This window comes from Anabrus simplex, chromosome 4, assembly GCF_040414725.1.
Source record: "Anabrus simplex isolate iqAnaSimp1 chromosome 4, ASM4041472v1, whole genome shotgun sequence".
Taxonomy (NCBI): Eukaryota; Metazoa; Arthropoda; class Insecta; order Orthoptera; family Tettigoniidae; genus Anabrus; species Anabrus simplex.
Genome location: NC_090268.1, coordinates 361,708,337 through 361,976,565, shown reverse-complemented (window position 1 = coordinate 361,976,565; position 268,229 = coordinate 361,708,337). Strand labels below are relative to the sequence as shown.

The 268,229-nt window shown below is 38.5% G+C and overlaps 1 protein-coding gene across 1 annotated transcript; it reads left to right on the top strand.

Moving 5' to 3' along the window:
• Nucleotides 1–24,973: 24,973 nt before the first annotated feature.
• LOC137500419 (uncharacterized) lies at nt 24,974–146,031 on the top strand. The gene is made up of 5 exons (XM_068227283.1): nt 24,974–25,160; nt 25,348–25,436; nt 46,102–46,190; nt 123,622–123,867; nt 145,947–146,031. The coding sequence occupies exons 1-5, from the start codon at nt 25,122–25,124 to the stop codon at nt 145,964–145,966; spliced, it is 483 nt and encodes a 160-aa protein (XP_068083384.1). The 5' UTR covers nt 24,974–25,121; the 3' UTR covers nt 145,967–146,031.
• Nucleotides 146,032–268,229: the final 122,198 nt, after the last annotated feature.

Sequence of the window (268,229 nt, the reverse complement as noted above, 5' to 3'; positions counted from 1 at the left end):
ATATTTAGTTTCTGATAATGCTAAGGCATTTACATCCAATCTCTTCCGTAAATTCTGTTTTGACCTGTCTATATCACATGTAACTACATCGGCGTATTATCCTCAACTATCTCTGGCTGAGCGGGTCAATCGTAATCTTAGATCGGCGCTCATTGCATTTCATCATGATGATCATTCCAGGTGGGATACATACCTGCATTGGTTGGCCTTCGCTTTGAATTCAGCCGTTCATGAATCTCATAAGTTCACTCCTGCTTCCTTGATGTTTAAATTGGTGCCTAACACGCCGCTCTCTAACCTTTGGTCACTTAATGATATTCTACCAGAGATAATAGATCCCGATAACATTAGAGATCTATGGAAGAAGGCCAAGGCCAATCTTAAAGCTTATCATGAAAAGGCCAGGGAAAGATATGATCGTTGACGGAGGCCCACCAATCTAAAAGTAGGGGATCAAGTCATGGTTAAAAACTTTGTTCCCGCGGGCAAGCCTGCCTCAAGATTTCATGGGCCGTGCATCATTTTAGATTTCCTGACTCCTGTTACATTATTGATGAGCAATCCAGAAACCGAGAGGATCTTTAGGGTCTACATCTCCCAAGTAAAACCTGTATAAATCGTTTCCTTTTGTTGTTTGTTCATTGCCACTAAACTTTGCTGGAGCTTTGAAGGTTATATTTTCTTTAAATCCAAGGCCTTCTGCACTTTGGTTGTATTTTGTCTATATGTATACTAAATGTACGATCTTTCCCTACGGTTTTCGTGCTGTCCATTCCTGAGTGACCATTACCTAGCCCCCGCCTCTTGCATATCCATAAGGTGGCAAGAAGAACCTTCCACGCCTCCCGGTCCTCAGCATCACCAATAAAGATCGTACCCTCTATTCTCAAATCTCAAACGACACTTTTCTGTCGCCGAGATCTTACTGTTTCAGTGCCCCGCAGCCGTTCGTCGCCGTACCGCCACTGAGGTGGGGTACGGGCCCACTCCACTCCCGTGATGTCTACCTGTGTACGGCGCGCCCGAGTCCATCTCCCGGCAAAGGCTGAAGTGAGGCGCACCAACTGCCAACTCATCTGGGGACTGTAAATATACTTCTGATCTGCGGCGTCCTTCACGACGAGTACCCCTCTCATAGTAGCGGAAGAGGTGTATCTGAGGGTACTTGAGGGGTCCGGGTGAGCTCAACTAATGTCGACAGCGGCGGCATGACTTGCCGTCAAAAATATTCATATGTATTTCACATTCTGGAGCAACAAAGAGAATCTAAAGCTGAAGTTTAACGAGTTGCTACCTGACGACTTCAAAAAACTTTTACAAAATTTGCTCAAAGGTTAAAAATATTCTTCTGTGTCACCCCTTGTAAGAACATTTGGGGAACAGAGGTCTGTACCGGGAGGTACACCCCTACGCCGCACATTTAAATCTTCCGCCAATAAGAACTCCTCTACAGGAGAAACACTGAACTTGGAACTAGACCTACTTAAACTATTCCTCGGAAGATGTCACCTCCTTAATTTTATGATTGTGAAGTTTCCAGTACTGTATAAAATTCGACATGTTTTTTTTACCATTTATCAAGAAGTTTGGACTTTCTGCAACAGATGTCACTACATAAACTATGATCATGCACCCTGGTGCGAAGTGAAAGAACTTTTTTGAGAAGTTTTGTGTTCATAAGTTTTTTATTAATTGATGTTCATTTATTTTTCGGTTGGCAATAATGATCATTTCTTACCACCAGTTTTGAATTTAGCCAATCAAGAATTTCTGTAATTAATTTCCAACCAATCACGTATTTCTTCTTCGATTTTGAGTGTAACTTTTGATGTTAACCAATAAAACGCTGTGGGTGTGTCTCGATCATTTATGAAAGGTATCGAACTTTCCCCGAGGGTTTATAAACTGCGGATTTTCACGTGTCTTGGCCATTTGATCAACATCTACCTAAGTGTGTGTATGTGTAGCTGGAGGCCGGAGGTGCCTCTTTCATCAGGCAGCAGTTCTTCAGCAAGGTAATGATCGTTTAACATCTTTATTTCTTGCTAGCTCCGCATTTTAACCCGAGGGATAGGTCCGAAACTTTAATATGTAACCTACTTCTCTAAAATGTAAGTTATGCCGGCTAATGTGAAAATTTCATAAAATCTTTAACCGTAATTCAGGGATAGAGAATGATTTACCCTCTCGAGCTCCTCTTCATATTGGTTTGAGCTGACTACGTTTTGGTAACTGGTTTTCTTCATTTCCGTAATGTTAAATTATTATTATACGAGGCACCTCCATAGTTTGGGAATAGCCCCTATTTCATTGGCCTAGTGCCTTTTAGGTTTTAAGAAGGCATATTTAGGAAAGCAAGTACACACCTCCATTCAATTTGGTGTTTCGGGCCGTTTACTTAACCTGTTCTTTTTCTGCTAAGACCCAGTAGGTTGGGTACAAGATACTCCCGTTTCATTTTTGGAAGTTGTGCCTTGAGACAAGTAATTGTAAAGTCTGATATTGCTTTGAATAGGCTTGAAAAACTGAGAGCGTGTCAGCTATTTGAATTCGGGAGCAAGTTTTCCAGGGACTAGGGGTGTTCTGTCCTTGTGTAAAGTAGTAATCTTTTGTAAGGTCGAGCTGAGAGCTCAAGAAATGTTAAGCGAGGGGCTCGAAGCCCGGATTTCTAAATTGTCACTAAATTTTGGATGTACTTGCCTTGTATAAACTTTGTCATGGTACCTGGTATGTTATTGTTATCTCACCTAGTGAAAAGTTGTTAAAGTTATGTTGTTGTTGATTGTAGAATTTTTTAAAAAATATAACTTTTGTTAAAGTTTTAAATTAACTTTGATTTTGTAGTTAGACCCATTCACCCCGGCAACTTCTTCCACCTCTGCTGGTTCACCAACCCCGGAATCAGTTACCATGATACCCTTCCCGCATCTGCTCAGGGCTGATATCCATTCCTCTGAGCAGAATGGCTTCCCCCTTCCTCCCTCGGCAAGAACCACATTATCTGCACAACCCCTGTTACTCCCTCAATTTCTTTATATATCTAGCTCTGGCCACATTCAAGTATTTCGCTATATTCGTTCCTTTCTCCCACTCTCTACATAACCAAGATGCCATCTTATAGCTTTCCCCTACCATATCCAGCTTCTTCTTACGTAGTAGCTTGATCTTCATCTCCTCTAAAGCTCGGCATTGATTAAAAATATGCAGGTCCTTCCACTTCTCTCCACATAACACACATCTATCACTATTCTCACTACTTACCCATCCGCTGTTCCTCGGAACACCCAATACCAACCAATACAAACCTCTCTTATCCCTTCTTCTCTCAAACTCCGTTTTCGGGTTTATTACTTCCACCAATTTATTTAATACTGATAAAGAGGCTCTCTCTCTACATTCCCTTAATAAGCTCTGTCTTTCAATATTTAGTAGTCTTCCCTTTATCCTTTCCCATACCCATTTATTCGTACCACCCCTCCAGACTTCTCCATATACCCCCATTCCAATCTTTTGTAACCATTTTTTGCACTTATTCACCCAGTAAACTTCTTTCGTCATACCTTTCTGAAAACTAAACGTTTCTTGTACTAATGCCCCACCCTTCCCTTCCTCCAATCAAATCCAATACTTGAACACCCTCTTAGCCATTTCAACCACTATCGATTCTTTACAGAATAGGCCTAATCCGGCACCGGCATTGGCTGTACAGTTTGGGAGGTCCATCACGATCTTACTAAATTTCGCCACCACCTTGTTTACTTCACCACTGCCCTCCTCCATTCCACATAATTCGATCCCAAATAGCATTTTTCCCATTACCAGTGATTTAAACACCGTTTTCTGAATTTTGTATTTAACATTTGGACATTTCTTTTCTAATACCCCTACTGCTGCAAGCGCTCCCCTTCCTTTTAATTTTGCCCTCTTACACTGATTTTTCTAAGAAGCATTCTTACTAATTATTACACCTAGATAATCAATTTTTCCCCCTGGTCTAATTTTTTCCTGATCTAGCCTCCAGACTTCCTTATTCTTTCTCCCACCCCTTTTCCTACATACCATTATCTGAGTCTTTCTTACATTTACTCTGAGAGACCACTTCCTAGTATACTCAACTACCTTGCCCAACCCTTTTTTGCAACCCACTTGCCTTCAAAGCCAAAATCAATAGGTCATCCGCGAATAGCAACAAAGGAACCTCCATTTTCCCTATCCAAGGGCATTGTCATGCCTCTCCAACATGACCCTCTACAATATAATTTATAAATAATATCGGGGATAGCTTACACCCCTGTGTCACCCAGCTTTTCGATCCAAAACACTTATTCATCCTTCCGTCCTGAAATTTAATAATCACAAACACTTCCTCAAAAATTGTTTCGATTGCAGTAGGTATAATGGGGGTTCTGCCGCCGCCCCGCCTCTGGCTCCCAGGGACCTCCTCCGCCTCCGCCTCCAGAGGGGCCTTCCCAGGGGCCCGCTCCTCCTCCTCCTCCTCCTCGCGGGAGGCCTTCCCAGGGGGCCGCTCCTCTTCCCGCGGGAAATTTGAATTGGTAAACAAAGCCACGTGCTTTTTGACAGCTATCATCGACAACAACGCATCGCAAACCTCAGTGCTGCTATCTTAACGGGCCTAAACCTCAGTGGTGCCAACGTAACCTCACTAGCGCGAGATTTGAATCAGAAAACAAAGCCACGTGCTTTCTTGACAGCCACATGCTTTTTGACAGCTATCATCGACAAGAACGCATCGCTAACCTCAGCGCTACGATCTTGACGGGCCTAGACTTCAATGCTGCCAACTTAACATTACTAGCGCGAGATTTGATTCGGCAAACAAATCCACGTGCTTTTTTGACAGCTGTCATCCGCCATATTTAACAAAGAGAGCACCGTGCTGCTATTTTGCAGGTAATTTCGTCAGCTGTCATCCGCCGTCTTTAATCAACAGAACATAGTGCTGCACTCTTTATGGCTACTACCTTAAGCACGTAGTAGCGGGAAATTTGAAAAGTTCCGTTAGCTGTCATCCGCCATCTTTAATCAAGAAAGCACCATGCTGCGCTCTTTAGCTACTTACCTTTGAAATGTGGTGGCGGCAAATTCCACGTGATCTTGTTTGGAAACAAAGCCACGTGCTTTTTTGACAGCTGACATCCACCATCTTTAATCAAGAGAGCACAGTGCTGCTCTCTTTAGCTACTTACCTTTGAAATGGGGTGGCGGCAAATTCCACGTGCTTTACAAACTCACGTGCTTTTTCGACAGGTGTCATCCGCCCTCTTGCATCACAAACCTCAGTGCTGCACTCTTTAGCTACTAGCTGAATTAGTAAACGAATCTACGTGATTTTTTCGCAGCCATCTTGCATCGCTAACCTCAGTGCTGCACTCTTTAGCTACTTACCTTTAACATGTAGTGGCGGACAATTAGAAAAAATTATACAGTTGCCATCTGTAATCAAGAGATCACCGTGCTGCCTTCTTTAGCTACTTACCGTTGAAATGTGGTGACGGCAAATTTCACGTGCTCTTGTTTGGAAACAAATCCACGTGCTTTTTTAACAGCTGTCATCCGCCATCTTTAATCAACAGAGCACCGTGCTGCCCTCTTTAGCTGCATACCTTTAACATGTGGTGGCGGACAATTTGAAAAATGGTTTTTGACAGCAGCCATTTTAAATCAACAGAGCATCGTGCTGCTATCTTTATCGTAGTGGTGGGCAATTTCTACGTCACAGCTGTCATCCGCCATCTTGCATCGCTAACCTTAGTGCTGCCCTCTTTAGCTACTTACCCTTGAAATGTGGCGGCGGACAATTTGAAACATTCTATTTGACAGCAGCCATCTTTAATCAAGAGAGCACCGTACTGCACTCTTTACCTTTGAGGCAGGCAATTTGAAAAATTCAATTTGACAAGTTGCCATTTTTAATCAACAGAGCATCGTGCTGCTATCTTGTCGAGAACCTAACCTCTCATCTACTATCTTGAAGTAGACCTTCCTTAGTTTACAACAAGATGCCCCTCCCGACGCTAATTACTACTTACAGGTTACTACACAAGATGGCGGTAGCTGTTATGACTACCTCCTGTACCTCCTCTCCCCCTACCTCCTCCTCATACTCCATCAAGGAACAGCTTCATCGAACATGCATGGCGAATCGAACGTGGTACTCGATACAATATGTGTTTAGAACATGCTAGGGGATACCTTCGTTCTAAGAAAATCAGATTGAAACATAACAAGACTAGCATCGAACACTGCACTCGATGTTGTTAACTTCAACATGTGATTAGAACATTAAATTAGATTGAAACATAACAAAACTAGAACATAACTGCACTCGATGTTGTTAACCTCACCATGTGATCAGAACATTAATTGATTTGTTCAAAACACTAAATAAGTGATTAAGACTAGAATAGAACATGATACGACATGTTTGAGGATATCTTTATATGCATATCGCGTAACTGCAGTGATGCATGTTTAGACTTGAAAACATACTGCTGTTTAAAACATATTACAACTAGAATCGCATACTATAGTTCGATGTTGTAGAACACTGCATTGCAAAAGTAGAAAAAAGCACTGTTTAGAAAAAATCCTCTTAACATAATTACTAAGCTGCTTTTCCTCCTCTGTCAAGGTACATCTCTATCGAACATGCATTGCAAAAGCAAGATTGTGAAACATATCAAGACTAGAATCGAACACTGCACTCGATGTTGTTAACTTCAACACGTGATTAGAACATTAAATCAGATTGAAACATAACAAGACTAGAGTCGAACTCTACACTCGATGTTGTTAACTTCAACATATGATTAGAACATTAAATTAGATTGAAACATAACAAGACTAGAATCGAACACTGCACTCGATGTTGTTAACCTCCACATGTGATCAGAACATTAATTGATGTGTTCAAAACACTAAATAAGTGATTAAGACTAGAATAGAACATGATACGGCATGTTTGTGGATAGCTTTATGCATATCGCGAACCTGCAGTGATGCATGTTTAGACTTGAACACATACCGCTGTTTAAACATATTACAACTAGAATCGCAAACTATAATTCAATGTTGTAAAACACTGCATTACAAGACTAGAATGAAGCACGGTTTAGAAAAAAAATTCTTCTCAACATACTTACTGAGCTGCTCTTCCTCCTCTGTCAGGGTACATCTCTATCGAACATGCATTGCAAAAGCAAGATTGTGCAAGTTTAGACTTGAACACATACTACCGTTCAAAAACATATACATACTATATTCCGATGTTGTAGAACCCTGCATTACAGGACTAGAATCAAACACTGTTCAGAAAAAAAATCTCTCCTCAACTTACTTACTGAGCTAGACGATAACATACTTACGAATTTGCTCAACACCTTATTTCTTGCTCTGTACTTCTTCGTGATGAAGGGGTAGGAGGAGGAGAAGGTAATACCTAATATAAAATAAAATAATATGTCAATTCCACATTATTTATTTATATTAAATACTACAACTTTAGCTAACTTACGCTGTAAGTTTAGTGCCCTTCTTTGACTTGGACTTAGAAGGCGGTAAGTCGCCATTTCCATTTCATGGTCGCTACTTGGACGTAAGTAAACTTAGATGGCGACTTTACTTCCAAGTCGCCGATGTTTCGTACTTAAGTAGACTGAGATCAGAAAAATAATGAAATGGCAGATATTGCCAATGCAGTTAATTTTGTAGACGAAATTGAAGAGATCCATGAAATTATTCAGTACGTTGTGCCTAATCCTCGGCGTATTATCAGAGATGCACGGAACCCAGTTCAATTTTATACAGAAAATGAGTTCAGAAAACGATATAGATTCGACAAACGTACAGTATTAGATGTACTAACGATGTTTGAAGAAGAATTACAGAAATATAATCATCGAGGATCACCCATACCTCCAATGATACAGTTGCTAATTTCATAAGGTTTTTTTTGCTATTTGCTTTACGTCACATCGATACAGATAAGTCTTATGGCGACGATGGGATAGGAAAGACCAAGGAATGGGTAGGAAGCGGTCGTGGCCTTAATAAAGGTGCAGCCCTCCAGCATTTGCCTGGTTTGAAAATGGGAAACCACGGGAAACAATCTTCAGGGCTGCCGACAGTGGAGTTCGAACCTACTATGTCCCGGATGCAAGCTCACAGCCGCGCGCCCCTAACCGCACGGACAAATCGCCCGGTCATTAAGATATTATGCTAAACGTAAGAGTAAAATTATTGTTACTATAGCGCACAGTTTTTGCACTTTCTACTCATCGTGTTATCTAGTTAGGTTAAGGGATGGTCAGTACAGATTAATGCATTCTTATGGTAAATACAATAGCCTTTCACACTTCCATGGTTTTCAGGTAAATTCCAAATTGATTCCGCTGATTTACGAGGAGTAAGCCAGCGGTCAGTATGTAGAATAATCAGAAGAATATCGATCCTGATTGCCCGAAAGAGACCACAGTTTGTTTCGTTCCCAAATGAAGCTAAATGTCGAAATAATCCGCGATGTGTGTATGAAAGATTCCGTTTCCCTGGAGTGGTTGGAGCTATAGATTGCACCCATGTACCAATAATATGTCCAGGTGGCAACCATGCTGAGGTTTTCCGTAATAAGAAAGGGATTTTTAGTTTCAATTGTCAGGGCATAGTCAACCACGAGATGAAGTTTATTGATTTCGATTTCAACTATAGGCTATCTTTCTTCTCTTTCACTAGTTCTAGTAACACCTCCCTTTCATAGTTGTTGAAGGCTGGCAATTTTTTCTTTCCATCCATCGTCGAGAAATAAAAATTAACTGTATTCACTGGATTGGATTGAGTTTAGAGTCTATAACGCAGGAAAGAGCTGAATTTCTTCTTCTTCTTCTGCCTCTTTATTAAGAAAAAAACATTGAGTGATGTGAAATTGTACAGTGCTCTTCCATTGTTTTCATTGCTAACTTCATATCTAATTCTTCACATCGTAACTTACTAAAGTCTACTTACGCCAGAGTCTACTTTGTAAAAGTTGCGTCTATGAAACAGTCTTCCACGAAACTAAACTAAGTGAACTTACGTATGTCGAAGTCAAAGTCTCGTTCATGAATACGACCCTTAGGACTTAGCCTTTTACGAATGTGCAGCGAGCTGTTAGACATTGCAACAGTATAACCCTTACTTCTGTAATGCCGTAGATAATTCTCGATGTGCCTAAAAAAGAACAAAAAGTATGAATGTAGCGTTAGCACATGCATCGCATATAGTGATGATGGGATATGAAGGGACAAGTCAGCTAGCCTAGCTATCTTTACAAACATGCAACTCAAACATCTATATTACCTAGCGTAGAAGCACTTGCATCGCGCATGGTGATGATGGGATATGAAAGGGTAAGTTGGTTTGTTAGCTATATCGTCTAATTGCAGGTAGCGTTAGCACATTCTCATGTTTACATACTGCACCCATAAGCTCATTGACATAATGGACGCATTAACTAAATTATTGAAATTCATATATGTGAATACTGCAGAAAGCAGGGAAGAGCTGGCAGTTTTACAAAGCACTACGCAGGGACCACACTGGCTGGAAATACATCCCCTGAAACCACTTAAAATCACGTACAGGAAATAGGTGGCTAAAAGCCCCTCGAATATCGTTTTATGACACCGCCTTGTGCAAAACTTTCTACAAAAATATGCCCACGGGAGAGGACGCATTGGAATGCACCACTCCCAGTTTGAGTGAGAGAGACAGAAATAATGCCTGCAACCGCTTGGCAAAAATGGTCTTGCCCACGCCAAGGCGCGGTGCAAAATTCTAGCCAATCAGAAATTCCGAAATTAAACTGCCCTACAAGAGCGGGAATATTTTTCCAGTAGTTCGTGATTTGGTGTCGGAAGAAGTAGAGAAATACTGTGTCCTGATCTGCAAATAATATTTGAGGAATTATTTAGCGAATACGTGATTAGCAACTCCATAAATAATAAGTTTTCAACATTGTGTGAAAGAGTGGTCTACGATCATTTCTGATAGAGCAGTGCAACATATGAATCAAAACAAATTTTGGTATATCTGGATTGCATTTTCTGAACATTTAACCTACGGACAAGTGGAAAAGTGATCCAAGTTGCAATATCACTACGCCACATCCCTTCCAGTGGGACTGTTTTGAGGCGAGGGTGTGTGAATTTACAAAACCGGCAGCGACAGTGTGCCGATACCCCAGTCTTAGTTGAAATTTCTGTGTATACAGGCGACTCTTCGGAAGGTGCAGCGCTAAGTGACGGCCGTAGCTTTGAGTGAGTAAAGTCTTTGATCAGACAATGAACAGTTGGGGAGAACTTTTATAATAACATCAGATCATAGGAAACATTCAAACACTTACTACAGTAGAAATGACGATGATGTTTATTTTCATAAAGAACTTCCTAAATGAACACTGAATGTGGTGAGCACGGCGGAGAACGCAGATGAACAATGGGACCTTTCAGAAGATATGGTTGTTCAACATTTCCTTAGCTCACACGTAGCTTACGCACTAGTATTTGGGTGGAGAAATTATTATTCCTGGAGGACTGTATTTTCATAAAATTTCCCTGTGACTTACATGGGAGCATTGCAATCAAATTTCCGCGGTCTAGGAAAATTACTGTTTCATTGGAGACATAGGGAGCGAGCATTAGTTGTGCTAATTACAGGGAGAGACTTTTTTACTATTGGGATATAACGGGACAAGGACTGCACGTCCACTTTCGACGTCCGAGCGAGGTGAATGACTGGTAAATCCCTTGTATAAACAAATTGTAAGGGGCGAGCTTGGGAGACACGTCGTAAAGGACACCAGGCCAGGTAGTTTTGTTCCTGACAATGAACAACAACTCAACGGGTGTTAATTCATATGCTGTGTAATTTATATTTTACTATAATTGCTAGGAGTGCGTGTGCTGCGATAAATCTTACGTGTGCTACGCAAATATTAAACATGGATCCTGATCGTGTGCACGAAGTGTTAAATATTCTCAACAAGATGTGGATGATGGAGTAGATCCATGTAACGGGGGCCAAGGAGGATCCAGCCTCCCTTCGAGCACTAAGGTAATGAGCATGTTATAATTTTGTACTATGTAATTGAGGATGACATGAACAATTCGTGGTCAATTTTAGGTCAGTAAATTCATGCATCCTCTTATATAAAAATTTCACGTACTGGATCGTTTAGTAATGTTTTTTAGCCGTCATTTGTAGTAAGAGTTAGGAGAGAGGCCAGGACAATTACATCTGACGACTCGGGATGTAAATGTCATGGTGTCAACTTAATAATAATAATAAACAGATAATATTCGCGTTCTCTCCTGAGTTTTCTCGCATATTTATCTGAATCATTTTGACATGAGTTTATTTGTTTTTGACGTAATATTGAATCTTATTTTTCAGTACATATTTCATGCCCAGTGTAATTCCAGATTTTAATGTAATAATAATAATAATAATAATAATAATAATAATAATAATAATAATAATAATAATAATAATAATAATAATCAGTGTTATGGTGATATTTTGATTCTCGTGGATGTTGCCGAGTTATATTTAATTTAACCAGACACGATTACGGCAAATCCAATTTTATTTATTCGTTCGCGTGATCACATTTAGATGACCGTTTTCTTTGGATTTCATATCCTTATTTTTGGTGGTGTAGCGTTTAATACGCAATTTTATTTTCTTTGGGAGTACGCGAAATCGTGTTTTCAGTAGTCGTGTATTTGACAGGCAATCTTGTTGTTACCGTCATAACTAAAGGGGGAAACATTGCCGGTCAGCTCTGATAATTCATGGCAGCATGTGAATGTGAGATGAAAGATCAAAGTATCTGAACAAAGAGGTAGTAATGTCCCTGATGATAATAATCAAAGAAATTGAGAATAGAGGCTGGAGTTCCATGTTGTATAATAATGTCGTACCTCTGAATATGTGAACGACACAAGGAATTATTAAAGTTATTGGTCCGTGTGGAAATGAGCGAGGCTACGTTGAGAGTAACGAGATGAATACGAGAATTGGAAGGTAAACTGTTTAACTAATAGAGTTAAATCTACGACGACATATGTGATAATTTTTAGGCGGAAGGCTTATATATTCAAATATTTTCCAGCGACGACGTAACACTCGGAAATATGCAAATCAGAGGCCGAGTTGAGACATGGAACAGAGCGAGCTAACAATGGGTAATTTTGAAAGTCATTTGTGATCATGATGATGTGTAATTTTCTTAGTCATTAGTCCTTAAAGTTGGAAAATATCATGTCCAGACATTTACGTATGTGGTCAGGAGATTGCTGCCAAATCCACCTCAGTTGTTATTGAATTTCAGTTTGATAGCGATGTTCTGCATTTTTTATTTTGCGTGTTTTCTTTAATTTTTGATAGGCAGTGATCACGTTTATTTTAAGATTTTCTTCACTGTTGTTTTTTCTTTTGGGATATTTTTGTCACTGTGTTTTAAAATAGTGTGACCGAAGGTACGTGAATTTTTGTTTGTGGTTACATGATTTTTAATAATATAGGTGTAGTTAGGTCATTTTTGAATTTATTTCTTTGGGAACACAGTTGCTTCTCCAGTGCCGTGTATATTTTGTAAATACTAATTTCAAGTGTTAGATTAGTATGACCACGGATTTCATAGATAGAATCAAATTAAATATTTATGCTCAAAGGCATCGTAATCACTAAGCTTTTGGACCCCGCTGCAATTTAATTAGGGAAATTAATGGACCCTTAATAAGAAGTTATGTGATAAATGCCGTATACTGAGTAAATAAGATGGAATCTGCCTTCATCAACAATGATATCACGCAATTTTTGTTATTCTCAGTTAAAATGCAGACGGCGGCTAAAATTAATGTTCTAAAAGGGTCGAGTTCATTTGATAAAAGTAAAACTGAGGCACTTGGCCTAATTTATTTATTTTAAGTGTCCAGACTATCACAGCTAATAATGAGTAAATTGACAAAATAACTGAAAGTTCATAATCAAATGTTTGGTTTGGTAAATTTTCTTTGTTCAGCTGTGATGTTTGGGACATCACTGAATGTTTTTAATTATTGAACTATATATTTAATTGATAACATGTGCATATTTAATCACTGATAGGTCATGTTTAAATTAATATGTGTATGTATATATAGGGTTTTTATCATCCATTTCAATCATCATTTCATTTCTTTGTATCGCGGCTATAACGCATTCTGAACGAACAAATTATTGGGTAAAGTATTTCAACATCATCCATATTAATAACTTGCAGTAAATTTTCCAATAGCCGTTGTGAGGTGACCAGAGTCAGCAGGCTAATTTCAGCCCAATTCCAGGAAAAGTACGTCATCTAGGTTACGAGAGACCTTACCCTCTCTACCTCATGAAGAGACAGTTGATGCATTATTAACACCCACTTTTCAAACTCCGCTTCGGGACGCTTTATTTCAGCGGGAATGTTCAGCCTATGTGAATGAACGTAATGAAGCAACGTGATGGATTCACAGCTATACATCGGAGAAGGGATGAGACCTCGAATCTTACTGGACCATGGGAATGGCTGATGGAAGGAGACTTTTGAACCGATATATACCACCGACAAGAGCTGGAGAAGACATTCACATTCTTATTAGCATTAGCAGTCGTTTTCACATTCATACTCGTATTCTTACTCGTGAGCAGATTGTCAGTTGTATTCGGACATTCTGATTCTCACTCTTGGAAGATGCTCTTACTACGATTCTACGTCTACACATTGGAGAAGATTTTAACTTAGTTCACTTCGCATCTGAGTATATTCTACTCAAAAGTTACTCTCATTGGGACTTGTTATCTCAATGACGAGAGGTAGTCAACGGGAGACCGGCTTTGACTAGTATAGGGCAGGAGAGCTTTTATTATGAATTTAGCTACGCTACTGTTCCATAATACGGAAGAATACGAATGTATTCTCTCCATGAACATAACCCATGGTGGTTTTGCACTTAAAATTAGGACTCATTACGACTTTATGTAAGGAGTACAGTAGGAAGTGTTAAGGACAGGAAATGTAGAAGTAGGACTGGAATCCAACAACAGAGAAGGCAGCCGGTACGAGATCCACATATCATCAGCTTCAAGACAACAGAGTCTACATATGGTGAGCTTATGGCATAAGTTACTGCAAGTCTTCGCGCAACAGTTCATTTTTAAAATTAATTTCATTCAATTTTTCTTTTGCTTCCGTAAGTTCAGATGTCGTTGAAACGCCGTTACGTCACGTTTTTCATCTTAATAAATAGCTGTTTTAATTTGTATTTTATGAAATGATTATTAATGATCCTTAAATTCCAAGTTAGTGTACTTAATGATTTGTGTTCCGTTCACCTCACCCCTGGGAGTTTTTTTGAGTCTCATTACGTATTATTATTATTATTAATTATCTACTTTTGTTTTCAAGCCATAAGCTTGAAGACTGGCGCCCTTGGGATACTGTTTCTGGAGAAACAATGACATATCATTTATTTATTTTAATATTAAAGTGACCCGCCACGTTATAAATTTGTCATACGTCTGTGGGCCAAGTGGGTACGTCACACAGCCACCAGTTATTTATGGGGTGGCAAAGTTATACAAATAGTAATGAGATACCGTTTTCATGGAATTTCTTTATTGTTATCCATGTTTATTTTACATAATTGTGGTTTTACAATTGGGTAGTTATCAAAATAACAAGTACATGGAATAAAAAACTTGGGATACCCATAAATGAAATCAGTGTAATTAATTAATCAATTAATTAATAATTTATGCAAGTCCAGTTTAATTGAAATGACGGTTTAAATGTAATTCATGAGGTGTTATTCATGAATGCTGAATCTTGGTTGATCTCTGGTCTTTTGTTGTGTCATGGACATTGAAGACACTAGTTCGATGGTGATGATCATTAGTTAATTTTTGTTGACCTTAAGTCAGGTTCACTAAGGCAGGTGTTTGATTGTGTTAAGAAGACTCGAAAGTTTTATTTCTAATCATTTTGTTTCATTTTATTTTAACTTCATTTCATTTAAATTGCATTTTATTTACTTATTTTTGCCGACTTGTTAATAAATTATTTTGCTTATTTCAATTTGATTCAGTCTTGTGGGTACCGTTACTTTGGTAGTTAGTTGACCCTCCGTCTTTCACTCCCTCAACCCAGATCATGTGTGGCCCGACAACTCCGAGGGAAGATGAAGGACGTAACAACACCCAAGAAGATAAGAGTCTATGTGAGCGGTAGGTATTATTTGATGTCTTTATTTACAGGAGCAGCCGGCGCATCAATCAAGCAAGAAGAATACCGCGACGTCTGCCTGCAAAAGGGCACAATACACAGTATTCGTCTCGCACATAGTGATGATAGGATATGAAAGATCATGTCAGGTAGCCTAGGTATCTTTAACTAGAAGATCTTTTTTGCCTAGCGTAGAAGCACTTGTGATGATGGGATATGAAAGGGTAAGTTGGTTTGATCGTCTAACTGTCTGAAAGTAGCGTTAGCACATTCTCATGTTCACATACACAGCACTTTTATTACACATAGTGATGATAGGATATGAAAGATTTCAAAAGTTACTTGGTTTGTTAACAGTTAACCTAGCTATCTTTAATTCGAAGATCTTTTTTGCCTAGCGTAGAAGCACTTGTGATGACGGGATATGAATGGGTAAGTTGGTTTGATCATCTAAGTGAAGATAGCGTTAGCACATTCTCATGTTCACATACACAGCACTTGTATTACACATAGTGATGATAGGATATGAAAGGGTTACTAAAATTACTTCGTTTGTTAAAAGCTAACCTAGCTATTTTTAATTCGAAGACCTTTATTGCGTAGCGTGAAAGCACTAGTGATGATGGGTATGAAAGGGTAAGTGGGTTTGATCGACTAACTGTCTGAAAGTAGCGATAGCACATTCTCATGGTCACATACACAGCACATGTATTACACATAGTGATGATAGGATATGAAAATGTTACAAAAGATACTTGGTTTCTTAACAGCTAAACTGTCTGAAAGTAGCGTTAGCACATTCTCATGTTTACACACACAGCACTTGTATTACACATAGTGATAATAGGATATGAAAGTGTTACAAAAGTTACTTGGTTTGTTAACAGTTAACATAGCTATCTTTAACGCGAAAACCTTTATTGCCTAGCGTGAAAGCACTTGTGACGATGGGATATGAAAGGGTAAGTTGGTTTGAACGTCTAAGTGAAGGTAGGGTTAGCACGTTCTCATGTTTACATACACAGCACATGTATTACACATAGTGATGATAGGATCTTGTGATGACGGGATATGAAGGGGTAAGTTGGTTTGAGCGTCTAAGTGAAGGTAGCGTTAGCACATCCTCATGTTTACACACACATTACTTGCATTACACATAGTGATGATAGGATATGAAAGGGTTACAAAAGTTACTTGGTTTGTTAACAGCTAACCTAGCTATCTTTAACTCGAAGACCTTTATTGCCAAGCGTGAAAGCACTTGTGATGATGGGATATGAAAGGAAAAGTTGGTTTGATCGTCTAACTGTCTGAAAGTAGCGTTAGAACATCCTCATGTTTACATACACAACACTTGTATTACACATAGTGATGATAGGATATGAAAGGTTTACAAATGTTACTTGGTTTGTTAACAGCTAAACTGTCTGAAAGTAGCGTTAGCACATTCTCATGTTTACATACACAGCACTTGTATTACACATAATGATGATAGGATATGAAAGGTTTCAAATGTTACTTGGTTTGCTAACAGTTAACCTAGCTATCTTTAAATCGAAGAATTTTATGCCTAGCGTAGAAGCACTTGTGATGACGGGATATGAAAGGGTACGTTGGTTTGATCGTCTAACTGTCTGAAAGTAGCGTTAGTACATTCTCATGTTCACATACACAGCACTTGTATTACACATAGTAATGATAGGATATGAAAGGGTTACAAAAGTTACTTGGTTTGTTAACAGCTAACCTAGCTATCTCTAACTCGAAGACTTTTATTGCCTAGCGTGAAAGCACTTGTGATGATGGAATATGAACGGGTAATTTGATTTGATCGTCTAACTGTCTGAAAGTAGCGTCAGCACATTCTCATGTTCACATACACAGCACATGCATTACATATAGTGATTATAGGATATGAAAGCGTTACAAAATTTACTTGGTTTGTTAACAGCGAAACTGTCCTAAAGTAGCGTTAGCACATTGTCATTTTCACATACACAGCACATGTAATACACATAGTGATGATAGGATATGAAGGGGTTACATAAGTTACTTGGTTTGTTAGCAGCTGAACTGTCTGAAAGTAGCGTTAGCACATTCTCATGTTTACATACACAGCACATGTGTTACACATAGTGATGATAGGATATGAAAGGGTTACAAAAGTTTCTTGGTTTGTTAAAAGGTAACCTAGCTATCTTTAACTCAAAGACCTTTACTGCCAATAGTAAAAGCACTTGTGATGATGGGATATGAAAGGGTAAGTTGGTTTGATCGTCTAAGTGATGGTTGCGTTAGCACATTCTCATGTTCACATGCATAGCACTTGTATTACATATAGTGATGAGAGGATAAGAAAGGGTTACGAAAGTTACTTTGTTTGTTAACAGCTAACCTACCTATCTATATCTCGAAAGCCTTTATTGCCTAGCGTGAAAGCACTCGTGATGATGGAATATGAAAGGGTAAGTTGGTTTGATCGTCTAACTGTCTGAAAGTAGCGTTAGCACATTCTCATGTTCACATACACAGCACATGTATTAGACATAGTGATGATAGGATATGAAAGGGTTACAAAAGTTACTTGGTTTGTTAGCAGCTACTCTGTCTGAAAGTAGCGTTAGCACATTCTCATTTTTACATACACAGCACTTGTATTACACATAGTGATGATGGGATATGAAATGGTTACAAAGGTTACTTGGTGTGTTAAAAGGTAACCTAGCTATCTGTAACTCGAAGACCTTTACTGCCAAGTGTGAAATCACTTGTGATGATGGGATATGAAAGGGCAAGTTGTTTTGATCGTCTAAGTGAAGGTAGCGTTAGCACATTCTCATGTTTACATACACAGCACTTGTATTACCCATAGTGATGATAGGATATGAAAGGGTTACAAGAGTTACTTGGTTTGTTAACAGTAAACATAGCTATCTTTAAATCGAAGGTCTGTTTTGCCTAGCGTAGAACCACTTGTGATGATGGGATATGAAAGGGTAAGTTTGTTTTTATCGTCTAACTGTCTGAAAGTAGCGTTAGCACATTCTCATGTTCACATACGCAGCACTTTTTATTACACATAGTGATGATGGGATATGAAAGGGTTACAAAAGTTACTTGGTTTTTTAACAGCTCAACTGTCTGAAAGTAGCATTAGCACATCCTCATGTTTACATGCACAGCACTTCTATTACACATAGTGATGATAGGATATAAATGGGTTACAAAAGTTACTTGGTTTGTTAGCAGTTAACCTGGCTATCTTTAACTCGAAGATCTTTTGCCTAGCGTAGAAAACACTTGTGATGATGGGATATGAAAGGGTAAGTTGGTTTGATCGTCTAACTCTCTGAAATTAGCGTTAGCACATTCTCATGTTCACATACGCAGCACTTTTTATTACACATAGTGATGATAGGATATAAAAGGGTTACAAAAGTTACTTGGTTTGTTAACAGTTAACCTAGCTATCTTTAACTCGAAGATCTTTTCTGCCTAGCGTAGAAAACACTTGTGATGTTGGGATATGAAAGGGTAAGTTGGTTTGATCGTCTAACTCTCTGAAAGTAGCGTTAGCACATTCTCATGCTTACGTACACAGCACTTGTATTACACATACTGATGATAGGATATGAAAGGGTTACACAAGTTACTTGGTTTGTTAACAGTAAATATAGCTATCTTTAACTCGAAGATCTTTTTGCCTAGTGTAGAAGCACTTGTGATGATGGGATATGAAAGGGTAAGTTGGTTTGATCATCTAACTGTCTGAAAGTAGCGTTAGCACGTTCTCATGTTCACATACACAGCACATGTATTACACATAGTGATGATAGGATAAGAAAGGGATACAAAAGTTACTTGGCTCGTTGAGAGTTAACCTACCTATCTTTAACTCGAAGATCTTTTTCTGCGTAGCGTAGAGGCACTTGTGATGATGGGTTATGAAGGGGTAAGTTGGTTTGATCATCTAACTGTCTGAAAGTAGCGTTAGCACGTTCTCATGTTCACATACACAGCACATGTATTACACATAGTGATGATAGGATAAGAAAGGGTTACAAACGTTACTTGGTTTATTAACAGCTAAACTGTCTGAAAGTAGCGTTAGCACATTCTCATGATTACATACACAGCACTTGTATTACACTTAGAGATGATAGGATATGAAAGGCTTACAACAGTTACTTGGTTTGTTAACAGTATACCTAGCTATCTTTAACTCGAAGATCTTTTTTGCCCAGCGTAGAAGCACTTGTGATGATGGGATATGAACGGGTAATTTGGTTTGATCGTCTAACTGTCTGAAAGTAGCGTTAGCACAGTCTAATGTTCACATACACAGCACTTGTATTACACATAGTGATGATAGGATATGAAAGGGTTACGAGAGTTACTTGGTTTGTTAAAAGCTAACCTGGCTATCTTTAGCTCGTAGACCTTTATTGACTAGCGTGAAAGCACTTATGATGATGGGATATGAAAGGGTAAGTTGGTTTGATCGTCTATGTGAAGGTAGCGTTAACACATTCTCATGTTTACTTTCACAGCACTTGTATTACACTTGGTGGTGTTAGGATATGAAAGGGTTACAAAAGTTACTTGGTTTGTTAACAGTTAACCTAGCTATCTTTAACTCGAAGACACTTTTGCCTAGCGTAGAAGCACTTGTGATGATGGGTTATGAAGGGGTAAGTTGGTTTGATCGTCTGACTGTCTGAAAGTAGCGTTAGCACATTCTCATGTTTACATACACAGCACTTGTATTACGCATAGTGATGATAGGATATGAAAGGGATACAAAAGTTACTTGGCTCGTTGAGAGTTAACCTACCTATCTTTAACTCGAAGATCTGTTTCTGCGTAGCGTAGAGGCACTTGTGATGATGGGTTATGAAGGGGTAAGTTGGTTTGATCGTCTGACTGTCTGAAAGTAGCGTTAGCACATTCTCATGGTTATATACACAGCACTTGTATTACACTTTGTGATGATAGGATATGAAAGGGTTACAAAAGTTATTTGGTTTATTAACAGTTAACGTAGCTATCTTTTACTCGAAGATCATTTTTGCTAGCGTAGAAGCACTTGTGATAATGGGATATGAAAGGGAAAGTTGGTTTGATCGTCTAACTGTCTGAAAGTAGCATTAGCACATCCTCATGTTCACATACACAGCAGTTGTATTACACATTGTCATGATAGGATATGAGAGGTTTACAAAAGTTCCTTGGTTTGTTAACAGTTAACCTAGCTATCTTTAACTCGAAGATCTTTTTTGCCTAGCGTAGAAGTACTTGTGTTGATAGGATATGAAGGGGTAAGTTGGTTTGATCGTCTAACTGTCTGAAAATAGCGTTAGCACATTCTCATTTTTACATACACAGCACTTGTATTACACATAGTGATGATACGATATGAAAGGTCATGTCAGCTAGCCTAGCTAACTCGATGATCTTTTTTGCCTAGCGTAGAAGCACTTTTGATGATGGGATATGAAGGGCTAAGTTGGTTTGATCGTCTAACTGTCTGAAAATAGCGTTAGCACATTCTCATTTTTACATACACAACACTTGTATTACACATAGTGATGATAGGATATGAAAGGGTTAAAAAGTTACTTGGTTGGTTAACAGGCAACCTAGCTACCTTTAACTCGAAGACCTTTATTGCCTAGCTTGAAAGCTCTTGTGATGATGGGATATGAAAGGGTATGTTGGTTTGATCGTCTAACTGTCTGAAAGTAGCGTCAGCACATTCTCATGTTCACACACACAGCACATGTATGACACATAGTGATGATAGGATATGAAAGTGTTACAAAAGTTACTTGGTTTGTTAACAGCTAAACTGTCTGAAAGTAGCGTTAGCATATTCTCATGTTTACATACACAGCACCTGCATTACACATAGTGATGATAGGATATGAAAGGTTTACAACATTTACTTTGTTTGTTAACAGTATACCTAGCTATCTTTAACTCGAATATTTTTTAGCCTATCGTAGAAGTACTTGTGTTGATAGGATAAGAAAGGGTAAGTTGGTTTGATCGTCTAACTGTCTGAAAGTAGCGTTAGCACATTCTCATGTTTACATACACAGCATTTGTATTACACATAGTGATGGCAGGATATGAAAGGGTTACAAAAGTTACTTGGTTTGTTAGCAGTTAACCTAGCTATCTTTAACTCGAAGATCTTTCTTTGCCTAGCGTAGAAGTTCTTGTGATGATGGGATATAAAAGGGTAAGTTGGTTTGATCGTCTGTCTGAGAGTAGCGTTAGCTCTTTCTCATTTTCTCATACACAGCACTTATATTACACATAATGATGATAGGATATGAAAGGGTTACAAAAATTACTTGGTTTGTTAATAGGTAACCTAGCTATCTTTAACTCGAAGATCTTTATTGCCTAGCGCAAAGACACTTGTGATGATGGGAAATGAAGGAGTAAGTTGGTTTGATCGTCAAAGTTATGGCAGCGTTAGCACATTCTCATGTTTACGTACACAGCACTTGTATTACACATATTGATGATAGGATATGAGGATACGACAGTGAATACGTACTTCTTTGAATCTGAATTGTATAACTTCCTATTTGGGAATATTTGTTGTAAGCAGACACAGAGAAGAAAATTACAATTAGATATTCAAGAAATGTATTTCCTTTACTGTTTCCTTAATAAAACCAGAAGCCTATAATAAAGAGGAAGATACAAATACAATATATTCAGAGCACAAAAGGATCAAGTCCAAATCCAAGTTCGATCCATTCAGAGCATAAAATAATCAAGCCCAAAATCTTTACTATTCTATTCAATTTAGCATGTAATAGCACTTTAAGGGCCCCATACACGCGCAGACTTCTGGAATACTTACCTGCACAGACTTGCCTCTGGGAGGTAAGTCGGAAGTATGCAGTTGCGCACATACGCTCAGACTAAGTGATTATTTACCGAGGAGGTTGAATACGACGCGCTCAGCTGTTTCTTGCTTAAGATTATGCACTTCGGATAGTTGAAAAATATATACGGATTGAAATTAATTAGATAGTCGGTATAGAAGATGAGTTGCTATTTGGAAATAATGTAGCGCTCTGCACGAAGAAGACTCCCAAAAAATGATTTCAATTTTAATATTTGTAGGTTACCACGTTTACATTTATTGCCGCAACTCTGAGATAGCGCTTTCGTCACAAAGTCTCCAGCTGAATTCAAGCAGCACCAGAATGTCAGAGACTTGCCTGAAGATTTTTGTCCGCAGACTTATCGGCCATACACACCACACAGTCGCGAAGCTCGGCACATTTTTTCATCCATGCGACTGCAGCGCTCCACGCGGCCAGCAAGCCACCGGTCTTCTGGGATGTGTACGTTGTATACGTTTTGTGAGGTAAGCGTGAGGTAATTACATTATAGATGATCGGTTTTCTATTAAATTGACATGGTATTTACGAAAAGATGTGTGTGTGGCGCAATAAATTGCTCAGTTACAAGAAGACACCAGAGCTATCATTCTTTAGGTTTTCTAAAGATCCTCTACAGTAAAGCCTGAATTACTGTTTACATTTTCGGATAATAGAACAATATTGTGAAGATTCATAAATTTAACTTCAGATAAGTAGGCATTTCGTTCATCAATGATTCAGGAATGTAACTCATAGTGAAATCCATCCAATTATAAGTATATGAACTTAAATAACGTTTTAACGCAACCGTAACCTCTAACACGTAGCGGTGTTGTAATTTTCAATGTGTATAAAATTGCTTGTCGCCTCTGTAGTGGTTAGTGTGATTAACTGCCACCCCACGGAGGCCCGGGTTTGATTCCCAGCTCTACCACGAAATTTGAAAAAAGTGGTACGAGGGCTGGAACCGGGTCCACTCAGCCTCGGGAGGTTAACTGAGTAGAAGGGAGTTCAATTCCCACCTCAGTCGTCTTCGAAGTCGTTTTCCGTGGTTTGCCCTCTTCTCCAGGCAAATGCCGGGATGGTACCTAACTTAAAGCCACCGTCGCTTCCTTCCCTCTCCCTTGTCTATCCGTTCCGATCTTTCCATTCCCCACAAGGCCCCTCTTCAGCATAACATGTGAGGCCGCCTGGGCGATCTACTGGCCCTCCTCCCCAGTTGTATCCCCAACCCAAAGTCTCACGCTCCAGGGCACTGCCCTTGAGGCGGTAGAGGTGGGATCCCTCACTCAGTCCGAAGGAAAAACCAACCCTGAAGGGTAAACGGATTAAGAAAGGCAAGAAAATTGCTTGTAAATAGTTGGAGGGCTGATTTATTGGAGAAACATGTGAACTATTTGTACAATAACATAACGTTATGTTCGAATCATTTTGGAGACAGCCAGTTCATGTCAGCAGAGAAGAAGAAATTGTATGGAATCTCCGTAGATTTCTTCGAACCGAAAGATATTGATAAGAGATGATTAGCTCGTCTCAAAGGAGCACATCACACAGTCATACGTTGCACTGACATTGGCAGGTCTTTTGGCAACGGGGGGATAGGAAAGGGCTTGGAGCGAGAAGGAAGCGACCATGGCCTTAATTATGGCACAGGCTGTTTTGACAATGGGAAACCACGAAAAATCATCTTCAGGCCTAGCGACAGTGGAGTTCGAACCCACTGTGAAATGTAAGCTGATAGCTACGCGACCTAAACCGCGCGGCCACTTGCTCGGAGGAGCTGAGAGAACATGGGCTGTTTTCAGGAATTTCCTGTATGCTCACTAACTTGGATGTGCTATACTATTAATTCCCTAATGTAAACACCTGATTTTCCACATTAATGCTCTGAAGGTATTAAGTCATTAGTGTGGAAATGATTTGTGAAACTAAGATTAGATTACATTATGATATTTTGCAATGAAAGTTTTCAGTGTCATAAAACAAAAAAGCTCAAAATTCAGCCATTTAAGTTCCTGAGATCTTTGAATATTTGTGAAAGTATCAAATTCTGTTCAATAATAGGACTTCGAAATTGGCTAAGACCTTAACTACAGTGGTATGATCAGTTTTTCCTTCGAAAATAAACTATTGTTATTTTCCTTTGGTATTATTACCATGCTGTAACAATAAGTAGTCTGGTGTATCAACGTATTTTATTAAAATGTACGATCAATATAGTTGTCGAGGTGGTTACGGTTTATAATTTACGTGGGAAAGTGCAATCAGCTGTTGGGTAGAGAATTGTTCCGGACAGTTAGAGCTTGCTGGCCGCTACGATCGCTGGTGTCGTTCCGCCTGTCAACAGGATGCTATTTCATTACTAAGGAGCTTCGCGACTGTGTATATTAGACTGTGATACACACGGAGACATGTCTGAAGAGACTGGTTTGCGCAGACTTACCTCCGACGAAGTCTTCGCGTGTATGAGGCCCTTTACATTTACTTTTTGTAATATGAGAATACATTACACAAAATATCTTCTATTATTGAAACATTTTGAAACGGTGTAAACGTCTTCCTGTAATTAATTATTCAGCAAAGCCTTTATGTCTATTTTTCTCATAACATTCTTACTGTGACTTGGTTCCTTTGTGCTCTGAATTTTAGGAATGTTGGTTGACCTGTCGATTTGTTTTCCTCCCGAGGTTGGTTCATCTGCTGTATGGCCAGGGTTCATCTTTACGATGATTGGCCTAGCTTTTCCCAATGAGACCAATGAGATTGTTGCACGGTTTTTAAATTGCTGCATGCAACTGTCAGTCGGTGACTGTGTTGATCGTTTGTGTTCACTCTTCTCAGCTTGCTAATGACGTTATTGGATTTACTTGAAAACGAAAGACTGTGTTTTTATTTGTTAGTTCGGATTCAGAATGGATGTGACCTATTGGAAAGAATCTCTCGTGAAATGGGTAGGTGACAATGTGTTGAGTAACCTGTACCTGTCTAGTTTAAATCTTTAGGATTAATAATTACGTCTTTAATTATTCAGAGAGCATTTTGTGTTATATATTCTGTTCCTTTTTTCATTTTATGTGCAATAGATGCGAAGATATCCTCCGTTTTTTTTTTTACTGATTTTTGAAGTTTCCTTTCTAGATTAACGTAACTGGTATTTTGGACGAAGATATATTGGAACTAAACCAGTTGAATGATGGCAAGTTTATCGGACGATTACTTGGTTTATGGTGAGTAACGTAATTAATTTTCGTTAATTTTTCTGGATGGGTGTCTGTGGTTGCGGTTGGTTCTTTGGATTGTGGCCGATCGTTCAATAGTTTTGTTAATGTAGAGCTCAACTCTAGAGTTATTTAAGTGGTTTACCAGTCTGAGGACTTGCCCATTCATGTCGATCTTGTCTTTCGCTGCCAGTCTTCCTCCTTTGCTGAACGCCATAGTTACGGTTTTCTTCTTGTTTATTATAAGATTGTTTGCCATGGTCCTGTCTGTTAGTCTGTTGAATGCTATTTGAAGTTTTTGCTGGTTTAGGGATACCAGCGCCATGACGTCTGCAGATATAAGAATTTTCATGTTGTCTATCTTTGTTGCTTAGACTACGTCATGTGGTACAGTTTTGAAAAGCATAGGGCTCAATGGTTGCCTTGTAAAACCTCTACAATTTGGAGTAATGGATTAGAGGTCATATCGAGTTAAATAGTTCTCCGTTAAGATTTTCCCTATTAGCCTTATTAAGCAATGTGGTAGTTCTATATTCTGTAGTTTTTCCATTTGCAAACGATCTTATAATAAATGAGAAGGAAACCATACCTATGATGTTCCAGGGCTTCCGTTTATAGAATCAAAAGCTTTTCTGAAGTGTACAAATACTGTTTCCAGTTTACCTCATGTAAATCTTAGGGTTGTTTGCTGGCAAGATGTAGTGTTTACAGTGCACTATGTCTTCTGGTATGGGCGAGAATAAAATTGTTACTTTCACTGACCTGTCTCAGTCTTATACTTGGCTTTGACAATATGAAAGTGGCTGAGGTATGAGTGACGCTAGTAATGCCATTCCTTATGCAGCCAGTCCTTGCTATGAATTTGTGTGAAAATGTCTCTCATAGGGTCGGTTGGTGCACGCATTTCAGTGGGCTTGGCGGACTGATGTGCAATAGCAACTTCTGGCTCAGTGAGGAAAGCAATGGGAAACTACCTCACTCCTCATTTCCTTAGTACGCCTCTTCAGTGATGCCTAGGCCATCTATGACGGCTAATAGTGAACCTGTTGAGGATGCTACCAGCCTTCGGGCTGAATACCTAACATACACGTCAGTATCTCCTTATGTAGACATTTTGTTGTCTGGATTGTTGAACGTCCAAGCTTCTCGATATGAATGAGTGTTGCTGGTGTAGCCTTTACCATTGTACAGCACTTGGAGGGTAGCTTCTTTCTGTTTATCTGGGATGTTGCCCTGAAATAAGTGCTGATTAGTCACCTGTTTCAATGGTTTTTACCACATATGTAGCTGGAACCTATGTTGAACGGTGTTGTTGATTTGGTACACTGTTAACATACTCATATTAATCATGTCATAAATTTGTGTGACTGCTCAGTCTGAATTACTGAACAGTCGTAACATTCTTTTAGAATGTACTTCATTCAAAAGTTAGTTTAGAAAAAAGTACTAAGTAGGCCTACTAAATTAGTAGTTTTAAAGTAATTTTTCCTGACTTGTTTCTGTTTTGGCAGTGCTTGGTATTTCAAGATTCTGAACAAAAATATTATGTGCAATTAATTGGAATATTTTGGTTTAGGTTACTTTCTTTGCATTATATTTAATTATAAAATGCACACTCCATGGCTATTAAATATTATACTAGCTGCTGGATATGTGTTGAGCAAACAGATGTTTTGTTCTGGGTTTAATGCCAAGTAAGTGGTAACTGTCAAAACATCCTGTAAGAACAGAAGTTCACACGAACATAGAAGTGAATTCATAGAAATTGTATTATTAGTTTAAGTGATGGTAAAATCCTATCATCGGCATGCTAGTATAGGCCTGCATATCACACTGGGTGAATGAAGGAATGCGTTCCAAAATGATTTTAAAAATCTTTTAAAAGTTAATATGGTGACAGTACGGCAGTGCCAACGTGAGATGTGGTGGTGGTGGTGGTGGTGGTGGTGGTGGTGCATGTTTAAAGGGGCCTAACACCTAAGGTCATCGACCCCAATGTGAGATGTATGGAAGTGCTGGTAATCTCCAGAGGTTATTTTGGTGTCTAGTGCGAACACGTGCAACAGCATTTGACATGGATGTTCTGTACATGTTGATGCTTTGCAGGTATTCATCACTTGTTTGTTGGCATCATTGTAGATATTTTGTTATGTTTTCAGTCCTGACTCTTTTAGTTAATTCCATATTGAAGTAAACACAATTTGTAACTGAAATTTTACCAGGCTGTGTTAGATTTTTGTTTAATAACCTATGTATAGGTCTGCTGAGCATTCGTTCATTCACCACTGATTTGCAGTTAGGACTGTCACCCAGGTGGTGGAATCCCATCAACTGTTTAGTTTTTTCTTAAATGTTTTCAAAGAAACTTGAAATTTATTGAACATTTATCTAGAGAATTAGGGAGTGAATTCCCCTCACTATAAAGAAATATTTGCCCCAATTTGTTCTCTTGAATTCTGTTTTATCATATTGTGATCTTTCTTTCTTTTAAAAACTCCACTCAGGCTTATTAAACTACTCATTTCATTCCACGCCATCTCACCACAGCTCAGAACATACTGCTTGATCGAGCAGCTCGTATACTTACTCCTAAGTCTTCCCAGTCCAAAGATAGTTCTCTATTATAAATTATACTACTGTATATACTGTATATACATAATTCAGCACTTTAATTATATATACAGAATTTGATGACTGTTCAGATTAGACTTTTGAATCAAAATCGCCTTTCAACCTATTAGATCGTGTTACGTACATTTAGTATGTGTTGAAGAGATGTTAAATACGGAACAAAAACGGCCAGTCGGACACCATTCGAATCCGAACCCATTTAAATGAGACTATGGAATGCGTGTGTGGGAAATTGAGAGAGATTTATAGATCCTAATGGATGGGTAGGAGATGGGGATCTGCAATCAGATGGCCTTCACTTAAACTACAGTGGTATATATGTTAGGAAATTTGTTTAGAAGGGCTATAGGGAAGTGCATTCAGATAAACACGATGGACCAGGAAGCGGTGGTGACAGTATGGAAAGAATGAAGGATGACATAAAATTCTTAGTGTTAAATTGTTGAAGTATTGTAAAGAAAGGAATAGAATTAAGTTAATAGATATACTGTACCAGATATTGTAATAGGAGTTGAATCATGGCTGAAAAATGATATAATGGATGCAGATATTTTCTCACGGACCTGGAGTGTTTATTATAGAGATAGGTTAGGAATGGTAGGAGGGGGAGTATTCATTCTGGTGAAAGAAGAATCTGTAAACTATGAAAAAGTTAGATGGCAAACATGAAATTCTAGGTGTAAGGCCGATCTCTAAAGATAATATGCAGTTTGATCTTCTTGGAGTATACAGAACGGGATAAGGGTGGCGCTGATGCGGGTTCAGAATTATTTGATAAGATGATCAACTATGTGGGAAATGATATATGGAAAGGAACATGATTGTACCGGGTGATCTCAATTTACCAGATGTCGGTTGGGAAGGTAATGCGAACGACAGGAAGCATGACCAACAAAATATGGCAAATAAGTTCATCTGGGGAGGACAACTGAATCAGAAAGTGATAGAATCAACAAGAGGGAAGAATATTCTGAATGTGGTGCTGGTAAAACCAGATGAGGTCTATAGGGAAACCAAAGTAATAGATGGTATTAGTGATCACAAAGCTGTTCTTGCAGCAGTTAAAAATAAATGTGATAGAAAGAAAGGTCATAAAAGTAGGACCCGCCGGGCTGAGTGGCTCAGATGCTTAAGGCGCTGGCCTTCTAACCCCAACTTGGCAGGTTCGATCCTGGCTCAGTCCTGTGGTATTTGAAGGTGCTCAAATACGACAGCCTCGTGTCGGTAGATTTACTGTCACATAAAAGAACTCCTGCGGGACTAAATTTCTGCACCTCGGCGTCTCCGAAGACCATAAAAGTAGTTAGTGGGATGTAAAGCAAATATTATTATTATTATTATTATTATTATTATTATTATTATTATTATTATTATTATTATTAAAAGTAGGACAATTAGGCAGTACCATATGGCTGATAAAACAAGTGTGAGGGAATTTTAAAAAACGGGGCGCGTTGGCCATGCAGTTAGGGGTGCGCAGTTGTGAGCTTGTATCTGGGAGATAGTGGGTTCGAACCCCACTCTTGGCAGCCCTGAAGGTGGTTTTCCGTTTTCACACCAGCAAATGCTGGGGCTGTGTCGTAAGTTGCGGTCGCTTCCTTCCCACTCCTAGGACATCCTATCCCATTGTCGCTATAAGACCTATCTGTGTCGGTGCGACATAAAGCAAATTGTAAAAAAAAAAAAAAAAAAAAATTAAAAAAAAATACAAAGGTAAACAGACTGTGGAATGGGTTTAAAGCAATTGTTGAGGGATGTGAGAACAAGTATGTACCTTGAAAGGTGGTAAGGAATGGTTTAAGACCCACTATATTATAACACAGAAGTAAAGAGACTAATGAGGAGGTACGGATTGGAAAGAGTTAGAAATGGCTGTGGAAGTAAGTAGAAATTGAACAACCTTTAGATTAGTTTGAATCGTTGTGGTAGGTTAGAGAACCTGAAAAGGGAGATGGATGGACTGAAGTTAGATATATTTGGTACAAGTTAATTACACTGACTGAGCAAATGTCATGGTATAGCAGAGCACTGATGCGCAGGTGTGTTGTCTGCGCACCACAAGCCCCCATTGGGTGGTGTGAATAAAAATGAGTCTAAGCGAGTGAGCGTGTGCTCGCTGAGTGCCTGAGTGTCTGCCTGCCGATGAGCTTCCACTCCACATTTGCGGTGAATAAAAATATAGAGCGGAAGCACAGCATACACTCAAGTGTCTGGAGCAGTCACTCAGTGTCACTGATCAAGGTCGTGCACGTGCCATGTATATAACACCTTAGACTGTGATAACACTTCGATGACTTCCGGGTAGTTTAATGCTTAACATGGCAGACAACAGTGTGGAATTCCAGTCCGCTTTTATCTCCATTTTAAAGGAACATACAATTATGTTTTCAAAGTCACAGTTGCCGAATAAGAAGCACAAGAAATCAAGTGCAATAAATGCAGTTCAGTGTGAGCTACTCGCTAAATTTAACTTAAACATTTCCGTCCAACAACTGTCTGATTCGCTGAATGGTCAGCATTGAGGCGTTCGGTTCAGAGCGTCCCGGCTGGGTCGGGGATTTTAATCGCCTCTGATTAATTCTTCTGGTCCGGTGACTGGGTGTTTGTGTTTGTACCAACACTTTCCTCTCCATATTCGCACAACACACTACGCTACCAACCATCACAGAAACACGCAATAGTAACTGCATCCCTCCATCTAGGATTGGCGTCAGGAAGAGCATCCGGCCGTAAAACTGGGCCAAATACCCACGTGCAAAAACATGAAAACAAGACTGAAATATAAAGTAGAATTAAAGCGCACGGGAAACAAATGCATATCATTAAAAAAATGGGAGGAGCGGCTGATGAATCTAATGCAGGGGGAAAATAACCCTACCAACGGTTGTCTGAAAGGTAGGAAATCATAGCCTGAATATTACGACATTAATAAATTGAGGACAATGGTAGGCCTATAACGTAAACAACAAACATTAATTATGATGAAAATAATATATTGACAATTGAATGAAATTTTTAAGGAGCCAGATCTACAGGACCGGATGAGTTGGCCGTGTGGTGAAGGGCGCGCAGCTGTGAGCTTGCATGCGGGAGATAGTGGGTTCGATCCCCACTGTCAGCAGCCTTGAAGATGGTTTTCTGTGGTTTTCCATTTTCACACTAGGCAAATGCTGGGGTTGTATCTTAATAAAGGCTACGGCCGCTTCCTTCCTACTCATACACCATTCCTATCCCATCATTGCCATATGACCTATCTGTGTCGGCGTGACGTAAGCAAGTTGTAAGATCTGCAGAATTTGTCATCCTTTCGACTTCCTACAGAGGCGTCATAACTCTGCGAACATCGGAGTTTCTCCAAATTCGGGAGTCATAGACAGAGCCAGACCGTGCTACATCCACACTGGATGAATTCTTCCTTTTCACTGCAAGTGGCCTGTACATTAATGCTAGGGACACCTTTTCTGCATACATACAGCAGCCTTGCCTCACTCCTTTCTGGGTTGCTACTTTTTCAAAGCCCTCGATTCTTATGACTTCAGACTGATTTTTATACAGATTGTAAATAATTCTTCGTTCTCGGTATCTGATCCCAATCACCTTCAGAATCTCAAATAGTTTGGTCCAACATTATTGAATGCCTTTTCTAGATCTACGAACGCCATGCACGTGGGCTTGTCCTTCTTAATTCGATCCTCTAAGATCAGACGCAAAGTCAGGATTGCTTCAGATGGTCCTACACTTCTTCTTAAGCCAAATTGACCTTCAACTTGTATTTCCATTCTTCTGTAAATACCCCCTCGCCCCACAGCACTTACACCCTCGAAAGGGCTTTGGCCTGCCCAGCGAGTACTGCTCAGCTCGAAGGCCTGCGGATTACGAGGGGGCGCGTGGTCAGCACAACGCATCCTCTCTGTCTTTATTCTGGGCTTTCGAGACCGGGACCGCCATCTCACTGTCAGATAGCTCCTCAGTTCTAATCACATAGGCTGAGTGGACTTTGAACCAGCCCTCAGGTTGAGAGAAAAATCCTAACCTGGCTGGGAATTGAACCCAGGGCCTCTGGGCGAGAAGCAGGCATGACACCAAACTAATGGTGCGGTAGTTTTCACACTTGTCAGCACCGACTTGCCTGGGAATAGGTAGGCTATAACAACATTCTGCCGAAAATCGGATGGCACTTCTCCTGCCTCATACATCTTACACCCTAAATGGAATAACCTTGCCGTGCTGGTTTCTGCTAAGGCAGTCAGTAATTCAGAGGGATTGTCATCAATTCCAGGTGCCTTGTTCCTATTTAGGTCTCTCACAGCTCTGAGAAACTCTGACCTCAAAATTGGGTCTCCCATTTCATCAGCATCAACACCCTCTTCTTGTTCCAGAACCAAATCATCTTGATACAATTGTTGGATATGTTCCTGCCATCTTTCTGCTTTGTCTTCTTTCCCTAGAAGTGGCTTTCCATCTAAGCTCTCAATATTCATACACCTAGATTTCGTTTCTCCAAAGGTTTCCTTGATTTTCCTGTATGCAGCATCTACCTTTCCTAGGACCATACAACCTTCGAAATCCTTGCACTTCTCTTTCAGCCATTCTTCCTAAGCTACCTTGCACTTTCTATCCACGTCATTCTTTAATCCCCTGTATTCTTTTCTGCCCTCCTCAATTCTAGCATTCTTGTATTTTCGTCGATCATCAATCAGGTCTAGTATCTCCTGAGTTATCCACTGATTCTTAGTTGATCTTAACTTCTTTCCTAACATTTCTTCAGCAGCCCTACTGACTTCATTTTTCATGACTATCCACTCTTCCTCTATCTTGTTTCCGTCAGCCTTTTCATTTAGTCCTTTTGCAACACGTTCCAAGAAACAATCCCTCACATTCTTTTCTTTTAACTTGTCTAGATCCCATCTCCTTGCATTCGTTCCTTTCTTGAATTTCTTCAACTTCAGATGGCATTTCATGACCGACAAGTAGTGGTCGGAGTCCATGTCTTCTCCTAGGAATGTTTTAAAATCAACACTTGGTTTCTGAATCTCTGCCTGATCATAATGAAGTCTATTTGATACTTTCCAGTGTCTCCTGGTCTCGTCCATGTATACAGCAGTCGTTCGTGGTGTTTGAACCAAGTATTGGCAAGGACTAAATTATGATCAGTGCAGAATTCAACCAGCCGACTTCCTCTTTCGTTCCTTTGTCCCAGTCCGAATTCTCCTACAGTATTTTCTCTTCCTTGGCCTACCACTTTATTCCAGTCTCCCATCACAATTAGATTCTTGTCACCTTTTACATATTGTATTAAATCTTCTATCTCTTCATATACTCTTTCGATTTCCTCATCATCCGCTGAACTAGTAGGCATATAGACCTGCACTATTGTGGTGGGCTTTGGTTTGGTGTCGATCTTGACAATAATTCTTTCACTATGCTGGTTGTAGTTGCATACTCGTTGCCCTATTTTCTTATTCATTATTAAACCAACTCCTGCATTTCCCCTGTTTGATTCTGTGTTGATAATTCGGTAGTTGCCTGACCAAAAATCCTGTTCTTCCTGCCAACGTACACTGACTTAGCAAATGTCATGGGATAGTCACCTAATAGCGTGTGGGGGCCTCCTCTCTCCCTGTGAACTGCAGTGAGATGCCGTAGAAGTGAGTCGACAAGTCCCTGGTAGTCCTCTGTATGGCGCTGATACCAAATCGTTTGCAGAGCCGCTGCCAATGCTGGTCTGTTCGCGGGTGCAGGATCCATGGCACGGAGCCTGCGTTCCAGGACATCCCAGATATGCTTGATAGGGTTCATATCAGGGCTCCTGGGTAGCCATGGCAGTCGTTGGACCTCCGCTGGATGTTCCTGGAACCATTCCTGGGCGACTTGGGAGCGATATGGCGGCGCATTATCTTGAAACACCGCAGAACTGTCTGGGCGCTGGAAGGCCAAAAATGGGTGGAGATGGTCTCCGAGCAGCTCAACATACCGTGTACCATTCAAAGTCGCTTCCAGAACAACTAGGGGGCCCATTCCATACCAGGAAATGCACCGGACCATAACAGGGACACCAGCGCCCTGAACCACACCTTTGAGGCAGGCGGGATCCATTGCTTCATGTGGTCTGCGCTATACACGGTGCCTTCCATCTGTATGGTGCAGTTGAAATCGTGGTTTGTCCGACCATATCACGTTACACCATTGTTCCAGTGTCCATCCCTGGTGACTGGCGACAAATGCGCATCGTTGTGCCCGATGACGTTGGGTTAACAGTGGCACCCGGTTGCGGCGCCGGCTTCCGTACCCCTTAGAACCCATGTTCCTACGGATTGTCCATTGGGAGACGTGTCTAGCATGGCCTGTGTTGAATTGAGCTGTGATTTGTTGCACGGTTGCCCGTCTGTCACTATTGACAATCCGTCTCAGATGTTGCTGGTCATGGTCATCGAGGGTCTGTTGTGGAGAGCGACACCCGCATTCAACCATTCACAATACACCCTGGACACGGTTGATCTTGTGAAGCTAAGTTCTTGCACCACTTCCGAAATTGCACTTGCCATCCGTCGGGCACCGACCACCATACCCCGTTTGAATGGTGTCAGCTCACGGTGACGTTCCATCTTACACCTGTCGCATGCACAGCCACTGCTCACAAGGTCTCCTATACACTGCCGTTGGCAATGGGTGGTGTGAATAAAAATGAGCACGCACTCTTTACTCGCGAATTTAGAGCAGGCACTCGCAATGAGGTGAATAAAAACCGCCTGTCGGAAGCAATCACTCACAGCAGACCGGTGACCTTGAGCACACATTCCAGTCGCTCGAGTAGCAGAGTGGGCGCTCCAGATTTCTGGTGAATAAAGATAAAGCAGGCACTCTTTCCGGTAAGCGCCTGCTCATGTTTCCTTGAGCTAACTCAGTAGGTGACTCCAAATGATAGTGTCAAGTTCAGTAGCATGGCAGAGGTGATGGTGGTGGTTAATCGGAAATGAAAATTATATAAACTTCGCAGAGAATCATCTCAACTCGATTACAGAGTGTTATAAAGGTCCAGTAAAGAACATGCTGAAGAGCCTCTGTGGGTCAGACGGCAGCGCGCCGGCCTTTCACCTTTGGGTTCCGTGGTTCAAATCTCGGTCACTTCATGTGGGATTTGTACTGGACAATGCGGAGACGGGACAGGTTTTCCTCTGGGTACTCCAGTTTTTCCTGTCATTTTTCATTCCAGCAGCACTCTCCAATATCATTACATTTCATCTGTCAGGGGTTAATCATTGCCCCAAAGGAGTGCGACAGGCTTCGGCAGCCGGCACGATTCCTATCCTCACCGCTTCACTCATTCCATTCCTGACCCGGTCAGATGACTGGAAACAGGCTGTGGATTTTCAAGGATCATGCTGAATGGTTAGCAGAGCATTTCCTTGTGCTTTCCAAAGAAACAAGAGGTAATGCACTAACAAATGAAGACAAAATGTAAATCTTCTTGCGTTATGTTGATGACCCTGGGTTTCAGAGTGGAGTTGGTGAAGACATCTCGGAGGTTTTAACATGAACAGAAATGAAAGCAGATTATAAGATAAAATTCCAACAAATGTTGCTTAGATGCAGGAAGCACGGGCTAAGTGGCATGAACGTTTGAGCTTCCCTTATGCTGTCGGAACTGTAGACTTTACTCACGTACAAATTCAGAAGCCACATGTTCATGGGAATGACTACATTTGCAGAAAAGGTGTCCCTAGCATTAATGTACAGGCCACTTGCAGTAAAAAGGAAGAATTCATCCAGTGTGGATGTAGCACGGCCTGGCTCTGTCTATGACTCCCGAATTTGGAGAAACTCCGATGTTCGCAGAGTTATGACGCCTCTGTAGGAAGTCGAAAGGATGACAAATTCTGCAGATCTTACAACTTGCTTACGTCACGCCGACACAGATAGGTCATATGGCAATGATGGGATAGGAATGGTGTATGAGTAGGAAGGAAGCGGCCGTAGCCTTTATTAAGATACAACCCCAGCATTTGCCTAGTGTGAAAATGGAAAACCACAGAAAACCATCTTCAAGGCTGCTGACAGTGGGGATCGAACCCACTATCTCCCGCATGCAAGCTCACAGCTGCGCGCCCTTCACCACACGGCCAACTCATCCGGTCCTGTAGATCTGGCTCCTTAAAAATTTCATTCAATTGTCAATATATTATTTTCATCATAATTAATGTTTGTTGTTTACGTTATAGGCCTACCATTGTCCTCAATTTATTAATGTCGTAATATTCAGGCTATGATTTCCTACCTTTCAGACAACCGTTGGTAGGGTTATTTTCCCCCTGCATTAGATTCATCAGCCGCTCCTCCCATTTTTTTAATGATATGCATTTGTTTCCCGTGCGCTTTAATTCTACTTTATATTTCAGTCTTGTTTTCATGTTTTTGCACATGGGTATTTGGCCCAGTTTTACGGCCGGATGCTCTTCCTGACGCCAATCCTAGATGGAGGGATGCAGTTACTATTGCGTGTTTCTGTGATGGTTGGTAGCGTAGTGTGTTGTGCGAATATGGAGAGGAAAGTGTTGGTACAAACACAAACACCCAGTCACCGGACCAGAAGAATTAATCAGAGGCGATTAAAATCCCCGACCCAGCCGGGACGCTCTGAACCGAACGCCTCAATGCTGACCATTCAGCGAATCAGACAGTTGTTGGACGGAAATGTTTAAGTTAAATTTAGCGAGTAGCTCACACTGAACTGCATTTATTGCACTTGATTTCTTGTGCTTCTTATTCGGCAACTGTGACTTTGAAAACATAATTGTATGTTCCTTTAAAATGGAGATAAAAGCGGACTGGAATTCCACACTGTTGTCTGCCATGTTAAGCATTAAACTACCCGGAAGTCATCGAAGTGTTATCACAGTCTAAGGTGTTATATACATGGCACGTGCACGACCTTGATCAGTGACACTGAGTGACTGCTCCAGACACTTGAGTGTATGCTGTGCTTCTGCTCTATATTTTTATTCACCACAAATGTGGAGTGGAAGCTCATCGGCAGGCAGACACTCAGGCACTCAGCGAGCACACACTCACTCGCTTAGACTCATTTTTATTCACACCACCCAATGGGGGCTTGTGGTGCGCAGACAACACACCTGCGCATCAGTGCTCTGCTATACCATGACATTTGCTCAGTCAGTGTAATTAACTTGTACCAAATATATCTAACTTCAGTCCATCCATCTCCCTTTTCAGGTTCTCTAACCTACCACAACGATTCAAACTTCTAACATTCCGCGCTCCGACTCGCAGAATTTCAGTATCCATCTTCTTGGATGATTGCCCACTCTCGTGTAGTCCCCACCCGGAGATCTGAATGGAGGACTAGTTTACCTCCAGAATATTTTACCTGGGAGTGAAAAGTAGAAAATCAGCTGAAATTGATAAAATTTTCTCAGGATGTACTAAGGACAATGGGTTGGGGTATAATACCATATCTGAAGTTCTTATTTGATTACCATTTGCATGAAGGAGAACTGAGAGTTGTTATAGTGCTGTGTATAAAGGAAAGTGTGATACACACATATATGAAAATTACAGGCCAGTCAGTTTGATATGGGTTGCATGTAAGCTTTGGGAAAGCATTCTTTCTGGTTATATTATTAATTTTTACAAATTAATAAGTGATTCAATAGAAGACAGTTAGTGTTTAGGAAAGGTTATTCCTCTGAATCTCTGCTTGTTGGATCCCAGCAGGATACAGCAGATACACTTAAGGAAATGGAAATTGCAACACCATGAAGGCATTGGTCGTTTGTGTTAATTTTCAAGATATGGAATGAATCCATGTAGGTATGTAAACGATCAAAGTTTCAGACCCATTGGATTGTTGCTACAGGTCTCCCGACGTGATTGGTCTCGGAGGAATCAACTCCAGTATACGGACTCTCGTGTAGCGTAGTTGTCTTGCAGTCTGTGCAGTGAAGTGTTCCCCATCAAACATGCCTCGATGACAGAGAAGAGCACGCTATCAACAACTGTCGCCGTTTGAGAGGGCTCGGATAATTGGGCTGTGTGAGGCTGGATTATCGCTAAGTACTGTCGCTGCATGCGTTGGCCGACAGGCATCTACGGTACGTGTATGACAGCAGTGGTCAAATGAAGGTACCCATACTCGTAGACCTGGCACAGGTCCAGCGCGACAGACAACTGTGAGAGAGGATCGCCGCATCATTCAGATGGCCCGGATGGAACCCCATGCAACAGCAGCGCAAATTTGAGCAGCTGTGGCACCCCACGTTACACAACAAACAGTTGGTAATCGCCTGCGTGCAGCTGGCTTACGAGCCCGTGTCCCTGCAGAAGGTGTTCCATTGACCCCACAACAGCGACATGTAAGGCTGGCCTGGTGTCGAGAAAGATCGACATGGGTCGACGAATGGCATAGGGTCGTCTTTAGTGATGAATCGGGCTTCTGTCTTGCCCGTAGTGATCGCCGGAATCGTGTGTGCCGACGTACCGGGGAGAGGGGCCGCCCAGATCTTATTGTCGAGAGGCACACAGGGCCAACACCAAGCATTTTGGTCTGGGGAGCTATTGGCTTTAATGTGAAATCTCAATAATTAGGGCTTGTTGAAGGCACTATGACTGCTCGACAGTACGTTGATATGGTACTCAATCCAGTGGTTGTCCCTATGATTACATGTAACTAATCTCATGATTAGACCCGTATTGAAATTTGCTATAATTGCTTACAATATAGTGATTATTTTAATTTTATTTTAATCCACCTATTCAATACAATTCAATTTGTTTTGAATAGGTGAATTAAAATGATCACTATATTGTAAGCATTTGTCCCTATGATGGCGAACATTGCTAATGGGATGTTTCAGCAAGACAATGCCCGGGTTCACACTGCAGGCATCTCCAAAGAAGCTCTCCACGACATCACAGAGTTAGAATTTCCCGCCATATCCCCGGACCTCAGTCCTATTGAGCATGTGTGGGACATGATGGGTCGACAACTGGCCAACCGTCCTCAGCCACCCACAACTTTGGAACAACTGACCCATGCAGTGCAGCAAGCATGGGCCACAATTCCTCAGGAAGTGATCCAGGGCCTTATTGACTCCATGCCTCGACGAATTCATCAATGTATTGCAGCTCGTGGTGGGCACATCCTGTATTGATTGTTGTCCAAACTTGCGGTCAGAGGGTCCTGAAAGTGTAATCATCAAATCACAACCGAACACTCGTCCTGCATGTTCAGTTGTAGCAATGTAGCACTAGTCCTTCTGGGTGTTGCAATTTCCAATTTTCTTCAGTGTATCTTGGATTCAGGAAGTCAAATGGACTGTATCGCGATCGACCTATCTAAAGCATTTAATAGGGTAGATCATGGGAGACTGCTGGCAAAAATTAATGCAATTGGACTAGACAAGAGTGACTGAATGGGTGGCTATGTTTCTAGAAAATAGAACTCAGGCAATTACAGTAGGTGAAGCTTTATCTGATTCTGTAATCATTAAGTGGGGAATTCCTCAAGGCAGTGTTATTGGACCTTTGTTTACTTATACAGATTGATCCTTATAAACAATTACTTTAAAGGGTCATAGTTTCCCTCTGAAAGGCTGTAGGAACTGATCGTTTGTTTAATTATATCAGTGGCTCCGGGAGAATCGGTACCGCTGCCCGTTGTTGTCAATTTTGTTGATTGCTTTGACAATAACGAGCACTGTTGGAAAATTAATAATTTGTTCGCTGTCTTTAGCTGGCAGTCGTAATGGAAGCATGCAGTACAAATTTTGGGAGCGTGTTTTTATAGTGAGAACATACTGGCAGACAGAATCATTGGTTACAACACAATGGGCATTTTGAAGAGAATTCAATGTGCAGGCTGTTTGTACTAAGGCAGCAATTTTATTGATTCTAAGGAAGCTGGAGACAACTGGTACTAAACAGTGACAGTGGTGAACATGCACACATACTGCGAACCCGAATGGGTTCGCACAGTTCTCGATTTCGAACAAACGTATGACACCATATGGGGATATACAATAATAAAGTTTTATTATGAATCCACCTGTTCAATACATTATAATGTTGTTACATTTAAAATAACTTCATTAGTTAAAAAGTTATATATGGGACATGTTTCGCTCCCTTACAGAGCATCATCAGCCAAATCTGAATCTCAAATAATTGTTATTTACGTAAATGAAGACTTAAGAACTATTAGAACATTTTTGACAAACTTAAAACTTATTCTATTAGAAAAATCATAAAATATAAAATCTTTGTATACATGGCTTAATTACATGTGCTTAATAGGAAGATACATTAAAATTATGGAAGAGAGAGTACTAAAATATAAAGTAAATAATATATATATATATTATGTCACAAAATCCTAGAAAGACGTGAAAATCAATCTTAGGAGCTAAATTTGAGGATTTTCTTGGCAATGAGATCTGGTAAAAAAGTTAGCTCCTAAGATTGATTTTCACGTCTTTCTAGGATTTTGTGACATAATATATATATTATTTACTTTATATTTTAGTACTCTCTCTTCCATAATTTTAATGTATCTTCCTATTAAGCACATGTAATTAAGCCATGTATACAAAGATTTTATATTTTATGATTTTTCTAATAGAATAAGTTTTAAGTTTGTCAAAAATGTTCTAATAGTTCTTAAGTCTTTATTTACGTAAATAACAATTATTTGAGATTCAGATTTGGCTGATGATGCTCTGTAAGGGAGCGAAACATGTCCCATATATAACTTTTTAACTAATGAAGTTATTTTAAATGTAACAACATTATAATGTATTGAACAGGTGGATTCATAATAAAACTTTATTATTGTATATCAACAGATTTCAATACGGATTAAAACATGAGATTAGTCACTTGCACCATATGGGGATGTGAAGTTCAAAAACTTGACTAGTCTCACGTACCCAAATGGGGTCGCTTGGCACTCATGTTAATAATCTTCAGTATTGTCAGCAAAATTACATCAAGTCATAATATTTAGCTTGGCTGTTGCGTTGTCGTGCGCACGCGGTTGTTGGATTAGCATGGAATCTTATACAAGTACTCTATTGCACGTGACGTTACAAACCTGTATGGCACTCCACAGCAACCGAGTAATAAGCGCCCGAGTTACATGATTATGAACGAGCAGTAGAATACTAGGAGTTCAAAATACTCTGTTGTCTTGTTTCAATACTAAGTTGGGCTCATCAGTTGGTAAATAGCACACCTATTAAGACGCATGGCTAGTGCATACCATGGAGGCCACTGTGTAGGCTACTTGGAGCCAGCAGCAGTGCTAATAACAGGCAAACTATATTGGTGTTATAAATTTACTCATTGGAGACAAATATTTCAGGTTCCCTATGGGAATAAACATCTACAGTATATCATCTGATGGCCTGGCAACCATCAATTTTTGAAAATGAGACAGTCCCTCATAGTGCACTGGCATTGCCAGTGGCTCCATGTAGCCAATGCAGTGGCCTCCACTGTATGCACTAGCCATGTTTCTTGGTGGTTGTGGTATTTACCTACTGATGAGACCAACTTAGCACAGTGGGGCGAAACAACCAGGAATGAGTTAGCTGGAAAATTTATGTAATAACTGGCCAACTATATTGGTATTATAAATGGTATGTTCCAAGCTGTCAGCGGAGAGATGGTGTGGAATGACATTAGTGGACGAATATGTTTGAGTGGTGTTTTTAAAAGTAGGAAAGATCACAGTATGGAGATAAAGTTGGAATTCAAGAGGACAAATTGGGGAAAATATTCATTTGTAGGAAGGGGAGTTAGGAAATGGAAAATTACCAAGGGAGATGGTCATTAAATTTCCAAATTCTTTGCAATCATTTGAGAAAAAGTCTAGGAAAAGAAGAGACATGGAATGTCACCTGAGCTACTGACCTAAATGAAGATGATTGATTTATTGATTGAAGTACAATGACAGGAAGAGCAGGATGTTTTGTCAGGCCACTACAAAATTATGAATGCAAAATCAAGTGGGGAAAAGTAGAAGCTGGTATAATAATGAATAACCATATGGGGTAGGTAAGCAGTGACCAGCATAGTGAACAGATTGTCAAAATAGGCACTAAGCCAATGTTCACCACTATAATGCAGGTCTCTATGTCTACTACTTCAGAGAATGATGATCGATGACGGTGATGAAATAAAAATAATGTATGAAGAGACAGAAGATTTCATACAATATGTAAAAGATGAGAATCTACCAGTAATGAGAGACTGGAAAGTAGTAGGAAGAGTACAGGATGAGAACATATTATATAGTATAGTAGAAGAATTTACGACAGAAGAATTAAAGTTAGTTGACTGGTAATTCTGCACCGATCATAATTTAGTCCTCGCTAATACTTTGTTCAAATACCACAAACAATGGCTTTATAATTTTACATGACCTGGAGACATTGGAAGGTATCAGATACTTAATTATCAAGCAGAGATTCAGAATCCAAGTACTGGATAGCAAAACTTTCCCAGGAGCAGATGTATGTAGATTCTGACCACAGCTTGGTCATGAAATGCCATCTGAAGTTGAAGAAATAGAAGAAAGGAAGGAATGCAAGGAGATGGTATCTAGACAAGTTAGAGGAAGAGAATGAGGGATAGTTTAAAGGAACATGTTGCATTTGTCAGTTGTGCTTGTCTAAGACCATTTAGCATAATTCTCTGTTGTTCGTGTTTCTCTCTCTCTCTCTCTCTCTCTCCAGTTACATAATTATTCTACACTTACGAGCTAAAACACAACACACATTCCTGTAACTGTCACTTGGACCCTATGCCAGTTCACTACTAACTCACTCTACAATGTTTGCAACTGGCCACTTACAGTTCGTATGTGCATAAACACTGTCTCAAAAGTCTGTACAGGGTACAAGGTTTACACACTACTGCAGTCTTCACTCACTGTTCCACATCGTTCAGCTGCACTGTCATTTGCACTGTTCTGCGTTCATCTTCAGTTCTTCACACACAACCTCCCAGTGGTTTGCTCCCCAGTGCTGTTACTCACAGAACTGAACTGCTGAAGCATGTCTGGCCTGCCTAAATAGGGAGGTCGTCTCTTCCAGATATTTTGTATGAGAAATCCCTGGAGCTCTGGATATTACTGTTCTATGGTTACAGCTTTCTGGTTGTTTTCCATAACACTGGAAGCCGCGGAGACGAAAGTAGTTGTAGCAGTCAGGCTGGCCAATGCGCTCTTGACTCTTCTGACTGGTTGCCTGCAGTGGCAAGAGAGCAGGGCTGTAACTTGTTAATGTCGCCCACCAGTGGAGCTAATCTCCTCCTCCCAGAGCCGCACATTAAAATGGCGGTGAACGTCACAATATGTAGACATGCTCATTTTTGGAAAGGTTAAAATTTGCTATTTTTATAACTTAAAAAAAAAAAAAAAAAAAAGTGATTGCAAGTTGAATGATTTCATTGCAGTGTGTATTCTACAGGCAAGAATATTTTATTTTGCATTCATTTGATAAAGAATTGCCAAAAGTATAATTAAAAATAGGTGAACATTTGGTACAGTATGTTAATTTTTACATTAATGAAACTACCGGTAATTCATGCACTAACCATGGTGTCTATAGATGGCAATTTACAATCCTTAAATTACCTCTGTGTCCCATTCATGTGAAGAAATCCACTTTTTGTAAAAGAAAAAAAATCCGTATAGAGAAGCAACCTTTTTGGTGTAGATCGGAATCTAAGCGTTCCTTGCAGTAATAATGACAATTACTGTACAGTAATTGTGAGGATGGTGATGTTAATAATTATATATATATTATCGTTATTCTTGTTATTTCCTGTGACTCTTCCTAGCCTAGTGCAGCCTTTGTAAGGCAGTCTCTCTGGCGAGTTTGGGCGGGATCTGTTGTGTATAGGAAACTGCGTGTTATTGTAGTGGAGGATAGTGTAGTGAGTGGTATGCAAGTTGCAGGGATGTTGGGGAGAGTAGAAACACCCAGTCCCTGTTTCATGGGAATGAACCATTCAAGGTTAAAATCTCTGACCCGTCCAGGAATCAAACCTGGAGCCCTCTGAACTGACGGAGACTATGCTGACCATTCAGTCGAGGAGCCAGTATGATCATACAAAACTGTCAAAGCAGTACCGTCACACAGTTCTTCTTTGGTTATGTGCAGATTTAAGGTTACATATACTTTCCATTAGGCCTATTTAACTTCATACTTTTATCATAAAGTTAACTCTTTCATTTTTGTCATAACCTTTTTTTTAAACTGGGAATGAAAACACTTGCACATTCGGTCTTGTAGGGTAAATTACTTTACATCTAGTTGGATAACATCTGTATGGCATTTTATTGGATACCACACTTAACTCATTCAAATTATGCACCACGTAAATAATATGAAAAACTACTCATTAATACTGAATTTTCATTATCACTCTTCTGAAGCGGGCACACTGTGAAATATTTAAATCGTGCAGTCGAGAAAGGAACTCTGTTAAAATCAGCCATTTTATAACCTAGTTCACCTTATATAACCAACCTATATCATTTGGTAAAAGAAAAGAATAGGTTGGCTTTTTCCTTTCAGTAGAAAGTGTATGATGGACATCATGCATATTCTGAAGAAACTCGCTGTCAGTGACTTGGCCACTTTTTTAAATTTTATGTGTTTGGGTTGTCAACCTATGTAGACCTTTTGCCCCTCCTGGCACCATATGTGAGGAAACTGCATGTATTATGTAATGGCAGAAGTGTAATGTGTTGAATGTGAGGAAAGGAATGTTAAGGACGACAGACACCCAGTCCCCAGGCCAGGGGAATTAATCATTACAATTAAAAATCCATGGCCCGGGTGACAGGCCCCTATACCGCGGGGCCGGACCATCTTTGCCACCTACAGTGCATGTCTTAGTTTCATATCACCTGATACATCATCAAAGAGTACTCCGGCTGGAAAGATTTTATTTGCTGCTCCTTTGTTTAAAGAATACAGATACCGTTCAGATAAACCAGGATTTCTTGCAGTACTTCCTTCATAAACAGTATTCAGTAATCTGTTTCATCTTGGCAAAGGTAATTTTCACACATTTTCCTTGCAACTAACGGCAGCACATCCCGAGGGAAGAGTTCCAATAAAATCGGAGAAGATTGAGGATTTAGGAAAATAGTTGAAATTTGTTGCAAATGTAGATGCTTTAATATTTTATTCTGTCATTATTTCACGGCCAGTCAGTACTCGTATGGTTAACGATCCTATGTGAGAGCAGTCTTCTAGTGACTCCGAAAACCGTAAAAGTTGTTAGTAGGACGTAAAGCCAATAACATTATTGGTCTTCTATTGACCGGTGAGGTAGGCCTACTCATACCATTGATCAATTCGTGTGTGCCTTTGTCAACTAGTACAAACATCCATACTCCTAGTTTAGTCTCAGGTGTAATACTGTGCAGTTAGTTCATGTTTCAGTGTAATTTTGTATTTATTTTCAATTTTTATCTATGGGTTGAACTGTGAACAGTTGCTGTTTGTTGCATTCTACTATGTATAACATAAAAAAAATCTTGGCATAGTTAGTATGAGAGATTTCTTCCCATCCATCAAAATTGTTACACTTTATTGGAGAAGGGAACTAAATCCAAAAACTTTAAACAGGTTCATAACATTTGTTATTCTGGAACAAGTTCCTGTTACCACTGTTTCATATCTATTACTGACGTAAATATAATATCAAAAAATGATAATTATTCATAGGAGCATACCTAAGTAAAGGAAATTTTTTGCTCTCCTGAGAAGTAGCAATTTTTGACTCGGTTCCTTTCTCGACTGCACAGTTCATTTACATAATCCCAAGCACAGCACAAAGCTACTCATGCGACAAAACCAATATAAGACTTGGCAGTTATTGACTATTCTTGGTACAGTCATACCTTTGTTGGCAGGCCTCTCTAATGTAGATGATTCATTGCTCTGTAATTGGTCTATTTTGTATAGTTCATTGTGAAAGTACATGCTGTATTTAATCTTTATTTTTTCAGGAGGAGGAAGTCTGATCATGGGAAAGGTATATGTAAAGATGAAATGAATTCCATTGAAGTTGCTCATGCTCTGCAAGCTTTCCTGAAACGTAAGTGATGTGTGTTTATTTATATATTTATCATAGCAGAGTAATAGCTCATAAATATACAGGTAATGCGTTTGTAAAAATGTGGAGAAATACAGAGCATATGTGTACAGAAATATATTACAAGAAATACATAGTTTTGCTTGGGCTTCAAATTCTTTATATCAAATTGACATCTAGCGACTGCAGCCAGGTTGGAGCTGAGGTTGTCGCATTGATGAGGTTTGAGGAATGATCCGTGGTACTCTCTGTGGGCTGTCCTCACAGGCTGGATAGCTGAAGTCCCCATTTATAGTAATCGCCGCGTAAGGAAATACCCCAGAAAGTAAATATCGCCGCCCGATGCTCTTCTTTTCTCTTTTTTGTAATGGCTGATCACTGCTGCCAACCTGCCTGGTTACATATTAAAATCACCAGACATAACCATAACAAACTAACCTCAATGTAAACACCGATAATGAATGTGTCCCTACCCTAGTAAATGCTAAAAGTTAAGATGAAATAAATCAAGATATTCATAATTAAGTCGGTTTCCACGCTCAATGAGGAATTAAGGAAATAAACACACTTTCTCACTCAAATTAATGTTACATGTATCTGTCTTTATTTTGATATACAGTAGGCGTACTAACCATATTCTTGAAAAGAGGGGCGTGTTAAACGATACAATTTATTTAATAAATCTTTGCAGTGTGATTTTCGAAAGTTCCAGACATCCAATGACTTCCCTTTCTTTTGCGCGAACATTTCCTTCTCTCTTCAATACCGGTGACCAGTAAGGAGAGAGATTACTGGGCATATTTTCAGCCTGCAGGCTGGTTATATCTTCAAGCTTACCAGGAAACATATGGGAATACTAATGTGCCAAGCTCCGTGAACGGAAATTAGGTCAGCTTTCAAGTTCACTGCGGATTTGAAAATAATAATGTAATAAGTTCTACTGCCAAAAAATTTCGTCCCGCAAGAGTTATTTCATGTACCAGTAGATCTAGACATGACACTGGCGTATTTGAGCACTTTCAAATACCGCCGGGCTCGAACCCACCATATAAGAACACTAATGTACCAAGCTACGTGAACGGAAATTAGGTCAGCTTTCAAGCTCACTGCAGAATTGAATATTACTTCTACTATCTACTTCTATCGTTTTCATATACGCCGAGGTGCCAGTATTTCGTCCCGCAAGAGTTCTTTATGTACCGGTAGATCTAGACATGAGGCTGGCGTATTTGAGCACTTTCAAATACCGCCTAACTCGAATCCGCCAACCTGAGCTAGTCATACATTCTCTCCTTCACTTGCTTAAATTAATTTTAAAAAATCCTGCCTTTATTCTGATGTACGCATTACTATAACTGCATTCTTAAGGAAAGGGGGGTCGTCGCCATAAGACCTATCTGTGTCGGAGCGACGTAAAGCAACTAGCAAAAAAAAAAAAAAGAAGGGGGGAGGGAATATAGATTGTATAATTCATTGCGATTTCTGCAAGTTCAAGGACTTACCACATAAGACATATCTGTCCTTCCTTTTAATAATAATGCTAACAGCTTTACATCCCACTAAGTACTTTTACGGCATTTGGCATTTGAAAAATATTTTCAGCTTACAAGTTGGTGTATATCAAGCTTACATTACAGAAACCAATGTACAGGAGCACTATGAGTCCAACAACATTACCAGATTTTTACATATACATTGCCTTAAATCACATGAAGACAGGTTGTGAGGCAAGAATGGGATAGGAAAGAGGGCTAAGATTTAAAACGTTTAAAATGTACATAAGCGTACAGACACAGCACTAGCCTGAAATGAAAATGACGGGCGAAAAAAAAACTTCAGACCTGCCGAGTGTGGGGTTCAAATCCATCACCATCTCCTGATACCAAGCTCACAGCAATGTGATCAAACTGCACAGCCAGTTCACTCAGTTTCCTATGACGCGTAATAGGCCTACCACATGGGCGACCCACTTACCTGTATATGGATCTTCAGTTCTTCAATTATACATGTATGCAAAAACATTATGCACCTTAGTAAAAGGTACTTCCCTAGTTGGTTCTCTGATTGGTGCACGTATAACAAATATGTTTGGGAAGAAATACTTTTATTTTATATTTATTTATATCATAAAGAAGTAATGTTGTCATAGCAAAAAGAATATGCAACGAAAAAATGAATCCAAAGAGATAAACATTATTTACTCTATTAAATATTAGTTTATTTACATGTTAAGCGATATGTAGCAGTAATAATAACAAACATGTGCAATATGGAAAAAGGAAATAAATACAAGTAAATATAAATATAATTTACAACATTTAGAGCCATTCCATGGTCACTGAATTACAAAGCAGGGGTATGAATAAACAAACATAATAAACATGAATAATAATATTTAAAAAGCAAAAAGCAAAGTCATCTCCGTACAAACCATGAAAGCCATTGGAAGGGTGGAAGGTGAAGGCTTCCACTATCCATAACGTTGGCACTTGGTGGAGTGGATTGGTTAGCTCTATGCATGCCGCCCTTGCCCCCCAGTAGTTAACCTGGTACTCGTTTATCATACGCAAGACATTCCTTCCAAATTACGTTAAACCCCTGTCACTTATTATTATTATTATTATTATTATTATTATTATTAAATTGCAAATGGGAAATATCCCGGTGGCAGCGGTCACTTACAGTAATGTAATAATAAAGTAAAGTTAACATAATTACCCAACAACAACAAACAAAAAAACAAGCAAAGAACAAGAGTACAAGAAGCAGATATATGGAAGGAAAATATTACAAGCATTACTGCTAGTTTAATATTCTAAATCGAGCAACATCACATACAAATTCTCACACAACTTAAGTATTTATAGTGCTTAACAATATGGCTTACAATATTATAGGTTGACCTTACTACTAGCTTACCATTATAAGTGATAATAAAGTGAAGTTAAACCGTAATTACCCTACAACAACAACATTACAACAAGCAAGAAATACTAGTAATTTAACTTTCTAAATCCATTGTCATTATATACATATTCGCACACAACTTAAGTATTTCCAGTACTTAACACTACAAATTACAATACTACAGATTGAACTTGCTACTAGCTTAACACTACAAGTGATGATAAAGTTAAAACCTACTACCCAACAACTACAACAACTCAAGTATCGGTACAAAAAGGAATTCCATAAAAAATATTACAAGAAATACTACTAGTCGTTTTAAATACACCATCATGTACAGTTTCACACACAATTTAATTATTTCCAATACTTGACACTATGGCTTACAAAACTATAGATTGAGCTTACTACTAGCTTAACGTTACAAGTGATAAAAAATAAAGTTAAAAACATTGTTAATTAACCAAGAACAACAACAATTACAAAAACATGAGTACAGCAAGCAATTTCCTGGAAAGAGAATACCACAAGTAAAAACCTCCCAGTTTCACAATCGAATCCAAGCAGAAAATCACAAATTCAATGCCCATAATTTACAACTTTTACTTTTCACTTTACACAAACACTAATGGTCTTCTTAAATGACTTGATACCAGAAGGGAATCTATCAAAGACTGCTGCAGGTAATTTATTCCAATCCCTTGCGGTCCTGTTGACGAAGGAAAACTTGCCCACATCCGTATGCTGGTTTTTATGCTTATGATAATTTCTCGATAAGTAAGAGGGAGGTTCCAAATTATTCCTAATACAACTCCAAGCAGCCCTTTCCGTATAGCTCTTATAAAGACCACACAGGCGAGCTCTAGTTCTTCTAGATTCAAGACTTTCCCAATTAATGGTATTCCTCCTATTCCCAGTTACGAAACGCATCGCTCTTCTTTGAACTTTCTCTAGGGAATTTATTAAACCCATCCTGTACGCATCCCAGCATGCAGATCCATATTCGAGAATGGGTCTTACGAAGCATTTATAAGGTTTATTTAAACCTACTAGGGTGGTGAACACATAAATAAGAATTCCAATGAAAGTATTTTCCTTCTGGACCTTCATGTCAGACAGATTTTTTTTAAACAAATTTTTTTCACTATAATATGATTTATCTATAGAGCGAAACCGCTATGCAGTGTGCGTCTCATAGCTATCGAGATGGAATTGGTAATGTACTATGTATCTGTAGAGCCTATATACAAGACTTTTTACAATTACCTCTAAAGTGACATTTCAGCTGTGTGACAACGCTAAAAAGACTATGGACTTTGTTTGAGATTGGCATTCCTGAAGAGGGTTTTCTGCACTTTCCCATTTTCACACATTGATTCAAGAGTCTGTATTGGCTTGTGACAAAACCACTGTATTCTTCCGAAAACCACTGATAGGGACAGGTTTGGTTGTGATCCACCGAAAACAAATTATAATGACCGGTTACGTTGTGATCCACCGAAAACCACTGATTGTCACAGGGTTAGGTTAGGTTCGACAGGAATTGTACTCGAGCGACTGTTGTCATTGAAAGCACTGCCGTGACGACTGAAGGCAATAAACATAAAACTGAATCCATTGATCTACAAAGTTTTCATTCAGTAGATACGCTAGGAACTGGCGAACCAACACCGTACCGGTACATACAAAGTTTACAGGAATCAACAAAACAGGATATTAATTCGTGGTACTCACTGTTCTTTAAAGAGAAGAAATATCCAGTCAACGATAGCTGCAGTGAACGTGGTTTTTCACTATTATTGTCCGGCCCCATGGCTAAATGGTTAGGGTGCTGGCCTTTGGTCACAGGATGCGGGTTTGATTCCCGACAGGGTCACGAATTTGAACCACCGTTGGTTAATATCTCTGGCACGGGGGCTGGGTGTATGTCGTCTTCATCAACATTTCACTATAATTGTGTAAAATAGAAACTTACTAGTTTTGACAAGTACAGTATGTTCAACAGCGACTCATGAATGATGACGGGCAGGATGTCCAACCTCACTAATCTATGTTGACGATATATTTCATGGTAAAGACAGCTGCCTCTGTGGATCAGTGGTAGAGTGACGGCCTCCGGATCCCAAGATAGCGGGTTCAAACCCGGCGGAGGTAGTCGGATTTTTGAAGGGCGGAAAAAAGTCCATTCGACACTCCATGCCGTACGATATCGGCATGTAAAAGATCTCTGGCGACACATTTGGTGTTTACCTGACAAAATTAATTAAATCTCAGCCAGAGACGCCCAAGAGAGTTTCGGTATACTCGGTCTGCCATCTAGTGGGCCTAGAATAAAACGGAACGTCAAAATTGACGAGCAGACAGCCAGATGGCGTCAACTTGAAATGTCTACACACGGTAACTGAGGCCATACGATTATTATCATTATTATTATTATTATTATTATTATTATTATTATTATTATTATTATTATTATTATGGTAAAGACGAATTACTTTGCAATGCTATCTGTCTTAATGGTAATGTACTATGTACCTGTACTAATGTTGGCTACTGAGTGCATGATTCGAAGCAGTGTATCGATTCATTCAAGTGTCCGAGTGAATCGATTCACAGGAACGGCAAGCTCACGGCACACAAATCGTGCACAATCACGACTCAGTGAGCCACATGACACACACGGCTCCTTATCGGCACAATGGACACTGGAGGGGAGCCGAGCTTCCGTTGCAGCGAGACACAGTGAATCATGGCACACTGAAAGAATCGTACGTAGTCACGGATCAGTGAGACACAACACACACACGGCTCATTATCGGCACACTGGACATTGGCGGGGTGCCAAACTTCCTCTGAAGCAATACATACAGAGTCATGGTACACTGGAAAAATCATATGCTACAATGGACTCTCGAGCTCAGCTCATTTGAAAATAATACCCACTTGTATTCACTGTCCTCTTCTTACAGGGAGTTTTAAATAATAGATGTATTTATTTGCAGTGTTAAAAAGATAGTCAGAACATAATTCCAAAGTACCTAGCTTGTAAGTAGGTAGGCAATTAGGTTATTCTAAATACCGTATTAGTTTAATCAATCAGTATTTTTATAACTAGTTGACGTTTGACAATTACTTAAACTCAGCTCTCTAGCCTCCACGCCTGTCTGAATGGCTCAGACGGATGAGGCGCTGGCCTTCTGAACCCAACTTGGCAGGGCCGAGCTCAGTGCGATGGCATTTGAAGGTGCTCAGCCTCGTGTCAGTAGATTTACTGGCACATAAAAGAGCTCCTGCAGGACTAAATTCCAGCACGTCGACATCTCAGAAAAACCATAAGTTGTTAGTGGGACATAAAGCCAATAACATTATTTAGCCTACCCTATGACTATGAGTTATGCTCATGACCACTCGAAATTGTTTCAGTTTGTATGTCGCATCATTGCACAATGCTTCAATAATCGAATCACCAGGTTACCGGTAGACGTGGACAGTGAGTATGTAAGTAGACTTATGCAATAGCTTAAATAAATGATGTTTAATCAGAAAACCAGTGGGCTACTGTCCATCTCGCGTAGCCTATACAAAATATGACGATTTAGAAAAAGCCTCTGCTGATAGAAAAAGACATTTTCAAAGATGACCCAGTTAGTTGGCCGGCTCGACAATCTTCTTCTCAGTGTGTTTCACTTCATTTCTCCACATCTCTGCTGTCACCTGTAGGATATATTGAAGTATCACAACCTGACAAGTATATTATAAACTCCACTTGCCTATATACAATAAATAACATTTCCACTTGGCCTTCCTGATCAAGAGATTCTTTCCACACAGCTGTAGCTCTGTGCAATCCATGACCAGGTCTTGAAGCCACTGTTTTGTTATAATACTGTTTTGCCACAGACCATGCAAATTCGATGGCATTGAAAAATGAGTGGTATGGAGGAAATCGTAGGACAGTATGGCCTTCACTGTGCAGCATTTCGTCAACAATGTACCTGGTTTTAAAGAAACAGAGAAATATTGTTATGCATACATGAAAGTCAACAACATGAATGTAAACAACATTATCTAAACTTATGTTTAGGTGCTTCTGTACCTCTTTAAGTGACTTCGATTCATATTACACAACCTTTGCAGCTCATCTTTTGTAGCATAATCTTGATTTCTCTTCAAGTTTGTAGCATCAAATCAGCACCTGTAAGAATTTTAAGTTTTAGTATGAAGTTATTTCTTCTAAAAAAAAGTATTCCCTAAAAATATGAGATCACCCCTCTTCAAGGATAAGCCTATTAATTGATAAAAAATGTGATTTCTGTTGAATGATACAAAAAGATGTCTGATTTTAAGTGAAACCAACTACTGTGTAGCAAAGTCACCTGATGATGAAGTCAATGAATTACTACTTACACTACTTTATCCTAACATCTCTCATGAATGTATTTCCATTAGTAGGCCTATATCTGGATTAGAAGTCCACGATCACTTGCATTAAAGATATAAGTATAAACACCCATTTCAATACCTTAGAACAAATGTAATTGCTGCGAACACTGAACCTATATCAGGCAGTAAGAAATAAGAAGCTTGAAAGGTGTTCAACAGTCAGGTATCAAGCACCGATTCAGGTGGAGATTGTCGAATGCAGAATAAACATAATAAATAGGCCTGCAATACAAGTAATTTACTGATACAAATATCCAGTAATATTATATGAAAATACACTCGGGAAGTTTTGATTGAAGTACCTCTCTAAGGTTAATCATTGGCCTAAAGTGAATACCTGCAAGTCTTTTTAATAACCAAGAGATCCCTTGACAGTGGAGAAGTCAAAATCAAAAACCACGTACAGAACCCAATGAGCGGTAAGTTATAATGCCACTACCAATCTCGTGCCAGTCAATTTCAATCAATCGGGCACCACTGATCTGCACTTAGATCAGTCGCCCAGGTGGAAGATGTAGTTTCAGGGATAGGCCTAGTCTTTTCTTCAATAATTGCAAAGAATTTGGAAATTTATTGAAATCTCCCTTGGTAAATTACTCCAATCCCTAACTCCCTTCTTAAAAAAAACAAAAACAAATATTTGCCCCACTTTTCATCCTCAACTTTATAATTGTACTGTGATCTTACCTACTTTTAAAATACCACTGAAACGTATTCGTCTACCAATGTCATTCCACACCACCTCTCCACCGACAGCTCGGAACACAACACTTAGTCCAGCCACTCTTCTCCTTTCACCCAAGTCTTCCCAGCCCAAACTCGACAAAATTTTTGTAACGCTACTCTTTTGTCAGAAATCACCCACAACAAATCGTGCTTCTTTCTTTTGAACTTTTCCCGTTCTCAAATCAAGTAATCCTAGTGAGGGTCTCATACACAGGAACTGTACTCAAGTTGGGGTTTTATCAGAGACTTACGTGCCCTCCCCCTTTACATCCGTACTACAAACCCTAAATACCCTCATAACTATGTAAAGGGAGATCACCTCACTATAATAAAATGAAGTAAAATAAAGTAAGAACATACCAGGTACAAAGCCATCTTTCTTTCCAGCATGAACAATAACCAGTCTTCCTCCCTCAGACACAGGTCGACGAATTACTCCTTGAACATCATGTCCAGATTTGTGTGGTTTATTCCAGGAGTATGTGGGCGACCCTGAAAGAGAAATGCACATTTGAAACCAAAGACACCTGACAAAGATAAATTATTCTAAGATTTTTAAATAAAATATAATATATAACATATATATTCACCACTACCCTGTAAGAATACACACACAGAAATATATATTACATACACATACACCGTACGTCAACAGGAATACACAAAGGTTAAGTCTACAAACCGTATCGAAGTCGACACAAGACATGGTATAGGCCTACATGATTAGGTTAGGTTCAGAATGAAATACTGCTCCATTTGAACTGATTGTCATTATGTCAGAAACTTATAGAAACAAGATAAAAACGAACACTTACCCCAGTTAATAATGAAACTCTTGCCATTAGCTTCGTATCACTGCGACTGATACCTTCTTCGTCGTAGTTCGTGTTTCAATTGCTCGTAGCAATGTACAAGCATTTCTTGACCTGATGTTTTTAAAGGACGTAACCTTGCTTTCCTTTTCGGAGGAGTTCTTGCAGATTTTTCTTCCTTCTTAGACATCCCAATCGAATTCTGTTCGTATAAGTATGGGACGAAATAGGAACGTAATTAATAAAATGTTGTGCTCATCATTTCACACAAACTATGTTATTAAATGCATTATCCGAACATGCCACAATTCTACTTACTTGGTATTAGCCAAATAGATTTACAATCCCACAGAAAAAGAAAATATTCTTTAAATATTCTCGCAAATGTATCATTAGTGACTTTAATACCAATGCGGTGGCAACATGCAATTCACGCTAGAACAGTGATTGAACGTTGCCAACGTGCCAGATTAACGGTAAATGTAAGACGTCGTATCGGCAAGTAGGGTCCCTAAACTGTATGGTTACCGACACTGAAAAAGACCCAACAGCAAGAAAAGTTACTATAAATCAATACTTTAATATCACAGGGGAGAAAGGGTAAGGTTGCACCCTTAGGGTACGTCCTTACACGGGGACGACTATATACTTAAGCATTGTATCTGACATGGCCTGTCCTCAGACAGTTCAGTCTAGTCCCAGACATTCCTCTTAATTGAATTTCTATACTTTACTGATAAGGATCTGTAACACCTTGGTGGTTAACTGGTGCAGAGTTCCAATCTTGGCGCCTTTCTTCTTTAATGTTGAGGTCGTCTGTTACTCCTTGCCATATTGGGTTCTTATACTTAAGCTCGTTAGAGGGATGTTCATTAGGACCTCTTGGATTGAGAGATCTTGCGGTTGGTTGAGATGGTGTAGTTTCATCCATTCTTGTTCTTTCTTTCTTTCTATTGAATGCCAGGTGGTTCACCCGTCCCTTGTGATCTATCTGCTGCGTTTACTACAATTCTGGAATACATCGGTTTTTCTCCCTAAACCGGGGTAATCTAACGAGATCTGATTACGGGCTAGAAAACAGCAGGAATTGTGAGGCTAGGCAGCACCTGCTCAAACTGACGGCCTCCGTTGTCGATGCAGAGCTGCGCACGATGAATACTACAAATGACAGCTTATAAATCTCATGTTTATCCCGTATTGGCTCAACACAACTAAGGTTAAGTTATGAGTAGGTTCCCACCTTCCAGTACTTATCAATTTCTGTATAATAGGTTTATTAATTACATAATTTAATTTTAATTGTCTTGCCATTTTGTCAGATTTTAGCTGAAGATGTTCCATAATCGGAACGAAACATGTACTAGAGATTAAGATGGTTTATATTATGTAATTAATAAACCTATTATACAGAAATTGATAAGTATTGGAAGGTGGGAACCTACTCATAACTTAACCTTAGTTACTACAAATGAATCTGAACTTTTACCTTACACTAGGAGCTGCAAATACAGACCAGGAACAGGTATTGTATAGATTGGAAACTGTCCTTAGCTCACTTGGCAGGGGCTTGGTCGGCGATCTGAAAGTGAATGGTGTTTGAGGGTTAGGAGGTTTGAATCCCGCGATAAGTTTTTTATACAGCCTGTTGCGTGGGATATTGTAAGTTTGCATATTTAATAGTCTCCACATACTGATCACTGATGTGTTTATTTGGCCCTGAAAAGGGCCATGGTATGGTGGCATATGTATGGAGCTAGGTTGGAAGAGGATAGGCAGCATATGCTCGAACTGATGACCTCTGTTGTCGATTCAGACCTGTGCACGGTTATGTAAGGACCACCTGGCACATCACACCATCTTCGGTGTAACGGATCATTATGCCTCTGTGATGATCTCTCTAAGGTGATCAGGATTGGCTGGCTCCTGTGCTTACACCAGTTGTTTTACATGGTCCACAGAAAAAAATCCAGAGACGTAAGATCAGATGGGACAGGGGACGAGTCCTCCCCTTCCCATCCATTTATCAGGATAAATCACACTGAGATGGTTCTGGATGATCACCCGCATGGACTATGGAGCTCAGTCATGTTGTAAGTACATTCTGCAGCCGTCAAGGAGTGGCACGTATCCCAAGAACTGTGGTAGTTTTTCTTGGAGAAAATGCAGATAGTTTGTTCGTAAATAAGAGGGTCGCTAAAAATGCAGGATTTGCGTTCACAAATTGTAGGGTCCATTGACAGAACGTCACCTCGGGGACTTCAAAATCATAACCATGGAGTTCCTGGTCTAAGTGTAGATGGTATGGGTAAAACCGCTGGGTATGCAGTATCTGCAAGAGAGACGCCTAGCTGATGTTTAAATTTAAGAATTTCATCTTTATCCGTATTGAACTGAGGACATGAGAGAAGTAACTTAAAGGGTCCACCTTTACAATACAAATAAATGTTATAATGGTTAAGTCACAGCACGTTTACTTGGGATTAGTTTCAATGCTATTTAGCATCATCTTCAGCCAAAATGTGAGAAATAAGCATAGGTACGTATATACAAACACATTAAACAAAATATTATAACTTTATGCTTAAATAAGAGTAAAATGGGGAATAAAATAGTGAATAGATTTCCAATCACAAGTTCAGAACTTGACAGTCATCATCAAAACAACCCATGGAGGGTGAATTAAAATAGCAATCTGATCGTACAAACACGAGTTAGGAACTCGGCAAACATAGTTTTAAAATACATATGACACTTTAAAACTTTGCTTAAGTCCAAGATGAACTTGGTAGTCAAAGGTTTGAATTTTTAGTTACTTTTTAAAAAAATATCACTTAATGACTAGAAGAATAATGAATCTTTTCTTTGTGTAAAGATTTTGTCGCTTTTTGACCAGAATTACAATATTCATTTTGTGCAAGATGTTTCTCTGAAAGCTTTGAAGTCAGTGTTACATCATGACTGTGCTGTTGTCTGTGGTCTATTGTTTTTATGTTGTAACATAATGTGTGAGGTGCAGACCAAGTTTTGAACCAAGGTTCTTAAGATGTTTGTAGTTCAGTGCAGGAGCTGCAGTGTAAAAAGGAGATATTTATGAAAGTTGAAATAAATGAGAAAAAAGAACTTCGGCTATAATTGAATGAGACTCACCTCGTGCGGCAAAGCTGTGACGCGTGGTGAAGAGGCACTGAGTGTGATGGCCAGGCTTGGGTCAGGGGAGCAGCTAGTGTTTGGGGTAGGAAGGGAGAGGGACGGCAGGTGAGTTGTGAGGAAGGGAAGGAGGGGAAGTTAAAGAGTGTGATGCGGTGAAAGCGTGTGTCGTGAAAAAGTATTACGCATGATTATTCGGAATTGTAATATTTTTGAAAAATGCGATAAGAAAATCGAACAAGATTTTTATTTTCTCGGAGAAATTTAAGTTTAGATTTGAATTAAAATATTGATCTAAATGAATATGGCAGTTCTGATTTTGCAAAAGGACTACTTTTATTTATTGATGTAGAGTTATGCAGGATCTCTGTACTTCTGTTGCTAGTACGAAAGACTATATTAACATTGTTTTTTAAAAACTTTAGTGACTTTATATATTTCCTTATTAAAGGTAAGTGTTGAGAATGTGATGGTACTAGTTTTGTCTCTTATTAAGGTGGTTTGTGGGCGATATTTAAATTTGATTATTCTTCATTAAATCAATTAAATTTTGTTATAGAACGAATGATGTTTATTTTCTTATTTAAGTTTGTTCTGGACATCGGAATCCTAAATGCACGATCTACATAGCTATTTATATGTAGCCGCTTTTTGTGTTTGAGGATGTAACGAGTCATTTCTTATAGTAGTGGCCGTTTGAGTGGGCTTTCTATAAATACTGTGCTGGATAAATTACAAAGGCTGATAAAGGCAATACAGCAGTCGTTATGAATAAAACAGATTACGTTCAAAAACCAAGAATTTCTTTAATGACTCATTTTCGATAGTTAAAAAGAACCTGACAATCAATTCAAGACCATTCAAGAAAATTTTAAAAACTCATCTTTTCTCCTCACTGAACAGGAAAAACAAAAGTTAATCACTATGAACCTGGGTTTGCCGACAGCTAAAGCACTACCCTAAATCCACAAGACCGGTGTCCCTATTTGACCCATAATAAACTACAGGCCAATCCGTTTATATAAATTATCTCAATTTATCCAGCAATTTCTTAGTAAATACTATAGTTTCTCTTCAAATAAATCTATCAGGAACAGTTTCAAACTTCAACCATATCATTCTGTGCATTCCTTTGATATAGTTAACATGTATCAGAGTATAAACTATTCATTATTTCCGATTATCGAAAAAAAAATCTTGCTCGTTGACAGTCAACTAAGTAAACTTGAAGTTCAGGACTACCTTAATATTCCTAATCAACAATAATTATTTTTCATTTTCAAGGTTGTATATAAACTAGACGGTTTGGCAATGGAGTCACCGACCTCGGGGATTTTGGCAGAGATCTTGATTTCCTAGAGCATACTGCCATCAACAATAACATAAAATTTGCTAATATTCAGTTCTGGACTAGGTATGTGGATAACCCATTTATGATCCTTTATGAACACGCTATAGATGTGCCATCCACCCTCAAATATCTTAATAGTATGGATCATGACATCAAATTTACCGTAGAATCTGAGATAAATAATTCTATTAATTTCCTGGACCCAACAATAAAGAGACTTCCCTCTTTATTTACATATAGTATTTATAGATGAAACTCTACGACACCCTAAACAGAAATTCTATGCTGTCTTTGTTGACAATAATAAAGCTCTTGACTTGATAAATACGGAAACTCTAATACACAAACTAGAGCTGTTAGGACAAAATAACAAATTGGTGACTATTATAAATAATATTCTGACCTCAAACAGAATTATGATAGATGATGGGACAACTGGGTCAAAAAGCATCACTCAGACAAATGGAATGTTACAAGGAGACCCATTAATGTAATCACTTCAGATATTGTTACTAAAATAATACCTAGGAACTCCCCAGTAGTACTATACATGTATGCTGATGACATGGTCTTAGGATCCAGTAATAAAGAAGTATTACAGATAGTAATAAACAAACTGGAGGAATGGGCAAAGGAAAATTATTTTACTATTAACATTAACAAGATTGTACTGATGGTCTTAAAGGATGAAAGATTAGCCAAATCAGATAATATACTTCTCAGAAATGAGAAATTGGAAACTGTAAATCATTTCAAATATTTAGGAATACATCTACAAACAACCAGAACATCATTTAGAATACATATAAAGGAAAGAGCAATAGCAGCTATTCGTAATATTCAAGATATCACCAACCAGAGTTACTGGACATTAAAACAACGTTATTCTTATTTCACGCAAAAATAGCACTGATCGTAATATACGGCCTACACTTAATATGGACACACCTTACATCCAGAGACCTCGAAACATTAGATCGTGTAAAAGTAATTTTTTGAAGAGGACACTAGCCGTCTCAAAATTTACTCCTACAAGATTAGTTTACGAACTTACAAAGGAAACTTTCTTCGTCGAGGATCTTAAATTAAGATTGCATCTACCAACAACCAAAGCTTTAGAGAAACACGTAAATGATAGGAAGGAGAAAAGGGCAAATACCTGGGAGGAATTTTATTGCACCGACGCAATGATAAATAAGGAATGGACTCGAGCCAACTATGCTCTTAGGCGCACAATGACTCTGTTTGCTGTGCATGGATTTCATCATCGGATATGTAAAATAAAGCCTTTTCATTCACCGGATGAACACTGCTTTTGTGATCTTTGTGGTAAACAATGTGGGAGATATCACCTACAAGACTGCTTGAAAAGAATAAAATCTATAGTGAAATATAGTGAAGAAAATTAATCTGTGTATGTATTCATTGGCCATTGGCTGCAATAAATCTATTTATAGAAAGCCCACTCAAATGTCTACTACTATAAGAAATGACTCGTTACATCCTCAAACACAAAAAACGGCTACATATAATAGCTTGGTGGATCGTGCATTGAGGATTCCGATGTCCAGAACAAACTTAAATAAGGAAATGAACATCATTCCTTCTATAGCAAAATTTAATGGATTTAATGAAGTGTTTATTAAAAGAATAATCAAATTCAAATATTGCCCACAAACCACATTAATAAGTAGAGCTGGGATTTTTATGTAGTATCAAGTGGAATAATATGTACATATATGTAACAAAAAGCACCAAAATATGTAGCAAAATATGTAGAATGGGCAAAATATGTAATATCATATAATTATTATAAACTTACCATTTTGTCAGTTACAACACACTAAACGCGCTTTATATTACATTTTGCAGCACAGTGAACAATTAAGTATTTTTCAATGTTCTTTGGAGTCATATGAATATATCACACACATATTCAATAGAAACTAATTATTTTCAACACTCAGAGCACGTTTATTCCTTAAATTTTGTAGCACAGTGAACTATTAAGTATTTTTCGATGTTCTCTGGGGTGGGGTCATGGAAAGGCGTTTGTCACTTAGGATGTTCTTATATGCAGAGAATGATCTTTCAACATCACATGATGTAACTGGGGCAAATTTTAGGAGAGGAATTTTCGCTGGAGAAATGTCCTCGGGATGATCGTCATCTCCATTTAGAATTCGGCACACACTGTGAAATGTTGAATAACCAGGATTTCTCTTCAACACTCTTTGCAATTTACTCAGTACACTTGCACCAGTTTCTCCATGCACAGCTCTTAGTTTTTCAATAGCATCCTCTGCGATGGCAGTAGAATCTTGCAGTGGCAGTCCTGATGTTTCTAGACGTTTGATGGTTTCTGGAAGCCAGCAGAAGTTGCCCCTGATGTAGGTGATTGAAGAGACCACTTTGAAGTCACGAAAGGCAGTTTGTGATTCCCTAATAGATACTGCATTTTCAGGATCAAAAGCATCTACCACAGTCTTTATAGCATCTAGATGCTCACTATAGAATTTAAGTGCTTCTATCTGTGTCCCCCACCTCGTTTAACACTGGTTCCGGCGGCAGTGGTATCTCTGGCAATTGCTGTTTGTAAGATAGTACTCGTTATGGAGCTTTTAGAAAAACCTTTTTTGTTGCTGAAATTAATCTGTTCACTTCTGGAAACTTAGCTCTAATATCTTCGGCAACATGTTGCGGTCCATAAACCAAGCATGTAAAATAGAGCATATTGGGATAAAACACCTTCAAAGCAGTTGCAGCGTTAAGCATATATGCTGCAGCATCAGAATAAGTCACTAATACCTTTTCCTCTTTCATCTCAGTCAGCCACAGAGCTCTTAATCCATCATTCACAAATCTCGCTATAGTTGAGTGATTTTGTGTAGTCTAGCTCTTTACAGTAGATCAAACATGGTTTTGAGGCACTGTCAGGTTGTAGCTTCCCCACCACAAGATTTGCAATAAATCTACCCTTAGCATCTGTTGTTTCATCAACAGCAACCCATAAAAAGAACTTCCTACATGCTGTCTTATGTTGTGCATTAAGTCGTTGTAGCAGACTTGCAGATAATTCTTCTGTAGTGTTGATTGGTTAGGAACATGTTACTTGCATATTTTTCCAGAAAAGATATGAATTCAGGCACTTCAAGTTTATACCATGGAATATTGGCTGCAATCATTGCACTGCATAAGTCTTTATAAAAAGTGTTACTTGAAGGTGAAGGCTGCTTCTGTGTTAAAAGGATTTGTTTCTTTTGTAGACCTAACTATTGGTTTTTTCTATGCGGAGCACTTCGTGCATGTTGCTCAAGCTGGGGTTTCATGAAACATGCGATATGTTTGTTGCATGCTTGGGAAATCACTACTTTGCCATCAGTTGCAAAGGACTCGTCAACTGCAATCCATGATTTTAACTTTTAAAGCCAGCGAGGATGCTTCTGCTGCCATATTGACTCTAGAGGAAACTGATGTTCATGAACTATGTTCTTCAGCTGTTCATAAGAAACTAAAACATAATTGAGACATTTCAAAGGGAGACAGCTCTAACAACAGATTTGGAAATTCCTAAGTACATAACAAAGAGATCACAGAAATGTGCTTAGAAAAGTATTCCTGGAAACTCCAACATGAAAGTGGCTAGTTGTAAAGCAATTAACTCTAAAAGGAGTGAAAAATTTAAGACTGGCACATGTAAAGTAACAGTTTTCCTGTAGCTAATTGGAACCTTTAGAATAACCTATTTTGGAAGGGTCTCTACCTGCACATATCATCCTCTCAAATACCCGTCGCTCATAATTACCTTAATCCCCCTGTTGAGAGAACAGACAACAGCCTCACATTAAGTGTGAAACTTCAATTGCAATTTATTGTAGCCTATATGAAAACAGGAAAATGCTAAAATGTTATTTTATGTAATATCACTAAGAATATAAAAAAATATGTAAAATAAAATTTGGTAATAATAACCTTAATATAGTGTTTTGTGAACATATGACTTTTCCCAGCACTTAAATAGCAAGGAACAAAATACGTAATTACATAGAAATCCCAGCTCTATTAATAAGAGACAAAACTAGTACTGTCACGTTCTCAACACTTACCTTTAATAATGAAATATACAACATCACTAAAGTTTAAAAAAAATGTAATGTTAAAATAGCTTTTCAAACAAGCAATGGAAGTACAGAGATCCTGCATCAGTCTACATCTATATATATAAAATAACAGTTTTGTCTGTAGATTGTTCAGAATTTTAAAGGATGGTATTTCTGTATCAGTCGTGTCCATAGTAACAAGGAAATGCACTTTTTAATTTTCCGTAATTTCTGTCTCTCTGTATGAATGTATGTACACGTATCACGAGAAAACGGCTAAAGAGAATTCGATGAAAATCGGTATGCAAACTTAGGGAATAAGTCGCTACAATCTAGGCCATAAATAATTGAATCGGTCGGAGCTAAAGGGTAATAAGTCGCATCTTTTTTATTTTTCTAAGCGAAACATATAACCAATGTGATGCGCTTCGAACGGTGAAAGAAGGAATCAAGTCGGACTTCTCCCTTTTGCCTGAATCATATACCATTAATTGTTACACGGTGGAAGAAAGAACTAACTCTTTGAGTTGATTCCTTATAGTGCCGTATCTTGAATCTAATGTTGGCACCACCGACATGAATGACCTTCATTTCTTTCTCTGCAACTCCTCGGTAATTTCGCGCTATAATATTGTCATTGTTTACATTGATAAATCGTGGAAGATAGGTTTGTCATGTCGCCAAAACGGAAAAAGGAATGACCCTTCCCATAAAAAGAATATAATCAAACTTGCTATAGTGGAAGGTTTAAAATACACAAAACATTGTGGAAATGTTTTGAATGAAAAGACAACAGGAGATGACTGCAGGTAAGTAGTTGGGTTAATCACGCCATGGTTTGTCACCAAGGCACATTTCCGGTAATGAATACAGTGCACGATTTCAGCATGGTTAGTATTTTTACGAATCTTGTTTCCAGATGTCAGAGGAAATGTTTCCAAACTATAGGTGATGATATGAAGAATAGTATTTTCACGACCTTTCACAATATAGTCAAATAAATATTAATGTTTATTTATTCCACCTATTCAATACATAAGTGATTTTAATTAAGAATTAAAATCTCTGAATAAAATGATAGGGACATGTTTCGCCCTTTAAGGGCATCTTCAGCCTTAATCTCAATCTGAAAGATAAAAAATCAGGATCCTGATTGTTCTTAATTGTGGTTGGTTTAAAAAAAAATTACAAATGAATGTGAGGATGATGTAGGAAATATGCTTCAAAAGGTGAGCGAGATGGTTGACAGTAGTTAAGATATTCTTAAATTCGAACAAAGAAATAGTCATAATTTATACACTTTCTTGAATCTCCTTGTCTAAAAATGTGGTAACAAGTTGCATAATGGTAGTTCTATAAGAACGCAAATTACTATGTTGAATTTTTGTAAAGCGGCGCCCTATGTTGGTTGAGGGCGTTAGAGAAAAGTTTGGATCCTAAACAGTTGAAACGTCAGAATAATGATGAAGAATGTTGCTGATTACTCCAAGTGGAGTTTAAATACATTTTAAAGCTAGTAATGAGACGTTTCTGCCGCTCACTCAAATTATGCTGTAAGTGCGAGGGAAATGCTTGATACTTCAAGTGGGGTTTAAATAACATATAAAGTGGTTAGATTGTTGTAAATCTTGTGTGAAGAGATAAATCTGTAGTCTTCTTAAAGCACGAGTGAAGAAGAATGCTCAGTGGTAAGCAGCTGTGTTAAATATTAGCTGGAAGGAGCGACTGTAACTTCTTGTATAGAGTCGAAAGGGAAATTTGGTTCGAAGTCTGTAACAATAGGAGATTTAAGTGTTAAGGAATGAATTTGAAGGAAAGGAGAGTTCAAAGAGAAAAAAAAAAAATCGATGTGTGTAAAATCACTTACCTCTTATTAATGTTAAATTGGTTAACGTAAAGTTGAGTTGGAGAGAAAATGTTATGTGTAATTTCATTTATTTCGATTGTAATAGTGTTAAATAGTTGCTATGGTCCGTTGAAATGACTGATACTTGTGCTACTGGTGTTAGAACAATGTGAGATTAGAGGAGGAGAGGGTCTAAGCAGGGTGCCAAGTTTAAATGCTATTGGTCGCGGTGGGCAGCGAGAAATGAGTTCAATTCTCAGAACAAAAACAAAGAGAAACGCTACCGACTGCTTCAAATAAATATTAGAGCCAGCCTGTAGTCAATTCGTTGTGAGGAGATAATTCTGCCCTCCTCTCAAACTACATTGCAGGAGCGAGGGACAAGCCTGACAGTGAGCTGCCATAATAAAGAAGTTCTATAAGAACTCGGTCAATTCCACTAGAAGGTGTCCTGTAAAGGGTTGAAGGTGTAAGAAATCAAATTATAGCTTTAATAGTCTGACGGAGGAAAGATTGTTTGATCATTCCAAGTGGGGTTGAAAAATAATTATTTTCTTTTTAATTAAAGTACGTATAAAAAAGGAAGGGTGTTTGATGGCAAGTAGTAGTGTTTATAAGTAGCCACAATAATATAGTTCTATGGGAACACAGTCAATTTTATTCAAAGGCGTTCTGCAAAGGATTGAGGGCGTAAGAAATCAAACTAGAGCTTCAATGGCTTGAACCTTAGAACAATGATGAAGGAAAGATCTTCTGATTACTCCAAATGGGGTTTAAAATAAAATTTAAAGTTGCTAGTTTGTTGCCAGTCTCTTGTGAACAGATAAGTCTACTCCTTTCAAAGTATGTATGAGTGAGGTAAAGTAGTTGTGTTAATATTTTCTGAGAGGAGTGAATGTGGTTTTTTATAGAGTTGAAAAAGAAAAGATGGTTTGAAGTCTGCAATAAGAGGAGAATTATGCATTTAGTGTATGAAAGTAAAGGAGGGGTAAAAAAATTATTTATTTTTTGACTGTTATAGTGTTAATCAGTAGTTTGATACCTGATACTCGTGCTTCTGGTGTTATAACGGTGTGAGATTATGGGAGGTGGATGTGGTGGATTAGGCGGGGCGTTAAGTTTATGTGTTATTGGTAATGGTTAGATTGTGGGGACGGACAGGGTAGGTGTTGTGTTTTTAAAATAGAAGGGGTCCTGGAAGATGATACTTTAAGATTATTTAGAATGTTGTATTGATTTAAATTTAGTGATTGCAGTAATTTTGGTAATATTTCGTATAATGGGTTTTTTACTTCAACTATATGTTTGTGGTTTAGATTTTTGTTATAGCATTGGTCTAAAAATATATAGATGTTTTCTAATTCATTCATCAATTTCCCTTTACCTACTTTTTTAATAATTATGAGGTCTTGATCTATAGTGGTGAAATGATGTCCTGTTTCTTTCATATGGGAACTCATAGCTGAAAATTTGTTGTATTTGATGGCATTAAAATGTTCCAAGTACTTAGTTTGAAAACTTCGGCCTGTTTGACCAATGTATGCCACATTGTGTGCATGTGAGTCTGTATATGCCTGAACCTGTGTAAATTTTGTTGTTTGAATTGATTGTGTTGTGATTGAAGGATAATTTCTGGTTTGTGTTGGTTGTTCTAAGGGCTATGCAAGTGTTTTGGTTTTTTATGGGGTTTGAAATCTGGTAAATGTCTGGATTGTTGTAAGTGAAAGTAATAAACTTGTTCTTTTTGGGTTTGTCAGGGATAAGTTTTGTTGTTAATTTGAGTTTTATTTTGTTGATTAAATGGTTAATTGTTTCTAGTTTATACCCATTATTGTTTGCTAAGTTTTTTATATAATTGAGTTCTGTTTTTGGGTGATAGAGGGATTTTGAAGGCCCTGTAAATTAAGCTGTGAAAGGTAGCTAGTTTATGGGATTTTGTGTGTAATGAAGTATTTTTTATTGTTGAATGTGAGTAGGTTTCCTATAAATTTGGAAGTCAAAGTTATCATTTTTACGTGTTACTGTGATGTCTAGGAAATTTAAGGATTCATTGATTTCGTCTTTAGTAAACTTTATATTTTTGTCCAAGTTATTTAAAAAATTTAAAATATCAGTACTGTTATTGAGTTCTTTATTAATAATTACGAATGTGTCACTACGTATCGAAGCCACAAGTTAAGGCCTTTTATATTAGTAGAAATTTTATTATGTTCTAAAGAATCTAAACAGATGTTGGCTAAGATGCCAGATAAGGGATCTCCCATGGTTAGGCCATCTTGGTGGTAATTTTTACCATTAAAAGTAAAATAGTTGTTTTTTAGGACAAAGTTTAGGATTCTTAAGAAGTCTTCTAATTCAAGTTTGCTAAGTTTACTGTGTTTAGTGAGGTTGTTTTTTTTATAATATTTACAGTTTCTTTGACCGGTACTTTAGAATATATGTTAGTAATATCAAAAGAGCACATAGTGTGGTTGGGTAATGAGGTGAATTCTTTTAAAATATTACAAAAATCTACTGAATTTTTTATTGGGGATTTATTGTTAAAAATGTAATGTTTTTTGAGAAAGCTGTGGATATATTTTGAGGTTTTATATGTTGGACTATTTCTGCAATTGATGATTGGACGTATGGGTATATCTTATGTAATTTAGGTAAAGCTCTTGCTGTGGGAGTATTAGGGTTCATAAAGATTAGTTTTTGCTGTTCTTGTTCATTTAGTAAAAATGTGGAGTTCTCTAATGTTTTAAAATTTCGTTGGATTCTTATTGTGGGATCTTTATTAACTATTGTGTAAGTCTTGTTCGAGAAAAAATCTTCAGTTTTTTAATATAATCCTTTTTATTTAATAAAACTGTAGTTCCCCCTTGTCAGCTTTAGTTATATTGTTATCTTTTATTTTGTTTTTCATGTCTTTAATTAATTTACTATGGTTGAGATTAGAATTTTTATTTAATCCCTCAGTTAATGTTAGTAGTTTCTTCTTTACTTTGTATCTAGTATCATTTTGTAATTCTAAAGGGAGTTTAGACATATTGGTCTCAACTTCTGCTATGGTGGTGGTGATATAGTTTTCTTTATGTATACTAGGCCAATTATGTTTTAATCCTTTATTTAAGAATTCTATTTCTTTATCTGAAAAGATCGTACTAGTTAACTATGGCGGGTGTGTTGTTGAAAGAAGAAGTCTTTTTGTTTCTTTCTTCTTGCCTTTTGGGTGACTGAAGCTGATTTTCTTTTAAAAAGGCAAGTTTTTTTTATCTAACGTTATTTGTTTTTTATTTAGAATAATATTTAATTTGTAATCTACATGCAATTGAAATGAATTCCATTCTATAGGGGCTACATATTGAGCCACTGATAAGTGTAGTCTGTATAGTTGTAAGTTTGAGGGACTTCTTCCTGTAGAAAGTTTTAATTTTGTTTTTAAGCCAAATTTCATTGGTTTTGTTTTGAGTTTTAACTAAATAAGGAGATGATAAGTTTTTCCTTTGGACATGTCTCAAGAATCTTGGTACCAATTTTAGTCTAAGACATTCTTTTAAAAAGGCTATGTCTTTAATTAAACTGCTGATTTTAACTTTCAGGTTGAGATATTTGTTTAATATACAGTTTGCCTGGTTGGCTTTTACATGTTATAATTCTCATATTTTGGTTTGTATTGAATTGTTGAACCCCATAAAAAACCAAAGCACTTGCATAGCCTTTAGAACAACAAAAATTAACCAGAAATTACTCTTCAATCACAACATAATCAATTCAAATAACAAAATTTACACAGGTTCAGGCATATACAGACTCACATGCACACAATGTGGCATACATTGGTCAAACAGGCCGAAGTTTTCAAACTAAGTACTTGGAACATTTTAATGCCATCAAACACAACAAATTTTCAGCTATGAGTTCCCATATGAAAGAAACAGGACATCATTTCACCACTATAGATCAAGACCTCGTAATTATTAAAAAAGTAGGTAAAGGGAAATTGATGAATGAATTAGAAAACATCTATATATTTTTATACCAATACTATAACAAAAATCTAAACCTCAACGATATAGTTGAAATAAAAAACCCATTATATGAAATATTACCAAAATTACTGCAATCACTAAATTTAAATCAATACAACATTCTAAATAATCTTAAATTATCATCTTCCAGGACCCCTTCTATTTTAAAAAACACAACTCCTACCCTGTCCGTCCCCACAATGCCACCATTACCAATAACACATAAACTTAACGCCCCGCCTAATCCACCACATCCACCTCCCATAATCTCACACCGTTATAACACCAGAAGCACAAGTATCAGGTATCAAACTACTGATTAACACAATAACAGTCAAAAAATAATTTTTTTTTACCTCTCCTTTAATGTCATACACTAAATACATAATTCTTCTCTTATTGCAGACTTCAAACCATCTTTTCTTTTTCAACTCTCTATAAAAACCACATTCACTCCTCTCAGAAAATATTAACACAACTACTTACCTTCGAGCACTCTTCATCACTCGTACGTACTTTGAAAGGACTAGTCTTATCTCTTCACAAGAGATCGGCAACAAACTAGCAACTTTAAATTTTATTTTAAACCCCATTTGGAGTAATCAGAAGATCTTTCCTTTATCATTGTTCTAAGGTTCAAGCCATTGAAGCTCTAGTTTGATTTCTTACGCCCTCAGTCCTTTGCAGAACGCCTTTGAGTAAAATTGACTGTGTTCCCATAGAACTATATTATTGTGGCTACTTATAAACACTACTACTTGCCATCAAACACCCTTCCTTTTTTATACGTACTTTAATTAAAAAGAAAATAATTATTTTTCAACCCCACTTGGAATGATCAAACAATCTTTTCTTCGTCAGACTATTAAAGCTATAATTTGATTTCTTACACCCTCAACCCTTTACAGGACACCTTCTAGTGGAATTGACAGTACTTATAGAACTTTTTTATTATGGCAGTTCACTGTCAGGCTTTTCCCTCGCTCCTGCAATGTAGTTTGAGAGGAGGGCAGAATTATCTCCTCACAACGAATTGACTACAGGCTGGCTCTAATATTTATTTGAAGCAGTCGGTAGCGTTTCTCTTTGTTTTTGTTCTGAGAATTGAACTCATTTCTCGCTGCCCACCTCGACCAATAGCATTTAAACTTGGCACCCTGCTTAGACCCTCTCCTCCTCTAATCTCACATTGTTCTAACACCAGTGGCACAAATGTCATTTCAACGCTACCATAGCAACTATTTAACACTATTACAATCGAAATAAATGAAATTACACACATTTTCTCTCCAACTCAACTTTACGTTAACCAATTTAACATTAATAAGAGGTAAGTGATTTTACACACATCGATTTTTTTTTCTTTCTTTGAACTCTCCTTTCCTTCAGATTCATTCCTTAATACGTAAATTCCCTATTGTTAAAGACTTCAAACCAAATTTCCCTTTCGACTCTATACAAGAAGCTACAGTCGCTCCTTCCAGCTAATATTTAACACGGCTGCTTACAACTGAGCATCCTTCTTCACTCGTGCTTTAAGCAGACTACAGATTTATCTCTTCACACGAGATTTACTGCAATCTAACCGCTTTGTGTTATTTAAACCCCACTTGAAGTATCAAACTTTTCCCTCGCCCTTACAGCATAATTTGAGTTATTTATTTATTTATTTAGCTTATGGCTAGTACATAACTCTACATACAAATATTCAAAAAAATAACAAACAATGTAACTCCTTAAACAATCAACCAATCTCTAAAACAGTTCATAAACTTAAATCCAAGCTGTCCAACTATTGTACAACCCCGTCAGAAGCACACACAAACTCCTTCAGCTGACCGGAGTATGACCTCCTAGGACATTCGGTGACAATATGGCGGATGGTCTGATTCTTCTCACCACAGTCGCACTCAGGGGAGGAGTGTATACCCCACATATGTAACGATGACCCACATCGACCATGATTGGTACGGACTCTGTTGAGAAGAACTCAAGTTCTTCTGGGGAGATTAAAACCAGGTGGTGGGTGTTGGCGACTAAAGAGGGTCTGCCATTCATCTGGAGCTGAGTTGGTCCACTCCAACTGCCATTCATCAGAACCGTTAAAGTTCCTATTGATGAGTTCCCTTGCAGTCTGAATGGGCGGAGATCTTGACTTCAGACGTCCATACCTAACAACCATGTCTTCATGAATGGGAAGACTTGGGTTCATTGTTATCTTCCTGAACTCGCGAATTAGGTTATTTTGTCTACGAATCCTTGGAGGTGTTATGTGACTCAAGACTGGCAACGAGAAAAGAGGAGTAGATCTGACTGCGTCGCTGACAATGCGCATCGTCTGATTCAGAACAACATCAATATTCTTAACATAAGGGCTATTCAGCCAAACAGAAGAACAGTACTCGGCTGTAGCGTATACCAGTCCCAGTGCTGACGACCTAAGAGTGGATGCTGATGCTCCCCATGTAGAACCTGCAAGTTTCTGAATGATATTGTTCCTGGTCTTCAGTTTAGCAGCGGTATTCATTAAATGTTTCCTGAAGGATAGTGTCCGATCAAGAGTTACTCCAAGGTACTTGGGGTTACAATTGTGTGGTAGGGGAGAGTTGTCGAGGGAAACATTCAAAGTAATGTTTGCCTGCCTGTTATTAAGGTGAAAGAGACAGGTTTCCGTTTTGCTGGTGCTAGGTATCAAACACCACTTATCAAAGTACTCGCTCAAAATGACAAGGTCTCTGTTCAGAATTGCTTCTATTTCATTCACATTGGATTGCTGAGTAACTATTGCTAGCTCATCCACGTAAGCGAATTGGCGTGATGTAGTACGGGGTATATCGGCAATGTACTTATTAAACAGCAATGGAGAAAGCACAGATCCTTGAGGGAGACCATTGTTGAGCTTTTTACCTTTACTATGTTAGTTATCCATAACTACCTGGATCAATCTATCTGATAGCATGTTGTTTATGAGTTGTGACAATACTCTGCATCCAATAAGTTTAAAAAAACTTATACACAACTCCCTCTCTCCAAACCGTATCATAAGCGGCTGTAAGGTCTATAAACACTGCACCACTCTTCAGTCGTTTTTCAAAACCTGCTTCAATGTGGGTTGTTAACGCAAGAACTTGGTCTTCACAACTGCGGTTAGGTCTAAAACCGGCTTGTTCTGCTGGGAGCGATCGTAAAATTAGAGGGCTTATTCTATTGTAGATGAGCCGTTCCAGAAGTTGGTAACACACACTCATTAGAGCAATTGGACGATAACTTTCAGGACAATCGGAAGGTTTACCTGGTTTCAGAATAGCCAGAATCTCTGTTCGTTTGAACTCTGGAGGAAGTTTGCCTGTAATCAGAATATTTGAGAAAAACCGTAATAACCATTTCCTTGTGTTCTTCCCACAATGCTTGAGGAATTCAGGGTGAATGCCATCAAAACCAGGTGCTTTGCGGTTTTTTGTTGTCTTCAGAGCAGACAGGAGCTCTTCTTCGGTGAAAGGGGCAGAAATATTTGAGGAACCAATATTATGTCTTTTCATGAAGGTTAGTTCTTTTCTTATTAACCGATTGAGTTCTTTCTTGGGTTTCACTTTAGACAATCCAGCAATCCGTTTGACAACTTGATCAGGTGATACAGCAGATTTGGGCTGTGGAATGTGAGGTGATCTCCCCAACTTCTTTAAGAGGCTCCAAGCCTTTCTGCTAGAATGTTTGAAATTCATAGTCTCCACAGTTTCTGTCCATTTGTTCCGTCTGGCTTCATCTAAGTTGTTCATGAGTCCATCAATTCATCTGTTTCTCCATTCTCTTGAAAATCACTGTAGAGTTTTTCACATGTTTCATTCCATCCAGGTATATACTCCTTTCTGACCCCTCTAGGAATGTGTCTTTTTGCAGCAGCAAGTATTGCTTTAACAAATCTACAGTAGTTGTTGACAACAGGAGGAATCCATCTTATGCTGCTATCAAGATCAGTAGAGAAACTGTCCCTGTTAGCTTTGACAAAATTCCACCGTGGAAGAGGAGACGATCTAATAATGGGGATTTGAGCGCCTATTTCCAAAAAAACAGGACGGTGCTGACTGTGTGGGAAGTTTGTGAGCACTCTACGGATAGCAGGTAAACTGTATCCCTGGTGATCAGTGGGCACAAAACATAAGTCAGGATTGGTCTCTGTGTTCCACCTTGCTGATTTAAAGGAGCCTTTTTCCTTTGGGTTGAAGATGTGCTGAATATTGGACAAGTCTGACCATTCAGTAAGTTTTTCTTCACAGAGGTCATTTGATCTGTATCCCCATTGGGTGTGATGGCTGTTAGTCACCTACATAGACAGCAGGATGTGCAAAGTTTGGAAGAACATTATCAGGCCATGGGATGCCTGGAGGTTTATAAGTGTTCACAACTGTCAAGCTGTTAACCTGAGTCACAATGTTAGAAATGTTGTTCTCATGGTGTGTAGAGACTAGATGAGCATCCATGATGGAGTTGCAAACATAGGTCGCAGAACCGTATGATTGATGATAAGTAGCTCCCAGTAATCTGTAACCATGGATCTTTCCTCTTGAGTGCATTTGTGACTCATCAAGAGATATGAGTTTTTTGAACACAGATTAAATCAATGTTATTTTCTAATGACAGTTTGGACAAATAGTCGGCCTTAGATTTACTCATGCCTTCTATGTTAATTTGAAGGACTCTTAATACAGGACCCAAGGGTTTGGTTGATTGGCTCTGAAAAGAGCTTCTGTGAGCTGTCATTTGTTTGTGTACCATTGGTCAGGAGATCTCGAGAGACAGTCTGACCGCCAAGTGCTGATGTTCAGTTCAGTAATGGAAATGTAATTCCAACTACCTTGGCAGGAATCAGCGGCAGAAACGTCTCATTACTAGCTTTAAAATGTATTTAAACTCTACTTGGAGTAATCAGCAACATTCTTCATCATTATTCTGACGTTTCAACTGTTTAGGATCCAAACTTTTCTCTAACGCCCTCAACCAACACAGGGCGCTGCTGTACAAAAATTCAACGCAGCAATTTGCGTTCTTATAGAACTACCATTATGCAACTTGTTACCACATTTTTAGACAAGGACATTCAGAAAAGTGTATAAATTATGACTATTTGTTTATTAGACTTTTTTAAGACTTTATTTTTAAGAATATCTTAACTACTGTCAACTATCTCGCTCACCTTTTGAAGCATATTTCCTACATCATCCTCACATTCGTTTGTTTTTTAATGAAAAAAAACCAACCACAATTAAGGACAATCAGGATCCTGATTTTTCATCTTTCAGATTGAGATTAAGGCTGAAGATGCCCTGAAATAAAGGGCGAAACATGTCCCTGTAATTTTATTCACAGATTTTGATTTTTAATTAAAATCACTTTTATGTATTGAATAGGTGGAATAAATAAACATTAATATTTATTTGACTTTATTGTACAATACAATACGGACCAAAATATGAGAACTTTCACAATATGCCAGACAAAAGCACGCAGGACGTATACTTATGTATCAAAGCGGCGCAAGTTAAACAGTGAAGACCTAGGGTAAAAGATGGCCTACAAGAAAACGGACGCATTGCAAGTTTTCTATATTTTGTTATGGATATGGCATGTAGGACAATGTTCTGTCGTCAAGCTTTCTGTAACTTACATGCTATAGGGACAAAACGAGTGTTTAATTTGACACTAAGTCTGCTTAGGGGTGAACAACCAATAGACAAGAGGGGCAGAACATCAGCTGTGAACAATACTCCTGCAAATGTGACTCAGAGCATCGATGAGCACATCAGATCATTCCCGGTGAAATCTTTGCATTATTCTGGGAAAGAAATGCAATACTTAGATGCCAGATTGGGTGTTAAACAAATGCATGAAGTGTACTGCACTACACACCCAGAAACTAAAGTCAAATATGATTTTCACAGGCAGTAGGCCTACTTCCTTGATAATTTTAATTATTGTTTCGGAAGACCGCAAATGGATACATGTTCTTTATGTGAAGAGCTTAATGCTAAAATAGAGTCCTCACTTAAATGGCAGTGTTAAATTAGCAGCCAAAGCAGAGTTGGAAGTACATCTTCGCCGGAGTCGGAAATTTTACGGTTCCCTACACAGCATGAAGACCTTATGTAATGTGAACGATGGGACATGTGCTTTGGCTTTCGATTTCATGCAGAATCTTCCACTCCCTAACATTCCTTTGCAAGATATATTCTATTTGCGGCAACTCGGGGTGAATATTTTCAATGTGCATGATATATTTTTTTTTCCTATTTGTTTTACGTCGCACCGACACAGATAGGTCTTATGGCGACGATAGGAAAGGAAAGGCCTAGGAATGGGAAGGAAGCGTCCGTGGCCTTAGTTAAGGTACAGCCCCAGCATTTGCCTGGTGTGCATGATATTAAGACGGACAAATCTGTAATTTACCTATATCATGAATCATGGTGGAGAAGGGAAAAGGGGTGCAAACGAACTTTGTTCATTCCTGTTGCATTACTTTGAAAATTATGTGCCCAAACATATTAAACATGTCAACATATTCTCTGGTGGCTGTTCAGGTCAGAACAAGAACCACACGATCAGAATGTGCATGGCCTTGACAGCGAATGAGAGATTCCAATCCATTATCCATAGATTTCCTGAGCGTGGGCATTCGTTTTTGCTGTGGGTCAGGAATTCTGGAGTATTCAAAAAGAAAATTAAAAAAAGTGATCGCATTTACACTCCAATGGGAATACGTAGAGATATTAGCAAATAGCAAGAAAAACATTGAAGTTCATATGGTGAGAACAGAAGAAATACGTAACTTCGATAATTGGTGGCCACTCTTTAAGAAAACTGTACCATCTGTGTAAACTAAAAATCTGCAGAGAAACCAGAAACAGCAATTCACACCAGCAAGCTTTAAACAGTTTACATATAAAACTGCTAAAGTAGGGGTAGTTGAAGCAGCAATCTACATCAACTCTCCCATTAAACATACATTCTTAGGGAAACCAAAACTTTTTTCAGGGATAACTATGCCAAACATCAAAGCCTATGATGATAATATTCCCATTAATGCAAACAAACTTGACATAAAAAAAGGTGGTGAAATATGTTAGCCATGATGCTAGATTCTTCTATGATGAACTATTGGGATGGCCAAGACTGGTGTACTCGACAGAATTGCATAAATAGTTGTTGTGTATTGCATCAAAGTAGTGACAGTGCATTATACAGTGTTTGTATTGTCATAAACATAATTCAAGACTAAATCTACATTACGTAATGTTTCCGAATATCCAATTCAATGGTCATTTAATTTATACAGAGCTAAAAGGCAGTAAGTCTGAAAATTGTTAATGTTTATTTCTCAACTGTATATAACAATTTACTGTAAACGTTTGTCTCATTGAAGTCTCTTTTCATTATCTATTATGACATAGAAATCTTCTGATACAAATATATAAAACAGTTTAAATAGGGGAATGGTTTTGGTTCTCCTGAAAAGTTGTAAAAACTGACTTATTTGCCTTTAGCTCCGATCGATTCAGTTGTATTCGCGCTGAGTGAAATGGTTGTTTAGGGGAAGGACTAAAATTTAATTCTCAAATATTTATGGTATTTATGGTCATATCTTAACGAAAATTGGTAGGCGAAGTCAGGGAATACAGTAAGTAGCTACATTCTAGGCCATAAATAATTGTATTGATGCTGAAAAAAATTGTAGTTTAGGGGAAAACCTAAAATTTAATTCTCAGATATTTGTTATTAGTGGTTCTATGTAATGAAATCAGTGTGCAATGTCAGGGAATAAGTTGCTATAATATAGAACATAAATAATTTTATTCACGCTGAATGAAATGGTAATTTAGGGGAAGGATACATTGTTACAATACCGACTATGATCACAGAGGTATTCATGAATTTGGGGTTTTATTACGAAGTCCATGTCAGCGCCGTGCCGCAAGAAAATGGATAAACAGCATTTAGTGAAAATCTGTATGTAAATTCAGAGAATAAGGAACTACAGTGTACGTTATGTTATAAGACGCCCTAATATCACAAGAGTCGAAAGAAAACTGAATGTGAAGGCCTACAATGTAGAAAGCTCACAAAATTGATCAGATATAACATTACGTTGCCCATTGTTTGTTCTGATGTGCTTTGTGTCTTCTTTTGCCACTCATCTCCGATAGAGGATTCTTGCTGCGTACAGAGCATTTTTTAAAATTTGCCTTACATCATACCGGCATAGGTAGGTCTTATGGTGATGATGGGATAGGAAATGGCTGGGAGTGTGAAGGAAGTGGCCTTGGCCTTAAGGTACAGCCCCAGCATTTGCCTGGTGTGAAAATGGGAAACCACGGAATACAATCTTCAGGGCTGCCGACAGTGCGGTTCGAATCCACTATCTCCCGGATGCAAGCTCACAGCTGCACGCCCCTAACCACACGGCCAATTTGCCCAGTCGTACCGAGTGTAACAGCCTGCCTGAATATTGGCGGGATGTAGCTGGGGGGTTAGATAAATTTCTTCTTTAGCATGCCATTCCTGTGGTTCATAAATTTTCTGATACTACTGGTACTTAACACACTGGTTCATCATAGCATTCGAGCTATTCAGTACCTACTCTGAGGCACTGATTGGAGTAAGCAGTGTGCATATTTAATGGAATAATGGCAGAGGAGTGTTCACAGCTGTCTGTAGTCTGGTCTTTCCAGTTCTGGAACTTTAGACTATTTGATCGGCACCGTAGTACTGCAAGAGACTATCCTCATTTTTTCCGTATTGAAAGTCTGTTAAAAGGATAACAATAAAACTTTGATTTCCACCTATTCAATACATTAAAAGCAATTATGAATTAGGATCTCATTCTTATTTTATTGCTTGATTGTTAAAACATAGGACATGTTTCGTTAATATTTTGGACATCTTCAGCTATAAATATTTTTACAAGGTTAAACCGGTAACATTATTCTAGAACTTACACTTATGGTTTGCCATTAACAAACTTATCCATAATAAGCTTTAAAAAAACCTCTTGAATATAAAATGTTTGTATATTACGTCGTCTTATTGAAAATGACTATTTATTGAGTTTGAAACTTTAAAACCTTATTCTAATATTTAAAATACAATGCCATACTTAGTCTCTACATATATATACAAATACAATCTGTTAAATTGCTGAGTGTCTTAAAATAATTTGTTGTATACACATTAAAACACTTTGTTACACCTGGTGTAAACTTTTTCTCGTTATACCATATGGAATTGGAATCTTAATACCCTCTCAAAACAGCCGAGTTTAGGCTCGAATATCATTCCTTTCGTCCATAAGAATGACAAAACTGATGTGCAATGTTGATTGTAGGTTATGAATTTTGTCCTACTTTAAATATTTAACATAGAAATTTGTCAAATTCACAAATTGCTTGTAGTCTTAACTAGTGCAGGGCAATCCTACAGACGTAAGCAGGGCTCAGTCAAATGGTGACAGAGAAGCTTTGGTGATTTGCAAGTGGTAATTTCATCAAAGTTTATGTAAGTAAGTCTGTTGACACATTTGTAATAGGAAAAACTTTTTTTTTTCCCCATAAGAATTTGCTGAATGGTTTAAAAGTTGAAGAAACTAACGTTGAAGGATCAGCACTTACCCTTGCTACTCCTGCCTGCATTTACGCTAGTGCACTTAGCTGTTTGTCGACTGCTTGTCATTCTACTTGCGCTTCTCGTGTTGTATATGTGCCTCCATATCTGCGGGGCGTTGGGAGGGGAGGTAACAGAGGGCGGCGTTCCAGCGAATGGCGTGATTCGTGGAGGGGAATGTTCAGAATTTGTGCGGGGTGTGTGTGTTCGTAGATTGACTCTTATTATCCGGGATCAAATTGCTTATGAATGTTTGCATTAATTTCGGTATTTGTTCTATTAATGGATTTTTTATTTCTATTTCGTCATTCAGGTTTTTATCTCTATTGAAGTGTTTGTCTAGGTAGACATGTATATTCTCCAGCTCATTCATTAATTTTCCTGTATCAACCTTTCTGATTATTTTAAAATCTTTTTCTATTGTAGTAGAATGGTGTCCTTTTTCTTGCATATGATTATGGAAAATTTGTTATGTTTAGTAGCATTTACATGTTCTAAATATCTAGTTATAAAACTTCTGCCAGTTTGGCCAAAGTAAGAAAAACCACAATCCGAGCAAATCAGCTTATAGATTCCTCAACTTTGGTATTTGTTGTTGCGTGAATTTACACTATCATGGTTGAAAAATATATTTCTATTGGTATTTTGTATTCTAAATGCAATATTAATTTGCCGTTTTTGATCGGATTCACCAACCCAGCAGTGTATCAAATTACGAAGGATAAACCGTAGAAAACTGTCGTAGAAAACTGCAACAGAACTATGAGGGCTCTTTTAGTCACGTTGAATATAAACCCAGAAGCTGTCTAAATCTGACGACCGCTTCCTTCCAACTCCTAGGCCTTTCCTATCCCATTGTCGCCATAAGACCTATCTGAGTCGGTGCAGCGTGAAGCCCCTAGCAAAAAAAAAAAAAGAATCTGACTCTTGGTACTTAAGTTTTAAAATCCGGTTGTTTTTAAGTTCCGCCAGCTCCCTTTCGATAAGTTGAGGTTCACTAGAGCTGGAGGGTGCAAAAGGATTTCTTACCCAGTCATATTGGTTTACATTTAGTTATGGAAAATATCCATCCAGCCTCTATTTCAGTTACATTAAATGATTATGAATCAGTGTTTGTATTTTGTCACTAATTGGACATTTAGATGTCAATGGAAACATCTCAAAATTGCTTTCATTTGTTTTTCTCAACTGTACACAGACTTTGTCCTTAAAGAGGCAATTTTGTCTGTAGTGGTAAGGAGGCTTGCACTCTTCTCTTGTAGACCAAGCATTCGTTTTGTTATTTCAGAAATATCAAAAAAGAAAGCTAACTTTGTACACCGGAGTTCGTCTTTTACTGCATCAGCAAACTGTTTTCTTTTCTTGCTCAGATAGTTGCAGCATTGTATCCTTCAGTTCATACACATGACTAAGTATTCGCCCTCTTGATGGTCAACAGACCTCTGTATGGAGGAGGAGATGACTATGTTGTGTTCCTAGCTCGCCACACATCTGAGCAAATAACCGTGACTTGAGAGGCTTGCTTTTAATGAAATTTATCATATCAATAGTCTTGTCCAAAACTGACTTCAAATCCTCTCCAACTGTTTTTGCTACCAGCGCTTCTCTATGTAGAAAGCAATGCGTAATGATAATGTTTTCGTTTCGTTGTTTCACCAGCACTATGAATCCTTTCATTGACCCTGTCGTTGAAGGGTCCATCTGTGTATTTGCCAACACAATTCTTCCACAAAACATTGTTTCCATGTATCCATTTATTATTTCAAAGATGTCTTTTCCTTTGGTATTGTAGGGAATTTCCTTGCAACACAGGTATTGTTCAATGTTCATTGTTCATTAAGGAAACTAATAACTAGTCCACCTACATCAGTAGATTCATTCAAATGCATTGCAAAGATTTTCCTTCACCAACTCAAATTTTAACTGAGTTTTCAATGTTTTCAGACATATCCTGAATGTGTCTACCAACTGTGTTATCAGCCAAGGGGATTTTCTTGATATCAGTTTCGTACTCGGAGCCAAACTTCATTTTTACTGCAGCACGGCTATCTGGAATGATGGCTTTCTCTGTAACTACATGAGGCAACGTATTCTTCACCATAATCTCAGCTACAAGATAACTAGTTTCTTGAGCTTTATCGGAGGTCTTCAACTTCTTAGTAAACACAGCACTCTTTTTTTCTTCAATCTTAGAAGTTCTTTGAAATAGTCAACCATTTTCCCTTGTAAATGTTTGTGGTTTGTTGAAACATGGTGCAGCAACTTATTAGGTGCCATGCTCGCATTAAAGTTTTTTTTCCACATATCAGACACTCTGGTATAGGACATCCTTCATTGCCACACCACATAAAACCCATTTTTAGGTATTCCACATTATACAATCTCACTTTCGCGTTCTTGCTACTGTCTGATGGCGCGTAAGGAACGGGTTAGAGATGCACTACTAGATTGTTGTTCTGTACCTTCTGAAGTTTCACACACATTACTTGGCTGTTGTTCCTCACCTGCTGTTTCATGATCTGCCACCCGTCTCTTTCTGACCACAGATTTGTCCATTCCTGGTGTTTCTTGTAAATTGTCACTTTTGAAGTAATGACTACACATCATAGGACTAAGAAACAAACTAAAGGAAAGCAGTTGGTAATCTTGCTGTGTGTGATGCGCATCAGGTAGGCCGTGTGAAAAGTTTAAATTTGAATCAATAAATAGCGCCAACACATCGAGAACAGAGACACAGTGCCACCTTTGGATGTTAGTCGCAAGTTTATGCTTATCAACATCTGGATCACGCAGCTAATATGCCAAATGAAGGGAAGCAAGTTTACTATTTTCTCACAGATTCTTTATTCGTTTTCTATCTTGAATTTATAAGTACGATAGATCTTGCGACACCCTTGAAGGTAGCAAGCACTGGTCTAAGATGTAAAATAATGGCTTGTTTTCATGTACATAAATGGAAGTTTATAGGGAAAAGCTTCAAAACTCTTTTGGAAAGCACTGCCATAGGCCTTGGTCACCGAAAGTGCTGTGAATATGTGTAAATACTATTGTCGTCTGACAAGAAGTCGCGTGCATCCAGGGTAAAGGGTGCGGAGGGTAAGCATGGTCTCTGCGTATGCATTGATCTCAAGTCTCAAGGCTTACCAATTAACATCGGTTCTGTCTGTGCTGATTCTTGTTAAGTTGTGAAGTTTTAAAGTAGTAGTGCAATTGTGCTTTAGTTACACATTTACTGTAAGTGCTGCGTAATGAACAGTTTAATAATGAACATTCATCTCTTTCAAAGATCTCGCACTATTTATCACGACCAATGTTTGTAGCTTAGTGTAGCATCTGTTATTCATGCCGTACCAACAAGCTGCCACGACTTCTCGCGAGACGCAGATAGAAGTGTGTTGAAATGGAACGTGTCCTGTCATTGACGTCATATTAGCAGTTAAAAATAGGAGAGGATTTCCACCAATCAATACTTATTTATTGTATATATTAAACTACAGGACAGGTTTCGACCTCATATTCAAGGTCATCTTCAGCTGAACCATACATACATATTTATATAATGAAGCTTTGATTAAGATTGTGGTGTTGAAGGAATGCCATATGATGATGATGTACATTTAGTTACATACAAATGGGGCACGTCTTAGCGTGAACTGACGTATATGTCATTCTGTACAATATTGCACTAGTTTTAAGACCTTCAACATTTTAGACATACAGTTGCAATATTGTACAGAATGACATATACGTCAGTTCACGCTAAGACGTGCCCCATTTGTATGTAACTAAATGTACATCATCATATGGCATTACTTCAACACCACAATCTTAATCAAAGCTTCATTATATAAATATGTATGTATGGTTCAGCTGAAGATGACCTTGAATATGAGGTCGAAACCGGTCCTGTAGTTTAATATATACAATAAATAAGTATTGATTGGTGGAAATCCTCTCCTATTTTTAATTGTGCAATTGTCAATACGGAAATGAAGATTATAGATTACGATATTAGCAGTTACCGTAGGCCTTGGTTGCCAAAGATTCTGCGGTTTCAAGTTAAGTTCCTGTGACGTAGAGTTGCAGTTCTCCTTGATAGAAGATTGTTTGTCAGGTGTAGATGATTTAGTTTATCAATATTTGAATTTCATTTATTGAAAGACATATTCATGATCATTAGAAGGGCAAAGTTTCTTTTAGAGTATACCTCTTTTCTTGCTTCTGTCAATGAACAGCCATTTCACTTGTTTTTTAACAACTTTTCGCATCATTTCACTTGTGGAAAGAACTGGAGAAACTAGGAATGAAGGGAATTTGAACTATTCAAGAAAGTACAGGAAAATGCCGATTGCTAGACTGTGCTGTGATGAAGGGGCACACATGATTTCCACTTTAAACAGAGCAAGAATATTGTCTCAAAGTGGTTTGGTAATAGTGTGGTGACTTGCTTCCAATGCATCTTCTGTTGAGCCAGTCCACAAAATTACTTTATACTCAGGGGGGGGGGGGGGGGGAGGAGATGGGGATTGTTGTACTACAGCTGCATCTCTTCCACAAGTACAACTCATACAGGAGAGGTGTTGACAGATGGGCCCAAAATGTAAGCCTCTACTGAATATGCATCGGAGGTAAAAGAAAAAAAGTTTCCCCCGATTTCATACTGCATTGATCTGACAGTACAGAATACATGGCAGTTCCACAAGATACCAGGAGAAAAACTTCATCATTTGGATTTCAGCAGTATAATAGTAATTGCAATTTCATCCAAATATAGTACTGTATTCCAAAACAAGGCATTGGTAGACCCTCGAGAAAGGAAAAAGAAGAGATCCGATATAATCGAGGTGATCACTTGGTTGAAGCACTGGAGGAACGAATAAGATATAGAGTTTGCCCTTCAGAATGTGCGGCAATGTGCAAAAAATGCCATGATGCTTTCACGTGCAATGTTTCATACAAAGTAATAACTTGAATATGAACTACTGTTGTTGTTGTTGTTGTTTGGGTTATCAGTCTATTGACTAGTTTGATTCAGCTCTACCCACCCATCCTCTGCTAAACTTTTCATTACCGGGCAAGTTGGCTGTGCGGTTAGGGGTGCGCAGCTGTGAACTTGGATTCGGGAGATAGTGGGTACGAACCCCACTGTTGGCAGCCCTGAAGATGGTTTTCTGTGGTTTCCCATTTTCACACCAGGCTGTACCTTAATTAAGGTCATGGGCACTTCCTTCCCACTCCTAACCCTTTCCTATCCCATCGTCGCCATAAGACCTCTCTGTATCACCAAGACGTAAAGCAAATTGTAAAATAAAATTTAAAAATTTCATTTTTCCACAGCCACTGGATCCTTCATATACCACACTTTCATCTGTTTCAAATTCATACTTCGGTCTTCCCGTCATTTTTATGACGTAGACTTCCCTGAAACCTAACTGAACAAGTCCTGGGTGTCTAAAGATGTAGCCTATCATTCTACCTTTTCTACTGGTCAGATTTCTCCAAATTGTGCTCCTCTCACCAATTCTATTCTGTATCTTGTAATTCATGATTTGATCTAACGGTCTCACCTTCAGCATTCTTCTGTAACACCACAGTTCAAAAGCTTTTATTCTCTTTCTTTCTAAGCCAGTTATCATCCATGTTTCACTTCCATACAATGCCACACTCCATACAAAAGTCTTCAAGAAAGTCTTTCTAATTAATATATCGGTGTTCAAAGTGAGCAAATTTTTCTTAAAAAAGGCCTTTGTTACTTGCACGAATCTGCATTTTGCCCTCATTACTTCTACCATCATTAGTTACTCTACTACCCAAGTAACAATATTCATCTACTTCCTTCAAGACTTTATTTCCTAATCTTGTATAGAACGAAGGAAGTACACCATTACTGTTTACCAAAGGTTGGCCAGGTCCATCAGGATGAAGTTTAGGGAATGGAAGAAGCTGAAAAACTATTTAATACTGTTCGACTTAATGTATATGACTGATTAAAGTGCTCCAATGGGGGCGTAAACTACGTAAAAAATAGATACTTATTTATTGAACAAATCGATGACTTCCAGCAATTGCAGGTTGCCACAGTGGACAAAGTTCTGCGTATCAGGATACATAATTTTTATCATATAAAAATATTATGGTCATATCCTGCATAAACTTGCTTCATTTGACTGCACTCCATCACTTCTGTTTTAGATTAATTTTCATCTTGTGCTACTCCTCCAAGACTATACTCATACCGTTCAGCAATTTTTCCAGATCTTCTGCAAACTCAGATAAAATAACGGAATCATCGGCAAATATCATAGTTTAGATCTTCTCTCCTTGGATTGAGATTCCTCTGCCAAATTCCTCTTTGATTTATTTTACCACCTGTTGTATGCAAACATTGGAAAGGAGAGGGGACAAACTGCAGCCTTGCCTCACTTCTTCCTGAATTTCTGCTTCTTTTTTATAGCCTTCGATTCTTATCACTGTAAACTGATTTTTGTACAGATTGTTGATAATTCTTCTTTCTTGTTATCTGATCCTAATGACATTCAGAATCCCAAGTAGCTTGGTCCACTCAACATTATCAAATGACTTTTCTAGATCTACGAATGCCTTGTAAATCGGCTTGTATTTCTTAATTCGATCCTTTAAGATCAAATATAAAATCAGGATTGCTTCAACTGTTACTACATATCTTCTGAAGCCAAACTGATCTCCCAACTCAGCTTCAACTTGTCTTTCCTTTCTTCTGTAAATAATACATGTTAACATTTTGCAAGCATGAGCTACCAAATTAATGGTGCAGTAGTTTTCACACTTGTCAGCACCGGCTTTCTTGGGAAAATGTAGATAATTTTTTCTAAGATCGGAAGGCGCTTCTCCTCATCTTGCACACTAAATGAATTAATTTCCCCATGCTGGTTTCTCCTTAGTCATCAGTAATTGAGGGTATGTCATCAATTCCGGGTGCATTTTTCCTATTTAGATCTCTCAAAACTATAGAATTTTGACCTCAAAATTGGGTCTCTCATATCATCAGCATTACAGCCTCTTCTTGTTCCAGAACCTTTATTTACCTCTTTCTCTTGATAAAATTGCTTAATATGCTCCTGCGATCTTTCTGCCTTATCTTCTTTCCTAAGAAGTGGTTTTCCATCTGAGCTTGTTATATTCATACGCCTAGTTTTCTTTTCTCCAAAGGTTTCCTTGATTTTCCTGTGCACAACATCTACCTTTCCCATAACTACACGACCTTCAACACCCATGTTCTCTTCCGGCAATTCTTGCTTGGCTGACCTGCAGTTTCTATCTACTTCATTCTTTAATCGCCTTTAATCTTTTCTGCACCACCCCTCATCATTTTGCATTCTTGTATTTTCGCGATTGGCCAGTCTTGTCTAATACCTGTATCTCGTAAGTTATTCCCTGTTTCAGCAGCTCTACTGATCTCATTCTTCACAACTGTCCACTCTTCATTTATTGTATTTCTCTCGGCCTTTTCATTTAGTCCTTGGGCACATGTTTCTTGAAACAATCCCTCACTGTTTTCTTTCAAATTATCTAGATCCCATCTTCTTGCATTCCTTACTTTCTTCAATTTTTTCAACTTGAGATGACATTTCATGACCACAAAGGTGTGGTCAGTCTTCATCTGCTCTTTGGAATGTCTTGCAATCCAACACCTGGTTTCTGAATCTCTTTCTAATCATAATGATGTCTGTTTGATACCTGCACTTGTCTCCAAGTTTCATCCATGTATACAATAGAGTTAAATTAATGTATTATTAGGGTCCACCTTTTCAATATAAAATGTAAAGAGTTTAAATTACATAAATGATTAGGGACTAGTTTCGACCTAGTACTAGGTCATCGTCAGCTAAAGCAAAATTAAAGCACAAATACCGAAGAAATTAAACAATGTAAAGACACATAAGGTCTCGTAAAAGTACATACCATGTGAGATATTGTGCAGCACTATGTTAAAAAATAACTCTATGAAAGAGATTCATGAAAAGTCCAGTGCGCATTAAAAAGATGTTATAGATAGGAATCCTTGAGTTGCTGGATAAGGAGATAAGAATATGCTGGCTCCTTTAAGATGCTGGTATTCAATTGAAGAACCACTGGGCCGAAGTCATGTCGTTTATTTACGATTGAAGTCCAGTGTGCCGTATAGCATTAAAAAATTGTTAGGGATGGAAATTTTTCAGTTGTGGGTCAAGGAATTCAACATGTGCTGGCTTCTTAAATGTGCTGCTGTATATTCGAAGAACTGAGACGAAGTTACATTGTTTTTTAAGATATTCATAGATGTAAAAAACACATGGATGCTATCCATTTAAGAAGCCAGCATATGTTGAATTCCTTGATCCACAACTGAAATTTCCATCCCTAACAACTTTTTAATGCTATACGGCGCACTGGACTTGAATTGTAAATAAACGACGTGACTTCGGCTCAGTGGTTCTTCCATTGGATACCAGCATATTCTAATCTCCTAATCCAGCAACTCAAGAATTCCTTTCTGTAACATCTTTTTAATGTGCACTGGACTTTTTATGAATCTCTTTCATAGTTATTTTTTAACATAGTGCTGCACAATATCTCACATGGTATGTACTTTTATGAGACCTCATGTGTCTGTACATTGTTTAATTTCTTCAGTGTTTGTGTTTTAAATTTGCTTTAGGCTGACAATGACCTATTACTAGGTCGAAACTAGTCCCTAATCATTTATGCAATTTAAACTCTTTAAATTTTGTATTGAAAAGGTGGACCCTAATAATACATTAATTTAACTCTATTGCAATCAGTTCAATACAGATCTATCATTATGAAACTTATTTCATTTAATCCATGTATACAGCCATCGTTTGTGATGTTCGAATCAAGTACAAGGATCAAATCATGATCAGTGCAGAATTCAGCTAGCTGACTTCTCTTTCATTCCTTCGTCCCAGTCTGAATTCTCCTGCGGCATTATCTTCTCTTCCTTGATCTATCACAGCATTCCAGTCTCGCATCGCAGTTAGATTCTCGTCTCCTTTTGCATATTGTATTATGTCTTCTAACTCCTCATATACTCTTTTGATTTCTTCATCTGCTGAACTAGTAAGCATATAGATCTGCACTATTGTGGTGGGCATTGGCGTGGTGTCTATCTTGACAACAATAATTCATTCACTATGCTGTTCGTAGTAGCTTACGTACTGCCCTATTTACTTTTTCATTATTAAACCAACTCCTATGTAATTTTGAGGAAGCAGACTGATTTATTGTGTTCCATCAGGCATAGGCAGCTTGTTCAGGTATATTGAGAAAGTTTGTGGACAGTGTGTTAATGTAGATTAATGTGAAGTTATTGAACTGGATAGTAAAAGATTTTTCAGTTTTGTTGAAATGCTATCACATTCCTGTGTATTTGTAGTTTCAAATGAGAGCATATGTGAACAGTAGCTATAATTTAGGATAATTTTCCCTGCAAGAATGTTTAAATTTCATTTTACAGACTGAATAAAGCCTAGAATTATGTTCAGGCACATTAATAAATAATTTATTTATAACTTGCAAATAAACTCGATCTCTGCTTGTGTTGTTTATATGGACGTTGTGCTAAATCAGTAATACATACGGATATTCCTAAGGTCCTATATATGGAACACCTTATTACTTATGTGCAACTCTGTAATCATATCACCTGATGTAACGTGAAATATATTATGCAAAGAGCAATATACATGATTATGATAATTGAAACAAATCTAATGAGAAGTACCTTCAGGCATATCTTAGTTAAATTCAGTACCACATGGAAACCATTATAAACAATTAACTTCATACAATCAGAAGCGTAAACAAAAGTATAAACTAACCAAAGAAAAAGCAAAGAAATATAAAACCTGTGTCATTTCACAAACAGAACCATGAAGTACCACTTCACAGATGAAAAGATTTATTGAAAACTGTTATAAATATTACAATTTAGAGACTGTATCTGAGAGCCAACCCGTTGATGTTGACTGCTGTTATCTGTACTCAATGATACTAGGAATTGTCAGAGTAAAACTTGTGAAGGAGGGAAATTATTCAAGCTTCATGTGGAAATATTTTACAGATTTCTTTTAGGAGGCCATTTATTAAGTTTTATGCCTAACTGCTGCTGTAAATAGCTTTTACCAGGTCGTGTATTGACGCACTCTTACCGAGTGGAGTGGCCGTGCATGTTGACATGCTACAGGTATGGAGCTAAGCTCTTCTTTTGGGAGATGAGTGTGTTCGGACCCCGCAGTCAGCTGTCCTGAGAATTGTTTGTTGTGGTTTCTGTTTTTCACTTCCAGGCATATTCCGGGACAGTTACAGGAGATTTAATTCCACCTCCTTACTCTATTTCATTCACTATCATTAATTTAATCTTCATTAACTGCTCAACTGAGGTTTGTTTCAGGAAGTGCAGCTGGCCATAAAATAATCCCATGTAATTTAATCTCTTTTCATCCCCAACCTATCAGGAAACTGTATAAAGGTGTAGACATATTGTGTACTTGCCCCACCTTTATGACCATCGGTCATAGCAGAGATGCCAACTATTATGGATTGTCCATAATGATTACGGATTTCACTTCGCAATTATGACATTACCTGTGCCTGGTCTAGTCCTGGTTGGGGACTGGTTCTGAATTTTGTAGGAGCCAGTCAGTACTCTTCAGGGAGCAGACTGGGAATGGAAGGCCTCAATCCCGACACGGCATGTCCCAATGGCTGATAGGGAAGTTCCTGTAGATATGCAGGGCAGATGCGAATAAGGTTATACCAAATAAGCACCCACGGATCAACTGAGACAATCCACTGCCTTGTGGATAGGGTTTTGATCCAAAGGCTATGGGAGTAAACCCAGAAAGAAAATCAAGCAGGGACAGAGGCTTTAAGGGAGCAGCCCTCTCACTGTCGTAGCTCCATCACAGGGTTAATTACCGAGATGGATCACAAGACGACGAATTGGTGAGAAATTGAACCTGGAATATTACCTTTCTGACAGGCAATGAAGTGGAAGTGGTGGAAGAGATGAAGTACAAACTCAAAATTCTCGGGATCAGTGAAGTGAAGATAAAGGGAACGGGAGATGGAACTGGACCAGGGATATGTTCTGAGATATTCAGGAGTAGATAAGAGAAGTAGAGCTGAAGGAGGAGTCGGAATTATTACAAGTGAACAATTAAGTAATAAATAGGGAGCGGATTTTTGTGTGCTAAAAACGTGAACAATGTTTTTTTTATGTGCTGAAAAACTTTAAAATATGTGATAAAAAATTGAAATATTTTCCTTTAAATATCACATAACTACTCGCGCTCAAGAAGTAAATAAGTATAATGTTTTGTATTAGAATATGGTGCTATCAAACGTGCTCCTTAAGGCAAAATGGTGTCTGTGTATGGAAATGTGCTGTATGGTATATTAATTTTTGATATGCCAGAGTAGATATTATGAATGGTTATTTTTTTAAAGGTAATGTTTTGTTTAAATATGGCAAAAGCAACCTATCATCTTTGAAAAAATAGTACCAGTTCATACTCACCCATCACACGCTGGAATATTAGTTGCTAGAAGTAGTCTCAGAATTGCAGTGAACAACAAAGGTCATCTCCAAATTGTCCATCACAAATGCATGCCGGTTATCTCTAAAGAACGCCCTATACTGCGAAAACGATCGCTACACATCACAGTAAGTCAGACGAGCATAGTTAAAGAGAGGAATGTCACCAATAATAACGCCATCAATTTCGCCAACATGAGCACTCTCTAATACACTAGAAATTTGGCACATTGTTTGAAATCCTCTGTTTTTCCTGAACAAATTTTGATATTTGACCTTTAACAGTCCCTGTACCTGCGAAGCCGGGAGTGAATCTAATTTATTTTCAACAGCGCGCACTTCCTTCACTGTTTTGGACAACAGGTTAGTGGATTTTTCAAGTATGTCTATAGTTTTACACAAGAAGCTTAGATTGGCAGATGTAAACGCCAAATCATTTTTCAAAGAGCTGTCTTTTAGTATCTCTTGAAGAATCTCAATTGACGACGCGTCGTTTTTATCTAGCACGTTCACAACGGATGCAGAACTTTCGAAATTGTCTGCTTAGTATACCACAGCGCTAAGCCTGGTACCCCACCGCGTAACAATAGGCAGAGGAGGAAGCACAAGATCCGGGTTTTTCTCTTTAAAGAGATCGATTCTTGAGGGTGCTTTTACGAAGACTTTTTTGCCATTGGACACTAATTTATCCACTTGAGGGTACTGAGCCCGCACAGTTTCACATAACCTGCATAGAGCATGAACAACGCAAGTTACGTGTATCATTTTCGGAAAGCTCACAGAAAGGCCTTCGGCTGCCTTTTTTATGTAAGCTGCACTGTCGGTAAGGAAAAGCAATGCATGGTCGTATGTTATACCTTTTGGCCAAAGTAAGTGCATGGCTTCATTGAATAACCTAGCTACAGTGACATGGTTTGCAGCAAGCATTTCTTTACACGCTAGCAAATAAGAATGTTTGCAAGCAGTTTTGTCATTCTTCAACACACCAACTACAACATTTCCTACTTTTCTGCCACTTGAATCAGTGGTTTCGTCAATGCTTACCCACAGTTTTTCGCTATCACATACTGCCCGAATTCTCTGTAAAGTTTCTTCGTAACATTTTGGGAGATAGTTTTTCCTTAATGTGGATTCGTCTGGAGGCTCAAAATTAATGTACTTTGTTAGGAAATTTCTCAGTCCCGGATTATTTATTTTACCAAGAGGAATGTCAGCACAAACAAATGCTCTGCACACATCTAAATAATACTGGGAATATTTAGATGGGCCTGCATTTGAAGTAGCTGGTTCAGCTATTAGTAATTGTCACGAACGCACGCGCGAAGCAGCCGCAGTATACTTATTTCTAGACAAATGCTGGATTACTTGAGAACGTTGATCTGCACGTACTGTTTTACCACACGGTTGGCAAAATAATACTTTTCCATCGGTAGTGAAAATGCTTTTAAATTCCACTACATATTGTTGAAGATGCGACCTTGTACTCGACTTCTCTTTTGGCATTATTTTGCAGGTTACGACACACGCATTTACGGTGAATCACAGTTTCAATAAAAAGAATAGCAGCGTACACTGAAGGAAATATTTCTTATAAATCCATACAAAATCACACGACCACGGGAATGATATATGGACCCGAACAGCTAACCTTACTCTTAGGAGTGATTAAATTCCACTACCTAATGGTGGGGCAATATTCGTCCGAGTTTCCCATGTCGTAACGGAATTACATCACCTTATCTCTCCGTGATTGCCTTTCGCTGATATTCTATAAACAAAACCCGAGAGGCTGACTCGTAAAGAGTTGGAATGACATCTTGCAAGGAAACATCTTGTGCAGCAAATCAAATCGCTGTCTAAATGTAACAACGTAGCCAGTGACCAGCAAGTTTTAGAACTTATGGAGGGAAGTCCATAAATAGCTGAAACATTCAGATACATTATGTTAAATACACTGTTAAAAACAATACCGTAATCGTAAAATGAAAATATGAGCATTGTTTTATAACACAGAAGCATTTTAAATTTTATTGATCAACAAATATTGCCAATTTATGTGCTTATTATAAATGTTCCTAAAATATGTATTTACATTTTAAAAATGTGAAAATATGTGTTTTTATGTGAAATAAGATTCAGTTTTTACACTTGAGGATGCACAATAGGAATAATGTAACTTGCGTTAAAACTTACGCAAAAAAACAACATGTAATTACATAAAAATCTGCTCCCTAGTAATAAAGTGGTGGATTGGAAGGCATTAAGCATAAGGATGAGATTAGATCTGGATCTGGAAAATAACCGAAAAGTTGTTCTCATACAAATATATGCTCCTAATGAAGATAGTGATGAGATAGAAAAGGAGATACTTTACACTGCCTTCCAGAGGACTTGGACAAAGCTAGAGATACCATAGAATCGATGATAATAATGGGAGACTGGAATGCTAGAGTTGGGAATAAGATTAGTTCTGGTCATGGAAGTCTGGGAAGGTATGGGGCCGAGAGAAGTCTGAACAGCAATGGGAAGAGAATGCTTGAGTTCTGCATAGATAATAAAATGTGAATAGGGAATTCTTTCTTCCCTCATAAACAGATCCACCAAATTACCTTAGAAATGTATGAAGTACAATAGACTGCTATTTGTACACAAAGAATACCCATTATGATGTAATGGATGTGAGGGTATTCCGCGGTGCAGAACTCAACACTGAACATCGTTTATTGGTAATGGAAACCTGGTTCAGATATATACCAGAATCAACAAAAATTAATGTCAAAGTGAAAGCATCTGACTTAGAGGATATCTCCAAGCGACGGGAGTATGAGAATACTTTGAGCGAAAAACTCATACAGAAGGATCAAAATCAGAGGTATGTGGAACGTGGAAGACAAATGGAAGGTGATGAAAGACGATTAACCAGGCAGCTAAAAGGTGTGCGGGATCAGTAGAGTCAAGGGGACAGACCAGATGGTGGAGCGAGACAGTAAATGAAGCGGTTGCAGCCAAGAAGAAAGCATGGAAAAGATATATGAAATCCAAAAGTGAGGAAGACAAAGGAACATACATACAGGTAAGAAATGCAACAGGGAGAGCAGTCAAGGAAGCTAAAGGGGAATCCTGGGAACAGTTCAAAAGGGAAATAGAAGAAAGTTGTAAGGAAAATCAAAGAAAGTTCTGGCATGTGGTGAAAAGCTTGAAGTGAAAAAGGGGAAGGAACATCAGAAACATTAAGGATAAAAATAACAGGCTGAAAAATAGCATAAAGGACATCCTGGAAGTGTGGAGCGAATATTACTCGGAAACCTTCAAGGAAAGCAGTAGAATGGTGGGCATGACACCAGTGGAAGAGGATAACAGTTGAGAGAGGGAAAAGGAAGGTATTAGATTGAAGGAAGTGCATGAGGCATTTAAGGTACCCATGAGTGAAATTCAAAAGTCCTAAACTATCAAAGCTATATTTTTCAAATTTATACCAAAGATGTAACATGATACCAGAGGACTGTTTATAAGTTTTCAATTCTGTAGCTTTAATGGTTCAGAAGATATGGTCAAATTACTTCATTTTTATGGGATGCCATAGAAAAAGTTCCTCGTATTGCAAATTTGATTTTTTCAACTCCATATTTTGTCAACATGTTCATCAAACATGCACTTTTTAAAATTGCTTTTGGTTTTAATGTGCTAATGATAGATAATCCACTATATTTTTTTAAATTTAGCATTCATAAATTTTTCCTTAAATATCAGCAAAAAAATAGTAATTTGAAAAAGAATAATAGTAATTTTTTTCCCAGAAGAAAACTGTTCGCAATTTTAATTCATCATACATCTGTGAACTAATGTAGCAAATTTGAACTGCCTATCTCAAAAACTTTAACGCAAGGGACATTTTATATGCAGGAAGGTACTGAAAATTTGAAGTATGAGAAAACAGCAATTAAAGATCTGCATGCACTACTCACCCTAAAATCCTCGTGGTACATATGTGGGGCCCTCAAATGTCTTTTTCTCCTGCTCTCCTGATGCTTTAGCAATCTTCTTCTTTCTCTGGTCCTTTCCACTGGTAGAACCTCGCTTCTTGCATTCAAACACAATGCAACGAAAATGTAAATGAAAACTAAGTGATGCATGGACTGAAGAAGTGGGCTCCGCGAGACATTTAAATTGCTGCAGGGACATTAAAAATGGCGGTTGCGGTTCGGCGATGCAATATTTCTGCAACCTTATCAAGAAAAGCACCAAACAACAACGAAAACCAAACTCAATACTTACCATAAGGGCAGTAGCACCAAATACGAAGCGTGGAGGGCAAAATAGGGAGTGAAAAGGGCAGGATCTTACGTTAACATTTGACAGGTTGGCAGGTCAACATTGTTAACTACTAAATGACAGACGAAATAAAATTGTAAATAAGATGTTTACTTAAAGAGAAAAAAAAACAATTCATAGCATTTATGGTTAAATAAACACTTTCTTTCAAAAAAAATAAAGGGTAAATAACTTTCTTTCAAAACACTTAACATTTAAATAAATGAACTGAATTCATTAAAACTAAATGGTACTAACTCGGGCCAGTAGCAGAATTATAATACAGAAGAGGATTACAATCTTATTAACAAATGCCTTTTGTAAAAAAAAAAAAATTATAATAATATTATTATTTTTAATTTTAATATTAGACTTTAAACTTTAAGGTATACCATTGTAAATTAATTACTGGCCATAGATAATTAACTTGTTGCAACAAGGATTCAATCTTCCTTTTGTCAATCACTAGGCAATACACACCATACACACAAACCCGAAATATGTGGCAAGCAGAACCAAAATTACAAAATAACTTAAAGAAACGAACCAAAAGTTAATAACTAGGAACCAGAAAAATATTCCCCAAATTCATACAGTATTACAAGGGGAGGAAAAAAAAATTATGTTCCACAATGTAAAACGAACAACCACACACGCTAAAGGTCCACTAGCAACTCACGACCCAAGCTATTAAAATTTCATTTAATAATAGGCAAAGCCTGCCAAAATTTTAGCGTTTACCAGATAATAAGTATTTAGGCTAGTGACGTAACAAAACTATGTAAGAATAAGGAATGTGAGCGTTAATCACCCCGAAGTTCATGAACCGGGCAAAGAAATTTCAGATTTCTACAACCGAGGAGTACTGACATGACTAATAATAATAATAATAATAATAAATTATAATTACATGTATCATGAGATTAAATTCATAGAAGGTGGCATTTCCTATAAAGAATAATTTTACATAAGACCAAGATGGTCGTTATTAAATTTACTACGAGGCGGCCTTGGAACCACAACAATGAGCACATGAGATAAGACCGAACGCGGGAGATATCGGCAAGAAAGGACTACATAGCAACATGACACAATTCGGAAAATCACACTAAATACGATACAATCAGAGTACGCATTTCAAAATCAGAGAAAACAGGCAGAGAGAGAAACACACCGAGCAATAATAATAATAATAATAATAATAATAATAATAATAATAATAATAATAATAAAATAACAATACGAACAACCAAAACAATACGCACACCGTATATGGAGCAGAAAACCAAAAACGTACAACAATCACAATAACAGCAAGGAAGGAATGACATAAAGCACATATGCTCACCGCGAGTTTCCAATTCGCCTCGTAATTAAATTTACATATCACTTTTACATGAGAATTTTATCAATAGTGATTTAAATTTTCCAGTTGGCTGGTAAATTTCCAAATACCGGGTATAGAGTTCAAATTCAATTCACACTTCATTACATAAAATAAACTTCATTATAAAGCCCGTATTGTCGTGAGTATACGTTGAAGGTTAGGTCAAATGTTCCACCTTTACAATACTAAGATTCTTTATTAACTAAATATTTACATGATTTTTAATTATATCGGGACATGTTTCGTCTACCTTGTAGACATCATCAGCCATAAAAACTTTTGAGAAAAAGCTACAAGGACAAGGACAAAGTAACACATTAAAATAATTCGGGTAACCGAATATGTCATTTAAAATGGTGAAGAATTCAGAACTGTTTTGAGCACAGCACTTAAGAATATCGTTGACATTAAAATTAAAATTGTCCACATGGGATGATACAGTAAAAACTTGCGTTAAAATTCTTCTTTTTTGTGTGATGTGTTAATATATAATATTCTGTTATGTCGTGAAGGCTTGATAATGAATTGCACAATGTTCATTCCAATAGGATAATAACGATGTATAAGAAATACAGCGAGCATATGTTAAAGCCGTCTTATTGGTGTAGTATTGGCATTTCCTGTTGAGAAGTTAGGTGGAAAATTTGAACGTGATGACGTAATGTGGAATGTGCAGTAGAGGGCCCTAGAATAAGAAAGATAGCTGTTGTTAGTGTTAAAATTAAAAACATGTATTCCAATATACCAGTCAAGAAAACTTTAAAGATCATCAAGGATAATTTTCTAAAACACAGAAAATTAAGCATACAAGAAATAGAAGAATTTTTAAATATTTTAGAATTTGTAACTTCCAACAACTATTTCACTTTTAATGGGAAAATTTATAAGCAGGATAGTCTTCCTATGGGCTCCCCGGCTTCAGGAATAATGGCAGAAATTTATTTAGACCACTTGGAAAATTCCAAAATTCTTAACAAAATTAAAGGTATCGTATTCTGGACACGCTTTGTTGATGATACATTTACTTTAATAGATCACAACGTCTCCAACGGTGATATCGTTCTTGAACAGTTGAATGCAGTTGATCCATGGATCAAGTTTACTTCCGAAGCGGAAGTCAATAATTCATTAAACTTCTTAGATGTCACTATTAACAATAGCTCCAACAAATTCTCTTATACCGTATTTAGGAAGCCCACCCAAACTATTAATACTATTCGACAAGACTCAACGCATCCGGAATCTCAAAAAAGAGCAACATTTTATAGTTTAATCCACAGAGCTTTTCACGTCCCTTTATCAAATGCTAATCGTAAAAAAGAACTTGAATTTATCCGCTTAATAGCGAGTAAAAATGGTTTTAGCAGGCATTTCATTGACAGGATAATCAGTAAAGTTACTAACAAATCCAGTTCAACTTTACTTAGAGAAACAAAAAGAAAAACAGACAAATATGCCACTTTCACTTATACAAATAGTAAGATTTATGATATCACCAACACCCTCAAGAAACATAAGATCAACATTGCTTTTAAAACAGTCAACAATAATACTAATCTTTTTTACAACCAACATAAAATTAACAACACTACGAATAAATATAATAGGTCAGGCGTTTATAAGTTAAAGTGTAACCAATGTTCCGCGAGCTACATTGGGCAAACCGGAAGAGGCTTTTCAGTTAGATATAAGGAACATATCAACGCTGCTAAACATAGAAGGTACTCTGCCATGAGTACTCACATGACAGAATCCAATCATTCCTTCACTTCCATAGAACAGGACTTAAAAATTCTTTATTTTCATAATAAAAGCACTTTACTCAATGTTTTAGAAAACATCTATATTAATATAGATCATAAATGCAATCCTTTTCACAATTTAAATGAAATTTCCGAAACTGCGAACGTAATTTTTGAGGCATTGCTCAATAGTTCTTACTTTAACAAATCCAATAACAAGCTTCCATGTGACGGCTTCCCGCCTACTGATCCTAACCTTCCCCTAATTTCCCCTCATGGCGGCTCCCTTCACACACGACCTCCATAGTTCGCTCTCAGTCAACCACAGGCTTCCACACTGAACTAGTCGCTGTCAGACAGGCGAGAACGTAAGTAATCAGATGTGCCGCACTTCTCATTTTCATTACTTTACATCTCAAGACACAAAAACTTGCCTATTTTAACACTAACAACAGCTATCTTTCTTATTCTAGGGCCCTCTACTGCACATTCCACATTACGTCATCACGTTCAAATTTTCCACCTAACTTCTCAACAGGAAATGCCAATACTACACCAATAAGACGGCTTTAACATATGCTCGCTGTATTTCTTATACATCGTTATTATCCTATTGGAATGAACATTGTGCAATTCATTATCAAGCCTTCACGACATAACAGAATATTATATATTAACACATCACACAAAAAAGAAGAATTTTAACGCAAGTTTTTACTGTATCATCCCATGTGGACAATTTTAATTTTAATGTCAACGATATTCTTAAGTGCTGTGCTCAAAACAGTTCTGAATTCTTCACCATTTTAAATGACATATTCGGTTACCCGAATTATTTTAATGTGTTACTTTGTCCTTGTAGCTTTTTCTCAAAAGTTTTTATGGCTGATGATGTCTACAAGGTAGACGAAACATGTCCCGATATAATTAAAAATCATGTAAATATTTAGTTAATAAAGAATCTTAGTATTGTAAAGGTGGAACATTTGACCTAACCTTCAACGTCACACTACATTGGCAATAACTCGAGGTAGGCCTAAAATTAAATAACAGTGATAACGTTGGTTCGTTAACGGACAAGATAATGTTTTTGAAAATTCCAAGACGACGGTTGTAAACAATGTCTCCTCCAAGTAATCCACTGAAGTACGCGTTGCTCCAAGATAATTTTTGAATAAATATTACTTACATGCTGGTGGTTTTATATCCAAATTAGTGCAATCCTTTATCACAATTTACACCAGACACATGTTTTCAGAGGTAACCTGCCTGCCTTGGCACGCAGGCTCACAGTCAACACTCACATAGTAGAAATAAAAGAATCACCAAAATACAAAGTTACTATCACTAGTGGAACATAACAAGACAGAAAACGTATTCAGGCCATTGCCTATTCTATCTCCCGTCTAACCGGGAGTATCTAACTCCATTTCGCCAGTCTTCAAAGTCTTTTAAGGAACAAGGCTAATGGCGTCCAACTCACTGCTCGGACTTCTTGCTCGCTAGTTGACGAGACAGCAAAACAACTGCAGAGCGCTCCCTTCAAGAGAGACACTACGCATGCTCAAGTCAAGGATTAGCTTATTGGGCCAATAAGGAAAATCAAAATTATTGACGTAATAATGGATTTTAAATGCATTTTAAATACCCACAGTACCGGCACATAATTTAACGGCAGTTCAACAATGGCCAATAATTGCAGATAAAAGTCCCCACACACAAATATACATGTCCAACAAATGAGGGTATCGTAAATTATTGTCTCAATTTCGATAGAAGAAGGCCTGGGGTATCTTATAACGTCAAAATCAAAATTTCAATTTTTTCATCAATTTTCACGAAAATTCACTCATGGATTACCTTAAGGCAATCAAGGCTGGTAAAGCAGCAGGTTGGGATAATATTCACCTGGAGTTTGTGAAATTCGGAGGAAGGAGAAGTAGTGAAATGGATCTGGGATCTCTTCAAGTTAGTTTGGGACTCTGAGAAAATACCAGAAGTTTGGGAGCAGAACATCATAGTTCACATTCAAAGAAGGGAAGCTCAACTGACTCATAATTACAGAGCGATATGCTTAGCATCGGTTATCCAGAAGTTATATTCAGCTATAATAGAAATGAGACTTAGAGAGCAATTGAAGGAAGAACTGGAAGAACAACAGGCTGGATTTAGACCCCATCGGCAAACACAAGTTTGGATCTTCTGTTTGAGGAATGCAGCAGAAAAGATCCTAAATCGGGAAGGAGAACTATTTGCTGCATTTATCGATTTGAAGTCTGCATTTGACAGAGTACCGAGAGAAGAGCTATGGATGGTTTAAAGAAGGCACATATTGCCCCCAAACTGACTAAGATGATAAAAAGTATATACAGGTTATAGGTATAGTGATGGTAAATGGTCAAACCTCAAAGGAATTTACAATGGAAATAGGTGTCAAGCAAGGTGATGGGCTTAGTCCTCTACTCCTTATAATTTTCATGGATCAATTTATTAAACAATGTAAGAGGTGAATAAGTAAATGCAAAGTTGGAATTTTCAAGATGAGACCAGTCTGGATACAGGCACTAGTATGCGCAGATGATATCGCACTTTTGGCAACAGATAGAGATAAATTACAGAGGGCAGTGATGGAATAGGGGTGCACACTCCAGGACTGGAAGTTAATGATGTTAGTAAAAGTAAAGTTATGCATCTTACTAGGAAAGAACAAAAAGACATTAACATAGAGTGGCAGAATAAGATTTTAGAACAGGTTCAGCAGTTTGAGTATTTAGGCAGCATCATAACAGCAGATGGGAAAGTGGATTATGAAATGAATAACAGAATCCATAAAGCTAACAATCTATATTATAATGTTAATAATACCATCATAGGAAAGAGAGAAGTTACCAGGAAAACAAAAATGTGAATATACAAATCAGTATATCTTACAGTGCTGACGTACAGATCTGAAAGTTGGTGCTGCAAGATCTTTCTTACAAGGTGCACACATGCACACATTTGTTTTGCTACTTTCTTCAGAGTACACTTCCAGTCTTTAACTCAATGAATTTATTTCTGCAAGAAGATGCTCTAGCCATACGTCGTAGGAGGAAACTTACTGCTCTTTTAACTGGCCTATTGGTCAGATTTGTTCACCCATGTTCTATTCAGTCAGAATCTACCTCCCTTCTGAGTGTTGAGTTCAAGAGGAGGAAATACCTGAAAGCCAATGAGGACTTGGTAATTGGAGCCAAAGCCAGGGCATACTTGAAGGATAACTGTAATGAAGAGATGTTTTATGATTCTCTAAGAGTTTTATATGACAGCTTGCAGTTACATTATCAGGAAATTTCCCCGTGATGAATATCTTCATCATGCCAAAGTTGTAGACTTCTCTCTCAGAATGAATGTTTCCTATTCGTCTCTTGAATATTTTGTTTGAAGATTCTCAAATTTGGTCAAGGGAAGTGAAAGTGACAAACCTGAAGAGGAATTTGCAGTTTACCAGTGTGATACTTTCCCTGAATATATTGTACATGGATCTAACATTGATGTGAACTGGGCCAACATTGCAGAGCTTAAAAATGAAAGTAGACAAGTTAAGTATAAAACTGTAAGTAATGTTGTATTTGTAGTATTAAGTGTACCTCACAATAACTCTCCCACAGAAAGAGTTTTCAGTCTTAGGAAAAATCAGACAGAATTTAGGCGTACATGAAGTACATCTACACTGGAATCGCTTGTGGTTCTGAATTACATAAAATCAGCTTCATGGTCCGTATTGCACTTCAATAGATTCACAATTAAGTATTTATTTATTTTCCACCTAGTCGATACAATGATTGCTTAAGGCAATTTTTAATGGTCAAAAGTGGTACATTATTATCAACATCTTTAGCCACATAACACTGTTTAGATGAAAAATATATAAATTGACAAAGTAATGCTTTAGAGGAAGTGTCCTTAAAATTAACATAAGATTGACAACATTAAAACAAACAAATAACTCAAGAGAAAATATATAAATTATTTCTACAATAGAAAGCAGTCGTCAAGGAAACACTTGTACAATATTCCATAGAGAATTATAAATTTACAAATTGATTGTGTCTAATCCTAAAGAATATATACTAAATGAAGTTAACAGTATTAGGTCTAGAGTGCTTAACATTTTAACAATGTCTAATATCTAAGCATTTTGTAGCAATGCAAACAAGGTGCATATGAAAGATGGTGCCAGTTCTGTTGTGGTAGTAAGATTGTTTTATTGGTAATAAAGTTTGTAACTCTGTTTTCAGAATGTCTACATTACATTCAGCAAGATCTCAAGAACTTGACTCGATAGCAGATGCAGAGAACAAAAAATAAAATTACCACCCTTCTTAAGACTCCCAAATTTTCAGCGTAAATGATACATAGAAGGGCTGTATAGATACAAGATGAATTGAGAAAATTATGATTGGAATGAATGGGAAAGTACTGAGCAGATCGCTGAACTGAACAGTACAATCTTCGAAGAGAGAGTAAACATTGAGATACTCAAGTGGTCCATTGTAGCCTGTAAAATATATTAGTATTATTGTTATTATTATTATTATTATTATTATTATTATTATTATTATTATTATTATTATTATTTATGCCTGCAGTACCTACTGGGTGTATTGAGTACCTCAGTAGTTCCTGTTGCCAATCCCAAGCCCGGGGAGAGGAGGAGGGTTGGCTCAATGCCGTAAAATGACAGCCAGAGAACATCTTGAGGCAACCTCTACTGTTCACAACCATAGTTGTAACTCGGAGCTTGCTTCATCCGAGGAATTGTCCACAATTTGGTACAGGATTCATAGTCAATTTGAAAATAATTGATTCGATAATAGATTTTCAGGCACAATCCCCAAGACTTGCAACGCTAAAAATAAAGGCATTGAATAAAATCTAGACAATAATTAATGCCCATGCTCCTACAAATGATAAAAAACAGTAGAAGAAAAATCAGAGAAGTGGATGAATTCTGGGACCTACTGGATCAGACAGTGTCAAATTTTAAAAAATCGTACCTAAATTTTAATAGGCAACTTCAGCGCACAATTAGGTAAAGAGAAGAGATACAGGGACATTATAGGAAAATGGCCAGCTCAAAAACACACCAATAAAAATGGCATAGGATTGATAGACTTTTGTAGAAACCATAATATATCAAAATCTACGTATTTCATGAGAAAACCTAATAAACACGGTGTCTAATCCTAAAGAATATATACAAAATGAAGTTAACAGTATTAGGTCTAGAGTGCTTAACATTTTAACAATGTCTAATGTCTAAGCATTTTGTCGCAATGCAAGATGGAAACACCCAGATTGGAGAAAAGGAGAATGGCAGTTAGATCATGTTTGTATGGAAAAGAATTACCATAAGGAAATCCAAAATGTTAAAGTACTTAAGAGGAATAGACATAGGGTCTGGACATTGCATGGTGAAAATCAAAATTAAATTCACACTAGTAAAGAAACCAAAATCAAAATGTAAATTGAGTAAAGTTTATTTCAATCAATCAATCAATCAATACTGATCTGCATTTAGGGCAGTCGCCCAGGTGGCAGATTCCCTATCTGTTGCTTTCCTAGCCCTTTCCGAAATGATTTCAAAGAAATTGGAAATTTATTGAATATCTCCCTTGGTAAGTTATTCCAATCCCTAACTCCCCTTCCTATAAATGAATATTTGCCCCAGTTTGTCCTCTTGAATTCCAACTTTATCTTCATATCGTGATCTTTCCTACTTTTATAAACGCCATTCAAACCTATTCGTCTACTAATGTCATTCCACGCCATCTCTCCGCTGACAGCTCGGAACATACCACTTAGCCGAGCAGCTCTTCTTCTTTCTCTCAATTCTTCCCAACCCAAACATTGCAACATATTTGTAACGCTACTCTTTTGTCGGAAATCACCCAGAACAAATCGAGCTGCTTTTCTTTGGATTTTTTCCAGTTCTTGAATCAGGTAATCCTGGTGAGGGTCCCATACACTGGAACCATACTCTAGTTGGGGTCTTACCAGAGACTTATATGCACTCTCCTTTACATCCTTACTACAACCCCTAAACACCCTTAAACCCTTAAACCCTTAAACACCCATAAACTAATAAACAATGAACAGTATAAAGAACTAACTTGAGACAATAATAAAACAGATAAATTAGAAGAGATCATCTCAAAACTAAGACATAGCTGAGAAAATAGCCTTGCCAAGTCGAAGGTAAAAGCATCAATGTTGGAATGAGGTATGCGATAAAGCATTCGAAAGTGGACATTAGGCCTGGTTAAATCATCAAAGTCAGAAATCAGAGACATCACATGAAGAATTTACCAAGCAAAGTCTAATCCAAAAAAATAATCAGAAACATTAAAAGATAACATCAAAAAAAGCATTATTCAACAAATAGAAATAGATCACAAAAAGACCAATTCTAGGGATGACTATAAAATATTTAGTGAACAACTTCAAAAATATGAACTGCCAACACTTATGCTAAAAGGTAAAAATAAAGATAATACACAAATTCTAGCCACACACATTCAATAAATTGTTGAATTGTGAAGAGCCAAAAGAACTAGTTCATATAAACACAGACATGCCTGTTAAAACTCTGCCATAAAATATAGATCAACCCAGCTTTGATGAAGTTAATCCAGTCATTAAAGAATTGAAAAATTATAAAGCTTGTGGGGAAGACCAAATAAATGCCGAGTTGTGGAAAAATGCAACGGAATCAATTGCAGAATCACTTCACCAATTCTTGATTCAAATTTGGAATGATGAAAAATTTTGGACCATTGGACAACTGCAGTAATCCACCTTTTACACAAAAAAAGTTGGAACAAATCCTGATAACTATAGAGGAATATCACTCCTGGATTGTACTTACAAAATATTCTTGAGTAATTTACATCGGTGCAAATGTCAACTGGAAAAGGAATTAAGGGAGTACCAGAGAGCATTTCGACCATGGCGTAGTTGTCCAGATCAAAAAATAACACGAAAATTATTAGTGGACATCTACAAAAGAAGACTTCAGTATTAAAAATGCTACACAATTTTGGATTACATCTGAAATTAGTTAAAATGTTATCAAACACTATTCACAGGTAAAGTTTAGAGGAGAATTATCCGAAGCATTCACTATCACCATTGTTTAATTACTCTGGAATACTTGATGAGAGAATGGTATAAAGAGAATAACAAAAAATATAAAAATTGGGTACACTAGAAATTTGCCTACATTGCTTAGGATTTGCAAATGTTCTGGCACTACTAGCTAATAACCTTAATGAAGCTCAGAATCAAATCACAACTCTACAAACGATTGCTGGAAAAATAGGATTAACAATTTCATTTGAAGAAACTAAAATAATGGCAATAGATCCCCTTTCAATAAGAAGTGTTCTGATATGTGGGAAAGAAATAGAAATTGTAAAAATATTTAAACACCTTGGAGAAACTATAACATACAATTTAAATTAAAAAATTTATTGGACAGAGAGAAAGAATAAATTATCCAGAGCTCAAAAAGTAACCAGAAATACATCTAATAAGAAATGTTTGTCAATAAATACAAAATTGAAACATAAGACTGTAGACCAACCTGAAATAACTTATGGACGTGAAACATTTTTTTAAACTAAAGCAAAAGAACATAGACAAAATTTTTAAAATAGAAGGAATAGTAAGAAAGTGCCTTAATAGGAAGTACCAAAAAGGAGAATGGCGTATCATCCCAAATGCAGCAGTATGTCAGGAAATAGAACCTATAACGGATTTCATAAGAAAGAAGGAAATATCATTCTTTGGTCATCTGTTGAGAGCACTTCGACAGGTTAACATGCAGAATTTTGGAAACAACAACCTGTCTGGATAAAAGAAGACATGAAAGAATTAGACATAACACTGGAGGATTTAAAGAATAAATCAAACAAAATAAACAAATCGAAGAATCCTACCTATATCTGATAAGAGGAATAACTAAAAGGGTATTTTCAGAAGAAACAACAGATAGAATGAAAAAATACTGGGAAGAACAGAAAAGAAAAAAACATAAATCATAGAAGACTGGACAGAAATGGACTAGAGTGGTCCAACGTGGCCGTAAAAGCATAATAATAATAGTAATATAATTATAATAATGTATTATTATTCATTCTTTTGCTGTATATATTTTGATATATGCTACACTTAGTCCTCACATGTAGGTCAATGTTATGAATTGTTAGATGTTGTTTAGACTTTTTGTTGACTTCATTTTGTAGAGCAAATGTTGATAGACCTAAACACTTAGGCATTATGTCATTAAGCATTAATTCTGTAGACCTATCAACTGTGTAGTCTTTTGCTTTAAAAATTCCCACATGCATTAGCAGAGATTTAAACCACGGTGGCCTTAGTTAGAAGACTGTTGACAATGCTTCTTGGCAGTCTTGCATTCAACCGAATCCCTCCTTGCTATTTCATGTTGCTTGAGTAATCAGTCCATAGACTGGTTTGATGCAGCTATCCATGCCACCCTATCCTGTGCTAACCTTTTCATTTCTACGTAACTATTGCATCCTACATCGGCTCTAATCTGCTTGTCATATTCATACCTTGGTCTACCCCTACCATTCTTACCACCAACACTTCCTTCAAAAACCAGCTGGACAAGTCTTGGGTGTCTTAAGATGTGTCCTCTCATTCTATCTCTTCTTCTCGTCAAATTTAGCCGTATGGATCTCCTCTCGCAAATTCGATTCAGTATCTCTTCATTCGTGATTCGATCTATCCATCTCCCCTTCAGCATCCTTCTGTAATGCCACATTTCAAAAGCTTTTATTCTCTTTCTTTCTGGGCTAGTTATCGTCCATGTTTCACTTCCATACAATGCCACACTCCACACAAAAGTCTTCAAAAACATCTTTCTAATTCCAATATCAATGTTTGAAGTGAGCAAATTTCTTTTCTTAAGAAAGCTCTTCCTTGCTTGTGCTAATCAGCATTTTATGTCCTCCTTACTTTTGCCATCGTTAGTTATTTTACTACCCAAGTAACAATATTCATTTACTTCCTTTAAGACTTCATTTCCTAATTTAATATTACCTCCATCACCTGCCTTTGTTCGACTGCACTCCATTACTTTTGTTTTGGACTTATTTATTTTCATCTTGTACTCCTTACCCAAGACTTCATCCATACCATTCAGCAGCTTCTCAAGATCTTCTGCAGCCTCAGATAAAATAACATCATCGGCAAATCTCTAGGTTTTGATTTCCTCTCCTTGGATTTTGATCTGTTTTCCAAATTCCTCTTTGATTTCCTTTACTGCCTGCTCTATGTAAACATTGAAAAGGAGGGGGCAAACTGCAGCCTTGCCTCACTCCTTTCTGGATTGCTGCTGCTTTTTCAAAGCCCTCGATTCTTATTACTGCAGACCGATTTTTATACAGATTGTTGATAATTCTTCATTCTCAGTATCTCATCTGTCACCTTCAGAATCTTAAATAGCTTGGTCCAGTCAGAATTATTGAATGCCTTTTCTAGATCTATGAATGCCATGTATGTGGGCTTGTCCTTCTTGATTCGATCCTCTAAGATCAGACGTAAAGTCAGGATTGCTTCACATGTTCCTACATTTCTTCTGAAGCCAAACCCGATCTTCTCCCAACTCAGCTTCAACTTGTTTTTCCAATCTTCTGTAAATAATACGTGTTAAAATTTTGCAGGCATGAGATACTAAACTAATGGTGCGATAGTTTTCACACCTGTCAGCACCGGCTTTCTTGGGAATAGGTATAACAACATTCTGCCGAAAATCGGATGGGACTTCTCCTGTCTCATACATCTCGCACACTAAATGGAATAACCTTGCCATGCTGGTTTCTCCTAAGGCAGTCAGTAATTCAGAGGGACTGTCATCAATTCCAGGTGCCTTGTTCCTATTTAGGTCACTCACAGCACTGTTAAACTCTGACCTCAAAATTGGGTCTCTCATTTCATCAGCATTAACAGACTCTTCTTGTTCCAGAACCAAATTATCTACGTCTTTACCTTGATACAACTGTTGGATATGTTCCTGCCATCTTTCTGTTTTGTCTTCTTTCCCTAGAAGTAGCTTTCCATCTGAGCTCTTAATATTCATACACCTAGATTTCCTTTCTCCAAAGGTTTCCTTGATTTTCCTGTATGCAGCATCTACCTTTGCTAGGACTATACGACCTACATACTTGAACTTCTCCTTCAGCTATTCTTCCTTACCTACCTTGCACTTTCTATCCACTTGATTCTTTAATCGCCTGTATTCTTTTCTCCCTTCTTCATTTCTAGCTTTCTTGTATTTTCGTCGTTCATCAATCAGGTCTAGTATCTCCTGAGTTATCCACTGATTCTTAGTTGATCTTTTCTTCCTTCCTAACATTTCTTCAGCGGCCCTACTGACTTCATTTCATGGTTATCCACTCTTCCTCTATTGTGTTTCCTTCAGACTTTTCATTCAGTCCTTTTGCAACATATTCCAAGAAACAATCCCTCACACTCTTTTGTTTCAACTTGTCTAGATCCCATCTTTTTTGCATTCTTTCCTTTCTTCAATTTCTTCAGCTTCAGATGGCATTTCATGACCAACAAATTGTGGTCAGAGTCCATGTCTGCTCCTGGGAAAGTTTTGCAATCCAACACCTGGTTTCTGAATCTCTGCCTAATCATAATGAAGTCTATTTGATACCTTCCAGTGTCTCCAGGCCTCGTCCACGTATACAGCTGTCGTTAGTGGTTGTTTGAACCAAGTATTGGCAAGGACTAAGTTATGATCAGTGCAGAATTCAACCAGCCGACTTCCTCTTTCGTTCCTTTTTCCCAATCCGAATTCTCCTATTGTATTACCTTCTCTTCCTTTGCCTACCACTGCATTCCAGTCTCCCATCACAATTAGATTCTCGTCACCTTTTACGTATAGTATTAAATGTTCTATCTCTTCATATATTCTTTCGACTTCCTCATCATCCGCTGAGCTAGCAGGCATATAGACCTGCACTATTGTGGTGGGCATTGGTTTGGTGTCTATCTTGACGACAATAATTCTTTCACTATGCTGGTTGTAGTAGCTTATCCGCTGCCCTATTTTCTTATTCTTTTTCAAACCAACTCCAGTTTTTCTCCTGCTTGAATTTGTATTGATAATTCGGTAGTCACCTGACCAATAATCCTGTTCTTCCTGCCAATGTACTTCACTTATAACAGTTACATTTAACTTTAGTCTATCCATTGCAAGTTATGAATCTCATTCTGTATTGACGGTTATCACTTTACAAAATAAAATATTTATAAAATCCTCCTATCAATACAAGTCAAGTCATCTGTTAGATGAAGCAAAGTCTATACATGTTTCAGCCTAATCTCAAGGCCATCTTCAGTAGTATAACAATGATTACATAATATACAAACAAATTAAAAATCGTAATGATGTGAAGTGACAGTGATCATGATTAGTGAGTTAAAAACACATTGAGGTTCAAAGTCCTCTCGTCTAATAGATCTTGCTGACTGTTAAATAAAAACACTATGCTGAGGAGTGTAGTGAGACCGTTAATACTACGAATAAAACGTGTATAACATGTGTAATGAGAAAAAAGGAATATATGAGTGCATGAAGAACAAGTTAAAAATGATGTACGAAAAGAAAACTCATATGACTTACTTGTAACTAAAAGTTATCGTCTCGAATGGAGATGACCTTGTCGGTCTCAAGTCACATTGACAACTAAGCCTGTGTGTGGCTTACTGTGTATCTGTGTCGATGTGGTTGGGAGGGGTAATGGAGGGGGAGGGGCAGGGAGGGAGGGACGCTGTGATTCGCGGAAGGAGGGTGTTGATGGAAGGGCGGGTCTTGTTCTAGAATGTCGGTAGTGAGACGGGATTGTTATATTGGTCGATATCTATATATATATATTCTCTAGTATATTAAGTAAGGGACCTTTCTGTTCGTAATGCAGGATCTTTAAATCTTGAAGAATGGTTGTGTATTTATGATTTTTCTCTCTACCATGTTCGCTCATGGCCGAGTACCGATTATACTTTAGGGCATTAAGATGTTCGGAGTATCTTACATTGAAACTGCGGTCTGTTTGTCCAATATACGTTGAAGGACATGATTGGCATTTTAATTTGTATATTCCAGAGTTAAAAAATTTTTTGCTGTTGACTGTATGAGAATTAAAAAACATTTTTGTATTGGTGTGAACGGTCTTGAAAGCTACTTTTAACTTGTGTTTTTTAAAGATGTTTGAAATAGGATATATTATTATTATTATTATTATTATTATTATCATTATTATTATTATTAAAGGTAAATGTGGTGAACTTCTCTTTATGGGAAGATTGTTTCTCTAAGGTGGTCTTGGGTTTATTTCTAAATTTGAGAATTTTATTCACGAAAGCTTTACTGGAACCATTACCTTCGGCTATTGCATAAATGGTGTTGATTTCCTTTCTTAAATTCTTACGGGATAAAGGAACATTAAGACCTCTGAAAATCATACTATTGTAAGCTGTCTTCTTCTGTGTCCCTGGGTGTAGAGAAGTTTGGTGGATTGTGTTTATTGTGCGAGTGGGCTTCCTGTAAATATTAAAAGAAATGATTTTATTCTGATTGCGAGTAATAGTTAAATCGAGATAATTAAGGGAATTGTTGTTCTCGGATTCTATCGTAAACTTTGTGTGGATTAAATAATTTGAGAATGGTGTTGCTGTCAGTAATGTGAGAATCCAGGATAATAAAAGTATCATCCACATACCGAGTCCAATGTTTGATCCCATTAATTTTACCTATAATGTGAGTGTATTCGAGGAAATCTACATGAATATCAGCGAGGATTCCCGAGGCTGGTGACCCCATAAGAAGCCCCTTCTGTTGGTATATGATGTTATTAAAAGTAAAGAAGCCATTATTTAATGTAAACTTGAGGATCTAAATAAACTCTTCTATCTCCCCTATAGTCAATTTACTGAATTTGGAAAGCTTGTTTTTTTTTACTATTTCGATGGTTTTATTGACAGGTACATTCGCGTACATATTTACTATGTCAAAGGAGTGAAGGGTGTAATGTTTCGATAACGTGAGATTTTTTATTCTATTGCAGAATTCCAGGGAATTTTTAACTGACGTGTTAGCTTGAAAGGAATAATGTGTTGTAAGAAAATTGTGAATAAATTGGGATATTTTGTACGTCGGACTACTTCTGAAGTTAATAACGGGCCTTATGGGGACATCTGCCTTGTGAATCTTCGGTAACGTTTTCGCCGTAGGTAACTTGGGATTCATGATGATCAATTTTGATTTTTCTACGCCATTAAACAAAAATAAAAAGTTCTTAATTAAAGCTTTCAGCTCTCTTTGTATTCTATTAGTAGGATCTTTTTTTACTGCGCTAAAGTTATTGTTAGTAAAGAAAAATTGTGCTTTATTTACGTAGTCACTTTTCTCCATAACTACAGTAGCATTACCTTCATCTGCTTTAGTTACTATTAAATCGTTATCTTTAATTTTCTTTTTGAGATTGCGTATGTTGGTGACTTGTTCTTTATTGGGTTTGCCAGAACCGGTATGTTTCTGATCGAGAGATGAAAGTAACTTTCGCTTAACTTCATATCTAACCTCATTTTGAACGTCTGTAGGTAACCTATTAACCGCTAATTCAGATTCAGCCAACGTAATGATTGAATCGTCGTGGTTGAAGGACGTGTCCCAGTTATGTTTTGGTCCCTTATTTAATATCTTGAGGTCCTTAGGATCAAGGTCAACTTGACTGAGGTTCACTACCGGCGGGTGAAAAACGTTCGATTCCGCGTGATTCTGCGTGTTTGGGGTATTGTAGGAAGTTTTTATTAAGTTATTCCACTTCTTGTCAAGAGTGCTTTGTTTTTTCAATAAAACCTTATCGAGTCTATTGGTGAGCCTGGAAAGAAGTCCATTCGAGAGGACATAATAAGGTCGAAACTTCTAAATGAGTGTCGTAAAGATTATTGTTAAGAAGAGCTTTTTTTCTTTTGAAGGAATTTAATTTCCTCTCAATCAAATTTTATCCGTTTTTCGTTGAGTTGCGCGGGTTTTATCCGTGTCTATGAGTTTTCTTAGTAAATTTTAAGAAATTGGGTGTGACGTCATTAGTTAAGCATTTTCTTAAAAAACATAAATCTTTACCTAATTTGGCAACCTTTATCTTCAAATTACAATATAGGTTTGCTTTCTTACTAGCCTGGATGGCGTTACGATTACAAGTTATGAATCTCATTCCGTATTGACGGTTATCACTTTACAAAATAAAATATTTATAAAATCCTCCTATCAATACAAGTCAAGTCATCATTTAGATGAAGCAAAGTCTATACATGTTTCAGCCTAATCTCAAGGCCATCTTCAGTAGTATAACAATGATTACATAATATACAAACAAATTAAAAATCGTAATGATGTGAAGTGACAGTGATCATGATTAGTGAGTTAAAAACACATTGAGGTACAAAGTCCTCTCGTCTAATAGATCTTGCTGACTGTTAAATAAAAACACTATGCTGAGGAGTGTAGTGAGACCGTCAATACTACGAGTAAAACGTGTATAACATCTGTAATGAGAAAAAAGGAATATATGAGTGGATGAAGAACAAGTTAAAAATGATGTACTGCCGGTAGTGAACCTCAGTCAAGTTGACCCTTATCCTAAGGACCTCAAGATATTAAATAAGGGACCAAAACATAACTGGGACACGTCCTTCAACCACGACGATTTAATCATTACGTTGGCTGAATCTGAATTAGCGGTTAATAGGTTACGTACAGACGTTCAAAATGAGGTTAAATATGAAGTTAAGCGAAAGTTACTTTCATCTTTCGATCAGAAACATACCGGTTCTGGCAAACCCAATAAAGAACAAGTCACCAACATACGCAATCTCAAAAAGAAAATTAAAGATAACGATTTAATAGTAACTAAAGCAGATAAAGGTAATGCTACTGTAGTTATGGAGAAAAGTGACTACGTAAATAAAGCACAATTTTTCTTTACTAACAATAACTTTAGCGCAATAAAAAAAGATCCTACTAATAGAATACAAAGAGAGCTGAAAGCTTTAATTAAGAACTTTTTATTTTTGTTTAATGACGTAGAAAAATCAAAATTGATCATCATGAATCCCAAGTTACCTACGGCGAAAACGTTACCGAAGATTCACAAGGCGGATGTCCCCATAAGGCCCGTTATTAACTTCAGAAGTAGTCCGACGTACAAAATATCCCAATTTATTCACAATTTTCTTACAACATATTATTCCTTTCAAGCTAACACGTCAGTTAAAAATTCCCTGGAATTCTGCAATAGAATAAAAAATCTCACGTTACCGAAACATTACACCCTTCACTCCTTTGACATAGTAAATATGTACGCGAATGTACCCGTCAATAAAACCATCGAAATAGTAAAAAAAACAAGCTTTCCAAATTCAGTAAATTGACTATAGGGGAGATAGAAGAGTTTATTTAGATCCTCAAGTTTACATTAAATAATGGCTTCTTTACTTTTAATAACATCATATACGAACAGAAGGGGCTTCCTATGGGGTCACCAGCCTCGGGAATCCTCGCTGATATTCACGTAGATTTCCTCGAATACACTCACATTATAGGTAAAATTAATGGGATCAAACATTGGACTCGGTATGTGGATGATACTTTTATTATCCTGGATTCTCACATTACTGACAGCAACACCATTCTCAAATTATTTAATCCACACAAAGTTTACGATAGAATCCGAGAACAACAATTCCCTTAATTATCTCAATTTAACTATTGCTCGCAATCAGAATAAAACCATTTCTTTTAATATTTACAGGAAGCCCACTCGCACAATAAACACAATCCACCAAACTTCTCTACACCCAGGGACACAGAAGAAGACAGCTTACAATAGTATGATTTTTAGAGGTCTTAATGTTCCTTTATCCCGTAAGAATTTTAGAAAGGAAATAAACACCATTTATGCAATAGCCGAAGGTAATGGTTTCAGTAAAGCTTTCGTGAATAAAATTCTCAATAAATTTAGAAATAAACCCAAGACCACCTTAGAAAAACAATCTTCCCATAAAGAGAAGTTCACCGCATTTACCTTTAATAATAATAATAATAATAATAATAATAATAATAATAATAATAATAATAATAATAATAATATATCCTATTTCAAACATCTTTAAAAAACACAAGTTAAAAGTAGCTTTCAAGACCGTTCACACCAATACAAAAATGTTTTTTAATTCTCATACTGTCAACAGCAAAAAATTTTCTAACTCTGGAATATACAAATTAAAATGCCAATCATGTCCTTCAACGTATATTGGACAAACAGACCGCAGTTTCAATGTAAGATACTCCGAACATCTTAATGCCCTAAAGTATAATCGGTACTCAGCCATGAGCGAACATGGTAGAGAGAAAAATCATAAATACACAACCATTGATCAAGATTTAAAGATCCTGCATTACGAACAGAGAGGTCCCTTACTTAATATACTAGAGAATATATATATGTAGATATCGACCAATATAACAATCCCGTCTATAACTTAAATGAAATCAACGAAAAGAAAAATATTTTATTGGAAACCTTTGTCCCGCTCATCTGCGAACAGTTCATTAATAAAAATAAAAGAGAGTTTCACTACCGACATTCTAGAACAAGACCCGCCCTTACATCAACACCCTCCTTCCGCGAATCACAACGTCCCTCCCTCTCTGCCCCTCCCCCTCCATTACCCCTCCCAACCACATCGACACAGATACACAGTAAGCCACACACAGGCTTAGTTGTCAATGTGACTTGAGACCGACAAGGTCATCTCCATTCAAGACGACAACGTTTAGTTACAAGTAAGTCATATGAGTTTTCTTTTCGTACATCATTTTTAACTTGTTCTTCATCCACTCATATATTCCTTTTTTCTCATTACACATGTTATACACGTTTTTATTCGTAGTATTGACGGTCTCACTACACTCCTTAGCATAGTGTTTTTATTTAACAGTCAGCAAGATCTATTAGACGAGAGGACTTTTTACCTCAATGTGTTTTTAACTCACTAATCATGATCGCTGTCACTTCACATTACGATTTTTAATTTGTTTGTATATTATGTAATCATTGTTATACTACTGAAGATGGCCTTGAAACATGTATAGACTTCGCTTCATCTAACAGATGACTTGACTTGTATTGATAGGAGGATTTTATAAATATTTTATTTAGTCTATCCATCTCTTTTTTTGGATTCTCTAATCTCACAACGATTCAAACTTCTAACATTCCACGCTCCGACTCTCGGAATGTTGGTATCCATCTTCCTGATGATTGCCCTCTGTTGTGTAGTCCCCACACGGAGATCCGAATGGGGGACTAGTTTACCTCTGGAATATTTTACCCGGGAGGAAGCCATCATCAGTACATCATACATACAGAGAGAGCTGTATGTCCTCGGGAGTTAGTTACGGCTGTAATTTCCTGTTGCTTTCAGCCGTGTAGCAGTATCACCTGTGTTGAGTGTTATTACAAGGCCATATCAGTCAATCATCTAGACTGCCGCCCTTGCAACTTCCGAAAGGCTGCTACTCCCCTTTCAATGAACCATTCGTTAGTCTGGTCTCTCAACAGATACCCATCCGATATGGTTGCACCTGCGGCTCAGCTATCTGCTTCAATGGGACACGCAAGCCTCCCCACCGCGGCAAGGTCGCATGGTTCACAGAGGAGGTGCTATTTCATACCTTACAAAATTATGAAAAGTGAGAGCGAAAGTTTAAGTTTATTTGATTACTTTATTATGATGAAAATTTAATGCAACTATCCAGCTGCCTTTCATGATAGTAAAGTGGAGGAAATGTCATTTCTTGGGCTTAGTCATCAACATCTGGAATAAGTTTCCAACCACAGGCTGAGTCTGCTTGGAACATAAGACTCTCCATTTTCTGTCCATCCACCACATGTCTTCTGTCATTGTTGCCCAGTTCCCTCCTCTTGCCTCGATGCTCTGCTTTACACCTTTCAACCTTCTGTCTCCCGGTCTTTCTCTAGATCTCCTTCCCTTAAACTCCATTTCTAATGTCTTTCTTGGTATCCTCTCTTCTCCCACTCCCTTCACATGTCCATAATACTGCAACCTTTCTTTTGCTATCTTTTCCTGTAAGGGTACCTCATTTAATATTTCCTAAACTCTTTATTTCTTACTCTGTCCATTCTCATTAAACCTACTATAAACACCTTTCAAACTGCTTGTATTCTTTTATCCTCCATCCCCCACATTTCTGATCTGTGTGCCAAAATTGGCACAAAATAAGTCTTGTAGATAATTCCTTTACTACTTTGTTGTACATCCCTGTTCTATATCAATCCTCCCACACTCTTAAAGAAACCATTCCCGGGCTGAGTGGCTCAGACAGGTGAGGTGCTGGCCTTCTGGCTCCAACTTGGCAGGTTCGATCCTGGTTCACTCCGATGGTATTTGAAAGTGCTCAAATATGTCAGCCTCGTCGGTAGATTTACTGGCACGTACACAAACTCCTATTGGACTAAATTGTGATTGGTGAACCTAGGTGGGGATAGGCGGACTCATGCATTGTGATTGGCTGCTCCAAGTTCAGGGTTTACCTTTATATAGAGTGCGAGGCAGCATTTTGTCGTCTTGTCTTGGTCTGGTCTTGTCTTGTCTTGTCTTGGCCTGGTCTGCCTTAGTCTATGTTGGCCTGTCTGATATTTTGCGTCGTGTGCGACGCCTCACTACCGGGATGGCCCACCTTCGGGTAAGCACTCTTGAATTCCACTCCGGCTAAAATGTCCGTAATGTTCGGTTGCTATTTCGTATAGGAGTCTGCCCTAGCCTAACCTAGATTCGCCAAATTATTTATTTATGACGCCTTAGCTTTTCAGCTGGGCTTGCCTGTTTGTTTTCGAGGCATTCCCATTTCTTGTTTCACTAAATATGTAGATTGTAATTTAATATATTTACATCAGGTCAGTCACAAAGGTCAGTGACATTTTAGAAAGGGTATTTACCCTAAAATGGCAGTGGGCAGGCCATGTTGCTCGGAGAACTGATGGTAGGTGGACAAAGCTTGTGCTTGAGTGGTGTCCGAAAGACCATCTCAGACCAAGGGGAAGACCACCGGACAGATGGGATAAAGACATCTGGAAGATTACTGGGATCAATTGGCAGAACATCGCTCAAGACCGTCCCAGATGGAGAGACCTCATGAAAACCTACCTTGCTTCGGACTTAAAGAGGCCACATCGTAAAAACGATTGAATATGGCTGATAGTGAAGTGATAGTGATAGTGACCTTGGGGTTTGCCTCTGGTAGTTCAGTGTCACTTGATGTATGCTAGAGTTTTGGAGAGTACGTTTACTTCACTGTAAATTGCATTGTACAACTGGATTTGTAACTAGATGTATAGTTGGTTTGAAATTTTGATCTTTTACGAAGGCATTATCAAAGAACCTCTGTTGTGTGTACCACAGAGCATATAGTTCGTAAGTTGCAAGTTGGCGGATTTTGTTCGGAATGTATTTGTAAAATCCATTTGTAAATAATATTTTTCAAATTTAAGGATCACGGTTGATTTATTTCCGAATCTGCAATCTAAGCCATGTCCATGCCCTCGGTAAGTCCTAGCTGGTTCCACCTTCCTGGTTTTTGGTCCACTAGTTGGCCCTACTGATATTTACGTATGTTTTTCGGCGGAGATCCGCGTAGTTCCAACTGATGTTCAACTGTGTGTGAAGTTTTTTTGGTACTGCGTAAAGGCACCTTCCCACCCCTTTATTGTGTTTAGTGCTTTGTTTGTGGAACCTTCCGAATCCAAGTGGGTGGCATTAGTGGTTTAACGTGCTGAATTATGTTGATTTATAGGCTGATTCGTGTACTTTGTGGCGTATTGAGGTGTATAGTGCCCCAGTTGATGTTATCTATCACACCTGTGCTCCCATTATAGAAAATTTTCACTAAATAAGTGTGCTGAATTTTTGCCAAGACGACAGCCATTTTGGTTTATATTGTTCGGCGTTGATTTATATGTCCAGTAGCTTTAAGTGTATACAGAGAAGCTACAGATAAACCGACATCTAGGCGGTAATTCCAACATATTACTAAGGTAGCCGCTTGTTATCATATAAGTGTTCTGTGTCCATTAATCATTCAACGGCTATGTTCTCATTATTTTTGTTTCTCTCTTCTAGCCATCTTTAACTCTCTTTAATCATCCCACTATAATACCTTCAATTCATGGTTTGCATTTACAAGACGACATAATTTACACATCCCTACTTTCTGATATACTACAGTTTCATAGTAATAATGTCTATGGGCCTAATCAATTATTTTCTTTGACAAATATAATCTGTAACTATATTATCGAGGTTATACATCCTGTACTATGGCTGCAAATGACACCAATAAGAGTACCACTGATAACAAAACACAATGTCAATTTTGCGGGCAAATTTATAAAGGCCTTAAGATACATATAAGTAAATCACACCCAGAACAATACAGAGCCTGCTTGTTGAATCCATCTATGACTACATCTAGCCAGTGTAAAATTCCACCTTCAGATCCTATTCCTATTTCTAGTAAAAATGATCAGTCAACAATGTTGGAAATAACCTCTGATCAAAGAGAGCAAAAAAATAAACCTTACCATGACGAACTGAGTAAATGGCTAGATATATTTCAGCATGAATTGAGTGATGCTGAATTCAGTGAACAAGTCACTAATTTTGTAAACTTCCTTGCCACAGCTACAGACCTACTGGCAGGTCCAAAGAGTCCAGTTACTACATATATTGAAGCTCATAAACGTGGCACTTACAAAAATAACAACCGACAGTATAAAACATCCAGTAACCCACAGAGATCCTCTAAGAATGATCGTGAACGTCGGAAGGCTAAATTTGAGTAAGAACTGACTCAATATGAATATTTTTACGAAGGAGGAAAGCAGTTAGAAAAATTTTAAGTGGCAAAAGAACTAATAATTTGAAACTAGAGAAAGATGTTGTTGAAGGATATTTTAGGAACAGATTTGAAACTCCTAATGATTGCATGAGAGACTCCTATATCGATTATACGAATGATACCTTACATGATACAATTTCAATATCTCAAGAGTTAGTTTTCTCTATTATCAAGAGCATAGCAGTTGACACTAGCCCAGGTCCAGATAAGGTTTTATTGAAATCTGTTTGTGATCCACTTGCTGCTAATATTTTAGCCCATATCATCAGAAGAATATTTGAAAGTGGGTTTATTCCTGAGGTTCTTAAGGCAGCGAGGACTGTTCTTATACATAAAGGCGGTGAAGAGAATGATCTGTCCAAATGGAGACCGATTAGTATTTGCTCCATTATTCGGCGCATATTAAGTAAGATCCTTGATAAAATTGTAAGGGAATACATCCCTTTGAACCAGTTCCAAAGAGGTTTTGTCATGACCCCTGGCTCTTTCATTAACGTGAATATTGTTGATGGCATTTTACGAACAGCTGTAATGAAAAAGATTTCAGGCTGCGTAGTATTCCTCGACATCAGCAAAGCGTTCGATAGTATTAGACACAATCACTTAAAGGTGACAATAGAGAACTCTATACTACCCAGATCCATTAAGAAGTTACTAGTCAACCTTCTCACACAAAAAACAACACAAGTTCAAACTGCTCGTGGTCATACAGATAAGATAAACATCAAATGTGGGTGATGCAAGGAGATCCCATTTCACCTTTCTTATTCAACTGGGGTATAAACCACATCCTTGATGAACTCACAGACATCAAAGTATCAGAAATGTATGGTTTTCAATTGAGTCCTAACACTGTACCTTTAACATCCCTATGCTTTGCCGACGATCTGGTGATCATAGCTAAAGACCAAGCAGCAGCTTCAATAGTCACTTCTGTCATAAATCTGCTTCAAGAAATAGGTTTGCATATAAATGCAGACAAATCAAATGCCATTATTATAGAAAATGGTAAACTTCATTCTGATGATATCGTGACAATCTCTGGAAACATTAGAAGTATAAATGATAGTGAAGAAATAAAATATTTAGGGGCAACTTTCAGACAGACTTTAGTCTTCAATGAACATCAGGTACTTGAAAAATTGAAAGCTAACTTAGATCAGATTACCAGGACTCGCTTACTCCAACCGCATCAAAAATTTACTGTAATAAATCAGTTTATTGGCCCTACACTGATATACCCCTTCCAGACTGTTTCGGTTGAGAAAATTCCCAAATCAAGAAGCGCACTTAAAGAAATTCTACAACTTCCGAGTGACACACCGACAAGTATGATCTATTCTAGCCACAAATATGAAGGGTTAGCACTAATGCGCGCTACTTGGGAAGCGTACCTTCAACAGCTGAACATCAATCTTAAGCTAGAAGCTGTGAATGATTCGCACGTAAATGCTGTTCGAAATTTCACAGCAATAAAAGCTCGCTGCCTATCTGAACTTCAACCCAATGAAGAGACATCAACGAAATCTGTTAGACAAGTGCACGATATACTTAGAACACGCGAATTTGAAGCTTGGTGTGCATATCCACAAAAAGGAAGAGGTGTTGAGTTATTTGCTCAAGTTCCTGCTGCTAATTCTTGGGTTACCAGAAGAGATGGTTTAACTTGTTCGGAATGGAGGGAAATGTTGAAGATGACCGCGATGGTTGCACCACTACGTACTCTGCGGGACGTTCTACCAGCACAGGCTACTGCAGACTCTGCAGTGAGTATGAAACCTTACCACATGTGCTGGGGAGATGCCCTCAAGGAGAACTGCTTAGGATCAAACGCCATAACATCATCAGAAACCTGATTGCTAATGCTCTTCGTCTCAAAAATCTAGAAGTGTACGAAGAAGTCCACTGCCTCGCTGAAGGAGGCAGCACTCGCAGGATTGATATTATAGCGATTTTATTTAAACCTAGGAATTTCATTTTTGTCCGTATTGAACTGAGAAAGGATGATAGGAAAACTTAAAATGGTCCACCTTTTCAATACAGAAATGTTATAGTTTATTTATAACATGTATTTGTACTTGGAACTAGTTTCAACGCTGATTTGCGTCGTCATCAGCCAAAATGTGGGAATAGGCAAACATTTAGGCATTTATATTACACAAGGCGTTACATTAAACAATACACATCTTACAAGGAGATAAAAACAGGGACAAGTATAGAAACAAATGAATCGTTGAGAAAACAAAAGTTATACATATTAAAAAAAAATAACCTTAACCACACATCTTGCAGTGCGAAAGTGTTCTTCTTGAATGATTCCTGAATATAAAACACACGTGCACACATTTCTGAAGAGCCAGCAGGCAGGACAAAGTGAAGTGAAACCTTAAGAGTTCTCATTTTTCTATGTTCTGACTAACTAATGAAGTCTCCCTTGAGTTCCTGATAAACATACACAACAGGAAATTAAACAATACACATCTTACAAGGAGATGAAAACAGGGAAAGTTATACATATTAAAAATAACCTTAACCACACATCTTGTAGTGCGAAAATATTCGTCTTGAATGATTCCTGAATACAAAACACACGCGCACACATTTCTGAAGAGCACGCAGGCAGGAAAAAGTAAAGTGAAACCTTAAGAGTTCTTCTGAGAAGAGTTCATCATTTTTTCTATGTTCCGACTAACTAATGAAGTCTCCCTTGAGTTCCTGATAAACATACACAACAGGAAATTCTCCTTCACTCTCAACAATAGCTATAAAGACCATGTTATAGTTTATTTATAACATGTATTTGTACTTGGAACTAGTTTCAACGCTGATTTGCGTCATCATCAGCCAAAATGTGGGAATAGCAATTGACAGACGGAGGAACGAAGCAGAAATTATTGATCCTACGGTACGCTTTGAATCTTCAGCCTCTCAGCCGACTGACGTAGACAATGAGAAAAAGGATATCTATAATCCAACCATCCTTTTCTTTCTTGAGTCGTATAACCTTAAAAAAATTACGGTGACTGGACTTTTCTTTGGCGCGAGGGAGCAATTCCCAAATCTTTCGTCACATGGTGACAAAAATATAACTAGCAAGAAGCCTACAAGATGAGATAGTCGTCTCACTCATCAAATACTCCATTTCGATTCGTCACCATTTATATGGAGTTCATGCCATTTAACATGGTTAATTGTAACCTATCAGTTTTTAAACATTAATCTTTTTATCTTCCCTCAAAATTGTTATTGTGAATTATTCTGTGTCTTATGGCAAATCTAGGGTGTCCTGGATCAGACTAAATAATAAATAATAAATATACTGTTTGTCCCACACTGGTGGGGTCACAGGTCTAGACTGTCATACATGTGTATCTGGCTCAGTTTTGCAGCCAGATGCCCTTTCTGTGGGGGTTGGTAAATTAATGTGACATGTTGTGTGAATATAAAGAGGAATGAGTTGGGACGAACGCAAACATCACATCTCTAAAATATGGGAATTAACTATTTTTGCTTTTCTTGTTATCAGACTCCTTGTTGGGTGGGGGTAATGAATCAGTGACCTCTATCTTCGTTCTTCTACCACTCTTCCCTGAACACTTCGGGGCCTATCTATGACATTTTACTCTACTGCTTTCTTTCCTTTCTGTATTTACTTCCTTGGTCTACCTCTAGGTCTTCTCTCTACCTTCCACTCCAACATTGCTCTTGGATTTCTTTTCTCTTCCATCCTTTTCACATGAAAAAACCACATCATTCTGGATCTTTCTACTGTATCCAGTAACTTCTCTGTTCCAAACCTAGCCCCTGGTCTAATTTTGTATATGGTTTTTCTTAATAAACTTTTTAGAAACTTAGTTTTCATTCCTTGAAATGTGTTTCCCCAATCGTTATAACCCATGTTTCTGCTCCATGTGTGAGAATGGGGAAACAGATATGTCTTATATAGAGTTTCTGGTACCTAGTAATTCTGTACAGACATCTTGAGCTCTGATAAATTTTTTGATTGTACCCTGTTGGAAATATGAGTTACAGTACCATCTTGTGACACTATACTTTCTGGGTATTTAAAATGCTTGAGTAACTCCCAATGTCTTTCCTTGGAATTAACGATACAAAGTTAAAATCTCCGACCTGACTGGGAATCAAATATGGGACCCTTTGAACTGAAGGGCAGTACACTGACAATTCATCCGAGATGCTGGGCATTGTTATAATCATCGTATTCAAAAGTTGATTAATTCTTATTTTGTACATTCTCATGATAATGAGGGCCTGAAGACTAGATGTTTATGAAACAACAAACTTATGGATTTTTAATGTACATATTTGACAAAGGCTCATTAATTGCTTTTTCTTTTGCAGATGAATATCCAGATTATGAATTTGATTTAGATGCATACCAAGATCAGAATGAAGATGAAATCATTTATGTAACTTCTCTGTTACTATTCCATTGTTGTTTGCGGAAAACAGATCATAGTATTATTCAGAAGATGAATGAACTCCCTGACGAAGTACAAATTGTAATTAAAATGTTCTTTGAAAGAGTTCTTCCTGAAGGCAACTGTATCACACAGAAAGTTCTGAAGGATGCTATATGTAAAGAAGGTAAGTTGTATGAGTATTTTATTTATTATATTCTTGTGATGAGTATTATTTCTTGATTAAAGTATTTTTCTATGCATTGTATTTATCTACAGGGTGTATAGAACTATACTGACAAAAAAATTGTGGGATGCTGTTCATGTTACGTTAAGAACGATGGTGCAATCAGATTGACGGAGAAAATCCTTCTTTTCGAGAAAATGAGGTTGCTTTGTTACTTCCAGGTGCACTATTCAAATTGACTAACTCTCCATATTTGCTATGACAGAGCACACGCTGTTGCTGTGCTTCGGAAGAGAAGGGGTGGGAGAGGAAGTGGGGTGTATGATGGAGACAGATAATTCTCCACACATACGCACAAGTTTCCTTGTTCGACTTGCACAGGATTGTCCTTTCCTCTTACAGGCAGTATCCACAGTTTGTTTATTAAACAGCTGTAACTGCACACACAGAACAAGAACACACTGTAATTAAGACAGACTTGTTGGTCAAGGATTTTACTAGATCGTTTCTCTCATCTGTTGGTCACAGTAACGTCGAAGATTCAACGCCCTATGATTGTATATGGAATTAAATACTGAACAAAGGAAACAATACGCTGAATGGTTTGATTACTGTAGACATTCAAGATGCCCCCCTCCTATTTTGATGAACAGTTCACAATGGTGTAGTAGTGACATTTAGACTCAGTTCAGAATCCGTGGTGTGTCATGAGCGACTTGGATAACGCCTGTATTCTTGGTACAAGGTCATGTTCTCTTTCTACTGAGTTCACATAGTAGTCGATATATGCAGAACGAACTGTACACTGCCCACTGGGGCTGGGAAACGACTAAGCGAAACGAACGAGAAACTTGTGCGCTTGCACAGAGCATTACCTCTGTCTGGGTCTCTGCATAGCAAATAAGAGTTTGTCAGTTTTGAATTGCCCTCCCGGAAGTAACAAAAAACTTTCTTTTCTCGAAAAGAAAAACTTTCTCCGCTAATCCGATTGCACCAGTGTTCTTAATATAACGCGAAGAGCATCTCCGGTTTTTTGTGTGGTGTTTTTTTTTTTTTTTTTGGTCGGTATAGTTCTGATACACCATGTAATGTAATATGTGAATCCTCTCCTGTGATTTTATATCTATTATGATTCACATCAATAAGTAGCAGTACAAAGATTTTACACTAGGTGCCTCTTGACGCATGTTTCTTCTTTTAGTCTGCCAAAGGATGTCTTTGTAAGTGCATGTACTGTATATCCGAAGATAAGTACATTTCTTTACACTGAGTTCTTGTGCTTTTGCAAATTTTAGAATGCCTGATGTTAAGGAGAAAAGAATCTGCATTAAATTTTGCTTCAGAATCAATGAAACTGCAGCTGAAACCCATTGAATAATAAAATAGACTTTTTGTGACCAAGCTTTAAGCCAAGCAAGAACATTTGAGTGGTTTAACTGTCTCAAAGTAGGCAAGGAATCTGTGAAGGATGATTAACATTTGATTTGACAGTCATCATACACAGCTCTCAAACTTATTGTAGAAGTGCGTGAAGATAAAAGGCAAACCATTCATGACATGTGAAACAACAGGTACTCTCATTGCATTTTGACAATTAGACCTCCACACATCTTGCTTATTGTGAAAGACTTCCGGACATAAAACGACATGGCCATCATTCCGCATGTTGTCGTTGCCGACCCTTTCCACTGCCACACTCAAATGATCTGGCTAGATCTGGCTACCTGCAATATTTACCTCTTCCCTAAAATTAATCTTTGGTTAAAGTGATCCTGGTGGAATCGCTAGATGTGCCGAACACACTGAAGCTGGAAAAATTGCTGAAGTGCTTCCAAAAATTCGAAAATTGTTGTATTCAAGCTGGGGTTACTTTGAAGATGATGATGGAAATTAGACGTTACTGTGAAGATTTGTTTCTATTGGGCTGCCTCTTAGATCACTAGAGTTTGCTCACAAAAACACAGTGATGATGCAATATAGCTGCCTGCACATGAAGTCCAACATTCCCTTTCACTTTGCCAGATGGCAGAGTAAACCAAAACTGTGTTGGGTGATCTACAGCTGAGTTTCAACCCCTCAAATCTGAAATTTAATCTGTAGCTGCTAATTTCCCAGGTGTAAGATAATGAAATTATTGGGACTACTTACCACAATCATTATCATTGTTTTTCAATAATATATGTGATGGGTGCAGTTTAGGGTTGTCCATAACCACCCACATTTGCAAAAAATATATAATTTTGTATTGGTTCCACATCTGGTACCTATTTAGTTCAGGCATATTTACAAAATAAGCAAGAAATATTTTCATTGGAAATGTGGGCAGTCTGAAAATGTTTAGGTGTAATTTCCAGGAAAGGCTGAATTTTAGAAAGCTTCTTATTCCCTGTATGTATATCCCATGTAGAATTGTCAACAAAATGTAAATATCTCACAATGAGTTCAAACCTGTCCCTTCCCATTGTTTGAGAGAATGCAGGGGCTTCAGAAAAGCCATCCCTGGTTAAATAGCTCTTCAGGGTGGGTTTCTTCATTATCATCATATTACTAGTTCCAAGAATGTTCGCTGCATATTTACTCAAAAATATAAGAGACTGATTTGTCATTCACTGCATTTGTAAGTGAAAAGTGCTTAGTGAGGGAATAAATCGTGAGGGAGCGTGTATTCATTGAAGCCTATAGGTTAAGAAGATCTTCAGTGTTTTAATTTTGTAGTTTCGTTCATTCATTTATTTAGCTTCCATAGACTGTACAATAACATATTTTGAAATATGCCAACAGTATAGGAGTTGTAGAGTGATTTCCTAATACTAACAATAATATATGCACAATAATGAACATTTTGAAAAAGAAAAAACAGAAAGACCAAATACCTCAATGTTAGGACAGTACATCTTAATCTTTTTAAATAATGAATAATGTTAGTAACCAAGACAAAATACAAATCTGTTGGTGTGGTGTTAATAATATGTACATAATCAACATGAAAATAACATATTTTTAAGGCTATATACTATATATTAAGAACATTTACAAGTTAATAAGTAATAGCATCATTATCAGCACTTCATCATGTATTCTTCTGTACTTGCTACTCAGCAAGAGATTTTTTTAAAGCTGTGGTGAATGAATGAACTGACGGGACTAACATCTTTAACCTTATTTGGAAGTGTATTATCTGATTCCAACAGTGTCTACATGTCTCAAGGCAATGAATTTACTCTTGTGCTCGATAAAAATATTAATAAAAAAAAATTAAAAATTATTATTTCTTGTTTGTGTCTGGTAATTGTCAAAATCTTTCTTAAGTGATCAATATTTTTTTTCATGTGTAGAATGCATTGATTGCATGATGTATATGCTTGGTACTGGGAGTATCCTTAGTTTCTTAAATAATGGTCTGCAATAATCTGACCTGTTATGTCTCAATATAATTCTGATAGCTCGTTTCTGTATTCAAAAAATAACATGATTTGATTTGTAGCAGCCCCAGAGACTGCTGATGACTGAATGGAAATATTCAAAATGTGCTATTCTAACATATTCTTCACTACAACTATTAGACAAAATCCTTCAGGCAAAACAAACGGAACTGAGACTCCCCTATTTTTTTAAGGTGGCAATCCCATCTTAATTTTTCATTTATGTGGACACCTAAAAATTTTGTGGTCAACGTACTTTCAATTGCATTTGCATTTAATATAAGGTTTTTTCATGGTAGTTAGATGCCTTGAATTCCGTGTATTGGGTCTTTTTAAGTTCAATATTAATTTGTTTTTCCTGAATCATGTTTCTAACCTAGACAGGACTGTATTTGCTGCAGTTTCTATAGACATAGGGTCAGGATTATTAATAATTAAGTTTGTATCATCAGCATACAGAACTGTAGTTTCCACTTGATTATTGTTAGGAAGATCATTCACAAAGATCAAGAAAAGAACAGGCCCTAAAATACTACCTGTGGAATACCTAAGTCTATATTTTTTTACTGAGAGTGATGTCTCATTATGCCCTTTACTGTTACAATGTGTAACTTCAACAAACTGGGATCGTTCATCCAGGTATGATATAAACCAGTCGTTAATAATTCCTCTAACTCCAGTCTGATATAATTTGTGCAACAATATTTCATGATCAACGGTACCATATGCCTTTGAAAGGTCAAGAAATACTGTAGTTCTATCACAGTTTTATCATTATTAAGAGCATTTACGACCAACTGTGTAAAATGTGATAAAGTAGACAAAGTACTTCCGCCAGCTCTGAACTCGTGTTGTGCATTATTTAACAAGTTATATTTGATTAAAAATATAGTAAGCCGATCTTTTATAGCACATTCAAATATTTTTGAAATTATAGCAAGTATTGATATTGGTCTGTAATTGTGTAAATCATGTAAGTTTCCACTTTTAAAGACTGGGATAACTTTAGCTATTTTTAGCAGATTAGGAAACTGACCACTAGATCATTGATAAGATAAGTTAAAGGCTGTACCAGATAAGGAGCACATTTTTTAATGAGTTTTGTGGGGATTTTCATCTACACCTGTGGAAGTTTTATTCTTCAAAGTTTATGATTTTAAGAACTTCCAATTCTGTTACTGGAGTTAATTGCATAGAGTTTTGCACAAAGGTTGGGAGTTCTGGTAATACTTCAGATTTATTTGCATTTGCAAGTTTGTATGGTAGCGATAGAAAGAAATCATTTATATAATTAGCCAAATGATGAGGGTCATTCATTTGTATTCCCTTATTTTTTTTATGGCAGCAACTTTATTAACAACTACATGTCTGTTGGTTTCTCCCTTGATTACATTCCATGTGGTTTGTGATTTATTGCAAGACTTTAACTTTCTTGTTATTGTGCATTATCTTAGCCGCCCTAAGGACTCTTTGATAGACTAATTTGCAGTTTTTATCATACTTACAAAAAACCCGGTCACAACTCTGCTGTGCTAATCTACTTAGTAATTTACATTTTGGACTTGAAATCTGTATACCTTTCATGATTCATGGCTTTTTAGAAGATTTATTAATTACTGCAAGTTTTTTTGTAAAATGTAATTCAAATTGCATTTTAAAAATGTTTAAAAAGGTTCTATATTTTTCGTCAATGCTATAACCAAATGTTATTGGATCCCAGGTCTGAAGTTTAAGACTCTCAATGAAACTGCCACTTGCAGCTGCAGAGAAGAAACGAGTTAATTGTGCTTGCTTCATTTTGGTTGAATGTTTGTTGGCATTCTCAATTTCTAGTTCTAAAATTTGAACATGATGATCTGATAATCCAAAATTTATATTGGACGCTTGCATTTTAGGATAACGGAAATTAATACAAATATTGTCCATCATTGTAGCTGAGGTGGCAGCTACCTGGGTGGGTGTAAAAATTAAGTGTTTTAGGTTACAGCTTTGAAGAACATCCAGTAGTTGTGATGTTGATGGAAGGTTTTGTTCAGCAAAATCTATGTTAAAATCACCACAAAGTATTACTTCTGCGCTGCTATTCCTACCGAAAATGTTATGAAGAACTTGATCTAATTTTCCTAAGAAAATCTCCACATCAGCATCCGGTGAACGGTACATGGTTAACAGAATTACTCTTTTACCGTAGGGAAGCTTAAATTCCACTGAAGTTAGTTCAAATTCTAATTCAGAATTATGCACTTCAAGATCTTTCATTTCTTTACATTCAGTTCCTGACTTAGCAAAAATACAAACTCCCCCATGCTCTTTATTAACCCGACTGAATTACTTGCCAGATAATAACCTTCAATATTAATGAGTTCAAGTTCATCATTATTGCACCAGTGTTCATCCAAATAGATAAACATAACATCCTGTATGGAATTTAAAATTACTTGTAATTCCAAAATTTCATTTTTAAGACATTGAATGTTCTGATGAAATATTTTGAACTGCCTATTCCTACCCTCCGAGTCATTACAGGTATTTAATTCTGGATTGAAATGTTATTGGGTCCAGAATCTAACACATGTTTCCCAGACTAGGTGGTTCTAGGACAGCCTTTTCCTGATCTTTACGTGTAATGATGTTACTTATTAACATGCTTACATATTGCTTCCCCAGTCTGTTCAAGTGCATGCCATGCCTCGTATGAGAGGTTCGGTTTAATTTACTAATGTCTGCCAGCGTAACAGTTTGAAATGACTACATATTTGCCTGAATTTCTTATTTGTGTCATTGACAGCTTTATTCACAAATGACCAGTCGGTTAAATGTCTATGGGGCACGTTTGTCACTATCACATTTGTATGGGTCAGCTTACTTGGTCCTTTTCAGAATACTTGCAGCCTGATGGCCTTTATTTCTCGCTACGTCGTTGGTTCCACCGACAATAACTACGTCATTTGATGAGAGTTCATTAGCATTCCTCAAGAGGGGTTTCACTACTTCTGAAAAGGGGGGCACCTGGTTGAATAACACCTGTCACTTCACTGTCAGCTCGCAGTTCTGCTAGATTTGCTGGAAGGCCTCGACCATGACTGTCACCAAACAGTTTCACTTTATTCTCCTTCCTTACCTTCTTGATCATGTTATCGTGTGAATTCGGCTTTTTTTCGTCGAAGAACTTTCATCTTGGGAGAAAGAAGTGCTTACTTGCTCTTCCCGAACTTCGTGTAAAATGCTGAATCTGTTAGTTACTGCAGGATGATTTCCAGATGAATTAGGCCTAGTTAGCGACACTTTCCTTTGCCGCGACATAACCTCACTCCACGATGCGCCAACACCATTGCAGTTTTAAAAAAAAAGTTTTTCCACCTCTTCAGTCAGATTTGTCTTTTTAGACCGTAATTTTTTAATTACAAGATCTGCTTCTACCAAATCCTTATGTAGCGCTTCTGTTATTTTCTGTAGTGATTAAGGAGTTTCATGGACATGAACAGTTGAAGGTGTCATTTTAGGCCTACACACACTCGCGTTCGTAGATATTACTGGAACAAATATCTTTTTCTGGAGAGGAGTGATTACTTTCACCACTGAGAGTACCTTGATTATTCTTCTCAACATTTGTAACATTTTCTGTACATCTTACATCACTTTTCACTTCGTTTTCTAACAAAATCTGGGAACACTTATTAGAAGCTTGCACTGCCGACGCCAGCCTGACCAGCGCCTCCTAGAGAACAAGATGTGGCAATACGATTCATGACGTCACGCGACTGGGCCAGCGTGAGTGGATAGTAGAAGGAGCTAATTTCTTACGTTAATTGAAAAATACGCTGATTAAACTACATTCTATGAATATGCTTTCTCGTAGGCGCGCATATCGGAAGCGAAATTAGTAATATACTGCAATAATTAGGAAGAACAATTAAAATTGCAAAAAAGAATTCAGTTTTTTATGAGTGTTAATACTGAACAACTTTAATAATATGCCTATATGACACTTTCTTTCGTATATTTAAGAGTAAAAAATGATCAGTTCCTTTTACAAAACTCGCCATAAGACCTGTCTATGTTGGTGCGACGTAAAGCCATTAGAAAAAAAAAAAAAAAAAAAAAAAGCTTTTAAAAGTTTTAACAAAACTGATCTTGCTGATGAAAGATAAAAGATCAAAAACATGCAAGTAGAGCAAAAGCTATTAAATAAAAATAACGTATAAACTACCTTACTTACAGTATGTTAGTAGCAGTCCAGGAACATACAAGCTGTAATGTTCAGTGTTGTCGGTCATGAAAACAGGCAAACTTTTTTTTTTTTTTACAATAGAAGCCTAAGATAAATTAAGGGGGTGAAAAGCTTACAAAATTTAGCTGTTATGCAAAGAGAATGATTACAGTACATGCCAACAATAGTTTGTTCATCAAGTCATTAAAATTATATTCGCATTGTGGGAGCAAGGAAACAACTACTTAAACAAGACTGTTATCTTATCGTAAGACATTTGACTTTCACTTCTTCAGCCAGTTAAATAAGACTATAGGCAGCTGAATAGCCACTTAAGAAGATTCAAGGAAATACATTTCTGTTTCATTATAAAGATTGAGCTGTTTATTGCTCTACCCCCAACAGGGTTTTGGGCTCATTGACTCAACGCTCCGGAAAGTATAATCGTGTGAACTTATGACATGCAGCTTGATACTATGATTTTAAATTTATTTATGTTTAGACAAACACATACATTGATATCCTCTTTTTCTGACTTGTAAGAACAATCAGGATCCTGATTTTTCACCATACAGGTTTGAATTTGAGGCAGATGATGTCCTCAATATGGGTGAAACATGTCCCTTAACATTTTATAATAATATTTAATTTCTAAAAAAGATCTCTTTGTATTGAGTAGGTGGATATTCAAAAAGTAACACTTGTAATATACTTTGTATTTACATACCACTTAGTCGAGCAGCTCATCTCCATTCTCCCAAGTCTTTCCAGCCTAAACTTTGCAACATTTTTGTAACGCTACTCTTTTGTCGGAAATCACCCAGAACAAATCGAGCTGCTATTCTTTGGATTTTTTCCAGTTCTTGAATCGAGTAATCTTGGTGAGGGTCCCATACACTGGAACCATACTCTAGTTGTTGTCTTACCAGAGACTTATATGCCCTCTTTTACATCCTTACTACAACCCCTAAATACTCTCATAACCATGTGCAGAGATCTGTACCCTTTATTAACAATCATATTTATGTGATTACCCCAATGAAGGTCTTTTCTTATGTTAATACCTAGGTACTTACACAATGATCCCCAAAAGGAACTTTCACCCCATCAACACAGTAATTAACACTGAGAGGACTTTTCCTATTTGTGAAACTTACAACCTGACTTTTAACCCCGTTTATCATTGTACCATTGCCCACCGACGATCTCACAACACTATCGAGGTCACCCTGCAGCCGCTCACAATCTTGTAACTTATTTATTACTCTGTACAAAATAACATCATCTGCAAACAGCCTTATTTCTGATTCCACTTCTTTACACATATCATTGATATATATGTAAGAAAATATAAAGGTCCAATAATACTACCTTGAGGAATTCTCCTCTTAATTATTACAGGGTCAGATAAAGCTTCGTCTACTCTAATTATCTGAGTTATATTATCCAGAAATATAGCCACCCATTCAGTCACCCTTTTTTCTAGTCCAATAGCACTCATTTTTGCCAGTAGTCTTCCATGATCTACCCTATCAAATGCTTTAGATAGGTCAATTGCAATACAGTCCATTTGGCCTCCTGAATCCAGGATGTCTGCTATATCTTGTGAAATCCTACAAGTTGAGCTTCAAACCCAAACCGCCTTCTGTCAAACCAGTTACTAATTTTACAAACATGTCTAATATAATCAGAAAGAATGCTTTCCCAAAGCTTATGTGCAATGCATGTCAAACTGACTGGCCTGTAATTTTCAGCTTTGTCTATCACCCTTTCCTTTATACACAGGGGCTACTATAGCAACTCTCCATTCATTTGGTATAGCTCCTTCAACCAAACAGTAATCAAATATTTCAGATATGGTACTATATCCCAATACATTGCCTTAGAAATCTTAATTCCAGCTGCTTTTCTAGTTTTCAACTTTTGAACCTTACTTTAAATGTCATTGTTATCATAGATAAATTTTAATACTTCTTTAGTATTACTCATGTGACCCAAAGGGATATCAACAGGGTGAGGACTTGGGTTCGAATTCTGGGAGCGTATAGTCAGATCGGCAAAGTTTGAGCATCAATTATATTCTAAACCCAAGAATATTCACACACAGATATATACAAGTTACATGTACCATTTTAAGCAAAACGTAAATTCTGACACAGTTTAAAATCTCATGCCTTCTCAACTTCAGATCTTTCCCAATGTCCTTAAGTTACACACAATAAGTATATTCACTGGTTGAATACTTAACTACGAAGTAGAATTAAAGCTCGTCCAGTTGAGGTCTTCTCTCTTCTGCGTAGATATCCCTGGAACCCGTCACTTTCCGCGGTGAGGCGTTCTTCTCCCAAATATAAGTATTTGCTAGTTTGTGACGATGACTATATTCCAACACCTACTTTGACAATCGGTGTAGTAAACCCTTGTGATCACTCGCTGACTAATCACACTTTCAGAGCCTGATATCCCTCTGACTTACTATTACTTTACTGCATACTTGCGGCTCTACACAAAGTCTACCAGCACTCCAACAGTTCTCTGAACAATAGGGCCTCCGGCCGTCAAAAGCTATCTTTGAGGTCTGAGAGCCAAAAGCCTCTCCGAGAGTTCAGTCAAAAGCCCTGTTGTTTACAAGTTCTCCGCTTATATCCCCTATTCCATTCCTTCTAGAATAATTCACTGAGTAACACCACCACCACCACCACCACTGGCCACTCGTACACGTCACAGTATTACTGTTCTCTGATTGGTTCTCTAGCATGGAGCCATTCAGTCACGCGGCAACTTCATGTGATGTTCTAAAACACTTCGGAAACTTTTTCTATGTCCCTTACACGTGACTGTATACTTGCAACTCGGAAGAAGTGCGCATTTAACTTACACAATATTTCACAACATTAAGACACAAAGCTCTTGGCTTACGAGCTTCTACGCAACATCGAATGTTCTAAATCCTTCTTTGTAATATTGTCATTCCTATTATTATTACCATGACTCTCATTTATGAATTATGAATTATAGACATATACAAACTCTCCCATAATTTCTCTTCATTTATATAGATGTTTATGTGCCTGTTGCTTTTCAAATCACAAGCTTTCTACCTTGGAGGTTGCAGATTCGAATCCCGTTCGCTCTCTCGTTAATACGCGTATGGCACGTTGTGAACCGCCGTACACAACACTCCCATCCCCTATCTGGACATTATCCTTGTAACCAACAATCTTTGCATGCTGCTGACTGAATACTTCTGCCTTTTGAAGATCCTCACATACACACTCCCCTTGTTCATTAATGATTCCTGGAATGTCCTTCTTTAAACCTGTTTCTGCCTTAAAGTACCTATACATACCCTTCTATTTTTACTAAAATTTGTATGACCACCAATTACGCTTGCCATCATGTTATCCTTAGCTGACTTCTTTGCTAGATTCAATTTCCTAGTAAGTTCCTTCAATTTCTCCTTACTTCCATGACCATTTCTAACTCTCTTTCATTCCGACCTGCACCTCCTTCTTAGTCTCTTTACTTCTCTGTTATAATATAGTGGATCTTTACCATTCCTTACCACTTTTAAATGTACAAACCTATTTTCACATTCCTCAACAATTGCTTTAAACCCATCCCAGAGTCTGTTTACATTATTATTTACCACTAGCTGATGTACCTGTGCTTCGCCACGGAATTCTAGATTGTATACAGAATTGTAGGTTAGATAGAGTACACGTTGTGAGCAAGACTGTATTAAATTGCATAGATCTTTGTTACCCTAGAAACGCGACGGATAAATCGCCAAACGTCTTTTCTCATATGAAGACTGCGTTAGGGAATTTTCATTGTAATGGTCTGCTTGCCTACCATCATTAACAGTCAGGTTGGGGTTTCCTCTATCATGGCAGACACTCCATCTCAATCTGCCTTTTTACATCCTCAGAAAGACTGTCTTAGTGGTTTTCCCAACTGAAATGAACATAGGTCATTAGAATTCCGTCAGTAGGAATGGCGCGAGTAAAAGCAATGATTTCACATGAAATACTCGACGAAATGAAAAACCACACATTTTCTCACTTTTAATGTACAATACTACGCTGCCGATCTAACAGTCCAAAGTTCCAGAGCTGGAACGACCACGCCACAGACAGCTGTGATACGTGAACACTGGTTTTTTTTCGGGCGGGGGCGGGGCGGGCGGTCGAATAGTGAAGATTCCCAGGGCAAAAGCTATGCCCTTTTACTAATCTGTTTCCTAGGAGTACCCAATGAGTCAGAAAATCTCAATTCACTACACTGGTGGCGGAAAAATCTATCTGACTTAGAGGCAAATTCTTCCTCCAAGCCACAGGAGAAACCCCCTCTTCACTGCTAATTTTGAATAAAATGAATGTAGAATTTAATAAAAGTGAAGGGGAAGAAGCCCTTTTTAAAAAACGGCTCTTTTCAGGGTTGAATTTTGAGTTACTTAGTGAATTGTGGTGCTAGAATTTGGAATATGCCTAAATGGTAATTCTAGACCAGGTCATACTACTACTACTACTACTACTACTACTACTACTACTACTACTACTAAGTGAACCTTTGCCTTAGCAGTGCACACTGCTCATTCAAACCAGCATGTCAGAGTAGAGATCGAATAGCTGGAATACTATGATGAACCAGTGAGTCACGTACCAGCAGAACGGTATCAGAAAATGTATGAACCAGAGGAATGACATGCTAAAGAAGAAAGTTCTCTAACTCCCCAGCTATTTCCCGTCAATATTCCATCAGGCTGTTATACTCGGTACGCAGCAGTAATCCCCTCTATCCGAGTTGAGCGGCAGCATAAGAGACAATGAACATCACCACAAACAATGGTCAATGTAATGTTATTGTTGATCAATGTTATGCACTTTCATTATTGTAGGCCTTCACCAACGAGCTAGAATAACATAGAGAGGCGGAAGCGCTGCCCGGGTGAACCTAATAGAACGAACGTCCGCCATGTTTCCTGTGGTCAAACAAGCAAGGGGGCATGGCCCTGGAATGACGAAAAGTGTAGAAAATACGCATTTCAGAATCACTGGGGGAGAATTAAAGACCGTTGCCTAAAAGCTCAAAGCATTAAAAATAATAGACTGCGAATAGCGCTACTTCATCATATTGCAGAACGAGGCCAACATCACGATCAGCTCATTGTAGGGTAGTTCGAAATCATCGCACAGTGACATACGAATAGGCCTCGAAATCGGAACAAGAGCGTTACCCTACTTGGCTGTTGTGGTTAAGCGTAAATTACAATTAAAGCGGTGGACATAAATATTTATGACAGAAAGACTTAAGACTAAAGGGAACTATAATAGGTTACAACCTCATTCTGTTCATATTTTTAAAATTATTGCATACTCATGAGTACTGCCTTTCTTTCTTAATCTGTTTACCCTCCAGGGTTGTTTTTTCCCACGGACTCAGCGAGGGATCCCACCTCTACCACCTCAAGGGCAGTGTTCTGGAGCGCGAGACTTTGGGTCGGGAGATACGATTGGGAAGGAGGGTCAGTACCTCGCCCAGAAGGCCGCACCTGCTGTACTGAACAGGGGCCTTGTGGGAGGATGGAAAGAGTGGGATAGACAAGGAAGAGGGAAGGAAGCGGCTGTGGCCTTAAGTTATGTACCATCCCGGCATTTGCCTGGAGGAGAAGTGGGAAACCACGGAGAATCACTTCCAGGATGGCTGAGGTGGAAGTCAAACCCACCTCTACTCGGTTGACCTCCCGAGGCTGAGTGAACCCCGTTCCAGCTCTCGTACTCCTTTTTGAATTTCGTGGCAGAGTCGGGAATGGAACTCGGGCTTCCGGGAATGGCAGCTACTCACGCTAACCACTACATCACAGGAGTGGACCATGAGACTGTACCACTGTAATTGTTTAATGTAATTATTATAATATCATAAGTTACTGGGATTACTAGCAGAAAGGTAACCTCGACAGTTGTCCGATATGAAGTGTAGCCTAGTTTTAAATACCAAAGCAACTGGCATCTACAATAAACCAAAACCCCATGGCACTACAGCCCTACCAAACGACTGCTGCTCAGCCCGAAGGCCTGCAGATTGCGAGGTGTCACGTGGTCAGCACGACGAATACTCTCGGTCGTTATTCTTGCCTTTCGAGACCGGGGCCGCTATCTCACCGTCAGATAGCTCCTCAATTCTAATCACGTAGGCTGAGTGCACCTCGAAACCAGCCCTCAAGTCCAGGTAAAAATCTCTGACCTCGTCGGGATTCGAACCCGGGGCCTATGGGTAAGAGGCTGCATAAATTTCACAAATAGCAGTAAAATATTGTATTTACCATGCTTGGTGTACGTTTGACCGAAATAGGTGACTTTTCGTGGTTACGTTTCCTTGGTGGTGGGTGCTCTATTTTCTTTGTTTGTAAATGTGAATGAAAATTAAATAGGGTTGGAACGGCATTTGCCAGTAATCGCCGTTGGTAATTTTTTTCGAAATGTAAAGAGCATAAGCGACTGAATTGAGTGGGATACGGTACCATGTATCTCTTTTCGTCCTCACATCACATTGTTCCGTTATTTCCTTGTTCTTTAAAGAAAACCTGAAACATAATCCGACAAGTAATTACTATGGCTATCCGTACTTTCGCTGTGTAAACAATAAAATGGATTAAATTACAAAGTGGAATCTCGGCTATAATTCAGCAATACTTAAAATACGATATATCCTTGGTTTAATTACTGCGATTAATACAACCATACGCTAAGCTTACGGTTGGCATTCTTGAAAGCGAGGATCTATCTTTTCACTTCTTAAAACTTAGGAAATTAAATTGGCATGCACGATCTCCCTGTCACCTCAACATATGCCCTCACGCCAATTCGCTTTGTTTTGACAACTGTTAACATGGCTGCCCCTTATCAACTTGCTTCAGCAGGGAGCGCTGATGTCAGGCATACAGCCCCTCTATGTTATTCTAGCTCGTTGGCCTTCACATTTAGTTTTCTTCCGACTTTGAAATACCACTCTTTATGATAGCCGGTACGGTGAAACTGAATAAAACATAAATGGTTAGAAATTGTATTCTCTATAACTTGTTACGCAGTACTTTTCAATAGGACCAATAACATACGTATTTAAAAATTAAATTTTAGGTGCCTTCTCCTAAGGGCGAATAAAATTGTTTATAACTTAGTCTGTAGTTCATTCCCCAACTCTATGTACCGACTTTCATTAAATTCTGTTAACCCATTTTCTCGTGGCTCGGCGTTGATACAGACTTGGCAACAAAAATACAAGTTCATGAATATCTGTGTTATCCAAGCCGGTACGATAACAATGTATGACATAAATGATCGGATATTTAATTCTATATAACTTCGGTTATGTAGTATTTATCGATAGGACAACTAATAATATAAATATTTGAGAATTACATTTTAGGCCTTCCCCTAAACTACCATTTCACTGAGCATGAGCAAGATGATTTATAGCCTAGATTGTAGCGGCTCATCTCCCGTCTTCACACACGGATTTTCATTAAATTTTCTTCAGCTGTTTTCTCGTGATGCGTGTACATACATACAGACACAGACAGACAGAAATTACAGAAAAGCAAAAAGTGGACATGACCGATACAGAAATACCATTATTTTCAAATTCTGAGCAATGTACAGAAAAAACTCTTTATTTTATATATATAGATTTTCCAGCGATCCTAGTTATTTTTTAAAAACTCCCTCATGCCTGTTTTATCAGCCATGTGGTACTGCCTAATAATCCTAATTTTAATACCTTCGTTTCTTTCACATTTATTTTTAACTACGACAAAAATAGCTTCGTGATCGCTAAAACGAATGTTTACTACTGAAGGAACTTACAGTGATTAACCCTGAATTCAGAGTTTACACATTCCCTTTCTGTGGAATTCATAGAGGTTCATCAACTCGCTAATTAATAATAGCAATGTACTGAAAAAATGAAAGCCTCAGCTTACCACGGACAAAAGAAAAGGATGGTTAATGATTTTTTAGGATATGTGGTACCAAGGTATTTGTTAAATGACAAAATACCTGTTTAACACGTTGAGTGCCAGACCGAATTTCATAGGATTGTCATCTAGTGCCGTGAGCTAATAACATCGAGTTACTCCCTGGTGCCAGAACGTTCACAGGCTTATCGAAGCAAATGATCGCTGATATGAAGATGTATTTATGATATATTAGATTAACTTGTTATGTATATTAGGTAAAATATTGCGACCCCATATGGGGTCGTATTGGTCATTACGAATTGTACACGTACACGCGCCCGCATATGGGGTCGCACTTACAGTAGTTACTGTCCCGACGCTCGGTTATAGTGACCTTTTCCATTGCAGGGACGCGTTATATGCTGTTGATTATGATAGATATGTTAGCTTGTTCATACTGGAGCCGTAAAGAAGTAGGATCCTCGATTTTAGGCCAGGAAATGTTTGTAAATGGCGATCTTCCGATTTTAGGTTATGGCATTTTCATATAAAATGTAGTTATATATGGTAGTGAAAATCATGTGAATTTGGTAAATTAGGATGTAACAGAATAATATTATAAGAAGAATTAATAGTTACGGAATATTGAATAAGTATATAATTTTGTTTGTATAACTTTCAATTTGAGTAAGAGAACCTGGCAGCGATGGATGTGCAACATGGGAAACCAGTGACTATATCGTTGAAGACGGTCATAATTGCTGCAACAGCTGGCTTGGAAACCTGGAGTACAGTGGGGAAGTGTATGCTGAAAACTGTAATTCATGAATGTGGTTGAACGTGAGATCGATATTTGCTGTGCACTGGGTTCAAAATCACAAACTATATACTTTGTCTAAATCATCATTGCCGGACTTGTTCGATATATCGACTAGAATGTCTGCACCAAGTCTGTTATTGCTCGATTTACTCGTAACGACTTTACAAAAAGAAAAGGAAACTCATAGCATTGCACACTTACATAAACAATCCGTGCATGAGATAGACAATGACTTTGTCACCCTACAAAGCACTCTTGACGTATCCATATGGAGTCGCGCCAAAACAGGAATTGAGGAATGGAAGGTGGGCTATGCACGTACTTTAAATAGACGACCAGCAGATGGCAGGAAGATACTTTATACATTTTCGAAACACATACCTACTGTGCACCCAAATGGGTTTGCACAGTTCTCAATTTAGAACGACCGTACGACCCCATATGGAGACGTGAAGTTCAAAAACTTGACTACTCTCACATACTCATATGGGGTCGCATGGCACTCAATGTGTTAACATAATAGGTGCCCTCTCAAATGTAACATCACTCCCTGAACACATGACACCTGGCAATAATTATGATAAAATAAAAGTGCTCTGGTGTTATTACTGTGTTCTCTTCTAAAGAAACTACTATGTAAAACACAGCTACTAAATTTGGCAATGTGTCAAGAAGTACATACTCTAGATACAGAGCCTTTGTTGCCCCAAAAATTAAAGAATAGCTCAATAAACTTCTAAATATTGTCACATTATCAACATAATAAATAATATGGCATGCACAAAATTAAAATACAACCCCCTCAGCTTACATACTCAACAACAAGCACACCACAAGTTCAATAATACCATACCCATACCAGGTAGGAGTTTCTGGGAAAAACAAACCCACCCCAGCATAAGCAATTCTTGTATTGGATGATAATTGTTACAAAACAAGTAGCACAATTACCACAGTTTTGAGTGATGAACCACTTATGTTGCCACAGGTACTCAAACACTTGTTACCAATTCAAACAAAAATATTGCTGACCAAAATATGGCTTCCAATTGAGATAGGTAGAAATAAAATTCAGGAAACTCTATCGTCAAAAGTTACCAGTGTTTCGCCCAGAGTGCGGCATGGGCTCTCTTAAATTAACAAAGGCAACCAACCATTGCATTGAGAGATTTAGCAGGCAGTATTTTATTTTTATTTTTTTATCATAAGTAGTAAAAGTAACCTATGAAGTATATGAGATGAAGATATAACAATTTTGTGTTGTAATATGCATTTAATAATAAATACTTAATTTCAATACAAGAAGTGAAAAATCTTGTAAGACCTAAATTGTCTACCGTGAGAGACAAACACACCAATATAAATGCAAGTTTTCCTAGTTTGGGAAATACTGTATTCACTACTATCAGTGTGGGAAAGATGTGGAATAGGCTCTTTCTTGATTAAAATGAAGTACACACACTGTTCCTTTTCAATGCAGTTCAAGTCTTGTTTTACAGATATTGAACTTATTTTTTCTTTAAATTCCTGGAAGTTCTTGAAACAGTACTGACATGAGCTTGATAGGTCTCTAAACTTTGAGCAAGAGCCTTGACTAAACTTTCATTGTCTACTCAACAACGCCTATCATCTGGAGCTTCTCGGTGGGCAGATGTGGTATCAGACAAATACTCTGGGCAGTTTGGAAACTGAGAAGGAACAGCTCCTAAAACGTTTAGACCAAATTAGAATGTATTCACCTAGATATAAATGCCCTCGTCTATTAGTTCATGGCACCACTTACTTCACAGGACCATGTCGTGTCTTAGATATATCTGGTTGATTTTAATATAAAATAAATAGCACACAAGGAGACATACAAAATCACTGAGTGAATGTAATTTACGTAATTGTACAGAGCCTAACATAATTGCAATAAACACAATAACATTGCTGTCTAGCCTGAACTAAAAATATTAACCCACACTAAGAGCGTATATTCCCTCATGCGATATAATCAATAGAGCTGCCTCACTAGCAGTTAAGGGTCCAACACAGAAGGAATACTTGAAAGCCAATACCTTACATACCTTCATAATTTAGGCCCTATAAGTTTTCGCAGAATATCACTATACCCACAACAGGAGTCGTATAAAGTAAGGTGAATACTCAGCACATCCCAAACTAAATGTAATAACTGGTAAATTCAATACAGCAAATGCTTAAATCAGTAAAATATAAATCACCCCCAAAAAAATCTACTATTACATTTATAAATAGCAAAGATAAGAGACCTTGAAGTTATCTGCAAAAGTGATAGAATCATTAAAATGTTCATGAAACTGGAGAACACTAAGTACACCATCATACAAGTGTATGCCCCACAGACAGGCTGCAGTGAGGAAGACAAAGAGAAATTTCGGCAAGACCTGGAAGATACAGTTAATGAGGAAAATGTTACTATTTTTGGAGATCTAAATGCGCAAGTTGGGGTAGGCAGACTTGGGTACGAGACCATCATTGGTCCACATGGATTTGGACAAAGAAACCCAGAAGGAGAACAACTATTAGATCTGTGCAGAAGAAATGATCTTATAATCAAAAATACATTCTTCAAAAAAAGAGACAGTCACAGAATAACAAGGTACAGTTGGGATGGCCAGTATAGAACATTGATTGACTACGTAATCACAAATAAAGATGGTGGCAGGTACATCACAGATGTAAAGGTCATCCCTAGTGAAAGCATGGACAGTGACCACAGATTGCTGGCAAATGAAACGCAGAAACTTATTACGAAAAAACCAAGGGTTAAAACTTGGAAGTTGCAAGAAGTCCGAATAAAGGAAGAATACAAACTAAGGATTCAACAGAGTTTGCCGAAGTGTGAAGTAACCAGCGTCAATGAAGAATGGAAGGCCTTCAAAGACACCTTTGTGGGAGAAGCCAAAAACCTATGTGGAGTTACAAGTTCTATCAAAAGAAAAAAGGAGACACCATGGTGGAATGATAGAGTGAAAACAGCGGTGAAAGAAAGAAACCAAATAAAGAAGGCACTGGACAAGGAAAAACAAAAACAGGGACAAGAACGAAATGAACAAGAAATACAAAGACTTCAAGGAGTATACAGGAACAAGAAACTTGCTGTAAAGAACATTGTAAGGGGAGAAAAAGATAAGAAATGGAATGAGTTTGCAGACAAACTGGAAGAGGACAGTAGAGGAAATATGAAATTGCTATACAGAGTAGTGAAAAACAAGCGAAGGGATCAAGAGACCATAAAAGCAATAGAACGTGATGATGGAACTCTGGCACAAGAAGAGGGAGAAATTAAACAAGAACTCAATATCTATTTTGAAAAGCTGCTGAATGGAGATACAGAAAACGTAACAACGGATAGAGGAGAGCCAAGCCAAGGAACCACAACTGAACCACCAATTACATGGCTTGAGGTTGAAAATGCACTCAAGAGCATGAAGAAAGGAAAGGCAGTGGGCATAGACGAACTAAGTGCAGATATGCTGAAAGCAGCAGGAATTCCAGGAATTCAGTGGCTCTACAGACTGCTCAACAAGATATGGGAGGAAAATACTATTCCTGAGGACTGGAAGATAGGCATCATTGTACCTCTGTTCAAGAAAGGAAGCCGACGAAAATGTACTAATTACCGTGGTATCACACTACTGTCTCATATCCTGAAAATATTGGAAAAAATAATAGAGACCAGAATCAGAGATATTGTTGAACCAATTTTGGAAGAAGAGCAGTATGGTTTCAGACCAAGAAGGTCAACTACAGACCTTATATTTGCAATTAGGATGCTAATGGAAAAATACTGGGAGAAGAACAAGCCTTTATTTTTAATATTTTTGGACATTGAGAAAGCATACGATAGTGTACCAAGGGAAAGAATTTGGCAATGCATGAAAGAACTTCAAGTGCGAGACAGCCTCATAGACAAAGTGAAAATGTTGTATAGTGGGAACAGAAGCTGTATTCAAGTAGGATGTGCTTTGTCGGACTGGTTTGAAACAAAGAGAGGAGTGCAGCAGGGCAGCTCATTGTCACCACTTCTATTTATTATTGTAATGGATGTAGTAATGAAATCTATTAAAAGGAAAGAACATGGAGATATCAAAGCCTTCACATTTGCAGATGATGTTGCGATCTGGAGTGACTCAGAAGAGGAATTGGGAGAGAGAATACAAAGCTGGAATGAGGAGTTTAAGAAATATGGTTAAACATCAGCAAGACCAAGACGGTGGTGATGAAAGTGTATGGGGAAGGAGCAGAACCAATAGTCATGTTAAATGAAGCTCAACTGGACAGCGTTCAAGTTTTCAAATACTTGGGTAGCGTTATATCAAATGACAACCTAGCAAACCATGAGGTGAACAATCGAATCAGTAAGGCAACACAATTTTACCACCAGGTAAGACACCTGCTGTGGGATGAGCAAATACCCATGAAAACAAAAATGACATTGTACAAGTCCTATTATACACCAATTCTTACATACAGTCTCGAAACCACAACACTGACCAATAGAGATAATTCCAAACTTCAGGCAGCTGAAATGAAATTCCTACGCACTATGATCCAGAAAACCAGGAAAGACAAGATTAGGAATGAGAAAATTAGAGAAGTAGGAATAGATGATTCTCTCCTCAATAAGATTCAGATATCAAGACTGAAGTGGTTTGGTCACATGAAGAGGATGCCAGTAAACAGAACTGCAAGGAAGGAATTTGACAGAAAGGTAGAAGGAAGACGACCCGTGGGAAGGCCACGAAGGAAACGGATAGATTTAGTTAAGAGCGATGTACTGTTGAGAGGTCATGATTGGGACAAGTTGGTGGAGGAAGAATGGTACAAGGACAGGATGAGATGGAGGAGGCTCATATACCACACCCGGGAAACTGGAGATGGTTTAGTATGATGATGATGATGATGATGATGATGAAAAGAGACCTATCCACAAACCTTTCACAAGCCTTGGATGAGATAGAGGTGCAGTCAATAATTTCCCATTTCTCTTATCATACATGCTGGTCGTCCATTCATCCTCATGAATTTTGAAATGGAGCTCGCACACCTACAACACAGGGCTCCATTTCAAGGACCATTCTACTACTTAACCCTTAAATTCCCTGCATGTCCATATGGACATGTATGTAATATCATCCTAATTCTTTATTGGTAATTTTTGTCTTTAACAATTTGGGTTGGTAACAATTCAAACTGGAAAGGGAAAGTTTCATCTATCTAATGTTTCATTTTCTGTTGCTGGTTCATTGTTGAGTGGCAGTTATGAGCTTCTGAGTTGGGAGTTTAAACTTTGATGTGGAAATTATGGACATTGACACAGAGTAAGTAGCTTTCTTAGTTCATATTTGTATAAGTTTCTTATTTATTTGTTTGTGGAAGTATAAAACATTGTAGTTATTACAGGCTACTTGCCTAAATGGCAAATTATCAATTAGTCTAGTGTTCAGGACCTCGTTTATCCTACCGATGGACACGGTGGGCAGATGTAGAGTCAGAAATTCTATTCATTGCAGCTGTGTTATATGCATAATATGTATTCAATCATAAATATAACAGCACATAAAATAACATCAATTTTATTATTATTATGAACATGACGGAGTACTGCTGAAGTACTGTACTACTGTTCTATTATCTCCATAGGTCGCTGTCAAGGATATTGAATTCTGATCTAGCAGTTCAGGAGGCTCTCGACATTCTCTTCAAAGAAGATGACAGTACCCCAGAAACAGATAGTGTTCATAGCACGTTCTGATCCAGTAATTTTGACGGATGAAGATTTAGGGGATGAGGATGGAGGCATACCTGGCAACCTAAATTCTTGGCAACTTCGTTCTCAAGCAGAAGTGAGACTAGTTGACAAGGAAGCGGAAACTGAGCCATGAAACCTTGATTACTTGACCAAACACAGGCAAAAACAGTGGGTAGATGGTGATTTAGTCTAATCTTAGGACCTTTTCTGATCCCGACTTTAGTATATATTGTGCAAAAACCCCAGTTCAAATTTTTGAAGTATTATTCGATGATGACATTGTTAAATTATTGGTTGAAGAGTCAAACAACTATGCTGTTTTCAAAAACTGTTCAAATCCGTTGATAACTTGTGAAGAAATGCGTTGCTTCCTTGGCATCCTTATTTTAAGTGGTTACAACCCTCTCTCTAGTAAGATTATATTGGGATTCTAAGTATGATACAAGAAACGAGCTTGTAACGAATGCTATGAGAAGAAACCGATTTGAACAAATCCTTCGGTTCCTCCACTGTATAGACAGCAACAAAATTGATCTAAATGACAAGCTGTGGAAACTTCGTCCTCTCCTTGACAACATACAACTAAAATGCAGAGAACACTTTGTTCCTGAACAGCAGCTGTCTTACGATGAGTCGATGATAAAATATTTTGGGAGACATTCTCTCAAACAATTTATTAGGGGCAAACCAATCCGGTTTGGCTACAAGGTATGTTGTTAATGAACAACGTCTGGATTCTTGGTTAATTTTTCTATCAAGGAAAGTGTCACCATCGCAACACCGAATATGAGACCCACTTTGGAAAGGCAGCCAGGCCGTTGATTCAAATGATCGATGACTTCAGTATTGAAATGAAAAGGTTGCCCTTCCTGTTTTTCTTTGAAAACCTGTTGACAAGTTTTGACCTGTTCTCATTTCTACGTGAAGAAGGGTATGGTGGAACAGGTACAATTAGTGAAAACAGGATTCCCAAAACCTGTCCTTTACCTCCCAATAAAAGTATGATCAAGAAAGAGAGGGACATTTTGAACAGTCTCTGTGTAAGGACAATGAGATTCTGGTAGTAAAATGGGTGGATCTGTTTTGGCCGTGGCATCAACCTGCGCTGGTGTACATCAGTTGTCTTCACTAAAGAGATATTCGGTAAAAGATACAGTTTATCTGCATTGAACGTCCTGATATGGTTGGAGGATACAACAAGTTTATGGGTGGCGTGGACCGAATGGATCAGTATACTGGCATGTACAGGATAAACATTAGAAGAAAGAAATGGTACTGGTCGATTCTGTCCTGGCTCATTGATGTATCGGTCCATAATGCTTGGCATTTGAAAAGGCAAGGAGGAGTCAGACTAAACAAACTAGATTTCAGGCGAGAAATTGTACTAACGTACTTGAATCGATACAAGAATCCCATCAGTGCAACAGGAAGGCCATCTGCTGGCTTAGGTTCCACGTCTAAGAAGAGAGTTCCAAGCTACATCAGGTATGAAGGCTACAAACACTACATTGTAAAGATTGAAAAGAAGAAGTGTGTAGGAGCGTGCTGTGCAAAAAAATCATCAGCTGTACGCACCAAGTGCGGTAAATATAATGTTGGACTCTGTGAGGAATGTTTCGCGAAGTATCATGAATGCCAATGAACTGACTGTATGTATGACAGATCTTCAATGCAGGCAGCAAGAAGTAAACTAATATCTTCTGTCAATGTTTATTTGATTTTACAACAATAGGAAACTCTCAGAATGCAGATAAAATCGATTGTTTCTGCCAACAATGTCTCTCTGGTGCATTATTTTCTCAATCTCATGTGATAAATTTATACCAGGAAATCTGTATGATACTTAGAATCAATCCAGGGTAACTCATGATTAACATGATATAGTGACTAAGTGCCCAGTGTGTCCATATGGACACGTTCAATTTCACCAATTCTGTGCAATAAATTTTTTAAATAACTTATTTTTAAGTTGTTTTAGATGCATTTGAAGTTACTTATCCCAAAACATTAAAGAAAAATTCAAATAAAATAATCTGGGCAGTTAAGGGTTAAGCCATTGAATGATTGAATTTAGATATAATATACTAATAACTAAGACTTGCCTTTGCATTTTTGGGAGGAATGAAATCATGTCGGCGAATAGCTGTAAACCACTTAGCTCTCTCCAAGTCGTCAGTTGAAACGAAAAAACACTCACTTTAGGGCCAGTGTGATGATTGCCCTTACAATTTTGAACACTGCATTTCTGAGGCATCGTTATTGATAATTTGAAGAAAGTGATTGCAATTCACAACACACCATTAAAAATAAACTCAGTTCTAACCTCACGTGGTGGCCATGGCGGCACTTTAAACACAATTTATTAATATTAACAATTTGTAAGTACTATACTCCATACGGCTCTACTTCTAAATTGACGTTTTGGCAGATTTTGGCTCTGTCTGGTGGTTATGCGCTGAAGCATGGACATCCATGGACACCCATCCCAATCTGCCATTCACATCGATTTATATCGACAGAGCACGATCTCGAAACCCAGTTGCCAACTCTAATATTTACATTTGCTACGTGGTTAACCTATCTCGCTCAGCGTGTATGGTATTTGGTACGCTTTGCGATCTTTCGCATTTTCCTTCAGTAATTAGTGTTTTTTATATTGTTGGAGGGTTCTAGTGACTGAGACCAGTGGAGTGTTCCCTTTGTAGGCCATAACCTCCTTCCTGTGCCAGCCATTAGCAGTGAGTGATGTTTTATTTCCTCATTCTCTTTTATTCTTAATAATATATTCTCTTTGTCACAGGTGAACAATATAGCGGAAGTGGGAAGTGTTTTTGAAGACTTTATTTGTAAAGTATGATATGTTTTATTTGTAGTGACCTAACCTGTACTGTGTAATATTTGTAGCATATGTATTTGTAAATAGTAGATTTCTATTCTGTACTTACTGGAAGTATCTAGAAAATTGTTGAACAGGGTGTGTGCCTTTTGTGGGTTATGTGTTCTAGAAGGAATTTTCTAACTATTCTCGAAATGGAAGATTCACGAACGTGTGTATTCGAGAATGTTAGTTAAAGTTCATGACGGGAGTAGGAATTGTGATTGGTGAACCTAGGAGGGGATGTGCGGACTGATGCATTCTGATTGGCTACTCCAAGGCCGGAGTTTTCCTATATATAGTGAGCAAGGCAACGTTCGTGATAATTCGGTCTTGTCTTGGCCTGATCTGTCTTTAGTCTATGTTGGTCTGCGTCGTGCGCGACGCCTTGCTTCCGGGATGGCGCACCTACAGGTAAGCACTCTTACTTTCCGTTCCGGTTAAAATTTCCGTAATGTTCATTTGCTATTCCGTATAGGAGTCTGCCCTAGCCTAACCTAGATTCACCAAATTAATTATTTACGATGCCTTGGTTTTTTGCTGGGGGTCCCAGTTTGATTTCGAGGCATTCCCATTTCTTATTTCACTAAATTGGTAGATTGTAATTTAATACGTTTACCTTGGGGTTTGCCTCTGGTAGTTCTGTATCACTTGATGTACGTTAGAGTTTAGGAGAGTATATTCACTTCACTGTAAATTGTAATTGTTCTTACGTTGCTTTTAACCTACTAACTAGTATTGTACTACTGGATTTGTAACTAGTTGTATAGTTGGTTTGAAGTTTGAAACTCTTAGTGAAGCCCATTATCAAAGAACCTTTAAGATATGTGTATCACGGAGCGTATAGTTCGTAAGTTGTAAATTGGTGGATTTTGTTCGGGAAGTATTTGTAAAATTTTCACTTGTAAAAAATATTTTTCAAATTTAAGGATCACGGCGAATTATTTAAGAATCTACAACCTAAGCCATATCCATGCCCTCACAAGGTCGTAGTTCCTTCCAGTTTCCTGATTCATTGTCCACTAGTTGGCCCTACTGATATTTCGTATTATGTTGTTGTTGGCAGAGATCCGCGTAGGCCAGCTGATGTTTCTCTGAGTGTATAGTGTTTTCTGTTAGTGTGTAGTTACTCTTACTTCCCTCCTTTGTGTTTTAGTATTTGTTTTGTGTAACCACCGTAGTAAAGGTTACACTCTTATTAGTGTCAGATGTTGTTAGTAAGTGTAGCTTTTGTGAATTTGTTTTCAATCCATATTCATTAGTTTTTCCGAGTACGGTATTACATTTTACGAGGGCTGTTTATCGTGGTCGTATTGCATCAGCTGTTCTCGCGGCAGTAGCGCGCTGGCAACAGAGGAAAGGCAATGCTCATTTGTTTTGCAAAACTTCAATTTAGAAGTAAGGCCGTTCGGAGTATAACACCTTTAACTGAACTTACTCTAATAGGAATATTAGGCGAGTGTTAACACACAAGACTCGATTAACATTAATATAATCGATGAAAAGCACACATAACAGGGAAACGCATCCAAATACCCCAAGCGGCAACAAGCTAACCGAGTTACTGGCATGGGCCCAGTTGGACATACCTCATCAGCTACTCTCATTTGTGTTGCCAGGCCTTGTTCTCTAGGAGCGCTGACCTGACAATGTCTAGCCACTCGGAGCAACTCGGCTAAGTTCGGTCCGTCGCCTACGAAATACCATATGGCCGGCAGATAAGCAGCTGACGGTAGTTGGCATTATGGCCGACTTGATGCGTCCTAGATAAATCCAAGGAGTGCAGCGAGTGATCCAGTCGACTGTGGTTGACAAGCTAATTGTTCGACAATCACTCACCAGGTTCGCAGTTAAGCTCCCTATTTACTCAACTTTCAAATGCGCACAGTTTGTAGAAATAAAGTATTTTCATTTTAAATCCCCTCATACCCCACAATGATATTTACAAATCTTAATTTCTGCACTACCTTCTTAAATCAAAGATGCAACTCCAATATGCCAAGGTTTTTCAGAGTAGGTAAGTAAATAGTCTGCCTCTGTGGTGTAGTGGTTAGCATGATTAGCTGCCAAGTCCGGGTTGGATTCCCGGCTCTGCCACAAAATTTCAAAAGTGGTACGAGGGCTGGAACCGGGTCCACTCAGCCTCGGGAGGTCAACCGAGTAGAGGTCGGTTCGATTCCCACCTCAGCCATCCTGGAAGTGGTTTTCCATGGTTTCCCACTTCTCCAGGCAAATGCCGGGATGGTACCCAATTTAGCGCCACGGCCACTTCCTTCCCTCTTCCTTGCCTGTCCCATCCAATCTTCCCATCCCTCAAGGCTCCTGTTCAGCATAGCAGGTGAGGCCACCTGGGCGAGGTACTGGTCATCCTTCTCAGTTGTATCCCCTGACCCAAAGTCTGAATCTCCAGGACAGTACCCTTGAGGCGGTAGAGATGGGATCCCTCGCTGAGTCCGAGGGAAAAACTGACCCTGGAGGGTAAACAGATTAAGAAGAAGGTAAGTAAATAGTTGCCTCATTAAGGCTGCATATGTTTCATGGATTAATATTAAGCCGCTTTCTTGGTTTTGCTGTTAAGATTTCACCTTGTGAGAGGTTTCTTATCGAGTTTCACTAATTGCTCACATTTCTGTAAATGATTTGTGACAATGTTACTTAAAAGCTTTTTTAAATGGTATGTGCAATTTTGAGAGGATTGTGTTTGTTGAATCCTAACTTACGTTTATACTACACTCGTGGCAGGCGACATTTAATGGAAGAGTGTCTGAAAAAATTTGAATCTTCAACTGCCAAGTTCATCTCGAACTTCCATGTGGTTTTGTTGTGTTGTATGTTTTATGGGGGATTGTGTTTTTGAGTCCTAACTCGTGTTTGTACAGTTTTGATTCACCCTTCATAGATCATTTTGATGACTGACAATTTCTGACCTTGTAATTCATTATTTTATGTCTCTCTTACTCTTATTTAATCATAATGCTGTAACATTTTGTGTTATGTACATGTCTGCATGTATACGCCTGTGCCTATTTCTCACATTTTGGCTGAAGATTCCGCTAAATAGCGTTAAAACTAGTTCCAAGTAAAAATATGTTGTAAATAAACATTATAACATTTATTTGTATTGAAAAGGTGGACCCTTTAAGTTACCTAAATATTTCGGGACTTCGAAATTATGTTGTGCTAAGTGCGAAAACTTCTTAATGAGGAACGTACTAATGGGGTTTCACTGTATACTATAGCAATGCAGCATTCCCCCACCATATTTTCTCTCTCTCTCTCTCACTGCTAACAGTTGTTCCCTTCACACATTCACCTATCTCCTCTACAGATAAGTTTGTGCTATTAACGAACAGTCAATCAGGTGACATATAGTCTTACTGTTGTCTGGAGGTAACGAACTTGAAGCTGGTTTAGGATAAGTACAGAAAACCTTAAACGAAGAGACTGAAGTTGCAATAATGGACTTCTACATTCATATAATTTGTTTACCTTCATGAATTCACAATCATTGACATGTTCATGTAAAGAAAATGATATTATACATATCTATTTATGGTTAAAAATGGTTTAATAGAATCTGAGGATGTTCTTGTAGAATGAAATGTGTAGTTTCATTGGTTTTTTTTTTTTTTGCCAGTTGTGTTATTGTTCCATGTATTATAATTCCTGTTTTCATAGACTATAAAACTTTGAATGATAACTGACTTGTCACAGAGATAAAATATTTGCTTCCTTCCTATTTTATGAATTTTAATCAGTGATTCCTAATACTATCAGTTCACTGTAACTTTATTCCATTCAGTTGCCTGAAATAAACTACCTTTGAGACATGTTCCCACAATATGTCTAATGTTTCTTCTTTTGCATTCAGTTATATATTGTAATAACATTTCTTCCTGTTCTTTGCACAGGAATTTGCAATGGATTACATGTTTACTTCAGGAATTAAAGTAACATAGCTCTGTACACGTTTAATGCGACATGTTAAACTGATATTTTCCTGTGAAAGCCCGTGGCGGTAACATGAAATATGAAAAACCTGAACGAAGTCAAGAGAGGTTGAGGACATTTTCCAAATTTATTGTATGAAACTGTTCCTGGTCCGAAGTTGTGCAAAATTCTTGTTGCTTTTCAGGTTCCATATTATATCTCTGACCACTGGCATGGCGCACTGTCGATGATACCTCCCTTAATATCTTCTCTATCGAAAAGAGTAAAATGGCTCTTCAGTTTTTCCTGTTACCCACCTTGAAGTGACATGCAAGACATGTCCCACGGGCCTTGGACTGAAAGTCCAATTTTTCGTAATCATCTCCATTAGACATCGTACGATGAATACGTTCATAAGATGTACATTGAAAAGAGGATCCACCTTTTCAATACAATATCAAGTGAATTATATTACGTCAATCTTGGGACTAGTTTCAGCTACTTAGTGGCCATCTTCAGCCAAATAAAAATTAAACGGTTTATGTGATAACTAAAACATATGTATACCAGACAAAGACAGTGTTGCAGGAATAATTATAACATTAAAATACATATAACCAAAATTATGGTCATGATCTTCTTGTCATGTCTTGTAAGTTGACTTAGGACCTCAGGCAAAGAGGTAAATCTCTAATATCATTTACTTCACATATTGAATAGGGATGTACTGAAACACTAGCGATAGATGTCTCTCGTGTAGTACCCGGTATGCGCTTGTCGATCATTTGTTTGTATGTGTTTTTAATGGAAGTTACCTAGTTAAATGATGAAGTTAAAGATTTAATATATCGTTACGACAACAAAGACAACAAGAAAATTGTGAGGCCTAACTACTGCTATGTCCCAAAATCAAGGTTGACCATATTCATACCATCAATTGCCTAAGCAGGATCCTTTCCGTAAAAAGTGGTTGCATGCTATTCGTAAGGAGGACCTACGAAATAAAAATGTGACTCCTAATATCAAAGTCTGCTCGAAACATTTTACAGTTGAAGATTATGGTTGTTACTGAAACTGGTAACTAAGCTAATTAGTACTAATTAAGAAATAATTTTATAATAAGGTAGTGACATTCTGAAAAGTTAATATGACCTATTTCAATAATTTTAGGCGTAAGACGAAGACTTCAGGAGAACGCTCTACCTTTGATATTATCCTGGTGAGGCACCGGCACCTTGGAAATAACTGAGAGCAAGAAGATATAGAAGTAGGAAAACAGCCATAACACCGTGTGTGGTACAGTACCGGTACCCTGAATCACACAGTGACCCATAATTTGACACTGGAGCAACATCAATTTCAGACTTCCTGAACAGGAAATAATTAATTACTTCCAAATTTGAAATCTTTATATTTGTCTTATGGTCCGAAACAAGATCCTGAAACTCGTGCGCTGCAGGGAAATGTTCAGTCGTACTGGATGTAGCCCGAGGCACTGCTGTTACACCAATGTCGTGCCTTATGTACGCCTATAACCTGCAAAGAAAAGAAAAATATTGTATTAGGAATGTTTTTCAAAATGCTATTTGTACTTTAAGAATTCAATCTTAAGAAAAACGCTATAAGGAGGAGTTGTTGCATTTATTCCTTACCTTTCAATCAACTCTTGCATTTTTATGGATATTTTTTCGCTCCTTTTTTTTTAAATTCTGCTTCCTAAATCCACAGTAGCATGCCTGCCAACTTTCCCGATTTAGGCGGAAGGCTAGGATTGGGAAGGAAGCAGCCGTGGCCTTAATTAAGGTACAGCCCCAGCATTTGCCTGTTGTGAAAATGGGAAACCACGGGAAACCATCTTCAGGGCTGCTGACAGTGGGGTTCGAACCCACTATCTCCCGAATACTGGATACTGGCCGCACTTAAGCGACTGCAGCTATCGAGCTTGGTTTTTAGTGATTTGGTGATAGAATTTCAATGATAACGACTAGTGACTTTTCTAGAGATTTTAGGAGCCTTTTGGAGACAATTCTGAATAATTTTCATTTATCTCAATATAACTTAAAAAAAGATTGTCTGTACATTGCTCAGAATGTAATGATATTTCTGTACCAGTCGTGACCACAGTAACAAGGAGAAATGCAAGTTTTAACTTTCCGCAATGTCTGTCTGTATGTATATAAGTATGTATTCGCATCACGACAAAACGGCTGAGGATAATTCAATGAAAATCGGTATGTAATGTCAGGCAATAAGGAACTACAGTCCACGCTACAAAATTTTATTCACCCTGTTTGAATTAGAACGATGAGACTACTTGTAATTAGTACCACCACGCTGGGTTGCTTTTACTTGCTCGTAATACCACTATGTTAGGTACACAATATATTTGTGATAAGTAGCAACAGCGTGTGAACCAGGGTTGAGTTTTACAGTGCCTGTGATTAGTACCACTCTATGAGCGACACCATGCGTGTGCCTTGCCTATGGTTAGTAGTCACTATGTGAGGAACAGCACGTTTTTAATTCTGGTCAGTGGATGATTTTGGACTTATAAATTATTACATTTCGTCGCATTTTGTACCATTAGGGGCCGATGACCTAGATGTTACGTCCCTTTAAACAAGCATCATAATAAGTGAAATAATGATACAGGAGTGTTAGTGGCTGTCTGTGGCCTGGTCATTCTAGCTCTGAAACTTTGAATGTTAGATCAAAACTGGTGCTTTACTTTAAAAGTGAGAAAATGTGCTGTTTTTCATGTTATCAAATATTTCATAAGACAACATTACTTTTAATCGTGACATTCATACTGACATCATTGTAACTATCTATGTTGACTTCAGTTGGAAAAACTATAAGGACAGTCTTTCTCAAAATTCCATAGCGAAGGATGGGTACAACAGCTAGTTATTTGATACAAATAGCATTGTGCTTCGCATAATCATGCGGGCACTTGATGTAATATATTAATCTATGCATTTGCTAAGTAATGGCATTTAAGTGCGTGACCGATACATACGTGTGGAGCATGAGTTCATGCTATTTACAGAAGGCTTATCAGAGAGTGATAATCTCACTCACATACTTCCTGTGAGGGAATAGAGGTGTTATTTTCAGCCCTGTAGCCTCGTATATCAACAGTCGGGTTTTGGGACTTCTTCGTTTTGCCTCATGACTGAGGCGTCGTGACTATCATAATATTCAGCCCTCTAGCCGATGAACCATACTCCGCCATTCTTCCCTATCTAAAGCTTTCAATGTGGTTACTCTGAGAGAACACTGTAGGGGGCCGTTCACCATGTCAATCCATCGCGTTGGTATTCGTCCTCGTTGTCTGGTTCCCTGGACTTTGCCCTCAACAATCAGCTTTTGTAGACTACCATCTCGGCGCATTATATGTCCAAAGTAGCGTACAATTCGTTGAGAGACCTTACACGATAGACACTTTTATCTGAAGTTGGTTCAGGATTGATGTGTTCGTGCGATGAGCTGTCCAAGGAATCCTTAACATTTTCCTCCAGCACCACATTTCAAAGCTTTCTATCCGTTCACGATCACGTTTGAGGATGGTCCACGTCTCTGCGCCATACAAGAAGACTGAGAAGACTAGAGATTCAACGAGCTTCTTTTTTGTCTTAATGGTGATGTTATCTTTCCAGATCTTCTGCAGACGGATCATTGCTACCTTTGCTATTTCAATTCTGCGCTTTATTTCATCTTTGGAACCACCACAATTGGATAGTAAGGAGCCTAGGAATACATACTGATGTACAACTTCACACCCTCCAATCTGTTTGATATGTGGACTGTTGTTGTTCTTACGATCAACAATCATGACTTTGGTTTTCTGCCGATTTAGGCGTAATCCAATTTCTAGGCTTGCTTCCTCTACTCTCTTGATCAGCTCTGTCAACTCCTCTTCAGATGATGCTATCAAGATGGTGGTGTCATCAGCAAATCTCAGATTGTTGATCTTGCATCCCCCAATGGAAAACCCTTTGTCCCAGCCTTCTAATGCAGTTCTCATTGCATATTCACCATAGATATTGAAAAGTAACGGTGACAGGATACATCCCTGGCGAACTCCAGCCCTTGTACGAAACTGCTGAGACTGTTTGTTTTGAATCTTCACAGTGGCTGTATTTTCCTTATACAAGGACTTGAGATCAATTAAATGGAGTGGCAAACCCATGTCATCCAAAATTTTCCAAAGATGGTTCCATTTGACAGTATCAAAGGCCTTTTGGTAGTCAATAAAGCACAGATATACTGGAACATTGAATTCTCTAGACTTTTCTATGATTTGTCTTAGGCTCAAGATTTGTTCTCGAGTACCTTTTCCTTTCATAAATCCAGTCTGGACTTCAGGAATTTGATACTCTAGAAATGCCCGGAGTCTCTTGTGCAGGATATGAAGCATAACTTTACTGGCATGTGAAATCAAAGCAATTAAGCGATAATTTTCACATTTTTTCCTCGATCCTTTCTTGTGGATTGGGACAAAGATTGACTGTACCCATTCCTCGGGCCATCTTCCAGAATTCCATATTGCTTGGCAGATTTTCAACAGCATTTCAATTCCAGCACCGTCTGTAGCTTTCAAGACTTCTGCACTTATTCCATCAGGTCCACACACTTTTCCAGTTCTCAGCATTTTCAAAGCCATTTCTACTTCATCTCGGAGGATGTCAGGTTCAGGATCTGACTGCTTGTCTATCTTCACTTGGTCTTGTGCATTACATTGTTCACTGTATAGATCCTGGCAGTATAATCTCCATGTTTCCAGAACATTCTCTATGTCCACAACATCATCCCCCTTTGAGTTCTGTATATTCCAGGAATATGGCTTGAATTCTCGAGTGATTATTCTAATTTTGTCAAAAAGATCCTTGCTGTGGTTTTGATTTGCATGGTTTTCAATTTCAAAACAAATGTTACTAAGGAAATTATTCTTATCTCTTCTACAAGAAGACTGAATCCTTCTATCAAGATCAGACATTTGCTCTCTTTTTTTCTTTAGTGTTAATGCCAGATTTTTTAAGGCACCTTCTTTCTTATACAAGCTGAAGGCTCAAGTCAGAGATCCACTGTTGCCTTCTAGTATTTGGTACTCGAGATTCATTCAAAGAGGACTCTATCCAGTTTTTTGTCACATTCCACAGCCCTTCTGCAGTTGTTATTGGATCCTGTAATATGGAGGCTCTTCGCGCCAATGATTCCTTCAAAGACGACATATTAACTACTTGTGGTACTGTGTGATCTTTTAACTGGTGTTTGAAGTTTTATTCTTATTTCTGTTCTAAGAAGCTGATGATCACTGCCACATACTGCACCTGGACAAGTTTTGGTGTCCATTACAGAAGACCTCCATCTTGAACTGATCAAGATGTAGTCAATCTGATTTTTATATTGACCGTCAGGCGATGTCCATGTGTACATGTGCCGTATGTGATGCTTGAAGACTGTATTAGTTATAGTGAACCTGTTTTGAATTGCAAACTCAAGAAGCCTGTTCCCTCGTTCATTTCTTTCTCCAATTCCGTATCTTCCTATTGATGTTCTGACATGCTCATCATGTTGTGTTGAACCAATTTTAGCATTGAAGTCTCCCATAACAATAGTTATTTCTCTGCTTGGAAAAGCTGAAACAGTAGCATCAAGATCTTGATAGAAGCGGTCGATTATTTCATCAGATGCATCCGCTGTTGGGGCATAAACCTGAATGATGTTGATTGAAAGTGGCTTGCATTTGAGACTTAGTGTTATAATGCGATCATTAACAGGTTTATATCCTTTCACTAGGGCATTCAGTTTGTCACTGATCACAATTGCGACCCCGTTACTGCTTTTTTCTTCATTTCCAGAAAAATAGACCCAATGATTACCACTCCTAAAATGGCCTTTGTTTTTCCAGTGAGTTTCACTTAGCCTAGCCACTCCTATATTATACCTTTCCAGCTCTTGTATTATCAGGAGAAGTTTTCCTGAAGCTAAAAGTCCTCTCACATTCCAAGTACCCACATTCTGCTTCGTTCTTCCAGTCGCAAATTTCGCATATGCAGCCTGGTTGCCTACATGCACATGCCCAGTAGCACATTTCACACTTTGCAGCCTGGAACCGCAAAAGCGCCAGTTGTCAGCCGGGTCGCATGACGAATTAGATGCATTTAAAGCAGCTATCATGATAGTGTTCATGGGAATAATAGTGTAGTGAGGTCCCTCTCTCTTCCACACCGCAGTACCACAACCGAAAAACCAGTCATTCTGGTGACGCTTAAGGCTCCCCGCTCTTGACCCATCTCGAGCATGAATTGCTCCGTGCATCAAGTCGATACTGATGACGCTGCTGCCCGACATCAGGTTTTCAGTGGATTCCAGTGGCATTTCCTCCACTGAGGGACCACCGCCCTTCCTCCCTCAAGGAGCTCATCCGCCCGAAGCCGTTGGCAAGACACATAGATTAAGCCGTTTTGACCAATTGTATCTCTTGATTTCTCCCGATTTTTCCTGATTTTCATATCAAAATTTCCTGATTTTTGGTTGTGTAAAGTTGGCAGGTATGCAATCGTCATTGCACCTGTACCATTTCCCATCTTGTTAAAAACATAAGCAGAATATGGTAATTTCATTTTAATGCATTTAAAGCGAAAGTTTTGTTTCGGTGATCACAAATGTACCCATACTCCATATCTCACATGTAAAACAATCGAGGAGCGGAAAGCGCATACCGGTTATTACCATTACGCTGCCTAGTGGACAAGTTTTCCGTGATACATCCCTATTGAAAAGATGGACCCTCTTGTCAATTTATTTCTTATAATTGCACTTCAATGCAGAAAAAAATGAAATTTTTTACGGAGTTCAAAAGAAATTAGGGGAATAAGTTTTGTAACACCTGGTATGTGAAACAAAGCGAATAGCATTGCGTCCATGTGTCGTTGTGAGGTACACAGACTATTGTGGTCATTTGATCATGTTGTACATAAACCAGCACATCCCTTGAGACATCTTAACAAGGTTGAAGTCGCAAGGCCTGTCACTTTGATGCAGGAAGGATGGACTTTTTGTCATGTTGATGTGGATCACAATGTCTCTCCGCAAGCTATTCAGCACTTGTGGAATCCCTACAGTGAGACAGGCCTGTTCACAAGGAGGGTTGGGCAAGGTCGTGGACGCATGACAACCCCACAGGATGACCGATATCTGACCATCTGTGCATTGCAGCGTCGTTCAGCAACTGCCAGAGAACTGCAACAAGACCTCAGGAGGTTTACTGGAGTCACAGTGTCTGACCAGACAGTAAGGTACAGGTTAAAAGAAGTGTCCTTACGACCCAGACTTTTGTTCGAGTACCGCGTTTAACGCAGCAACATCACGCACATCTCCTTCTGTTTGTACCTACCCACGCCAAATGGCAACTTTGCCAATGGAGACTGTGTTGTTCACAGACGAGTCCAGATTTCCCCTGACACAGCGTGATGGACGTCAGCATGTATGGAGAAGCCATTGTGAGCAGTACATGCCAAGTTGTCCAGGAAGGCGACCGATTCAGACAAGGTTCTGTGATGATGTGGGGTGGCATCAGCGTTGATGGCCGTATAGATCTTGTCGTTGTCCGTGGTAGTCTTGCCGCTGCAGGGTACATCGAACAGATACTGCTATACCATGTGTTGGTTGCTGCATATGGTGTTGGCCCTGAATTTTTACTTGTGCATGACAATCACCAGAGCTGTCTTGCGAGAACTGGACATTCAAGAGATGGAATGGCCAGCAGTGAGTTCCGACCTTAATCCCAACGAGCGTGTGTGAGATAGGTTTGACACAAGTGTTCGTGGGTGTCCTGTTCCACCACAGCCTCTCCAAGACCTCGAATAGGCTCTCGTTGAAGAATGGGACCTGATACCGCAACGTGACGTCTGTCGACTCGTACGTAGGTGCCAAGCTGTGATAAATGCTCGTGGAGGACATACACCATACTGAAGCTCTCCAACTGTGATAAAAATCCACCCTGGAGGACTGTTACCACTTTCTTTTTGTCCTACTTGGACATTCCGTTTGTGTTCTGAAAATGAACGTGAATCCATTGATGTTCTTTTGTATACGTAAATGGTAAAGAATGAAGGTTTAGTTGGTAATACACCTGGGTGTGAGGTATTGTTTTTTGTTGCATGGCATAGTTCAAAAACATGTTCCCCTAATTTTTTTAACTGTGTAGCTTATGATTACGCACATGTCAGAAAGGAATGAATATGAATATGAACATCTCTTTATTGCCCACCCTAGTATCCACCATCTGCTTACAGGCAATAAAGACAACAAAACACACAGAAACAAAAAAAACCTTTAAGCAAACAATATCTAATCTATGTCTCTTAGGACTACTAACTACATACCCTAACTAATTTGGTGGCGTAGCCCAGGCGGATCCCCATACCATGGGCTGCGCCACCCTACCCTAAACTAACAAAATCTACTATATTTCTCTTCAAACTACTTAACTCTATAAAACAACTTATTCCATACTTAAACTAATTTGGTGGTGCTGCAGAGGCGGATAGCTGCACCACCCTTCACTAAAACTAAAAATTCTACTCCCTACAACTAACAAAAGAAAAAAGAGACACCTGACTGATCGCGGTATCCCCTGGTAATGAGGGAACCCCTTCCCGCCATGATACCGCTCTCGGCCACACCTGTGGGTGAGATGTCATCCCCACCTAAACCTCTATGACAAAATGTTTCTGTCCCATTCTTTGCGTGGCGAATCGCCCAGGAGGAAACCAGACCATCCAGCGATTCGTCACGCTCTTATCTATTGTCCCGCCTACTAATCTGAGTCGTCTTGTTACACATTGCCTACTCTCATCTTGAACCTCCATTTTCTCTATGTGCGGACATGTTTATCACACCTTGGGATGGGTCTTTCACACCCCATCCTTCCCCTTATATTCCCCCCTCCCTCTCTTTTTCACATCTTTCAGACTCTCTTCTTCACTTACACCTATTCATTTACCTTATAATAACTTATCCACTATATTGTCAACACTATGTCTCACCATGTCAAAATACTCGTAGGTGACTTCAACGCTCAACTGGGAAAAGAACGACAGTACCAAGATATACTGGGGCCTTACACAGCACATAGACGAACAAACACCAACAGCAAGCACTTAATTGAACTGTGTAGATTACATCAGTTGAAGATCATGTCCACAGTTTTCCCCAGAAAGCCAAAATACCAGACCACCTGGCAATCACCGAATGCAGCTATAGGATCATTTCAAATCGATCATGTTGCAATCAGTGTAAAATGCAGGAAAGAGATCATGAATGTCAGAGTTCGTAAAGGATGGAATGTTGATTCTGACCATTTCTTCACACAAATAAAGACCAGATTACTGCCCAAACGAAATAGACCTTCTACCACAGTTCCACCAAGGATTGATCCCCAATTCCTGTCGGAGAATAAAGAACGTTTTGCAACCGACATCTTGCAAAAAGATATGAAAGACTGGAACCAACTGAAGTCCACCATATGCGAAACGACCAATAACCTCGGACAACCTCGAAGGAGGAGGCGGCATAGATGGTGGAATACTGAATGCGATCTTGCAGTTGATGAGCGTGCCGCAGCGTGGACGATGTGGTACTCGACTAAACGAAAGGAAGATTGGGAGAATTTCAGAATGATGCGGAAACTGTCGAGTAAGACCATCAGACGTGTGAAAAGATCTTACGATCGATCAAGACTGGAGAAGTTAGATGAAGAATTCAAAATGTACAACACCAGAAACTTTTATCGGGCCTTCAAAGAGGAACTTTCAGGTTATAAACCACAATGTCTTCACTTTAAGAATACAGACGGGGAGTTGGTCACCTGCAACAGCCAGAACTTGGAACTTATGGCAAACTACTTTGAGCAGCTGCTCAATTGCGAAGAGCCCACGGAAAGATTACCTGTTGAAGATCCTCCAGAGATACACCTCCCATCTAACCCACCAACAATGCAGCAAGTTGCTAATGCCATCGGACATCTTAAGAACTGCAAAGCACCCGGGGAAGATGGCATCATTGCGGAAGCTCTAAAAGCAGGTGGAAATAAGATCACAGAGGCCATACACCAGATCTTGATCGATTGCTGGGAGACTGGCAGGATCCCTGATGACTGGAAATCAGCTATCATACACCCTTTACATAAAAAAGGTGACCGCAGTGATGTCAACAACTACCGAGGGATATCTCTGCTGTCAGTAGCATACAAAGTGCTGTCAAGGATTTTACTGGACAATGTAGAAAGCCAATGTGATCGAACGATTGGTGAATATCAAGGAGGATTTCGGCGGGGACGGTCTTGTACCGAGCAGATCTTCAACCTAAAAACCATTCTCCAACTAAAACAAGTAAGGAGTATGAACATCGCTGTGGTTTTCGTCGACTTTAAAAAAGCTTATGATTCCATCGACCGCCGGACACTCTTCTCCGTACTGCAAGAACGAGGTGTTGATTACAACACACGCACCCTCATCCAACAGACTCTTACGGATACAACATCTAAGGTGAAGTTCAGGGGAGAACTATCTCGGACTTTCAAGATAAAAACTGGAGTACGGCAGGGTGATGGCCTCTCACCCATTCTGTTTAATCTAGTGCTTGATAAAGTCATCAAGAACTGGGAATGTACACTGAGGAATCTAGAAATCAAACCAGTTGCCATTGGAGCCGGGACTCGAAAGATTGAGATCAGGTGCCTAGCATTCGCAGATGACATTGCAATCCTAACCAACAACTCTAAGGATGCTGTCATTGCTATTGAAGCCCTGCACGAGATATCGGTGAAGGCTGGATTACACATATCGTATGACAAAACTAAGTACTTTGAGACTCGGCATCCCGATAACCCCCCTTTGACGACCATACATGGAACGATTGGGAAAGTCAATCGCTTCCGCTATCTTGGTGAATGGGTCCACCCCAATGGTAGAGACGGTACATCCATCCTAGAAAGATGTAACAAACTCAATGCAGCGTACCAACTATCCCACAACCATTATAATAAGAGGTGCATTTCGAAAAATGCTAAGATCTGTCATTACAAAACTGTTGTCAGACCACAGTTTTTGTATGCCTCAGAGACCCTCCTGATGAACAAAAAAGGCACCATGGATGATCTAGAGAAAGCCGAAAGACGTATCCTCAGGAAAATTCATGGACCGAGATTGCTCCCAGATGGAACCTACAGACTTAAATCGAACTCTGAGCTGTATCGACAGTTAGAATCAGCCAATACCAGCATGCGACGTAGGAGGCTTAAGTTCTATAGACACCTACAACGAATGGACAGCAACAGGCTTACCAAGAAGATCTTTTCTTTGGTTAAAAGCTACAAGACTGGAAGCTTGTGGCTTAATGAAGTACAGAAGGACTTGGATTCGGCTGGGATTTCAGATATTGATATAGATCGTTCCAAATTTTGTGCTATGGTACAGTCTTGGACCCCACCACCTAGAGTTCCTAGAAGTCGGAAGCCCCTTTCACAGAAGAGAAAGGAGAAATTATCAGCAGGGCTCAAGAGATATTGGGAACAAAGAAGAGCATCGAGGAAGAACTAGTCACCAGCGCTCCTTAGTGGGCTTAAATCAATAATAATATATATTTTTTTTTTACACACCATTTAACAACACTGGACTGTCAACAATTTTACAGTTTCCTTATTCCTCACCGATCTTTCATCTTATTTATATCTCTTAGATTTTTTAACCCACTAAGTAATTACACATTTCTTTAAATTACCAATTTCAATACACCTGTTTACCCTGCTTAATTTTTTCTATCCACTATGATCTAATGTTAATCTATTTCACTTTTTTTTCTCCACCGAACTTGGCCACATATCTATAGTTCTCTTACTCATCATAGTTCTTTCCTCATATTTGCATCACTTAATCTAAAAAACCACTCACTATTACACATTTCTATACATACCCATTTTAGTTAGCACACTTCTTTCCTATTTTCAACCCTTTGTCCTAGAATTATTAATCACAATTTTTTTAAAAATCTGCATCACTTAGCCTAAATATCATTCACAATTTGTACATTCTTCATATTTCCAACACTATAGTACAACCCTTTTCTTTTGGCACTCATTATCTGGAACATAACACCTTATTGTTCACATAATTTCTTTACAAACCTAGCTCTAACCGAATTTAAATATTTTTATATATTTGTTCCTCTTTCCCATTCTCTGCATAGCCTTGCCGTCATCTTATGACCCTTTTCTACTTTTTCTATCTCCTTCGTATTCAACACTATCATTTTTATCTCTTATAATTCACTACATTTAGAATATATATGCATATCCGACCATCCCTCTCCACATAAGATACCTCTATCCTTATTTTCTCGACCTATCCATCCTAAATTTTTTGGAATTCCCATAACCCACCAGTATAATCCTCTTTTACCCCTTCTACCCTCAAATTCGGTTCTTGGGTTCGTAATTTCTACTAACTTGTTTAATACTGATGAGGAGTCTCTTTCCCTACATTCCATTATTAAATTCTGTCTTTCTATATCATCCACTCTCTTTTCTACCTTTCTCAATACCCAATCTTTCCTCTCTCCCCATCTTTCCCACCATTCTTCTAAACCTATCCTTCGTAATTTGTTTTTGCGTTTATTCATCCTGTACTCTTCGTTCTCCATACTTTTCTGGAACCTATACACCTCTTGTAATAAATCTCCTTTTCCTTCTTCCAATCTCATCCAATATTTCATTATCCTCTTTGCTATAGTAATATCTACCGATTCTTTACAAACTAATCTAGTCCCCCACATTAGCAGTACAGTTAGGAACCCCCATCATAATCTTATTAAAGTTTGCTACCACCCGGTTTAATTCATTTCTATTCTCTTCCAATCCCCACACTTCTACCCCATATAACATTTTTCCTTTAACCATTGATTGGAACACCATTCTCTGAATTTTGTATTTAATATCGGGGAATTTATTCTCCAATACCCCCACTATAGCCAGTGCTCCTCTCCCTTTTAATTTAGCTGTTTTGGTCTGATCCTTCCATGTTCCGTTGCTACTAATTATCACTCCTAAATACTCAATTTTTTTTTTTCCTGTTCTGATTTCTTCTTGTTCTACTATCCAAAATTTTTTTCTTTCTTGTCTTTCCTTTTCCTGCATACCATTATCTGTGTCTTCTGTACGTTTATTCTAAGTGCCCATCTTTTTGTATATTCCACCACCTCTTCTAGCCCTTTTCTCAACCCCCTTGCTGTTAGTGTCAAAATCAATCAATTATCCGCAAATAGCAGTCCCGGCATTTCCCGTTTGTTTATCCAAGGACATTGCCAGCCCTCGCCTCTATGACTGTCTCATATATATGGTTTATAAACAATAAAAATATCGGTGACGGTTTACAGCCTTGTCTTACACCCCTCTTGGATTCAATACACTTGCTCAATTCACCCCCTTGTAACTTAATCATCACCGTTACTTCCTCGTATATTCCTTCTATTGCCATTTTAATTTTCTTTGATAGCCCAATATCCCTTAACCTAGTAAACAACGCCTCCCTATTCACTGTATCGAAGGCTTTCTCCAAATCTATTGCTGCTATATATAATCTCATCCCTGCTATCTTGACATATTTCGTAATTAAGGTATCCAAAATCCATATATTATCCACAGAATTTATTTTCTAAACCCATTTTGATACTCCGACATCCTTCCATACTTCTCTGCCGAATTTAAAATCCTATTGGCTAAAATTCCTGTATATACCTTCGATAACGAGTCAAGGAGTGTTATTCCTCTGTTGTTATTAGGATCACTTCGACTCCCTTTATTCTTGTATATAGGACATAATACTCCTTTTCTCCATTCACTAGGAAATTTTGCAGATTTCCATATCTTGTTAAAAAATTTAACCATCACCTTCAACATCGATTCGTTTGTCCCTACTCCATACTCTGTTGGTAATACCATTCGCCCCACCCGCTACTTTCGTTTTTATTTTACTTAACACACTAATTACTTCTTGGATTGTTATTTCCCCATCTAGTAACTGTACTCCTACTTGCAAATCTCTTTGGATAAATGTCCTACTTTTTTCCCCATGCCAGTCTCCTCTCCCACTCAAAAGACCTGCAAAATATCCTACCCTCTCGTTTTCTTCTATGCTTATTCCCTTTCCCGTAGGCCTAGTTCTCTTAAGTTTGTTTATGGTTTCCCATATCCTCTCAAATCTATTCTCTTTGCAATATCTGTTCACTCTTTCTGCTTCCGTCTCTCTCCAGCATTTCTTTTTCTCATTCAGCAGCTTCTTGTATTCTCTTCTTAATTGACAATATTCTTCTCTTGTTTCTTGTTTCCCTCCTTTCTTAAACTCTGCTAGTGCTGACATAACTATCTCATGTTCCCTCTTACAATCTTCATCAAACCATCCCGTGGCTCTGTTTTTGTCTCCCTCTTCTCTTATCTTTACTTTCTTTCCCGCCTCCCATACAGGGCGCTCTATTATTTTTAAAGCTTTATCTATGTCCTCTTCTTCCAGCACTCTTTCAGCTTCTACTCTTATACTATCTCCCCTCTCGCTTAACTCCAATCTCGATTTCTCAATCGTAGTTTCATTCCAAATATACTTCCATCTCTCTTTATGCCTCATCCTATTTCCTAACCCTCTCTTTCACCATTTTCCTCTCTTAATTTTATCCTAATGGGCATGTGATCTGTTGACCCACATTCTACCACCTCAAAACTTACAATTTTCCTTAAAGCTGTATCCGAGCTTACTCCTATATTTACCACTCCCTCCCTTCGATGTGATGAATGTCAATTCTCCCGTACTGTCTCGCTCCATCCATTTAAAATATATAATTTTTCTATAGCACAGAGCTCTAGCAACTTTACACCATTACTATTTATCTCTTTGTCCTTATTGTTTCTTCTGTACCCTCTCACTTCAGTATCCTCCCTCCCATAATTCGGTACCCTATTGCTCACTCTTGCATTCCAGTCTCCTATTAGTATCATTCCATCTTCCACATATGTACCTTTAATTTTATTTATTTCTTCAATCAGATCTTCAAAAAAAAATTTATTCGCATAAACTGAATCCTTAGGATGGTTGTACAAGAGAGCTATACAAATTGCCTCCTCTTATCTTCCCATTTTAACTCGAAACCACACCACCCCTTCTACCTCATTCTGTATTCTCTCTACTCTCCCTACTATCTCATTTTTTATTAAGACTTATCCCTCCCGGATTCCTTCCCATCCTCCGTATTTTTTTCTTTGTGACGTTGACTACTGTATACCCATCCCATTCGATTTCTATCCCTTTCCCTAACCAAGTCTACTAGGGCAATGATTTCAAACTCTTTGACTAATTTCTCTATTTCTTTATTTCCTAGTTTCCCCATCAACCCCTCAATATTCCACAACCCTGTTGTCATCTCTAGTTATTTTTTCCCTCCCCCTCTCTGCTTCTGTACTTCTCCACTTCCACCCCTATTCCTTGTCACTCTTTCTTGCAAGTCTTCTCCATCTCTATCCCCTCCTTCATTCCTCTCATCCTCCTTCCCTTTCTCCGTGCCTACGCCTTTTTTCTTTCCCCATAAATCCTTCAAACTTAATGATCTTTCCTTACTTAATACCTGTCTTCTCTCTATTTTATTTTCTGTATTCCTTTTATTCGGTGAGGATGAATCCTTACCCTGTCTCCTATTGTCTTCAATTGCACTTTTCATTTCACTCTGTACCACTTGTGACACATTACTTGCTTCCTCCATCTCTACACTGCGCTGACTCTTCAAGGTCTCTGCAGTCTCGACCATCTGTTTGCTGGCTCTGCTGGTCAGCAGTTCTCTACTTTCTGCACCTGATATGGTGTGGACTTAGCTCACTTCCGTAATATCACTCTCCACTACGTCACTACCACTTCTCCTTGTGCCCTTCCTTGCTGCTCCCTCTGCCGTCACGGACTCTTTCTGTTGTTGTTGGTGTTCCTAATAAAGTTTTTTTTTTTACCTGGTTTACTCCCCATATACGATTCCATCTTCAGTCTCCAACCACCAATTGTTGTCCTCTGATATATGCTTTGAGGCCTTGTTTTTTTTTGGCGTCTTTTAACTGTCTGTTTAGCATCCTGTTCTTCTCGATGTTTTCTCTGTTCATCTCCCTTCGTATCCACTCTTTCTCTCCTTTTAGATTGCTCGAATTTATCACAATGTCAGCCATCAGGGTGGATAATAATTTCACTCTGACTGGCCTTCTTCCCTTCATTTTCCCCATACGATGCACATCGTCTATATCTACTTCACTAAAATTGATTTTCATTCTATTCTGGATTACTTCAACCACTTTATATACTAGTTCCACTTTTGTTTCTTTTTCTTCTTGGACACCATATATAAAAATATTCTTTCTCACACTATCTTGCACACCCCTCTCTACTAGTCTCTTAGTTTCTCTCAGGTCCCGCTCCAAACTTCTTGCTTTCTGTTTCAACACGTCTAACTCATCTTTATTACATCCTTCCTCTTCTAATATCTTCTTTAAGTCTTCCTTAATACTCGACTTTAGGTCCATAAAGTCCTTGGATAGCTCTCTAAACATTTCCTTTATTTGTTCTGTCTGACAAGCCTCTCTTATCTCTCTTACTGCTTCAAATTCTTCCCATCCAATGGAACCCACTGGTCCTGGGCCAGGATTAATTTCCACCTCTCCTATTATCAATAGCACCATCACCACCGCTGCCACCAGTAGAGTAGCCACCACCCTTCCTTTTTCACCTTTCAGCTCCATTCTTGTCTCCATTTTGCTTCCCTTTATGCCGTTCCATCTCCCAATCACTATCCTGTACTGAGTCAACGTGTTACCCATTGTTCCACTGCTCCGCGTACTACTCAGCACATCCGCACTCCTTACTGTCTCAAAGACGACTGGTCAGAAAGGAATGGAAATACCATATTCTGAAATGTTTGTTATAGTCTTTTGATAGACCTAATGTTAATGAAAATATTTTAGAATAATGGCATATGTACCCGATAACACAATTCTGAGTGAGTAAATTCCAAATATGTAGTTTGGTTGAAATAAGTCCAACAGTTTTCCACTTTTAGGAATATACAAATAGATAGATAACCAGACAGACTGACAACAAAGGGAAAAGTTCTACATCATGTTCCTCAATGTTCAGTTACATTAGGTGAGGTAATTTTCAAGCCGAGCGAAGTATGCATCATCTGATTTTTCTCCTGTTATAGATCCTTCAAATAACTATAAATCACTTTCCTCAAAATGATGCAGGTTTCAAAAGGTATCGTCTTGTAGGGTTAAACATAGACGTTCTTCCTGAGGTTTAGTTGATGAAGTGCAAAATGCGGCTGGTGGGGAAGTTACCCTATTTCTCGCATTACTATTTTAACAAAAAACTCTATATCTCTGATCAGCAGACACTTTTGCCTATCAATTCTTCCTAAAATATGTAATTCATAAAACTGAGTAAAACATTTGCAAACATGCTTTTTCAAATGAAATAAAAGGTTACATTATGACCAATAGCCCTTAAATATGCTTTATATCATTGTAATTGTAATTGTTTAAAATGTGAGACTCTGAATTTTCCTGATGGTGACATCAAAATTTTCTCATTGACTAAGTTGTAATTGATTTATTATTGTTTCAGTGCCTGGGTGTTCCTTTTGTATCTCAGTTAAGAACTAACAAGGACTTGAATGATGGTATCCCACAATAGTTTTTAGGCAATTGTACTACCAATTGGTAAGGCTATTAGTCCTCGAAAGTCTCTTAAGTGCTGAACCATATTGTCTCTGTTGTTCTTCTGGACATCGAGAAAGAATTACTTGTTGGCATCTCCTAGTCTTCTACGAATCTGAGTAATTTCAAAAATATCCACAAGAATGTTTTTTAAAGTGCTGGGCTGCAAACACAATCTTTTCCTTTACTTTTTTGATTAACAGTAGTTATCTATTATTGATGGGAAGGCACAGATTCCCACACAACATAGCTGAAATAGATATAGCCTACATTTAGAACATGTTGTGTAGATGCTGAAATGGGGAAAAATCAGGCTTGCTGTTGGACTCCTAATGCCGCTCATCGTATCCATGTGTGCTCAGTTAATCAAAACTCGTGAATACCGTTTTGACCATCGCTCGTCTTTCATACATGGCGATCGCCACTTAAGAGACCCCTATAGTCTATGCACTATAGTATGTGACTTTTAAGAAAGCTGGAAAGCTTCTGTGTCCATTAATATTTTTCTGACAATTCAGCCTTAACGACGTTATCAATGTCGGCAGTTAATATCCTAACCTTGATCCATAACAGTACAAGCAAACCTCTCATCTGCCATTCAACCCAGGACATACAACAAGAGGTTTGTCCAACTATGTGGCCTTCATTTAGTAAGTCCATGAGTGCTTTCAATTTCAAGTGAAATTTAAGTTTAATAATGGTGTGAAGATCATTGGGAGACTTACCCTTTTAAATTGCATTTCTTCACACTTTTGATTTACTGTACCTGTAATAGATAGTTGAGATTGGGATATTTCCCATGTAACATAGAGCTCATTCATGCTACTCGTAATAAAAATGTTGGAACAGGAATAACAAATGTAACATAGCAAATTCATTCATGTATCAAGGTCATCCGGTGAAATTGCTTGAAAAGAAATCTCTCCTGTGCTGACTTATGGTGTATTTAATGCGAGGATATATCTCTCCCCTTTTTGCGAGTTCTTATGTAGACTGACCGTACAGTCTCTATCTTTAAAAAAATGTCTTCCCAGAACTGATCAGACAGTTCACGAAATACCAATTGTTAATCTCGCATGGCTTCTAGTCATCTTCAGCTACTTCATATACGGGTAGCCAGTGGTTATGGAGTGTACAATTGTAGGATCTCAGATTGAAGGAAATGTTTGAAGTTGGCATGCATCTTTTTTGGTGCAGGAATTTGAGATTCTGATGAATCAGTCATGGGATCCAATTATTTTGACCTAGAAATAGAAAATTCCTTCTGATTCATGCTTCTATTAGAGATCTAATTTGAGGTGCTGAATGTCTTCGATGAGAGGGTTATGCTAATGCACTTGGCTGCATTTCACATCATGGGGCAAGTAAGATATCTAACTTCAGTTGAGGTTGAGCTTAATTTTCTATGCTTTATCTTCTAAGAGTTAGTGATCTTCAGCAGTGGTCTCTGATCTGTGTTAATGAGCTGGCCTTTTTTGCCATTTCTGTTCCACATTGTGTATTTTGTTTGCCGATGTATAACTAATTTGTCGTTCTGCTATCGCCAGAAATATTCCTCAGTGATTTGCTTTTCTACTCTAAATGAAATGACCTTTCTACCAGTTGGAGGCACATTTCTATCTTCAATTTTACGTAGGGTTATCGAGAGAGTTCTAGTTTGCCGGTTCAGACAATTTGTGACATTCAGTGATAATCAGAGGTGCTTCCAGACACATCAGCGGTATGATACACACGTTCAAACGTCTAGGACTTCTCCAATCACAGTGGGAAGCAGTCCTGGAACAGGATAACACCACTGTTAGTCTACAAATAAATAACAACCCTTACGTTTTGGTAGGAGGCATCTACAAAACCTGCACATTTCACCTTGTGTCAGCTTATTAAGTTCCAGAAATTGTCTTTTCGATTCCAAGAAAATAAGACAATTACTGAGAGGTCAGTAATCCAAAAAATGGTGTTGGTTTCCTTAAAAGGGAAAAGTTATTTAAAGAAAACCTTTTAGCGAACAGTTGGATAACACACCATGATAGCCTGTCTTGCAGTGACTGGCGTGATGCTCTAAATATGACAGCTAACGTCGCAGCTGTTCGAGCTGTGCCAGGCAGGTCTTAGGACAATAACAGTTGTCGGCGTTGCCACACCGAGGTAGAAACTTTCTCATGTCCTGGGATACTGTCCGTACGACAAAATCCTGCGACTTACTAGACACCCTGCGATATGAAGCTCCATCGCTCGGTCATTGCGAGACACTGGTTACACAGTGCACGAAGAGGTCCATGGATTGTCGGAGAATGACAGTACTCGTAGGATTGATATGATAGCCTTAAAAAATAACAATGTGTATATTATTGATCTTATGATTCGGTTTGAATCGGATGCTAGCCAGCCCAATGAAGTACACGAGGTAAAGGAAAGCATCTATGAACCAACATCCCCTTATACTGACGTGAATACGGACTGAATAACATGGAGGTTATAGGCCTCATGATCGGTGCAGGAGGAACAATTCCTAAGTTCTTCAAGGAATTCTTCTCAAGATTCAAACACTCAGAGTTGTTACAGAAAACTGTGCTCCTCAAAGCCTTGAAAGTTTCATTCTCAATACTGAGAAATCGTTTATGTAGTCATAAATGTATTTAGTATACTTGTCCTCGTGGCCAGCCTCCTTATGAGGAAGTGTTTATTCTCTGAATAAATGTGTGTGTATAAATGTGTATGTATGTATGTATGTATGTATGTATGTATATATATGACTCATCCAATGATTCACTTAATTGGTATTATCTAATATTATGAGAGGAGTGGGTTACGATCAGGATCATTCACTGAATATAGAGCAGCGCTCTTCGTAAGGCGGTCGGCACAGAGCCTGGCTTTGCTCTCTGAAGCAATCTGACTGTGCTAGCTAGCTGTCCCAAGGTGAGTTTTATCCTGCTTCAGTTTGGTGGTATGTGAAGAGGTGCAACTCATGGAAAGCTGCAAAGCTCATGTCGGTATAAATGAACTCTAGCGGCACAAAATAACTGGTTCCTCAGCATCTTCGGAAACCTTAGGACATAAATCAACATTATTAAAAGAAGCCACACGCAACCTAGATTTACAATGACGTTCTCACTGCGCACTTAACCTGGCCTGCTATCAGCATCACTCTCTGAATGTCTTCGTAAATCTGACATCAAACCGGCCTTGCATTCGGAAGCTTTCTCAGATGCCCTAGACGTGAACGGGTGTTTTTCAGCTTTGAGTGAAGATTTTTCCAAGGGCAGCTCAATTTTTAGCAGCCATAGTAAAAGATGGTAGCAGGTAGGGGCCCTGTCGGAGGTAGCCCTGCCCAGGGAGTGGTATCCCTGCCTGTGTGAATCCCAGGGCATGCTGACCCGATGTTTAGTATCTGGTAAGGGTCCCACCTCAGGGTTATGAGCAAACAGCTCAATCAAATCTCCAGCAGAGTAGTTGGACTTCGGAACAGTGGAGATTGCGGAATGGGGAATGGTGTGACTCACTATTCATTAGCAGTGGTTGTGTCCCATGTTAGGGTCGGCTGCAAGGGCGTCTGTTCCGCAAGTAGGGGTGGCCTGAATAACTGGTGGTAGTAGCTCTAAAATTCCTTTTGGAAGTGCCAACCCCATCGTAACAATCGCCTAAAATGAGTGGTGGTAATTATCAGCCTTGGAAAAGGTTAGGGCATACCCTGCTAAAACCAACCTGCAGTTATTGTGCTGGGGAGGCTGTGATAACCAGTGGTTAATATTCTGAAGGTGGGAATAATAAATGTTGTGTCCCTGATGGGAAAGTCAGAGGAGGTGATAGATATTTTTGAGGAAAGGGAATATTGTAATGACGGGACTCAGTGAGGTCAAGTGGAGGGGAAAGTGAGTGAAGAGGATGAGTAGAGGGTATACCCTATACTGGAGTTGAGGAGGTGAGGCAAAGAATGGGGAAGGGGTGATTGTTAACAAAATCCTGGATCAAAATGTGGTAGGGTAGATTATGTTAGTGATAGAATAATAAAAGTACGACTGAGGACGGAAGGAGTAAAAGATTTCATCGAAGTTTCTGCACCCCAAAATGAGTGAGGAAAATATAGAGGAATTATTGGAGGTGCTCCAGGAAGTTATCACTGATGTCGAAGTGATAGCCATGGGAGACCTCAATCCGCATGTTGGAAATGACAGAATTGGTACAGAAGTCATTGGTCCATCTAGATATGGAGGAAAAAACTGCAAGGGAGATAAGTTGATTGATTTTTGTGTGAGAAATGGAATGATTTGTGGGTAAGACTTGGTTTAGAAAGAAGAATTGTAGAAAGATCTCTAGATATGGCTGGGGGTGAAAGGACAAAAACAGTTCTTATCTTTTTTTTTTTTATGCTCTTTGTTCGGGGCGTCAAACTATAGAGATCTTTTGCCCCTACTTGCACAATGTGATACGAACCAGTGTGTAATTGGAATGGAGGGCATGTAGAGTGTTGAATGTGAGGAAAGGAACATTAAGGACGACAAACACCCAGTCCCCAGGCCAGGGATATTAATGATTTACAATTTTAAAACCCTGACCCAGCTGGGAATCAAACCTGGGGCCTTGATTATGTTTTAGTTGAGAAAATAAATGTTATTGTTAATGGATGTAACAGCACTATCGGGTGAGGTGTTTGATGGAGACCACAGAGTAGTTGTAGCAAAATTGAAAATAGGTAAATTTGTGAGAGTAAAAAGAAAAGTAAGGGAGAAAGAAAATGAAAGATTGGAAATTAAAAGATAAAAGAACTCAGGAGAAATTTCAGGAGGAATTAAAGCAGCACATCCCTATATCAGAAATAGAAAGTGTAGAGGAAGAATGGACCAAATTTAAAAACACATTTGTAAGATATGCAGAGATGATTTATGGTAGAACTTTGGCAAAGTTGAAGGAAAAATAGACACCTCGGTGGAATGAAAAGGTGAAGGAGGTTGTTAAACAAAGTGAAAGCATGGCAGCAATGGAATAGATTGGGAAGAAGGAGATAAGAGTAAGTATCAGGAAATTAAAAGTGTAAAAAAGCAGTTAATGAGGAAAAGAAAAAATGTTGGGAGATATTCACACAATAGTTGGAAAAAGATGTAAATGGTGGGAAAAGGATGTTGTATGGATTGATAAAAAATAAGAGAAAAGAAAAGAAAAATTATGCAAAACAAGTGAGGGAAGAAAGTGTAAATGTAATAACAGACACAGAGGAGATAAAGAATAGGTGGAAAGATTTTGATAAATTCCTGAATGTGAGAAATGATGCAGAGCAGTGTAGTTGTAATTGAGGATGATCCAGAAATGGAGAATGATATTGCAATGGCAGAGGTGGAAGTGACTGTTAAATAAAGAACAGGAAAAGAAGCGGGGATAGATTAAATATGTGTGGAAATAATGTAGGCAGCAGGACCTATTGGTCTGCATTGATTATGTAGGCTGCCAAGGTGCAAAATGGAGGGAAAAAAAAAGTACCTGATTGATGTAAAGTTTTAATAATACTAGTATCTAAGAAAGGTGACGTGAAAGTATGTGTAATTATCGAGGAATTACACTGTTGTCACAAGTAGCCAAAATTTTGGAGAGAATAATAGAAAGGAGAAAGCGAGGGAGGGTGGAAAGAAATGTAGAAGAGCAGCATGGATTTCGACAAGGCAGGTCAGTGATAGGCGCAATATTCACCATGAGATTACTGATGGGGAAACAGTGGAAATATGGAAAATATCTGGTGATGGTATTCTTTGATCTAGAGAAGGCATACAATAGTGTTCATAGAGGAAAGGTGTGGGAAACCCTGCGAAAGGAAAGGATGTGGAAGGCAATCAAGGGAACTAGTGAAAGCAATTTAAAATATTTATTTCAGTTGTGTCCAGATTCCAGTGGGAGAAAAGATTGGTTTAGACATCAAACTGGATTAAGACAGGGAAGTGCATTGTCTCTACTTACATTTACAATGATTATGGATGAAATTCCAAGGGAAGCAAAGGCAAGAGATGGAGGGGATATGAAAATATTGTTGTTTGCAGATGGCATAGTGAACTTAGGAATCAACAATACAGAGATGCAAATCCAACTAGAAACTTTAAATGACAGTGTTGAAAAATAGGATATGAAAATGTGTGGAGAAGAGCAAAATGGCAGTGATGACAAGAGGAGAAAGAGAAGGAATTATTAGTATCGGAGGGCAAAATCTTCGGGATGTTGAATATTTAAAGTATTTCTGAAGTAAAATAATGCAAGATGCAAGGTTGGATATGTAGATCAGCAAAAGGGTACAAGAGGGAAGTACTTTCTACCAGAAAGTAAGGAATGGAGAAGTTAATGTGAAATGTAAAGGGAATGTACAAGATGTACTATATCCCTATATTAATGTGTGCATCGGAGACTTGGGCTGTGACAGGAAGAAATGAGAGTAAAATTCAGGCTAGTGAGATAAAGTTCCTGAGGCATACGGTGGAGAAGACAAGAAGAGATCAGAGAAGAGTAGGGGTAGAAAAACTGATTTATAGGTTGGAGAAGAATAGATTGAGATTCTTTTGGGACACGCTAGGAGGATGGAGGAGGAAAGGATACTAAAACAAACGCTTGAGGAAAGAGGACAAGAGGGAGGCTCAGAGCAAGATGGATGGCCTCTGTCAAGAACAGTATAAGGAAAAGAAGACTGGAATGGAATACAGTTACTGAACGGGGGTGGTAAAAGGAGGGGCAATATTTGCAAAATATGGATGAAAGTAGATAAGGGGAAATGAAAATTATGATGAGTAAAAGGCACCAACTATGAAGTGTCACAACCAACCCACTGACATTAAATGATGTTCAGTTAATACGTTATGTAACTTAATCATCAAAATCATAGACTGCGAAGGACAACATGTATGAAAGAAATTGCTCAAAGAAGGGAAAGTCCAGTTTTCAGGATTAGCACTCCCATACATATGGAGAAATGAAGGTAGAAATTGGGACTATAACTATAGTGGGACCATAAGTGAAGACAGGATAAAATCTGAGGGCAGCCTGATTGAAAGTATATGCAAATACCATGTGAATATATTGGAGAAATTACATGCTCTTCACTAAATTCTGATCATATGAGTTACAAAATTTCAAAAGCGGTAACAGAGTAGAAATCTAGGTGCAGGGCATTTTAAGAATTGAGATAAGTAGATGACTTATGGTGTTATTACTTAGACCTAAAGAGGCAAGGCAGAGGTACAGAATTACAGAAGAAACTGGAAGTAGAAGATAAATAGAGTAACAATTATAGTAGATGCCAGAAAACACCTTACAGTATGAAATAATGTGCTAAAACAGTGATACTGTTCAAATATTAACAGCCACACTTAGCATTACTCAAGGATGACTGTAACTTCCACTGGTATTCCGCAAATATATTTCAGAATGTCAACTTGATACATCTCTCGCCTTCTGCCCAATTAAAAACCTCAAGTTTACAGGAATTGTGACAAAAATGGTATTATGTTACTTCCGCTGGCAAGCAGACTGAAACGTTGTCGTGGCAACCGGTAGATTCACTGTAGGTCTGCGAGGTTGTCAGTCACTAGCTGCAGAACATTAAGCCCGTAGAAAATAATTTTCTCCGTCATTTGAAGAGTAAGCAAAATCATGTAGAGAACAAAAAAATGTTTAAAATGAAGGGGCGTTTCGCATACTGTCTACAAATTTTGCATATAATCAATAGTGTGAAATAAAACAAGGAAAAAACCCTTCTGGTGTTTCTATTAAACCCCAGTCTGTTCAGTGATTTTTAAATTATATGCATATCAAAACCTGCTTCTGGACGAGTAGACAGTAAATATGACCTTTGGTTGAGATCTATTCATTACAAGTAATTAATACAGTATCATTTTTTATCTGTATTGAAATTAAATATACTTATTAAAACTATAATTGTTGCTTAAGTAGCTAACTATTCAATACAATAAAATCCTTGTGATTAACTTTTTACATTAGTATTTTAATGGGACATGTTTTGCTTGTATTACAAGCATCATCAGCCAATTATATCTTCTCTAATTTAGAATCAGGATCCTGATATTGTTAAGCATATGAGATTTCCCCTTAAAAGTTTAAAAATATTTGGAAGTTTAAAAATAAACATTAATCACAATTATTCTACTTAAAACAGTTAAGTGTTTGGCTGTGATGTATGGAAAAGACTAGAACACCACATAAATTCCTTCTTCTCAGCTGAACTTCTTATGCTGATCTTTTTCATCTTAATCTCAATAAGATAAATAATGTTGTAACAACAATGTCATAAAATCGAATGTAATAGAACACTGGTTGTAGAACAAGTTATTAAAGTTTGTGAACTGTCATTAAGATTTGTATAAACTCCACAATTAATGAATTTTTTAGTCTAAAATTTAAGATCTGTTTAGGCTTCACAGTTGATGAAATATTTGTCTAAAAACTAATGTAGAGAATCTTCTTAATAGCGTTAATGAAGGTGCAGAATTAGGTGGGTTTGATGCTGTCATTTTGTTGGAAGTGTTTGGGATCTTGTGATATTAGCTAGTCAAAAGGGGACATTCAACTCAAACGATGGATGTGACTTTAAGTCCACTATGGGATAGCCAGTTGCGTGTTGAAGTTCTGCAATTGAAAGAATTTTATGTGAATATTGAATTTAAAGGAAATTTTAATTAATATTAACGTGGATAAATTTTAATGCCTACCTCCTTGACTGTTGGTGCATTGACTTGTAGCGTTAATTGCACCTGCGAGTCTGACCGTTGCTATACTTCTGCTTTAATATGCTTACAATATTGTTTTTTATTCCACCTTTTCATTACATGTAATAAAATAAAATAATACTTCTGCTTGTCATGTTACAGGAGTGTGACTGTTGTGGGGGTGGGAGTTACGGAAGGCGGGATGGGCGGGGCTTTAGGACCACTGCTGTTGTGAGTAGGGGAATTTGCGTAAACTGGGGAGGGGGAAGTGTTTATCACTGTTGTAGCGGTACTGTTTGTAGGTTTGGAATTAAATATTTTCGTAAAATTCCTATCCTTAATCTTAAATGTTGAAAGTAACATTGGAATCTGTTCATATAACGGACATTTTATCTCCATTACATCATTCAAATTTTGATTCTTGTTGAAATATTGATATGTAAAAATGTATGTTTTCATATTCTGTCATTGGCTTGCCGTTGTCTATCCTTTTTATGATCTTTAAATCTTGTTCTATTGTAGTAAATTTATGACCAGTCTCCTTCATGTGGGAGCTCATAACGGAGTATTTATTATGTCTTGATGCATTGAAATGTTCTAAATACCTGGTTTGGAAACTACGTCCAGTTAGTCCCACGTACGAAAAATTACATTGCGAACAACTGAGTCTGTAGATACCGGAGCCCGAGTATCGGTTATTAGTTGAACTTTGTGTTATGATTAAAGAATATGTTCTGGTTAGTATTGCGTGTTATAAGCAATGTTGACGTCATGTTTTCGAATTGGGTTGATAATTTGATGGAAAGCTGGATTCGTGTAAGTGAAAGTAGCGAACTTCATTTTTTAGGTTTCACTGTGGATACATTTGTTGGTATTTTTAATTTGACTTTATTGATAATTTTATAGATTATTTCTAATAACCATTGAACTTTGCTAAATTCTTTCTCTAATAAAGTTCTTTTTTTCCGATTACTTACCGAGAGTGGGATTTTTACAGCTCTATAGATCAAACAATAGGAGGTTGCCTGTTTATTTTATTCACATAAAATTCTTTCAATTGCAGAACTTCAACACGCAACTGATAAGTTCACCTGCATACACCCCAGCATCAGTGGGTAGGGTCTGACACATCCCACTCTGAAGAGTCTAGTGTCAGACCTAAGACGAAATGCTGGTTAATAGAGCAAACGCCTGAAAAGCCATACATCTTAATTTTGATCTCATTTTTTATTGTCAGTGGGCAAAAGTTGGTTTCCAATAAATCTGAAAATCGAACTTACCATTGGCACGGGTTATTTTTACATCCAGGAAATTTAAAGAGTTATCGATTTTTTCCGTCTTTTGTAAACCTGATATTGTCTAGATTTTTAGAAATTCTAAAATTTTCTCACCGTTGTTTTGTTGCGTGTCTATTAGAGCAAACGTATCATCGACATACCGGAGCCATAAGCAAAGCCCATTAACTTTGTTCACTATCTTTTTAGATTCCAAAGTATCCATATAAATATTTGCTGGAATTCCAGAAATGGGATCTGCTATTGCCAAACCCATTTGATGGTGTTTTTTTTTTTTGTTGAAAGTAATTTATTATTCAGTACAAAACTTAAAGGCTTGATGAGGTCCTCTATTTCAAACTTACTTAGATTACTGTGTTTAGAAAGATTAGTTTTTATAATGTTGGTCTTGCATAATGGAATATTAGAATACATATTTGTAATGTCATATGAACACAATATATGGTTAGGTAGTAGATTGAATTTGTTCAATTTATCACAAAATTCACTAGAATTTTTGATAAAAGCTTCGTTATTGAACTTAAAATGTTTACTAAGAAAACCATGTAAGAACTTAAACTTTATAAGTAGGGCTATTTCTGCTATTTATAATTGGACCTCCTGGGTATCTCCTTTTCGTGAATTTTGGGCAGCGCTTTGGCTGTTGGTAATGTAGGATTCATATTAACGAGTTTTTGGCACTCTTGTTTTTGTAAGAGAAATGTTGAATTTCATAATAAGGTCCTTAGATTTTGTTGTGGGGACTTTGTTTACTATTGTAACGTGTTAGTGGGGTAAATAAGTAAATAAATGAGTACAGAACCTGGTAGCATCCTATTTCTAAGATTTATTAGCTACGTGCAAAACTACACAAGACTACACACAACTTTTGCTCATAACACACACTTACACAGTTTGCGCACTCTCTCCCCCTTAGTTTCTCGCTTGTTCTCACACTACACAGTTTTACACCCACACACAAGGTCCCACGTCGCACGGCTACACGTTCTCCTTCGCCGACAGCCGCACTGTAGCACACTACTCCAATAATCACGGCAGTTCACATACTTCACTACACTGGCAGTCGCTCACGACTGAATCACACCAACTTCTAACTCGGTCTAACTCTCACTAACTCCAGGCATGTTGTTCCTCTTATATACCCGCGCTGGCCCTTCTAGAATAGTCCGGATGCTCGATGGATACAGGAACCTCGCGAGATGGAAGACTCCAGATTAATAGTCGAGTAATTTCCATCGTCCCATGCGGCGCGACCACGGATAGAAGAGAGAAGGGCTGGCCCAGCGCTTAAGTGTTGCTCGCGATTGGCGCGGTCGAGCGTAAGGGGTTTGGGGTGATGGGTGATGAGCTCGGCCCGCTGCCAGTTAACATGGCGGACGCTATAACCATTACACTATTATGTAAGTTTTATCAGAGAAGAAATCCTCAGTTTTTTTAACATAGTCGTTCTTGCTTATTGGAATAGTCGCTCCCCCCCGTTATCAGCCTTTGTAACAAATACATTATTCTTATTTATTTGAGTTATTAATTCCTGGATTTGTTTTAAATGGGTAGAATCTGAAATGGTTTTTAATTCACTGACAAGAATAGGGAGTTTCCTTTTTATTTCGTATCTGGTATCATTCTGATTTTCCAAGGGAAGTTCAACAACATTAGATTCAACTTCTGCAACTGTAGTAATTGAATCATCTACCTTTTGTGATTCAGGCAAAATGAACTTCAATTCTCTATTGAGAAAGTTCAGTTCACCATCAGAGGAATTAGTGCCTGATAAATTTACTGTAGTAGAGATATTGCTTAACTGAGACGTGTTTATTAAAATTCCTATTTTGGTTTTGTGATTTTCGTTTTGTTTCCTTCAAATAAGCAAGCTTACTATCCAGTGTTTTTAGTTTCTTGTTCAGAACATCCGTTACTTTATTAACGTATCGTAAGAATCCCATTCTAATGGAGACATATTTTGAGAGATTTCTAAGTGTGCTCTATACAATTGCAAATTTAAAAATTGACTTCCTTGTGTAGTGTAATTTAATTTTTGCAGGCATGAGATACTAAACTAATGGTGCGATAGTTTTCACACCTGTCAGCACCGGCTTTCTTGGGAATAGGTATAACAACATTCTGCCAAAAATCGGATGGGACTTCTCCTGTCTCATACATCTTACACACTAAATGGAATAGCCTTGCCATGCTGGTTTCTCCTAAGGCAGTCAGTAATTCAGAGGGAATGTCATCAATTCCAGGTGCCTTGTTCCTATTTAGGTCACTCACAGCTCTGTCAAACTCTGACCTCAAAATTGGGTCTCCCATTTCATCAGCATCAACAGCCTCATCATGTTCCAGAACCAAATTATCTACATCTTTACCTTGATACAACTGTTGGATATGCTCCTGCCATCTTTCTGCTCTGTCTTCTTTCCCTAGAAGTGGCTTTCCATCTGAGCTCTTAATATTCATACACCTAGATTTCCTTTCTCCAAAGGTTTCTTTGATTTTCCTATATGCAGCATCTACCTTTCCCAGGACCATACAGCCTTCGACATCCTTGCACTTCTCCTTCAGCCATTCTTCCTTAGCTACCTTGCACTTTCTATCCACTTGATTCTTTAATCGCCTGTATTCTTTTCTGCCCTCTTCATTTCTAGCATTCTTGTATTTTCGTCTTTCATCAATCAGGTCTAGTATCTCCTGAGTTATCCACTGATTCTTATTTGATCTTTTCTTCCTTCCTAACATTTCTTCAGCAGCCCTTCTTTTCATGACTATCCACTCTTCCTCTATAGTGTTTCCTTCAGCATTTCCATTTAGTCCTTGTGCATCATGTTCCTTGAAACAATCCCTCACACTTTTTTCTTTCAACTTGTCTAGATCCCATTTTTTTTTTTTGCATTCTTCCCTTTCTTCAATTTCTTCAACTTCAGATGGCATTTCATGACCAACAAGTTGTGATCAGAGTCCACGTCTGCTCCTGGGAAAGTTTTGCAATCCAACACCTGGTTTCTGAATCTCTGCCTAATTATAATGAAGTCTATTTGATACCTTCCAGTGTCTCCAGGTCTCGTCCACGTCATAGCATATCTTCTAGTAAATTTTAGTGCTTAATACATAGTTACAATTGGAAAGAAGGTTCTCCATAGTTCTTGTTTTACCTAGTGTTATTCTGGATATCACAATGTGTTGCACAATACTGTAGTGGATTACACACAGGTAATAATAAATTATATACTATTAATTACAGGTTCTTACATTAACTAAACTCATATATACAACACATGTTTCATGACATAACCTCACAATGAGATTGTATTAATAAGTGGATGTAAATACTTCAGAGCCATACATCGCAAGTAATAATAATAATAATAATAATAATTATTATTATTATTATTATTATTATTATTATTATTATTATTATTATTATAATATATCGAGCTCAATACTTGCATTATTTACCCAAGGGTTACAGAATATTTTTTTCATGTTATATCAGTTTGTTACACTTGCATCAAGCTGAGCGATATAGGTGAAATCCAAACTACAAGGACTAGAGAATTTATGAGTGTATTTTTTTTTTAATAGGTGGATCAACTGGGTTATTATAGCTAGAGTGCTTTAAAAAAAAGTTACTTGTTATCCTCACTGCTACTTTTGTTTGTATTTTGAACTATCAGAGGACTTAAATATGAATTTGTAGTATTATTGGCTAATATTCTTTTTAAATTGGTATGTTTGCGGTGTTGTGCAGTAATTTTATGAGTGAGCAAGTATTCTTCTCTTTTTCCGTAGGGTTTAGTATCAGGGGTGCTTTTACATATGCTGATTCACCAAAATTCATCAGTCCAGTCTTTTCACCAAAATGCAGACATCCTTTAAGAGAGTTTTTGCAGGTAAGAATGGTAGAATTACGCGAAATGAAAAATACTGTAAAGTATCGTACAGCATTTTACCTGTCAAGTATCTCTTGTAAAAATCAGAGGTCATCCCGTTTTAATCCTACCATAAGTCCAAATATGAGGCACGCTGCTGCTTGCAAACTTTATTTTGGAAGAGTGCTGCCCTGAAGAAGGTTTACCATGGCTTCCCATTTCCACTCCTGTCAAACACTGAGGATATATCATCTGTAAGACCATGTACACTTCATTCCTATCCCATTGTTGCCAAAAGACTTGTGTGAGTTGGTCCAATGTGAGTCCACTAGCAAAAGTAAATACATATGAAAGTACAAACTCAAGAAACACTCTTCATACACAACCCCCACCCTACATCTCCAAGGGCCAGATCGGAAGCTCCAAATGAACAACAGAGGCTGCACCGATACCTTTGCAGAGTTCTTCCAAAAACTTCTCAACGCAGAACATAGAAACTGACCTTCAGAGCCCATTGTCAGGAACTAGGGCTCTGTACCAACCATCAGGTAAGAAATAGATGATCATCAAGGGCTTCAAGAACAAGGCCCTAGGTAAAGGTGGTATAGTTGCAGAGATGTAGAAGAATGTAGATGAACAGTCCCTGCAGAGTATCACCCAGGTCATCCAAGACATATGGAGAACAGAGCTCTTGCCAGAGGGATGGACCTCAGCCACGATCCATCCACTTCACAAGAAGAGAAGTAAGAATGACCTCAACTACAGAGGTATCTCCGTGTTGCTTGTAATCTAAAAGATCTTTTCTAGAGCCCTGTTAACTAGTCGCCGAACAGCTGGACTCCCAGCTGGGGGAATATCAGGCTGGTTTCTGCACCAGTAGGTCCTGCACAGAGCAGATACAAAACCTGGGTACCCATTATGGTAGATTTCCAAAAGGCTTACGACTCAGAAGACACAGACAGACCCTCTCTCTACCCTGTGGGAACTAGGCCAGATGAAAAGACCACCAGACTGGTCCAAGCTATCTTGACAAACTCCACCTCCAAAGTCCAGTTCAGGAGTTAGCTGTCTGAGAGCTTTTCCCTCCAGACAGGGAGATGGCCTCTTTCATTCCCTTGAACTGTGTACTAGAGAAGATCATCAGGGAATTGACTGCCACATTGTCATCACAGGCAGGATTGAAGCTTGGTGCTAGAAAGACAACCTCACTGTATCCTGTCAAGCCGGTTCTGATGACCTCACCCTTACCGGCCAGCAGCATATGTGACGCTATTCACCAATTATAGTGTCTCTACAGTATTACAGCAAAAACCAGCTTGAGGGTCTCCCTACAGAAGATGAAATTTACCACTAATATAAAGCAAGCTCCTTCCACAATCCCACTAGGAAACAACACTATAAGTAAAGTTCCTGCAGTCAGGTACTTAGGAGAATGGATCTCAGCATGCAAGAGCAAAACTTCGGCCATAGACACCAGGTGCACCAAGTTAGAGAGGGTCTATCATTTCTGTGAAAGCATCTACTCCTCAACGTACCTCTCCAAGAACCTACTAACTAGTAAGACCCTCTGTACTCTATGCCTCTGAGTGCCTGTTGATGAATTGAAAGGGCCCACTCAGGAAACTAGAACTTAAAGAGAGGAGGATATTGAGGAGAATACTAGAAGCCATAAGAGAGGAGGATGTCACCTACAGGATCAGGCACAACAACGAGCTCCAAGAACATCAGAGACACATAGTCACGTGTATGAGGGCAAGGCAACTGACCTTCTAGGGCACATGACCTGCCCGAAACCCTGCAGGTTAAACCAACAGAATCCTCACAATGACGAGTAGGGGAAAGGTTTTGAAGACCAAGTGGATCACCTCTGTAAAATCAGACATAGGGGAACTACAGATCCCATTAGAGACCACAGGGAGCCAATATCGGTACTTACAGGCCATCCTGTGGGAGTCTTCCCACTGTCCCTCACAAGCAAAAAGTGTACATGGACTACCAGAACTAAGTTAACAGATGGAAGGAAGCGGGATCTATTGGGCCAAGAAAAAGTGGACCACCATAGCTAAGAGTTAAGACGAGCCCTGTGGTCCTTAGTAGGCCAAAATGAACCAATAAATAAATGCAGTAGCCCTCCACAGATTTGAACAACATTAAGGGCCATGATTGTGGTTTTTTATATTCAGTACTGACTTGCATTAGCTTTTGCTTTTCCTGTCATTGCCAAGAAGCCTATCTGATATGGTCTGATACGAAACCACTAGCAAAAAAATAAATTAAAATCTTATAAGAAAATAATATCCTGTGAACTGATTTATGTACAATACCATTAATCAGGGGGTGTTTGCTGGCTAAATATTTGTAATATCAGTTCATTTTAATTATATGTACTTTTTTCTTTTTGCTAGTGGCCTTACTTCGCACAGAGACAGATAGGTCTTATGGTGACTATGGGATAGAAAGGCCTAGGAGTTGCAAGGAAACGGCCATGGTGCCTGGTGTGAAAATGGGAAACCACGAAAAACAAACTTCAAGGCTGCCGACAGTAGGATTTGAACCCACTACCTTCTGGATGAAAGTTCACAGCTGCGCACCCCCAACCACATAGCCAACTCACCCAGTTTATATACTTTTCAAATTGTTTTTGTTCTTTGAATTATTCTAGTACACCTTAACTTTCACCAAACAAAAATGATCTGTACAAGTTTCCCTTAATGGACCAGAAAAGGAAGCAACTGAAAATGTCACCCTTATGCTTTTTATCTGTAGTTAAAATTTCTTTATTGCATCGTGCTGCATAGGTAAATTTTGCGATATGCTTGAGTTCACCTAGCCAGCATAAGTACATTGTAGTGTACGTGTGAATTTAAATAACTTTGCTTATAGAATCAGCTAAGAGACCGGGTGAGTTGGCCGTGAGGTTAGGGTCGCACAGCAGTGAGCTTGCATCCGGGAGATAATGGGTTCGAACCCTCCTGTTGGCAGCCCTGAACATGGGTTTTCCATGATTTTCCACTTTCACAGCAGGCAAATGCTGAGTCTGTACCTTAAGTAAGGCCATGGCCGCTTCCTTCCCACTCCTAGGCCTTTCCTAACCCATCGTCGTCATAAGACCTATCTGTGTCGGTGTGACATAAAGCCAATTATAAAAAAAATCATCATCTAAGAAATGCTTCAAAATCTATAAAATTGTATGATCTTGTGTTCATTAGTCATTTTTTTGGAGTGTGTTGGTTTTTGTACTTATGGTTGGGGATAGACTGGCCAGCAGCTTATATTAAACTCTTTATGATATATTGTATGCACCCTCTGCTTCTCTTTCTTCCTCCTAAAGCAATTCTCTGTATCAATGATTACCATTTTACTTGTATTTGTGCTGTATTACGTACAGTACTGAGAGATACATGCATGTATTTACAAATATGGTTCTGTTCTAGTCACCTGCTGCAAAACAACAGAAACTATTAGATAAACAAATTCAGGAGATCAGAAGACTAAAAAGTGAGTTAGATACTGCAAATTTTGAGAACAATTATCTTCAGGAAGAACTTCAAGCCATTCAAGAAAAATTAAAAAGTAAAGGTAAGTTAATGCCAGCTCCATATCAGCTATTTTCTCTTTCTCAGAAACCAGGGTATTCTTACTATACTTGTATTCAATTTACAATGTTGCTCACAAACTGTGCACAAAGAAAATAGCATTACCACATAATTCTGTGAACTGAGACTTGCCTTCTGTCATCTGTAATTCACACACTTCCATGTTTAAATACTTGAACATTTTAGTATTCTGTTTCTCAAGAATTTCACAACTATGGTCAAAATTGTTCTCACAGTACGTTATTATTTCATAATTAAAATTGATGTTAAACTATTGCATAATCCTTCTGTATCACTGTTAGCATTGAAAACCTATTAGGAACAAATTGTCTAACTGAAAATGAAAATCAAGAGCCTGTTGAATTATTTTGTTTTAAGCTGTATATTAATTTTAGTATAGAATAGAACACTCCCGTCCCCTAGTTCTGGATCACTTGAAACTCGGGAGAGAGGGCATTCATTTATTGCAATTCATTAATTTTGATGCATGCATTACATTTTTCTCTTATAATTATTTGACTATTACTACACTAAATCTGGGTGTTAACTATGCTATATAGCCTAGGACAACGTGTAGCTTCCCTTTCCTTAGCTTATTTAATGCTTACTTTTTGTCACAAGTCTTTTGGAGTATCCTACCATTAACAACATGCCTTATGATTGAATTGAATGAGTGGATGACTGCATGAATTTGTAAATGGATGGATTCATGATTGAAATGTATTGGATTGCATTGAGCATTCCATTGTGAGTGCGATTCTGACTGTCTAAATGAATGAATGCATGGATGAATGACTTCAGTGTTTGAATATAATGTACTGGTTTCAAAGTCCTCTCTCCCAGTCGTGGATAACCACAACTGCGGAGAGAGTTTCGTGCTTCATTATGAATTGATGAAATAACTGTGATAATTGTGGATGAAAGAAATATTAATTGCCTAAATAGATTAACGAATTGATGAATAGCTGTGTGCATGAATGAATGAATGGACATTCTCATTCAGTTGACCTGTACTTACCGGCTGAATTAAGAATCGAAGATAATGACATGACAATACAACAATTTGTATATAATACATCTGATATTATATTTAAGCTACTAGTAATTATATTCATTATTCTAGGACAAGCAGGCCTCTTATCCATCTTATCCGTCATTATTGTTGTTCGTATTTGTTTTGATTTTTTAATTTCCCTTTTCCACATACTTTTTGAAGTACAAAAATTTTTGCTATTCCTGGTGTAATCCACACTTTATTTAATAGTTTAACAGTTGTATAGAATTCTCTTTCTATTTTTGTTTCGTGTTTACTTCCCAGATATTTAACTCTCATTGCTTTGGTTGCCCTCCAAGCTCTTTTTCTTCCATTTCTTCTCCACAGAGTAGACCCTGGTTTTCATTATTTCTCTCTGTGACCCCTAGTTTTATATATTCTCATTAGCCACCACACTATTCCTCTCACTTCTCTGTTAGGAAGCCTTTCTCTCCTTATTGCCATATTTTGTATAATTTTACAAAATTCCAGCAGTGTCCTTTGTTCCACATTCTGCCATAATCATCTGTTTCTCAATATCCTTCACTCTAACCATTACTTGCTTACTGGATTCCTTATCTTTATACAAAAACTCTTTACCCCGGTAACTTCCCATTCCTATTGTGTCGAGCATCGTTTCACTTTCGTTAGCCAGCAATCATCCTTGAGTCTTCCATTTGTTGTTTGTATACTAAATTCGGTATATCCCTACACTCTCCTCTTCTTAATCTAAGCCAATATTTTATTACTTTCTTGGCAATATACCCTGTTGAATGCTTATATCCTCAGTCTCATAACTCTGCAATAGGCCGTGGAATCTGGAAGCCCCATACTACGTATTTTGCGGAATTTATTATTTATTACTTGTAACTTTTTTCTCTCTTCAATGCCTCATATGGTTTCTGCCCTATACAATGCTCTTAAAATCACTAGCGCATTCAAAATATTTTCATGTAACTTGTCCTCACTATTAGTCACCTTCCTCTCTAAACAGCTCCTACAGCATGAAGCGACCAACCCTTTCATTTTAGCCCATCTTATTTGCTCATTCCACTTTCCATTCGATGTCATTGTAATTCCTAGATACAGCCAAAACTGGTTAGGACATTTTTTATTTTTGTGTGGGTGGTCCAAAAAAATGTCAGAGGGAACGTGCTAAAAAGCGAAACAGTCTTGTTTTTAAATTTAAGGTTAGGTTCAAACGTAAAAAATAATTATGATGAAAATAGAAAAAAAGTGTTTACAAGTATAATTAATGAAATAAATAATACATTTTAAGAGCACCAACATAGTAAAACATCAAGGCAAGACATTCATAGAAACGCCAATTATACATGTCGCTTACAATTATGTTTAAAGATAAAAATTTCATTGTTCTGTATTGGAAAGTATCAGTTAAAATTGAAATAATAAATAAAGAGGTTCAACCTATTCATACATACATACATACATACATACATACATACATACATACATACATACATACATTATCATTATAGACTGTTATGCCTTTCAGCATTCAGTCTGCAAGCCTCTGAGAATTTACTAAACGTCGCCAAGATCCTCGATTTGCAACTAGTGTTGTGGCCTCATTTAGTTCTATGCCTCTTATCTTTAAATCGTTAGAAACCGAGTCTAACCATCGTCGTCTTGGCCTCCCTCTACTTCTCTTACCCTCCATAACAGAGTCCATTATTCTCCTAGGTAATCTATCCTCCTCCATTCGCCTCACATGACCCCACCACCAAGGCCGGTTTATGCGTACAGCTTCATCCATCGAGAACATTCCTAAATTAACCTTTATCTCCTCATTCCGAGCACCCTCCTGCCATTGTTCCCACCTGTTTGTACCAGCAATCATTCTTGCTACTTTCATGTCTGTTACTTCTAACTTATGAATAAGATATCCTGAGTCCACCCAGCTTTCGCTCCCGTAAAGCAAAGTTGGTCTGAAAACAGACCGATGTAAAGATAGTTTTGTCTGGGAGCTGACTTCCTTCTTACAGAATACTGCTGATCGCAACTGCGAGCTCACTGTATTTGCTTTACTACACCTTGATTCAATCTCTCTTACTATATTACCATCCTGGGAGAACACACAACCTAAATACTTGAAATTATCGACCTGTTCTAGCTTTGTATCACCAATCTGACATTCAATTCTGTTGAATTTCTTACCTACTGACATCAATTTAGTCTTCGAGAGGCTAATTTTCATACCATACTCATTGGACCTATTTTCAAGTTCCAAGATATGAGACTGCAGGCTTTCGGCACGGTCTGCCATTAAGACCAAGTCGTCAGCATAGGCCAAACTGCTTACTACATTTCCCTCCCTGCCATTTTATACCTTTCAGCAGATCATCCATGTAAACTGCAAACAGCAAAGGTGAAAGATTACAGCCTTGTCTAACTCCTGTAAGTACCCTGAACCAAGAACTCATTCTACCATCAATTCTCACTGAAGCCCAATTGTCAACATAAATGCCTTTGATTTTAATAATCTACCTTTAATTCCATAGTCCCCCGGTATGGCGAACATCTTTTCCCTCGGTACCCTGTCATATGCTTTCTCTAGATCTACGAAACATAAACACAACTGCCTATTCCTCTCGTAGCATTTTTCAATTACTGGCGCATACTGAAAATCTGATCCTGACAGTCTCTCTGTGGTCTGAAACCACACTGGTTTTCATCCAACTTCCTCTCAACTGATCGCACCCTCCCTTCCAGGATGCCAGTGATTACTTTGCCTGGTATACTAATCAATGAGATACCTCGATAGTTGTTGCAATCCTTCCTGTTCCCTTGTTTATAGATAGGTGCAATTACTGCTATTGTCCAATCTGAAGGTACCTTACCAACACTCCACGCTAATTTTACTACTCTATGAAGCCATTTCATCCTTGCCTTCCCACTGTACTTCACCATTTCAGGTCTAATTTCATCTATTCCTGCTGCCTTATGACAATGGATTTTATTTACTATCCTTTCAACTTCCTCAAGCATAATTTCACCAACATCGTATTCCTCCTCCCCATGAGCTTGGCTGTTTGCATCACCACCATGATGATTTCCTTTTACATTGAGAAGATGTTCAAAATATTCCCTCCACCTCTCCAGTGATTCCCTGGGATCTATTGTAAGTTCACCTGAATTACTCAAAACACTGTTAATTTCCTTTTTCCCTCCCTTTCTAAGCTTATTAGTGTCCCGAAATGTTACCCTGCTGCTTGACCTAGCATTTGCAGGTTATTACCAGAATCTTCCCACAACTTCTTTTTGGACGATTCAACTACTATTTGTTTTGCTTTGTTTCTTTCATCTACGTACTACAATTTTCTGTCTGCCTTGGCCCTTGTTTGGAGCAGTTTCTGATAAGCCTTTTTTTTGTGTTTACAAGCTGCTCTCACTTACTCATTCCACCACGATGTTCGTCTTTTCCCATCTTTACACACAGTTGTTTCTAGGCGTTCCCTTGCTGTATCTACTACAGCATCCCTGTATACCACCCATTCTCTTTCTATATCCTGAACCTGCTTACTGTCTGCTGTTCGAAGCTTCTCACTAATCTTATCCATGTACTTCTAATTTCCTCATCCTGGAGATTTTCTACCCTTATTCGATTGCAGACAGATTTCACTCTTTCTATCCTAGGCCTAGAGATACTTATGCACTACAGATCAGATAGTGGTCTGTATTATCGAAAAATCTGCAAAAAAAACTCTTACATTCCTAACAGATTTCCTGAATTCTAAGTCTGTTAAGATAGTCTATTATGGATCTGGTACCCCTAGCCTCCCATGTGTAGCGGTGAATAGCCTTATGCTTGAAGAATGTATTCGTAACAGCTAAACCCATACTAGCACAGAAGTCCAGCAAACGCTTCCCATTCCCATTAGCTTCAGTTCTATTCCCAACTCTCGCATTGAAATCGCCCATTAGCACTATTCTATCATCGCTGTTGACCCTGACCACGATGTCACTCAATGCTTCATAAAACTTGTCAACTTCATCCTCATCTGCACCCTCACATGGTGAATACACGGACACAATTCTTGTCCTAATTCCTCCCACTGACAAATCTACTCACATCATTCACTCATTGACGTGCCTAACAGAAACTATGTTGCATGCAATGGTATTCCTGATAAAGAGCCCTACCCCAGACTCTGCCCTTCCCTTTCTAACACCCGTCAAGTACACTTTATAATCTCCTATCTCTTCCTCCTTATCTCCCCTTACCCGAATATCACTTACTCCTAGCACATCTGACTGACTGTTCTACTTTCGTTCTTCCATAAGCCCCATTAATATTGATAGCTCCCCATCTAATTCCGTTTTGTTCGCCAAGTTGTTTCCAAGGAGTACCTTGCCTGTCAAATCCGAGTGGGACTGGGTTACTCCCATAGGTCCGAGGCTTGCTTAAAATATTCTGAGCTCGGTAAATTCATGAAGCAGGATGCTACCGTACTTACACAGTCCATGTGAGGATCTCTTCTCTAACAGGTTATGGACCACCGGTGGATTTTATAGTCCTAGCCGCCTGAACACAAGGAGGGCCATGATTCAGAATATGTCCAAGGTGCTCGCACCCATTCCATAGCAACTGGTATCCTGACTCACGGGACCACTTAATAGGTCACTCAGACGTTGCACATGGTTCACGAACTAGTACGTGACTACAGTAACCCACACCATGAACCATGAAGCAGTTTTTTTTTTAAATTAATAAATTGTCCTTGACACAAAATTAGTAAAATGTTTCTTTATTCTGACTTTCAAAGTAGGTGTGCAATATTTAAAAAAGCAGAGAAAATAATAAAATGAATAGTTTTACCTAATATCTTAGTGGTTTTCATGTGAAAATATTATATTACAACATAAACGCTCTTGTGATAAGGAAGATAAGCAGGGCGCTCGGCACATTGATTTGCAGTAAATTACAGCACCTGGCAGATTGGAGTCCACTGACGTCACATGCTCCTGGCTGGCTGTGCGTGACACCTACCGTCCCTTTTCTACTTACCATGATAAACACTCTTTCGTCTGTAAAGTTGCAGCTGATTAACACCATAACAGTCAAGGAATTAAATGAACATACACATAACGTTGTTTTTCTTCAAGTAAGCTTTCCATAACTGATTTAAATCTTTACAGACGAAAGGGTAAGTGTTGATACATTCTCTATTTTTACTTTTTAAACTGCCATTCTCTTCAAAAAATACCGTTCCTATGCATTTTCTCTCCTCTTGTTACAGACTTGACACGAAAAAGCTCTAATCAATGTCAGTATACCTTCGACTTCAAGCAAGATAATTACGACTATAGACAGCCGAATATCTTTCCTTGCTCCCACAACTACTTAAAGAAGACTGTTGTCTTATTTTAACATAAGAAATTAACATCTTTAACGGTCTATCAGCTTTAATTTTTCTTATCCTCCAGTAGGAGTACCTATTCAAGGAAACACATTTCTACTTCCATTATAAAGATTGAGCTGTTTATTGCTCCACCCTCAACATGTTTGCTCCGGAGAGTGTAATCATGTGAACTTTAATTTTAATAATTTTATGTTGGACAAACACCTACATCGATATACTCAGGTTCGAGGCGGATGATGCCCTTAAAATGGGCGAAACATGTGGCTTGTAACTTTTATGATAACACTTAATTCTTAATTTACTAGATCTCTTTGTATTGAATAGGTGGATATTAAAAATGTAACATACTTTGTATTTATGTACATTTCAGTACGGACCTAACATGTGAAATATAACGTGTAATTTCACAGAGTACCGAGAGGAGCTATGGATGGCTTATAGAAAGCACATATTACCCCTAAACTGAATAGGGTGATTAAGGCTGCTCGTCCACCGGAAGTGACTATGCGCGATTACGAGATCAGGCGACTGTGCTTACCAGCACGACTTATCCCAAAGTGAAGATTGTAACGGTTACGCGTTCACTGCAAGCGATCTCCAGCGGCCAACTCAGGCGTTTATGGGCGATAACAGGCGACAAGCGATGGATCCCGCTTGAATGGGATTTGCTGCATGTACTTGCCTGTACTCCACGGTTCGTGCAAGCATTCGGTTGTCTGTCGTCATCATATGCAACATTATTTTTATCATTACTACATTTGTCATGGATGAAGATAGTGAAAAGTTGGTAAGTGCAGTTTGTGAAAGAACACCACTATGGAATATGAAAGGTAAACGCTATCATTCTCGAGATATACAATGCAAACTATAGTCGAAGGTGATGCAGATGTTGATTCGCATAGGGAATATGAAATACACTGAAGAAAATGGAAATTGCAACACTTGGAAGGAGTGGTGCTACATTGCTGCAATTCAACATGCAGGACGAGTTGTCGGTTGTGATTCGATGATTCCACTTTCAGGTTCTTCTGACCGCAAGTTTGGACAACAATCAATACAGAATGAGCCCACCACGAGCTGCAATACATTGATGAATTCATCGAGGCATGGAGTCATCAAGGCCCTGGATCGCTTCCTGAGTAATTGTGACCCATGCTTGCTGCACTGCACGGGTCAGTTGTTCCAGAGTTGTGGGTGGTTGAGGACGGTTAGCCAGTTGTCGGCCTATCATGTGTCACACATGCTCAATAGGACTGAGGTTCGGGGATCTGGCGGGCCATTCTAAGGTTGTGATTTCGTGGAGAGCTTCTCTGGAGATGCGTGCAGTGTGAACCCAGGCATTGTCCTACTGAAACATCCCATTAGCAATATTCGCCATCATAGGGACAACCAGTGGATTGAGTACCCTATCAACGTACTGTCGAGCAGTCATAGTGCCCTCAGCAAGCACTAATTGTGATTTCACGTTAAAGCCAATAGCTCCCCAGACCATAATGCTTGGTGTTGGCCCTGTGTGCCTCTCGACAATAAGATCTGTGCGGCCCCTTTCCCCGGTTCGTCAGCGCACACGATTCCGGCGATCACTACGGGCAAGACAGAAGCGCGATTCACCACTAAAGACTATGCCACTATGCCATTCGTCAACACACGTCGATTTTTCTCATCGACACCAGGCCAGCCTTGCATGTCGCTGTTGTGGGGTCAATGGAACACCTTCTGCAGGGACACGGGCTCGTAAGCCAGCTGCACGCAGGCGATTTACCAACTATTTGTGTAACGTGGGGTGCACAGTTGCTCGAATTTGCGCTGCCGTTGCATGGGGTTCCATCCAGGCCATCCAAATGATGCGGCGATCCTCTCTCACAGTTGTATCGCGCTGGGCCTGTGCCAGGTCTACGAGTGTGGGTACCTTCATTCAACCACTGCTGCCATACACGTACTGTAGATGCCTGTCGGCCAACACATGCAGCGACAGTCCTTAGCAATAATCCAGCCTCACACAGCCCAATTATCTGAGCCCTCTCCAACGGCGACAGTTGTTTATAGTGTGCTCTTCTCTGTTGTCGAGGCGTGGTTGACGGGGAACACTTCACTGCACAAACTGCAATTCAATTACGCTACACCAGAATCCGTATACTGGAGTTGATTCCTCCGCGACCAATCGCGTGGGGAGACCTGTAGCAACAATCGAATGGGTCAAAAACTTTGATCGTTTACATACCTACATAGCATTGTTCCATATCTTGAAAATCAACACAAACGACCAATGCCTTCAAGTTGTTGCAATTTCCATTTTCTTTAGTGTATTTGTCCCGAATGAGTAAATTTATAATGCCAATATAAATGGTCCGTTATTGGACATTTATAAATTTTCCAGCTAACTCATTTCTAGTTGTCAGCGTTTTGCCGCTGTGTGCTAATTTGGGCTCATGAATTGGTACCTTGCACACCTACCAAGACACACGGCTAGTGCATACCGTGGAGGCCACTGCGTAGGCTACTTGTAGCCACCGGCAGTGCCAATGCACTTTGAGAGACTCCCATGACAGTTCGTGACATTTTACTCCGGCAGGGCTATACCGCCATCTCTTTCCCCTTCCTAATCGGTCCAGTTTTCACTTACCAGCACCACGATACTTTTAGATGAATAGTAATAATAATAATAATAATAATAATAATAATAATAATGATCCCTTGATACCGGCTGAATAGAAATCTGCTTTCACTACATTAATTAATTAGCTACACTGCAATGGCATTTATGAACACACATTAATTAGCAGGCTATAGTTGGGGACAAAACATGACGACCTCAGTTCCTGGAAGCGAGCTGAAAGGCAATTTTCAACCACACCCTGCACCCTGCTGAGTTAGCGAGTTCTAAGTGATCCTTGTTTGTTTTGGAGAGGCTGCCAAACCACTTTCTTCCTCATTCTCTGTAGTATTTACCCTTTCTTCATGTAGAGTGCAGTAGCCGATTTGGCAACTCTGGCTGCATTAGAGGTAGTAAATCCTATAAGTCGCTAATAGACACAGAGCTCCGCTGGAAAGTAGTTGTGTGAGGCGAGGTCGTCATGATTTGTCTCCAACTCTAACAGCTAATGCTCTGCACTGTTTCACTGATTACAATCACAATTGATAACAATATTCCTGAATTTCTATATCCTTGCTCAAATTACAAAGCATGACCACATATTTAACAATTTTACCACCTTACAAATAGTGCCGTTACGGTTATGTTTTGAATCTTTATTTTAGCTTCTTTATAGAACTGAATTGATTAGTCAGTATAATGCAATTCATTGTTTTGTAAAATGTTTTGGAATGTATCTCTAACAACAATTAATATAAGACTTGGGAAAAAAAGCCTAGGTACATTTTAAAGAGTAATCATTTACAGAGTGATGAAATAATGTTAAATGTTTATGAAAAGGCAGCAGAGCGGCGCCCAAAAGCCCTTCATGCACTAACCACCACTGATTTCAAGCTGCTCAAATACGTCAGTCTCGTGTTGGTAGATTAACTGGCATGTTGTAGAACTCGTGCAGGACAAATTCCCATACCTCAGCGTCTCCAAAAATGTTAACTAAATCATCCATCTTGGAGACTATTAATACGTTTGATAACTTGACAACATCTATTACGGAAACACACACAGACCTGTACGGAGTACAGATGCCAACTGACAGGCGCGCAAAGTCGCCTGCACTGGACGACCCCAGTCACGTGTACTCGCTTGAATCGAAGTTGCCTGTAGTCGCCTCATCTCGTAATCGCGTGTAGTCGCTTCCAGGGGACGAGCAGCCTAAAGGTATATACAGGTGCGTTATAATTATAGTGAGGATAAATGGTCAAACCTCCAAGAAATTTACTATGGAAAGAGGGATCAAGGAAGGTGATGGGCTTAGTCCTCTACTTTTTATAATATTCATGGATCAAGTTATTAAACAACGTAAGAGGCGAACAAATAAATGCAAAGTTAGAAATTTTGAGATGAGACCAGTGTGGATACAGGCACTTGCATACGCAGGTAATATCGCACTTTTGGCAACAGATAGAGATAAATTACAGGGGGCAGTGATGGAATGGAGGTGTGCACTCAAAAGACTGGAAGTTAATGTTAGTAAAACTAACGTTATGCATCTTACTAGGAAAGAACAAAAAGACCTTAACATCAAGTGGCAGAATGAGATTTTAGAAAAGGTTCAGCAGTTAGAATATTTAGGCGGCAGCATCGTAACAGCAGATGGGATAGTGGATTCTGAAATAAATCGCAGTATCCATAAAGCTAACAATCTACATTATAATATTAATAATATCATCATAGGAAAGAAAGAAGTCACCAGGAAAACAAAAATGAGAATATACAAATCAGTATATCTTCCATTGCAGACGTATGGATCTGAAAGCTGGACACTACAGAGCAATTTAGAGAGCAGATTCACTGCTACAGAAATGAATCAAATCAAAAATCAAAAATCAAAATCTCTTTATTTGCAAATGAGGTCTACCTCGGTGGCAAATGGTACACTAAAATACATTATTGTCAAGCACTAAATATTAAATTAACAAGAGAAGAAAATTTTCCTATAATACAATATTATACAATTTACGCTAACAATGTTTTCTATTAAACACACAGCTCATCCTTAATAAATTTATATTGTTTACAAAATTCTACTTATAATATCTCCTGTACTACTTATTTGCGTAAAACAGTTAGGACAAGGAGAGATGTTGTGGTTAGAAATATTAGGACGAGGGAAGAGTGTCTTAACAGATGGCCACAGATCAGTTTAATTGTAAAGAAGGAACTTGCATGGTTGGGGCACTGGTGAGGATGGAAGAAGAAAGGAAGCCTACACAAATATTCCAAACAAGACCAGAGGAGAGAAAAACGGAGGGGACGACCGAGGCTGGAGTGGGACACCTAAGTCTTTGAGCTGGCATGAAAAAGGTGGGGGGGAACTCCAGGAGAATTGAGAAGATTGCCTCTGGACCGGGCTTCATATGGGAAGTGGCTGTAGGACCCGGTACCTGGGAGGGCATGAAGGGAAAAGAGAAAGTAGAAGAGGAAGAATTTCAAGTTTAATGGTACCTTACGCCTTCTCGCATCTTTCCTTGCTGTGTTGTCCGTTCGTCCAGCTGCTTGCTCATCTGCTTCCACTTCCACAGTTCTTCACTGCTGACGGGGCAAATTCGGGTCTCCATACATGTCTACGCCACCTCTTCATGTTCCCTGAGCTGTTTCTGACAGGTCGTCAACCGATGTTTTCCTAGCTTTGGATTTGACCTCGCTACTCACTGCTGACTCATCAGAATGTCCTTCCATATCCTTTAGCTGTTCGACTGACCACGATTTTCTCCACAAATCTCCTCTAACAACAAGTTTATAGCCATGATTGACGGCTTGGAGACCTGAATTGCATGCTTTGCGCAAGTGATTGCATAACATGCTCATGTTTTCTGCCTCTTCTGAACCCAGTTCTTTTCTGATCCATATTTTAGTCCCTTTCTTGTTCTTCACATTTTCCAAAACTCTGTGCACTTTTAGACTTGATACCATACACACTTTTTCAGGTCTCCTTCCCTTGTTTTTGCCTGTTAGAGGCTTTGTCAATATCGCTCTCACTACAGTCTACCTTAACTATTTCCCTGATTAACAATGTCACTGTATTATCTCATTAAATTTCTTCTCATTACTATATTTCTCTGTTCTCTCTATCTCATGAGAGATCTTTCATTTCATGTCTTTTGACCCTTTCATCTAAATCCAATACTCAATTCTTAATTTCCTCCAGGTTGGACTTATTTTGGCAGGCTCACTTTTATATCGCTTAACTCTGCTTGTATGTAACTCTTAAAGTTCTTAAGCTCCTTATTGTGGTCTAATAACATTTGCCTGGTCTTGTTCACTTGACACACCTCTTTATCTCCTTTAACTTTTCAGTGTCCTCCCAAGAGAGTCCTGGGCCATGGTTCATTTCTACACCACCAATTACTAGCAGAGCCGTAACCAAACCTGATGGGTTAGGGCCCCCAGAATCCTGTGCCGTAGACCAAGATGGTGTTTCACCAACGCATTTTCCCTGTAGTTTACTGGCAGGGGTAGTCATTTCTGAACATGATGCATCCATCATGGTTAACTTTTTTTTACCTCAGTTGATCTACAGGTGCTTACTTGATCAGGCCTTATTCACACCTGTCCCCTATCAGCCAGTGGAACATGCCATGTTTTATGCAGAATTACGTACTCAATTCAGAGCTAGACTCCTGCATAAACTGAGCAGGCATGGGTTATAGTAATTATTATTAAGTAGTACAAGTGATTTGTACGACTGCATTGTAATCTAAATCGACTTTCAGCGTATTAGGTCGTGTTACATAAATGTAGTACGTGTTGAAGAGATGTTAATTTCGGATCGCACTGGTTTCCGGTTGGCCATTTTTGTTCGGATCCCACGGGTGTCTGGTTGGCCACTTTTGTTCCTTACTTAACATCTCTTCAACACGTATTACATGTACGTAAAACGACCTAACAGGTTGAAAGCCTGTTTTGAGTACAAGTGATGTTTCAATGATGCCCCAACAATGAGGGGAGTATCAGTAATATTTTACTGAATGGATATAAATAAAGCTGAAAATAGAAGAGAAAAAAGTTGTGAATGAGGAACTTATTTTCGGAAGTTTTCTTTTGTAGAGAATAACTCTTTGTACAACTGTCATCTTCTAGTTGCCCATAAACTTTTGTGTTCTGATTTACTTAGTTGTTCATTTCCAGTTTTGCTTCATAGAGAAATATTTTGTAAAATCATATTTTGTTATTTATGTCCCTCCCCACAGTTTTAATTTCTGTTTTTTCGTTTAGTAAACAGGTGCAGCGAACTGGCTCAGGAAAACAAGAGACTCAGAGAAAAGCTAGTTATAATTGAAGTTGAAGAAGTTCCTAGAATGGACCAGGCATTGTCTTCAGATAATGTAAAGCAACTGAAAGATGAAATCTCTTGTCTTGAGTCATATTCAGCTTCGCTGAGAGAAGAACTATCTGTTGTCCAAGATCAAAATGAAACTTTAATTCATGAGGTACTATTTCCTTCTTATTTTCTCAGATGTTATGAAACAGATTATCTTTCCTGATGATATTTTTACTTATGTGTGTAGGGTGATTTATGAGCAGCTGACATTAATTACAACATACCATCACCTCTTATTATTTCAAATAACGCTATGGTTCTCGCAGAGAACATAAGTACCTATTTTATCGCATAAGCTCCCCCCTCGCACATTTCCCTCCCCTATGATGTTTAATCAGTAAAAATGATTTTATTAATATCGCGCATAATTCCCTTTCCTGGTTTGTTCTTACTGGAGCGGCCTTCAAATGACTTGATAATGGACAACAATGAACACAGCGGTACTTGACATAAAAATGTTTCCATTGTCACAACATACCGTAAATTTGAACAGCGAAGGTGCAGACGTGTTTCTAGGTCAGTTTGTTACAAGTCGTCATAATGTCGAAATATTCAAACTACATGGCAAAATTTAAATTCAATGTGTTATCTTACGGCGATACAAACAGTGTGAAAGCTGCAGGAAGACATTTCTCCGTTGATCCTAATTCAATACGGTATCGGCGGAGACAAAATTATAAACTCGTGACCGGTAAGGCAAGCTCCAAATCTTTCCTTGGGCCTAAAACAGAAAAGAAGCAATGAAACTTTTGTATGCACCTATTCAATACATTAAAAGCAATTATAAAATTAGGATCTCATCCTTATTTTATTGCTTAAATATTAAAACATAGGACATGTTTTGTTCATATTTTGAACATCTTCAGCTATAAATATTCTTACAAGGTTAAATAACATTGTTTTAGAACTTACACTTATGGTTTGCCGTTGACAAACTTATCCATACTAAGCTTTGAAAAACCTCTTAAATATTAAAATGTTTGTATATTATGTCGACTTATTGAAAATAATAATAATTAAGTTTCAACTTTTAAAACCATATTCTAATATTTAAAATACAATGTCAAGACATTTACGGTCTGTTGAATTGCTTAATGTTTTCAAATTATTCGTTGTATATACATTCACACACGTTGTTAGTACTGGTGTAACTTTTCACATATTATACTGTATGGAATTGGAACACACTCTCAAAACAGCTGAGATTAGGTTGCCCATAAACTTTTGTGTTCTGATTTACTTAGTTGTTCATTTCCAGTTTTGCTTCATAGAGAAATATTTTGTAAAATCATATTTTGTTATTTATGTCCCTCCCCACAGTTTAATTTCTGTTTTTTCGTTTAGTAAACAGGTGCAGCGATAATAATTAAACCTAATCTCAGCTGTTTTGAGAGTGTGTTCCAATTCCATACAGTATTCGGAGGCAGCCCTACCCAGGGAGTGGCGCCCCTGCCTATGTGAGTCCCAGAGCACACTGACCCGGTGTGTAACATCTGGTATGGGTCCCAGCTCAGGGTTACGAGTGAAGACCTCAACGGCATCTGCGGCGGAGAAGGTGGACTTCGGTACGGCGGAGATGGCGGAAGGGGCATACCCGTAGCGTCTGTACTCCAGAGGAGCGGCTACGAAAGGCGTCTGTCTCCATGTTAGGGGCGGCCTAATTTTGAACCTGGCAGTAGGTATAAAATGCCTTTGGGTGTGGCGAGCCCATCGTAACAATAGCCTATATGGACAAACCAGATATGGTGCCTCGGAAAAGGTTAGGGCGTCCCCTGCTAAAAGCGACGCGCAGCTCTTCAGGTGCCGGGGGAACTGTGAAAAATGGGCAACCAGCACCAAACTACATCAAAATTGCAACAGTTAATGTACTGACACTGACGGGAAAGACAGAAGAACTGGTTGACTTCATGATAGAAAAAGATATAGCCATACTTGGACTGTGCGAGACCAAGAAGAGGGGTACAGGGGAGATCCCTCCGAGAGAAGGATACAGGCTGTATTACAGCGGAGGACCTGAAGCAAAAAATGGAGTGGCCATCTTACTTAGAAGAGAAATCCAAGAATATCTGGAATATACAAAGTACGTCAGCGATAGGATGATGATGATGAGACTCCAGTTTGAAAATGGCGTGAAAGATCTATTTCAGTTGTATGCCCCACAAACTGGTTGCATAGATGAACATCTAGAGTACTTTTTAGAGGAAGTGGAGAGACAGATAGAAGATAAGTACTATTGATGGGAGATCTAAATGCACAAGTTGGAATGGAAAGACAATGAAAGGAAGATGTTGTAGGGCCCTTTGGATATGGAAATGTAAATCCAGAAGGCGAGTTGTTGGTGGATTTTTGCATGAGGAATCAAATGATTGTTGGAAACACCTGATTTAGGAAGAAGAACAGTCAGAAGATTACAAGGTATGGTTGGAGAGACAGGCGGACAAAGACTTTGATTATATAATCCTAGAGAAAGAACACCGGAAGAACCTTGCAGATGTAACAGCCATGCCTGAAGAAGCCTTTGGTGGAGATGTGATAGGAAAATTGAAAGTTGGAAAGATTGAAAAACCCCAATTAAGAAGAGAGAAAAGAATTAAAGTAATGAAGTTGAAGGAGAAAATCATACAAGAAGAATTTCAAAGGGAAATAATACCCTTGGTACCCAGGATAGAGGTGGGGAATGTTGAAGAGGAATGGAAAAGATTTAAGGAAGCACTGGTTGGATGTGCAGAAAAGGTGTGTGGTAGAACATCAGGAAATGTGGAAGACAAAGAAACACACTGGTGGAATGATAGGGTAAAGATTAAAGTGAAGGAAAAGAAAATGGCATGGAAAGCATGGAAAACAACTAAGACTGAAGAAAGTAGAAGAAAATATGTGGAGGCAAAGAATTTAGCCAAGAAAGTAGTGAAGGAAGAAAAGAGGAAAAGCTGGGCCTTATTCACACAGAAACTGAGAGATGATATGCAGGGCAGCAAGAAATTACTGTATGGTATCTTACGAAACAAAAAGAGAGATCAAGTAAACACCAGATTTGTGAAGGATGAAGGTGGCATAATTTTAATAAAGCCAGAAGAAATAAGAAATAGCTGGAGAGAGTATTTTCAGAAGCTGCTGAACAGAAGAACGGATGACAGTCATTCAATGGACGACCAGGAAAGGCAATTAGTTGATGAAAAAATGGATAAAGAAATTACAATGAATGAAATTGAAATGGTAGTAAGAAAGATGAAGAATGGAAAAACTGCTGGAATAGATGAAATTTCAGTGGAGATGATAAAGGTAGCTGGAGCTGTAGGCCTGCAGTGGACATATCGGGTTCTCAGGAATGTCTGGGAGAATAAGGAGGTCCCTGAGGATTGGCAAAAAGGAATAATCATCCCAATTTTCAAGAAAGGTGATAAAGTTTTGAAGAACTACAGGGGAATTACTCTAATATCCCATGTTGCTAAGATAATGGAAAGAATACTGGAAAGTAGAATAAGGTTGAGGGTTGAGAAGCAGATACAGGAAAATCAGTTTGGTTTCAGAAGTGGAAGGTCAACAATAGAGCCCATTTTCATTATGAGACAACTAATGGAAAAGCATTGGGAGTATGGGAATGATATGGTGATGACATTCATTGATATTGAAAAGGCGTATGACAGTGTCCCTAGGACGAAAGTTTGGGACATTCTGGTGCAAAAAGGAATTGGACAGGGATTAATAAAAATGATCATGGCATTGTATAAGGAATGTTGTAGTTGCGTGCAAACACAAGTTGGCAGGACAAGTTGGTTCAAAATAACTAGTGGGCTGAGACAGGGAAGTGTTCTATCACCAATCCTGTTTACAATTGTAATGGATGACATCATGAGAACAGCAAAAGCAGCTTATGGAGGAAGAGAAATGAACATGATGTTATATTCTGATGATATTGTGATTTGGGGAGAAGACGACAGGAAGGTTCAAGAACAGTTGAATGTGGTGAATGGGAAGATTGAAGAATGTGGATTGAAAATAAGTGTAGAAAAGAGTAAAACTCTTGTTATGACTAGATGGGAGAAAGAAGGGAAAGGTCAGATTAGACTTGCAGACAAGCCCCTTTAAGTAGTGGAAACGTTTAAATACCTGGGGGGTGAATTAATGGAGAATGCTTGACTGGATGCTGAGATTAGTAAAAGGATTCAAGCTCGAAGTTGTTTCTATCATAGTGTAAGAAATATGTTATGGGACAAAGATGTGCCAATAGAAGCAAAGGATACTATGTACAAGATGTATTACGTACCCATAACAACTTACGGAGCAGAAACTTGGACAATGACAAAGAAGGATGAGAGTCGAATACAGGCAGCCGAAATGAAATTCTTGAGGAGTGTGATACAGAAGAGTAGACGAGACAAAATAAGGAATGAGAAAATCCGGGAAGAAATTGGAGTGGAAAAAATGAATGATAGAATAGAGATGAGCCGACTAAGATGGTTTGGGCACATAAAGCGAATGAGCGACGAAAGAATGCCAAAAAGGGTGATGGAAATGCAAATCCAAGGAAGGAGAGGCCGTGGACGACCACGATTGAGATGGAAGGATACCATCCAACGCAGCATTATAGAAAGAAACCTGGACTGGGACACAGTGTTGGAGGAGGAGTGGTGGAAAGACCGAAGAAAGTGGAGAGGAACCATATTTGCCCCTACCCGGCTACAGCTGGATAAAGGGAAATGATGATGATGATGATGATGACTATTAGTCCATAAAAGTGACAAAACTGTTGATTGTAGGTTATGAATTTTGTCCTACATAAAATATTTAACTTCAAACTTGTTGAATTCATAAGTTGCGTGTAGTCTTGACCAGTGTAGAGCAATCGTACAGACGTAAGCAGGGACTCTGTCAATTGGTGATTAACAATATTTAATGTAGGACAAAATTCATAACCCACAATCAGCAGCGCACATCAGTTTTGTCCCTTTTATGGACGAATCTATATATATGTAAAATACGAGTTTTGTCTGTACATTGCTCAGAATTTGAAGAGAATGGTATTTCTGTATCGATCATGTCCACAGTAACAAGAAAATTCAGTTTTTACTTTTCCATAATTTCTGACCGTCTGTATGTATGTATCTATGTACACGCATCACGATAAAACAGCTGAAGAGAATTTAATAAAAATCGGTACGTAAAGTCGGGGGTGAGCCCCTACAATCTAGGCTATAAATCACTTTATTCACGCTGAGCGAAATGGTAGTTTAGGGGTAGGTCTAAAATTATTTCTCAAATATTTATATTATTAGTGGTCATATCGATAAATACTACATAACTAAGCTTATATAAAATTAAATTTCCGATCATTTACGTCTTATGCATTTTTACCGTATCAGCTACGATAACACAGATATTCATGAATTTGAACTTTTGCTGCTTCCATATTAACGCCGAGCCCCGAGAAAATGGGTAAACAGAATTTAATGAAAATTGGCATATAGAGTTGGGGAATAAGAAACTATAGTTTAAGCTATAAACAATGTTATTCGCCCTGGGTGAAATGGTAGTGTAGGGAAAGGAACCTAAAATTGTAATTTTTAAATACCTATGTTATTGGTCCTATGGAAAAGTACTACATAACAAAAGTTGTAGAGAATACAATTTCCGATCATTTATGTTTTATTCAGCTCTACCGTACCGACTATGATAAGAGTGGTATTTCAGAACCGGAAGACAATGTGAAGGCCTACAATATTGAAAGCGCGAAACATTGATCAACAATAACATTACACTGACCGTTGTTTCTTGTAATGTTCTTTGTCTCTTATGCTGACATTCAACTCCGATAGATGGGATTACTGCTGCATACATAGTATAACAGCCCAACTCAATATTGGTGGGAAATAGCTGAGGAGTTAGATAACTTTTTTTCTTTAGCATGCCATTCCTCTGGTTCATAAATTTTCTGATACTGCTGGTACATAACATACTGGTTCATCATAGTATTCCAGCTACTCGATACCTACTGACGCGCTGTTTTGAATGAGCAGTGGTCAGAGGCTCAGTAGTAGTAGTAGTAGTAGTAGTAGTAGTAGTAGTAGTATGAACTGGTCTAGAATTACAATTTAGACCTATTCCAAATTATAGTACCACAGTTAACTAAATAACTCAAAATTCAACCCTGAAAAGAGCAGTTTCTGAAGAAAAGCTTCTTCACTTTTATTAAATCTGCGTTTATTTCATTCCAAACTAGCAGCGAAGATGTGGTTTTTTTTATCTGGCTTGGAGGAAAAATTGCCTCCACGTCAGTTAGTTCTTTCCCCCGCCAGTGTAGTGAATTGAGATTTTCTGATAAAATCGGGTACTCCCAGGAAACAGATAAGTAAACAGGCATAGTTTTTGCCCTGGGACTATCCACTATTCGAACACTCCCGCCGAAAAAAGGACGAAGATTGTTCACGGATGTCTGCGTCTTGGTCATTCCAGCTCTGTAGCTTTGGAGTGTAGTTCAGCAGTGTAGTACCGAGCTCGATAGCTGCAGTTGCTTAAGTGCGGCCAGTATCCAGTATTCGGGAGATAGTAGGTTCGAACCCCACTGTCGGCAGCCCTGAAAATGGTTTTCCGTGGTTTCCCATTTTCACACCAGGCAAATGCTGGGGCTGTACCTTAATTAAGGCCACGGCAGCTTCCTTCCCACTCCTAGCCCTTTCCTGTCCCTTCGTCGCCATAAGACCTATCTGTGTCGGTGTGACGTAAAGCAACTAGCAAAAAAAGCAGTGTAGTAAGAAAATGTGTGGTTTTCATTTGATTGGGTATTTCATATGAAAGCATTGCTTTTAATCGCGCCATTCCTACTGACGTCATTGTAATGGCCCATGTTCATTTCAGTTGGGAAAACCACTAAGAGAGTCTTTCTGAGAATCTATAAAGGCAGGCGGAGAGTGAGTGTCTGCCATTATAATGAAAACTCCCCAACCTGATTGTGACTGACGGTAGGCAAGCAAGCCTACCATTACAATGAAAATTCCCTAACCCAGTCTTCATGTGAGAAAAGACGTTGGGGACTTCCGCGTCGTGTTTCTAGGGCAACGTTAAGAGCTATGCAACTTAATGCAATCTTGCTCACAGAGTTTCCACTGCCTAACCTAGAATTCTTTATACAATTTAGAATTCCGTAGCGTAGCACGGGTACATCTTCTAGTAGTATAATAATTAAAACTAACCTCAGCTGTTTTGAGAGTGTGTTAAGACTCCAATTCCCAATCTGTGAAAAGTTATACCAGTAGTAATAAAATGTTTTTTGTATGCAACGAATAATTTGAAAACATTAAGCAATTCAACAGATTGTAAATGACTTGACATTGTATTTTAAATATTAGAATACGGTTAGATGGACGAATAATATAATGTTTAAACCTAACCTCAGCTGTTTTGAGTGTGTTGAGATTCCAGTTCCATACAGTATAATATGTGAAAAGCTACACCAATAATAACAAAATGTTTGAATGTGTACACAACGAATAATTTGAAAACATTAAGCAATTGAACAGATTGTAAATGTATTGACATTGTATTTTAAATATTAGAATAAGGTTTTAAACGTTGAAGCTTTTTATTTTCAATAAGCCAACATAATATACAAACATTTTAATATTTAAGAGGTTTTTCAAAGGTTCTAGTGGATAAGTTTGTCAATGGCAAACCATAAGTATAAGTTCTAAAACAACGTTATCATTTAACCTTGTAAGAATATTTATAGCTGAAGATGTTCAAAATACGAACGAAACATGTCCTATGTTTTAATATTTAAGCAATAAAATAAGGATGAGATCGTAATTTTAAATTTGCTTTTAATGTATTGAATAGGTGGATACAATAGTTTTGTTTCTTTTCTAATATACTTTCGATACGGAAAATGAGGAGAGTCTCTTGCAAGGCCTAAAAGAGGGAAATATCCCAAAATTGATAATGGTGTAATTGCTTATGTCGGTGAATTTCAGAATGATGTTCTTGTTCGAAATGATTCAGAACAAAGCTCGCGAGATAGCTGCCATCCTCGACATTGACAGAAAGGATTTTAATGCAAGCATTGGTTGGGTGATTCGTTTCATGAGACGGCAAAATTTCAGTTTACAGTGGAGAACATCTTTGTGCCAGCATTTACCTCGAGACTACACAGATAAAGTAATAGAGGTCCATCGTTACGTAATACAAATGCGACAGCAGTATGACTATTTACTCTCAGGTTGTTAACGCTGACCAGACGCCAGTGTTTTTTGATATGCCGCATAACACCACCGTTGCTCCAACTGGCTCAAAGAATGTCCTTGTGAAGACTACTGGAGCGGAGAGTCTAAGATGCACAGTGATGATGTGGATTACAGCAGACGGCAATAAACTTCCACCGTATGCCATCTTTAAAGGGAAGACATTACCAAAGGAGGCTACCCGACATGGATTTCACTTATGAGTTCAAGGAAAGAGCTGGATGACAGCAGATTTCATGGTGGATTGGTTGGAGAAAGTCTGGGGAAGACGACCAGCGCCATTATTACAAAAGAAGTCCCTTCTTGTCCTAGACAGTTTCTGGCATCACCTTGTGGAAGCTGTAAAAGAGAAAATGAAACTGAAGTCCCATCCTGTCATCATCCCTGGAGGATTAACGTCCATTCTTCAACCTTTAGATGTCAGCGTCAACAAACCTTTCAAAGAACATTTTCGACGCCTGTATGCAGAATGGATGGCGGTGGGGTCTCATCAGCTGACTCCAGGAAGCAAGATAAGGAAGCCATCAATACCGACGAGCGAGTGGATAATGCAGGCTTAGGAGAAAATTAGTGTTGATATTGTTAAGAAGAGTTTTAAAAAACTGGAATTGCTTGTGCCATTGACGGTTCCGAGGACGACATGTTGTGGAATAGTGAAAATGAAGATGTATCTGAGCTTGAAAATGGTGATGGTAGTGACGAAAGTGAGTCCGCAGAGTAGTGAGAGAAAAAAAAAATAATGAAACATTGCATTGCTGCTCTTCATTGTAGCCTAATGAAACTGTGGTATTCTTTTGTGTTAATTGAAAATAAATACCGGTTGGTACCACTTTTTACACATACCGGTATTACCGTAAATGTAACTTTTACCTAATCCATCGTTTCCCTTCCTTTTGAATGCCTAGAAGCACCACTCGGATAACTCCCTCCCTAGTGTTTTCAAGAAAATTTTTTGAGAAAAAAAGGGGGTATTATGCAATAAAATACAGTATCTATTCATTATATGGAGTAGTTCGGATGTTTGAGCTTCTGGCCGTCTGACTCCAACTTGGCAGGTTCTATCCTGGCTCAGTCTGGTGGTATTTTAAGGTGGTCAAATACGTCTTCCTCGTGTTGGTAGATTTACTGGCATGTAAATGAACTCCTGCGGGGCAAAATTCTGGTACCTTGGCATCTCTGAAAACCATCAAAGTAGTTAGTGGGACGTAAAGCAAATAACATATCATTGTATAGACTTGTTATTGTGAATTGGTACGGATCTTGTCTGCCATCTTGTCATGGAAACTTAACTGTGACTTGTCGGCGAGCCCGTATCTCTGCATTCCGAGAGCGAGTCTTTGCTAGCATGCAGTATTTCGTCGGGCGTGTAAGTGTACAGATGTGTTGTTCGCAGCTCGACAGCGTAATGGCTGCCAGACTGTATAAAGGCCAAGTCATGGCTGCTTCGTTGGTTACAGGCAACGAGCTAGAATAACCTAGAGGGGCTGTATGCCCGACATCAGCGCTCCCTGCGGAAGCAAGTTGATAAAGGCCAGCCATGTTAACGGTTGTCAAAACAAAGCGAGCTGGCGTGAGAACATGTGTTGAGATGATAGGGAAATTGTGCATGGCAGTTTAATTTTCAAGTTTTGAAGAAGTGCAAAGATAAACTCTCGCTTTCAAGAATGCTAGCCGTATGCTCAGTGTACGGCTGTACTAATCGGAGTAATTAAACCAACGATATATCGTATTTTAAATAAGTATTACTGAATGATAGCTGGGATCACTTTTTGTAATTTCTGTTTGTAATTAAATCCATTTTAATGTTTATACAGCGGAAGTACTGATAGCCACGGTAGTTATTTATCGGACTATATTTCAGATTTCCTTACAGAACAAGGATTGACGGAACAATGGGTTGTGAGGACGAAAAGATACAAATGGTATTCCAACAAATACAGTCGCTTACGCTCTGTACATTTCGAAGATAGATACATGTATGAAACAAATCACCAACGGCGGTTACTGGCAAATGCCGTTCTAACCCTGGTAATTTTCCTTGACATTTACAAACAAAGAAAATGGAGCGCCTACCACCAAGGAAACGTAGCCACAAAAAGTCACCTATTTCGGTCAAACGTACACCAAGCATGGTAAATACAGCATTTTACTGCTATTTGTGAACTTTATGCAGCCTGTATTGTAGATGTCAGTTGCATTGGTATTTAAAACTGGGCTACACTTCATAATGGACAAGTTTCAAGTTTAGCTTTCAGCTAGTAATCCCAGTATGATATGGTAATCGGAAAAAATTATTTGCCCCTATACTGTAATAAATAATTACATAAAACATTTATAGTGGTACAGTATTCGTGGACCGCCACTGTGGTGTAGTGATTAGCGTGAGTATAGCTGCCAACCCCCGGAAGCCTGGGTTTGATTCCCGGCTCTGCCACAAAATTTGGAAAGAGGTATGAAGGCTGGAACAGGCTCCACTCAGCTTTGGGAGGTCAACTGAGTAGAAGTGTGTTCGACACCCACCTCAGCCATCCTCGAAATGGTTTTCCGTGGTTTACCACTTTTCCTCCAGGCAAATGCCGGGATGGTACCTAACTTAAGTCCATGGATGCTGCCTTGCCTCTTCCTTGTCTGTCCCTTCCAAACTTCCCATCGCCCCACAAGGCCCCTGTTCAGAATAGCAGGTGCGGCCGGCTGGACGGGTTAGTGGTCCCCCCCCGTTTTATCCCCCGACCCAAAGTCCCATGCTCCAGGGCACTGTAGAAGTGGGATCCCTCGCTGAGTCTGAGGAAAAAACCAACCCTGGATGGTAAGTAAATAAAACAATAAATAAATAAAAGGCACTACTCATGGGGAAGCAATGCCTTTTAAAATATGATCTGAATGAGGTTGTAAACTACTGTAGATCCCTTTCATTTTAAGGATTTCTGTCATAAATACTTATGTCCACGGTTTTTATTGTAATTTACGCTTAACCACAACAACCAAGCAGGGTAACACTCATGTTCCGATTTCGAGGCCTATTCGTATGTCAAGGTGCAACGATTTCGAACTACCTTACTATCAGCTGATCGTGATGTTGGCTTCGTGCCGCCATGTGATAGTGGCGGTATTCGCAGTCTATGATTTTTAATGCTTTAAAGCTTTCGGCTAACGGTCTTTAATTCAGCTGAGGTGATTCTAAAATGCGTATTTTCTACACTTTTCTCCATTCAAGAGCCATGCTCCCTTGCTTGTGTGACCACAGGAAACATGGCGGACATTCGTTCTATTAGCTTCACCCAGGCAGCGCTTCCGCCTCTGTTATTCTAGCTCGTTGGTTACAGGCTAGTGCCTGGTTATAAATTACTTCTGCGTGGCTGAGGACTTAAAACATGTGAATATATGTTCATATGTAACTCCGCCGAAGAATCAGCTCTATCATATAAGGGCTTCATCCCTGATTTTTAATATCCTATATTCTAATGCTAATGGGATTCATTCTTCTGGGAAGCAAATTCTGGAGGACATTCGAAATTCCTTCACGATTTTAACTTTCTGAAATTTACCAGTTTTGAAATTTAACTACGTGTGCTCCATTTGATACGCGTTTGGTGAAAATTATTTATAACTGGAATTCTAAATTTATATTATGTGTGATTATATAAGAAACCTAACATTGTCATGCTTTGTGAATGTCGCATACACCTTTACATAAGAAGCCTTGCGAATGCTTTGATTACTTCTACCCTATATTTTATTATCATTATCTTCATCATTGGATAGACTAAAGTTGGTACAAATTAAGTACATTGGCGGAAGGGTAGGATTTTTGGTCAGGAAACTACAGAATTAAGAACACAAAATTAAACGGGAAACACAGAAGTTGGTTTAACCCTTTGGGGTCCAGTTGATATCCTGCCTGCATCCTACACAGGTCCAGTTTGACATTAGGCAAGTATCCAAAGTACTGTAAATACTCACATAAATAAAAAGCTGAATTTTTACATTTAAAATATGAACTGCAAATTTATTCATTATCAATAAATTTAATCACATTATCAGCAATATTTTTTCGAAGTATGGTACATCGGGATGCATTTGTTCGGGTGTAGTCCTGAGTTCATTGGATAGGTCTCACAAAAAAAGTCTCTTTTCGTACTCTGACTTTCCTGTCGGAACACGCGGCACAGTCGTTGGTTATTTTGTCCTCACAAGCATCTTTGCTGTGTAGCTTCCCGTTCAGTCAAAATTCTTCGTCGCTTTATGGGAATTTTTGTTCCTAACATCCCCAACAAGCCCCATGATAACTTGATCCCTGAAAGTCTTGTGATTCACCTCAGGCTTATATTCTGCATTTTGTTGGAAATTATATAGGTGAAAACTGTTCACCAATGCCACCTCCAACACTGAGAAGTAAAATTTCCTCCACCGCTTCAGGCTTTTCACTACAAAACCTTAAGATGTGCAGTATTGATCAGTACGATCGACCCCTCCCACCCCCTACATTACCACTTTCGGCACTATCTTCCACCTCAATTTCCTCCTCACTCGAAATATCATTCTCAGATTTGGAAATACTAATAATTAAAAACGTAGCCAGCAATGAAGCCCTAAAAATAATTGCACATGAAAATTCCACCAAACAACCGAATTGTGCCACTCAATACTTTGCATTAAAAACAGTTAAGAACAAAATTAAAAATGGACTCTATCAGAATCAGTCGACAAACCATCATTTTCACACTGTTCGTAAATATCGTCAGGCTCCATGCCGCGGCTGGTGGAAGCCATGTTGATAACAAAAGTAAACGCAACCATTACAGTGAGGAACTATCTCCAAAGGAAACAAATTCAGCCTTAAGAAATTAACAGCTGATGGCAGTAGGTAACAGATAAACCAAGGCTGTATACTGCGTAAAGCTCAGCGCCATTTCTACTCCAGCCTATGAAATCTATAAAGTTGTGTCGGACTAGGTCTGTCATAGGACCGGAACTGAAAATTAACGATGAGTCCGACATTGGATCCCAACGGGTTAATAATAATTACCAAAGATAATTGGGCACCAGATAAGCTATTATGACTAGCATAGGGAAAGGATTATTGTCAAGATAGACAGCAAACAAATGCCCATCCCAATAGTGCAGGTCTATATAAATACTAGTTCATCAGATGATGAGGAAATTGAAAGAATATATGAAGATAATTATAGATTTAATACAATATGTAAAAGGTGATGAGAATATAATTGTGTTGGTAGACTGGAATGCAGTGGTAGGCCAAGGAAGAGAAGGTAATGCAGTAGGAACATTCGGATTGGGACAAAGAAATGAGAGAGGAAATCGGCGGGTTGAATACTATCTCAGTCACAGTTTAGTCCTTACTAATACTTGGTTGAAACACCACAGATGATGGCTGTATACAAAGATTACACTTGGAGACACTGGAAGTTATCAAATAGACTTCATTGCGATTAGGCAGAGATTCAGAAATTGGGTGTTACATTGCAAAACTTTCCCAGGAGAAACCGTGGACTCTGATCGCAACTTGTTGGTCATGAAATGCCATCTAAAATTGAAGAAACTGAAGAACGGAAGGAATCCAAAGAGATGGGATCTTGACAAGCTGAAAGTATGAGGGTTTGTTTCAGGGAACATGTTTGCACAGGGACTAAATGAAAGGGCTGAAGGGAGCATGGTAGAGGAAGAGTGGACAGTCACAGAGAATGAGCTCAGTAGGACTCCTGAAGAAATATCAGGAAGAAAGGAAAGATCAATTAAGAATCAATGGATAACTCAAGAGATGCTAGACCTGATCAATGAATAACAAAAATCCAAGAATGCAAAAAAAATGAAGAGGGCAGAAAAGAATACAGGCGATTAAAGAATGAAGTGGATAGGAAGTGCAGGGTAGCTAAGGAAGAATGGCTGAAGGAGAGGTGCAAAGATGTTGAAAGTTATATGGTCCTAGGAAAGGTAGACGCTGCGTACAGGAAAATCAAGGAAACCTTTGTTGAAAGGATAAGTAGGTGTATGAATATTAAGAGCTCAAATGGAAAATCACTTCTAGGGAAAGAAGTCAAGGCAGAAAGATGGCAGGAACATATCCAACAGTTGTATCAAGGTAAAGATGTACAGGATATGGTTCTGGAACAAGAGGCTCTTGATGCTGATGAAATGGGAGACTCAGTTTTAAGGTCAGAATTCAATGGAGTTTTGAGGAACGTAAATAGGAACAAGGGGTCTGGAATTGATGACATTCCCTCTGAATTACTGACTGCTTTGGGAGAAACCATGATAGAAGGTTATTTCATTTAGTGTTCAAGATGTATGAGACAGGAGAAGTGCCATCCAATTTTTGGCAGAATGTTGTTATACCTATTCCGAAAAAAGCTGGTGCTTACAAGTTTTAAAACTACCACACCATTCGTTTAGTATCTCATGCCTACAAAATTCTAACACGTATTATTTATAGAAGAATTTTAAAGAAAGTTGAAACTGAGTTGGGAGAAGATAAATTTGACTTCAGAAGAAATGTAGGAACATGTGAAGCAATCCTGACTTTACGTCTGATCTTCGAGGATCGAATTAAGAAGGGCAAACTCATGTACATGGTGTTCGTATATCTAGAAAAGGTATTAGATAATGGGATTGGACCAAGCTATTTGCGATTCTGAAGGTAATCGGGATCGGGTACAGAGAACAAAGAATTATCTACAATCTGTATAAAAATCAGTCTGTAGTCATAAGAATTTGGGGGCTATGAAAAAGGAGCAGCAATCCACAAAGGAGTGAGGCAAGGCTGCAGTTCCCCCTCGCCCCCTCCCTTTCAGTGTTTATATAGAACAGGCAGTAATGGAAATCAGAGGGGAATTTGGAAAGGGAATCACAATCCAAGCAGAGGAAATCAAAACCCTGATATTTGCTGATGATATCGTATTATTTTATCTGAGGCTGCATAAGATCTGGAGTAAACGCTGAATGGTATGGGTTGAGTCTTGGGAAAGGAGTAGAGAATGAAATTAAACAAGTCCAAAACAAAAGTAATGCTGTGCAGGTGGTGCAGGTAATATTAAACTAGGAAATGACATCTTAAAGGAAGTAGATGAATATTGTTACTTCGGGGGTGGTAAAATAACTAACAATGGCAAAAGGACATAAAATGCAGGCTAGCACAAACAATGAAGGCCCTTTTTAAGAAAAAAGATTTGCTCACTTCGAACATTGATATAGGAATTAGAAAAATGTTTTTGAAATCTTGTCTGGAGCAGGGCACTGTTAAAATGAAAACCTACAACCTGTTTTTCAGTCATTGGCCAGGTCAGGGATGGATTGAATGAATCTCCCATCTTTTGGTGAGAAGAGGAATTGTGCCGGCTTCAAAGGCATTGCGCACTCCTCTGGGGCAATGATTAATTACTAACAGATGAAATGAAATGATGGAGAGTGTTGCTGGAATGAAAGATGACAGGAAAAACTGGAGTACCCCGAGTGAAACCTGTCCCACCTCCGCTTTGTCCAGCACAAATCTCGCATGCAGTGACCGGTATTTGAACCAAGGAACCCAGCAGTTAGAGGCCGACGCGCTGCCTCCTGAGCCACAGAGGCTTTTAGCGTGCACTGTATGGGAGTGAAACATGGGCAATTGCTCACCCAGAAAGAAACAATAGAAGCTTTTGAAATATGGTGTAACATTAAAATGCTGAAGGTGAGATGGATAGAACGAATCACAGCTGAAGAGATACTGAATGGAATTGGTGGGAGGGGATCGTTGCGGATAAATCTGATGAGAAGAGGAGGTAGAATGATAGGACACATCTTAAGACACCCAGGACTTGTTCAATTGGTTTCTGATGGAAGTGTAGGTGACGGTAGAGGTAGACCAAGATATGAATATGACAAGCAGATTAGAGCGGATGTAGGATGAAGCAGTTATGTACAATAGAAAAGTTTGGCACAGGATTATTATTTTTATTACTAGGTGGTTTGCTTCATGTTTTCTTTCTGTGATATTTCTATTTATGATGAGCTGTGCGCTCACATTTAATGAATTTGTTCTTCCTTGAGTGGATATGGTTTTAATGTGAGATTTAATTTGATGTTTTGGGTAATTGCTTTGCTCTGTATGGAATGAGATATTGCAGAGTTTGAATTCTTGCTGCTTTAATTGTAATTGTTGCATAACATTAGCTTTGGGTTCTCATCTATTGATCTATCTCTTACCTATTGTTATTGTTGACATATTACGTTAGATGGATTTTTTTGTGTATGGGTGTGTCTCTGGCTCGTGCATTGTACTGTAAACCTCTGCAGTATTTTTGATTTATTGGTTATGTGGTATGTACGTCAGTATCAAAGGGTAGAGAAGGGTCTACCTATTCAACACAAGTATTGGACCCTTCTCTACACTTTGATAGTTATCAGTTGTCAATACGGACCATAATTGAACATCATAACTTATTATGTACGTTGGTATTTAATGAAGCTAAGTTTTTTCTCTCCTTAGTTTTACGATATTTTTGGGAGAATTTAAGGAATTACGTATACACTTTCAAGCTTTGTAATATTGTGTTAGGGTCTTAAAACATTGTTCTACTTAATCGAGACTCAGTGAAAGCTATATGCGCTGTAGGCGACAAACAATTTAATAATATAAAATTTTATTTTATAAAAATAATAGCTGATGCACTCGTGCTTCGCTACGAATACTCTGAAAGACTGTCTTATCACTTTTCGCAACTGAAGTCAACATAGATCATTATAATGACATCCGTAGGAATATAGCAATTAACAGCAATGTTGTCATGTAAAATACTTGGATCAAATGTAAAACCGCGCATTTTCTCATGTTTAACGAATGGTACTGCGCTGGCGATCTAACAGTTACAAGTTTCTGTGCTGGAATGACCAGACCGCAGACAGCCGCAAACACTCCTCTGCTGTAATTCCGCGAAATGTGCACATTGCTCATTCCAATCAGTCTAATCAGTGCGTCAGAGTAAGGAATGAATAGCTTGAATACTATGATGAACCAGTGTGTTACGTACCTGTAGTATCAGGAAATTTATTAACCGAAGGAATGGCATGCTAAAGACGAAAGTTATCTAACTTCCCAGCTACTCCCCGCTAATATTCTGGCAGAGTGTTATACTCGGTACGCAGGAGTAATCCCGCCTATCGAAAATGAGTGGCAATGGAAGACACAAACCACATCACAACTGTAACTTTTTGATGATACTAATAAATAGTCATAAATGATCATAAAGAAAATTACTAAAATAAATGACATTACTCAAAAACTTCATAAAATTAATAAACATAATGTACCGAAATGTCCGTAGTATGGGCGCCAGAGTTCACCAGAATGGATCCCTCGGATTTTGATAGAGCATGATAAACTTTATATCCCAGGGCGTGTACATAATGCTGCATACTGGTACATCTGCTGCAGGCCTTACCTAACCTCCTGAAAACAATTAAATAGGTAGGAGCGGCACCTAGGTTCATCAATAACTCCACTGATTCCAAAATAGCTAACCCTATTCTTAACAAAATCCGTGCATGAGCACCTCATCAACACACAAAATTATACATATAATACACACACAAAAGATTGCTGGAAGACTTCATATTTACAATAACAACAATAATGAAAACAGTGGGCAAACTAAAGCAAGAACTAAACTACCATTTGTAGATAGTCCGATGAACAATATACATACATGTAGATAAATGCCCTTCACTGTCTCTGTATCAATACTGCTTGCCAATTCTCGTAATCAGCACTTCTAACATCACACAGATACTGTACCTCGTAATACTATGTTCACCGACTTTAACACTTGTTGTAAAGATATATACATTTCAGTAACACGCTTATCGATCCTGAACATAAATTATGGAAAGTCTGAGATAGCTTTCACCTACATATAATGCCAGGCCGCCACAAGTGCTACGATACTTAATGCGCAAGCACTCCACAATCAGCCACTTTCCACGAACATAACAAGACTACGCTCCACGAACGTTTGAAGTCCGGTCCATTGCAGCCGTATCACTCCAGTACCGTGTATCAGCACCACTTCCTTCCCGTACAGTGTGTCAGTTGTGGTTCTCTTCCGTTGTGATTGTCTGGTTCCCGCCGTTTGATCAACCTTTATAGACATCAGCATTCCCCTTCCTCTCAGATAATACATCAGAATTGGTCCTAGCCAGTCAATCATGAGTGATGCTCATGTCAAGACCATGTCCTGAACTTCTTCTTGCTCCCAAGACAATAACTAACTCTGGGGTTTATTGCATGAGTCATCAAACTTTCCTAGTACCACAACAAGCTCATCTCCTCAGACTGGGATATATACATGAATCATAGAACTTCCCAATAACAAGTACATCTCAACAAACACTGGGATGCCCGCATGAGTCATCCGAATTACCAGAGTCCAAGAAAGCAATGTTTTCCCACTCGTGCAAAAACAAATTACTCATACTATGTATATGGTTACCTTCCAGCTTACAAAGATTAATAACAAAATATACAAATGAAATATAATAATAATAATAATAATAATAATAATAATAATAATAATAATAATTGGAATCCTGAAAATATCTCGCTTCTATATACAGTGTGAGGGTGTGATATATGTACTATCACACAACAAACAATGGTTGATTAGCTTTCTATATAGTAGGCCTTCACACTTGGTTTTCTTTCACTTCTGTGATATTAGGGCATCTCAAAAAATTATTTATAGCCTAGACTGTAGTTGCTTATTCCCAGACTTTACATACTGATTTTCATTAAAATCAGTTTACCCATTTTATCAAAACTGGCCGCTGCTGATATGGACATAGCAACAAACATCAAAATTGTAGAATATCTCTATCTTACCCGGTACAGTAGAAATGTACAAGACGTAAATGATATGAAATTTAATACTATGTAACTTTAGTTATGGAGTATTTATTGATAGGACCATAAATGGCGCAAATATTTGATTGTTAAATTTTAGGCCTCACCCTAAATAAAATTATTTATGGTCTAGATTGTAGTGAGTTATACCCCGACGTTACATACCGATTTTTCAATAAATTCTCTTCAGCAGTTTTCTCGTTATGCATGTACAGACAGACAGAAATTACAGAAAATTAAAATGTGTGTTTCTTTTTCCCTGTGGACACGTCCGATGTTGAAATAACATTCTTTTTAAATTCTGAACAATATACAGACTAAATTTATTTTATGTATATGGAGAGAGAGAGAGAGAGAGAGAGAGAGAGAGAGAGAGAGAGAGAGAGAGAGAGAGACGTGAAATATTCTAGCACGTAAATTAAGGAGTAACTAGATTCATGTAAAAGGTGGTCTCCGCAAAGTTAAACTGGTTTACATACTCCACAACGTTAAGGTTAACGGTACCATAAATGTTTAACAAGGAAAAATGCCTTACAGTTATCTACAAGGTTATGTACTGATGTTTAAACCATATTTCTTAAACTCTCATTCCAACTTTGCATTCTCTCTCCCAATTCTTCTTCTGAGTCACTCCTGATTGCAACATCATCTGCAAATGTGAAGGCTTTGATATCTGTGTTCTTTCCTTTTAATAGATTTCATTACTACATCCATCACAATAATAAAAGTGGTGACAATGAGCTGCCCTGCTGCACTCCTCTCTTTGTTTCAAACCAGTCCGACAAACCACGTTCTACTTGAATACAACTTCTATTCCCACTATAAAACATTTTCACTTTGTCTTTGAGGCTGTCTCGCACTTGAAGTTCTTTCATCATTGCCAAATTCATTCCCTTGGTACACTGTTGTAGGCTTTCTCAATATCCAAAAATATTAGAAATAAAGGCTTGTTCTTCTCCCAGTATTATTCCATTAGCATCCTAATTGCAAATATAAGGTCTGTAATTGACCTTCCTGGTCTGAAACCATACTGCTCTCCTTCCAAAATTAGTTCAACATTATCTCTGATTCTGGTCTCTATTATTTTTTCCAATATTTTCAGGACATGAGACAGTAGTGTGATACCACGGTAATTAGTACATTTTCGTCGGCTTCCTTTCTTGAACAGAGGTACAATGATGCCCATCTTCCGGTCCTTAGGAATAGTATTTTCTTCCCATATCTTGTTGAGCAATCTGTATAGCCATTGGATTCCTGGAATTCCTGCCGCTTTTAGCATATCTGCACTTAGTTCATCTATGCCCACTGCCTTTCCTTTCTTCATGCTCTTAAGCGCATTTTCAACCTCAAGCCATGTAATTGGTGGTTCAGTTGTAGTTCCTTAGTTCCTCGACTTGGCTCTCCTCTATCCATTGTTATGTTTTCTGTATCTCCATTCAGCAACTTTTTGAAATAGATCTTGAGTTTCTGTTTAATTTCTCCCTCTTCTTGTGCCAGAGTTCCATCATCATGTTCTATTGTTTTTATGGTCTCTTGATCCCTTCGTTTGTTTTTCACTACTCTGTATAGCAATTTCATATTTCCTCTACTGTCCTCTTCCAGTTTGTCTGCAAACTCATTCCATTTCTTCTCTTTTTCTTCCCTTACATTGTTCTTTACAGCAAGTTTCTTGTTCCTCTATACTCCTTGGAGTCTTTGTATTTCTTGTTCATTGCGTTCTTGTCCCTGTTTTTGTTTTTCCTTATCCATTGCCTTCTTTACTTGGTTTCTTTCTTTCACCACCTTTTTCACTCCATCATTCCACCATGGTGTCCCCTTTTTTTCTTTTGATGGAACTTGTAACTCCACATAGGTTTTTGGCTTCTCCCAGAAAGGTGTCTTTGAATGCTTTCTACTCTTCATTGACGTTGGTTATTTCACCCTTCAGCAGACTCTGTTGAATCTTTAGTTTGTATTCTTCCTTTATTTGGACTTCTTGCAACTTCCAAGTTTTAACCCTTAGTTTTTTCATAATAATTTTCTGCGTTTCATTAGTCTTATGTTTGAAGTCTACTACCTGTGGTCACTCTCCATGCTTTCACTAGGGATGATCTTTACATCTGTAATGTATGTACCACCATCTTTATTCGCGATTAGTCAATCAATGTTCTGTACTGGCCATCCCAACTGTACCTTGTTGCTCTGTGACTGTTTTTTTTCTTTTTGAAGAATGTATTTTTTTATTATAAGTCCATTTCTTCTGCACCAATCTATTAGTTGTTCTCCTTCAGGGTTCCTTTGTCCAAATCCATGTGGACTAATGATGTTCTCATACCCCAGTCTGTCTACCCCAACTTGCACGTTTAGACCTCCAATAACAATAATAACGTTTTCCTCATTAACTGTATCTTCCAGGTCTTGCCAAAATTCCTTTATCTTCCTCACTGCAGCCTGTCTGTGGGGCATACACTTGTATGACAGTGTACTTAGTGTTTTCCAGTTTCATGAACATTTTAATGATTCTATCACTTTTGCAGATAACTTCAGCTGTAGCATTCTTTCCTTCGTTTTATTAAGAATCCAACACCATTTTTTGCTACCTTCTCCTGTCCACTCCAGTATAATTTGTATCCTCCACAAAATGTCTTGCTTCCAATTCCTTTCCATTGGTCTCACTCAATCCCAATATTGACATTTTTCTTCTATCCATCACGTCTAGGAGTTCTTCTACCTTTCCAGTTAATGATAGATTGTTCATGGTTTCAATTCTGTATTTGAATATATTTATTTTGGGTTTCCTTTCAGGTCATTGTATATCATTAGCCTTACAGTTATCATACTTTACAATTGTCTGAGAGGACATGACTACTGGTCGGCGTTCGCACTAACGTAATTGGCTTATACGGTGCGAGAGCCGCGTCAACGTTTGTATTTTCATCTTTATTTTCTATACGATTGGTCATCTGGAGTTTCCACTTTGGGTACTTTCATTTCTAACCAAGCCCTGCATGTTCTATAAATTTGAGCTAAATCGGTGGTGACGAGTAGGGAGTGCCCCCTCGTAAGGTCTGGAGGAGGAATATGACTTAACACTGGTTGGCAGTTGAATACACCAACCCCAGAGCTAAGCTTCAGAGTTCCAGTTGTAGATCCCCAGGTTGTTCCTCATAGTTTATGCATTATGTTCTTGCGAGTTCTTCCTTTGGAGGAACATTCAGGAGATGTTTATAAGACATTGTTCTATCCAATGTGACCCCTAGATAACTAGGATATCTATTGTGTCTCAATTGCCAGTTCTCCATGTACACCTCTAACTCCCTGTTAGCTATTTTGTTGCTTACATGATAGCAGCAAATTTCAGTTTCGGTGGTTTTTGGTTTGAGACCCACATTTTAAAGTAGTGCGTCATTTCTTAAGGACTTCTGTCAAGATCTTCCATTTGCTTAACTGTTTGGTTTCTGATAGCAATTGCCCAGTCATCTGTGTATCCAAATTTCCATGAAAGTGTCTCCAGCATATCTGCAATGTATAAACTAAACAAACAATTAGGAACCGACCCATGAGGTAGTCCGTTGTTTAGGGATCTTTGGTTGCTTACATCTTTCTCCTTGTGTACACGGAGTTGTCTTTGACTCAACATGATGTTCAAAATTCATGCAGTTATTCTACATGGGATAACTTTCAGGAACTTGTACAGTACTCCATCTGTATGATCTTGTTCATGTTGACATATTTTATATTGTTTGTGTTTCCTCCTCCTGTCACTCTAGTTATTGATACTACCGTCCAACCAACAATCATAGAGATAAAGTAGCCCTCGTGTTGGTGACACTAGCTATTTACCAACTGATGAGCCTGACTTAGCATAATGGGGCGAAACGCTGGCAACCAGGAATGAGTTAGCTGGAAAATTTATAAAGTCCAATAACGGACCCTTTATATTGGTATTACTTTTGTCACCTGTTCGACCTCAACTGCTACTTCATTCAATGAGATGTTCGCAAACAAGTAGCAGGCTGCGATTTTGAAGAAAAGTAATCTGTGAAAAGTAACAGTCTGTGAATTTATAATAACTGCGTCGTGCTTCGTAGCAGCTGAAAGGCTTTGTTTGTGTACGTGTGTATCATTGGCGGTAGTTCTGAAACTCGTGAAATTGTGCAGCGAATTTCTAAGTGATATAGTATTTTTAGCGGTGTTCATAATAAGTTCCTAAGAAACAATATTATCAGTCTTTTCGTAAGGCATATTCTGCTTAATTTCCTTGTTATATACGATCACAGAAAGTATTCCCAGTGTTAAGTGAAAACAGGAGAGCACTCGTCAAGATGTTACTTCGTGTATTTAATTTCAGGGTTGACCATAACATATACAGTAAAACCTCGATGCATCGTTTTTCAGGGGGCAGGGGAAAAATGATGACAAGTGCGGGAAAACTATAAATGCGGGCAACATAAAAATAGGGGGAAAGGAAAATAATAAAAAGGGTACTGTACTGGGACATTTTTCGTTATGTAAATATATTATTATTATTATTTTTATCATCATCATCGGCGTCGACTTCATTGTCATCGTCTGCAGTTTCCAGCTGTTGGACGGGTCTGCTTGGAACATAAGCCTCTCCTCTTGTCTTCCCACCACTTTTCCCTAGTCACTCTTGCCCAGTGCTCTCTTCTTCTCTGTACACACTCTTCCACTCCTTTTATCCACCTGTCTCTTGGCCATTTACCTGTTATCTCCATTTCATGCCTCCTCCTCGGTATCCTTTCCTCTGCCATTCTCTTCATGTGTCCATACCATCCAAGTCTAGTTACCTCTATCCTATTCTGTAGTGGCTCTTTTACTATATCTCAAACCTTCTCATTTCTCATCTTATACCATCTTGTCACTCCTATCCTGCTTCTCAGAAATTTCATTTCACTTGCCTGTATTCTATTCACAGCTCTCTGCCTCATTACCCAAGTCTCAGCTGCATACGTCAGAATAGGTATATAGTACACCCTGTGTATCACCCCTTTTGCTTCTTTGAGGGACTCCTTGCTCCAAACCAGGCTTCTGACACTTTCCAGGAATGCTCCTGCTTGTCTTCCATGCTCGATTATTTCCTAATCATTTGTTCCACTTTCCTCTTTGATACTTGCTAAGTACTTGAAACTCCCTACCTTCCTAAGCTGTTCCCCTCCAAGCATTATCCCTCTCATAGGGGTGTCTTTTCTAGTTGCGATCGTTATCTCACTATTTTGGGCATTACATTTCATTCCATATTGCTCCACCTCATCTACCCATGCATCTAACTGTTCCTGGATATCCTCTACCTTTTCTTCCCAGACTAACAGGTCATCTGCAAACATCCTCAGTTTCATTTTTCCTTCTCCAATTTTCCTTGCCATGGTCATTATCTTGTCCATTGTTACTACGAAGAGCAAAGGTGACAGAGCACTTTCTTGTTTTAATCCACCTTTTTGCTCAAACCAGCCTGTTCTCTCTCCTATTTTCACACAGCTGCAACTCCCGTTGTGCATCTCCTTCACTTTTTCAATGGTCTGTTCCTCGACCCATTGTTATAAGAACAGCAATAATGACGCGTAGCCTCCGGAGCCAGGTGCAGGTCTTTTGATTTGTCGCGTGATAGGCGATCTGCATATGAAAATGCGGTTCTACCTAAGATTAATTCTAATGTTTAATTCGGCAAACAGACAGCCCCCAAAGTGTTCGAATTAACCAAGGAAAATAAAAATCCTCAAACCAATCAAGACCCCTTGAACCAAAGGCCAACACGTGTTGACCATATAGCTCATACTATACATAACGGTATCAAAATATTGCAACCATGATATAGGCCTACGAGGTGAAAATAAAAAGTGTAACTTTTATGCCATTTCGTTTCACTTCACACATTTCGTAATAATTGAAAACCTTTTGAGTTCATTTCTGTTATTGCATATTAAAGATATACGTGGATATTATGGCAAAAACCTCCATATAGGAAAAGATTCCGTAGTCCCTTTGCGAACGATAGGTTAGATAACCAACACAGCACGGCTCCCTCAGCTCAGACGATGTCACGGAGGTTAAAAATTCAACACGGCGCGTCTTGAATGTCACAGCGGCTTATGCAAAACTGCCAACTTAGGAACTAGTTACAAGACTAGGCTATGAGAAAAGATTATTGATCTGGCTTGGTTAGGTCCGGCTTGTAACAAGACTATTGGGCAGAAGGCAACAAAGCAGTCAACAGGCCTCTAGCATCCCACACTACCAAAAGTAGGACGCGATTAATCACCCTGTGAGTAATTAAAAATAATCTGGCGCACTGCACGATTTTATTTTATTTTTATTTTTTTCAACAAAGTTGGTAGCCCTAGTCAGCCTACAGCAACACAGAAAATGGCAAATTTCAGTTTTACGCTGTCTACGTGTTAATTCTTGTAAATAAGAGTACTTCTAGGGGTTGGTTAGTGGGTCAATGAGAAGCATTGACACTAGGAGTCAAACCGGTACCGTCCTCATGGCCACCAGAACAACCCTTCGATGATGGGCTTATAAACTTACACGCCTAGGAGTGAGGTCCCCAGGTGAGAAGGTTGGTAGCATGTCTGCCCCAAAAAGGGAGTTAAAGCGAACACAATAGAGAGGCAAAAATCTGTCAGGAAAAAAAACCCACACAAGAATCTACAAAACAGGAAGAAAACACACACTTACCGTAGAAGGTGGGAGAAAGCAGAAAAAGGCCGCGGTCCAAAAATTTGAAAAATAAACCATGTCAGTGCTTCATTGATTTAATGAAATGAAAATTCACGTTTGTAACACAAGTGACTTTAATTCATTTAAAAAATATGTTGCAACAACTTAAAAGAGAAAAATAAATTTCTGTTGGAAATTAAAATTCTTGAAAGCTTTCAAAACCTTCTGGATTATTTTTGGGAACTATAAAACGTCATTTAGTTTTGGAATGCTTTAAAAGAACAATAAATTGAAAATCAGTTAACCTTGTTAAAGTAAAATAAAATGTTGTTTAAACTGACAAGCTTTAAAGGAGCAATAAAATAAGAGTCAATTAGAGTTGGTTGGAAGAAGATAAAATGCTGACCTTGATAAGAATACCAATAAAAACAAGGAGCATTAAAGCTTACTGAAGTGAGTTGTCACCTACCTTAAAATTAATCAAACTTAACATCTAGAAAATTATTAGCCCTAGGTTGCAGTAAAATTCCACAATTAACCCATTGAGCCCTGCATATTTGTTGGATTGAAACTGCATTGGCGCTGGGATTATTTTGGAGGAAATATAGTGTCGATTCATGTCGTGAGAAATTTCTTACAAGACCATTAAAGATTTAAATATACATAAAAACAAAAGGCTTTCATACCACAAACTGCGGAACAAGGAATACAGTAAAACATTTTATTTTATTAGCATCACGGGTCCGTACTCAGTCCGCCTGCTGAGCTGTAACACGGCCTTCTTTTTGCATTTCCTCTTCGATTTCCACATCTATTTGTTCTTCAGGAGCATTGCTCACACTAGTACTAATATTACTACTAATTTCACTGAAAAAAAAATACATTCCTAATCATCATTACTTCCTAAAAGGGGTTATATATCGGTAAATATCTGTTCTATTCTGGCAGCCATCTTGTTTACAAGCGATTCTCAAAGTCGAGAGATAGCCCACTTCAAACTAATATTACAAGCACACTATCGATATATATTAGCAAAGAGCATATAACATTGCAAAGAAAGAATCCCTACACAAATCACACATATAACCCACTCTGCCATCTCTTGAGGAAAAGTTGAATTACGTAGTAAAATGAGACAACGGAAGAGTTCCGTGGTCCGGCATTTGGTCCACCGAGATGAAGCACGGAACGGTTCCGTGACTCAGGCCCAATGAGTTAAGAATCCCTTTTACATCAAGGCGAGCCGACGCAAGGATAGTATTTACACCAGCCAATAACGCGATTCCCCTTTCAAGAATTACAAAACCGAGCAAAATAGATGGCAAATAAAATTTAGGATCACATCACACTTAGTGCACATGAAAATCAAAACATATCCACATTAAGTAAGGGACAATTAAGTCGCCCGGACCGATCAAAATCCAAGTTAGCCCAACAGTTGAATCAATATGTTGCTAAGGCAACAGCAACAAACAGCAAATCCCCCAAAGACGGAATGACACAGAACTAGCCCCAAAAAGAACAATAAATTGTAAGAGCCAAAATAAGCAGAACAGAAAAAGGTAAATTAACCCAAAAGCCCAAGCAAAATTTTTTTTATAAAGGTTAACCAGAATTAAATAGGTCCTTGCGCTGGCTCCCAATTCACATAGTACTAGGAATATTTACGTGCTGAAATCATAGTAGAACTTAAAATTAATTTTGAAAACCTGTCCACACCGCGCTTTTCTCTTAAACCACCAAGATGAAACTTCTTTTGTCGAACACATGGTAACGCAACGAACGTGCAGTCATTATACGAGTCGAAGATTATTATTACCCGGGATAAAGATCACTTTTGAAACACATAACCAAAATAATTCCTTGGAATTTTTCCTCAGTTGAGTTCTTTCGGAGGTAGAATTCCCATGAGTAAATGAAAGATGAAACTTACAGTTTTTGATCCATGAACAAAGAAGCAACGCTGAGGGCTACATAATCTCACCTTTCACAACTAGCCCGAAAAGAGAAGAAAATGCAGATTAGCTGCTCGTCACACACATGTAGAAATTATCGAGGCCAACTACCATGTTAAAGGGCTCCAAATGCCCACAGAGGCCTGGTTTTATCCTGGATCAAAGCTGCCATCCCGAAGCGTATCACCGCTCAACCGCACACAACTTACTCCCATGGCGATTCAACTCGCGCTGTTGGTGTCCTAAACCAAGAAGCGGACTTACCCTTGCTGCAGTTCGCACTCGCGCAGAATCCCTCAGACGGACTCATGAGTTCAAAGGCTGGTTACCAGAGTGTAGCACTTCGTAGACCGAATTTGAACGAAGGTGGCAGGATATTACACATTAAATGAGATACGGCAATGTTCATTGTCAAAGTTCGTTGATAAGAATTTCTAATGCCGAAGATACCAGTCCAAAAGGTTTTCTGGGGAGGTTCGGTACACTAAATACCGTCACAGTCGGTTCGTAGTGAGGTTGGGCGTGAATAACCTGTGCACAGCACTACAGCCTACAAGATCTTGTTCAAGACTAGCAACTTCGAATCGCTCGTACATTGTCACGTAAGAGGTTGCCTTGATTATATGCTAAGAGTATTAAGCAGTCCCTCTAAATACAAAAATAATGTTTCCTATGTTTTTCTTACGTAGGATTGATCAATGCGGTAAAATTGGGACCAAGGACAAATAATTTTTCGATGATCGATGCGATTAAACGTTAATTCGAGAAACGATCAATGCGGGGAAATTTGACATTGGTTTATACGGAACTTTTTTGAACTGAATAAATTCAACGATAAATATGGGAAAATGACTTCCTGGAACAATGCATTGAGATTCTACTGTATTTGACTTGCATTAGTGTTGTTTATAATCCTCCCTGCTGTTCTTTTTCATTATGTCTGAAGAGTGTAGTTAGTTGTAGTTAAAAATTTTCCGCTTAACGATCTTCCGGAATTCTCTTTTCGAAAGTTGGCAGGTATGCAGAACCATCCTTTTCCTTTAGATATCTTTGCCACTAGTTGGAACTGTGATATACCAGTGTGACCCATTCTAAATATACAGTTTTAAAAAATTAGGTGAACATGCTTTGTAATGCCTGGTTTGTGACCGTTAATTTGGTAGATGGGGTTGTAATGGTCGTCCAGTATACCTTGAGACCTTAGCTACTTAGGGTATATCAAATCGAAGTTATACTCCATTTGTAGGCGTAGCCATGCCTAAACTGTCAGGTGGCCCCTCAAAGAAAGTGAATAGCGGTGCATCTGTGTGTCGTTGTGGGGTACACAGACTACTGCGATCATTTAACCACGTTGTACGTAAACCAGCACATCCCACGAGACATCTTAACGAGGTTCAAGTCTCAAGGCCTGTCACTTTGATCCAGGACTTTTTGTCGTGTTGCTGCAGATCTCAGTCTCTCTCTGTCAGTTATTCAACGCTTGTGGAATCACTACAGTGAGACAGGCCAGTTCACAGGGAGGGTTGGACAAGGTCATAGACGCATGACAACCCCAAAAAAAAAAAAAAAAAAAAAGAGAGAGAGAGAAAAGATTCACTTTCCCTATAAACCACTGCATTAGGCAATAATCTCCATTGTCCATCCACCTGATGTTTTTTATTAATGATTGTTCTGAGTATCCTTCTGTCAACCTCTTGCAGTGTATCAGTTGTTGCCTTGGTGTTCAATTTAAATAGTGTTTCACAAGCATAAGTTGCTTCAGGTTTAATGACGGAACAATAATGTTGAAGTTTGGCATTTGTTGAAAGAGATGTTTTCTTGTACGTTGGCCCTGTAATTCGTTGTGCTTTTTTTAAACTTAAATGTTCTGCTTTCTATTGATGATTTTTCATTGGAGTTCCAAGTTATAATTTCACCAAGATATTTAAACTTACTCGCAATTTTAATTTGTTTGGTATTGGCTAAGGTAATGGTTGGTGCTGTAACAGGAAAGGTTGGCATTATTTCTGTTTTTTCATATGAAATTTGCAATCCAACTTCCCTTGCTATGTTATCAAGTTCTTCTATTTGCAATTTAGCTTCTTCCATATCATTACCAAGTAGTGCAAGATCATCAGCGAATGCTAAACAATTGAGTCTTATTTTTCTGCCAATCTTGATGTTAGGTTAACACATCTTATTCTATTCCCGCATGATTTTTTCCAACACACAATAAAATAATAATGGTGAGAGTCCATCTCCCTGCCGAAGTCCAGTATTAATGTCAAATGGCTTTGAGAATTCATTTCTAAATCTGACTTTAGATTTAGTGTTCTTAAGGATAATTCCAATAAGGCAAATAAGTTTTGGATGTAAACCAAATTCTTTTAGGATATTCAATAATGACTCACGATGGATACTATCATACGCCTTTTTAAAATCAACAAAAGTGATAACTAACTTTTTGTTTCTAACCCTGTGATAATTTGATCTGGAGAACTTCTCCCTGGACGAAAGCCTCCTTGGTATTCTCGAAGTTCAGTCAAGTTGTTCTTGAATTCTCATGTATAATAACTTTGAAAAAATTTTGTAAGTGATATCCAGCAATGATATCCCCCGATAATTGTTGGGATCTGATCTATCGCCTTTTTTATGTAAAGGGTGTATTATCGCCATATTCCACTCTTCGGGCATTTTTTCAGTATTCAAAATGTCTGAGGTATTTATGTAAATTCTGAATGGTTTATGTATTAGCATTCTTCCATATTTCTGCAGTTAGTTGATTCTCCCCTGAAGCTTTGTAATTTTTAAGTGAATCGATGGCTTTCAACACTTCATATTATTCTGGTGGTATAACCTTTTCTAATGGTGTTTTATTTTTTGAATGAAGGTCATATTGTAGGTATTGTGTTGGTTCTTCGCTATTAAGTAATTCTTGAAAGTATTGAGCTAAAATTCCTGCATTCTCTTGGTTACTATGTGCCAGATTTCTATTTGTATTTCTCATCATAAGTGTTGGTGGAGTATAGTTTGATTGGTATTGTCGAAACGTTTTATAAAAATCCCTCGTCTTATGTTGTATGAATGCTTCATCTATGACGTTAAATGATTCTTTGTGATACTTTCTCTTAACCCTTCTGATTTCTTTGGCTGTTTGTTTTCTAGCATTATTTAGTTCTGTTCTCTTTTGTTGATCATTCAACTATGCTTTGTGCCTGTTTTGAATTGCTGTGTCACACTCCACATTCCACCAAGCATGTTTCTTTCATTTTTTAACGGGAGCAATTTCTTAAGCTATGGTTTTTAGTTTTTCAATTACGGTCCCCAAATTGTCGCTTAGAGGAGTTTTAGACCTTTCAAAGTACAGTTTGTTATTAATTAAATAACTAGGGTCATACTTCTTCCTCCTATTGGATTTGGATATTTTGTTCTTCTTTTTTGGCTTTAAATTTATTTTAATCTTGGAAATATAGTGATCTGAATCTATGTCTACCCCACGGAGTACTTTCACATTATAAATTTCTTTGTGATAATTCTTGTCCATGGCCTCATGGTCAATCTGGAGCACCCCCAATTTAATATTAGGGCATTTCCAAGTCATTAGTTTGTGTGGTCTTCTTTTAAACCTTGTAGATTCCAAAATTAATCCATGATCTATACAACGATCAATTAATCTTTGACCATTTTTATTTGTAAATTTATGCGCTGGCTATTTACCCACTTCTGTACGAAATTATTTTTCTTTTCCTATTTTAGCATTAAAGTCACAAAGTAAAATTTTAATATCTGTATCAGAGATACCTGATATCAACTGGTCCAATTCTTCCCAAAATTTTTCTGTTTCTTCCTTTTCTTTGTTATTTTTGTCATTCGTTGGGGCATGGATATTTATCAATGTATGTTTTATTCTCTACTTGAATTGTTAAGAGTGCCATTCTTGGGGAGGTCGAGGAAAAAGCTTCAGTTGAATCTAATATGCTGTTATGGACCAAGAATCCTACTCCAAATTGAACATTCTTCGTCACTCTTTTCCCTGGAGGGCCTTTGTAAAGGCGATATCCTCCTGATTCTAATGGGTCCTGATCTGTGTTGCGCAATTCTTGTAGAGCTGTTATTACTATCTTATGTGTCCCGTTACGTAGATCATCCCAAAACAACTACAATAACGGCAGTAACATAAGGACAAAATAAACTAGTAGAAACACAAAGAGCTAGTTCAAGGAGAAAATGATAAGCAGGAAGTGTGAACAGACACTCTCAAGCATGACCAAAACTAACCAGTAGGAGAATTACCTAAATAGATGGAAGAGTGTCACTAAAACCCGTGGAAAGAAAAGCAGGAACCTGGTATCGAACTACTAACTTTTTAAAAGAACACCAATCCTTTCGTGAAAAGGTGTAAATAGAATTTATTAAATAAATAAACTGATTGAAAATTGTAACAGGAAACGTCAACGTGGACAACCACCGCACAAGAAACTGAACTAATCATAAATTAATGGCATGGGTGCCCCATGATACTAGAGGAAATAGCATTATTGAGATTATTTGTTTATAACAATTCTCTTTTTCTTTTAAAAAGGGAAAAACGACTTTAACCAGCGAGTTCTATCCAAGGGCAGGGATAACCAGGAGACCAGCTAGAATAATCACAACACTTCACACACGAAGAAAATAAATCAGGAAATAAACTTTGAAAATCTCAAATGCGAGCAAGAAATTAAATCATGGCAAGGAGATATCATTCAATTACAAGAAACGCCACTCAAGATAGTAAGCTCAGAGGAAATCAGGGAGAAAAAAAACATCCACCATCAGATTATTTATATCAACAATCGCCATCATCAACCGTTGTCATGGTTCCAAATAACGCCATGAACAACGCAAAACCAAAGGGGACAACTGAAACTTAAGCCCAAAAAAAGGAAAAAGGAAAGCATATTTTGGTTGAAAGTACGAAGAAAGAAAAGAAAAGTATAAAAACAAGACCGCAACAATTAAATAAAACTACAGTCTCCTTGGTTAGAACTAAGTGGTTCGAAACTCAACCTAGTTGGGGTGAACTGAAAAGCAGTATTAGAAAATAGTACTCCATCATATTCCACTTTTGTTTAAACAATTTAGATCATAATTTACTTTCACCCCAGAACAATATTACAAGGTTATAACAGCACTGACAGCATGTGATCAAATCAATGTACACATCTCTAACATCTTACGCAAAAGTTTTTTCTTTCGAAAAACAGATCATCAAGATTTAGCCGAGAATTTTTCCATAAATGCAACAAGGATTTAGACACACCACCTCTTACCGAAAAGTTCCTTTTTGTGTTCATAAGTGCTGAAGATAGATATAAGATTGAGGGGACGCCTCAGTGCCATTTTGTACTCGCGTATGAGTGAAGATTAAATTGACATAGATAAATAATCCATACAGTCTGTGGAGGTTCCCATGTTGAAAATACACAACACAAATCCTGAGGGCTAGAAGGAGAGCCCTCTCACGATGTTATTTATCCATTTTCCATCTCGCCGGCTGTAAAGTCCTCTGGCATGAGCCACCAAGCACACTCATGATGCATCTTCTTCAAACAACAATCGCTTAATGGCTGCTCTCACTGAGTAGCGAATAGCCTCCGAAACTAAGGAGCTCTCATTGGTCAAGGGGCGGAGTGTCGTAGTACAAGTACTGCGACAGAGGTCACCACCTACAAGGTCCATTTTTCCCATGGTTTCAATGAAGAAAAATGAACGCAATGCTCAAAATACATGTTTTTAAATAAAACATGAAGTAGTAAGAAACAGAATGGAAGATAGTACGAGGAAAGGTAAAGTTAGTATTACACAAATTTCCACGCCATTTAGGCCACATCATAAACGTTGGGAGGAGGAGAAGTAAAATTTTTATACTCCTTGGGTTCATTGTGACTTCCCTTTTCAAGCAATGAAGTCGAAACTTGATTTCTTGGAGTGTCTATCGCATTAACCTGGTGAGTGTTACTCCTTGGATTTTTCTGTACCGTCGAGACATTCATCGTATGATCAAGCTGTCTCGGGATAGCCTCAGCCTGTACCGCTCTTTGGACATTGGCAGCAATAAGTAAACGCTGCACTTCTACAGGAAATTGTTTAGTTATGGCCTGAACTAGCTCTGTTTCAGATGGAGGCGTGTCGAGATCTTTCATTTGTCGCACCTGGTTACAAAAATAATTAGCGTACTGAGTCTGCCCAGAGATAGAATATTTTCTAGAATATAAATGTAGACGTAGGGATTGTTGTAAATCCGTGCCCCAGTATTTCTGTAAAAACAGACGCTTGAAGCCTTCGAAGTCCTGAAATGTGTAGCGGAAAGCTTGATACCAGTTAAGTACATCTCCTTCTAAAACTTTCTCCGCTGTCCGAAGAGGTTTTTCGGCTGGAATCTTATTTTCGCGAATATGCTCGTCGAGGTCCCGCATGAAATTTTTAGGTGTGACCCCATTAAGGTTGTTCAATTTCCTAGGCCTGTCCTCGTTCATCCTGATGAAATTAATAATTTGAGGTACATTATATGCCTGTGCATTGCTTACATTTGACATAGATTTTTCTACATTTGTAACATTCGGAGACGATTCAGCTATCGGTGGTATCCCTTCTGTTAAACCAGCTTTACCTTGCATGACCTCTTCTACGTTACTTTGCCTATCCATTAGTGAAGTCACCAAGACCCTAGTGCTCCGGTCCTGTAACTTCAGAAACCCGATTTCTTTCTCTAACTTTTGGAGAGCATCCATGTTTTCTTCCATTTTCTGTTTCCCCGATTTGACGTCTCCAGCCAGATTGATTATTTGTTCCAGTATTTCGGACATATCCTTGTCTATCATACCCTTAATGTCATCAAACTGAAGTGAAGTATTTTGTATTTCCATTTGGTTGACTGTGATACTATCTTTTATAGGTCTAAGATCGCCGTCTACCTCCTTCATTTTCTTCTGCGACTTCTCCTTTAAGATTCTTCTTTTTTTCGGATATATCTTCTTGTGCAGTGGAAATCTCTGCTTTCACCGCGTATATTTCCTTCCTCACAGATTCAATGTTATTTTTCATCAGAACTACGTCGCTCTGAAGAGCTGTAACCTTCCCGGTAATAACATTATTGTCTTCTCTAATTTGGCTTGTCAACGTAACGACTTGTTCCAGGGTTTTCTTCTGATTTTCCCTGCATTCTAACACAATTTTATCTATACAGCAACTTGTTTCCTCCATTTTGGCGTATAGTTCATCACGACCCTTTTTCGCCTCTTCTTGTATCGCTGCACCCATAATATTCATCTTTTGACTTAATTGCTCACCTGACACCACGTGAGCTTCTTGAATTTTCTTGAGTTCCTTGTTATTTTCTAGTTGAGCCAGCCTACTTTCTTCCGGTGCTTTCCTATTTTCTTCCTGTATTTGCCTGATTTCTTCTTTATTTTCTTTCTGTGCTTTCCTACTCTCTTCCTGTGCTTTCCTATTCTCTATTGTCATAGTCTCTATTTGTAACAACACTACAGTATAAGAGCCAACTCTACCTTGGTGTCTCCAAAATCTTTCCCAATCGGTAGCGGTTGGACAACACAGGACCTTCCAAGAAACTACCAAAATGAATTACCACTAGGTCCTAAGAAGAGGAAGCGTGCAAGCAAACACTCGGTCCTAGAGGCTATGTGAATCAAAACCAAGAGAACATAGTGACAAAAGGAAAAGAAAACTTAAAAATTTAAACTAACTTTAATGAATCAGGATTTCAATTATCAAAGGACAGTAATAACCTTCGGACTTACAATACGATGATTAAAGGAAATGAAGAAAATGATCATCACACTAAAAGAAAAGATAATGTAACTCGGGTCGACCCTTGAAAATATAAGAAATAATCCTTTGGATCACAATCCTGGAAAACCAAAATTATCAATGAATTCAATTAGTTGAGTAGCGGTGAATTATAAAACGGTAAGCTGAGACTTGTTTCTCGACACTTCTGATATGAATTCAGTGAAATAACCGAAGGGTAAATTAATGTTACCAAGTTTTAGGCGAAATAGAACAAAATCATCAATAAATTAAAACATGGGAAAGGAAGACGTATTTCAGTTTTAGGATAGAAAATCGGAGTAGAATGCGAGTTCTCACACCGGATCAAAGATATCGATAGCCATCAGCTTTTTTTATCAACACAGGGAGTCCATGTTTGTTTACAACAGTTCCCATAGAAACGAATCACGTGTCACGATTAAAACATGGCTTCCAAGCATTATCAGATAGACATCAACCAAACAACTCCAACTTACCGATTTTCATCTGTGATCCACCGAATAACGCTTAACTAAGTGTTACAAGAAGTTTTGAAAAGAAAATTTACAAACACAGATGAAATCTGAGTCCCGATTTTAAGAAAAATTACATCTTATTAACGCCAGAGTAGGGGCTACCGCATGATCAAAGGAATTCCTCTTGATAACCGTAGTTTAAAACATACTCCCAATTCGAATCTTTTAACCTTTCTGTCCAAACAAAATATCTTGAGCATTCTGGAGATACCTCAGTAGGAAAGAGTATTCATGCAGATTTCATCATGCAGGGTACTTACAATTTCTCCGAAGTAAATATAAGATGTTAAACAAACCACAAATCCAACCAGAATTTGCAGCCGGTTGGCCACAAACTTAACCGGGGTCGAAAATCGGCCTCATCTCGCCCTGTTTCTCTTCTTATTGACTAGGTTTCTATTAAAAACCAAGTATCTGCGACTAGGTTCCAATACTTTTTCTTCACGATCTCAAACCACTAGAAAAACAAAAAACAACCACATATCTATTGTCATGCTCGATCGATAATTCTGTAGTTCACGGAGCACTCACAGATGGCAGGAGGACGCAGTTCAGATGGAACTCTCAGTCCAGTAACCACCGGCGAGCACTCGCCAATGTTTCTACTAGTGTTGGAGATTCATAGAAAAGGACTCGTACACACTCTAACGGCGTTACGTGATTTGAATATGCAATCTCCCTGTACATAGTTTAGTATTTAAAGTATGAGCTCCTGCTATCTAGCGGTGCTACTGGGAACTGCTATATCGCTTGTATTTATGCTTTTGTTTTGTACTGGGTTGTAGTAAGTAAGAATAAAGATGGCAGCCATGACGAAGTAAAGTGATTCAGTGTTTTATTTATTAGTGATATCCCCAACAACTAGTAAGAACCCGCTTCTTATGAATCGTGTACAATTCCATCGGGCTTTGAACGACCTTTAAATAATTTTCAAGTCCATGCATACTCGAAATGCGTGATATATATGCATGCGCCATAGCCTCCCCCAGCAAAGGCTCAACACGGGTGAGACCAACCGCCCACCAGGGAAACCCTTTTTTTAAAAAACAGATGGATATCACATTGAAAAACTTCTTTAGAATTTTTAACTAAATTTGACACGCTTACTTGACATATTGTAGCAGTAGCAGAGACGTTTGACCAAATATGGGAGAGATCCAGTTGGTTACTAATAATTTGTCTTCCTTTCAGTCTATGATGTTTCACAGTCCCTTCGTGGCAACGCATCCCCAACTAGTTACCTTACCACAGTTCTGTAACAGTTAATTTTCAAACCGGTAGCACGTCAATGAAAATCTTTCAAAAATTTATATTGCACCAAGCTTCAAGAGAATGGGTTGCAAATGATCGGAACTGAATAGAAATAATCTAGACCATCCATTATTCTGTTAACACAACCTCGGGACTCCAAGCTAGAGAAGGCACAGTTACCTTGTTCCGCAACACACAAGGTAAAAAGAAAATTTAATAAATCCCAGAAAATAATAAGGGGAAAGGAAAAACGGCAAGCAAAAAACCATTAAATGAGTCAGTGCACCAATGTTCATAACCAATTGCATTCCAATCTCTTCACCAACAGATATCAGGCATCATCATCCATAATCATCCAGATTAATTAGTAAACTAATCTAGGTACGACTAGAAAAATGATACCATTAAATAACATTACAGTTCCCAGACATAAGGAATTCAAAATCAAATCAGATCTTTTCACCCACAGCCCCATCCACAGAGCGAGACATTAAATATTCCCAAAAATAGGTGACAAGTCATGCAATTTTGTTTACAACTGCACAGGTTCACATCCAGATGCACACAATACTTAACCCAGAAGAATAAGAAAGGAAAAGAACATATAGGGAACCACCATACCAGCAGAATAGAAACAGTGTTTGTAATAAGTATAAGATAAACCACAAAATTTATGGTTTTTAAAATAACAACATGCCGAGCAAGGAGAAACAGGATGAACACGGTTCGAGACTTCGAGCTCAATTAGATGGAAGGTACGCGTTATGTTTGTCATCAACAACAGATTCATCGAATAACACCAAGCAGAGCATAGCACCAAGATAGAAGTGGTAATAAATACAAGATAATCATAAACACAATGAGAGGGGAAGGATAGAAGTCTTTAGGAATCGAATACATGAGTAAAGGATTTTGCTACCAGCTGTTTACCCAAATTCATAGGAATACCCGAAAATAAATCTCCATAATGATCACCCGATTAGATGAAAAGGTAAAGAATTTTACCTCAAACCAGGTAACCACAGGAAATCATGGAGCAGTAACCTACATCATACACCACCAACAAACCTCTAATGGCAGGTAAGGAGTCAGATAGATAACCAATGCTCAACAGGAAAAGACAGTTTCATGATTATGTCAGAAAATAAGCTATGCAAGCAAACATAAGGATGGGAACAAGACATCACACTAGGGATGAGAAGGTTGCATTTACAATTACGGAGCAAAGGATAAGTTGCAGACTGCTATACCTGAATCAGAACCCATACTCCAATGACACAAAGGTAACATGAAAAGAAGCAAGGACTTGCCTCACCCAGTGTCTTAAGCAATAAATACCTGTAAACAGCAACATCCAAACCACACCATTGTATAACGCTACTTAAATGATACCAGAGTACGTGTTATTCCTCGAAGGTTAAAGGAAAAATTTTACAACCCACAACACATGCCATCAAATCACTATGTAATCACAATCAACTGCAAAAACATTTCCACTATATCAACACACAAATAATTCCCAACAAGGATCAAAACCACATCATCAAAATTAAGAAGAGATTACTCCTTTACCCCTCCGGTTAAGAATACTTAAGTGCATGACACAGCTTTCACAGACTCCTCAGATAGATCACATACACATATAGATCAACTGAAATAACTACTAGTTATCAATCGAAATTTACCCACCGAAAAAGGTAATTATGTTACAACCAGAACAACTTAACTCGCTTACTGAAACGTAGACCGAAGGTAGATAAGCAAACTCATAGTTACATGGATAATACATCCCCTCACCATCATAATTCATAAAGTTAACCTTTGGTGTTTACTCAATTCTAGATTATTATGGTTTAGACGATTAGAACAGGCCAACCCAAATACAAGACCTTCCCAACGTCAACACACATGCATCATTCAAAATTCTATCCTCCACACTACAAGTTCATTAACTCCCCGAGCAATATCTTTACGATATTTCAGATGTTTTTTTTTTAAAAAAGGTGATGTTTAATCGAAATAGCTGGTGAATTACCCCCACAATCTCAAATTTAGAATTAATCCATACCAAACACCCAATCATACAGAAACTCACGCAGGCTTTATTTGAGAGAGATGAACTCTCCTTATCCTTTTGGCAATAGGATCACTTACCAGCATAGAGGGGTATGGGTAGTGCTGAGTAATGACATTCGGAGCATGACTAGTGCATCTGAGTGTTATGAAAGGTGCTGCTCATAGGTCAGTCGTGCTGCAGTAGTACTTTCTGACCCAGTGAGGAAAGCAATGGCAAACTACCTCACTCCTCATCTTGCCTAGTATGCCTCATTTTGGTGCTGTCATTGGTTTTGGGGGGTTTCCTTATAACCGCATAACCTTTGGTGGTGCTATTTGAGGATCCAACCAGCCTCTGGGCTGATGACCTAACAGACTAACCAGCATAGATACTGGACTCAAAAATTGCAAGGTGGTACAAGAACCTTGGAATCTCGGAGCCAACTTGGAAGAAAATTTATTGATAGCCTTGCTTATAGGATAACATTTAACAAAGACCTGATCTCCAACCGTCAGCTTGGTGGGTTTTCTTCCCTTGTCATAGTTTTTCCGAACCTTCTCACATGACACGGCTAACTTTGCGTTGGCTTCATCCTACACCTTACGGACATTACAAGGAGTAGATAGATCTGGTAACAGCTCCTCAATGTGAAGGAGGTTTGACAGAGGAGAAAATGGAATAAAACAAAACCTTAATTCCATAGGAGTCTTACCATGGGATTCATGGGTTGCTGAATTGAAGGCATATGACAGCCAATGTAGACAAGTATCCCACTTGGTCTGGTTAGAATGATGGTAAGCAATTAGTGCAGCTTTCAAATTCCTGTTCATCCTCTCCAAATACGATGGGTTCGGGTAATAGGGAGTAGTAGTAACATGCGAAATGCACAAGTCAAATAAATACTTCTTAAACGTGTGGCTGGTAAATCCACTAGCATTATCTGAAACTAAAAACTTAGGTGTACCAAATGAAGCAAAAATGGAATTTAAACAGTTTATAGTTGTTTGTGAGTTTGTAGATCTGGTCGGGAAGATCCAACAAAACCGGGTAAAAGCATCAATGCACACTAATGCACGAGTATTCCCACGAGAAGACCGTGGTAAAGGCCCGATAGGGTCAATAAACAATCGCTCTAGATGCTTGGGAGGAAGACAGCAATCCCATTCGGTTATTTAGATTAGGTTTACTAACTGCACAAATTCTACACGTTTTAACCATAGATCTTATGTCACTATCCATCTTCTTCCATATGAAAAATTGTCAAATTTTTTGCCCTGTTTTAAATGCACCTAAATGTCCACCAAGAGGGCTATCATGATAATACTGGAAGATGGTAGGAACAATAATTTTCGGAGCAACAATCTTTAACCTTTTATCATGACGGGACTGACACAATAGAACACCTTTCTCACAAGAGTATGGATTTGCTAGCTTTGCACGGGTTTGAGGTATTATTACTGCCGTGTTGGCTACCTTATGGACTGATTTATTTATAATCAATAAGTGGTATTGCTCTCTCAAGAGAATATACTGACTGGAAAAGGAGATAGGTCTATAATTGAAAGTGTAAAATAAAGTCTAAGGAGAAAGGCAAGGTTACCTTTAATTTTACTGGAATTATCTGTTTCATGTCCAAAATGTCTGCCCGGTCTGTCTTACTGCCACACATGTTAAGGAAAAGTGAGTTGATATATGAACTGGAGGTGCGCGGGGTGAGCTCGTCTGGGTCAGTTCCGGGTGATGTTGCATTACTTATGGATTCCCTGGATTGTCCGGTAAAACCTAGAAATTTAAACTACGAATTGGGTGAGTCACTGCAGCTTATTAGTGATTTATTAGCTGAAATAAATACCTTTGTGAAGGAATTAAGTGATATGGACCTTCGGCATATCAAGTTAAAAGGTTAAAGTCCAGAACTAGTCACTACATCAACAGGGTTCAGGATTTAATATCATTGTCACCCGAACATGAATTGCTTGCTAAGTGTACCTCCTTGCTAACGTTGGGAATTAACCTTTCTGTTGAATCAGATATGATCATGAATATGAGAAATGTCAATGAACTTACCTTAAGTGATGGGTCTACGAAAGATGAGAATGACAGTCAGGAATTGAATAGCGCTTCTGCTTCCCCTGAATCATTGCGTAACGAAACAACTCATTGCTCATTTAGATGGCTTGTTAGGTAAACCTAATGGTACCCCTAGTTCTATCAAAGAGTTATTCAAAAATGAAAAAATATTTTTGGTAAACTCCATTGATGAAACTATTAGATTTATGCGCTTTTTAGTTGAGTTGACGGAATCTGCCTATGTTTTCTCTATGGACTCCGTAGGTATCTTTAGGGTTCTATTCCCTTACTGCGAGGGAATATTAAAGAAGGAAATTCCTACGGCCATTAGTAATAATCTTAGTATAACCGAATTTCATGAGCTAATTCTATCTTTTTTTTTTTTTTGCTAGGGGCTTTACGTCCCACCGACACAGATAGGTCTTATGGCGACGATGGGATAGGAAAGGCCTAGGAGTTGGAAGGAAGCGGCCATGGCCTTAATTAAGGTACAGCCCCAGCATTTGCCTGGTGTGAAAATGGGAAACCACGGAAAACCATTTTCAGGGCTGCCGATAGTGGGATTCGAACCTACTATCTCCCGGATGCAAGCTCACAGCCGCGCGTCTCTACGCGCACGGCCAACTCGCCCGGTCTATCTAAATTTATCCCATCCCTTGCATTACAGAGTTTAATCCCTAAACATTGTTTCAGGACTCAGTTTCTTCATGAAAGCTTGTTAGCATATGTTCTAGACCTGAAATTTTTTTGCGAAGTCTTCAAAATTGTTGTACCTGAAGATGAGATGGTAGCTAGGATTCTTAAGGGAATTGCTGTACAATACAGGTCCTTCTTGTCGTTAACTAGGACTCCCACTACCTTTGCTGAGTTAGAGGCGGCGTGTTCCTTCGCCGAAGATGTTAAATACGGCGATGAATCACGTCATGTTATCTACCCCCCCACTTCCTAGTAACCCCGCATATCTTTCCTCTCATACTCCTAGTGAAGTTCAGGGTAAGAAATGTTATGCATGTGGGTCGAAAGACCATCTCAGGAACAAGTGCCCTTCCCTTAGAAATAGAAGGGGTGTAGTGCAGAATCAGAACATCTGTTGTTTTGTTTGTGGTTCTAGACAACATATGAAAAGACAGTGCCCAAATTTTGACAAGAATAATTCACGGTGACTAGTAAATGAAATTAATGAATTCAATGAAAGCATGCCTAAGCATAAGCAGTTAAGTGATGAGTTTTGTGCCCCTCAAGATTTGAGAATTTCAGGTAGAGTTATTCCGAAAACTTCTATGATTCAGGTCGAGGTTAATTACGAACCTGTGTTGGGTCTAGTTGATTCTGGGAGCATGTCTCTCTTGTGACTGATGTACCATTTCCACTTTTAATTAAATAAAAATGTAATCTCTACATCTCTTATTTACTTGTATTGAATCGGTTGAACTACTATATTTATTATTTCAATTTAACAATGATGTCTGGTATCAGAAAATGAAAAGATGTTGTAAATTGCCCAAAATTGTAACTTCGAAACTTAATTGTGTAACTGCCAATGGGAGTAAGTTGGAAGTTGTTGGTTCTACTGTGGTCAAAATTCGAATAGCTGAATTTACGTGGAAAATTACTTGCCTTGTAGCCTCTAATTTATCGCACCAAGTCATATTAGGTGCAGATTTTATAGCTAAAGTGGGAATGCTCCTGAATTTGCAAGACAGAATGTTTTCTTTTAAATTCTGCCCTAATCGAAAATTTTATTTCAATGATGTTGAGATGTTTCAGGATAGGGTGGCTTGTGTATTGGATGAGAATGGTGAGGAGGGTGAGAATGACAAATTGGATCTTTATCATCTGTCGGATGAACAGGCTTCAAAAATACGTGAGCTTTGTGCTCAATACTCTGAAGTTTTTACTGATCTACTTGGGTTAACAAATGTGCTCAAATATCATATCGATGTAACTGATAAAATTCCAGTGAGGTCTCCTCCTTATAGACTATCTCCCCCTAAGATGATCGAGTTGAAAAAAATAATTGAACAGTTGCTCAAGGATAGAGTAATACGACCTTCTATTTCTGCGTACTCTGCCCCAATGTTCCTGGTTCCTAAGTCCTCTGGTGGTTGCTGGTCTGTTCCCTTGCCTGATTTACATACTTGTTTTTCTTGGTTCCATGCTGCTAATTTTTTTTTTTTTCAACTTTTGACTTGAATCAAGCCTATAACCAAATACCCCTTGATGATGATTCCATTCCTCACACAGCTACCGACTGGAACCTGTATGAGTACACGAGGATTCCTTTCGGGCTGTCGACGGGGGCGACTGTGTTAACTCAGTTGCTCGATGCTGTGTTTGGCGATGTAAAATTTAAGTTCGTGATTAACTATTTAGATGACCTGGTCGTGTATTCAACTAATTTTGAGGATCATCTCAAGCATATCAGAGAGGTTGTTGAAAGATTAAAGAAAGCTGGACTAACCGTTAAACTCTCAAAGACTAATTTTGCTAAACCTCAAATTTCCTTCCTTGGGCATATTGTATTGGCACAGGGCATCTCTGTAGATCATGCCCTTACTCAGGCCATCCACGATTTTGAACCACCCAAAAATGTGAAGGGCGTTGCTAGGTTCATCGGGATGACCAATTTCTTTCGAAAATTTGTGCCGAATTATGCTGAAATCGCCTCCCCGTTGAACTTATTACGGCGGAAAGATGTCAAGTTTGTGTGGGAGCAACCTCAACAAGTTGCTTTCGACTCCCTAAAAATGGCCCTTAGCAATGCCCCGGTACTTGCTATTCCTGACTTCAACAAGAAATTTATCATCCTAACTGACGCCTCTGGCAAGGCTATCGCTGGAGTCCTATTGCAAGGTTTGGAAATGGGAAGAAGACCCATTGTGTATGCATCCAGAGCACTTTCTCCCCTGGAAAGGAAGTATGCTATTTATGAACTTGAGTGTTTAGCAGGTTTGTTCTCATTGGAAAAATTCCGTATGTATGTGGAACATGTAAATTTCGATTTGGAGACTGACAATGAGGTTCTTTCTTGTGTGCTTAGAAGGCCTAAGCAAACTGGCAGATTGACTAGATGGCCATTAAGGATTTCCGCCTTCAATTTCAATGCTCGCCACATTCGTGGCACTGATAATGTAATTGCGGATGGGCTCAGTCGTAAGTTTGATGGTGAAAAAGACCCTCCTGAAAATTCTGGGAAGTTACTCCTCGGTGCAGTTTGGTAGAAGTAAACCCTATCCTATCTAATCTTCCTATGCTGTACCAAGACATTGCTCAATATCAAAAGGATGACCCCGATTTGAAAATAATTTTGGAGAAAATTATGTCCGGTGAAACTAACAACCTCCTAATTTCCTCCATATCCATTCTGTACTTTATAAAGTGACCTATGTCAACAGACGTCGAAATGCAAGGACTTCCCCCCCAGACATGTTGATTGTATTAAGGCAAATTCAAGTTTCATATGAAAAATTCCTAATCCTCATTTTTCATGTTAAATACATCACCGCAAGTGAAATATTACGAAATTTCTGCGCACTCTGAATTCTACCTAACTGGGATGACATAAAATATAGAAATTAACCTGCCGAACCTTGAGTAATTGATAATGGAATTAAGTCAATTTAAGCCACGTAATTCCTGCAAGTCTGGCCCCACGTAGGATAAGCCATTAATATGTTCCCGACTAGGTCTGCCAGTGAACAAGACACCCCAGGGGTGCTCAGTTCACACGACCGCTGACTTAAAAAAAATATGAAAGTGGCAGGATTGACCTAAGGTTTTGGAAATAAGAATGTTTTAAATAGAGAGAACATATCACTTTTATTCAATGAAAATAAAATATTACCCATCCAGACATCTATGATAATGAAAATGATCGCTACTTTACGTTAATTATCATGAAAACGTTAAAAATATTGGAAGAATATCATCTCGATAATTTATCGGACACAGATTAACTCACTACCATAATGAAATTTGTACAATAAGAAAGGATGGTTCCGATAACACATGGATAACTTCAACTGATCCATCATCATCAAACTCGTCAACACGTGGTCACGAATCAAGCAAGTATGCAAATTAAGCTAAAAGTCCTATCACACCTCTAGAAATAACCAGTGAAATGTTGTAAAAATAAATCAACTAGATATTATAGAACAAATCTAAGGAAAGGTGAAGTGTAGAAATAAAGAGCTACGTAGAACAGATATAAATAAGGCGTAGTTGACTTAACTTATTTAGTTGTCTTCACAATTCGAAGTCCGGAGTCCTCAATCACCCATTCTAAGGCGAAAGTCCCTTCATTTCGCCGCTGCCGACGCTGGTCATGGGCTTAGAACTTCATGGTGAAATACGTGGAGTCCATGGGACGAAATTCCATCTTCTTCTGGCGATGATAACGTAGAGGCCCTCTTCCACATTTACACTCGTGAGGTTGCTGAAACTTGTACCAAGTGTGTTAAAAGAAATCCTGAGCACACATGTAATTTAGGATGAAAAGAACACGTACTTTAAAAATTTTATCTGCAATTTCGACGTCTGTTTACTGCACTAACTCAAGTCGTGGATCTGCATAATTGAATCGTGCAGTCGAGTAAGGAACTAAGTCAGATTTTGCTACTTTTCAGGAGAGCAAAAAAACTGATTTTCTTCGACACGCTTCAATGAATAGTTCCCATTATTTTATATAATATTTAGATCAGTGATAGATATGTAATGGAGGTAACAGGAAAATGTTCAAGAAAAATTTATAAATTTTATGACCGATTAAACTTTTTTGACTTAGTTCCTTTCTCCAATAATACCGAAAAAAATTTGGAGTTTGGGAATAAATCTCTCATACAAACTACACCAACCTTTGTTATATATTAAACATAGCTTAATGCAATACATAAGCACTCTTTACAGTTTATCCAACAGAAAAAAACAGGGAAAACAAATACAAATGACCTTGAAGCGCCAAATAACTAAAGTATTACAACCGAGACTACTAACCTAAGGGGAATTCATTGGCTGCGAAATAATGTCCAAATAAAATGCCAAAGCATCCTCATTCCCAACATATTTCAACAGTTTACGCAAGTCCTTTATTTTCTCAGCTTTTATTGGAACCCCACCCTCTGGATATGCTGCCATTGGTTGCAAGGAAAATGTGCAAAAGTTACCTTTCCCAAGATGAAACGTATGTTTCACAATGCTGTTTATGAAGGGAAGTGCTACAATAACTCCTGGTTTCTCTGCCCTATATCTGTATTCTTTAAACGAAGAAGGAGAAAATGCAATCTTTCCAGCACGAGGAGTATTCTTTGTCGATGTTTCAGCTGATACAGTCACTTTTTTTAAAAAACTCAGGCCACCACTTGTCAAAATTAAATACTGCGCTTGAGTCTACTAACTTAACTGTAACATTTGCTTTGCTGTTTACAATAATTGCCATATACTCTTCGATAGTATAAACTCTGTCTACTTTTTAAATGTTTTTCTTAAATAGCCCAAAGTCCCTGTCGCATGGTAGGAATGAATGACCCCTCTCGGGAAAGTACTGTCTAATCTCCTTAAATCGATTTGAAGCTGCCAGGCCTAGCATTAGTCTTATGACCGTATGGTTCTTATTTTGGCCTTTAGAACCATCAGAGAAAACGTGTAACTGGTCAACATTTTCTGACACAAATTCGTCTATATAATCTTTCAGGAAAGAAGCAACTTCATTCGCACCCTTCTTTCCTTGGCCTTCATGATACATATACACAACACACTTGTCCGTTGCAAGATCATGAATACAAAACACATTCACCCACAACTGTCTCATGTAAAACACTTCTTGCACCGGTATGTGTGGCAGGGGCAGATTTTGCATAAAGTCAAAGGCAAGGCCTGTCACTTTGTCATTTGTTCTGCATAGTGTTGCAACTTCTTTCAAAGACCTGTAGAATTTCCTGCTTCTTCTTTTATGAACATCATATTCAGCCTGAGCTGCACGCTTTGCTGATTCACAAATATGTGGACTCCTAAGTTTAGCTGTGAACTCCTCACACTTGCTGCAGACATCGATCTGTGGTCGTCCGAATCGGTAGTTGTAATTCTCAACAAAATAAGTCCTGTAGAAGCTGTACTTGACTCCACACTCCGGGTATTTTGTGACAAACATGTTGTGCATTTCTTGAATAGTTAAGCGGGCATCTAAGTAATGCACTTCTTTCCCTCCGTAATGAGTCCGTTTCAGAGGGAATGATTGAATATGATCGGATATCAGTTTAGTGACATCTTCCGGTATCTTTCTGGTATTTGGATTGGTTCCTCTCTTGTCCCTGGGAATTTCTCCATGAAGAAGAAGCATTGTGATACGGAATACTCTTTTCTGAGTGACGGCATGCATGCTCATAAAAGCTGAACGGCATACCTTCTTTCTGTTGTTGCCATCCATAACAAAGTAAGTGAAACTTGCTGCTCGCTGCTTTGAATTTTCATTCCTCGGTCTTCTGGTCTTAATTTCATTCTTCTCGATGAGGCGCTGCAAGTGTAAATCTTGTGCATCCTTACTAGGAAGTTGAAGAAACTTGGAAAGAATGGACATGCGAGCCTCTTCGTTTATAATCTCAAAGCACTTCTTTCTGCATCTAGAAGAATAACATATTATTAATACTAAGTATAAATCTGTACCATACGTACTGTTATCTAAAACAAGAGTAGAAAGTTTGGTTGCATGTTAGAATATTATTTACTAAACAATCCCTAGTAATACTTCTCAAGCTCCTTACTTACCTGCAGTCAGAACCGGTTTCTTTGCCTTCCACAACTCTCCCACGTTTATTCACATATGCCAGTCCTCTGAGTCTTGCGTGTTTCAGAACACTATGTTTATGGCCCTCAGGCTGTGCCTTCCTTTTCGGAGTCATATTCTCAAACGTAATACATAGATCACTTTGTCATCCACCGAGATACAAACTGAAATATTGTACACTATAACCCACCATGTACCGTACGATTTCTGTTTCCCTCCAGTATTTTGTCCTTTGTGTTGTACCAACGCCGTAAATTGAAATATCCCCTGTTATACCTACATCGCATGCAACGTGCGGCAAAGAATGGAACTAAGTCATGAATAGCAAGTGGTGAAGAAACGCAGTAAGTCATCGACTTAGTGCGTTTCTTCACAATGTGCCTGATGTCCATCCACTGTTTCTCCCACAAGGAGAAGGCTGACTTATTTCTTTCCTTTACCAAACGATAGGGCTTGGTTATGTGAGGTAAATGAGGCAATAAAATGAAAATGGCCGATTTTGACTTAGTTCCTTACTCGACTGCACGATTCAATTGTAAAAAGCATCGAACACAGGAATGAGTCCACTATCCCTGATGATAGTATTCCACTGAAGTTCTGCGTTGAAATATGGTAGCAAAGTACACGAAGTGACTGTAGATAGTAGACCAGGAACATGTCAGCATGTGAGAGCTTGTACTCTTATGATTTGTCTTAAGTATTGTGCGTGGCACTCGTGGTCGGAAGTGAAGTCAATTCAAGTACTGAATTCTTCTGGGGTTTGATTACATAATTTCACCATCATTTCTAGCCAAAATACCGTTGAAATCAAGTAAAAATTCAGTTTTTAATTTTTATAATTCACACGTGACATTAACACGGTTCAGTCAAATATGATTCATATGTACCTTCATAATTATGTGTATCACGCCACCAGAGATTTTATAAATATTTCATTTATTACAAATCTATGTAATTGCAGATGAGCACACTCTGGTTATTTTTATCTCGTTCGCTTTTTTTTTTTTTTTTTTTTCTCCAGTCAGCCAGCCACCCACTTCAAGTCGGAAACTAGTTCTTTATCACCTGGCCAAGGCCACACGCACTTCGCCGACAAAGCGAACCCCAGTAGCACACTGACCCATATTCAGTCAACCGAGATCTGTGTACGGTCACAGTACCGTAGGTCTAAAAGTCATTTTCACCATTTATTGTCTTTTTACGTTTAAAAATACTGCCTTCCGACGAAAATAGCCAGTATAACTTAAATACATTCTAAGTTTGTTACATAAAAGTACTATAGAATGTTTACACGTACAATTTATAGCTCTTTATAACCTAGAAAGCATGTGTTCGTTGCACAAAATTTTGAGGTTATCACATATTGGACGCCCCCTTACTATTTTTGTCTGTAAAAGTGGGGGAAAAAGGGGTCTAATACGCGAGTAAATACGCTAGTTATGAAAGCCAGTTCAGATACATTCGACCTCAATATCTTGAACCTCCATTACTTGAGTGTTCATTATCTCGAAGCAACTTCAGTTTCCTTGCTGTCTGGCCTGTTCTTGAGGTGTATTTATTTCTCTTACCCAAAATTCAATTACATAAAGTTTTTGATTTCTGGAAGCAAAAGTTACCTCCATAAAAGGTGAAAATATTCTGTAACTACAATTATCTACTTAACTGTGCAAAACAGCATTGAAGGTTTCTGTGTTTTTGTTCTTTAATGTACTACAGTAAATCTTCACAGCTGTCATAGGTATGTTTACGTTGCGGTTTATCCCTCCATCCGCAGTGCGTCGACCGTAGGCAGTTCGAGCTGCAAGAGTAGTAGTAGTAGTGATTATTGTTTTAAGAGGAAGTACAACTAGGCAACCATCCTCTATATAACACTAATCAGAGGGAAAAATGGAAGGGGTCCGACACTTCGAAAAATGAAGATATCGGCCAAAGGAAGGCAAGGGCCACGAAGGGCGTGAAAATGAAAGACTCCCTAGCCCTATCAAACCTAATAGTGTCGGGGTCGGAAAGAACAAGAGTTGACCAAGAGAGGTCGGATAGGATAGACGAAAGTGAGGAGCCTGACACAAGTAAGTGGAAGCAATGCCAGGACTCAGCTAAGGGCCCCGTGGTCGCCAACCCACGCTCCAAAGTTCAGAGCCCCTGGGGCCGAGCTGCAAGAGCCCTGTCCTATAACATCAGCAGACCAGCTAGTGGCTGGTTAGTGACCAGTTAATCATTGTCAGTCTAATGTGGATGATACTGTTTTCACAGCAACCACTTTACCATTCTTGAAAATTGTGTAGTGGAAAGGAAGCTTAGAGTAAGAAAAGAAGAAACTAAGCGATTTTTTCCCCCAGAGTTTTTAACGGAGTTATGTATTATGTTCCTGGACTGCATGTATTCTGTCCCTTAGTTACTATAAATGTTGTATTAAAAATGATTAAATATGAAGTTGGTTTTATATGGTTATATAACATTGTATACATGTGATTTAATAATAAGCTATACATGCTTAAACATGGGAATTATTTATGATATAGATGTTGATTCTTGTAGGGAATGTCCAATAACAGACCATTTATATTGGTATTAATTATTTATATTTCAAAACGTTTCATAACTCTAATTAAAATGTAGCTCCATACATGTGACTTGAGATATCTAGATTAGTCTGTATTTGTCATATTTTGGAATTGTTTCTTGCTATGATTGGGAACTATTTGGTCTACCAATTTGTACTTCATTTTTGCGATGTTCTGCCGTGCCCTCCAATAACTTTCCCCTATAATGTTCCTCTTGGTCAGCTTGATATTTCTAATAATTTTTGCACAGAGCAGAGCTGATATTATATTTATGGCATGCATTATGTTCTCATGTTTTGTTTCACTGTGTTGACCACGGCTGATGATGATGATGATGATGATGATGATGATGTTCGTTGGTTCGTTGGTTGTACTTACAAAGGCAGATTATCATAAGGAATAGTACCGTAACTTCTGCAGCAACTTCTCTGGTATTTCGTATAGGTATACGTTCAAACTATCGCGAAGGTAATAATTTACTACATTAAAAAACACGATACGCCTGTAAACTTCCATTTAAAAAGAAGTTAAAGAGTTTACACGGTAATTGTTAACAGTCGTATTGTTATTGATTATTGTCGCTCCTCATATTCAAATATTGCATTGTTGGCTACAGTTGTGAACAAAGGGTGTAGTGTAGTCAAGTAAATATAAATAAAAATCAGCTGACCTTGTATTCCATTCATTTGTACTTCTGAGTAGGTAGTTAGTATCCGTAATTTATATTTCGCTCCCTCGATCTTTCAGTATTTATGAGCGGTTAGCTAATAATAATAAAGTTCATATATCCCAGTAATTGCAGTTCAAGTCCCTGGAGGAGGAGGAGGAGGAGGAGGAGGAGGAGGAGGAGTTTTGGCAGAAATATTTGAGAAATTATTGTAGACAACCTCGTATTCTTCAGTAGGCCTAATTAAGGACACTTTTTTTCTCCGTCCCGTGGAGTAGGGAAAATAATAGTAATCCACCAGCTGTAATAATCACATAACCACATTTCAGTAGAATTGTAGTGAAGATAAGGTATAATATATTAGATAGTATCTTGCCAGTTATATTCGTGTTTTTCTTCGTGTACGGCAATCCTTTTGATACTTAAGCATTTAACCAAACACAGTGTAGTGTAGTGTAGATACATTGTAGTATACATACAGTACATTTAGGTAGTGCCGTATCTTGCCTGCTATATTCGTGTGTTATCTTTCGTGTGCATCTATTAGACCCTAATACTAATAATAATTTGTCTAAGCATTTAGCTTCGTTGGTAATCTTTGAGTACAGTAGTTCTTGCAAATTTCATTTCTGTTGTGCTTAGTAGTGACATACGGTACGGTACCGGTATCGTAATTAGGATACGTCTGAAAGTAGTTTAAAAATTACTGTAGTGTACTGTACAGTAGTATACGAGTAATATCCTATTAGAACTTAGTGTGCTTATTTTATTATTATAAAATATTTGTGTAGTACTGGTGTAGTAGAGGTATCTGTAGAAACTCTCACTAAAATATTGTTGAAATTAGGATAGGCTTAATTGCAGTTTGGAATTGTGTAGTTCTTGTGTATTACTTTCGATATTCAGTAATTAACAGCAGTTTTTATCCTGTTAGGGGTTGTAGGATTTTAAAAAAAAATAGAGCACGACTAAGTAGCATTGTAGTGTAGTCGTATATTAATTACCTTATTGTTGTGTACTATCCCAGACAATATATCCCTCCGTTCATTTTTTTTTTTTTTTTTTTTTTTTTTTTTTTTTTTTTTTTTTTTGCAAATAAGTTACTTTATTTTTTAATTTAAAATTTTCCCCCCGTAAAGAATGGCTAAGGAGCGCGAGTGTACTTATTGTGGGTGTGGTGAGGCATTGAGGGGTATGAGGGAGGAGTTGGAAAGTTTGAGGGAGATAATTAGGATTCTCACAGAAGACAGGAAGGAAGATAAGACTCCTTCAAATAATGTACAGGTTACAGTAGGTGTACAAGAGGGAGGGGAAGGAAAGGGAGGAGTTGTAGAAGACAGGTGGTCTAATGTTCTAAGGGGAAGGAGATTGCAGGCCAAGGGCTCTATTCAGGATCAGAATTCAGGACAGGTGTCTGTGCGAAATCGGTACGAGTCACTCCAGGTAGAACAACAGAGGAAAGATGAGGGACAGGGAACTGTTGCTGAGATGCGTGGAAGTAGGAGGAAGGGAAAAGGTAGGAAAGGAAAATGTAGAGTAGAGGATAGGAGAAAGACAGGTGGAACAGGGTCATGGGAAGGAGAAAAGGGAGGAGGAAGTAGCTTCTGCAGCTATCAGGAAAGATAGGGCTGACCAGGAGGGCAGGGGATCAAATGAAGTGGGTAGGGTTGAGGCTCTGGTCATGTGGGATTCCATCGTTAGACACGCGGGGAAAGTGTGTGGAGGAAAGGGAACCAGGGTAGAATGTTATCCAGGAATTAGGTTGAGGCAGATGTTGAGGAAAGCAGAAGAGAGGGAGGAGGGGAAGGAGAAGGTGGTAGTGTTTCACGTTGGTACCAACAACGTAAGGCAAGCTGATATAAGTACCAACATAGTTGGAGATGTGTGGGATCTGGTAAATGCAGCACGGGTGAAGTTTAAGAAAGCAGAGATTGTTATTAGTGGAATACTGACTGGAGGGTGATTGGGGATTTAAATGAGACTATGGAGTGGGTATATGGGAAACTGGGAGTGAAATTTCTAGATCCTAATGGGTGGGTAGGAGATAGGGATCTGCGCTCGGATGACCTTCATTTAAACCGCAGTGGTACGTATAAGTTAGGAAATTTGTTTGGAAGGGTAATAGGGAGGTACATTCAGGGAAACGGGATGGCCTAGGGAGCGGTGATAAGGGAACACGGAACTGGAAATCAAGTAGGGATGACATAAAATTGTTAGTGTTGAACTGTAGAAGTATTGTAAAAAAAGGAATAGAATTAAGTAATTTAATAGATATGTATTTACCAGATATTGTAATAGGAGTTGAATCATGGCTGAGAAATGATATAATGGATGCAGAAATTTTCTCACGGCACTGGAGTGTGTATCGTAGAGATAGGATAGGAAAGGTGGGAGGGGGAGTTTTCATTCTGGTGAAAGAAGAATTTGTAAGCTACGAAAAAGTTAAAGATGAGACACATGAAATTCTAGGTGTAAGGCTCATTTCTAAAGATAATAGGCAACTTGATATATTTGGAGTGTACAGATCGGGAAAACGTAGCACTGACGCGGATTCGGAATTATTTGATAGGATAGTCAGCTATGTGGGAAACGACATGGAACGAAATGTGATTGTAGCGGGAGATCTGAATTTGCCAGATGTAAATTGGGAAGGAAATGCAAACGACAGGAAGCATGACCAACAAATGGCAAATAAGTTAATATGGGAAGGACAGCTGATTCAGAAAGTGATGGAACCAACCAGAGGAAAAAATATCCTGGATGTCGTGCTGATAAAACCAGATGAGCTCTATAGGGAAACTGAAGTAATAGATGGTATTAGTGATCATGAAGCTGTTTTTGTGGTAGTTAAAAATAAATGTGATAGAAAGGAAGGTCTTAAAAGTAGGACTGTTAGGCAGTACCATATGGCTGATCAAGCAGGTATGAGGCAGTTTCTAAAAAGTAACTATGATCGGTGGAAAACGGTAAATAAAACTGTAAACAGACTCTGGAATGGGTTTAAAGAAATTGTTGAGGAATGCGAAAACAGGTTTGTACCTTTAAGGGTGGTAAGGAATGGTAAAGACCCACCTTATTATAATAGAGAAATAAAGAGACTAAGAAGGAGGTGCAGACTGGAAAGAAATGGAGTTAGAAATGGCTGTGGAAGTAAGGAGAAATTGAAGGAACGTACTAGAAAATTGAATCTAGCAAAGAAGGCAGCTAAGGATAACATGATGGCAAGCATAATTGGCAGTCATACAAATTTTAGTGAAAAATGGAAGGGTATGTATAGGTATTTTAAGGCAGAAACAGGTTCCAAGAAGGACATTCCAGGAATAATTAATGAACAAGGGGAGTGTGTATGTGAGGATCTTCAAAAGGCAGAAGTATTCAGTCAGCAGTATGTAAAGATTGTTGGTTACAAGGATAATGTCGAGATAGAGGAAGAGACTAAGGCCAAAGAAGTAATAAAACTTACATATGATAACAATGACATTTACAATAAGATACAAAAGTTGAAAACTAGAAAAGCGGCTGGAATTGATCAGATTTCTGGGGATATACTAAAGACAATGGGTTGGAATATAGTACCATATCTGAAGTACTTATTTGATTATTGTTTGGTCGAAGGAGCTATACCAGATGAATGGAGAGTTGCTATAGTAGCCCCTGTGTATAAAGGAAAGGGTGATAGACATAAAGCTGAAAATTACAGGCCAGTAAGTATGACATGCATTGTATGTAAGCTTTGGGAAGGCATTCTTTCTGATTATATTAGACATGTTTGTGAAATTAATAACTGGTTCGATAGAAGGCAATTCGGTTTTAGGAAAGGTTATTCCACTGAAGCTCAACTTGTAGGATTCCAGCAAGATATAGCAGATATCTTGGATTCTGGAGGTCAAATGGACTGTATCGCGATTAACATGTCTAAACCCTTTGATAGGGTGGATCATGGGAGACTACTGGCAAAAATGAGTGCAATTGGACTAGACAAAAGAGTGACTGAATGGGTTGCTATATTTCTAGAAAATAGATCTCAGAGAGTTAGAGTAGGTGAAGCTTTGTCTGACCCTGTAATAGTTGAGACGGGAGTTCCTCAGGGCAGTGTTATCGGACTTTTATGTTTTCTTATATATATAAATGATATGAGTAAAGGAGTGGAATCGGAGGTAAGGCCTTTTGCGGATGATGTTATTCTCTATAGAGTGATAAATAAGTTACAAGATTGTGAGCAACTGCAACGTGACCTCGAAAATGTTGAGATGGACAGCAGGCAATGGTATGTTGATAAACGGGGCTAAAAGTCAGGTTGTGAGTTTCACAAATAGGAAAAGTCCTCTCAGTTTTAATTACTGCATTGATGGGGTGAAAGTTCCTTTTGGGGATCATTGTAAGTATCTAGGTGTTAATATAAGGAAAGATCTTCATTGGGGTAATCACATAAATGGGATTGTAAATAAAGGGTACCGATCTCTGCACATGGTTATGAGAGTGTTTAGGGGTTGTAGTAAGGATGTAAAGGAGAGTGCATATAAGTCTCTGGTAAGACCCCAACTAGAGTATGGTTCCAGTGTATGGGACCCTCATCAGGATTACCTGATTCAAGAACTGGAGAAAATCCAAAGAAAAGCAGCTCGATTTGTTCTGGGTGATTTCCGACAAAAGAGTAGCGTTACAAAAATGTTGCAATGTTTGGGTTGGGAAGAATTGAGAGAAAGAAGAAGAGCTGCTCGACTAAGTGGTATGTTACAAGTAACTATTCTCATTTTGGTTCCATATTGAAGTTGACGTATGTCTCAAGTATTATTACAATATTTTAAGTCCACCAATACAATTGTATTGAACAGGTGGACTTAAAATATTGTAATAATTGTATTGAACAGGTGGACTTAAAATATTGTAATAATACTTGAGACATAAGTGGTATGTTCCGAGCTGTCAGCAGAGAGATGGCGTGGAATGGCATTAGTAGACGAATAGGTTTGAATGGCGTTTATAAAAGTAGTAAAGATCACAATATGAAGGTAAAGTTGGAATTCAAGAGGACAAACTGGGTGAAATATTCATTTATAGGAAGGGGAGTTAGGGATTGGAATAACTTACCAAGGGAGATGTTCAATAAATTTCCAATTTCTTTGAAAACATTTCGGAAAAGGCTAGGGAAGCAACAGATAGGGAATCTGCCACCTGGGCAACTGCCCTAAATGCAGATCAGTATTGATTGATTGATTGATTGATGATGATGAGATAGTGTATTGAATGAATGAGTAGCTTTTAATCATATTTTGATAAATTACTAAACGAACATATCCTCACACTATGCGGCCGAAAGAAATGATAGCTTCGATGATAAAGTGATTAGAGTGGAAACGACTATGAAGAAGTCAGACAAGCTGATACCTAGGACCAATGTGTCTACTGAAGGAAAAAGTTTTATGATAAGAAAATGTTATATCAAACAATTACAAAAGAAAGGATGACAGCTTATTCAAGAAAAGAGAATGGAGAAATACGGAGCCATGGAATCTATACTGCAGAAAAGTTTTTGTAGGATGATAGAACTGACTAGATCTCGAACCATCCAATATACACATTTTTGTCCTCAGGATGCTCCTTGGGAAGGGCTATAAGGGAAAACAACCTGTAGTTGTTGTCTTTCTTAATATAGAAAATTTGTGTAAATACATTCCTAGATACTTTGTCTGGGAATCATTGAATAAAAAACCAAGAGGTGTTTCCATGAGCTTGCCAGTAGTTCTCAAGAAGCAGATTGTGACAACAGAATAGCTTATCGCTACTGGTTGAAACCATCTTGGATATAGTTTGTAGTTATCAAGTCACAATGATATTTGCAGACGGTACTCAGAGAAATTTAGTACTGAGCAAGTTGGTCGTGTGGTTAGGTTTGCACAGCTCTGAGCTTAGATTTAGGAACTAGTGGGTTGGAGCATCACTGTCGTCACTTTGAAGATTGTTTTTCTGTGGTTTCCCCGTTTTCATACCAGGCAAACGCTTGGGCCCAGCCACTTCCTTTCCACGCCCACCCCTTTTCTATTCCATAGTCACCATAAAACCTATCTCTGTCAGTGCAACAGGAAGCAAATTGTAAAAAAGAAAGTTTGTATGGGAGTGGTTGAACTGCTGGAAAGAGAGTGGACTCAAAGGGTGAAGTGAATAAAAGGTAGAATCTACCCAGTAGAATCTAGTGCCTAGACTTAGCGTCAACTAATTTTGTGGTGAATAAACGGAAGCTAAATCTAGGTAGTTGTATCCTTTTTACCAGGAAAAGAAGTAAGACACATGTTGGTTTCTGGTTACGACCTGTCAACACCACTGGGATAACACACAACACACAAATTCACAACTGCATAGTGTCGTCCAGAGAAGGTGACGATTGTGATAATAATTATGGAAATAGACAAATATTTGTTAAATTATCAGAACATGTTGTTGTTTAGGTCCGACTCATTGACTAAATGGTCAGCATTGATTCATTCACTTGACAGTACCGGGTTCGATTCCCAGCCAGGTCGAGGATATTTTAATCTAGTCTGATTAATTTTCCCCCCTCGGGGACTGTGTGTTTGAATATGAAGAGGAACGTATTGGAACAAACAAAGACAACACACTACACAACCAGCCATAACTGAAACATGCAGTAGCGATTACATCCCTCCATATAGGCTTGGCGCCAGGAAGGGCATCCAACCGTAAAACAGGGCCAGATCTACATGTTGGACACAGTTTCCACCCGTGACCCCACAGATGTGGGAAAAGCAATAGATGGAGATATTGTTCTTGAAAAATCTTGAAGTATCTGAGTTAATGCAAGATAAAAATTAATGCATGGTATAGTATTGCAGATAAAAACATCAGTGTTGCTCATTTGAATAAACTATTGATAAATATGAAGAGCCAGATAAAGAAGAAAATGGACATAAAAGCAACCAGCAATTGTCGTCGTCATTGACAGTAGCTTGCACATTGATACTGGCATACCTCTTCTGATTTATGCACTCGTCACTGTGCACAAATGGTTTCTTTATTTCTATTTGAGTGCAGTCCAATACACCTACAATGGTTGGAAGACAAAAACGAGTTGGCCAGTGTAACTTAGCATTATTCATTTCCTGCATTGTGGAAGGAAATTTGATCCAGCTGTTTGCTTTGTCAAGAACATGATCCATAAAAAATTAATAGTTTTACATACTGTTGTTCGATCAACTCCAAAGTCCTCTGCTACTCCACCCTGGAAGCATGGATCACCTGTTCATCAAACAAGTAACCCCCCCTCGTATTTCTTCAGTTACTGCCAAAAATTCTGATGTCTAAAAGTTTGCGTTTTCACTACTGAAACGTAACATTGCCTTACATTTGCTCACATCTCTACGAACATGATATATTTTGTCTTGTCTAACTGGCATGAACATCGCCATGATGAGAACTTTTTAAAGATAAAAATTTCACGATGTTCCGTATTGAACTGTATCACAATTAAATTGAAATACAGTAAGAAATAACGTAGTTCAAACTATTCAATACAAATAAATAAGAAATGTAGTTATTCATGAGTTCTATTTTTGGGCTTATGCCGTGTAAATAATTATAAAACACACTCAACGTTTCAAAAGGAACCTTGCCTTTCTTCATCAGGAGACAAAAGAGAAGAGAAACGACGTATTGATGGTTGCTAGGAGAAAGCAACAAGGAAGCTACAAATGGTGCCCAAGATGTAAAGGGGACGCCATTTTAGCCCCATGCTAGAGACAATGAATAGTGGCAGCAAAGCATTACTCTCTAATGGTTCTGATTATAGGTAGCCATGATTCACTGAGGTTGTAACCTGTATCGCGGTTGAAATTATCTGGATGTTTACGTATTTCAACCGCCTCCCTGATAATTCTTGGGCGATATTGCTTTATACGGGCAAGAACATCCACTTCTTGGAACAAGACATCATGACCAGGTGTTAGGGCATGGTCAGCAACAGCTGATTTATCAGGTTGGTTGAGTCTGATACATCTGGTATGTTCTTTGATGCGAGTACACACCGTTCTCGAAGTCTGCCCAATATAAACCTTGCCACAAGTACAGGGAACTCTGTAGATACCAGGTTGTTGTAATTTAGGCAAACTATCCTTAGTTGGTCGCAGGAGTTGCCTAATCTTAACTGATGTTCCAAAAACAGTTCGTACATGGTACCTACGTAAGATTTTAGCAATACGATCCGTCGTGTTATGTATGTGAGGTAGGTAAGCAGTTCCTTTTACATCTTTTTTCTTAACAGACGTCCGATTATGTGCCGATTTCAGAACCCTTGAGATCAAAGCTCTGCTGTAACCGTTGCTCTTAAAGGTGGTTCTCAAGGTGTTAATTTCCTCTTGTAGATCTGACGCTTCACAAATCCTCCTGGCCCTGGTAGTCAGAGTTGTAAGGATACCATGTTTTTGGGCAGGGTGATGGTGAGAATCTGCGTGGAGATATCTATTGGTGTGTGTGGGCTTACGATACACGCTGTGTCCTAGAGATCCATCCTCTTTCTTGGTGACGAGAACATCCAAAAAAGGTATCTTGCCGTCAGATTCCATTTCCAAGGTGAAACAAATGGAAGGGTGCTGGCGATTAAGGTGATCCAGAAAGTGACCAAGATTGTCTTCACCTTCCGTCCATACGATGAACGTATCATCCATAAATCGCCACCAGATCTTCGGTTTGCAAGGTGCCGACGACAGAGCTTTCTCTTCGAAGTTTTCCATGAAAGAAATTGGCCACAACAGGAGAGAGAGGACTTGCCATGGCCACACCATCTGTCTGTTCATAATATTTCCCATTCCATAGAAAGTAGGAGGAGGTCATGCAGTGATAGAAAAGCCTTGCAATCTCTTCAGTAAAAATATCATTAATGAGAGACATAACACCATCAACAGGTACTCTCGTAAACAGAGACACCACATCGAGACTCACCAAGATATCGCCTGGCTGAAGTGATATAGTTTTTAACTTCTCAATGAAGTGTGTGGAATCCTTAATATATGAAGGGGTGTTACCCAGGTGTGGTTGAAGAAGACTACCTAAATATTTCGAAAGGGCATATGTCGGGGAACCAATCGTACTGACAATAGGCCTAAGAGGAACACCCTCCTTATGTATTTTGGGAAGGCCATACAGTCTCGGAGGAATAGCATCCCCTGGAAGGAGACTCTTTGCTGTATCTTCTGGAATAGAAGATTGCTTGACCAATTTGACGGTCATATTTGAGTAGCGAGTTGTGGGATCACGACTGTTAATCCTGTATATAGGATCAGCTAACAAGGACGAGATCTTGTTGTCATATTCATCTTTATCCATCACCACTGTCGCGTTACCCCCGTCAGCGGGGAGAACGATTACATCAGAATTGTCCCTTAGATCTTTTAGCGCCCGGATTTCACCTTGTTTTAAGTTGGACTTAGGTGGATTAGCAGTCTTGAGAACTTTGGAACATTCTTGTCTAACTTCCTCAGCCTCTTCAGGTGTGAGGTTATGTACCGAGGATTCTATAGATGTAATAAGTAATAGATGTAATGATAATATAAGAAATGTAGTGTTACATTTCTATTTAATTATAAGCAGATGCGGTACCAGTTTCGACCTCAATCTGGGTCATCAGCCAAATAAAATGCAAAATAAGAAGTTAAAGAATGAGTCTTTCACAAACAGTTGAAGAGGCAAAATAAGATGATGGGGATTGGCACTGTGTGATTTTAAATCGTAAAATCTAGAAGAAGTAGACGGTCAGTCACTTACATGAAGTAAGGCGCGATCTTCTGAAAAGTAGCCCAACACACGCAAAGTACGGCACTGTCTCCAAATGTTTACGAGAAGAGGTGAACAGTTAGGTGAGCAAGCATGCATATATTATCAGGCGCGAAGTCACAACATAATTTAATGAATATGAAGTCCAAAATTGTGTAGAAATCGAAGAAGAGTCGCTTGATTGAAGCGAATTGCTAGCTCCTCACGATCTGCGCAACACACTCAATGTCTGACACTGAGCTTTCAAATGCCGACAGAACACAATAAACACATTTTAGATCTTAAAAAGAAAATCAGTGACAATAATCTCATCATTACCAAATCTGTTGAAGGCAACACCACTGTCGTAATGAAAAAACTGACTACATAGTAAAACTAAGAGTTCTTCAACAACTCTTCTTTTTCTATAGTAAAAAAAGAACCAACCACTAAAATCCAATGCCTGCTCAAACAATCCTTAAAAAACACTTCTTTTCTCCTGACAGATCAAGAAAAAACTAAATAAACATGAACCCAGGCCTACCCACTGCCAAGGCCCTTCCAAAAATTCATAAAACTAACATTCCCATCCGCCCATTAATCAATTACAGACCCAGTCCCTTATATAATACTTCTAAATTCATCCCAACATTTTTACTAAAAAATTATGGAATTTTATCGAACAAATCTATCAAAATCACTTCTGAATTAATCGACAAATTAAAGAACTTTGAGATCCAACCAAATGTTTTTCTCCATTCTCAGACATTATAAACATATATCCTAGTATTCCAGTTTCCAAATTATTCCCCATAATAAACAACAATTCAAACAAATTCAGTAATCTTAGTAGACTAGAAATTCAAGACTTCATGTCAATCTTAAAATTGGTTCTCAACAATAATTATTTCACCTTTGATAACACTACTTACCAACAAGATGGTTTAGCTATGACCTCACCAGCTTCAGGCATTCTAGCCGAAATATACCTCTATTTCTTAGAAAAAACAAAAATTAATAATAATTTCTCTTATATCCTCTTTTGGGTCAGATGTTGATGACACATTAGTAATCTTGAATGAAGAATCAACCAATGCAGCTTCTGCACTTCTTAACAACATTGACTGTAACATTAAATTCACCCTTGAATCAGAACACAACAAAACTCTTAATTTTCTAGACTTAACTATAACTAGACATCCTTCTTCTTTAAGTTACAAAATTTCCAGAAAACCATCCCAAACAGCAACCACAATACGTCAAGATTCTTCACATCCTCAAGCACATAAACGTGCTACTTATAACAGCCTAATTTTTCATGCCTTCAATACCCCTATATCATACCTGCCAACCCTTCCGATTTACCCGGAAACTTTCCGGTTTTTAACTCGTCTTCCGATTTTCCGATTTATTTTTACTTCTTCCGATTTTTGACTAATATAACCTCTAGTACCGCCAATACTCTTCCCCTTTGATGAAGGATAAATTCTTACGTACTTGTGTAATTTACGAAACCTTATTCTCAAGCGTATTTATTTGTTGCTTTATTTCGTGAGTGTTTCGTCCGTCGCCTCCGTGTATCGTGTTTCCCGCACACCTTTTTTTTTTTTCTTCGGGGGGGCCCCCGAAGCCCGCTCCCCCCGCGTGACCAACGACTCAATCTACATGGCCTCCGACATGCTATTATTTCTAAGAAGAAGAAAGAGATAGCAGGGAAGAGTGGGAAGTGATACAAGGAGTATCTGCCGGTTTCCGAGTCAGACTCGCTACCACGGCAAAGTTTGTGTTGGTTGGATAGTGTTAAGGTATGGTATTGAAGGGTCAGGGAAAAACCACATAGGCAGAAAGAAGAAAGAGCCTACATGTAAAACCTGACATCTTGTGATAGCACATGCAAGGATGTGGGCTGGAAAAAGACCAGAGGTTGTGTTAGTTAGGAACAGGTAACATGCACAAAACATAAACCAATTCCTCGCCATTCCATCGCCTGGGGATCAGTCCGTCTGGGCACTGCTGGGTCTAGCGCGGTCCTTGCCGGCTGCGGAGCCATGCGTCAAGTACCACTAGGGCCTGTCGCACGACTCCACCTCCTTGGGGTATCTCGTACCCAGTCTCCGATCCCGGAGAATGAGGCCAAGCCCGCCGAGGCGGGGGCCTCCTGGAATGGGGTGGGTCATGGCGCCGGGCCTCCCTCCTCTCTGCCCGCGCCATGGCCCTGTAGACTGGGCAACTGCGGTGGGAGGCCGGGTGGCCCCCCGCGCAATTGGCGCACACCGGCGCCTCCTTAAGTGTTGCGCAGGCCGTGTAGTGGTGATCACCACCACAGCGGTTGCACTTCACTTGGAGTCCACAGCTAACTTGACGGTGGCCCCACCTCAGACAGCGGAAACACTGCAAGAGCTGCTGAGGGGGACGTTTGACTCTCACCTGACTGCCGCTACCCGCTGAGGTCCTCTCCTGATTGGCTCCTCGGTTGACTGCTGTCCTGGGAGCAGTCCTGGGTTGCGGCTTGGCGGTCCTCTCCTGGTGAGCCAGCGACGCCTTCTGCTTCCTGGTGCGGCGTCGTCTTCTTCTTCTTCTTCCCGGGGGTTGCTTCTCGGCGGGGGAAGAGGCCTCGTCCTGGTGGCCCTCCTCCCGGCCTGGTGACCCCAGGGTAGCTGATGGTTCCGCTGCGTCGCCGTCTTCTTCCTTCTCCTGGCTGGCGGCGGCGGCGTCGGTCGCTGCTAACGCTTGACTGCGTTCCCTGTCCTGTGGGGCGCACATCGAGGTCTGCAGCTCGACAGACGTGCTGTCAGGCTGGGCCTGGACAGCAACCTCAGAACGCCAGGGGGCGTCCTCCTCCACAGAAGTCGCACAGTCGCGACGCCAGGGGGCGTCATGCCCCACCTCCGTGTTGGCGTCGCTGGTCGCCGGCTGGGTGGCCAGGACTAGGTCGGTATTAACCGCCCTATTCCTTAGCCTCCTCGGCGTCTCCCTGGTCTCCGTCGCGGCCCTGACTGCGCCGGTGTTCATCCCTGGCACTCCGTCCCTCCCTGGTAGACGGATGACCTGGAACAGAGAAGAAAGCTCCCTCTCTGCGTCGCGCATCCGCTCCTGGTCGTGATGCCTGATGATGAGGCCTCCTGGTAGGAAGCTCTCGACGGCCATGGTTGTCGAGATGATCCTGCCTCCTCGGCGAGGGCGCCGCATTCTGTCCAGGACGAGGCCCCGTTCAGAAGTTACAGGGCGCCCCGGCCTGTAGTACACGAGCAGCGCTTCGTGCGTCGGGTCGGTGTAGCCTTCGGAGAAGAAGAAGCCATTAGGGGGGGTCACACCCGTCCCTGTAAGGCTCCGTCTCCACCTCGATCTCCGGGTCCTCCTGTGGCAGCTCCGGCTCGGGTGCCGGGGTCTCCGGCACAGGTTCCAGCGTCTGCGGCTCCGTGTTGCTCTCCGGTGTCGGTGTCATGCCGGTGAAGAGATCTCGGAGCAAGTGCCCGATCGCCACCGCCCGTTCCTGGGTCGTCATCGTATCCGCCTGGTTGTCCATCCTGGTCCTCCTGTAACAAACTCTGAAAGAGAAAGAGCGAGCACTGAGAAGTGCTCAGCTCAGACAATGCTCTTTCGAAGATGTACTAACAAGTACAGCTGCCTGACTAGTACTGGGAAAGTACAGAGCGCCTGGCAAGGAGAGAGAGAGCGAGCGGGAGGAACACGTCCTTCCACTCACAACAGCATGCGCGCTTTATGCAGCTGGGGATTCGGGGCGACAATCGTCCCGCAAGCAAGAGGCCAGCGCGCGCTAGCGACTCAGTTAATCGGGACGAAAGAACGAGTTTATTGTGCTGTTGACATCTTTTCTGTGCACAGTTTCGTCGGAGTGGTAGGCCACGTGTTTTTCCCCCTCTCTGTCAAAGTCGTTTGTTAATAATGTATGGGACATATTGAATTGTTTTGCATGTGGTAGTTTCGCGTATTTAAGTGCATAATTTTAATGAATTTAATGTTTTTAAGGGGGTTCTTGTCGGTGACAGTTTCTGGCATTTTCTTTTCTTGTTATGGCCAAAAAATATAACAAACGTTATCTCCAAGTGTTCCGAGATACCTATAAATTTCCGTTCATTTTACCGTCTAAGGGAAACTGCCGTACCGTATTTTTTGCGTAATTAACGCCCTTGCATAATTTACGCATCCCAATAATTTTGGGCCCAAAGTGGGGAAAAAGAAATGTTCACGTATTTGACGCACCCACAACTTCGAACATCCATCACTCAGCTCCGCATGCGTTTCGAAATAAAGATGCCAACTACTCCAGTAGCAGGCTTCCTATCGCGAAGCAGGCATTCCACACACAACTTGCTGTTATTAGCCGTCAGGAAATCCCACTGCACTAGTTTTTCGAGTGTTTCGGGTACGGGACCTTCTGTGATCTCAAAATTGTTTGTCAGTACACAGTATTCCAGTAATACTGCATCATACAAACTCGCGGTGATCATTTACGTCGAAACATACGGGAATAGAGCAGCAGGCAGCAAGTATTCAGTGTCCAAATGAAACGTACCCTACCGCGGTAACAGAAGTGCACTTCAAGCGGCCAACAAGTCTCCCAAAGCATTTCGCGGACCAAAAAGCGGCAAGTTTCTGCAAGTAGAGGATTATCTGCTTAAATATATGATTTTGTCGGGCAATGTTGGATAAGCCGTTTCTCACGAAATGCTGTATTTTAAAGAATGAGAAATAGCCGCGGCACATGGAATCAGTGTCTCGGATTTGAACGTTAGCCGAGGCTTGATTAATTTTCTGAAGAGAAATGAACTTTCTCTTCGACGAAGAACAACATTATGCCAAAAAATGATGAATGATTTCAACCATTGTCATCGCTTTGTGATTGAGAAGCGTGAAATGAAGGAATATTTGATCTCCCTTTATAGGAACCGCACGTCAGACGCCAATCAGTTTCCGTACGCCACAAAGTCGAAGAATCGATGAGAAAGGAACATATAGTGTTATCGTACGCGCTATCGAAAGCCAAAAACAACGATGTACTGCAATGCTTGCTGATGGCAGAAAGGTTACACTTTACATTGCTCTAAAACGAAAAACAATGCCTAAAGCAAAATTTCCGCGAGTGATCCACGTTCGTATTCAACAGAAAGGATGGATGGACACGTCAATCGTACAAGATTAGATACGAACGGTTTGGGGTAATGTAGCAGGGTCCCTTCTTCGATGCCCGGCCCTTCTCGTGTTGGATAGTTTTTTTTTTTTTTTTTTTTTTTCAGTATGCCATTCAGGTCGTATTTTCAGCTCGTAATGAGAAGAATATTTTCTAGTGTCGGTACTTGAAACCCACGTGTCTAACTTACCTGATGTACCCTATTTGACTTTTCAGAAAAAATCTGACGCCGGAATTTTACGCTGTATGACGATAATCGCAAATGAGTTGAACCAATTGTCTTTATATTATATTTGATGTATCTTTTAAACGTAAATGAATTATAAATAATTTGTAAAGATCTGAATTCCGTGAATAA

Bases quoted from the DNA above. Each gene is read 5' to 3' on its own strand.
- LOC137500419 (XM_068227283.1), top strand. From the start codon at position 25,122: ATGGATGTGACCTATTGGAAAGAATCTCTCGTGAAATGG. The intron at 25,161-25,347 runs GTAGGTGACAAT...TTTCCTTTCTAG, and splicing joins AAGAATCTCTCGTGAAATGG to ATTAACGTAACTGGTATTTT. The intron at 46,191-123,621 runs GTAAGTGATGTG...TTTCTTTTGCAG, and splicing joins TCTGCAAGCTTTCCTGAAAC to ATGAATATCCAGATTATGAA.